A 288,358-nucleotide genomic window follows, 5' to 3' on the forward strand; every position below is an offset into this window, starting at 1 on the left:
TCACCTGAACCCGTTCGGCAATTTCATTGGTCTAATGTTATAGGGCTCAGTTTTTTGGCTTGAAGTTTGTGAAACCGGGAAAAAAAAATTCATAAATTAGCCGCTTCGTTGTTTAAGCCGCAGGGTTCAAAGTGTGGGGAAAAAAGTAGCGGCTTATAGTCCAGAAAATACGGTATGCATTTCTTTCAGATGATACACACCATAATCCCTAACCATAATGCTAAACTAAATGCATGCTGAGGAAACACAATAGATGAACACACTGAACAACCCAGGGGGGGGGGAGAAGAAAAGAAAAACTGTTTTAAACAGATAGATTTATTAGTTTATTCCTATCAAACAGAATATCACAGAGTTTGGTTAATGGAAGATTAAAAACATACAGGATAAAAAAAAATACAAGGGTTAATAAATATAGGTGGAAAACGATTCATTCACTGCAGTAAAATACTTCAGGGATCCACAACAACCAGAAGATTGTTTCTACAGAAGCTGTAGGTGAATAAAAAGGGAAAGTGATGAAGTTTCTGTCATCACAGATTTCAAGAAGAGGAGAAGAAAAAAAAAAATACAAATTCCATCAATTTCAACAACTGAAAATAACTGGACATGGAATTCAACGAAAAGAGCCAATCTCCTGCTCTATTCCATCAAAATACCAGAAGTTGGCACCCTCTATACAGGTCTGTGCTGATGTCTTTTCATCGGCCTGCTCCAATTCCAAAAGACAGGAACAACAAATAAGTCTCTAATCACATGGTAGGTTTTAAGGACCCTGAACGCCAGCACAATCTGTGTTTAAAAGCAATGTTACAGTTAGTCATGTCTACCCACAAGATGAAATTAGGGTTGTATTGACGTAAACAAAAAAAACATTCTCAGATTTAATTAGCATAGAGATGACACCAAGTGACAAGTGCTATGTGGAAAAACGTGACGTTTTCTTGCAACTAAGTTAACAATGGAATTACACAGGAAAAACAAATAAATACACCGTTTCAATCCCAGAAACATTTTCTGTCCTCATTTCCCTTTGTATATAAATATGTATTTAAAATACAGCAAACAGTATCAGAAGTTTAGAAAGATAGCTAAAAATGAATAATGTTGATGCGCCGATATTTAAATAGCATCCCAGTATTTATATGGAACAAAGGCTTTAGTGTCATTCAGGATAGACGTGTGATTGGCAGTTATATAGAAAGTGAAAGTGGCAAAAAATAGTGCCTGGTTATGATAATTTTTAAGCTACATGTAGCAGTAATATATAATATATTCGTATTATTGCCTCATGTAGTTTGTTTATATACATATACACATTATATATATGTATATAAGCAAACACAAAAAGACTTGATTGCCATTGGATTGCCACTGTTTAAAATTAAATGCAAATGATGAACATTTGGTCTCTGTCATATATATATATAATTTTTTTTTTTTTTTTTTTTTTTTTTTAAAGAAAACCCAGTCAAATACCATGAATATAATTATTAAACTGATTATTCAACCTATTTCGAGATTTTTTTTCCTCTAATTTCAAACTTGAAATTGTGCACATCTAGAAAGATCTTCTGATATAAGAATTTTAAGATGGCAAATTCCAGAAATAGGATAATAAACGAGAAGAAAGAAGAGAAGCATGAATAAGGATAATAAACGAGAAGAAAGGAGAAGAAAAATGTTCACTTGCTGAAATATAATTATTTTGCTGCAAACCTTCTGTATTTGGAAAAAAAAAAAAAAAAAAAAAAAAAGAAGAAGAAAAAAAAAAAAGAGCAGTCCTGGATTAAATGTTAGATTCGAAATCTTCCGTCATTTCCACTTTTTAGTCTTTGGCCTGCGAACCATCTTCGGACTCTTCGTCTTCCTGCTCCAACATCACCATCACCAGCTCAGGATCCACTGGCTCGCCTTCACCCTTCATCTCTGCACCGATCGGCCGATGACGCTCTTCCTCTCCGTGCTCGGTGGTCGGAGACTGAAATCCGCTGTCGTCATAATGCCGAGGACTGGAATCGGAAGACGCTTGAGGGAGTTCGACGTCAGAGTCCATGTTGCATTCTTCATCCTGAACGGCGTTCTCCAGCTCCTGAATGGCACTAGCGATAGCAGAGTCCTTTGGAATCACTTCCTCTACTGTGGTAATGGTCTCTATCTCCTCGCCTTCCTCCAGAGGCAGACTCCCGTTGGTCAGCACTGGTTTAGTGTTCTCTGATGTAGGAAGAACCACTTCAAGCACTGGTTTGATGAGCTGACGGATCTGCTGGACGTCGTCCGGTGAGCTTGGCTCGTCCAGGGATTTTGCCGCTACGTGAATGATTGGCTGTTTTTGGAGATCTTCACTGAAAACCGAGTCTTCAACCATCTGCAATTCAGTCTCCTCTGGAATCTCTTCCACACCAGGTACCTCCAGGCAGGAGCCGTAAGGTATCTGCCCCATGCCCTCTTCAATAATCATGGATACGACCTGTCTGCGTTTTGTGTTCCGGTTCTCCCCTCCGTCTCTGTAATGGCTGGTCCAGTCGACGGAGTTCTCATCCAGCAGGTGGAGGTTCGGGTCACTGTTGGTTAGGATGATGCTGTCCCTGTACAGGTTGTGCCTTCTTTGATTGGCCGCCTCCTTCACAGCTGCACACAGAAAGATTGAATTAAGCTTTTGCTACCATTTCCTGAAAATGTCCAACATGTCCTAAAATGTATTTTTAAGCATAAACAGCTCTTTTACAATTTGACATATCTCTTCTTCACCGACACAAACCAGAGTTTCTTTTTTATAATTTAGTCAGTGCAGCTGACTTTCATCCAGAAGGTGGTAGATTTTGCTAAAAGAATGGAAATGGCAGTGGTAAATACTTATTTTAAGAAGAAGGTGCACACAGGTAGACTATATTCTATACAGGAGATGAAACCTGAAAGAGATTTAAGACTGTAATGTGTTGGTCTGGTGGTCTGTAGAAGGAAGCGGTTGGCAAAACAGCATTGGGATCGACAGAGTGATGAGAAAAGTAGGCAGGAGTACAAGAAGAAAAGGCATATGAGGAGCTGTATGAGAGGTTGGACACTAAGGAAGGAGAAAAGGATTTGTACCAATTGGCCAGTCAGAGGGACAGAGGGCACCATCAACATGTTATTACAATTTTAACTATTAACTATTCATTTAGAAAAAGAAAAAGAAAAAAAAAAAAAAAGAATATTGTACACAGTAAAATACATTTAAAAAAGGTTTGACTGATGCTCTTATCCAGAGCGAATTCATTTAACAGTAGTTGAGAGTTGAGGGCCTTGCTCAAGGGCCCAGCAGTGGCAGATGTTACACAATGTGAGAAAGTTTTTGAGCAGAAGACCAGTCACCCTCTGAACCTCAAGAGGGTTTGTGGAAGAACAAAAAAAATCTTAAAATTAGAGCCCGTTATATTATGTAGGCTTTTGCACACCATTAATTTCTAAATTATTTTAGGGTCCCTGGTGGTCTAGTGGTTAGGATGCGGCGCTCTCACCGCTGCAGCCACTCTTAGTGCCGGTCCCAAGCCCGGATAAATGGGGAGCGTTGCGTTAGGAAGGGCATCCAGCGTAAAAACGTGCCAAATCAAACATGCGGATGATCCGCTGTGGCGACCCCTAATGGGAGAAGCCGAAAGAAAGTTTTATTTTCTAAATGATTTTAGATGCTTTGTACCCACTGTAGCTGCTGTTGTCTGCATTCAGTCTAAAACAAGTTGACACAGGCTGGCTATTGTGATAATAGCAGAAAGTCGATCACGATCGATACGTTTATGCATCTAAGTGTTAATTGTTACAACTGAGTTTACACCTAAGTGTTCGAGCCTCCTCTTACCCATCATGATGTCTTTAGTGACTGACTGCAGGACGACCTCTTCGAAAATATTCTCCACTAATATGAAGCGGGAGAAATCCTCGAAGATGAGCTCTTTGAACTTGGGCAGTTCCTGAGAAGAATACAAGAAAACAGAAATGTTTATTTATGTATATCTTTCTGATTAAATGCAGAGAAGTAATCAAATACAAAATGCATTATTTGGAACAGCAGATGGTGTGTTCTAAATGAAATCGAGTAGGACATGAACCTATTTTCTCTTTGTTTTTAACATGAGATTCCTGATAGTGGATTAGCTCACAAATAAATGGTTGAGTGGCTTGTAGAAATCGTTAAAATTCTGTGATAGTTTTTCTGCTTTTCTATTTGAAAAATATTCTGTGGATATTTCAGGCATACAAACTAGCAAGGGCTGGACTTGTTGCAGCAGCTGCCGCTGGTGCCACGTTCTACATGTTTGGTTTGGAAACTTGCCAAAGGTTCACAGGGCATATAATTGAGACTAGAAGTGTTCACCTATGGGATGCAACAATAAAGTGCTGTCAGCATTCCAACGCATCCCAAAAGTGTTCAATAGGGTTGAGGTCTGAGCTCTATAGCAGGCCTTTGAAGATCTTTACATGGCAACCATATCGCTTTGTGCACGAGGACATTGTTGTGGAACAAAGTGAGATTGAGCAGATACGCAGGTGCACCAAGAATGCATGAGTCATACTTACGGGAGCATAGACGGGATGGATCTGTTTCAGCATGTACGGGATGATGATCTGCAGCAGGGCTTCTCTAAAGAACTTCTTACGAACAGTGCTGCTGTCATAGTCGTATTTCTGCCAATTAGAAGAACAAATGCACAGCTTTTTGTGTGACCTTCAAAAATACTGTTTTTCTTTTTTAGCCTACTAAATAATAATAATAATAATAATAATAAAATCCACCTTTAGTACTCGGTCCTGGCAGCGATGGATGGATTTAATCAGCTCCTCTCCTGACTGTTCCTCCATTTTCTGGTGCAGTAGCTGCTCGAAAGTGTACACGGCATTGTCCATTTGCTGTGTCGGAAAACAGAGGATCTTTAGTGGCAAAATAAGAAACTGTGGGATTCAATCACGACACCCCGGCTCTATACAAACTCCAGGGTTGAAGAGCCAACTTGTTCATTCTCACACATATTCTAATAAATTCTCTTATTTTGGTATTTATATGATGACAATAATATCAATACAATATATAAAAAATATTATGATTTTCGAAGCAAAAAATATATAAACCCAATTCCAAAACAATTTTGGACAATGCAAAATGTAAATAAAAACAGAATGCAATGGTTTGCAAATCTCATAAATTCACAACAAAAAAAACATTTCAAATGTTTAAACTGAGAATATATACCATTTTAGGAAAAAAAATAGGGTCCTTTTGACTTTGATGGTTGCAACATGTCTCAAAATAGTGCAAATGCAAATGTGCCGTGTGTCTGATACAGGATTCTAGCTGCTCAACAGTTCTGACTGTCCTTTTGTTGTATTTTTTGTTTGATAATGCACCAAATGTTTTCAAATGGTAAAAGGTCTAGACCAAGAGTCACCAACGTGGTGCCTAAAAATAGCTGTTTCCTACTTTGTTAAATCATTGTTGATAATTATTATGAGAAATCATTAAGATGATCAGTGTCTTCACATAGACACATAACATATAATAAAAGGTAAATTGAGCAAATTTGTTATTTCAGATCAAACGGAAAACTGTGTGTATCAAACTGGTAGCACTTCACATTAAATCGGTACCCAAGAAGTAGCTCTCAGTTTTAAAAAGGTTGGTGACCCCTGGTCTAGACTGCAGGCAGGCCAGTTTAGCACCCGGACACTTCTATTACAAATTCATGCTACTCAAATATGCAAGACCTTCCTGAATGGAAGTATGTGTTGCTCTAAAACTTGTATATACAGTTCAGCATTAATAACGCCTTTTCAAATGTGCAAGCTGCCCATTCCACAGGCAATAATGCATTCCTATACCATCAGAATGTGGCTTTTTAAACTGAGCCCTGATAACAAGCCAGATGGTCCCTCTCCTCTTTAGTCCGGAGGACTTGGTGTCCATGGTTTCCAAAAAGAAATAAACATTTCTGTCTACTTTTTTCTTAAAATGATACATTACCTCATTTTAAACAATTCACATGTTTTCTATGTTTTATTGTGAATAAAATGTGTTAATGAGATTTGCAAATCTTTGTTTTTATTTAAATTTTAGTGTCCCAACTGTTTTTGGAACTGGGGTTATAAAATATAAAGTCCTTATTATATGCAGTCAAGTTTGTTTTACCTAAAGTTGACAGGGCTAATGCTTTTAAATGTCCTAATGTGTTATTTTGGTGAACAGTTCCAGAATAAAAAGGAACTAATACACTTCATAAATCTAATATTGAAAGAGTGGGAATTACTGTGCTCATGAAATAATAATCTGTACTTCTAAGGTCGAGAGATTTTGAGATAAAGGACACCTGCACTACGGTGTACTCTATGGTTTTATTTTTCCAGTAGTATCGGATGTGGTCACAGGAGGTCACTATTGCTTCATCTATTATGTCTTGACTCTTGCTACAACTACGTTCCTAAACTGAATACCAATGAGGTGACTGTATGACGATTAAAAACGAGATAATCCAGTTCGGGCTCCTCTGTTATGTTAATAAGCCAAACATTAACCAAACTTACTTTCTCAATAGAAAGCAGATGCCGCTAACATGCGTAATTCATGCAGCGAATAGAATATTTAGAGACGAACAAAATGGGATTAAATGAAGCAGGTATGAAAGCATTGCCAGGTTGACAGGAAATTCCCCGACCTCTCGCATGAGGATCTGAGCTCTTTGAATGAACACCGAAGGGCTAGACACGTCGAATCTCTGCTGCAGGCCCTCCAGGTTTAGCTGCTCCATTTTCTCATAGCAGCTCTGCATCTTCACTGGGTGAAAGGCCAACATGGAGACCTTCTCCATATGCTGGAGGAAGAGAACGTGACAATTAGGTTGTCATTGGTTACATATGTACATAAAAACAAACAAAAAAATGCACAACTGCTGTATTTATACTATCATGTCATCAATCAACAGATACATTACAATTAACCCTTGCAATGTGTTAGAAAGCTGCCCACATATTTTGTTAGCGGGTCAAATTTTGACCCATGACTTAATCCAGCCCAGAATGCTCAAAGAACAACGATCATCCAATATTATTTTTAACCATATAGCTTACTTGTTTTGCATTGATAACCATGTAAACACTGTTATACATTAAATTTGTTTCGCCACGTGAACTATTTATCTAAGAAGACAATTTATGTACTCTGACTATAATAGAGTAATATTAGAACATGCGTCCAAAATAAATTGCTTGTTTATTTTTTATTTTACTTAATAATATTAACCATAGTGACAACTCTTGTGTTATGGGTCAAAATTGACCCGCACAGTTTTATGTTAGGAAAGAGGTAAAAAGTCAAACCTTTTTACATAATCAAACTTAATTTTGCACAAAATGACAAAGTCAAATAGAACAGCATATTGTTTTCTCTCTCAAATTGAACATTGAACAATGACAACATAATTTGTGTCAGTGTGCGTGTTAAAAAATATAACTTTTTTGACTTGAATACTGAACATTGACAAGGTGTGCGTGTTAATAATAAAAGAATCACAGTATGCGAGTAAGTATATTTAATGTGCTCCTTATATGTTTTCCTCGTGTGCACAAAGGCTCCACTCATTTGTCTGTGACATGTGTTTTTACATATCATAATTTGAATACAGGTCAAATTTGACCCCAACACAATATAGGGTTAAAGATGGAGAAACAATAAATCAATGTTCTTATGAACTGATGAACTATATGGTGAACTTGTATCACTTATTGTGAACTTATAAGCTTTGTTAAAATTAAATAAAGCGCTCAAGAATTAGGAACTATTATAATCAACAAAAAGATCACATACACTAACAAAGCTTCCAATACAAACATTTTATAGCTAATATATCCCCTTCGATATTATTTAAGTAACAAAAATGCTCAAACGGCGTATGAAAAAAATCTATAAAAAATTAATTTCTGTTGATTTTGCTTCATGCTTTTGTGGACACATGACCAATAAGAATGGAATTTGCTTTTTTAACATTCCATTTCATATTTATTTCCCTGTTATAATATTTGCTGTTATAATGTCCTCCAATCTTCTGGAAAGATGTTTCACTAGATTTTACACAAGGGTGCCTGATACAGGATTCTAGCTGCTCAACGGTTCTGGGTGTCCTTTGTTGTATTTTTCGTTTCATTATGCACCAAATGGTTTTAAATGGTGAAAGGTCTAGACTGCAGGCAGGCCAGTTCAGCACCTGGACTCTTCTACAACAAAGTCATGCTACTTCAGGTGTGTTTGATCTAAAGTTGAAAGGGTTAAAGCTTCTATATATCTTGTGTGTTCATTTGGTGGAAGGTTCCAGAATAAAATAAAAAACTACACTAATAAATGTTTAGTGTCGATTGAAACATAGAAATGATCTATATATCAAATATTTGTATAAACCTTCGATTTCACAGCCAGAAAACCAATAAAGACAATGTGCCCAATCAGAATTCAAATGCCATGTGGTACGATATACTATATGAACGAAGGTTTGTGGACTCATGATTAATAAGATTGTTATGTGCTTTTTGAACATCCCATTACACATTCTGTCACCACTTGCTGTTAGAATAACCTCCAACCTTCTGGAAAGATGTTCCACTAGATTTTAGAGTGCGCTTGTGGAGATTTGTGCTCAGTCAGCCACAAGGTTGTTAGTAAAGTCAGGTACTGATGAAGGTGAGGTGAGGAGGCCTGGGGTGCAGTCAGTGTTCAAATTCATCCAAAATGTGTTCAATAGGGTTCGAAGATCTTCCACACCAACCCATGTAAACCATATCATTTTTGGAGCTGGCTTTGTGCACAGGAACATTGTCATACTGGAACAGGTTTGGGTCTCCTAGTTCAAGTGAAGGGAAATTTTAATTCTACTGCATTCCAAAGACACCCTATATGACCGTGTGCTTCTACCTTTCTGGTAACAGTTTGGAAAAGAACCACAAAGTCAGGTGTTCCAATTCTTTTGTCCATATAATGGAAAGTACATAGCATCTGTTCTGCCACGTGGTGTTCTCCTCACCTTTCCGAGCGCCTCCTTGCCTCCATCATTGACAGTGTTCTTGCTGATTTCCTCCAGCTCACGGGAGAAAACCTCCCTGACCTCGGAGAATCCCTGGCTCACCGGGTACATCAAAGCTTCCAGGATAGAGGTGATGTAAGGCTGCACGTTGCTCCTTAGGACCTGCTCTGCACGTGCAAGCACTCGTGCTGCACATGACAGGAATAAAATACAACCGTGAGACTCCAGACAACACCGACATGATCAACACGCACTGTTTATGCAGGTCTCTTTGACATCAACACAGAGTTTAACACAAGCTCCTTTCTGTATTCAAAAGCAGGTTTTTTGTGAGGCTGACCGCAAAGGGAGTGTAACCCAAGACACAAGGAAGCAAAATAGTGTCATATAACATTACAAACAAAAAAAAGATCACAGGAAACACAGTACAGTAGTATATAAATTAGCACTGAAACAGGCACGAAGATTTTACACTAGTAAAAATTTAATTTAAAATAATGATAAAACAATTATACAGACATTCTATAATCTCAACCCCTCAAAATCCCTTCACTCCATCCCTATGTTATCCTAGTCTTAGCAAGCAATAAACATTTCTTCGGGGAAAAAAACAACCAAGGAATTTTGTACAGAGTTAAAACACGGGCATTCGAGCAGTCGAACGTCCGAGTGCACGTGAAAGGGTAATCATTTTCGAGATGGTCTTTCCTAATGCTAACTTTAGATAGCATGCTAATCCTAGTTAAATCACTAGAGGTGTGTGCAGAATGTGTGGGAATGAGTGTGAGCTCAAGGAGTAAAAATCTATCAAATTTGGTTAAACGTCAATTTTTCTTTACCTGTTAAAGAGAAGATTTAATCTTTTCAAAGTTTTACCTAAAGTACCTTTAAAAGCTAAGCAGTGAAATTGTTATATTGCAGTTAATATTAAACAGAGCCGTTCGACCGTAACATGCGACATCTGATAAAGCTGAGTGCTTTAATGTTTATGACAATATAACATTTATGTTATTTCTTCCATGAATTATTTATTTTGTTCTTATTTTAAACAGTTCCCCCAAATACTGGTATGATAGATAGATAGATAGATAGATAGATAGATAGATAGATAGATAGATAGATAGATAGATAGATAGATAGATAGATAGATAGATAGAATATATATTTTATATATATATATATATATTATATATATATATAGATAGATAGATAGATAGATAGATAGATAGATAGATAGATAGATAGATAGATAGATAGATAGATAGATAGATAGATAGATAGATAGATAGATTAGACAAACATGTAGGTATGCAGACAGACAGATCCTATTCTTGTAATGCCTCCAAAAACCACAGTATAATGTCTATTTTCCCATTTTACACGTTTTTCTGTTTCAGCTGCATTACATCACATTTCCTCACTCACAACAGAAACAAAACAGCTTTTTACATCTCATAAACAGCACCATTTGCAATTGTCTAGGTTTCAGTCCTGATGGTAAACAGACTCCAGGGCTGTCTGTGGAATGTAGTTCTACCAGCACTGCTGTATTAAAAAAAGCATGGAGCTCTTGCCAAGCCTTTTTCTCCCAGCTAGTGAGCATTTATAGCATATAGTTAAAACTACTGTGTAATGAGAGAGGAAGGGGAGGAATTAAAGGAGGATTTAGAGAGAGAGAGAGAGAGAGAGAGAGAGAGAGAGAGAGAGAGAGAGAGAGAGAGAGAGAGAGAGAGAGAGAGAGAGAGAGAGAGAGAGAGAGAGAGAGAGAGAGAGAGAGAGAGAGAGAGAGAGAGAAACAGTCAGAGGGAGAGTCGAAAAGTACTTGCAAAGAGGTAAGGTTTGAATGAGACCAAAAAAGACTCTAGAAACATGACAGAAACTTCCAGAAGAATCCACCCTGAATAACTGCATTGACGCTTTTTTTTATCAATACATTCTTCTATTTTTACTTTGGTTTCCAGTGTCCTGTGAGTCTACACTCACCACGCATCCTTGTAGTAACATGCTCTTTGGAGGAAACGATCTGATCCATGTTTGTGCGTAGGGTTGAGTCCAGACGGGGCCGCTCTACCTCGCAGGCCTGCACCATCGCCTCATGCTGTGTTCGCGTCTGAGAGAGCACCTGCCTGTACGCTGCATCCGAGATCTAACAAATCAACCAGCACACACACAAACAACAGGAGGTCACAGGGTGTATAGGCTGCAAGAAAACAAATCATGTTAAAAAACTGGGCATCATGCATACATACTAATTCTGGATATTTATTAATAATTTAGGCTCATAATAGCATTGGGTTGCATTAGTGTGTGTTTTAGAGGCATTCAGTGTCACATGAAAAGTACTGTGACCCTTGACTTTTCCATCCATATGTGGTTCTTCCTCAAACCGTTACACAATTGTATTGGATGTCTTTGGATGCGCCATCATTAATTTTCCCTCCATTTGAACCACAAGACCCCTTGACAATGCCCCTGTGTAAAAAAGCCAGCTCTATGAAGATATGGTTTACATGGGTTTAAATGGAAGATCTTGTGTGGCCTGCTACAGAGCTCTGACCTCAACCCTATTGAACACTATCAAATATTAAGAGCAGCTGCCTACTAAAGCAGGTGTGGATTTAATGTGTTAAATAAAACGTCTGGGTTTTAAGTAGAGGTCGATTAATCGGTTTTGGATTAATAGGCACAGATCCATACCATAGTTTTTCCGGGTTGCGTAATACAGTACGAGAGCGGCCTCTAGAGCGAATCACTGACGCCATGTGCTGTTTGCTGAAGTGTCTTTTATTTATTGTATACTTTTCATTTATTTTGTGTTACTTTTTGTTTTAGTTTAAATGCATGTCATGTTCTTCAATATTATTAATATAATGAATATATTCGTATCGATTTAATTTAGCACATTTTCATGATTCAGTACTGTTTTTTTTATTTTGTATTTTTGTAATAAAGTTCAGTACTATTTTACATGGAGTATAATCGGTTGATTAATCGGTTACTGACAAGTAGCTATTGGTATGTTAAATCCACTATCTGTTGACCTCTAGTACTGACCAGCATCCAGTTCCTTTGTCTCTGCTGCAGCTTGCCCTTTAGCCGAGGCCCTATTTGGTCCCTGAGTTCCGGACACAGTGTCTCCATCACCAGGTTGGCTAGAATCTACACACAAACACACAAAATTAAGCCAAAATTCACAGGGTTCATAATTAATAATAAAAATAACAATGTTTAAGCCATATGAAAACAAATACACCTATTTGGTGAATTAAACAAATACAGATCATGCCACAGTGTTAAACGCTGAGTCAAGAAGCAGGTAAAGCATTCAAGTTGCACTTGATGTTGCAGGAACAAACCAGCAGGGTTGGCTTTTGTGCCCTTATTTCTTCTCCAGCACCTGGGTGGTGCGACTTCTTTTGCAAAAGCGGGAGGCCGTTAAGCTCTAAAATGCAACAAACGTTTGATCGCTTCACGCTGATTATCCACTAACTAACGCACAGCTCCTCAAGAGCTCCCTTGTTCCCAGTGTTTGAAGTGATAGCAATAACAATCGAGCTTTGAAGTGTGCTGCCCACATCAGGGAGTGTGTGGGCGTGTGTTTCAAAGAACTCCGTCTTCATGTGCGCTTAAAGTGTTAAAGACATGCTTTTTGGGCGTCTGGCAAATAATAAAGCGCAAGGATTTGGATACAAATACAAAGGTTGTACCCAAAAATTATGATGAAACATCGTCCTGTGCTTAATCAAGCCTCAGGATTAAACTAGGAGCTTTATATTACAAGGCACAAGTAGCTGAAATGGTACTCATCACAAAAACATGGTAAATGGTGCTTTGTAATTGAAAAAAGTGGATGGACATGCACATAAATGCTTGTACAGTGACTGGACCAGTGAATCTGCAGATATTTTCTTGTCTTAACATCCTTTGCTCTTTATAAACTCATTTAAAATGCCATTACAACTCCTACATATTAGTTCATGTAAAGACCAGAGAACAGAAATAATATTTTGTCTGTAGCCAGAGCAATGTGAATAGATTATCTAGTTCACCAACCTCCTGCATTTAAAAAACATGAAATATATAGGAGAGGCGTTCAAGCCAAACCAGAACTTCAAAGTTCATAAAGTAAAAGCACAAATTTTAAGGAGTGGAAACACTAGCCACTTAATTCTGCATGTAACACCACCATGCTAGCATTCTATGCTAGCCTATACTATATAAATGAATATAGAAGTAGTAGTAGAAGAACCAAACCTATTTAAGTATCTGGGTACATCCCAGGCCTCCTCATTCTACATCAGTATCTGACTTTTCACAACCTCCAATGCTGCTACATCAGGCGAGTGTGTTATGGTGGAATTGTTCCTGTTAGAATAGAATAGCCTTTATTTGTCACATTTGCATTACAGCACAGTGAAATTCATTCCTAGAATATCCCAGTGGGGCCAGAGCTCAGGGTCAGCCATGATACGGCGTACCTGGAGCACAGACCCCTGGTTAAGCCCGTTGCTTAAGGGCCCAAGAGCTTGGTGATACCGGGTCTTGAACCCTCGACCTTCCGATTAGTAACCCAGCAACCACTGAGCTAACACTCCTCCATTCACATACTACATCACACATTTCTCAGAAGTCCACAATTGACTAGTGTTGCTTGTGAGGGGAGTCTGTAATGCCATTAATGTCCTCCCACCTTTTGAGTGACCAATAAATTGGAAGTTAGTAGAGAGAAAGAAACTAATTGCAATACATTTTGCACCTTCAAATAAAAGGTATATTAAGGCATAAACCAAAACAGCATTAGCATCAGATACGCAAGAGTTCACCAAATGACCAAGGTCTTCAAATGCTTTCTGAATTTCACACAAGGTTGTACAAGAAAAATGGGAAAGTCATATAACTTGTTCCATAATCATAATCAGTGTAGTTGGATGAGTGTAGTGAGTGTTTGCAGTGAATACAGTGATTGTTCACAGACAAAAAACACTATTGTGATCACTCTTCTATCTCAATTACATCAACACACTTTTGAGTGCTCTGTGACTTACATACAGTATTATTAAACATGAACTGCACGGGTTCTACCGAGACACTGTGCAAAATACTGGGCGGAAAATCTGGCATCTGCAACCCTCTCCCTCTGTTTCCATGGCAACACAGAAGGGCACTACCAGGTGTGTGCCAATTCGCACAAAGCCCTCTTAGAATGAAAAGAAGAAAAAAAAAGTGACCCAACACCCGTCACCGAGAACAGCATACTCAGTCATTTCCAGCAACCTGTGCTGAAATATTATTGGATGGAAAGCAGTCAGGAAGTGAATACAGCCTTGAACACACAAATTCCTCAATGGTCCCCTTATTTTTTTTTACCCTGCATTAGGGTGTAGTAAAGACCAGAGCAGCAGTAATGTCCTTCATACACAGTTCGCTCTAAAAGAACTCGGTCAGAACTGGAAATCTTTAATGTCTAATGTGAGCAGATCTAATGTTTGTGTGTGTTTACTCAATTTAATTTGCTTTTCATTATAGTTTAATATTTAAAACATCCCTAGTTAGTATTTGAATACTTGCATAACTTGCACAATTACTCCAGGAGTAACCTGGTTAACCTGGTCTTCCATTACAGCCCCAATGGCTAACCACAGAAAAGAAACAGGACATGCTCATTAAACAGATGCAGGTAAACATCAGTACCAACAAGTACCTTAAATTACTATTTACCTCAACTTCCAACACCTACATGATGATTCATAAGGCAACAACCTATCTGAAGTTTCAACGAGTCTTTGCACATCACCTAAATGTTCTTGGGAAACAGAAATCCAATCCAATGGAATCCATCCATCCCAAGGTCCAATGTCTTGTGTATGATGAGATGCTTTTCTGCAGACCACAGTAGTAAAAAGTGATTATTTGAATTGCTGTATCCTTCCCGGCAGCCGAAACCAATCTGGCCATTTCCCCTGACCTCACTTTGTGCATTTCCACTCACTATTGCTGAACGTTTTTTGTTTTTCACACCATTCTATGTTAACACTAAGGACAATCTCAGGAGATCAGCAGGTTCTAAAATACTCCAACCATAAACATCGACTTTCTTTTGTGCTGCTGCTAAATGATTGACCGATTTGATAATCACAGTGAGTGTTAGTGTTATGATATATACCACTAAATCAAATTCAATGTGTGATTGTGTGTGGTTTGAACTAAATCACAAATCATAAACCTGTTTGAATTACTTCCAGACTGCAAGTGAAACTACTAGCTTAACTACAAGGAGGTTCAAGTCTAACCGAGAGTTTTCATTTTACAGGTATAAAAATGGATGCTAGCATTGTGGTACTACACGCAGTAGTAACTAACTAGTGTGTCCTATAACTCGGTGGTCTCAAACCTTTTTTGTGCCACGGACCGGATTAATCTCGGACAAAATTTTGCGGACCAGCCTTCAAGGTGTGGCGGATAAATACAACAAAATAAAATGATACGACCGGCATAAAAACTGGTATTTTCTAAATATAATAATAAATGTGACTCCACTGTGTTGTTTTTTGTTCATTTTGCTAGCTTGGGGAGTTTCAATTTAGCGATAATGTATTATGTGTTAGTGGCCGGAGCAGCCTCTTTAAGAAGGTAGCGGATGGATGTAAGTCATGTGACCGAGGCAAGTATCTTGACATGCATCAACAGTAAATCATAGACAGATGTGGCGGAGAGAATCCGGTAATTTCCCAAAATAAAACATTGTTCAGAATCAGATAATAAACAAAACGGAAATAATGTAAGTTATGTATTCCTTCTGTGCGGACCGGTACCAATTGACCCTCAGACTGGTGCCGGTCCACAGCCCGGGGGTTGGGGACCACTGCTATAACTGATAGAGTTATAACAGAGACCCTTAATCAAAATATCAACTGTGTAAGAGCATATGGTGATAAAGTTTTCCCATGACCGTGTTTCCTTGGCGTGTACTAATAGTAAAGTAACCCTTTAACCATGACCTTATGTGTGCAGACTATAGAATTTTACCACTAGGTCATGTTAGTCCTCCACATTAAATGACCTAAAATTAGCATGACTCAGAGTCTATGGAAAAACTGCTGTCTATATAACGGCCCATTTTGACACTGCTGAGGAGGAATCGGTAGCGGAAGGAAGGAGCTTGCAGACACAGCTGCAGAATCTGCTGAGAAATTATAGATATGTTCCTCTGCCATGCTAAATTGCCAAGAACAAAATTGGACGAAAGATTTGTTCTATATTTGTAAATCTATAGCTTAAAAAACGTTACTGAGCAACTCAAAAACGTGAGGATGGATCTGGACTGTATTTAATATCACCAGTCTACTACAATGGCCATTGGATGCATTTCTGCATTTAACACTTATTACCACACACGTCAACAATGGAACTGCAATGACTGGACATTCGATGCCACCCAGATGAGGATGGGTTTCCTCTTGAGTCTGGTTCCTCTCAAGGTTTCTTCCTCATGCCATTTCGGGGAGTTTTCCTTGCTACAGTCGCCTCAGGCAGGCTCATCAGGGATAAACAATTATAAGAAACAAACTTACACATTCTTTCATACAACGTTTAACTGCTTTATCTGTTAAGACAATGTACATTTGAACAATCACTATACAAATAAAAATGAATTGAATTTGTCAGTCCACTGGAAAAGAATGAATGAGTGCGTTTACTGTACTGGAATGTAAATTAGAGGAGCTAGCAGCAGACATGGGTCAAATACAAGAGCTGGTAGTGGCGCTAGTAGAGAGCTGGAGGAAGCCCATACAGCTGTCTTAAAGAGAGACAGACTTTCTTGTGCAATCAGTAGCTGGTAGCTTGACAAGAGCACGTCCAGACTTTACAGATCGAATGTTGGTTCACGGGCATCCATGATCTCTGTTGTGATTAAAAGAAGATCACTTTGAAATAGAATACAGCATCAAGAAAGGCTGATCCTCTATAGAATACAACTCCAGCCTTCACTAGAGTACAATATCAGCATTCTCTTTCATAGAGCTCAGAGGATCAGAATGTTAAGTTATTCTTTTCCTCGATAAAGACTTGTGCAAACACAAGACCTGTTACCTTAAATATTTTTTTCCTCAACAGGAATCACTATTAATGGCTATAAAGTATTCAGTCTATTTCAAAGCAATTTCAAAGTAAAGTCACCCTGGTGGTCCAGAACATATACAACCAATATTGCTAGGATTTCTCAGGCTGACCTGACTGGCAGGATTATTTTTATTAGCAAAATGCCGTACTTTTATAGACCGTGCTGTACTTATGATGTCAATCAAGTTCCAAATGTTCCAAAGAAAGACGTCCTTATAATGCTCTACTCAGCAGTAGAGCTCTGTATTGGGATACTCTCAAAGCCAAATTCTATGTAAAACATATAAAAAATAAGAATCCTTCCCGCATGACCTTGGCACCTACCGACTTTGCACTAGGCTCGTCATTGCTCTACTAAAACGCAGCATAGCTTCTCAGGGAACACAACTTTAGGTGTGTTTTGCACGTAGTTAGCAACTGTTATTACAGCAGCAAAGTGTACTCAGAGTTTTAAAACAAATAATCTATACTCACATCAATTTATTTTAAGTAAATAATGAAGAACACTGCGTGACAAGGTTCTACCGAATTCTTTTACTCGTGTTCTTATTAGCTGGCTGCTTTTAGACTGTAATGTGACTCGAAATTAGTGTTTTATAAAAAGACACCTAGTACCTAGATGGAAATAACACACACAGACTGTAGAGATAAACTCTAAAAGCTAAATTGTTCCTTTTATGCTATAAACACGTCCTTGGTGTGGTACTCATAAAAAGATGCCTATTATAATATTACACATTTGATTAATGGTTGTAGAGGATGTAGTGCATATATTTCAAACTCTTTTAAAGTACAGAACTTTTAACAGGACTGTGGAGCAGAATCTTCACAGGTGGATGTCAGAGAGTGATCTCAATACTTTGCATCATATTCAAATGTGAGTTTTGGGTGCATTATAGCCCGAGTTATTTGAATTATAAGGTGACACAATGTGATGGCTCAGAAATTGGCTCGGTAGGGACCACCGTGTTGTCAGACAGCCATACTGAACATGGTTTTGAGTGAAAAGGAAAGGAAATCTCAAATCTTTCAGTGTTCAAAATTCTCCTAACTTGGCTTGTGCAGCAGCTTATCAAAATCAGTAAATGCAAAGCATGATTTGCATTAAAATCTCAGCATTTGCTTTGAATATTTTAGGTGTACTCTGATTTCAAGCGCACTAAATCCTGCATCCCAAAAAATTTTAATAATGGTGTTTAGAATATGGGAGTACTCTGTGAAATATTGCTTGGATATTGTATTTTGTAGCGTTTCATGCAAGACTGCATTTTGCAAGAATGCTTTATTTTAAAATCGCTTCTCCTTGTGTATGGCATAATGACGATTCATTTTGCAATCTTGTGTAAAATATAACGGAATTGTTAAAATGTTTGTAATAATAATTATAATCAGCAGGGCTGCTTTTATTACTATTACAATTATGGCACTCTTATCCAAAGTACGTACAATTATCTAATTTATACAACTGAGCAGTTAATCGTCTTTCTTAAAGGCCCAGTAGTGGTATCTTGTTGGTACTAGGATTTGAATTAACAACCTTCCAAGTCCAACACCTTAAACTACTCAGCTACCACTTTACTTATTAAATAATGACTCAAAAAAAAATTCATAGAAATACATTATAAATCACGGCTGACAATATTCTCCTGTCACCCAATGTATCACAACCCAAAATCTACCCTTGGGATAAAGCTCTAGATTGTCGAATAAAATATATATATATATATAAAAACCTTACTCTACAACTCTATAAGCAGACACACACATTCTACAGTTGGTGACTCATATCTCTAATAACATGTTTTATCACTAGCTGCCTTTTCACTCTCTGGTTTAGACGTAATTAAGGGTTTGACCAACTACATAATATTAAAGCGCTATACCAAGTAAAAGAACAAATGCAAGGTAAAAGAAAAGGACTTCTAAATGAGAATTTTTTTTATTTTTATAATTTTTTTTTTTTTCGAGCAGGGGCTGGCTAAATCAGGTCAAATGTATACTCGGATCTTGGGGTACTATTATTATAAGTCTGCAAATCAATGAGCACTATCAAATACATTAATAAGTCGGATTTCTAAGAAATGGCAAAAATATCGTATTTATTAAAAAATATTTGGCACATTTACACACACACACATACATATATACACATATACATATATATATATATATACACATACATACACACATATACAGTGGGTATGGAAAGTATTCAGACCCCCTTAAATTTTTCACTCCGTTATATTGCAGTCATTTGCTAAAATCATATAAGTTCATTCTTCTTCCTCATGAATGTACACACAGCTCCCCATACTGACAGAAAAACACAGAATTGTTGACATTGTTGCAGATTTATTAAAAAAGAAAAACTGAAATATCACATGGTCCTAAGTATTCAGACCCTTTGCTGTGACACTCATATATTTAACTCAGGTGCTTTCCATTTCTTCTGATCATCCTTGAGATGGTTCTACACCTTCATTTGAGTCTAGTTGTGTTTGATTATACTGATTGGACTTGATTAGGAAAGCCACACACCTGTCTATATAAGACCTTCCAGATCACAATGCATGTCAGAGCAAATGAGAATCATGAGGTCAAAGGAACTGCCTGAAGAGCTCAGAGACAGAATTGTGGCAAGGCACAGATCTGGCCAAGGTTACAAAAAGATTTCTGCTGCACCTAAGGTTCCTAAGAGCACAGTGGCCTCCATAATCCTCAAATGGAAGACGTTTGGGACGACCAGAACCCTTCCTAGAGCTGGCCGTCCGGCCAAACTGAGCTATCGGGGGAGAAGAGCCTTGGTGAGAGAGGTAAAGAAGAACCCAAAGATCACTGTGGCTGAGCTCCAGAGATGCAGTCAGGAGATGGGAGAAAGTTGAAGAAAGTCAACCATCACTGCAGCCCTCCACCAGTCGGGGCTTTATGGCAGAGTGGCCCGACGGAAGCCTCTCCTCAGTGTAAGACACATGAAAGCCCGCATGTAGTTTGCTAAAAAACACCTGAAGGACTCCAAGATGGTGAGAAATAAGATTCTCTGGTCTGATGAGACCAAAATAGAACTTTTTGGCCTTAATTCTAAGCGGTATGTGTGGAGAAAACCAGGCACTGCTCATCACCTGTCCAATACAGTCCCAACAGTGAAGCATGGTGGTGGCAGCATCATGCTGTGGGGGAGTTTTTCAGCTGCAGGGACAGGACGACTGGTTGCAATCGAGGGAAAGATGAATGCGGCCAAGTACAGGGATATCCTGGACAAAAACCTTCTCCAAAGTGCTCTGGACCTCAGACTGGGCCGAAGGTTTACCTTCCAACAAGACAATGACCCTAAGCACACAGCTAAAATAACGAAGGAGTTACTTCACAACAACTCCGTGACTGTTCTTGAATGGCCCAGCCAGAGCCCTGACTTAAACCCAATTGAGCATCTCTGGAGAGACCTAAAAATAGCTGTCCACCAACGTTTACCATCCAACCTGACAGAACTGGAGAGGATCTGCAAGGAGGAATGGCAGAGGATCCCCAAATCCAGGTGTGAAAGACTTGTTGCATCTTTCCCAAAAAGACTCCTGGCTGTATTAGATTAAAAGGGGGCTTCTACTAAATACTGAGCAAAGGGTCTGAATACTTAGGACCATGTGATATTTCAGTTTTTCTTTTTTAATAAATCTGCAACAATGTCAACAATTCTGTGTTTTTCTGTCAATATGGGATGCTATGTGTACATTCATGAAGAAGAAGAATGAACTTAAATGATTTTAGCAAATGGCTGCAATATAACAGAGTGAAAAATTTAAGGGGGTCTGAATACTTTCTGTACCCACTGTATACATATATATATATATACACATATACATATATACATTATACATATATATATATATATATATATATATATATATACACATTATATATATATATATATATATATATATATAAACAGTTCCATTGGTCCTTTTATCAGGGTTCGAGAAGTTATAATCCTATGATACAAATGGCCTCATACGGATGGTAAAGAAGACAAACATTTGTGTGTCAGAAAGTTCTCCACCTGACGGTCTCACCTGACCTTCTCGACACACAAAGGCTCAATTCAGATTGACAGAGAGAGGAGAGGAAAAAAGGAAAAGTGAGAAAAAAGCGGAGAAGAGAAAAAAGAGCCGAACAGTTCTTCCATCCTTGAAGGTCAAAGAACCCTGTTTCTGCAGCGTTTGGGGAAAAAGAAAAAAAAAAAAAAAAGAAAAAATTTTTCCTCTCCTTCAGCTTTCTTCCTCCTCTTACGAGAGGTTTTGCTTGTATCAGAAATTCTACTTCTGCAAAGATTCACTTTCATGTATTTATATTTATATTAAGAGGCAGGGAAGGGGGTTAAATGGGTAAACAGCTCACAGAGCAGCTGACTAAGCACTTTGCAAATTTTACAAGCAGTGAAATGCAGACAGTTCAAAAGTATCTGGACACCAACGTACTTATTTTATTTCTATAAACAGGCTAAAAATTTATTTCATATGAAGCGAATAAGATGGACTTTCAGCTGTAATTCAGTGGGTTTCACTGTTCAGGAATGAATACATTTCTTACAAAGCCTCTTTACCCCAAAATTAAAATCAGACATCTCTCTAATAAACAATCCATCTTGCCTGGTTCAAATCAAATCCATCAAAATCTTTACGGAGGCACAATTAAGAAAATTGCATCTGTCCAAAAACATATTGACCTGACCATGTGTACGCTTTTATATCCAGTGTAACAAGGTCTTAGTGAATCTGTCCTACTCGGACCCGGAACGTGGCCTGTGATTTGAGAACTGACCTGTGATGAATCCCCACACATCATGTCCCATGTGCCGTAGTGGCCATTGGCTTGTCTGTACAGTCGCAGGGAATCGGTGAATGCTGGCGTGAGCACCTTGTTCTCCTCTGATAGACCTGCAGGGGGCACAAGAGAGCACAGTTATTGCATTCCGAGGGCTTGCTACAACAATGTTTGCCCACTTGACACCAAACAGGTCGATCTGGTTTAAAACATAGACACGAGATTAAGCACTATGATACATCACAGGTTCCCAACTGTGGTCTCGGAGAACCCGATGTCCTGCACGTATTGGTGTATTTCCTGCTTAAACAAACCCATTAATCAATTCATTATTTAATAAATGCATGACAGGGGATTCTCTCAGAGCAGGGACCAATCTGTGCAATCAGGAAAAGAGCAGCAATACGTATATTATAGTTAACAGAACAAAGACAATTTATTAAGCAGAATAAACACACCAACACCAAAAATAAATAAAACAATCCGCAATATCGCATATTTACATACAAAATAAAATGCCAGTGGTTCCACGTATTGGAAATTGAAATATAAGAAACAAAGCGCAAAACAATCCAAAAATTCAACAAAACCAAAAAAAACCCAAAAAACTCAGGGCCGTGTAGAGGGAACGCGTCACTTTTCTCATAGCATACATATACAATAGGTTCAATCTGGGTTTATAAATGAGTAGAAGACTAACCCCCTACAGTACTAAGATGTGTTTAGCCAAAGGTTACACATTCATTAAAACCGATATTATGATTTTTAAAAACATTTTCCACAATTTCCGACAATGTTTTTCACCTCTTGAAAACCGTATTCATCATATGAACCTTCCTTCTTTATCTGGGTTGTGATAACCCTTCCGGAAATTCTTTCCTCTCCATACGACACAAGGCAGCAGGAAACGTGCACACAAAAGCTGCACAAACACGGGCTGACATCAGCAGACGAGAGTCAGGACTACAGGAAAGGCACATGATAGGGCGAGCTTGTGCTGTGATTATTACACATACACCTCAATTGTGGGTCATTTAAAAACGCAGTTTGCGATTTTTTAAAGATACCTCAGACAAAACTGTGACAGTGAATCGAGTTTTACCCTCAAAGGCATCTCACGAGACATTGGATACAAGTTGGCATTTGTATCGTGATGCATCATTGGTAACACATTTGTATAGTTGGAAAAACAATTTATTTATATATAATTATTAGTAGATGAGCTATATTGTTGTTGTTTTTTTAAGTGACAAATATTTTATATGTGATTGGTTTCTTCTCGCTAAAATGTTTCTCAAGCACATTCTCTCAGCACCACTGCTGCTACGTGAATATGACACATCACAATACTACAGAGACCGAGGAACGTCCTGAGAGTCACATACAATATAGATTAACATGGCAGAGGTAGAGCTGCATCCTCCTTTATTTTGCACAACAAAAGGTCTGTTTGTGAAAGGGCCATGCATTAGAAGTCAGAAGGTACTTATGTAAATAAATGATTTGATCTCTGTCTGCACCAAAGAAATAAAAGTGAACTCTTTGTACCATTTTGAATTGCATTGAAAGCTTGTTAGTATATCTATTGCGATTGCAATTTGTCCTATTGCCAGCAGAGGGCAATGAATAAACTACCACTTTAATAATGAGGCAAAAGTTTATTATGGTACATGAGACTTGAGTCCTTGTGTGTGGACTTTTGTGACTGACTATGGGACATAGAATAACAGGAAGCAGATTTCAAGATTTTTTTTTAGGAACAGGAAACCTATTTTTTTTGGCAGAGAGGAATAAAGCAGCATGAGAAAGAGAAATACGGAAAGATTGAAAATTGATAAGAACAGCTTTTGGCTGTGCGCTCATGAGAACAATTTGGGAACATTAGTTTAAACGCTACAATCGGTACAGCTGACTAAATAGTAGGTGCAGTGCGTTTCATATTGTCCAGAACTTTTTAATGCTTGCTTAAACTGTGCGTTTCTGGATGCAGGGATTGGGAGTAGTATGTGCTGATTCTCCAGACTGTACCCACAACACCAGATGTCTAAAACAGTGTGAATGGAGTGAGGCTAGATAAAAATAAAGCATGTGGTAGCATTTTAGGTGGCCTCCGAGACTGATGTGTTTCCATCTCGCACAACCACAATCAGTGGTTAGCGGGGACTCAGGGGGATGGCCTGATCTCAGGGAACCACAGGCGTGGTATGTGTGTGTGGTTAGAGACAGCGAGCTGGATGCCAATCCAATCTCACTAGACCTAATGAATTTTCTTTAGAAGAGGCTTTGCTTCGATGCATTTTTGTATTCGAATTACCTCAGCAATCGATTCAGTCCTACTATATAGACAGAAGTTTTGTGCACACCTTACTGTAAGATACGATTTTTAACCACCCATTCTCTAATAGTCCCCATTTGCTGTTATAACAATCTCAATCTTCCACAGGATCTCAATCCTGTTCCACTAGATTTTCTGGAGATTTATTCTCATTCAGACACAAAAATGTTAAAAGGCCTGGAGCGCCAGAGAGGAAAGGTTTTATGCAACCACAACCAAAGTCATTCTGTACAATTGAGTGCCTCTAATATTGTGGTAACAGTCTGGGAAAGAATCACATATCTGGAAAAGTCAGACATCTCAGTTACACTATATTGATAAAAGTATCATCAATAGATCTTTTATACAGAATATCTTACTAATCACTGGAAAACTGCTGTTTTATGAGGAAAATAAACCCCTTCAATTTAATATTGGAAAACAAAAATAATAAACCTGGTACACTTTCTCACCACCCCGTCACTGTTTATTTTACTAGAACAAAACGTACGGTTAATGACAGGCCACGCTAAAGAAACACATACAAATCTGACGTCACCATAATGGAATTTGCAGCATCCCTGATCACATTTTTCTATTCATTTATTTTTTTTCACTTGACATGAATCATATTTTCTTAATTCAGTTTAGCTTCTTGTTAGACAGTTCCTCAATTATTTATTTGATTGACTTCCAACAGATAGCTCTCGGAAATGTTAACTGTTTGGTTTGCCGCTTAGACGCCAACATATCACATACACACAAAAGGCTTTCAAATGCTTATGGTTAGAAGCATCCAGTAGCAAAGACATGCCATGAATCATGCTTTGCCTCCCTGTATTAAACCTGTAAAGACGTATGGCTCCATACCTATAATCCTCCACACATCAACCCTCACTGAGAGACATTATAAAATATATGTTCTGCTGCTTCTACCTTCTGTATAAAACGACTCTGTAATTCTACTATATCTCTTCAGATTAATCTGGTCATTCATCCTGGGATTCTAGGTTGCACATAAGCAGTACTTAAATAAAGAACCAGAAACAGGGTGATTTCCTGGTTTAGAAAAAGTCCTCACACACTCCAAACAAAAACACAAGGCGTGTCAAACCGACATCACTGATGAAGAATCAGAACGATGGGAAAAATGTGACTGAATAACAAACAACAACGGGTTTACTGTATCCTTACAAATCATAACACAGGCTGATTTTTTTTTTTTTTTATATATACAAAAGATTTATAACCTACTGTCATCATTATGTCTCAACGTATCCTGTATGTGACCAGTTACTGACTTGGATAATCAGGATTCTGGAACACCAGGAACATAAGACTTTTATTGCAAAGCGTATGTTTAGAAGGAAATAAACAGCAACTGTTAAGGCCTCGGCCAATACTGGGTGTAACTGAAGTGACAACTTAACAGGAACTGACTCGTCTGGTTGCTATTGTGACACACCAAGACAATAATGTCACAGAAGTGCCACACAAACCACAAGTACGAGTCAGTGAGTGAAAATGTGCGTCACACAGCACTTACATTTGCCCTAAAATTACACTGTAAGGCAAAAAAAAAAAAGAAAGATTCCTAAATCATTGAGACACATATTTGAACCGTGTGTCAGATTGTTCAGTTCACTATTCTTGCTTTATGTGCCAGGAAACCAGAAAGCATTTATTTTTTTTGTGTCCTGAAACTTTTGACACTAAAAAGTCCATCCCTAAATGTCCCTACATAAACATCTCACCACATCAACAATTATGCAGTGTCGTTTCTTTGTTGTAAAACACCACCACATCATTTTTCAGTTATTAGTGTCTGATTACGAGGTGGAATCAAAAGGTTTTGAGACTAATGGTGCTAACTGGTGCTGTTCCGATTATGATTTCATCATGGACAACAAGTTGGAACAAACAGCAAATGTGAAATTCGGCATGAAACTGGGCAAATCTTCAACAGAGACATTTGACATACGTTTGACATATGGCAATACTACAATGAGTCGATCGAGATGTTTTGACTTCCTTGGAAGACGGCGAGAGATCAGGAAGACCCTCAACGAGCTCGACCACTGAAAATCTCAAATCTATTTGCCAACTTGTGCATGATGATCGTCGGAGAACAATCCAAATGATTTAGCTACTGCAGACTATGCTCTCTTCCTGAGGATTAGGATCCAGCTAAACGGTCGCTATTTTTACACCACTGTGATGCACTTCAAAAAGAAGACCTACAAGACATATTCCAGAAGTGGCAGCAATGTTGGGATGCCACCTTGTACGTGTTCCACCAAAAAGTCATTCTGAACGAGCTGTTACTATAGAATCAGCAGCTGTCAGTGTTGGCCAAATGTGTAAAGCTCTGGGCTACTAAACAAAGTCTGTGGTTGAAGCACCAGCACTGCCAAGTTGGGCTCCTTAAGCAAGGCCCTTAACCACATCCGATCCATGACCGCCGCATCCTGGCTGAACCTGCGCGCTGTCCTCAAGCTGAGGTTAGTCACAGAAAACTAATCTAGACAGCCTGGCCAATCAGAATCAGGCATTCGATTCAGCACTGTTTTATAACATTCAGATACAATTCAGGTTACAATCCAGATTTGATTTTTTATTGCCAAAACGATTCATTAAAAGGTTCTTAGCTTGCTAACACAAGGTCTGACAAGCAAACACTGTGATCCTAAACAGGGACCAACAAAAACATTTCTGCTGGTGTTAAAGGAAATCAAATAAAGCAGTTAAATATACTTATTATTGGCACATGTCGTGTAAATGACTTATTATTTATTTGCAAAAGCAATCCGATTAATGATTTATGCTAGTCAGTGTGATTCCAATCCCCAATGATTTCTGTTTATTTGTCAAATGCATATAAAGTGTTTGATATTTGATCGATATACCAATTGATATATCTTGTATTAACACAATGATTCAGTGAAAGAATATTTTTATAATGTAAAAGCTTATTAAATATGAATCCACTTTCAGAATCAGCTTCCCAGCAAACAAAAAATGATCTGCGCTTCCTGTTACTCCACTTAATTTGCATGATGATAAAGTGCTTGGCCCTCTTTATTAACCTGTCACACAGCCTTATGTTATCAACCCTATTGTACACACTTTTCCTTTTTTTTCCCCATTTCATCTCTCACAAAAGCTTTTTAAATTAAAGATGAGTGTCATAGCCCCAAGCTTTTACTTTTAACAATTGAAAAAAATATATAACCAGCAAGAGTTGTATAGTCTCGCTTCATAAATGCAGGGTTAACATGGTTATTGTAGCAGTAAATGGCACACAGTGTTGGAAATCAGTCTGATTACTACTTTTACTAAACCATAAATACCACAATATGCAGCCCCCCACCCCCTGTATAGGAAACTTTGTCTAATTCAATTTAAATGATAAAATTTATTGTTTATGTATATAAAAATATTATAAATTATTAATCTTAAAACATGCATACGTAGCAATTTAAACATTCATTTTAATACAATATTACTGCTACAGTAAAGTATTTTTTTTTTACATAAACCTGCCATTGTTTTCCTAGATGCACATTATTTTACTTGAATGAAATTTATTTGGCCTAATTTTATTGGAACTTTTTATTTTTCAGCATAAAATCTAGCATAAATCTGACTATAATCAATCAACCGGGAAATGGTAGCTCAGTTGGTAAGACCTTGGAGTTCTGATAGGAAGATTTTGAGTTCTATTCCGAGCACCACCAAACTTCCACTCCCTGACCGAGACCCTTAACCCTTAAATACCATTTATACAACTGCTCAGTTGCTATAAATGTAAATTGCATAATCAATAATAATTGGGGGAATTTTCTTTGTAAATATAATACTAATTGGAGATTAGATTACATTTCAGAAATTTTAAAACATTATATTTAGAATATAAAGAAAATCTCAAGTATAAAGTGGAAAACATAAAAGGACACATCATGTAAACAAGCGCTTTAGCGATACACATGACACGATCATGCTGTGCAGAGTTTAAGCCAAATCTCTAAGCTCCAGACAATAAATTTGTCAAACACCGTACAATAGGCATTTTTTCCTATGAAATGTTGCCCTTTTTTTTTTTTTTTATATGGCAGTTATAGATGACAGATGTTATAGATCCAACCGTTCAACAATATGTTTTATATATCCTGCATTCAGTTTTCAACCTGTAAAGTCCTGCAGCAGAATAAAGAACATCTCAGAGCTTGTGCCCTAAAATCAGTGATCTCATGAGAGAATGAGAATATGTACCCTATGGGCGCTGCTTTCAAGGAAAAAAACATTAGTTTGGAAGGGGAACAAAGAAATCTGGGTTTCTCAAAATAGGACAAGAAAGAGAAAGTGTACGGTGAGAGAAAGTCAAACACTAACACGTGGCATTGAGGGTTTTAACTTGGAATATACAAAAGCATGGGAGGAGTGGTATGAGTTTAAACACTAAGCTTGAAGAGAACCATGGTCTAATTTGCAGGAAATGTGTAGGTAGTGTTCAGGCTTTAATTACTGTCTAAATCCTGCACCTTTCATTTTGTCAGAAAGCAATATGTATATGTATTTATTTATATAAATAAATGTGTATATGTGTAAACATTACAACGGCATATATATTTCATTCACTATTAACATATTTTAAGCCATTTTAGCTTGTCTAGACATGCAAGGAAATATACTTTATGCAAAGGTCATTATGTCACATGCATCATTAATAGTTTAAAGAAAATGGGGAAAATAAAAAACACCACGCATGGACACAAGCGTCCACCAATGATTATTAATGATTGAACAACTCTAGCTTCATGAAGAACACAATTTCTGAAATCTAATAGGAAATTGGCTTCACATTTTCAATTTCTTTTTTGTATTGTAGAAAACTATATTACCTTTTCTGCATACCTATACAGAACACCTAACACACGCAATGAAAAAAAGATATAAAACTGGTCTCAGGATGAACTTCATGCTCAGTGACAGAACTATGGATATAAATAGAACCTGTTTGAGTTATCTCCATGTGCCATTCACCCAAAACAAATTCCTTTAAGCTTTCTCACTCAGTCATAGACAGAATTGTATTCAAGGCATCCACGCTTTCATGTAGACACACAAACGTGTGCAAACACACACCCACCAGGCTTTATATGTTGAACAATCGCAATGATGCAGAACAGAGATCATTAGCGTGGGTGTAGCTTATACAATTATGGCTGAGGAGTAGTGCTTAAGGAGGTGTCCTGGGGGGGATTTCAAAGAATGCAGTGAAAAAATAATGAGGAAAAAAGCAAAATGACAAGAATATGAGGGAGTGGAGAAACAAAGTAGACAGTGTAGTTATGCGTGTCGATAATATGAGTTTGTATTGGGATCCTGATGCATTTTGCACTGAACAGGAACTAGGAGTGTAAGAAAATATCGACACGTGATTATCGCAATATTTTGTTTGACAATACCGTTTTATTTATTTTTTTTAATTCAAACTATCATATTGCAACCCCTGTATCGTAATATGTATCGTATCACCAGATTCTTGTTAATACATAGCCCTAACTGGAACGCCATTTGCCTAAAGTAAGTAAGTAATGCATTTTGGGCCTCAATGGGCAGCCACTCTTAGGAAAAAAATGTGGAAGGCCTTCACAAAAGAATGGAGTTTATTATAACAGCAAAAGTGAGGACCAAATCTGGAATAGGATCCTTAATTCTTCATGTTGGGCATTAGTAGGTTTGAAAGGGGTTTTGGTTCTCAAATATGGTGTGGACAGAGACACATCCATGAATAAATAGAAATGTGTAAATCAATTGAACCTCAAATCTTCTGCACATCGTACACACCTGGAACTTTTATAGACCTTTAAAAAGGTAAAGGCCTATCTAAGGAAAATCTATATGACTTGCACAGACTCTTCAAAAGCATATTACTGTTGAAATTCTTACATCAACATCTAGGTCTATTTTTTTTTTTTTTGGCTTCCTACATTACCCACAATGATGTTTAACTTATTGACCCATTATAGTGGTGCAGGTAAGATTTAGCCCTCGCTTTATATCTAAAGAGCAGCAATTTAGTCCATCAGCCTGTCCAACCTTCTAACAAGATCCTGACTCTAAATCAGCTTTCATGCCAATACCAGCTTTGAAGCCATCTCTGCAAACTAGCTGATTCTAAATTCTACTCTGACTGCAGTATATTCCTTACAAATAGCATTGCATTCAGGTAGGTTAGGTCCAGAAAGCTATTGCCACTTATACGGTGGATTAATATGGAATTAATAGTTGGTGGCAAATGCAAACAAGACACTTGCTTTCAAGAACTAGCGGTCTGCAAACAATAGACAATGTTTTTTTTACCTTCTAACGCCACTGTAACTGCTCTAGCAACGTCCCTTTTAGGGTAGCAAACAAGAACCAAATTCTCACAGCATCCATTTGTATTTCTTGGTTTGAATGAATCAATTTCATTCAGTTGCAATGCATCCATGTTTAAGAATCCACCAGGTCCAAACAAAATCATTGAGTGTGTGTGTGTGTGTGTGTGTTCTTATTGTAACTCACCATTGTTGGCGTGCCTGATGCAGTCCTGGAAAACGGCAAACCATTTAACCTGTTCTTTCTCAGTCCTTACAGTAAAGAAGTGATGTCGAGTGTAGGGGTGCCACAAGATCAGCAGAAAGTTGGAGGCAAGTTTCAGAAATGGGGAACTTTCTGCTTTCGCCTTTATGTCTAAAGTCAAAGAGAAACACACAAATTATTAAGCAGACTGGACAACTAAATGGCTCGGTGATTATAGATTTCAGCTACTGATCAGAGATTAGTTAGTTCAAATCCTGGCATTGCCAAGCTACTGCCATTGGGTTCCTGTCTCCATTGTACAAAAGCCAAGTAATCAATAACTTGCATCAGAAGAGCCTAAATTTGACACATTTCCAGCACTTCTTGGTCATCACTGACTTGAATTAGCTTGATAAACACATTTTGCACTGTTCTCAATTAACAAAACATTCTATCTTTGTGTTCAGCTGACTTACATATTTAGAATGAATCTAACTAAATAGGTAGCTAGCCAGGGGCAGTTTTCACCTTTTTGGATTCCTTTTGACAAAATGAAAAAGACACAGAGTAAATATTATAATATACACTATTATAAATACAATTTCACAAGTATTTACTGTGCCTGTCATAAGTTTGGAAAAAACTAGTCTTTAATTCATTTCTGGGACACATGATTTGTCATTTTGCTTCTATGCAACAAACTAGGTAAAAGGTAAAAACACACAAGCAGAAGAAGAAAATTCTGTGGACAGATGAGTCCAAATGTGACATTGTTCATTCCAACAGAAGAACTTATGTAAGACTTATGTGAGAAAAGGATAGATGATTTTGCAGAATGCCTCATACCCACGGTCAAACATGGAAGTGGAAGCTTAATGGTTTGGGGTTGTTGTGGAAAAGGGAAGGTTGAAAACTTATTCTAGGTGAGAGGAAACTAACATAGCTACCATTTTATACTTCAACACCATCTGGACTGCAGGTAATTGGATTCAACTTAGACAATTACCACACAAGACAACAACCCAAAGCACACACCCAAGCTCTGTAAGCATTATTTTGAAAGCAAACAGTCACCTGGAGTGTTACCCATCAGGAAATGGCCTGAGCAGTCACTGCACCTAAATCCCATTGAACTACTCTGGGATGAACTGGATCACAGGGTCAGAAAGAAATATTCAACTAGTGAGGAACACCTTTAGCAAGAAGCATGGTATTTCAACTAAATGTTTGGAAAAACTAACTGTCCAAATGCCAAAAGTGACTAAAGCTGTTATTTATGCTAAAAGAGATTTTTTCAGTTTTGCACCTTTATGTTTCTATATTTGTTTTGTCAAAGTAAATCTTCAATGTTAAATTACCTGGTTTGTTGCATATAAACAAAAGACGCACTAGGTGTTACAAAACCTTTGGTGACACCTTCATTTTGATTCTTTTTTTTTTTTTTTCTCAGGTTGAAGTTCATTTCTCATTTCAAAATCTCTCAATGTCAAATGACAAGCATTTGATTTCCCAAAAAACTGATATTATCAAGCCTGGGTAGAGATATTCATTATAAAATTGATTGATATAAAAACAATCTTTTTTCTTTCTCTTTTTTCGAGATTCTGTGGTACAAGTTACATAACAAGTACAAGATAACTTCAACAAACTAGTTCATTAAATACACTGTTACACTTTTTGAATCGACACTCTGTTTGAGCCATGGCATGTCAGTGTATGCTTTTCATTTCCAGCTACGTATTTTCTCTCTTTTTCTCCTTCACACTTGTCCCTCACCAGGCAAGCAGCTGTTCAGCAGGACCAGGTACTCATCCAAAGATGTCAAGACTTTGTATCCAGCACAATTAATGATTCCTCTGGGATGGAGGCCTCTTTCATAGGCCTGAGAAGGAAGACAATAAGATTAGCTTCACACTGCAGCTGCATGTTTACAAACTAGCATGTTATCTGGACTCTGTGTACTGTAGCACTGGGATACAATTACAGCTTAATCGTTAAAATACTGTGCGTTCAAAAGTTCCTCCGCAGTGACCGTGTAGAGCAGGTTATGGGAAAATATTCATTATTATTTTCACTCATGGATTTAATTAATAAATATTGCGCAGTATATCGAAGTGGTTTTCTTGTCTCCAGGAAAGCTGCTTGAAATTTTTTCAAGAACTAAATCTGTGTATTTATCGCCATGCTTTAAGAATGTGCTCAACTACCTACTCTACACAAAATACAATACAATTGTGTTCAAAATTTCTATTTAAAAAAATTACTTCTAAGCAATAGCATTGGATTTTATTCCGATCTGAAAGCAGAATTGGACATACTGAAAGTGGTAACACTGATTAGATCTCTTGACCTCAGGAACATATCCGTACATAAGTGCGGAAGTGAAGGAGCCAGTTAAAAATAGTTTTGTTTGATTTAGAAGTGCATGTGTTTCCTCACCAGTCTGCTGTCATAGAAGCTGATGCTGTAGGAGTTGGCCACGTAAACAAAGCGGTTCCTCCATTTCTTATTCTCATCCAAATACTGAAATAGATCTCCAGAGAAGATCGACTTGTCCTGAAGTGGATCCTGAAGAAGAAAAAAGTTTTTCCTGTCATAATCTCATAATAAATAAATAAATAAATAAATAAATAAATGTGAGGCTAAATAACATTTACATTCTATGGCAGATGCCCTTATTTAGAGAGACTTACAATGACTTAAATTATACACTGAGAAGTTGAAGACTAAGGGCCTTGCTCAAGAGCCCATCAGTCAAATTGTGGTGGTGCTGTGATTTGAACTCGGAAATTTCTGATCTAAAGCCCAAGCTCTTCTTCAATCCACTACTTTCTTTTTTTTTTATTCTAGTGACCAAAATAGCGCCAAAATCTTTTTTTTTTTTTTTTACTCCGGGTGGCCTATAATAAGACCTGGCCAGCTGGCTTGGTAGACAAATTGCATGCTATGGTCAAGTTCTATGTGCTTTTGTTTACGTCTGGTGCTCAGAGATATGACTTGAGTTCACAGACACACAACCCAGGGAAACTGAGCAGTGTGGGACTGAATGGTTCTGGTATCTGCATAATGTGTCTAATTCTTTTGCTAAAATAACCCGACTGAAGTTTTAAATTTAATCTGTCCTGGGATCCTGAAACCTATGCCATGATTTCTTTTTTAATACTGGAAAAGATCCAAAGCTGCAAAAAATTCGGAGAACTTCCCATGTGTAAATATTGTCCCTCAGACTTTTTCAGTTTGTCTTGCATATTTTTAAACTTTAAACTGGGCGTATAATTAGAAAAATGGGAACATGAAATCTAAATTTCCATATTGTAAGTCTGCAAATGTGTGCCTTTATAGTATTCCATAGGCTTCCAAGACATCTTTCCATGAATTTTGGGCAGCTATAAATAAACCACACACCCATAAAAGCATATGAGGAAAGTTCACCATAGTGCTGATTCTGCAGTCTTTAAATCTAGGGATTTCATTGTCCAGACAAAAAAAAAAAAAAAAAGCAGTATGAACTTAAACAAAGATCACCAGATCACTACATTGAGCTGTAAGGTATACTTTAAGATTTAGAATATCACACCTAAGCAAACTCAGAGGTTAAAGTGATGAAGTTGTTGGGGCACCACAAAAATGGTCCTTGTTCAGGCCATTTAATTCATTGGCGAATCTCACTTCATGTTTCAAACTGTGCAAAGGTAAAGTGGAATACAAAAGCCATGTGGCTCTTACCGTATTAGTTTTATAACACAGGGGACAAATAAAAAAGCAAAACAGTAACAGCCAGGTATATCATTAAGAGCAGAGATGCCCAAACTAGAGCCTAAGGGCCAAATCTCGTCTTTGGTAATCTTTGATTTGGCCCACCATGCCATATACTGTATAAAAAGGAAATAATTAAGGACTACATTCAAATCTTATTAGAGGTTACTGAATTTCTGTATTAGGCATTGAACTTTATTATACAATAAATTGGATTTTTTTAACTTATTATTCTATAAGTTTCTCTGAACTAGAACTTTGAATGTTTTCCATGTACTTATATTTTTTTAATATTAAATCATAAATGAAAGGAACCATGCAAAAAAAAAAAAATGTCGCCCCACAGCCCTCATTCAAGTTTGATTTTTGGCCCATCTTAGGAAAAGGTTTGGGCACCTATGATCTAAGGCAGGGGTGAACACACTTTTTAGTATAGTGAGCTAGCATGTGAGCTACTTATAAAATGACCAAGTCAAAACGATCTACCTACTATAAACATTCTCTGTTTATATGAAAAAAAAAAACAAATGCATTAATCTATTAATTTCATACAAGTTTTTTGTAAATGTATGTGTATAAGCGTGTTTTATCCCCTCAGTGTCACACCAAAACACCAAAAATACACAATGTTTAAAAATATATTAAAGGACACAGTGAGCAATTTTCATCTTTCACAAACAGGTTATTTTATAGTACTTGATCTAATAGGTGTTATTTTTTTAAGAAATGAACTTATATTTTTTATTACATTTTCATTACATCCTCAAATTACACAGTATACAAATACATACAATTTAATAAAAATTTAAAAAAAAAACTAAATTAAGAAATGGCCATTTCAAATACACTATATAAATATTAGTTTGTGGACACCTGACCATAAGATTCGTATGTTCTTTTATAACATCCTATTTCACATTTAGTCCCCATTTGCTGTAATAAAAACCTCCACTTCACCTCCAACCTTCACTTCTGTGAAGATGTTGCAATAGATTTTGAAGTATGTGTGGGGGGTTTGTGTTTATTCAGCCACAAGAGGGTTAGAAAAGTCAGGCATTGTTGTAGGTGAGGTGAGAAGGCCTGGGGTGAATTCAGCATTACAATTCATCAGAGCTTTAAAACAGACCACTCAAAATCGTCCACTCCAACCCATGTAAACCATATCTACATTGAGCTGGCTTTGTACACAGGGGCACGGTCAGGTTTGAATCTCCTAGTTAAGGTGAATGGAAAATTTAACGCTACTGCATCCAAAGACATTCTATACAATTGTGTGCCCCCACCAATGTGGTAACATTTTGGGGAAGAACCACCTATGGATGGAAAAGTCAGGTGTCTCACAACTTTTGGCCATATAGTGTATATACAGTATTTAAAGTTAACCATCATATTATTTATTTTATTACTATGATTTCTTCCACCTTGCTACGGCATTGCTTTCTGACACAGTGGTATGAACACATATCCTGTAACATGTTCTTCTCACATCAGTAATATACATTTTGGAAAATAGAAAAATCATTAAATCATATGTGAATAATTATAAACCAGATATAAAAAGGTCAAATGTTTATTCTAAAAATCTGAAAAGGTAAAAGTGTTGACAAGGATGTTACCTTGCGGTGTAAAAGCTGGGACTGCACGTTCCCTCCTCCCTCGATCTCGAAGCGTACACTGTTAAAAAGAGCCACTGCATACTGCTGTTCATACACCTCCCCGAACTCAGTCATTACCTTCCTTGTGTGAGCTGGAACACACATATGCACACATCTTTTAGCACTCTGCATAAGACGCAACTATTATGACACAAGATACCCCATAATGACAACGTTAAAGAAGTTTGTTTGAAATCTTTGCAAATTGTTAAAAAATAAATCACATGTATATTAGTATTCACAGCTTTTGCCATGACATTTAAAATTGAGCTCAGGTGCATCCTGTTTTCACTGATCATCCTTGAGATGTTTCTCCAACTGGATTGGAGTCCACCTGTGGTAAATTCAGATGATTGGACATAATTTGGAAGGCACACACCTGTCTATAGAAGGTCCCACAGTTAACAGTGCATGCACAAACCAAACCAAGCCATGAAGTCAAAGGAATTGTCTGTAGAACTTAGAGACAAGATTGTATCAGGGACAGATCTGGGGAAGGGTACATAAACATTTCTGCAGCATTGAAGGTCCCAATGAGCACAGTAGCCTCAATCATACATAAATGGAATAAGTTTGGAACCACCAGGACTATTTCTAGAGCGAGCTGCTTGGGCAAACTGAGCGATCGGGGAGAAGGGCCTTAGTCATGGAGGTGACCAAGAACCCGATGGTCACTCTGAAAGAGCTCCAGTGTTTCTCTTTGGAAAGACGAGAACCTTCCAAAAGAGAACAACTATCTCTGCAGCACTTCACCGAACAGGGCTGTATGGTAGAGTGGCCAGACACAAGCCACTCCTCAGTAAAAGGCACATGACAGTCTGATAGTCCTTCAGGTGCCTTTTGGCAAACTCCAGGCGGGCTGTCATGTGCCTTTTACTGTACCCTTCCCCAGATCTGTGCCTTGATACAATCCTTTCTTGGAGGTTTACAGACAATTCCTTTGACTGGACTTCATGTCATTGCACAGTACAAGTACACAGCAATTAAATGCAGTTTAGCATCTACCAGAAGTGCAAATAGGAGAAAATTGTGGAAACTCACAAATGCAGATAAACATGTAAGTATATGTACAGTATATATATCACACACACACACACACACACACGTACGTATATGATGTGTGTATATACAGCAAATAAATAAAAAGCCTATAGCAGTAAAAAATCTGCAGACTGTTGAAAAAAGTACAAGTAAATAGTTATAAAGCTATGGCACTGAAAATAAGATGTAATATATAGTGTAGCATTCAGCAGGGTGATGGTGGAGGACAAAATGCTGGCCCTGAACCAAATGTTGTTGAAAAAGAAATGCAGTTAAATTCATTAAAGCATGTTAATGACTGCATATTGTTTTTAAAGAATATAAAGTCAACTCTAGAGAGCATTCAGCCATCTATCTAGAAATGCTGATAAAAATGAGACAAAATAGATGTGATCACTCAGACACACTTTTCAGCATCTATTATGGCTGCACATAGAGATCCGGAGCAAGGATAGGGGCATATTGACAGTCATACGGGCATTATAGTGGTGGGTTTGTGTGCACGTGTGTCTTTTTGTACATGTTCACATCTTAGCTTAGTCAAGACTCTGCACACTGATCATCAAAATCATATTTTTAATATATAATAATATTAATCGCATGATTGTCATTCATTTCACTCAATCTCTTCCTTTGTTATTGATTATTTTATATTTATTTAATCATTTTACACTCTGGAAATATTTTTTTTTAATGTATAGTCTTTATAAATATATATAATCTATAGTTACATGTACTTTTAGTGGTTGTTTTAATTGTTAAATATGGTACGTGGCTTCTTTAAGAAAATATTTTATGGTTCCGGTTGCTTCCCCTCAGTTCACGGTAAGCACAGCTGGGAAGAGGTTAGTCATTAAATTATCTGGGAAGGCAAAGTTTAGTGATTAAAAATTATTGTTCTGTTTTTTTATACGACAGTAAAGAAAGGTTGTTGTGAATAAATGTGTTGCGTTTTAATTTCACGTCTTTTATATTTATTTATTTATATTTCTAATAAAAATGGTCAAACAGAAATGCGCGCTGCATTAATCGCACATTATTAAAATTAGGGCTGTTGAGAAATTTGCGTATATATATATATATACACACACACACGCGCACGCACGTACATATACAAACATACACACACCCCTACACACAGTCATATGAAAAAATTCACTGCAATTTCAACCCAAAAGCAGACCCCAAGGTGCTTAAAAGAGTCTTCAAAAACCCTAAAATATCATCACATGACATACAGCAAGCTCTTGCTTCAATTGATGTCAAAGTGTAGGAATCCACAATCAAAAAGAGACTGCACAACATTATCATGGGAGGTGTGCAAGGAGGAAACCTTTGCTATCTAGGAAAAACATGAAGGCAAGACTGAAGTTTGCCAAAGAACACAGAGACAAAGGCTAAGACTTCTGGAATAATGTGCTTTGGACAGATGAGTCTAGGATTTTTGTATTTGGACACCATAACATGTTTGTCGTAACCCAAATACATAATTTGAGCAAAAGCATACCAACTGTGAAACATAGAGGTGGATGTATTATGGTTTGGGGATGCTTTGCAGCAGGACCTGGAGAGCTCACCATAATAGAATCCACTTTGAATTCTACATTGTATCAGAAGGTGCTTGAGAAACATGTTAGACCATCTGTCAAAATGTTGAAGCTGAAGCAGAAATGGATCTTGCAACATGACAATGATCGAAAACATACCAGTAAATCCACCAAGAACTTACTGGAAAGTGCATCGTGGAGAATTCTGGAATGGCCAATTCAAAGCCCATATCTAAATTCTATTGAGAACCTGTGGGGTGATTATAAAATGGACTGTGCATGCAAGAAACGCCTCAAATGTCACACAGCTAAAGAATTCTGCATTGAGAAGTGGGGGGAAACCTTCTTCCAGTCGATGTCAGAAATGGGTAGAAAAATCTCACTGAGGTTATTTCAGCCAGAGTGAAACAGACATTTCCATCCATGTGTGGTTCTACCCATTACTTTTACTACAACATTGGAGTCACACAAGGTAAGAGGCTTTTACTTGTACATTACATTACTGCACAGTGAAAGTCTTTCTTTGCATATCCCAGCTTGTTAGGAAGCTGGGGTCAGAGCACAGGATCAGCCATGACACAGCTTCCCTGAAGCAGAAAGGGTTGAGAGCCTTGTTTAAGAGCTCAACAGTGGCAATTTGGCAGTGCTGGGCTTTGATGCCATGAGTTACCAATAAGTATTTATTCATCTCAATGGGAAATGTACAGCTTCCAGCAGTATCCACATAGGCAATAAAAACTACAAAATACTAAAAATGTAAAGGTAAGTTAAAGAAAAGAGTATGTGCCAAAAAAACATTGTTGAGTCTGTGCAAATACAAAAAAAAAGTGTTTTTATCGAGTCCTGTGGGACCCTTACACTGAAACTGCTACTCTGCCTTGAGATAATGCTGTGCAGTGAATAGTTCATGATTGACAGGAGCCTGCGTAGCACCCGTCTCTCTGCCACTAATGTCAGGCTGTCCAGCTCCAAGCCCACAACCAAGCCCGCGTTCCTCACCAGCTTGACCAGACGTGAGGCGCCCTGCTTGATGCTGCCTCCCCAGCACTCTGCCGAATAACATAAAGCATTCGCCATGACAGTCTAATAGAACATTTGCAGCAGTTTTTGCTGATGTTAAAGGATGCCAGCCTTTTGAAGAAGTACAGCTGGCTCTGTCCTCTCCGGCACAGAGCGTCTGTGTCAGCAGTCCAGTCCATTCTATCATTCAGCTGCACTCCCAGGTATTTGTAGGTCTTTACAATCTCTACAAAGTCCCTGCTTATAGTCACAGGCTCTGGTTGAGGCCTGGGTCTCCTGAAGTCCACCACCATCTCCCTGGTCTTTGTGGTGTTGAGGTGCAGGTGGTTCAATTTACACCATGCAACGACGTTTCTGTACTTCCACTGTTTCCTCCTGATATAGCCCCCAATAGCAGTGACGTCTGCAAACCTTTGTATGTGGCAGAACTCCGATTTGTATGGATGGGCATCATTCAATTTTCACTTCACTTAGACTAGAAGTCCCAAACCTGTCTCAGTCTGATATTGTCCCTATGTACAAAGCAAGCATAAATATATCTTATCTTGAGTGGCCTGCTATAGATCTCGTACCTCAGCCCCACTAAACACCTATGAGACAAATTGGAATGCTGTATATACTAATTAAAGACATATATATATTTATAAAAAAGACTTTGTCTTGTCATCAAGAGATAAAACTACTCTAAAGAAAGAGTGTAGAGCAAAACAAAAGGACAAAACCTCTTTCAGAAATTTAGGAGTCAGTGAACAGTGAAATGTGGTATTGTGTCAAAATATTCAGGTTATTTACACTCAGTATGCAAATGCAGGTCATGAAAACAGAAATAATAAGAAAAAAAAAAGATTGTGAAGCCTGAATACTTGTATCATCTTCAGAACAAGCTTTCATTAATGATTGAGATTCTTAACCAAGGACAAAGAAATGCAGGAAAGACATGATTAAGTCTCTAGGCAGTCAGGCAAAACAATGCCTGAAGGGAGTTCTAAACTAATATTTGCATGCTTTTCAGGGTCACTTATATAACTTCCAATTTATATTTAAACATTGAGACAGGGCATGACGCCTTGTTTGACATGTTTACTTGTTATGGCAGAAAACTAGCAGGAAATGTCTACTGAAATTACAACAGAAAAATGGCCATGTTTGAATGTTCAGAACCAAATTGTGGCATGGAGAAATTTCTTGTTTGCAAAACTTGTGCTGGTTAGCTGCTGTTTGTGTGTGTGTGTGTGTGTGTGTGTGTGTGTGTGTGTGTGTGAATATTCCATTAGCAGGAAGGAATCGACTGTTAGCGGAGGAAGAGAAGGAAAACTGTGTGTATGAGTCATATAGGAACATCCTTTATCCTTCAGTGCCATACACACTAGTACCTAACTTTAAAATCAATTTTTTTTTTTAATTGTTATGTATTTTAGGAAACAGGGTTTTGAAAGTTAGGAGAATACACTCACACAGAATTAGGACTTCAAACAAATCCGTTTTTCAGACTTCATGTGCGCGCATATGTTTGTTTCATAATTTCTCTCTAGATTCGTCAGGCCAAAAAAGAACACTACCCAAAAAGAAGACATTTCAACCCTTAAAACCATGATGTGGACCATTAAATCCAGTATGCACATGATTTTGATCCACATGAGTAATTTGCATGCAGGAATTGTATAATGGTTACTCAGCAGGACATTTATTGAGCAGAAATGCGTTACCTTAAGGATCCATTTCATTCGGTCGAGTAAATCTGGTGTCCACTGTAGGCTCCTGCTTTCAAATGACAGGTGTGGAAACTGATATGTTTTTGGTTTGCTATGTTATGAATCCTGAGATGCTTTTCTGCTGGTATTAACAACCATGCCAAAGTCAAAGTCACAGAAATTACCCCCTTTTCCCACTGAAATGCACATTTCCATTACTGAAGCCAATGCGATTCGCACCATGATGCTTAGCCAATAATACGTAACATTAAAGATACATATGAAGTAGCTACTGATGTGATGTGATGTGATTTATCCGTTTTATGATGAAGGGCGATCCGGTTTCTATTTGATTCAACACAGTGCAATACAATGCAATGGAAAAAAATATGATGCTATGCAATTCAATATGGTACAGGTAGTTTTTATTTTGACTTCCAATGCATGGCCCTTCACAAACAGGCCTTTGTAGTAGAAAAAATAATAAATACAACCAGACGTTCTTTTCCTGTTCTCCAGGAAGATGCAGCTCTACCTTTGCCATGTTAATCTATATTTTATGAGACAAACAGAATACTGAAAAAGCACAAACTGCTTTTTACCGATGCAAATATGCTAAAAACGATGTGTCGTGATACAAATGCCAACAAAATGCACCGAATCAGTAAATCTTACCACCCCTAACGTATTGCTCTGCTGCCATGATTGGCTGATTAAAAAAAAAAAAACTGCATAAATTGCACAATAGCTTACGCTGTTAACAGCCACCATTTTTCATTGTCATGGGATTAGAATTTCATCCACCTTCAGTAAAGTATTACTGCCAACCAAAAAATCAGATTCAATAAATGAATCACTGTATTTAAGTTCCCTAATGACCAGACACCCCATAGCAGTGTGTGTGTGTGTGTGGGTGTGTTGATTCAGCTACCCACAGCATCATTTCCTCTCCAGAGGATGCGCTTTAATAACAAATACGGACCATCCAACATGTGCACTCCCTCATGCTTGATTAATTTCAACTGTGGGAAGGGATGACTAATCTTCTCTCCCTCTTACCTGCTTTCCGAGTCAGCACAAGATCACTCATCTGCTTCCAGGCACAGATTTATTGGGTGCCACAGCTGTGCAATGGCAGAAAGCAGTTAAAAAAACAAACAAATATTCAAAAAAATAAATAAATAAATAAATTAATTAATTAATTAATTAATTTTAAAAAAAGGGTGAAATAGTGTAAAGCTCATCTATAATACGTCATTTTTAATTATTAAACTTCAATTGCTTCAATACGGAACCTCAATATTGCCTTTAAAAACATTTTTATGCTAAAAATCAAGATCAAGACTAAAATGTAATCAATTTCCACACTCTAGTGAAGCAGTGCAAACTTATACTCTGAGAGAGGGGAAAAAAAACAAAACATGGAAGACATGTAAAGAACTCACTGTTGCACCTGTCTTGTAAGCATACTAGCTTCAGGGGCATGCTCATGCCTGCTCGCTCTCACGCTCTGTCTGTAAGCATGCAGCTCTAACGAGTTCATTGTATTATGGATGTCTGCATTTCCTGGTTGGAATTTCACATTTCCTAAAATGGACCCGTAACCTACTGACCTAGTGTGCAGCCCACTGAACTGACCAAAATATTTTTACATTCATTCATGGCATTTGGCAAAAGCCCTTATCCAGAGCAACTAACATTTATCTCATTCATACAACTGAGCAGCCATGAGGTTAAGAGCCTTGCTCAGGGGCCCAGGAATGGCAGCTTGGTGTGGTTGGAAATAGAACTCATGACCTTTGAATTCAAAGCCTTAACCATTAAGCTGCCACCTATTCATCAGTTTACCCCAAACCAGCATAATCTTGAATTGCGGAAATACGTCTGTATTGTTATATCTACTATCTCCTTAACCAAATCTGTCATATCACTGTTAATGTGATCACCTTTAATGTGTTAATCCAGGAGTGTCTAATCTTTTTTTCACTAAGGGCCGGTGTGGGTGCAGGTTTTGATTCCAACCATGCAAGAGCAACTTCAGGATCTGTTCAGAAATCAAATTCTACCTGTTTAAACCTAATGATCTTCATTTACAACAACTATCAGGTGTTCCCTTGATTGGTTGAAATGAAAACCTGCACCCACACCAGCCCTTTGTGGAAAAGATCGGACACCACTGCGTTAAACTGAAGACTCAAGTCAGTTGCAGGTGCTGGATACAATCTGGTGTCCCAATACTTTTGCCTATATATTGCATATATGCTAAAGTATCAGTAATGCACCGTTTTTTTTGTAACACATTGGTCCTGGATAATAACAATGTCTGTGCTACAAGGTTTTACATTTAATACATAGCCATTTTGCTAAGACTGACAACAAAAGGTTATATTATATAATATAAGAATATTGAATTTCTGATAATTTACCACCAAAAAGCAGATATTTCAAAACACATGTAACCAGTAAATGAGATCCCTGAAATCACAGCTTGGGCACAATTAATTTTCTATTTCCTGTGTCTCACCCTTATGCATTCTGTAAACCTCTATGCCAGCTTTGAAAAGTTGTTGTGAAACTCAAATGCAAAACTCCACTTCACAGAAACCACATATGGCTGATGAACTGCAATGTGTAAAACCTGAAGTTTTCACCAATATGCCCCCCTATCAGTCGAGGAGCTCAGGAAAACGTGCCTGTACATGCAGGGCTTTTCCTTACACAGACCTTAAACACACAACTCAGCATTCTAACTAATTGGTTTCAAACGGGCAGAAGATCGCATTAGCTTTGGTTCCAGTGAGCACAAAGACCTTTAAAATACAGAAGCACCACATACACACTCGCATTTATGAAAGACCTTAGAATTGTGTTATTATACAAAATATCAAGCTTCAGTCGGACTGAAAAAAACACACGTTTAGGTGTTACACTTAAAATCCACCCTATAAAAACAAAAAGTGGCATTCAATTTATTTTAGAATAAATTTGATTTATTTCTATATATACACATTCAATTTGTTTGACTAAATGTAGATAGTAGCAACAGTGGAACTTGCACTTAATAAAAGCAATGCAGCAGTGCATTAGTTCTTCAGTCAGTCTAATTCTCTCACCTCCACCTCTGAACAGTGAAACTAACCACAATCAAAAGCTTCAAATTTATATTATTACATTTAGTCTGTTTATGTTCGTGATTTCACAGAATGCAAACAAGCTAAGCCGAGATTTTGCAGATTCTGTGCCATACAGCTACAAGAACATGTTTAATAAAAATCTAATTTCACATCATTATGATGTTGAATTTTCGCTGGAAGGAAGTAATGAAAGCTGATGTTGGAATCATAAAATTTTGGTTTACTAAACACCAGTTTCACTGCACAAGCAATGTCCTCTATTGGTGTTCATGTAGCTGACAAGCACAAACCAAAAGAATCCCACCATTGTGTTTTAAGGTACTTAAAGTCCTAGTGTGTGGACATATAGACCTATGGGCATCTCTGATCATGCCACACTGTGTATATTGATGCTGTTCACACCTTTCCAGACCCAATTTCTAAAGTTCTAAATATTTTGAATATCATGTTCCATTACTCAAGTCGATTAACATGCATTCACAGGTAGCAGCTAAACACACCAGCTGGATAAAGTGCATGAGTGGTATAAATCTTAGACAAAAAAAAGGAAAAGATATTCATCTAGAGGTTATAGACTCATTCCACAATACACATCAGAGTAGGTTATATCGGTAAGGGGTAAAGGTTTGGCAAAATGGGGTAAGAGAGTACACATGACAAACAAACACACACACACACACACACACCCAAAGCAATTAGCTGATGGGATTATATATATATATATATATATATATATATATATATATATATATATATATATATATATATATATATATATATAAAACACATATACATATATTCACACACACACACACACACACACACACACACACACAAACAAATGTGTGTATATATATATAAACTCAAAGCTAAAGCCCCTGGTGAGTTTAGACCAATAATAAAATTACATGTAAAATATATTCATTCATATATATTCATTCATATATATATATATATATATATATAAAACTCCAGTCGAAAGTGTGGCCACACCTTCTTATTTAATGTTTATCTTTAATTTATTTATTTATTTATTTTATTTTTTTTGTGATTACCATTATATATTGACACTCAAGATCCTGAAATAATTTCCTTTGCTAGCACACCAGCAATAAGGGGAAATAAGGATTTTGGTATGATGACATCTTTTTTTAAAAACAGTTTTATATATCATATATATCAGATCTACTCCTCTGTTGGCCCAGTAACAGCATCCACCTGAAAAAGTGTGTGTGTGTGTGTGTGTGTGTTACCTGTAATTGTTTGTCGCCTTCCCTCGTCCAGGTGAGTAGAAATTACATCCCCCATGGTGAAAAATACTTTTAAACAAATACAAAAAAAAAACGTTCTTCAAATCCAGAGAAACTGTTGCTTTCTTTCAATAGGAGAAAAAAAATTAAACTATTGCAAAACTTTTTGCGTTTTCTTCTTGACGCCTTCCATGAGAACACATTCGACCTGCCGACCAGCCACCTGAATACACCTCCACAGGTGTGGTGATGAAATGGAGCTGAAATCCACAACCTTTTCTACTTCACATGCGAGTAAATGGAAAAGGTGGAGCTGCGCAAATTTGCAGCTGAGCGTTCAGTCGCTCGCTCGCTCTCATTCACACACACACACACACACACACCTCCCCACTCTTACACACGTACTTACTTACACACCTCCCCACTCTGCGCGCTCGCGTTTACACACGCTCACCTCCCCACTCTGCGCGCTCACACAGAAACACACACTCACCTCCCCACTCTACGCGCTCACACAGACACACACTCACCTCCCCACTCTGCGCGCTCACACACTCACTCACCTCCCCACTCTGCGCGCTCACACGCGCTCACACAGACACACACTCACCTCCCCACTCTGCGCGCTCAAACACACACACACACCTCCCCACTCTGCGCGCTCACACACTCACTCACCTCCCCACTTTGCGCGTTCACACACACACACTCACTCGCTCACTCATCTCCCCACTTTGCGCGCTCATACACACTCACTCCCCCACCACTCTGCGCGTTCTCACACACACACTCTCGCTCTCAAGACAGTATGGTGTTAGATTGTTTTTGTGCATCGACATCACTTACTGCAGTCAAAATGCTATTAGAAATACGCAAACTTCAATGAAATCAATCTGGCAACCCAGACTAACCTGCGACTGGCGTATAGACGTGACTCAGGTTTGTGACGCAACAAGTGGAAAAGACCGACCTGATTGTCACACGGCTTTTTTGTATTTATTTCTAGTGTTTGCATTTTTTAAATAAATGTTGGTGAAATGCATGCATTCTTAAAACCCCCGTCAAAATTGGATTAATTGGCAAAATATAATTTGTGCTCCAATTTTTTTTTTTTTATATTTCCACCAAATAAACTGTTTAATAAGAGAGTTAGCTAAATGGTGTAATTAAGTATTTCTTATTTCATTTAAATATTAAAATAGTGACTTTATGAAGTTAAGATACAAGTAAAATTCAGCCGATAAAAGATTGGAGCTGGATCTGTTTTGGAAGTAAAATACTGCCCTCTTGTGGACAAATGTGGCAAATAAATCCCTATATGTGTATGTGTGTATAGAGTATATTTAAATGTATACTACTTTACTATGTAAATATTTTAAAATATAAGTAAAAGTTTGTGGACACCTGACCATAAGATTGGTATTTGCTTTTTGAACATCCCATCCCCATTTGCTGATATAATAATCTTCATTCTTTTGGGAAGATGTTCCACTAGATTTTGGAGTGTGATTGTGAGGATTTGTGCTCATTCAACCATGTTTGTTAGCAAAGACAGGTTGTAGGTGAGATGATGAGGCCTGGGGTGCAGTCATAAAAAATACAAAAAAGAACATTGTACAGCATTCAGAAGACTACCTTATAATAACCATTTCAGCTTAGTAAATATTGTGAATATACAACACTTCTGAAACAAATACTAAATACCATTTCAGTATATCTTCTTAAGGGACAATACTATAGAAATTGATCTTCGATATATTTTAGAGTAGTCAGTGTGCAGTTTGTATAGCAGTACATATTTACTGTCCTCTAAAAATAACTCAGCATGCAGCCTTTATTGTTAAAGTAGCTGGCAACAAAAGTGAGTACACCCTAAGTGATTACAGCTGTACACCGCTTAACCATGCAAATTCATCATGTTCATGTTTTTGTCTGCTTAACAGGACCATACAAATGTGTGTATCTTGTAATAGAGCAGTTAAAATGAGGTGCTTTGAGTATTCTCTCATACTGACCACTGGATGTTCAACATGGCACCTCATGGCAAAGACTCTCTGAGAATTTGAAAATTGTTGCTCTCCACAAACATGGCCTAGGCTATATGTGTGTGGATGGAAAGAGAAATGGTGTATATGTGTGGATGGAAAGAGAAATGGTGTAGGGGTGATCCTGATGGAAGAGTACAGTAAGAGTGTAGTGGAGGTGAAGGGAGTTTCTGATAGGGTGATGGATGTGAAGCTGGAAGTTGAAGGTGTGATGATAAATGTCATTAGTGCCTATGCTCCACAAGTGGGCTGTGAGATGGAGAAGAAGAAAAGATTCTGGAGTGAGTTAGATGAAGTAGTGGAGAGTGTACCTGGAAATTATAGATTGGTGATTGGGGCAGACTTCAATGGCTATGTAAGTGAAGGGAACAGAGGTGAAGAGGAGGTGATTGGAAGGTATGGCTTTACGGAGAGGGATGTGGAAGGGCAGATGGTCCTAGATTTTGCTAAAAGGATGGAAATGGCGGTAATAAATGAGGAGCTGTATGAGAAGTTAAACAATAAGGAAGGAGAAAATCATTTGTACCGATTGGACAGGCTGAGGGACGGCGCTGGGAAGGATGTGCTGCAACCCCCCGTCAGAGCAATAAAGGCTGCAGATGGAAATGTGTTGACTAGTGGGGAGAGGGTGTTGAGAAGGTGGAGGAAGTATTTTGAGCAGCTGATGAATGAAGAAAATGAGAGAGAGAGAAGGTCGGATGATGGGGAGTTGGTGAAGGAGGAAGTGGATAGGATTAGTAAGGAGGAAGTGAGAGCAGCTATTAAGAGAATGAAGAGTGAAAAGTCGGTTGGACCAGATGACATACCGTTAGAAGCATGGAGATGTTTAGGAGAGATGGCAGTGAAGTGGAGAGGATGCCTGAGGAATAGAGAAGGAGTGTGTTGGTATCAGTTTTTAAGAATAACTACAGGGAAATAAAGTGGATCAGTCACACCATGAAGTTATGGGAAAGAGTAGTGGAAGCCAGGCTGAGAGAAGAGGTGACTATCTGTAAGAACAGTATGGTTTCATGCCAAGGAAGAGCACCACAAACACATTATTTGCTTTGAGAATGTTGATGGAGAAGTATAGAGAAGGTCAGAAGGAGTTGCATTGTGTGTTTGTGGATTTAGAGAAAGCGTACGGCAGGGTGCTGAGAAAGGAGTTGTGGTATTGTGGTGGTATATATGAGGAGGTCAGGTGTTTTAGAGAAGTATGTGAGAGTGGTGCAGGACATGTATGAGGACAGTGTGACAGCAGTGAAGTGTGCAGTAGGAACGACACACTGGTTCAAGGTGGAGGTTTGATTGCATCAAGGATCGGCTCTGAGCCCTTTCTTGTTTGCAGTGGTGATGGACAGGTTGGCAGATGAGGTCAGACAGGAGTCTCTGTGGACTATGATGTTTGTGGATGATATTGTTATTTGTGGTGAGAGTAGGAAGCAGGTTAAGAAGAGCCTGGAGAGGTGGAGGTACACGCTGGAGAGAAGGGGAATGAAAGTCAGTAGAAATAAGACAGAGTATGTGTGTGAATGAGAGGGAGAGCAGTGGAGTGGAGCAGTTGCAGGGAGAAGAGGTGGAGAAGGTGGGAGAAGAGGTGGAGAAGGTGGAGAAGTTTAGGTACCTGGGGTCAACAGTGCAAAGTACTGGAGAGTGTGTTAGAGAAGTGTAGAAAAGAGGGCAGGGACACACCCTGACCTCCTATTTCGATTGTAAAATAACATATACACATTAAACAATGATGTGCACTGCACATATATACTCATAAAAAAACAGAAGCTACATGCAAATCAAAAATCTAAATTTACACTTAGACTCTATCACAAACATGGATCAACAATTTTAATGACATAATTCTACACTTCAGCTTCTCATCAGATCTTTCTTTGTTCAATAATATGCTTTCTTGAATTCTGAAGTGTCCCACCTCCAACTTTATAACTATAACCTGGTTTATGTTTAAAGTCCCCATAAATTTAGAATTAAAATTTTATTGCTTTTAGTGTGAACATCTTAGCCTTAATGTGATCTATATTAGCTGGTTCACTCAACAAAACAAAACAAAACAAAACAGAACAGAACATCGCACAAATCAAAAAACGAAATTTACACTCCAGATTTGTACCGCCAATATTAACAGACAATTTTGATGACATCATTTCACACTTAAGCTTTTTTATCATATTTTTTATCCAATCAAATGTTGAAATCTGAAATGTCCCATGAGGGAGGAGCCACTTAAAACATCCCACCCTGACCTCCAGTTTTTGGTTAAAAATCAGATCAACACATTGAATGTGCACTTCACATGGATTATATATAGAGAAAAATGCTTTGCTGGTGAGGATACAAAATTGTAGTTTTCTTGACACCACCTGTCCTGTCATCTGTTTCACTGCTCAGGTTGTATTGAGTTGGACACGTTTTGCCCCTTTTGGCCTTTCATACATGGCCTCCTGCATCCTGTAGAGGAGGGGCTGCTGTGCAGTGACGTTTCTAGCCTGGTCTCTGCAGCGAGGCGCTCTCGGAGGACCCTATCCACACACACACACACACACACACACACACGCAAGAGCGTACGCAATAAAGCGCAGGACAAGAAGGGAGGAGAGGCAGAGAGCGGAATAAAGCGCATACAGCAGGAGCATCATGGCACCCATTGGATTAAAGGCGGTGGTCGGAGAAAGTGAGTAGAAATGCATTTCTTAATTTTCCACAATCTTTCTTTCTATATATATTTATATATCCGCATATGCTATAATATGTCTCTATATTTGTTTGGTAAACCGAATGCGTTGGAGGCGATGCGGACGTGCGCGTCCTCCGCGGTGCGCATTTTGGGGGCCGCGCTTTACCAAACGGATGCTGTTCATTGATGATTCGGATCAGATCGGTTAAGATGGGATAGATTATTAACTGTTACATGAGACGAGCATGATTATTAAACAAAACAAGCAGAAAATACAAAACAATCAATCCCACACATGAATATAGAAACGCCCGTATTTTGGATCGACCTGAAACGCACGAATTATGCGGCGTTTTCTTGTGCCATAGTGCACCAGAAAGCTGAAGACATTCAATGCAATCGCATCTTTGAAGATTTCACTAGTGGTGCTGATGCAGGGAAAGTGAAGAATTAATATTATAGCTAATAATATCAATTCCTCAACCCCGATATTAATGCCTCAACCCTGTATTAGTAATGATAATATTAGGATCAAATGATAGTTATGTGAATCCTCCTGCAATTAAGGCAATGCAAAAATAAAGAAAAAGGAATTGAGCATCCCCTTTCCTTTAAATTTTTTCTTCCCTCCCCCGGATGCTGAGAATAAATGGCGGAGTGATGCAGGTATACGGTGGTGGATTAAAGAGCGACTCGCAAAATGCGCATCCTTTTCATTTCCTGCCTGCTTCCTTTATTCGCCTGTTCGCGCATCCTACAACGACCAATTCAAGAGTAAAACCAATAATAATGCAAGACATCAAGAATGCATGCATACAGTAACATCCTTCCAGATTTTAGAAATGATGCTGAGGGTTTAACCCCTCCCTTATGGACCCGAGGCCTTGAAATTGCATGCAACATCCTTTATAAATAATATATAGCCTGTCATGCACTGTACTGAAAAATCAGATATTTAAATCATAAACATATACATTTGCATATCCAGGGTTCTGAATTAATTAATTTATTTATTTATTTTTGCTTTGTAGGCACGTTTTCATCTTTTCCTATTTTAATATTTTCAGTAGCAAACGAATTAACCCATTATTAAAACCCTTTATTGTTATGAAACCATTGACTAAAAATAGGTTCACATTTAATTATTTGGCTCTAATCCTTAACATTTGTATAATATTTTAATAATCCAATCATGTGCACCATTCAAATTGAAGGCTGCACAGGAATTGTTTGGAATACGCTCCCGTTTTTGCGCAGTGAGAACCTCCACGCCTTTATTTGAGATGTGTGTCGGATGAACGTGCTGCCTGATGCTCGTGATGAGGGACGACGGCTGTGCATTTGCTCGCTCTTTATTGAACGAGCTACAAGCATGGCCTTCCTCGGAAAATAATCGATTCTTCTTCTTTTTTTAGAGTGTATGCATAGAATTGATTCTCATGCGTGAGTGAAAGGGAAGGGGGTGTTACATTTAAGGACAAAAAAAAAGCCAGAACAGAGTAGTTCCTTATACCATCTGTAGGTCTCACTGTGCGTTAATGTGCACCAGAGGTGCTATAAAGGGGGGATGATTGGATGACTGGAGGGATTAGTGGCCATGGAATTGGGCAAAACAATTGATGTTTCTGAGCTTTAGTGTCATACACACCAGTCCTTTGTCTGGAAAAATGAACCAAAAATTTTTTCAGTAATTCAACTTCATTCTGTGCTAGTGTTCATCCCCTTACAATGCTCTTTCAAAAGTCTATCTTGATTCATAAAGGCAACAAAGATGCTTTGCTACTTTACTGAATCAATCAATACTGAAGAAAATTAATTGGAATACTCGCTTTACCCCAGCCCTCACCCTACATCAGTACCTGAATTTACTAGCACTCTTGTGGCTGAAGGAGCACAAATCTCCAGAAGCACACTGGATCTACTGGAACATATTCCCAGAAGAGTACATCTTCACCCATGGAAGCTGTTCTTGCTCTACAGTAGCAGCTATGCATCTTTTCGAGATCAGGTCAGATATTTTTAATTGACTAGGGAAAGTCCTTTCTAGTGTTTCTTTAGTAATAAGTATGTGAGGTAATAGATGAAATAGATGCAGTCCAATTGGAGATGAAGCAGTTGTCCTGGGGGCAATGGCCAAACATGATTATCGTCCATTGGCTGTAAAGAAAGTGTTGAAGCCCATCACAAAAGGGGTTTTCCAGCTTTTACGCAAACTGGACAACTGTGAGGTCACTGCAATGAAATCCTTTGCTAACCACTGTTCGTTCCTTGGACCAGTGTTGATACTGACCACTGCAGATCGGGAACACTCCACAAGAGCTATAGTTTTGGAGTTGCTCTTACCAAGTCGTCTAGCCATCACAATTTCGCTCTTGTCAAATGCACTCAAATCTGTATGCTTGCCCAATTTTTCTGCTTCTAACACATCAACTCAAGGTGATTGTCCACGGTCATGTGACACACTTTTCAGAGGATCGTTTTACCAAGTTGGGGCTATTTTATGTCAGAATGTCTTTCTACTTCAGACTGATCAAGAATATAATTTTTGCAACTGTATATACTGAATATACTGAACTGAATATAATCTTTGCAGCTTCATACCCCACATTGGCTTGCAAGAGCTAGAGTCTACATACTAAGATAGATCTCTTAACTACTGTCAGGGGTGTTTGAAGCTAAAATGTTGGGGAGTGTCCCAGTATTTTCTTGTTATTTGAAAGACAACCAATAACCTTCCATTCACAACAGTAAGAAGGTCTTGCCACACTGAATCGATGTTACATGCCAGGTTTCATACTAGCATAATTTGCAAATAAGCATAGAATGGTAAACATGCTAGCCTGTCCTTACAAGCTTTATTTTACTTTGGAATTTGTTTTTAAACACTGAATGAGAGGTTGTGTATAACAGGATAAGATAAAAATACCGTTTTTTTTTTTCATTTTTTGTGGCTAGAGCATTAAACGGTTTCTAGCTACACATGGTTCTCAAATTGCCATCTAGGGACCCCTAGCGGTTTGTGATCCATAGTCAGGGCATCCATGATATTGTTAAAAAAAACCACCATAAGTCTTTTTCTTTAATTTTTATGGACTAAACATTAAATGGTTACCAGTTTCACATGGTTCTCAAATTGTCATATGTACAATCCAAATATAAACTTGATTTTGTGAAAGTCTGTAAGTAGTAGGGTTTTTTTGTTTCCTAGTTGTTACACCTTCTTGTCCACTTTGCTGAATAAAAAAAAACAGATCCGTTTGTCCTGGGTGTTCCTGCTAATAATTTGCCCACGCTTTATTTTACGCAATTTACTTCTATATAGACTAATGGCATTTAAATTCTGTAAATATAATATATAAATGCAAAGGAGCTTCCATCAGAAAGCTACAGTTTTACTAGACCTGTTCAACATGCAATTAGGAGTTATGAGTGTGGAGGTTTGAGCCAGTTGCTAGGATTTGTTACTTTACTGAGCAGTCAATACTGAAAAATTTTTTTTTTCAACTTGACATAACAAGATTTCAGTTGATTTTGTTCTTAATAATATCATGGACCTTTGGCTGTAGTCCACACACGTTGATGTGAATGTTAAGGAACAAGAAGGCTAAACAGTAGAGTGGATTTAAAAATTATTATTATTATTTTCGCCAAATGTGAGTCTATGGTACATAAAGTTCTCTACAGTTGTCCAAATAATTAGTGTAGCATGACATGGGGGGGGTCCTATTTCTTTTGTTTTGGAAAATTGTCAACCTTTTTAAACGGTTGATCCTTCAGTCAAGTCCTTTGGACAAGATTTTGTGTGAGATGAAATTTACTTTATGATACACAGGATAAAAGTGAATCATTGGCTATAAGGAACAGACAGTGTCTTCGTAAGCACCTGGAAACTTGGTTCTTAACAGGCATTATACTTCAGATTACTACATTCTCTGAATGAACCTGTTCCTTTATATACCCCATGCTGCATTGACTACTGTTAACTTCCTGTTGTTTTTTTAAAAAATGGCAGTATATTTGTCAGGGTTAATGCACTACAGGATTTATTTAGGGAATGTGTAAGAAGTACAGATGTATGTTAGAAATGAGAAAGATTTTTCCGCTGATGTCTCTGTGAAAAACGGGGCATCTTTTATTCAAATGCTTAGCTAGAGCTAACAAAGTAGTAGCTAATGTATGCTAATGTAATATAATAATGTATACCATTCTAGTTTGTTACATTGCATTAATGCAGAGTATATTATTATGAGGAAAAAGTCAGCAAGTTGCAGGCAAATGTTTTGGTTATGAATTATTAAAATTGTTTTGCTGCACCATGTTCTAGCTAGCATCTTTATTTTATTTCATTATGTTGAAAACTATAAGTTTAATGCATTTATTGCTGATGGCTTTAATCTGGACTTTAAATGTGCTCTTTTAGCCGTTCAGTGTTATTACATGCATGCATTCTCATGAGTCTATCAGCCAGAACAGGATGTGTGTAGTTTGGCAGGAGGTGGGAGTAGTTGCGGCACTTTTACACATTGACGTAACTTTTAGACTTTTAAATTTAGGTACAAACGAAGTAAGGTTTTCTAGTTGTTAAACCCCTTTGTCGACTTTGTCGAATAAAAAACATATCTGCTTGTCCCTACTAATGATTTGTTCACTCTTTATTTTGTGTACCATAATTTCCGGACTCCCACTGAATTTTACAAATATTTTTATTTTTAACATAAATAAGCCGCACCTTGTGTATAAGCCTGAAACTATTGAACTTTACACAGGCTTTACCGAGAGTGTCTGTTACACGGTGTAACGGGTGAAATATGTTGTGGCTCCTTTAAGAGCAGAGCGGCATTTTGGGAAAAACCTAGGAAAAATCCATAAATTAGCTGTTTCGTTGTTTAAGCCGCGGGGTTCAAAACGTGGGAAAAAAGTAGCGGCTTATAGTCCGAGAAATACGGTAATTTATTTACATATACACTAATGATATTTAAATGCTGCAGTTATAAAATATAAATGAAACTGAGGTGACAGTTGTCAGAAATTTTATTAGAGTTTTAATATTTTCAGTCAAACAACATCCATTGTCCCCAAGGTTTTGCGCAAGGGATTGGGATGGTTTTATCAAAACATGAGACTTTAATGGCCCTTGAGATTTCATTACATTGTAGTGTTTTGCTGGTAGTAAAGTTAATTTTGTGGCTTTTCATCAGTATTTCCTTTTCAAAATGAATAATATTGCTGTTAAGACTGTGCTATCTGAAAATAGAAAAAAAAAAAAAATTAATTCTGGCACTGATTCCAAGTTTTTCCCAGCTTTACTGAAAGATATAAAAAGACACATTTGTGAAATTACATTAATGTCTGCTTTATGAAATAACATTCATATAAGTATTATATAGGGGGAGCCTATAGAGTTCTTATTGTGAAGTAGCTTTCGGTATATAAAAACTTGCAGCTATTTTAGTTCCTGCTTCAAACTAAGTATTTCTAGATTATACGAAATTATAGTACTGAATGTCACTGTGTGGTTCAAAACAAGCTTCACAGAATCCATTTAGCACAACCAAGAGAGAGATATTTTAACAAACTTGTGTTTGAAACAATACAGAACAACTCAACTACTAGACTTTTGCTGCATGCTGAAGTGACGTAACTGTTCACTTCATTTGATTTTATTCGGGTCCTGCATGCTACAGTGCAGTGGAAAAAAAATTCTTCCAGGAATTGTGTTTATTTATTTATTTGTTCAGGATCATTCTTGTACTTTTTAATTCCTTGAAAGGATCCACAACTTTGCTAATCATTAACCAGCTGCCCTTTTATACCGTAACTCTCAGCTACACATCATCCATTACGAGAGATGGTAAGTAATGAAGTATAAATACTTTGTTACTTTACTTAGGTAAATTTTTTTGTTATCAGGACTTTACTTCAATATTTATTTATCGGACTTTATCGGAATTTAACTTTTTACTTTCACTCAACATTTTTTTTTTACACAAATATCTGTAATTTCTACTTCCTACATTTTCAATTCAGACTCAAATCTATTTGGTTATCAATATTCTTTCTTCTCATAGCGCACCGTTTTCCTCCTATCAAACTATTTTCTTGTCAATGCGTAACTTTTTCAAAATACAACTGGTGTATCTTTTCCTGACTCTCACACACCACAGACGTAGGCTAGCTTACGAAAATAACAATGAGCAGGGTAGAAGACAAGAAGTGTGGCTCAGGTGGATGAGACAGAGGGAGTAAGTGGTTTAAACATGACTGAGAACAGAGACATTCCTTTTCTGAAAGATGACCTGATCATCATCTTTTCCATGATAGTGTTCTATTTGGTGGTTGTTTTAAATTTTTAATTGATTTTATTAATATATTAAAATGATGTGAGGTCCATTTACTAGCGTGACACTAAAACAGGTAGTAGTAATGGTTACTTTTTACTTAAGTACACATCAGTACCCAAACCTCTTTCCTTTAACTTGAAAAAGTCAGTACTTCAACTTTTACCAGAGTCTTTTAAAACACGAGTATCTGAACTTCAACTTGCGTGAATTATGTGTGTACTTTTATTATCTCTGTCCATTACACATCGTAGATTAATATTATAATGTGCTAGCATAAAAGGTGTTGTATTTAGCACAGCAATAGAGTGATAATACATCTGAGGTGGCTCTCCTAGGAATACATTACCCAGAATTCGTTCCATGCAGATTGCCTTTTTATAAAATCATCCTTAGCAAAGAGCCCACAGGAGAGATAAATTCAGAAAAGTTGATAACTGATAAGAGCAGTGAGAGACATGGTTGTGTCCAAGTGATTCAGGCTATGTATTAAGTGTTATATCATAGATATGTTGATTTCTTTATACTCGTGGGACAAAAGTTGAGTAATTATCTATACTAGCAGCTCGGACAGTAGTTCTGAAAGAAAGATTTATATAAACGCACTATATCTGAAATATTTTTAATATGTTTCTATGGTAACAGCTTGTATAGCTTTTGCATGACTATGACTGTTAGTTCTAGAATTTACTGGTTTACTAGGGTTAGGGTTTAATTGGGTAAATTCATGATTATAATTTCTCAAAGAAAAGAAATGACTTACACAACTTCACACACAATGGACATTCTGTGCCACCCAGATGAGATTGGTTCCTTCTTGAGTCTCGTAAAATTTTATGTCCATGGTGAGCAGAAAAGCATCTCAGATCACACTTAGCTTGAGGTGGATTCTTTTACCATGTTCTGCTAATAGTATAATCTTGCATTGCATGGATTAAAATAAAAACCCAGAAACATGTAAGTAATTTTCATCTGGGGAACGTCTCGACATTTCACAGACACAAGCATAATGTTGAAGAAGTGGGTGCGTTTCCATTTTGTCAGAGTTTTTTTTTTGCCACAGTGTTTTTACAGAGCTGCTTCTAAAAAGATGTACGTAATGACTCAGCATGCTACAGAAGCTCAGCTGACTAAGTGCTTGTGTGTGCGTGTATGTTTTGTCCTTGGCTTTATAGGGCTAATTCCAGCGTCCTCTGATCTATCCCTCTTTTTGCTTTTCAAGGGCACTGCTGCAGAACCATAACGGGACCATATCTCACTGCAATGCACACACTACAGTGTCTCAGTGAAAACACCTTAAATATTAGAAGATAACCTTCATATACATCACAGCAGGTCATATTGAAGATTTACTGTCTGTCTGCTGTGCAGTGATATAAGAGCTATTAATATACATGCAGCCGAACCGAACTGGAAGTAAATTGGCTGGTTGGAAACTGAAAACTGATTGTGTATCATTTTTTTCAGTTAGAATAGCATCAGAAGGTATGGCATGAAATCACCACTGAAGAGCAGAACAGTAAATTGCTTTCTGGAAGTTTCTCTTCTGTACAAAATACAGATTGGTGTCACTGTGAATGTTGTAATAATGGATACCTGGTTCAGTTACTGGTATAATTATTGAATATTTAATGTGGACATATTTAATTTTACATTTCTTCCTTGTGTGTAGTCACACATTTCATGCATAGGTTTTACTACCCTGACCAGTAATGTGGTTGAGTGCCTTTTCTCAAGCATCTATCTGTTTTTCTTGGCCACTGATTAGCATTTTTGTATCCAAAAAAGGGTGACATCTGCATTAAAGGCTGGTCTTTCTGGATGGAAGTAACATTATAAATAGGAAATCAAAATCAACCCTGGGACTAAATTTAATCCGGTCTAAATAATGCATTTTTAAAGCACCTTACTATCTTTAATCAGTGTTGTACATCAATTTGTGTTTTAGATTTTCTCTTCTTCCAAATGCCAACATCTAAGCAGTTTAGCCTAGATGCTTAGTCTCTAGTGACCCTTTGGGACAACAATACAGGAAACAGAAACCCTAAAAAATGACGTTCACATTAATTTGGATAGAAATTAATGTAAGTGCATTTTTAAGGCAAGGCAGTTTCCCATTATCACAACAACACGACTAAAAATACCACATTTCATATAGAAAAAGTTGTTCTTTATTTTTTTAATAATTAATTAATAAATAATTATTATTTCTTAATTAATGTTTAATCTTTATTATTTATTTTTAAAAATTAATTTAATTTGGATTGAATTAAATTCCTTTCCTTTCCTTTCCTTTCCTTTCCTTTCCTTTCCTGACTGACTGACCAACTGACTGACTGACATATTTGGTTGATGGTGTTTGTATTACGATTCTGGATCGTGTAGCATTTCCGAAAAAAAGATTTTTGCACAAGATTGACCTTTCTATAGCTGGCTGCCTTTTTAAGACGTCAGACATGAAATCCTTGGAGACGGAGTAAAAGTGGGTCGTGAAATCGGAGGCGAAATCCCCAAGGGAGTGTGAGTGAGTGGGGGGTTAAATCTCCAGTCCGGTGTATGACAGTGGAATGTGAAGTTGGGGGGAGATCATACAGTGCTAGTCGGTTTAATTCACCCAGGGGATAAAGCGATAAAGCGACAGAGCAGAGTAGCAACTGATTATTTGTGCGGGAACATTTAGCCGAGACGTTTGTCTTATGTTCAGGTTTACAACATAATATGTGACAGGTTGAACAGAGGGGGTGCTATATCTGTGAGCACACAATAGCCAATAGGATTTTCTGGCAGAGCTGTTTTGTTGTGTGTGTGTGTGTGTGTGTGTGTGTGTGTGTGTGTGTGTGTGTGTGTGTGTGTGTGTGTGTGTGTGTGTGTGTGTGTGTGTGTGTGTGTGTGTGATAAAGAGTGAGTGGTGGTAAGAAAAGGAGCAAGACAGCTGGTCATTCTGATAACATCTGCACCTTTCTGCCATGTAAACTCTGAACCTTACAAACCCTGGCTGTGTGTTGTGTGACTGCTCTTCTGACTGTGTGCACGTATTGATTAAAACATGCTGACAGCATTACATAATGGCACAGTGGTTCATTCTGAGAGCTTCTCGATCTCAAGCGTGTGCTACTTCCTGTCCACTCATAGCATTGTGTTTGCGCAGGTCTTTCTACACACCCACGTCTGTTTAGACTGTGAAGTGTTGCATTGTACTGCCGCTTGTAAGAGGAAAACAGTCCCTACAGCTGTTCATTCAGTCCATCCTGAACGTGCTGACTCCTGCTGATCCCCATTCTGTCTCTCTGTCTCTCTTTTGTCTCTCTCTCTCTGGCTCTTTGGTGTTTGACTCCAGGGCAACCTCTGTAATTTCCTCTGTGTACACATTTTGTAAGAGTTCAGAGGGAAAACGAAGGGCATATAAACCAAGCAAAAAATTTATCTCATAGGAAAGAACTACAAGGACACCATAATGTGGGCACTATTAATATGATAATTATAGCGCTTAATATCGTACCCATCATCCCCTGCTGCTATGTTATTCTAATATTTGATGTCATTATTTCATTATTATAACCATACATGCTTTCTGTTACAAAAAAAATGTGTTTATGCTGGCACTTTATAAAATGTTCCTTTGCGCCACCATTAAGCAGAAGCCTGGAGAGATTCGTCACCCCTGCAGGGTTTCCGTATTCTAGCTGTTCTTTGGCTAAACACCTCGTCTGTGTTTGTGCTGCAAGTCTTTTTATATTTGCTTATGAAAAAGTAGGTTGTTGAATTGTAATAATTATATGGGTTTAGGAGAATCTTTGGCTAAAATGACATTATTAATTGCTTCATGTTAAATATGACCTTTAAAATGACATGCACATGACTTTTTGAATATGTTTCAGTATTATTTTAGTTTTGTTTAATAGTTCAGTAATATCAATATTATTAACTCTGTAAAGCTTTTATAATGTAGTTACTGTGGCTTAGGACTGGAATCACATTCAAATTTAAAATGTCTACCGAATGCAATCCTTTTTACGTGCGGAACATAGTTAAAATCCGACTTCCCTCAGGGACGTATTTCGTGGCGCACCACACCTTTGTTTAGGGCATTATATTATTATAAATTGTTATTAAACTTGTAAACATACACAACAATGCCAGGGGTATAAAAAAGAAACTAGATTATTAGCGCAGTGTCACTGTGGCCACTCACTCTGTACTGGAAAAAGAATCTCTAAAGAAATTCATAGCTAGGAACTGGCTAGCGGCTAACGCTAGGACTATGGATTCTTTAGCGTTTTATGTCCAGCTCCAAGAATTTCTCTTTAAAGGATAAAATACTGACAATTCCGCGTATCGAGAGAGTAAATGAATGAAGGATGGAAGGAAGGAATGAAGACATTTGTTAAAGTATGCAGAAATAAGTAGAACAGTTAGGACGATAATTTCTTTGGAAATTGTAATATTAAATGTAGAACACACACGCACGCACGCACGCACGCACACACACACACACACACACACACACACACACACACACACACACACACACACACACACACACACACACACACACACACACACATACATACACATCCGTATTACCCAAATGGGGTCGAACAAATTTAACCTTTTTAATTAAATATTTCCATTTATTTAATTTGATGTAATTAATTTAATTTGCTTCAATTTAATTAATTAATCAATTTCATCAATATAATTTAAAAAAGTGTACTGCATTCATTTTATTTATTCTATTTTCATAAAATAATATAAACTATTATTTTATTTATTATTTAACCAAGCAGGCAGTTTATATAGAATTTTTTATATAATGTAAACTGTTCAAATCTTGATTGTCACAAATGTTTATAATACTAAACTGTGTTAAAAAAAATAAAAATAAATTTAATGTTTTGCATTTCTTAAAAACTGAGGTACGTACCGAAAAGGAAACGTTGTGTACTGTTACACCCCTACGGGTTACACATTAAACTGTAGTAAAATCTGGAGCTAATGTCTAAAGCTGAAACGCAGACACTGAGATACAGACAAGATGACGAACGGACGAAACCTACGGTGCAGCTTGATGCTTCTTTTTTTTTTGTACTACGCAGTTGACACAGTAATACGAGAGCAAGCCTTTCTAGCACACAATACTGGAGCCTTTTCAGACATGTTTATACAGGGAGGCCTTTCACTTCGACAGGAGAGAGGGGGTGTGACGTTGATAATAATAGGATGTGTAGATTGATCACTAGCTAATTTGTTTTTTATTGGAAGGAAAGTAGCGTCCTTTCCTAGAATGAATGAAATGGATGACTGAGTTTTTTTTGGGCTATAAACCTGGCAGCCTCAACAGCTATAATCCAAGTGCAGCCAGCTGTAAAGCTTAACTCCATCTCACTGCATCATTCCACTTGTCAAACGCAGCCTGAGATGATTTATTTTAACGCTGCAGCCCGGTGGGCAGTAGAGTAATCAGGCTAATTGTGGCCTCAGCATCCAAGTATGATTTGGCTCAATCTTATACCCATAGGATTCGTTATAAGAGCAAATCACACACATATAAATAGAGCGAGATACAGCAAAGATCAGCAGTGGCATCAGATAAAGCAAAAAGTCACATCACCTTTATTTTAAACCAGATTGAATTATCATTGATTTGACACATTGGTTTCAGGCTGATAATAAAACTAGTGTGCATTTCTGCACGTAGTGCTTTAAATAGCCCTGCCTTTTAATGTACTTGAGCTTTCGGATCCAAGCTCTTCCGTCTAGGCTGCAGCATTTGGCAGACACGCACATCGAGCGTGTTGCCTGAAGCAATGGCACTCGGCGCCTGAATGATTTGCCATTTTTAGCAACATGAGACGACCGTGGCTTTCTGTTTTAGTTCTGAATAGCAGGTTTTTTAATGCCATAAAATATGCATTGTATTCAAATACAAACAGAAAACACAGTCTGTTGTCTGATTAGGTTATGTTAGATTACAACGCTGTACTGAATATTAATTAGGAAAAAATCAACAAATGTTTAATAAAGGCAACAAACCTTCTTTTGTATTTAAATCTTACCCAAGTGACTTACATTTGCATGTATCTCATTTATACAATTAACCAGGTAAGAGTTAATGATCGTGCCAACATGGCGTTTGAGCAGGAAATCAAAAGCAATAATGGAGGCCGTGTGGGAACATATGACAGCAAGCAAATCTGTAATCAGGGTGCAGCAGGTTATTGCCTCACAGCTCCAGCTTTCCTGTTTTAACTCTGAGCTCCAGTTATTGTCTGTTATTATCTTTTTGGAGCTCCTTCTCTTCTCCCCTGTCTATTTTTTTTTTCTAGTTTTCTCCAGGGTGTGCCTCCTCCGCTACAGACCCGAAAGCTGAACAACAGAATTTGTGACAGTTTTTGAAATAAAGGTGGAAAAAACCCTCCACCAACTATAATGCAGAAATTCTATTAGCTAGATAACCAACACTTGGTCATCTGGCCAAGTGTTCCCACTGGACTTCATAGATATTAACTATAACTAGCAGAAATTTACAAAGTAGATTCAGAAGCTTTTGATTAAAAACTAAGTTTTGTAACTATTTTCTTCAAGTGCATCACTAGATAGGTTTAATTAAAGAAATTAGCTAAATACTTTTGCACTTTAAGAAGCCTTTGGTGGATCAGATTTACTGTCTAAACCTACTCTTAAAACTTCCTGTTGGTTTTTAGCAGAGTATTTAAATCAATCAATATTATATTTGAATACGGAGCTTAAGGCATTAGCATAGTATAGGATATATATTTTACATTTATGTCAAATATATGTGTAGAATGAAACAGAAAGCAGGTTAGATTCATGTGTTGGTGGATAACAGGATAATATTAACAGTTTGGGAATATAAAGCCATGCAGCTGTGTGTATATGTTTGAAGGGGAGGTCTGCAGTAGGTAATAGAAAGCATATTGTCCTGACATGACAACCCCCATTGATGTAATATAACCTGTGTGTGTTTGTGTGTGTTGCGAGATGAGTAGGGCCCTCATTTATCTCCCAAACACTAGCTTCATTCTCTTTATTAGGCACTATACTAAGCAATTTTTGGCAAATGGAGGTGCATGGTAATGGAAAACTGTCAATAGACATGTTTAAATGCAGAAGGTGCAAATGGAATCTGCTCAATTTAATTTTACAACACTGATTTACAGTAATCCCCCGTTTTAAACTGCTTGCGTCCAAAACTGCTTGCGATAAATGAAAACCCGCAATAAACGGATGCCACCCCAAAAATATTTTATTTATACAGTACTGTACTGTATAACATTTTACTTTATTTTATAATTAATAATTATATTTTTATTAATATATTTTATGAAGAGCTCTAAAACTGATTTAAAAAATCACTGAGCAGTTTGTGTTTCATAGCATTTCTTTTCTTTAATAGCAAAAAATTACAGGATATGTGTTTTTTTTTTTTCCAGAGATTATGAATGATGTGATCAAGAAGGTGAAGAAGAAGGGAGAATGGAAGGTAAGAGAATTTATTGGTTCACTAAACAAATGAAATAAAGCCTTTATATTTGATGTATATACATGTATTTCCTTATAGCTTAAAAGTCTTACTTTACTCCAGAACTTAATTACTACTGTAACTGTAATTATCGTAACATTATAAAAATGACTAATATATATATATATATATATATATATATATATATATATATATATATATATATATATATATATATATATATATATATATATATATATAATTAGTCATTTTTAGTCAACAGCTATTGTAAATACTGAAAGATATACTGCAAAATTAAAAATAACCAACCAGGTTTCATTTTAATTATTATACATATTATAATGTGTGTGTGTGTATATGTTTGTATATATACTATATATGTGCACATTATACGATAATATAATAATATTAAAATTAGCAATATACTATTAAAATACCATTAAAAAGCAAATAATATTACAACTATAAAAATTTTCTGCGATGGTTTTTTCCATCTACTACATCTTTGATTATTTTATCCATTTTTATATATTTCATTATTTTTGTTTCCAGTCATGGAGATCTTAACAGTAAACTAGAACATGAGTCAAGTCATCATCTTGCAAATTGAGTTGCCACGCACAGTTAGTGTTAGCAAATGACAGTGTGATAAACAACCTTCTTAAAAAAAACATAGCCATAGTTTCAGTGCAAGCAGCAAGCAGCAAGCAACATTTAAATTTGGATTTATTTATGGTTCTCATTATGATCTTGAATGATTCATCTGATAATCCTGTGGCGTATATTATCCACTGTTTCTATTATATTTTTTTAATACCCAAAAATGAAAGATATGGTTTAATCTTGATTTGTCATATATGACCTTTGATTAAACATGTATAAAGAAGTTATAATAAAGCTGGGAAGGAAGTAGAAGAGATTGTTGGTGTCTTTGATGATTCTGGTATGTATGCAATACAGTTATTGTTTATTGTGCTTGGCATAAGATTACATGGCTACTACTTTTGTCCACTGAAACAAAAAAGCATGACCCAAATGCACTGCCTGATCCAAAATTGGTAACATAGTAGTTTGTAAAAGCCCCACAGACAAAAAACCCTTGTGTTTTTGCTACTGTGATCGTTTAATAAATTTTTGCCCATGTTCATTTCACTTAATGTTGTTTAACCTATATCTTCTCTCTTCAGGCTCTGGTGGTGGACCAGCTGAGCATGAGAATGCTTTCTTCTTGCTGCAAGATGACTGACATCATGACAGAGGGCATCACAAGTACATCCTTTTAATACAATACAACAACACTCCTACTTTTAAATGAAAACTAGAAATACAGAGCTTAGCATTTTTCATTTGCAGCTTATTAATATTATACCATTGTAGCTGCCAGTTTGAAAGGCATAATGTTTGCGTTAAAGAAATACTACTGAGTCTGAGGTGTGTGCATGATTAGCACTGTAAAGATTTTTGCACATTAGAACAACATAGTATTTGTAGTGGGTTTGAGGTTATACTTCAAGTCCTATATAACTACACCGATAAAAGAAATATATACATATATAATATTATTAGGTTTGTTTTGTATATATCTTGTTAGTATGAGCTTTGAAATTTGAGCCATTGAACATATTTCATTAAACTTATAGAATCTTTCACAAAAAAAAGATATCCATGCCTGTTCACATAAGTTCCTCAAATAGACAGATTGCACTGTATAGGTTGTAAAACTATAGCGAAAATATTACATGATGCAGTATTGCTTTCATTTTTCTATGTATCGATTTCTCTGTAATTCTTCCTTTCTTCAGTTGTGGAGGACATAAACAAGCGAAGAGAACCTCTACCAACCTTGGAGGCCATTTACCTCATCACTCCTACTGAGAAGGTATAAGTCATGTCTCTCCATCAGCAAAAACACGTACATCAGCAAGGCTAGACTGTTGTAGAAAAAAAAATTATGAAACAATAGACACACATGCAGATGATGGTGTTGGCATCACACACACACACACACACACACACACACACACACACACACACACACACACACACACACACACACACACACACACACACACACACACACACTATACTGTATGAGCCTGAAAATCATTTAAGCACAGGCTTGTTTGTTTTTTTATGTCTATCTTTAGTCACTCAGTAGGAAGCAAGCCGGCTCACATTGACCATATGTCACTTGCTGTAGGAAGCTGCACATCACCATACACAGTATTGACTCAGCCTACGCAAACAATCTCCGGTTCTGCATTACCATGGGCTACCATGGTTGCTATGACAACATGCGCAGTCACGTATTCACAGTGCATGCTCATGCACATAAACACGTATTTTTTGGTCTTTTTTTCTTTTAGTCTGTGCGGACACTCGTTGGTGATTTCAAGGATCCACATTCATCTAAATACAGAGCAGCTCATGTGTTCTTTACTGATTGTGAGTATTCAAGCTTGGAAATTATTTTAGATAAATTGGTACTTAATGGTAATAATGGTTGCTAATTGTTGGGGGGGTGGTGTTTGGTGAATCTCTAGCTTAAAAATAATATGAAAGATATTCTAGCTGGTTTACATTTAAAAAGAAAATTCTAATTCATTAATGATTGGTAATGATTCAGTGATATGATTCCAGGCTGGAACCAATATGATTCAATTCAGTTTTTCAGAATAAAGAAGCTGTGTTTTTTCCATTCAATTCAAGAGAGAGACAAAAATGATATAAGTAATAGCAGGGCCTAAATTCTTTCACATGAAACGTTGTGTTTCACTAGTGTAAATGTAACTATAAATGGATAAAAAATACCATCTTTTATCCTTTCATTTTTCCACTCACATAGTCCCCTACTTTTACCTCACTCTTCTTCCTTTAACACAAACTGGGGAGTGTAAACTGATGTTCGAGGTTGCTTTATTATTATTATTTTTTTTTCCCTTTTTTTGTTCTAATTGGATTATAGCTTGTAAACTGGTCCCTATATTGATTTTCCAATTCTAATAAGTTTTTTCCTCAAACCTCCTATTAAGAGATAATTTGTTATGCAGTATTAAATGAAGTAATATATATATATATATATATATATATATATATATATATATATATATATATATATATATATATATTTTTTTTTTTATATATATTATAATATTTCATATTGATTTCATTATTCATATCATATTGTGTTTCTATATACGTTACACTAACATGAAGATTTGTGATTGACCCCCAGCTTGCCCAGATCCGTTATTCAATGAACTGGTGAAGAGTCGTGCTTCAAAGTGTGTCAAGTCCTTAAATGAGATCAACATTGCCTTCTTGCCATATGAGTCGCAGGTAAAAAGCACAGATACTGTCAAAAGGAGGTGAAGCAGTACTGCTAATGTAATAAAAGGAAAACAGGCATTTGATTGTACAAAACTAATCACAGACAAATCACAACCAGTGGGCACAGACGAGTTACTGTAGGGTGACATGATAACTACTGATGCATCATTAGTAGTAATTATTTTATTTTAAATATAACAAATAATACAATTTAGTAGCAGCATTATTATTAGTAGTAGCACAAAAAAGCTACAAATAAAAGAGAGCTAAATAAAATATTCCATGACACCACTCTAAATAGGCTGGGTTATTTCAGTATTTCAGTATCAGGATCAGAATCAGGTTTATTTGTTGACACACACAATGAATTTGGTACCAGCTGTTAGTGACTCTTAAAGTACAGACATAAATAACAATATACAATCAGCTTGGATTATACAAGGCAAAACAGACAAGACAACACAAAAACAGACTATACAAGACAATACAAACAATTTGAGATGATATAGACATTATGAGTAGGGATACAGAGTATATGACAGATCAGTAATGTACACAAAGTGTAAGAGTGCATGGTAGTGCAAATGAACAGTATTGTGCGTCAGGTATGATAAGGAGTTTACTTTAGAACTTTGTACAATATACAGCAGCAATAGTGTATGTGACATATACGGATAATGCAATGACTGACAGTTCTGATACTACAGTGCAGTACTTATAGATATGAAGCAGGGAATCTAATTAAGGCGAGTTTTAAAACGGTGATTGCCTGGGGATAAAGTATGAAGGAATAGTAGTCTATTCACAATTTGTCTGCATTTGTAAAAGTAGTAATTGTTGCAGTAGTTGTAACAATAGTATTAATAAAAACAGTAGTAATAGTAGCAGCAGCAGTAGTTGTTGTAATAGTATTACTAATACTAGAAGTATTAGTAGTAGTTATTGTATTACTAGAATCAATAGTAAAAGTAGAAGGAGAATTAGTAATAGTAAATCAGAAATACTTTCTCCCGATTATAAATGATTTCAGGCAGAGAAGAATAGCTGATGACAATGATTACAAACAGTGACTCAGTGGCTGAGTGACTTTCAGATCTGTTGGGCAGTCCAGCCCACAATCCTTTGCTTCTGGTCCTGCCTGTAATGATTAATTCAACAAAGTCACTCTGCTTTGCTCCTGGCGTGAATATGCATCTCATCAGAGATATGCTATTGGCTAATGCATTGCCTGATCACCGGTGAGATAGGGGAAAAGAGGGACATTAAAGGAGAACTTGTTTGCTGAACAGAAGGATGGTCATCTGGATAAACATTTTTGGGGGAGGGGTTGGAGAAAAAAAATGGCACACTGCTCCAGAGAGAGCAGGGGAGAGGAAAAATGTGTAAAGGTTAAGGAAACACAAAAGCAGGAAGGAAAGGCTGAGGCCTCAGTGTGTCAGTGTGAATTGGACATACATTGTGTGTATGTGTGTGTGAGAGAGAGAGAGAGACATAAGAGTCATGGAACTTCATCTGTTTATTCAGGAATTTAAATGTCAAGCATGTACTAATGAATATTTATGCGTGTCTCCAGGTGTTCTCTCTGGATAACCCTGATGCTTTTCAGAGTTTCTACAGCCCCCATAAGACTCAGATGAAGAACCCAGTGATGGAAAGATTAGCAGAGCAGCTGGCCACGCTGTGTGCCACACTCAAGGAGTACCCTGCTGTCCGATATCGTGGGTGAGAGACTAATACCATAGTCATTCCTGCTGCATTCAGTGATTATTATTCATTTTAATATTCGGTACATTTCTCCAAGCTTATATTGCTCAGTTTCATCATAAGTGACATGGAAAAACACTTTGTGACCTGTTTACTGTAAAATAACATTACCCATATTCATGGCATAAACTGTGCAAGCAGTATTGGGACACGTCTTTCCAGACATGTGGTTTTTCCCCAAATTGTTACCACAAAGTGGCCCGCAATTGCATAGGATATCACTGGATGCCGCAGCAATAAATCATTTTTTCACTTGACCTAGGAGACCTGAGCCTATTTCAACATGACAATATTGGTATGAATAGGAAAACTGCCTCCAAAATCTAGTGGAACATCTTCCCTGAAGGGTGTAGGTTAACAGAAATCGAAGACTAAATGTTGAATTGGATGTTCAAAACATATGAATGTTCAGCAGGTATAAATCTTACTGTCAGGTGTCCACAAACTTTGTAAGTGTATATGGTACCAAATTCAAGTTTTTGTAAACAGTTACTCCCTCACCAAGCATCTTTTTCTTTCTAGCACTTCAATATGATTTATATGACTAATACAAGTTTTTATATGATACACTTGCTGATGAGGTCTGATCAGACTTGTGATAAAGAACACAAGGTTTTTTACTGTTATATCCTACAGTCTGAGTTCCTGTTTATCTCTTTGTCCACCAATGCAGTGAGTACAAAGACAATGCCACACTGGCTCAGCTAGTGCAGGACAAACTGGATGCTTACAAGGCAGATGACCCCACCATGGGAGAGGTGAGTATCTCCACTAGTGTTTTGGCCTGAGGCTTGTTGTATTTCTTAGTACTTATGGCTGAATCTTTTTCGGTATACAGGGCCCAGACAAGGCTCGCTCACAGCTCATCATTCTGGATCGGGCTTTTGATCCTGTCTCGCCTGTCCTGCATGAGCTCACCTTCCAGGCCATGGGCTACGATCTGCTGCCTATTGAGAATGACGTGTACAAGTAAGAATTTGAGCATTAACCTCCTAAAGTTTACTTTGGAAGTCAAATGAAGGTACAAAATATGATTAGTAAATAAACAGCAAGATAGCATTAAAATCAGGTCAACTCTGGCACTGGATTTATTTATCAATTTAGCACTGCTGAAACTAAAGTGAATGATGTTAGTGTAAAAAAAAACATGGCAAATAGTCACAAAACAGACAGCAAAAATAATTGATTGTGTTACGAAAAACAAGGTGTCGTGGCGGATAAAAAAAAAAAAAAAGAGCGAAAGCTTTATGACACAAAATTGCAGGCTAATCCAAAATGTAAGCCAAACACAAGGTCAGTGAACAGACAAAAGGATCAAGGAGTGTCTTTGTATGCCGTAGCATTATAGTTCCCCTTTTACTGGATCGAAGCCGTTCAGATATCAGAAGCGCATGTATAAGTCCTGCAGTTATTTTTGGTTCTACTTGATGAGATACGGAGATGCTGAAGGTCTGGTGTGGGTGCTGTATTGCAGGTATGAAACCAGCGGAATGGGAGACTCTCGGGAGAAGGAGGTGCTGCTACACGAGGATGACGACCTCTGGGTGTCTCTGAGGCACAAGCACATTGCTGAGGTGTCTCAGTGAGTAGCTGCCCTCTCTAACTTTCTCGTGTCCTCTCTTGACAGTTTTTTTTTTTTATTCTGTGACTTTTTCTCAGTGCTCAGTTAAGCTGTATTGTTTCACAGGGAGGTGACAAAATCTCTGAAGGATTTCTCAGCCAGCAAACGGATGAACACTGGAGATAAGGTACAGGTTAGCACAAGTATACTATTTTTACAGTATACATGATTTATGCGGTGTGTGTGGGCCAAGCCTAACTGAGCCGTGGTGGCTGACTCATCTATATACAAGACTCTTCTAAGGACACGACAGTTTGGTATTACTGACAGTGCACACATGCCCACACACACTCGCATCTTCATAGTAAAGCAAGGTTGTTATTAGCAAATGTAATACAGGGGGAAATCAACTATTTCAGGCTCTATAAAAAAGCAGGGTGTCCTGTGCATATGGGTATTTAGGCGTCTGTTCTGTATTTCAGACCACGCTGAGGGATTTGTCACAGATGCTGAAGAAGATGCCGCAGTATCAGAAAGAGCTTAGCAAGGTGAGAGAGGACACAAGGGTGGATGGGAAGCATGCGAAACAATGTAGTTTGAATCAGATTAGCATGAACTATTTAAACGCCTGTGTCTCTGCAGTACTCCACTCACCTTCAGCTGGCAGAAGACTGCATGAAGCACTATCAGGGCACTGTGGACAAACTGTGCCGTGTCGAGCAGGTAGCACACACAACAAAAGTTCAAACACATTGGAATAATGAACATTAGTATTATAAAATGTGAAAAAATAAAATGATAATTGTGAATTTTTTTTTTCATATATTAGTACAAGATACATTGGGGTTTTTATATTTGTAGTTTTGTAGAACAATTTTCTGAATCAATCAGCCGCTCAAATCAAAAACTTCCGTGACAAACCATTGTTGGATGGCTTGTAGCTCAGCGGTGGTTACTACACTGTTGCTACTTTTGTGCAGGATCTGGCCATGGGAACAGATGCAGAAGGGGAGAAGATTAAGGACCCAATGAGGGCTATCGTGCCCATCCTGCTTGACGCCAACGTCAGCACCTACGACAAGATCCGCATCATCCTGCTCTATATTTTCCTGAAGAATGGTGAGGGAGATACACACATAAGTAAATGTACATTGTTGTGTTCTGTTGCAGTAGCAACTCTTTCAATTTTGTGTGTGTTGTCACTAGGAATCACAGAGGAAAACTTGAACAAGCTGATCCAGCATGCACAGATCCCTCCTGAGGATAGTGAGATCATCACCAACATGGCTCACCTGGGTGTCCCTATCATCACAGATGTGAGGCGCTGTCTCTCTTTTACTTTGCTCTCAACGCTTTGCTTGCTGTTTTTTTTTGTTCATTTTCTCACATGTGTGTCTGTGTGTGTGTGTGTGTGTGTGTGTGTGTGTGTGTGTGCGTGTGTGTGTGGTTCAGTCCACTCTGCGCAGAGGGAAGAAGATTGACCGTAAGGAGCGTGTGAGTGAGCAGACCTACCAGCTCTCTCGCTGGACCCCACTAGTCAAGGACATCATTGAGGTAAAACACATCATGGATGTGTGTAGAAACAATAAACCAAAATGGTGCCATTAATAAAATTGTGACAAAAGCAACATCACAATAATTATGGGTTCAAGAAATCATTTAAATTAAAGTGGTAACACATATTTAAGTATTTTTCCACTATGCAATGTAGTCAACACCAATGAGACTGGTTTTATTATCAGCCAATCAGATTTGGGACTTTTTTGGTTTTCTGTACTAATCTCCACACACACCCTCATGGATTTCACAGGATGCTATTGAGGACAAACTGGACACCAAGCACTACCCTTACATCTCAACTCGCTCATCCTCCTCGTTCAGCACCTCAGCAGTCAGGTACACACACACACACACACACACACACACACACACACACACACACACACACACACACACACACACACACACACACACACACACCTACACGAACACAAATTCGTAAGCATTTACTGAAAAGACTAATGCAGGACAGATCAATAGTCATCTGGGTGCAGAGAGGGGGAGGGCGAACAGGGATCAATAGTGTGATCTGTGACTCGGGCCATGAGAGCACACATATGCATAAACCATTTCAATTGTTTTTCTACTGAATTCCACTGACAAAGATTTCACATGTTTTCTTACACATTTACATTTACATGCATGGCATTTGATTAAGGATCTAATTTAGAGCAACTCACATTTTATACACCTGACCAGTTAAATGTTAAGGGCCTTGCTCAAGGGCCCAAAGGTGGCAGTTTAGTAGTGCTAGGATTTGAACTCACGACCTTCTGATCAGAAGTCAAACATCTAAACCACTATGCTACCACATTTTTTGAAACCCAAAGAATTTCACTCAGTCAATAACTAGTGTATTTTAATAATCCTATCTTGCTTGTTGCATATACACTCAGGTCCAGACGGATTTACACAAGTGACACAATAGTAGTATCATAATTGTAGTTTCTGTCAAACTAAAGACAGAAAGTTTGCAGTACAGTCCTGCAAAATTTAAGGGAGGAAACTCAGCAATTTGTGATGTCTTTATGCTACAGATTTTAGGCAGTTTATAATTATGCAACACACCACATCCTTTCTTTACTTATATATATATATATATATATATATATATATATATATATATATATATATATATATATATATATATATATATATATATATATAACTCCACCAAAACATTTTTTTTTTTACTGTTGCCCCAAGTCTCAAATAAACCACTAAAATTTGCCATGGTGCACACATCCGGCAATTAAAACCGTCCGTGTGGAAACATAGCAAAAGTTTTTTTGGTGTTTTGATGATTTATGTAATTTAAAACACCATAATTAATTTAAAAGATTTACAAGAATATTTTGTCTTCATGCTCTATGTTTAGTATGGTTTCACTAATAAAAAAACATACATTTGCATAAAGCATCTATACTTGTCCATGCTAGAAAAGTATTAATTGACGGTACATTTAGAACTGATCAAAAGGTGCGATTAAGTTGTGATTAATCATGAGTTAACTCATGATAATCATGCCATTATCTATATATAGAGACGAAACTAGGTAGTTGTGAGACGATTCCTCATATCATTTTAAAGCGGCGATGTACAGAATATCACACAAAGATATAGAAGAATTTATATAAAAACATTTTAGATCAATAAACCTAAGCAATAACACATAAATAACATTTACAGAATTAAATAAGAACATATTTAGGGTTTTCCCAGGCCACCACACACATCCTACAAATGCAGTTGATAGATGCAATAGTGAATCCACTGCCATAACCACATTGCACTTATTTATTGATTATTCTCCAGATCCTCAGCATGTCCCCTCATTTCCCCTTTCCATTAGGCTATTGACGTTTTTCAGAAAATAGATATGACGAAGGGGGTGTATTTTATCACTGCGAGCGAGCTAAGCAAAATAATGATAGGATGAGTGAATGTTCATGCATCTATATTCACACACTGCTTTTGAGTAATAGTAAGGTATCACCAATAATCAGTTTATGATGATTCAACAGCATACCGTCTACAAAAGCAATTATTGCGTACTATTTATACATGAATGGGTTTATTCATTAGCAGTAAATATGCTGAAAAATTTTACAACAAAAAATCGCAATGTCTCATCTGTATTTATTGGCATTTAAAGACACATATGCTTCTTGCTCAACGTTCTTGATCATTAATACATATTTTTTCCTGGTTAGTGCCCGGTATGGACACTGGCATAAGAATAAGACCCCTGGAGAGTACCGCACTGGGCCACGTGTCATTGTCTTCATCATTGGCGGAGTGTCTTTTAGTGAGATGCGCTGCGCCTATGAGGCCACACAGGCCAACGGCAAATGGGAGGCCATCATTGGTGAGTGTGTAGTAGTACTGTGTTCTTGCAAGGATACATTTACATACATTAGCCTTTACATACATTGCAGACTATTTTAAAGGTCTTAATTAATAATGACACTGACATGTCCAAAGTCTTCAGAGCAATACTCTAGCTATAGGCTAGAAAATAATTTCCTGTTACTGTTATTTAACACAAGTATTTTTTTGCTTTGCCTTTTTTCGCTGTGTCATCACTTTGGTTTGCTTTTCCAAAACTACTGCAAGACAATATCACAATCTGATCACGGAGCCAACACAAATTAAACCACTTGAAGCTATTTTTTTGCCAAATAGTTCCATGAAACCCATTAGAACTGTTGGATTTTATGAGTATAACCTAACTAATCCAAAGTCGGTCCAAAGTAATATTATTTACAAACCTGCTGGTGTTTAGGCATATGAAATTTGATACAGTGTTTAGGTCTAACACAATGACATTAATAACATATTTTGCTCTAATATAATATATTGCTCCAAATATTTAGTATTCGAGGTGGGTGTGAGTCTTATTTTTGAAATAGAGTTTAAAGGGATTCTTTTGTGTTGGGATGTGCCCAAAAAAATACAGTTGCTTCAAGTATAAAAAAAAAAAAACTAGGAACTTAATAAAACTCATCTTGGCCCTGACCAGGCAGTTACTAAGGATGAATAAAAATGCTTTGTAAATGTACAGAAAATGAATTGTTACATTCATGTGAATGAATGTAATTTTTCTTTATGTAAGCTTCATATATGAGCGCTTTCCTGCAAATAAAAACCTCCTGCTCATGTGACTCTTTAAATAGTTTCACTGGAAAAGTTGAAGAGAGATTAAGGGGAAAATAAGGAATATTTTACACACGGTTTACTGGTTTTTAACACAGGTGTGAGTCGACCGTAATTAATTTTGCACAAAGCTAGAGTCTGGACAATCGTGAGTTTGATATTTCCTTTATAGAAGCCATACTCACTTGATAGTACACTGGTAAGCTGGCTGAGTAGTAGATTTGTGTTAAAGGTGAATGATGTCGGATGAACACAGGTGTTTGGAGTAATATACACACTGTGAAATGTCCCATTTCAGATATACTAAATAAATAACTAAAATATCCCCAGGATTGGAACGCTGTTTGATCCACCTGTTTGTATGTGTGCGACTGCTTATATGACTACAAGAATGTCATTGACATTATATGTATTCAAATGATTTTCCTTGAGTTAGCTGAATGGTAGGAAATTTACTTTCATTCAAATATTACTGCTTATAGAGAGCAAATCAGTCATAGTACATAGTTTATATTAGCTGGAATGGCCTTAACATGAGTTATCTCTATTTAAGTCCCTACATGCTGGGGTTCATTAATATATAGTGAGAAATGGATGGATTAAAATGGGTGCTTAATGCTTTTTTTTTTTCAAAACAACCGGAAGGTGGCGAAAGGAGAAAAATAGGGATGCTTTGTCTGATGATAACCGAGCGTGAAGCCACCTTTGTTCCTTCGCAGGTTCCACCCACACGCTCACCCCTACCAAATTTCTAATGGATCTACAGCATCCCGACTTCCGAGAGTCCACTAGGGTGTCCTTTGAGGACCCCGTTCCCTCAGACGAATGAGTGAAAGAGGGAAGGGAGGGAAAGAGAAAGAGAAAAAAGAAAGAGAGCGAAATCACACTCTGACAAAGTAAAGGCAGCCGCTCGAAGAAGCCCTTTCTGAATCCCCACAGCACAAGGGTTTCTTTTTCCTCCTTACTTCCAGTTTTACTCCCCATCCCTGCAGAGATGAGCGTTTGACCTCCGTCTCAGTGCATGGAGAAACTGCCAGTCTAAAGAAGGCCCCACCCACTGCCATTTAGAGACCAATCAGTGTTTGTATCAGAGCCCAGCAGATGATGTTGGTCATGATTGATGGATTCTCTGACATTTAGAGGTGCAGTGAGTGGAGCCTCTTTGGAGCAGCCATGCAACGGGTGCTGACTCCATCCCTGCCGTTCCCATTTCACACAACCGGGTGGATTAACCTGCATTTTTCCTAGCATACGCCCTCTAACCCTGTGATGCCTCTTCTTCTTCTTTGGGTGATGAGGAGCTTCTACATTTGCCCACCCGAAATTTCATATTTGTCATAATTATAATTGTTTTTTTCCCCCAGATTAATCTACCCTACAGATTAATCATATTCCAGTTCTTTTTGAATAACCACTCGAGAAAATCATTTGCATCTGATTAATAAGAGAGCCCCTTTTCCTTGATTTTCAGACTGAATTTCTGCAGAATAAATTCAAAGATATCTATTTTTCTTTTCCCTTTTATTCAAACAACCACACAAACCACGTCTACATGAGCAAGCAGGCGTCTGTGCTGGTCGCACAGCAATACTCTGTTTGGATTACTGCCATATTACCAATTTCCAAATTGCTACATTACTTTTATTTTCTGTAGCAATTCGGCTAAGTAACGTGTGACATGGCTGCAGATGCCAAAGCTTGAAATGTAGCTACATTCTCTCGATATGCTTTAACATGTAGATTTTCATGCTGATATTGATTTTGATTAATTTATTGCTAAAAACTGTAAATTACTTGCAACATAGACAAAAACCTTTCAAATGAATAATTACAGTACAACAGTATGCAAAATTATGTTTGCTATGTAACATTTTTTGGGTGTTTGAACATCTTTCAGACAAAAAGACATACAAGCAAGTAAAAATATCTTTAATGTAGACAAATATAGCTAGTGTTTTTAACTATAAAGGTACAGTAAACCAAATATAAGATTAGTATAAATAACTTGAAATAAGTTCAAATATCTTGTGTTTCTTTGTAATTCTTGTAGGTTTTTTGTTTTTTGTTTTTTTTTGTAATCTTCGAATAATACTTCATCAATTTGAACAAAATATTAAAGAATAATCATTTGTAGGTCATGTGTGACATGCACAGAAACCTGTAATGCTTTTCAGTTATAATTACAGTACTAAATTTAATATTCATAAGATCACAGTGCTGTATAATTCTATTGGTGTACAATTCTGGAATTTGATCAGGGTCAGGTCATTTGGTTCTGCTTGATTTATTTGATCCATTTTTTTCCTCTGGCCAGAATCTCTGACTGTAATTCTAGTCATACATTTAATATTTAATGTGTTCAATATGCAATATATTTCTTATTTAAAAACAATCCCCAGGGGGTTTGTATGGAATCTATTACTAATATACAAAATATTATTGATAAATATCCTTATATTGAAAAAAAAAACCCAGGATAACAATTGCTTTGGTAAAGTTTTCTAAAAAGATACAGCTTTTTTAAATTGTTTGGAAGGAGTCTCCAGTACTAGAGCATTGCAATAGTCAGAAGTAAAGCTGTCGAAAATAGTTTGTTTAAGAGAAAGTTTTCAAACGTACATGATACACGAACTAACCTGTTTCTCAGATGTCCCACAACAATAAATATAACTTTAAATAGGTAAAATAAAATCCTTTAATTCCTTACACAGTCTAAAATTGCATATGCATGGCAGCTCATTTGTTATTGCTCATAAATGTAAAGAAAAAAATAAACACCTCACTGTTCATTCATTTGAACTAATAAGTCATACATTCTATTGTCATTTTACATTCCTCAAAGATAAACCAAGAAACTTCATATCCTGACATTCATACATACATAGTTGCCTAAATATCCATGTACAAAGGCTGTGTTTCTTACAGTACATACAGAATATCTCACTCCTTTTTTCTTTAAACTGGTTTATCATTTTCGGGTTTCTCTACATGACAACATCTGCAGTATGCCAGTCCTAACCCATACTGCTACATATTCAACACCTACTGAACTATATCGGAACCATTTATAGTCCACCAGTAACGTTTGTTTCGGTTCTGGCATTTTATCCGATTTTTGTCATCTAGCTTGTGGTAGAGTGTCCATTGTGATTCTAGCCAGATCACAGTAAAGCTGCATGTTTATTGGATTTGGTGGACACCTGGTGGACCCAACCCTGGATTTCCATCACTTCTTAATTATGTATAGTACAATACAGTTGTAGGTGGCATTTTGTAGATAATAGATACATTGTGTGTAAATTGTCTGATATCCACTTCACTTCAACCTGATGGTAGTGTATTTCACTTACAGTATGTTATTCTCAGCGAGATTATTTCATAAAGAAAATAATAAAATAAAAAATGATGTGCAGCTTTGCTAATGAAACAAACAAGTACATTCAAGGATATAGAGAACTGAATCAAGCATTTGTTCCAGCTGGGCAACAAGGAGCCTGAACATTTTGACAATAATTGGAGATTTTTGCAAAATGAACCACAATAAAAATTACATTATTGAAAAAAGAATGCAAATTCCAGGTGGCACAATTGATTGATTAATTGTGATTAATATATATTTTTTTCTGTAGACGAAATGTGTCTTCAGCTATTTATCTAAAATAGATCCAAATCTATCTACTGAAGTCACGAGTCGATTTTTTTCCATTCTCTTTTTCATTCCTGGCTTTAGTTTTTGTCATTTCCTGGGCATGACGCTGCGATTTATTGCTCATGTATATGTATAGTGTAGATGACTACTTATTTTGCACACATATCCTGACTTTGTCTCTTTCCATGTAATTTTATTGAAGTGATACATTTTTTTTTGAGCGTTTAATCTCCTGCATGCTTTTTTTATTTTTTTATTTTTTTTATTTTTTTTTACATTTCTTTAAACCATTCTTTAACCGAGCTTTACATCAAACAGATACAACAGCTGAAAACACATTTGGAGGTAAAATGAGCTAGCCTGTACTATTCTAACCTTTGCGTTGTTTTCTGTTTCTTTCACGGTCAATCCTGCAGGCTCGACCCAAATCTTCACCCCAACCGTGCTTCTGGACGCACTCAAAGGCATGAACAAACCAGACGAGGAGCCGACAAGCTAAAACCCACCCTCTCTTCTCTTCTATCTGATCACCCAGTTCCCTCGCTCCTATATTTATTGTGTATGCATCTTGCTTAAGAAAAAAAATGTTTAAAAAAAAAGGACGAAAAAAAAAAACCCAACAATGGAATCACTGACTTAAAAAAAAATTGATATAAATATATAAATATAAATAAATAAATAAATATATATATATATATATATATATATATATATATATATATATATATATATATATATATATATAGTATGTCGAAAAGCAAAAGAATCATTGTAAGTATTCTCACGTTTTACAATGGATGCAAATGTTTAAACTGCTGAAATAAGGTTTAAATATTAAAGGCCGTTCAAAAACAGAAAGAACCAAATATAGATATTAAGATTGATATTGGATGCTCGGAAATGTGTAAATGGTAGAAACTTAGATTGTCTGTGTGATTTGGTATGGTTTGTGGGCGGGACAGTCGTGTGTATGTGAGCGCCAGTCGAGAATTTCCTATCATTTCTCTTGCTTTACGACGAGACGAAAAACCATTGTCGTTCGTCACGCTATATGATGAAAGCTCCGGTTTTAGATTCGTAGACGTGCATGCCATGGAATCTTATTTGTGGCCATTGTGAAATATGAGGTGGAAAAAAAAAAGATTTTGACACTGACTGAGAAAACACGTCACATGTCAAGTGTAAATAGCTCCAGAATGCAAATATCAGCCTCCGCTGGCCTCTATCTAATCGCCAGGATCTTTTTGTTGTTTTGCTCCGCAGAGAATTTCACGTTTTAGTGTCAAAAGGCCGTTGCTTGCAAATGAAGAATATTCTCAACAGAAAAAAAAGGGCCAGCTGTACTTCAGTATTGTATCCTGTCCGATTAAAGTCTCATCATTGGCTAGTAAACGATGTTTATCTGGGCCATGCACTGAGTAGTGTGATGTTGTATATGCCATATGTTGATGTTTTAACGTCTCCCTGTTGACTTTCTGTGAAGTAGTACTTTTTTTTTCCTTTCAATAATGCGAAGCCAATGTGTTTGTGATGTTCGAGCTGTAGTTGTAGTAGTAACCGAAAAAAAAAGATATTTGGTTTGTCTGTTTGTTAGTGCAACGTAACTCTTCCACTGGTGAATGGCTTCGCAAAGATATGTAATCCCTTCTCTTCTCTCTCTCTCTCTCTTTTTTTTGTCCTTACCTTTTTTGATTTTCCATTTATTCTATTTAAATGCCTCTGCTACAGCAACCCGGGTTGTATATTGCACTATATGAGTTTTCTGTAATGCGAATGCTTGGTCATTTTTAGTCCTTTTTATTTATTTCATTTTTTTTTGCTGTTGTAAAAGCAATGTAGATTTATATTGAAATTTATTTATCAGAGAAAATATTAAATAAAGAAGTTAGTCTGTCTTTAAATCTGTTTATCTTCGCTGGGATTTCATGTTTGCAAGCGTTGAAGCACAAAATAAAAGTTAACTTGATGTGTACTGATGAAATAAGACTGTCCAATAAATTGGCTTCCATTGCAGCAAAGAATCTGTCTATTTTTCTACACACATTTTAACACACACTTCAACAGAGGCCAATTAAAAGTCAATTCTGCTTGCACAGAAAGTGCAATAACAAAAGTTTGTGGATGTCTGACCATAAAATTGTGTGGTGTTTGAACATCCCATTCCATATTTAGTGCCCATTTGATCTTAGAATTCCCTCCACTCTTCTGGGAAGGTGCTCAACTAGATTTTGGAGTGTGCTTGTGGACATTTGTATTCATTCAGTCACGAGGGTGTAAGTAAAGTCAGGTGCTGATGTAGGTGATGTGAGGAGGCCAGTGTTCACATTTATCCCAAAGGTGGAACAGATTCTGGTGTCCTTGTTCAAGTGAAGGGAGAGATGAATGCTACCGCATCCAAAGACATCCAGGTTTTCTGAAACTTTTGTTTGTTTATAGTGTATAATATGTTTTACTTGAAGACGTCTTTGGAACAGCATCAGCAACAACACTATTAAGGTAAATGTAGTCATGAAATCTTAAACTGGTTAAAGGAATAAGTTTGAAGAATTCTTTTAATAACTGATTTTTCTAATAATGGTACAAAAGTACAAGCATTTCTGAATTTCTTCAAAAAAACATTTGCTTTCTTGATCATTCACAGAGAAATTAATTCTATCCTGTAAATACAATTTCAACATCAACTGATTAGTATTTGCAGTGTAGATTTGTTGGGTTACAGTCATTTTAGTTATAATGTTTAAACTAAACTGCATATGGATAATTCCATACTGCAATCTGTTGTCAAAATAATCATGCTTCCTGAATAGAAATGTTGGTCTATCAACTATAAGATGTACTATATTAACTATAATAGTACTTTCTATCTTATAAAATACAACATAAAAAAATTTACTTTGGGTGTCAGTGATCTAGACATGTATTTCTTTTTTTTTTTTTTTTACTCCTTTTCCCTTTGATTTGTTCATTCACACTAAATAAAACTAACAAGCAATTCTAAAAACTGTTAATAGTAAACTTATTGGAGCAGCATTTTCCGTTACAAGATTTTGATTATTTATTAAAGATGCATCACAATGACAATTAAATGCTGCAAACAACTAAATGACTGCACTAATAAAACCCAGTGCAGAAATACAGAAGCTCAGTACAAAATCTAGGACACTAACAATATAGATAAAATTTCCAATATCTGAACTTACTGTGAAATTGCTTTTCATAAAATGAACAGTGCAATGACAATACAGCTGCCGTTTACCAGTCGCACGTCAGGAACACGTTAGGTGTCTACAGAGTGCAGTTTTCCTGGAGGTCACTAAGCATCAGTAGGTGCAGGATTTTGCAAGTGGGCTCATGTGATTGAGTCCTGAGGAGAGCGAGCGCACCATGCGCTGTGACATCTCTCTCACGCTGCTGGCGGTGGTGATGGCACGGCCCAAAGAACGGTTGAGAGAGCGTTGTGTGTCTACAGATTGCGAACGCCTCCGATGACCCCCTGAGCCTCTTTCATCACTCAGTGACACGTAAAAAGGCTTCTGGTAGGACGTTGGCACCACAGGGCTGGAGTAATAGCTGCAGGACAGAGAAGGGCAGCGAAAGTCAAAGACGGCATAACAAATTTTTCATATTTAATGTGACCTCCTGTGTCCAAGATGGCTGGGCTTTCATTAGAATTCGTTGGTGATTAAAAATTTAGATATATTTGCTTGTCATGTCTTCAAAGGTTTCTGATTCAGTTCATTTTGAGAACCAAATGTCATGACATTTAGGTATCAATTTCGATTCCAGGCTGTCTTTAAAGATAGTGACTGAATATAGTGACTGAATATACACCCAGCATCATGATTTTAAGTATTGTTAGCATTATTAGTATTATACTTTTAAGCTGTCACTAATGAATAAACATTTACAAATGCAAATTTATATTCATTAAAGAAAAAAACTGAGCCCTGTTTTATAAACCAATACTAAATAAATTGATTTATTCAGTATTTTTGCTCTTTTTTATTTGCTTAGTCAGGCACCATTCTAAAGCTTTAACCTAAAACAAAAGCTTATTTGCAAAATACTCTTTAAAACAATCTAGGGGTGCCCCCTAATAGTCAAAGATTCTATGCTGAATTTGTGTGTTATGAAACAAGGATTATGTCATTTTGGTTATATGTTGGTGCTTAATGTCTGATTTTACTACCGGTTTTCTTCCAATAACTTAATACCCAGCCTATTATGATAACATTGTAAATAGAAATGAGAAGAAAAAAAAAGCTTTCAATAAATATTTTTAACGTGCATGAATAAATCAGACCCCCGTGATAGATTTAAGTTTAACTTTCCATGAACTGTGACTGACGCTGGCACAACTTGGTGGCAGGGATTTAAATATTTAACAATGTTTTTGAGAGTCTGTATTCTGTAAGGTATATTCTGTTCTAATTTCATCCTGTAAATTCATTTTTTTATGTTTTTCAGTGCATCAATGTTGCGCTGTACTTAATGTTGCCAACCCGACAAATCTGATTGGACATAAATCTTTAGATGAGGACACCCTTAATAAAATTATTATACATGTCTCTTCATTGCTAGCACTGTCCATTCTGACCTGTCTGAGAATGCTAAAGATTGTTATACAGAGCAACTCACAGGACTGAGGGACAGACTGGCACACACTGGAGCATGGGTACACTGCCAATCACTGGAGGTGGAGGTGCTACTGCCATATACAGAGCCCCTGGTTGCATGTGTTTGGCCCTTGGTGGCCGAGCTTTCTTCTGAATAAAGCTTTGGTTTGCTGAAATTAGATAGCGGTAATGATTATACATGCGCTATAAAACATTACATAACCCTGCATATGGATCATTATTCTAATTGAGCTAGAAAGAATCAATAAAATAGATCTGCATCCTTTCAACAGATCTAAACTCCGTTTCCTTGAGGATGACATTTCAGACAAATGCAGATGAATGATGAAGAGTTGTTGTTGATTTGTCATTGGTCAATGAGTAGGACTCACAAGCCCGAGGTAGTTCTTAAAACTGATATAAAAGAAAACTACCATTTATATAGAGAGCTTTTATTTGATATCTATTACTGGTTTTGTTTATTTTATCAAAGTGCAATGAAGTGTAAATAAGTAAAATAATGACATTTCTGACCAGGTGGAGAAACTGTGTCTCTTTTTGGTGCTCCACACAGTGGACATTGGCTTGAGTAGTAACGAGTTGTAAGAGGTGAGTTAACATTCCTTGCATGACCTGGAAAAGAAAAAAAAAAATAATCACGAGTGAATAAACAATACAAGGGCAGAGACCCAATCACATAAATAAAGAAAATGCTTACATTCAGAGCTTCTCTGGTATCGTGCCAAACAGCTCGAACACAAAGTTTCATGCACTGGCCTTTCTCTGTCTTCAGCCTCATCGTGTCTCACTTTGGATCTATCTGCTGATATGCTACGCTTCCTCCCTTAGGGGTAAAAACAATACTTTTTATTTTATTTTGTGATCAGCAAAAAACAACAACCAAAAACCATTGCTACAAGCTCACAAACACAGAGTGTGCGTTCAGTAGGCTACCACATTCTCGTACAATGTGTGTGGATCTTTGGGCTTTGTCCAATTTCAGCTCGCACTCTCCGGCTTGTGTGTGTCATCACAGGCGTTGCTGGTATGTACTTTGGTGTCATGTCTACAGAATGGGTAAGCTCAGTATCTGTACCTATAATTTTGACAAAATATACAAATTAGTTAATAAATTATTAATGCTGTTTACACATAACCTACATTTTTTCCTAATAAGAGTGTTTGTTTTTTTGTATTTCCATAAACATATGTAATCGATTTCTCATGCTCTAGCAGCAACTCTACTTTCACACAGATAAGAAGAAATTGTGCTCATATTTTAATGCTGAATATTAAGATTGAATTGTATTCATTAACTCTACACACTGGAATCAGGCTCTGGTCTGAGGTGGGGCACAGATGCTGATCTCCTTCTGGGTATAGTCCTCTCTTGTTCCCTGTTTACAGTGCGTCCATTCGCTTTTGGTTCTCTCTTGCTAGCTGTCTTTCTCTCCAAAGACCTGCAAAAACATTCACAGATTAAAATGGAAGCGTATGCATGTTACCCTGAGAGGACTGCCAGGGTGGTTTCCTTCAGAATAAGTGATGTTTTCCTGTTTCTTTGCCAAAGACCAATAGCAAAATCATCAACTTGTAGCCATGTGAGCTGAACAAACATGGCAGCTTTGATGAAGTGGTAGCTCAGTGGTTAAGGCTGTGGGTTGCTTCTCAGAAGGTTTGGGGGTCAAACCCCAGTATCACCAACGCTAGTGCTGTAATGTACGTGTAGCAAGTATAAAGTGCCTTTACTTCTTCCCATTCTACGAGGCACAGAAGTCCTATTATCAATTCTTTAAACTTTTTTACTTCTTTTTTTTACTTCCAGACTGGTAAAGGCAGCTTCTTTCTGTAGTTGTGAAGGTTGTAAATGAATGTTTTCCTGACTGCACACCTCACCAGAAATATTCAACCAGAAATAAATGCTGCTTTTTATTAAGAGTGAGGATCACTCCGACTCACCACAGAGCACATGGGCAGCAATTAAGCAAAACTCAGGCAGTAATTTATGGCAAATGTTTTTACCATGTTTTCACCTATGTACACTATATCATTTTCTAAGATTCCTATATACAATTCTGAGTGCATGTGAAGACTTCTTAATGTTCTTTACATGCAGGAAAGCTCAGTCACTCACCTGGGTGACTATACAACAAACAGGCCAAACATTTCACATTTCACATCTAATCTCTAGCTTCTGTTTTACTAAGTCAATCAGAATTTCAGTCTGTAGCACATTCACCGCTGCTGATCAACACTCCCTGCCCGTTGAAATGCTCCAGTGGCAGCATATTTTGGAACACAACAAAGAAAAGCATTTCCAGGCATGGCTCTGCAAGTGCTTGTTGAAGACAAGTCAAAAGTCCAAATCTGGATTTTGGATTGGAAGTTTTTGAGTGTAAATGCCAGTACCACCAAGCTGTCACTTCTGGGCACCTGAACAAGGTCCTTAAACCTCAACTGCTCAGCTCTATCAGCTCTGGATAAGGATGTTTGCGTATTGCCATGAATGTAATGTAAATGTAATTCTGATTCCAGAAGGGTAATGGTGGAAACAGTACAAATTTATCACTAACTCACTTTAAATCTAACAAAAACAAAACAACTACTTGTTAAAGACAAAAATGGGAAAAATTCATTAGATAGACCAAGGACCATTTATGTGGTCTCCATTGTGTATCACAGCTGCAAGTTTTCCAAAAGAAAACTGCCTTTTTATTCAGAACATCATCTTTTATTTGTCACATAAATACCTGTTTGGCAGAGGTTGTTTCTGGAGACAGATACCTGAAATCATGCTGCAATAGATGAGGTGTAGATGTGTAAGGAGGTATATGGACTGTGTTGTTCTTTGAGGGACAACGAGTGGCTGTCCTGAGTGCTCCCTCTAAGTGCTCCCTGAGTCTGTGCACCTCTGCCTGAAGCGACCCGATGGCCTCACTTAAAAAAAAAAAAAAAAAAAAAAAAAGTACAAACATAAAAGTTTATGAAAGTGCAGATATTTGAAAGATAATTAAAAGACAGCATACTGCAGATGCCAAGAAACATTTAATGTCATCCACACCATGCATTTTCACACAGCTTGTGGTGAAAGCAGTTCAAAATACCTTCCCATTAATGTTCTTCGAGATAATCAGTTTTCCAAAATAAAAAAAAAAAACAAGAGAAGACAAATTGTTTTAAAAGACCGTCCCTAAGCCACAACCCACAAACGTAATATCATAAGGTATTATATGTACAATGTTTGTATCAGATGTCTTTAAATGTTCCATTCTAAATCAGAAAATCAGTTTGGATTATGAGAAAATAAACAGCTAAGATAATATTACGTATGCTACCTGAGACGTTTCTTTATAATAATATACTGCAGTGTACTGCTTTCAGAGTGTCCACTCTGCAGCAGGCATAAATCTTGGCTTGTTTGTGCTACCATGCCTATGGCAGCTACGAAAGAGACTCACTGGTGATTCGCCAACTGCCCAGAACTTTGGGCTTTGAGGTGGTCACCATGGTGATAGGGAGCAGTGAAGGAGGAGCTTGTGAGATAAGAAGGATCTCGATTGGACGGTTGTGTGTGCAGGACACCCTGTCGTGTTCCGTCTTCCGATAAGGAACGGGCTAAAAAAAAAAAGATGGAAAAAAGGCACTGAGCAGGGAAATGGAAGAAGTTGAAACAGACAACATGACATCTACCTGATCTCCAGTCCTACAACCGTTTAGTTTCATTTAAAGTGGATAAAGCCATAATAGGGCTGTTTAAACAATGTTTACCGCACTCGCTCTGTTGCTCCGGCTCGGTGATTTCGCCACTAGGCCAAGCCTGGAAAGGTGTGCTTTGCCAACAGAGAGGGGAGCTGGAGGTAAAAGAACTGGGAATATGTCGTGTTCTTGTCTCTCCTCTTCTACCCAAGGATCCTGGAACACCTCCAGGGGCAATGGTATGGGCACAAGAGGGATTTGAAGATGGCTCTTTGTGTGCTGGAGAGCTAGACTTAGGATTTATTTGGCACTTTTCCTGTACGACAGATGGCCTTGTTGCTCTGGGGGAAACAGGAAAAGAGGGTGGAGTAAAAAATAAAGGCACACACACACACACACACACACACACACACACACACACACACACACACACACACACACACACACACACACACACACACACACACACACACACACACACACACACACACACACACACACACTGCAATCTGCCCAAAACATGCAAAATCAACAGCAATTGATAAATGAGTGCTGAGTACAGAAATAGACGAAGAGAGATCTCTGCATTGAAAGAGCATCCCACCTCACTGCTGACATCTGCTGGACAGGACTTTGAGCTGCAGGGGTGAGTCTACTGCTCTCCGAACCCATAAATCCACTGTCCGTTTCTGGAGTCACCACCCCATCCTACAAGCACAACAAATTGTAGCTTTCTATGTGTGTCTTTCACTAAGAATCACCAATACAATGGAATACAGTGAATTCCAGACATGTTGGCTGCATTCATAAAAACAAGTGAACATATCAGATGAACAACGATGCAAAATGGTCACATGAGAACAAGAATACAAAATCATATTTATACTCCAAATATATTTTAGAAAGATTGATCAGAACCAAATATGAAACTGGTGGATATGTGATCTACCCAATTGATACACCAATTTTTATTTTATGTGATAAAAGGCTTAAATATGTCCCACTGATATCAGTAATTTCCTAAGTCTCTTACTGACCTGAAGCTGTGCTCTCAGAGCCCTATCATTCTCTTTAGAGGCCCTTCTTCCCACTCCTGTTCTCTCTACCAGGCTGCTTTGGGACCTCATGCTACCCGCAGCTCTCCTTCCACTGCCCTGTTTCCTTGGTAATGCTGAAACTGGGACTGAGGCCTCTGGGAGAGTTTCCATAGAGTTACACTCATGTGAGCTACAAGAGGGGCCTGAGAGACAATCTGCCATTGGTAGTCTAAGAAAGACAGACAGGGGGTAGACAAAGAAAGTGAAAATGAAATTTTAGTCCCTGTAGTATTGCAGAATTGAACTGCATTATCTTTGTTTTTCTAGTAACAACCAGACTCACGGCTGAAGAGGTTTGTCTGAGTCCCGCTTGTCTTTATTTCTCCATGGCTGTTCAGGTTCTAACCTATTTGTACTGGCAGGGTAGGAAGAATGATCTTTTAACTCCAGGGAACTATGGTCCGGCTCTGCCAGGTCTTGGTCCAACAGCTTGGATAAATCTCTGAAGTTCTGAATGCTGAAGATGTGCCAAAAAACAGTGATAAATTTTTTTTTTATATTCAGAAACGTACACTTTTTTAATGTTTATTTTCCTAAATCTGTTACACTTTGACGTAATACTTGAACCGATCTAGTTATTGGTGCATAAAATGCTTGGATTAAAGTGCTAAACAGATGCCATGTTTTCCATTACACAAATTAGATACCAGGGTCATAAAGCGCTTACTGGTCCATCAGGTTGCTAATGTCTTTCTCCACGCGTTGATGTTTGTGGTGCAGGGGACGGAGGACAGATGGAAGTATGTCCTCTTCGATCGTGTCCCTGACTCGATCACTCTCTCCACTGACTGAACTCACCCCCAAGCCGACCATGACGTCTGCATGAGCTGCAGATGGAGGGATCTGGATAGAGTAGAAGATTAGCACCAAACAAGAAACATGTTGCTTCATCTAGTATGATATCAATAATCTTTTGATAAAGTTTGGATAATTGGCTAATGTAAGAGATCAGTTTCAGATGAAATCACAAGCTCTCACTTTCTAACCAATCGACCAGCGTTTGCAGAGAATAAACATGAACATTGTTGCTTCTCAACATCACCACCTTGTGTTCACAGTGAAAAGATTTTTTCACTTTCTGATGTGAATTATTCATGACACTACTAAGACACAGAGGAAAGTTATAGGTCTCAAATCTGCCCCACAAATGTGTAACAGTGAGTCATTAGAGAGTTTAGTGTACCTCAGGCTCTGGATCTTTCTTTTTAATTAACACACAGCGCTGAAGGACATGAGGGGGGTCACTCGGTGTAGGTCCTATGCGCTGAATATGTTTAGACTGATCTATCCACTCCTTCAGTTCCTCCAGTTGTATTCCCGACTGAAATATCAGACTTTCAAGTTCCCTAAAAATGCAAAGCACAATATTGAAATCATAAACGTGAAGATTATGTAGAAATATGTTGCTGCATATCTATAGAAAGTGCTCTGTTTTCACCTGTCAGGATCAAAGGGTCCTGACTTCCCTCCTGTTTGCCTCTGCAGTTGTTGATGCTTTTCTCGAGCAGCAAGATAAGCCCTTTCTATTGATTCCTGACCCTGTGCCAGTTGAGACAACCCCTGTTCACAAACAATAATATATTTTAATGTTTATAAAATTGCTAAATCCTCTTTGTTTTTTTGTTTTTCAGGAAAATGGATGATGATACCTGGGTCTGCTCATTAGGTTTTAGTCTTCCACTCTTTAGTAGATTCTCGAACTCATTAACCTGAGAAAAACAAAAATCAGCTTTAACACTGGCTTAATGATATTTTACTGACCCTGAATAGAACTGAAATATGTTTAGCAATGGTATAAAGTTTACTTTAAGGGTCACACATTAGACTAGTCAGCTAATGCTGTCACTAGTCACTGCTGTGTTGAATACAATAGCATAACATTGAGTTATAAGGAGTAGAGGTAAATCTAGAAAATTATTTATGTGGTGGCAAGGAGGTGGCATGAAAATTATGAGGGGTGGCAACACTGAAGTAAGCATCCTTGCATGGTTCTTGTGGAATGATGCAATATACATATTTTATATGATGCTGAGAATTTGTTGCCTTCCCGTGGGCTCACCACCTGCAGGAGGGACCGTAAGGGACGGTGCTGTGAGGATTGGGCAGCAGTCGAAGGCGGGGTATGCCTGCTTAGACTGCTGCCCCCGCGACCCGAATTACGGATAAGCGGGAGAAAATGAATAAACGAATGAATTTGTTGCATATAATGCTGAGAATAGCCGAACTTGACAATCTACTTTCCGCCATTGTAGACATTAAGATTGAGATTTTGAATTATCTTTAGAGATGAAAAACACCTTTTACATGTTGCACTGCTAATTAGTAGCACTACAATGCCAAATGCAAAATTTGGACAATCCTGGAGATGCAAGATACTCAACAACATACTTTTGCAAACAGTTTCAATTTAAGCTGTAAGTCATTAATACAAAGGAAGATATCATCAAAATTAAATATAATATATAATAAACGTACATGTTTATTTATACAAAGGTTCGATTCACTAAAAGAGCCAGAAAGAGTCATTTGGCTGGAAAATTAAGGAGTTCACTAGAATAATTTGTTCGGAAAATGCTTTAGTATAATGACCAGGTTTCTGCCATTATTTACGGGTATATGTTTTTTTTTTATGTCATCACATTGAAGCTCCGCTGCTTTAAATCGTTTAAGAAAACAAATCCAATTTTTATTTTATACATAGGGATAGCAGTGCTGGGGTGGAAGAGGGGGTGGCAATGCTTTTTCTTTTTTCCCATGCCACCTTGGTAGATCCACCCCTGAAAAGGAGGTCTCCGGTGATAAGCATGAGCTTTCCATGCTGTCTCAGGTCCAAAATGAACAGTTTCAGCTGTGCCAGAAGTCGTCCAGTGCAACTGAACTGCACCCTTTCAGGAGTATAAATATTTCAGCTGGAAATGTAATTGGCACTACAACTGATGTGTCCTTTACTGTTAAATATCTGCCCTTTTACAATTTTCACTATGGAAAAGATAAAATGGGAAGATAAATAGCAGTGCACCCACTAGTCTATACTGTATCACTCGAAAAAAGCAATATTAAATGTCAACACCTGTAGCTGAAATCTCGCCATCTGTTCAGAGAGTGGCTCAGTTAGTGGAGATGCAGCAGAAGATTCATACCAGCTGGAAGGAAAAGAGTCCACGGAGGACGGCTGAGGGGGCGTCCCTCTGGTAGCTTTCACAAAGCAAAAAAATGACATAATCCAATTATTTGCCTGCTCTCTGTGCTTTGTCTGCAATTTACTACATCAGTGTATGAGACAGACGGTGTTAAGAGCCTGCTGGATAACTGTTCAATCCACAGTTTAACATCGTACTTTGATAAAAATAAATAAAAATAACACTAAGTTGAGGTTGCTCTTACCTAAGTTGAGATTTTGCTGAGTCGGTTGAAGAGCATCTGTAACCAGCACTGCCCTTTGAGCTTGGGGAAAACTCAAGGTCATAACCTTTGAGCTCTCCTTCAGAACACCTGAAGAAGCAGGTTGGCTGGGTGTAGGAGGATCAGAATGCAGGGAAACCTAGAAGATCACACATATTGTATAAGTATTTCTATTCAACTACAGTTCTAATGTACTGCATATACTGTATTGATTACAAAATATCCATGGCTTCATGCCAAGAGCATAAAAAATAAAAAGCATTTATATATAGCATTTTCTAGCTGTGATTTAACCACTTGATCCCTGCCCACTTGCTGAAGTAGAGGTAAACTTGTTCATTTCATTACATTTAATAGATAAAAACATCACAGCAGTTCTTTTTAAAATTCCACTTGTTATCAACCACGCAGATTACACACCTTGCTCCATCTGACTCGCTCATGAGTCATTACAAAATTCACCACACATGTCAGTTCCTTCCACAGCTAGTTACGATTTCCAAGCCTTGGTTCTTCTGTTTGCTTCATGTATTGTTTTGTTACTTTTGGTTTTGTCCTTTTGAACAATGTGGATCGCTTGACTTTTACATGCTTTTCACCACGCTGATTGGATCTGCACTGATCTTTAAACAAACCACTGTTTGCTTCCAACAAGTGGACGAGCTTCATTTCAAATGGATGCTTGTGCTTAAAATGGGTCCAAAAAAGGCACAACTAAAAAGACATACAATTGTAATTAATCAATTAACCTTTTTTGAAGATGCCTCACAAGTACCTTAGAGCTGTACCCTAGATTTAGATTTATCTTAAGACCTTAATACCTTAACAGCACAGAGGAAAGGGAGAAGCCTTATATAAGCCTTCTTGTCTGCAACCTAATTACCAAATTGTTTAGGAAATAACAACTTGTTACAAAATGGTCTGCGAATATAAAGGACTGAGGGCTGTCCAAATGCAGACCTATGAATATACAGAAAACACACACTCACAAACATTAAATGTTTCCAGGGACTGCATTCTTCACAGTATATCCTGCTATCATCACGGTCAGCCTTGTAAGAAACTGACAGCATAACTGCTCCTTCTTAATAGGATTTTCAGATACTATTTCACACCAGCATTTACCTCTATGTGACCCCTGTGCCTAGACTAATACAACACTCTTCCACTTTCCATTATATCCAATACACTAAGCAAATCCACCCATATTCTCTACTATCTACATAGTGGAAACAGTAGAACAGAAATCAATGTAGTTTCTCATTAGAATGAACGACACGTAGCCTCCTACACCCTGCATTCTTATACCTATAAAAGGAAAGACAGATGGTCAAGGCATTGGGGGGGGTAAGCTCCTTGTAATTAGCACAACAATAAATGCAGCCAGATGGAAGAACAGCAACTAAGAGACTGAGGGCTATAAATGCAGAATTACTGCACAAGTGTTCGATCTGTAAAATGGACCCACTGGATCAAATCCACAGTCTATCCATTATATAGTGCACTTATTTCCCCCTATTTATCCCCTGCAGTACAGTGGGTTAGTGCACAGTGTTCTCTTCATATACTGTAGTTTATATTAAGGAAACATGTTTGAAAGCAAATTGATAGAAAAGGAATTGAAAGGCATTGCACTATTTTAGACACTTCCTTGTGCTGTATGTGTTATTGTGCAACAAAATGATACAATTAAAAAAAATTTTGTATGCTGTCGTCCCCTCACTCTCACTCGTTCACTCAGGTTTGTTGACAGTGGTGTGGTGGGTCGTCTCTTATCCCAGAGATCCCTCATGTCTGTGTTACCTTCTGGGGAGAACCAGCTTTTAGCTATGCTGCCATAGCGAATCCTGACAGAGTCCCCAACTACACAGTGTCCTTAACTATAATACACAATTAGGACACATAATAATCCATATCCTTCTCTTCCTGTCACCAATCCTCTCTCTCTCTCTCTCTCTCTCTCTCTCTCTCTCTCTCTCTCTCTCTCTCTCTCTCTCTCTCTCTCTCTCTCTCTCTCTCTCTCTCTCTCTCTCTCTCTCTCTCTCTCTCTCTCTCTCTCTCTCTCTCTCTCGTTAAACATGCTCCTGAGATTTCAGTGACCACTGTTCCTGCCCCTCTTCCCTACGTGGATCTTCCCACTTCGTCCAGGCCTGCCTCTGGATAGTGTTCTCTTCGATTGGAGGCCACTCTGTGCAGCTGGAAATGTAAATTCCCTGAAATTCCGGACTGAGAACGAGAGCTTTGAGGATGGATTTGGACTGTAGTTAATCTCAACAGTTTGCTACATTGACTCTGGACTACAGTTTACTTCTGATCACCATCACTGTACCCTGCAACATTGTATAGCCGCAATAAATGGACATTCGGTGCAAACCGGATGAGGATGGGTTCCCTCTTGAGTCTGGTTCCTCTCAAGGTTTCTTCCTTATGCCATCTTGGGGAGTTTTTCCTTGCCACAGTCGCCACCAGCTTGCTCATCAGGGACAAGGTTACACTTATAAAGAACATCTTATTCACTTTTATCACCACATTATCTGTGTAAAGATTCTTAAACCAATGTGTTAAAAGCGCTATACAAATAAAAATGAATTGAATTGAAATAGTACTGTCCTTTTTTCATAGAGGTGCCAAATTTAAATTTTTTGTGAAAAATCTAAAGAAAAATCAAACCTTAGCTTCCAAACGTAGCCTGTCAATAGTATTCTCAGCCTCTGCGTACTTGGTTAGAAGCCGATTGTAATCCTCCTATTAAAGACAGTGGAAAGCAAATCATGAAATTACATTTCTATAGGTTGATATCATAGGAGATGCTTGTGGATCCTATCAAAAAGGATCACTCTACTTTGGTTCTGGCTGCCACATGTTGATTAAATATCTAATATAGCACTTCCTGTTGTTTTATCAATTACTTACACCAATCAGGCACGGTCACATGGTTTTGGGGATGCATGAAAACACAGCCAGTCAAATACAGCATGAGACAGACAAATCATTAGTGTTGGAGATTTTGTTTTTATTGCCATACCTGAAGCTGTTGCACCATAGTGCTGGCCTGCAGAGGACACCGCAACTCCTCAGGCATTGTAGTGTTTAAAGGCATCTGGGAGTTGATGGGGACTGTGGTATCGGAGGGCGCTTCAGAATTACTCAACAGAGCCTCCCTCACAATGTCAGCAGGAGTTTTGAACACTACAGGAACTTTCGATTTTGAGTCGTTTTTGTGACCAGGCTTCCGACTCTTCGGAGGCTTGTAGCTGCTTTTGGGGAAACGAACTTTGGGCTCTACTTTGGAAAAATCTGGTAATGGGTGACTCAGCTGGCCCTTCCTGAGAACACAGAGACAATACAAATAAATGCAATGTGTGGTAAAATATTTGAGTAAATGTACTTCGTTACTGTACTCAAGTAATTCTTTGGCTACTTTCTAGTTTTACTGATTATCAAAGATATAAGCAACTTTTACTCTATGCTACATTTATGATTCAATATATGTACTTTTTACTCCACTATACTGTTATTGACAATGAATGTTACTAATTACAGCTTTATCTGCTGTGGTCTGCTCAATTTGTGCTCATTTAAATTATTACTCAATTGAATCGATATAATACAATGTTTTCATTTTGCATTAATTTGATTTATTCTATTTGAATCAAACATTAAAAAATGTTATATGATATATTAAACCAAGCAGGCATGCTTTTTTAAATTGATAAAAAAAATATATAAACTGTTGATGTTCACAAATGTTTATAATAGTAAACTGTGTTAATAAAATACAAGCAATTTTATGTGTTGCATTCCTTCCCCCTAAACTTGTAGCTAGGAGCAGAACCCAAATAGTGTACATGGCGGTATGTGCAACCCTGATGTCATCCTGACCTACCTGATTCATCCTAATGGAGCTTTTTGCACTTTTGACCTGCCTTTCTACTGCTGTGGATGATCTTCCATGTATATTCTAAAATGTCTGCACTTACCAAAAACAGTTAAACCCACTTGCTTTAATAAATAATCTCGCATAGATACTGCAGCTCTTTCCCTAAGGACTGCACCGTCACCTCTGGTACACTTGTTATAAATCTAGAGCGAATTACTGTAAAGCTCCTCTGTGACTTTGTCTATAAGCCAGAAGAAACTTACAACACAATCACAAACCCACCTCACGTCATTCGGGTCAGTGTGAGATGTTTTTGAGGGGCTGTGGTGTCTCCTGTGCCTATTTGTGGAGTCTTTGGCTGCAGGTTTAAAAAAACTGGAAGCTGTGTAATCCTTCAGTGGAGTAGAATGTATATCTCGAGGAGTGGAAACAGATCGCTGATAGTGACTCTGAAGAGGTTTTGACAAATTCTTCCCTAATTCAGGTGAACTTTTTTCAGGAGCAGGCTCCTCATCTGGCTGGTAAATTCTAGGGCTTTGGCTGAGTCTGCTGTTAGACCCACTTCGCTCTGCAAATGTTTCAGCTTCAATCCTAGAGTTTCTCTCCTCATACTGTAAACTCAGTTCAGGAAGAAGGGGATGGATATGCGTCTGAGGAGTGCTTTTGAAGGAGGATGAGGAAGACACCTGTCTGGGAAGATAACTGTTCTGGGAAAATGTTGGCATTTCTAATTTCGCTTTATCAGACTTATTATCCATTTCTTCATTACTCCTGAAAACATGGCTGTTCATACAGTTATACTGGGGGTCAGTATTCCATTGACGTTGATATGACTCAATTCTGTGCATCTTAATCTCCTCAATCTCATCATTTGTAGTTCCTGAATCCAGATCTCTGACTGGGCCTGAATGCTGGGCAGGTCTGTGGTTGTTCTCTTGATTTCCCTCTTCAATATTCTGTTCATTATCATCATCATTGAAAGACCAGTCCTCCAGAGAAACACTATCATTAACATCATCTAAATAAGAACACAGAAAAGAAAAAACATATTAATGCACAGTTAATAATAATTTGATTGTCAGTTCCTTCCTTTATTTATACGGAAACTGATAGGTGCGATAATAAACTATTTATATTTTGCTAAAAGGATTTATATTATAAAATTAGCTTACTTATATTGTAAGACATCACTCTTTATTGACTCTGCTAAAATCACTTTTTTCCTCTACTTTTTTTTTATATTAGCAATTTATACACTCAGACTTGTAAGGCAGATGCTCAAGAAATAATAGGCCTAATAATCATCAAATTGAAAGCAGTGCAAATGAAAAATGTTGCTGTTCACATGGTGAAGTTTAGTATAGTTTACTTAACCTTAAGCAAGAAGGCTACAGTGCCATCATCTTATAACAGAGATTAAACAAACAGTATATATTATGTTTTCTGCCACTGGAAAGAGTTAAGGACAACATTTTTTATTTTTCTTTGACTAGTTTCACTCTCACTACTCGTACCTTTTGTGATATACTAAATTTGATATATTAAAAAATGAAGGCAGCTAAGTAAACGACTGTTTATAGCTGCTGTAATATAAGTGATAACAGGAACACAATTTTTTTTAATCGATGTTTAAGAACAGTAAATGTAAATAGAAATGGGTAAAAAGTCTTTTACTCATTGTATACCGTACTATAATGAATAATTAGCTGAGAATAAACTGATAGAATGAAAGATTCATTCATTTAAACTTGAGTTATTATCACTTTAGAGCGACCCTAGTAATTTATGTCCGTTAAAGACAAATGTTTTCCTCTTTTTACATGCCATGCCTATAACACTATCTATAAACAATAATAAACCTCCTTTAATACAGAATTTCATCACCACAATGAAGACATTTGATATAAAAACAAAGGAAAATAAAAAAGGCTTGTACTGTGTGTGGGCGAGAGACAGTCATCTCCTATGAGTAGGGAAAGAGGCTCTGAGTCCAGCAGCTCACTCAGGTGACAGTTCAGATCTTCCAGTGCACAAGGTGGCCCTTCTTCAGGTTCTGGAGTTTCCACATCTGAAATTATTTCCTCTTCATCCTTTAATTCAACCTCGTCTTCTTGCTACAGCCAAGTGTATAAAAGTGCATTTCAGACTTTACAGATCATTTATAATAATTTTCATTATTACATTTAGTTCTCACTGCATCAGAAACACGTAACCAAGGCGCAGTACACTTACAGTAGGGTCTGTAGCACATTTGTTTATATCAAATAGTTAATCAGTTAGTCAGTAGTTAATTGTGTGGTGGATAATTCTCAGCACCAGTGTTACTTTGCGCGCTGAGCAGTGATGATGAGGTTTTCCTGTACAATTTCAATCTCTCATTCCGACCATAATGTACATCTGGCATCATACCAGCACCACACTCATTCTGAACCCGTGTAACTGTTGTGAGACCCAAGAAAAGGTCTAAGGAGAGAACAGTAATGAACCAGCGACAGGGTCATGGGCAGTCAACTCTCATTGATGCACGTGTGGTCCGAGCCAACAGACGAGCTCCTGTAGCTCAAATTGCTGAAGAAGTTAATGGTAATGATCGATAGGTCAGGAGTGTTTTGGCAGCATAAAAGGAAACAACACAATATAAGGCAAGTGGTCATAATTTTATGCCTGATTTGTGAAGATTGTACATAATGTGTAACGAAAGGAATGGACAATGACATGGAAAAAATTGACACAATGACATAGTTATAATGTACTCAAGACATTCATACCTCCCCTTGTGTCTCAGTTAGGCAAATAATGCCATTCTCATCCATTTGATTCTGGAAGTCCTCATCTTTGCCATCGTCCCAGCTAAATTGCGAGCTGACTGGGCTGGGGGGTGAAGAGTATCCCGAGGCAGGGGTCCAGGCACGCATTCGCACTCTGGTGGCATTCTTTTTCATCTCCATGCTTCCTCTTGTTTTCTTCTTCGCCTCTTACACCACATTTCTAAAGTCTATTTGCGGTTTTCTGGTCCACTTACTAACTACCAATTTAGAGACCGTCTTCACTTTCATGGTTGAGATTCTGATTTACACCGGTGTTGCCAAGGTGATGGAACACAAACCTGGAACAAAAGTCAAGCCACACAATGTGAAATGTGAATTGTTCTTACTGTGCATTATTTTGCCTGCATAGAGATTGTTAAAGCTAAAAACACTCACAGTCGATACCGATCGTCATATTCACAAGTGCCACTATTCAGAGAAAACAAATCCACCGAGCATAATTAAACAGGTTTAAAGAGCACCAGAAAGAAAACAGTCGCCTCTCAGGAAATCTCCGCGGCCTGAGAGATATACCTCGAGAAGTACGACTCCTTGAGATTACCACTGCCAATCATTGTGTAGTGAGCAGCGCTAACAAATCATGATGTAAAACTACGCAAGATGTTTTTGCTCGACTGTAAACACCTGTTTCCCATATGCGAAGTTGAAAAAATCTTTTAATCGCAGCTTTAATTCTGAAACATTTTTACTAATAAAAAAAAAATCAGAAAAACGAAATCATTTATACAAAAGTGCATCTGAATTCTTAAATCTGATTGGTCGGAGGAAGTTGACTCATTTTATACAGTATAACGGCTCTGGGGTTTAAATCTCAGGTTTAAATGTTGCCAATGTGATACATTTTAGGATAAACCTGGATAGCAAGTAACCAGAATTGTATTACACTATACTGCTTCAGCATAAGTAAGTATGTAAGTAAGGATTAAAACACTTTGGGCCTGTTTTATTTTACTGATATCACAGTTGTCTGCCTATTGTATCATCATACTTTATATAACATCATGTTTTAAATCACTTTATAGTTATATTCGCATTGGACAGTTGGATAACATCTAGCTGTATCCAGGTCTCTCAATACTATATCTCTAATCAATCTTTCTATCTATCTTTAGAACTATCTTTCTGCATGCAAAATTTAAAGTTGTGATGAAGCTCAAAAGACCAAACAAAAGCAGCTGAACGTTTCTGAAAATCCTCAAAGCCCTCAATCTTGAAGACTTTCCCTTGGCAAAGCTTTTACAACAGATGTGAATTAATAAAAACTAGTCATTTTTTATTTACTAGAACTATCTACTCTTACAGAAAGTGTATCAAGAATCTGAATTAGGAATCCAATACAAGTTGAAGATGAAAAATGCTGCAGAATATTTTTTACCATTCTGGTTTTCTTCACAAGCAGCCAACCTACTACTTTAGTCGTATACTCTTCTACTACATCTAATTTTCTAGACTATTTTACAACGCTCTAAAATGCCAGAGCAAGAATTAAATCATAAGCCTCTTATCTAGGCTCCACCTGAGATAGAAATACATATCTTGACATGTATACTCCGATACAATTTTCCTGTGTAAATTACATAACTATACCACATGGCATTTATTCCTTTTCCTCTACATGCCAATGACCCGCCTGAATGTTTGCTTTAAATAAACAACTGCAAGAATGTAATGTAGCACATACACTAGGTTAAAGTGGTAGTACTTGCCAGTAATTTTAAACCCAGTATGGTTCTATTATGTCTTTCTTGGATAGACACCAACTCCTTAAAACCACAGTGTGTGAACCTTGCTAGAAACACACCTATTACCAAACACAGCTAATCCTTTACGTGCTAAAGAGTTGCATTCTGGACAATGATACTCTGCTAATCAAAAGCTCGGTAACACTCTCGAGGTTGCCTGCGATCGTGGCTGCTAAAACAGTGATTAGGTGTCCGACACACAGCGAATGCTAAGCTAGTGTGTTAGGAGGGCCAAGCAGCTACGTATAAGCTACTTATGTTCCAGGGTCATGGCTGAGGACGTAAATGGAAAAGAAAACACTGAAGTTGAAACGACTGCTTTAGATATTGTGAGTTGGTTCTTTAACAGCAGCTCAGGGACCAGGGCCCATTTTACAAGTCACAAGCTTATGTTAACGTACTTACTGTATGCATTATTGTTTTTATACTAGACTGGTGCGATAAGTGCCATTGTGCATGTACTGGTATTTTTCTGTAAGGAGGTGTTTATGTAAAGTTTTTAAAAGGAGTCTCCAGTCTTTCTGTTTTGTAAGAAAAGTGTTAAGATGTTTGCCACATAAATGTGTGTGTGAAAGAGAGAGGAAAGAGAGAGAGAGAGAGAGAAAGAGAGAGAGAGAGAGAGAGAGAGAGAGAGAGAGAGAGAGAGAGAGAGAGAGAATGATGACTGCATCTATTCTGGATGTTACACAACATGAAATCATTCTTTAGTTACTAAAACTGTTAGTGGTGGAAAAGTGTTGTATTAGAAGTGGAATAAAACACTTCAGAACAATGCTGTCGGGAGAAAAAAATCCAATTTAGCTTTACTGTATGAGTTACTTGGTTAATTATAATGAACAAGTGGTTAAATATTTTTTGTAACAGCTGTTGTAGATGAATGTGCATTTGATATCACATCTACTCTTCCTACACTATGAATTTACACTATTAGGATTAGGATTAAACTCTTAATGCAGTTCAGATCATTAAAACTCAATCAAGCAGCGTACAAGAAAAGTTCATCATTAGGAAGGTTTCTTTAGAAATAAGAAAATAGATTTAATGGACATGCCATTTTTTTTTTTATGGTTTATATCTGATCCAGGAAATGCAATTTAACCACGGTGAAAAATCCAAAACCCTGGCCAAACTGGCGCACCATCTTAACCATAAGTCTGCCTGCCTTTCTCTGACAGCAAAACATTAGACTAGCAAGTACTGCAAATGAATGCAGGATTATTTGAAGAAAATAATTGCCATAAATAAACTATTTAGTCAGGTAATAAGGAAGCTGGGATTATTTTACTGGTTTGCAAAGACAGTTTCCAGTTTGATCAGCATGGCCTGTCTATGTTTTGGAAGGTAATACTGTAGCTAGCGATCGATCGATAGATAGATAAGCAGGCAGGTGGAAGGACAGACAAACAGACAGACAGACAGACAGACAGACAGATAGAGCTTAATCCCAAAAATAAATCAAATGAATGGTTAAAGTATACAGAAAATTACTTTCTATAATGCACCACAATTCTATACAACACAATACAAACCACCATCTTTATCACAAGACCACTCAATAAAACCAAACCAAACCAAACCACCTGTAATAAAACATTCTTAAGACACTTAGAAACTTTATTTAATTAAACTTGAACTTACCCTAACTGTTTGTAATCAGATCTACACACAGACACACACACACACACACACACTAATATATATATATATGCAGGTTCTAAAGAGTTGAGAGTGAAGATACTTCCTCAAATCAGTGGCCTCGGCTTTGCGTTACCATGACAACAGCAGCACACAAGCAGCCTCCAGACTCCCTCTCATAATCACCAGGCGAGACTGTGTACAACACACTCTTCCTCCCAAACACGTCTTCTGCCATGGATTTCCAGTTCAAATCCTTGTTCCATGTTCTTCAGGACGCTTTTGCTTTGCTTTTTATAAATTTGCTCTTGTTGCAGTAAATCGCCTGAAAGACCGGAAAGACGATTTGTCGACTTTCCTTTTACTTCTCTGCCCAGTTTGGGTAGTAGTTTTATAAAGTAACGTTACAGCTAAAGTGTTTAATTTCTTTTTTTTCAAAAAGTAAGACGAAAAATGTGTGTGTGTGTGTGTGTGTGTGTTAAAAACTCCATGCCACTGATTTGAGCTGGCTTCATAGATCTGCATAATCAGAAACGCACGTGACGCTCAGACGGAATCTAATTGGCTCAGAGTTTGAAGAGGGCGGGGCTACCTTTAGACCGTACTATACTAATACAAAGTTTTTTCTTTGCAGTGTTTGGGTCGGCATTTTATAGTTGCATTTGTTAAAAAAGTTTTATTTTACAAAAGTTGTTACAAAAAAGAATGGCGCCGATTTAAGGCTGAATCTAATTGGCTAAAAGTTAAAAGGGGGCGGGGTTACATTCAAAACGTAGAGGTTTTAAATCCCATTTGTTTCGCACAACAACGGGCGGTGCTTTGAAGTATTTAACGCGCACACGCACACGCGCGCACACGCACACAGTAAAAACGGAACTGAAAAATTTCTTGCATTACCCCTAAAAAAACAAAAGGTGGCGACATTTCGAAGCTGTTTTCATTTTTTAATAAAATAGCTTTATTGAGTGAAATCATATGGCATTCAGCTACACAACATGTACACACATTTTTATAACACGAACAAAGTAATATATTGAGCAGAAGTACACAACCATAAACAAGAGAATACAAGCAAAACAATAAAAACTAGGGGTGGGGACGTAAATATGTCATTTATTTTGATAAAAATATTCACACACATTTTACACGTTAGGGACTATATATATTTTCATTAAATTACACACTTTCCCCCCATATGTCTTATAAATTCAATCGACATTTCATTTTATTTTATTTTTTTTTATCTATGGCTCTCTGCATTTTAAATTCACACAGCCTTAGCAGGTAAATTGGACTGCTTTATAATAATTACCCCCATATTTGATCATTTACAGTACATATAATAATCTATCGAACCGTCATTCTTTTACATTATTAACTATCTTTTTTTCTTAAAGATTTTATTCCTGATAGTGTTTTCATTTATATTTTACATTTGTTATACTTTTTTAATTTTTGCACGAGCAGCATATTAAAACATGATCACTATACCTCCATTGTTCTGCTTTGTTTTGCCACTAGGTGGCAGAAGGAGATAAAAAATCAGAAATGATTTAGTTAGTTGACATAATACATGACATTTGGGTAGAGGAAAAGGATCATACTTGTTTGATTCCGTAAAATTGAAGAAATAGGTCAATTTACAAATGATTTGTTTTAAGAAACTGTAATAATATTACAGAATAAAATTGTATGTTTAACATAAGATATTAGCAAAAAGTTTAGGTTGCAGTTTAAGTGTAATTGTAATTAATTGTAATGGTTAATTGTAATCCAGTTCACATTATAAATCACTAATATATAAATTCAATCTAAATGACTTACTTTAACAATTCCTTGGATTATTCTGTGTTATATCCGGTCTGACCATTTTAGTTTTTTCTCGCAGGAAATTAAAAATAAATATAGTGTTTAACGTGCAAAAGTAGCAGAGAACAATGTAAATCATGTCACGAATCAACCGATATTCACAGTAAATTTAACATTATTCAATTTAGTGTTTTAATAAAATGTTTAATTGTTTTAATTAATGTTTTAACTCATGAATGACTGACAACTGACTTGTGGCCGTGTAGCAACCGTGCTGTAGTCACTAGCAAGCTAACTAGTAGCTTGCTAGTGACTACAGTATCGGTTGCTACACGGCCACAAGTCACTTGTCAGTCATTCATGAGTGCTAGTATTATTAATGTTAGTTATTCATGAGTGCTACTGATTTTATCTTCAGAATATCCTCCAAAAAATATCTCTGGTTGAGGCCACAGAAATTGAATTTACTCCTCTGAGCAGATATTTTATTGACAGCTGCTTGAAATGTGAAAAACATTGTCATTGACTGAGGCACAAGAACAACTGAGCTCATATGGCAAGAAAAACGTATGTTTTTTTATACTTTGACGTGTGAGATTGGGTATTTTGGCAATTGAGAAGGCGGTATAGTGTGGAAAGTGAAGTCCATGGCAGCTATTTTTTAAAAACACATTTTTTTTTCTTTTTTTGCTGTGAAATTGAGTCTGCAGTTTTGTAGTATTTATTGCATGCCTTATTGTGTATGTTTGTGGATACTGCTGAAAGCTGTACATTTCCTATTGGGATAAATAAAGTATCAGTCTATCTCTATCTATCTGCATTGGGCTGTGACTTGGCAACAGGCTTCTTTTGTTCTAATGTTTGTATAGGTGCAGAAAATTGTGAAAATTAAGTCATGACCTTTATAATAGTATAGTTTATATAATATATACAATATGTATTGGAATGTAATGTGTTTTATAAAAAAAAAAAATAATCAAAATAAACCAATGATTAGTAACTGAGCAACCAATACATTCAACATTTTTGGGTTTTTTTTGGATGCAGTGTAGATTTTGGCACACGCTGCTCTTTCCAGATCGCAAAGGCTGTTGTTGGAAAGGGACAGGGCCAAGTGACCACAGCAACAACTCTTACTATAATATATCAGTCTGTACCAGCCTGGGCTAATCCTTTTGGTTCAATACTGCATATTAGAATGCAAAGACAAGGTGGTGTATTATTTTGCTTACAGTTTGTCGGATTTCTTTTGTCGTTCGAGTTGCTGTTGGCTGCTCAGATTAATGCGGCAGGTTGAGATAATGGAAGGCGAAATCTATTTGAAAACTGGCACTAACCCAAGGGTAATATCAAGGAAAAACATTAAGTAAGAGTAGTGAAATAAAACAGCAGGCTGGCAACGCACTCTGTATATACATATAACACTTTCCCTGTGTAATTGGATTGAAAATATCTGGAATAGCATTTAATAGAATAGCCTAAAAAAAAACAGAAAGAAAAATGGAAAAGCTATTTACTTCTTTGAGTTGTCCTGATAAGCCACAGCCTGCTTACCTCATCTCCAATACAAGAAATAAAATCAGTTTTAATATGTGTGTTGTGATTGTATTTTTAATCAGACAATCCATTGTAATTGTGTGTTATTAAGTGCGTATTCATTCAGGGAAGAAATCCCCACAGAGAGTGATGTTAAAGGAAATAAAAAGGGAGTGTGGTATGATGTGGTGTGTTACTACTCCTAAGTGAAGCATTATAAAGTATTTATATCTCTCACACCACAGCAATTTGATATACTTAAAATTTAAACATTTTAATTACATGGAACGTTTGAGAAATTAGTTCTTGTTATCACCTCTTATTATTCACACCAGCTTTTTTATTTCTGCTGAGACCGAAATATTGTATGCAACATGTTACTGGGAAACTGGGAAGTGCAAAGCCTATTTTCGTGTTTTTAAAAAAGCCTTTTTACTGTAGACTGTTGAAAGAAAAAACAGTTACACAGGAGACTTTTTTACATCAAACATCTAAAAAAAAGATGAGCAACATACAGAGAAATTCTTTTAATGACTGGTTTGTAAATATACAGTAATGTGAAAATGTAAGAACACCCTCTTTGAAATCATCTCATCCGCAGCATGTCTTAGAATGAAGTGAATACAATCTCAAATGGACAACAACACAAGAATTATTACCCCATGCCATTATTTATCTTTACAAAAAAAGTCATGTATAGTACACCTTTACTTCTTTAATGAGATTTAAAAGGCTAATGAGCAGCCAGGTCCTGCTAATTTAATGTCATTGAATAATTGATGGTCAGCAAGTGTGAAAATCACTATGAAAGCCCATGTTTTAGCAATTTGCGGGTCTGGAGCATTCAGGTCTGTGTTAACACCAAGGAAGGACAACATCAGCCATGATATTAGAGAAGCAACTGTTTCTAACCATCTATATACAAATTTTTAACAATTCCTCAATTCTACAGTGTGGAACATTATTCACAATTGGAAAACATTCCAGACAATTGGCAAATCTTTCGCCAAGGTCAGACTTCGCAATGCTCATGTGCATGTTAAATGTGAAAGTTCATGACAGTACTATTCCAACAAGACTAAACGAGCATGGTTTATTCAGAAGGGTTGCCAGGAGAAACCTCCTACTGTATCTTTAAAAGGAACATGGCAGCAAGCCTTAATTTTGCAAAATTGTATCTGACCATCTATCAGACTTGTCTTTTGGACAACAAAACAAAACACCTCAACACACTTTAAACACGTGCCAGCAAAAAGGTCATTTACTGCTCTACATAATTTTTTTTTAGATTTGAGAATGTAAGGGAAAGTGCATGATAATCTTTAACATACAGAATTCATTGTGATTCTTTGATTATAGTCATTGAGGCCACAGTGCTACTGAATTAAATCAATTCTGATTGGTCAAAAAGTATCATCTCTGTAAGCAGTGCCAGCTCCTACTAACATGTCATTTCTGTAGGAAATGTGTTAAAGCATCACACTGATTGTTTTCTGCTAACCACATATCCCCATTATGATTTCTCCTTTTCATGGCTCTAGAGCTTTCTGGTTTATTTTTCCATTCACTTTGCTTGCGTTGTGCAGGAATAATTTCCACAATTTTTCTTCGTCATCTTTTTTAATCATCTGTTAATTGATTCCCCACATTGTGATCATAAAGCAAATTCTTTCTGCTTGGAAAAACAAATGCGAAAAACATACGAACCCCAGTGCAGCCGTTTGTTCAGCAGTTTATCTTTATTGTAAAATTAAACACACTTTCTGTATAAATAGCATGGCTGTGTACAATGTTTATTTAATGAAACTGTACAAGAGGCAGGCATATGATGGGTTGGAAAAAAAGATGGGAGGTTATACAGTTATACAGTATTAATGATTAAATAATAATAATGAAGATACAACAGCTCACTTTAGTTTTTTTTTTTTTTTTGATGAATCAGTATAGCATTAAAGCAAAGAAATGTATGTATGTCTAAGGAAAAAAAAAAATCGAAACCAAAAAACGGGAATAAAGATATTTCATATTTTAGATTAAATGACGAACAGTGGATTGCTATAACCCTGGCTAATTAGGTATTTACTCAGGAAATGACAGTGATGGCTGAAAAAGGCACTGATGCATAAAAGTCAATAAGCTTTACTACATTTAAAATGCAGTCTTACAAGGGTTAATATTGATTTAAAGTGCTGAATTATATTTATCTTTAGATATAGTCATTATGGTTATACATTTTTGATCAATCAGTATCATGTGGGCTTTTTCATTGGTCAGCAATGAATTTAAGGTAGAGGTGTGCAGGGCATTTATATGACTCGCGGAACAAATAAAGGCCATGTACAGAAACATGGAATATACTGGGTGCTGTAATGTGTGGTGTATTCATCACATTTATTTATCTACTTTAATGGATTTATTCTGATTTATTCAGGGTGCATATTTTTGATCAGAATTAATAGGGTAGCAGTTTGGGGTTGGTTCGAATTTCTCTGAGAGTGAGTTGGGGTTGGTCAAATTTCTTTTTGAGGAATGATTGATTGATTGATCTGTTGGTACTCCTCTGAGAGTAGATCAGAGTATCAGAGTATCTCTGAAAGTGGCTCAGGCTTGGTCAGGCCTTGTGAGTTAAGAGAGGATCAGGATTGGTCAGAATTTCTCTAAACGTGAATCGGGATTGGCTAGAATTCTTCTGAGAGTGGGCGTGGATTGTTTAGGTGTTTTGAGGAAGTGGGTAGAATTCATCAGAGATCCTTTGGGAATAGGTTGGGATTAGCCCGAATTTCTGAGGGAGAATGCAGGATTGGACAGACTTTCTACAGAAGTTGGTAGGATGGTCAGAATTTATGTGGCAACAGTTCAGGATTGGTAAGAATTCCTTTAAAAGAGTTTTAAGATTGCTCCAACATTCTGTGGTAGTGTGTTGATTGGATAGATTTCCTTTATTAATCAAAAGTTTTTGTGGATGTGGTTCAGGATTGTTTTGGGAACGGGTTGGGAATGGGCAACCTGGAAGTATGTAGGATTATCCATAGAGTTCCATATGGAGTGAAACAAACAAAAACACACTTCCATGCATACCTCTAACGCAAGGTGTAACAGTCTATATTGATGTGGCATATATCAGGAAAGTAAATAATAAACAGATAAGTCAAACAAATGCAGATTTGCAGGTAAGAATAAAAAACACTTGACATTCATGTATTTCTAAATGAAATCGAAAAGCATTTCAGCATCTGGTTGATATAATTAAAATCCAACAATAACCACGGCCAAGTTCAAGTTTTCTAATTAAAAATGGTTATGTGAAAATCAATATGACAAGCAACAAGACCAAGAACAAAGAGGATGAATATAGGAACAAAAAATACATTGACAGTACAACTGGGATGAACAAAATTCTGACTTTAAATATTATACTAATATAAAATATAAACATTTAGTGTGGTTACACAACTGGGTTAGGACACCTCAGGATTACCCAATCCGCCTTCTCAAATACATAAAAAAAGGATGAGCACTCAGACTGCAACAGTATGAGAAGAAAGAGCAAACAGAACTGTAATCAAGTGCGAGTGTATGTGTATGTGTGTGTGTGTGTGTGTGTGTGTGTGTGTGCGCGCGCAGGACAGCATTATTATTCTTTCATCCCATGTCTCTTTGGACCTTTACAAAGCCACTAGTGGAGACTCCAGATGTGCAGTGCACACAGCTGGACTGTTTGCACATGCCTGGACTGCTTGCACATGCCACGTGCTCATGGAGCAGAAAGGCTTTGTTCTGTAATAACGGTTTTTAAAAACTAAGTTGCAATGTGTGTTCAAGAGGATACACAATGTATATTTCAGTGTGATTTCCTGTACTCTAAGTACAAAGGATATGGGACAGGCAGGTAGATTCAGGAACAAGATTAGTAATTGAAGGGACAGAAGAAAAAAAACTCTGCTTATTTCATGACAAAAAAAAGTGCATTTTAAAGAGCCTGATGAGTATCAAGTGAATGTTGATGAGGACTTGTATTTCTAACTGTCTTTTCGCGCTTCGCTCAAAGACCTGAGGTATGTACTGTAAATGAAAAGATCTGAAGGAAAAATGAAGCTTATAATTAGCTAGATAAATAAAAAAATTAATTACTAAAAAAAAAAAATTATCTAGAAAATTCTATAATCAACAAATATTCACAACTGATTAACATATGCAAATAAATATAAATATTATTTTAAATAATTTATTTTCCCCATAAATAATTAATGACCTTGTTTAATAATTGATCTCTCTATTCATCTTCATTATTTAATTACAATTCACTGTATTTATTAACCCCTTATGCACCTTATATGCAAGGACAGAAAGGTGTTAATACAAGAGGTATGGAGTTTAACTTTATTCTTCAAATATTCGAGGGGTTTTTCATCTCTCTCTCTCTCTCTCTCTCTCTCTCTCTCTCTCTCTCTCTCTCTCTCTCTCTCTCATATATATATATATATATATATATATATATATATATATATATATATATATATATATATATATATATATATATATATATATCTTTCTCACTGTAGCTGACCAATGTCAGGGATTCAAATAACAGCATCAGCAAGCTGCAACAGCTGGTTCCTTAAACAAAGACCCTCAACCCTTAATTGCTCAGATGTATAGCTGACGTAAGTCACTCTGGAAAAGGATGTCTGCCAAATGTCATAAATGTAAATATATTATGAATGTGTGGCTACACTACTGACACACAAAGATCTTATTGTCCCTTATTTTATTAAAAATGCAGAGAAATCCTAGTATAAAGACAGCTATAGTACAGTCATGGCTTAACTAACAATAACACTCAACCCTACCAGGGGTCCTTCCTGCCTGACTTCCTACACACTTTTGCATCACCTGAGACCAATCACTTGATTTAAACATATATAAACACATAAATATAAATTTAAACTACCTGGAGATTGTGTCACTCATAGTGAAATCTTGCATTATTACTATATTGTTTCTAAGATGTTAATAGTCATTATATTCATTTAATAATAAATGACTGTTGAAACTGTTGCCAGTTTGGAATTATTTGCATTGGGCTTTTTCCGTCTGTATTGCAACCTGGGCTTATTAAGTGGAATTTTGCTTTGTTTATTAAAATCTTACCTTCCCTCGCTTTTGTATATTTTCTTAAAACACAAAAATATTCTATTTATATTTTTTTGAGAAAAACAAAAACAAAACATGCATGATACAGTGGTTTGGGTTGGGAATAAAAACCTGTACTTGATCAACTCAGTGCTACATCATTTTTGAAACTTTTCCTAAACAAACTTTCTCAACCCTCAGCAAAAAATATTCAAAGGTAGGCAAAGCCTTCTATATGTTAGAAATAACTATTCTAGCACAATGTTCATCACCAACAAGCCCACCTCTGCTATTTCATTAAAATCAATATATAATAAATAATTATATCGCTTTTCTTGTAAAAGTCACCTTTGACAGTGTGGTCTTTAAAATTCTGATGTCTGTATGAAATTGTTGCCAATGACACATAAAGCAAAAGATTTCGGAGTGTTATTAATACAGATATACCATTATATATGTTTAAAAATACACAATTCATTCGAGGACTTGTAGCGCATTTAAACTGGGGATGGAAAATGGGTCTGTGAATGGCATTACTTCTGAGGGGCTAAACGGCAGGCACAAACACACACACACACACACACACACACACACACACACACACACACACACACACACACACACACACACACACACACACACACACACACACACACACATTTTTTATTTTACCTCTATAATGTGCACACAGCAATTAAAATTTTTCACTATTATGCGGTATGTCTTTTTATATATTTTCTTCTCTCTCTTACACTCATACAGAATAGACTAGTATCCCTCTCTCTAACTTGCTCCCACTCTTCCATGCTTATGTAACCTAAGTGACACATGAAGACTCCGCACCTCTCTCTCTCTCTCTCTCTCCCTCTCTCTCTCTCTCTCTCTCTCTCTCTCTCTCTCTCTCTCTTCACACTTTGCAACTTTTCATTAGTTACACTGCCTGCACACCTCTCCTTCTCTCCTCCGCCTGATTACCTTGTCTTGTTCCAGATTCTGCTATCATAATTAGATAAAGTGCCTCTTCTTTTTTTTCTTTCTCTAGATCACCAGTTTTCTGGAGAAACATTCACTGTGCTACAGATGAAAGGTCAGCGCTCGCTGTCAAGATGGGTTTTCTCTTCCCTCTTTTACAGGAGCAGTATAAATGATACGTTCTGTCCCTGTCCTTAATTATCGCTTAAGCATAATTATTACATGACACATTCAACAAAAATAGCATAAACAAAAAAAATGAGCTATGCTGACAAGCAATGAAAGTGTGATTACAAGATCAAGTTTTTTGCAAGTCTTACTGAAAACTGCAGTGAGCAGCCGAGCAGGTGTTCTGTCTCGTTTCATTAACGCCATTCAATTTGTGGAGGAATGTAAAAGATCTATTTTGTGTAAGTGTATGGAAATAGTCGAACACTTTTATTTTATATTATATTCATTATAGACATTGACAATATATGAACAAAACTTTGTGGACACCTGACCATAAAGTTTACATGTGCTTTGTGAACATCCCATTACACATTTTGTCCCATTTGCTGTTATAATATCCTCCTCTCATTTTAAGATGTTCCACTAGATTTTAGAGTGTGATTTGTACACAGTTAGCCACAAGAGCATTAGTAGGTACTGATGTAGGTGCGGTCAATGTTCCAATTATCTCAAAGGAGTTCAATAGGGTTGAGGTCAGAACTGCCACTGAAAGCCATGTCAAGCATTTCTTCATTAAGCAGTCGTTTTTAGGCTGGAACAGGTTTACAATTTTGTTGTGACAGTTTACAGAAGAAGCAAATACAACTGGTGAAGTTAGTTGTCCCAATACTTTTGTCCATATAGTGTATACACTTTCTGTTTTCAGCCAGTTGGAAGAACCAGGTATACATTTTGTGGTATTTAAGAGGCCATGGTTTAATCCTAGGACCTCTATTATAGCAGCATGGCTTTAACAGTATTTAACTAACATCGATTTTACACTGGAGTATAAAAATTCCTGTCCCATTTATTAAGACCTGGTGTGAATGCACACTGTTGATGATACATTCGATATAAAGAGGCTAGTCAATAAATCACTAGTCCCTGCACTATGGGGCAAGCAGACTATTAGCTTTTCATTCACAAAGCAAAAATATTCTGGTATAAATCTTTAAACTTAATGCGCTTTACGGTAGAAAGAAAACACAACGCTTTACCGACTCCTGCTGCACTACACAACTACATCAACTAAAGAGCTATCTGGTTTAGCAGCTACACAGGCAACTTTCCTAGCACTGCTCTCATGTCACCCTTTGCACTTTTATGTTTAAATTACATTGTGCCTTATTTTTTTTTTCTTACCTAATGTGAGCACTTAGCGCTTAGTGTTTAGCCTTTAAACAATTACTCTATTTCTATTACCATGCTGTTCTTTGATAAGACTTTGCTTTTGGGGTTTGCCTCACTTTGGGGTTAGCGTTAGGGTTAGCAAGCTTTCTATTTTTGTGTTGATTACTTCCTGGTTCGACTATCTGTCTGTGTTTTGACTCTCAGAATGGACTCTGATAATGACTTATGGATTGCTCTAAATAAAGAGCATGCAGTTTTTATCCAGTCTCCTTGTGTCCCCATCTCATATAACTAAACGTAATAGATTCAGAATAGACAGGAAAAAGAAGGTATGCGAAAATCAGTGATAAAAAAAAAAAAAAGACTAAAGATTAACACACAAGACTGAAGAGTGAAACACAAGTCACCTTGTGGTTAAACATATAGAGAGCAAATGCTGAACAAATCAGTTGTGGCTTCTAAATGTGAATCCCACAGTTGTCCTGTTCTTTATGCAAATAAAAAGAAAGAACATACAGCAGAATGGTTCAAACAAATCTAATGCAATACTAAAGTCACCAAATATACTGCCATTGTAGAGATAATGGATTAGCTGATAAACACTTTGTCCTAGTGGTTCACACATGAAAGAACAGTTTTGCCATCCAGACAGTCATATCTACTAATAAATACTAATATAAAAATCTGTCTGCCTTGAGCCATATGGCTTTTAAAGTAAATTAGGAAATAAAAGGGGCCTTTATGAATGGATGTCTATCCACATGTCTTGATCATTCAAATGTGCAGATAGTCCTCAGTCCTCATAACATATTTATTAAGCCAGCATCTTGGGCTTGCGTCATGATCATGAAAACAGGGTTATATTCTTTTATAAAATTATGAAAATCTGAGCTGAATGTAGTATAATGGTTAAAGAAGTAAATTCCGACCTGGGGAATGAGTTGAACGTTGTGAAGGAGACACTGAATAGATTTTGTTTCCTGACAAGGGAGGGAATCGTGTAAAAAAGACATAGCCAAAGATATGGTTGTAATCGGACTTAGCAGCGCCTTGTACCAGTTGGCCATGTTCAGGATGATAACGCTGGAGTTCACCTGGTGGATTTATACAGTATCTACACCAAGAATGTGTCTGCCTTCAGACAAAATCTCAGAAGAGAAGATCAGCTTGCTGGGGACTAGTGGTAGAGTCATGCCAGTTTCAGTTCTAATCCTCTGGAAAGCTCAATAGATCTTACAAAGCCACGTTGAACTCTGTAATGAGGAAGTCGATATAGTCCTTCTCTTTGGTCTTGAAGGCCTCAGCGATGAGGCAGGCTGCTTCTCGATGCTCTCGTCCTTTTAGAGAAATCCCGTTCACCTCCAGAATCACCTGGCCTACCTTCAGCTGCCCGCAGTTATGAGCTGAGCCCCCTCTCTGAAAGAAAGAGGGAATTGTTTTACATGAACACAAAAGCTATTAATAAATAGCATGAAAATATGCAGGCCTATGGGAAATCAAGCGATTCTCAGGTATTAAAAATGGAAATTGTTACCGCCAGATGAAACCACCTGATAAAACCTTTTGACTTGCAACAAAATAGAAATGGTAAAAAGAAGCACAAAGCCTTCAGCTCTATCTTCCACCACAGCTGCTGTTGTTGGATTGCCCATATCCAACACTGACGATCCGCCCATGACCAGGGAATTAAAATCCACTCCTGGCTGCCTGGCTATCTGTCATTTCTTCTCAAGCATCTCACTCTCACTTTCCACCTCCCTTGCTTCATTAAAAGATCTTTCCATCCGTCCGTCTTTCCATTGAGCCTTTTATTCAATGTATTCATTTGTAGTCAAGCCAGGCATAATGAGAACTTTTTTTTTTTTTATTGCACATTAGGCTCTAAGAGCTCCAGCTTTCTCTCCAGCTCATGATACATGCAATCGCCTCACAACACGATGCCCTGCTGTTGATCTCCCGGCGCTAATACACTATTACTGCTTACATCACCTCTCCCCTCAAAGCTCATTTACACTTATGTAATTGTGTTTATAGTCAACATGGATTTATGATATAATGGGCATTAGAACCGATGTTCAAGACATTTAGTACGGTGTTAAATTAATTACATTACTCATTATGTTCATGTAAATGACAGAATACCGCTTGCATTTACATGAATATATCTTTGCTGTTGTAGGATGCACTCTGTGGCAAAAAAAAAACATCTTTACATCAATGCTGAGCAGTAAGATACCTCACAACACATAAAATCCTCAAGTTGGATTTGCTCCAGCAAAAGACCACAACTCGTTCCACTACTGTCAGCCAAGAACAGGAAACTGAGGCTACACCAGTGGTGGGTAAAATACACCAATTCTGTATTTCAGTAAAAGTACGAATCCGCTGATTAAATATGCCTCCAGTCAAAGTATTCTTTTTACATTTTTACTTGAAAAGTACAAAAGTACTCGCTTTTGAATGCACTAATGATCTATAAGCACTGGGTTTTAATAAATGCAAATCAATGTTGCGTTCTCCTGCACATCACACTGAATCAGAATCAGAATACTTTATCGATCCCACAGAGAAATTGTTAGGTTGCAGTTGCTCACAGTACAATTCAAATACAATGAAATATAATATAAGAGATGTAAAATAAAATTAGGCATAGATGCTGTACAATCCATGAATTTACAATCTCATTGAAATATTCTGTACAAAAAGTGTAGCAGTAGTAAACAGATGCACTGAAATTATTGCACGTAAATCATCCAAGGAATTGGGATTATATAAGTGTGGAATAAAAATCTATAACTATAACTATATCTATATTGTCTATATCTATATCGTGAAGCAGTGTTTTGACACTCAGTGGGATGAGACATATAGTTCGATGACCACAGGCAGAAATGATCTCCGGTGGTACTCTATGGTGCATTGTGGTTGATTGAGTGTCAATGAACGTATTCCTCAGACTAACCAGCGATTTATGTAGTGGGTGGGAGAAGTTGTCCAAAATGGAATGTCCTTTGGACAGCATCCTCCTTCCATACACTTTATTCAGAGAGTCAAGCTTTTCCCAACAACATCGCTGGCCTTGTGGATCAATCTGTTGAGTGTGTTTGTATCTGCTACTCTCAAACTGCTTCCACAGAATGGCACAGCATACAGGAATGTAACAGTATTGGAGAAAACCTACTTAAGGTAGGAATACAGTAAAACAAAAATGTATTATGTTCACCACTAAGCTATACTAATTCCGTTTGGCTAAATGAATCTCAATCTCTGCTATGACACGCAGATACCAGGGTTAGAATTTGCTGTCAACACATGACATGGGTCAAAAGTTCAGGTGATGGTGGTGTAGTGTAGAGAATGCTTTTTTGCACACACTGGCTTATTACAACATGTATTACTATACATGTGCCATGCCACAATGCACAAGTCATCTTAAACAGACTGCATGAACATGACAGTGAAATCAGCGGCCTCGACAATCACCAGATCTGAATTCAGTAGAGCACTTTTGGGATGTGTTAGAAAGGGAAATTTGCAGCTTGAACGTTCAGCTGCAGGATAAGCAGCTAAAATGCGTGCAGTGATGTCAGCAAGGACAAGGGTCTCAATGGAAATATTTTCAACACCTTGTAGAATCCAAAACATGAAGATCTGAAGCGATTTTGAGAGCAAAGCACATCCTACTAAAGCTTAGTATGGTTTAAAGTGGGAGACAAACATGTATGGAGTATTAAATCCTCTGCAGTTATGCAACCAAGACAACTGCAATATGTCAAAATCCATCACTGTACCACATCTCTGCCAAAGTGCGCTTTAATTAAAATCCATTCATAACAGCGGCTTATGAACTCCTCTGTGACCTGCTAGTCCAGTTCAGCTAATAAAGTGTGTGAAGTGTGTAAAAACTATGTATGAACTATTGTCTTTGTAAACAGCACACCAGTGTTTATACTGGATTAAAGACAAAGACAAATAATCCTAATTTCATGAAACTGGATAGGCCAACCTCATTCTTTGCTAATTATGACTCAGTAGCACAAAAAGCAGGAATCTAACAGCAGGTAACAGCCAAGCAGCACATTATCCGATATCCAAACAGGTCTATTAAAGCTTGTGACTTTTACTATTGCTAAAAGTGAACTTAATAAACCGAACAAAACTCCTCCAAGCCTCTGCAGTGTATTCAATAATTTCTCATTAAAGAAATGCACAGATGTTATACAGTACATTGGTGTTAGTGTTATTTTCTTTGCACATGAATTAATTTTCTGGCAGAGGAGAGCATATTTTCTCTCAATTAGAGAAAAAAAAACTGTCTGTAGAGTCCAAAGATTGTGAAATCTTTTTAGAAAGCGATATATCCTTAAAAAACATTTTCCACACCTCTACTGACACTGTGTGGGGCTCAATCTTCTTGCTGCATTACTATGATTTACAAGCATAATTGAATTCAAGATAACGGAAAACAAACAAACAACAGATTTAAAATATCAATATTAGAATATATAATTAATATTAGATTATTAGAATTGATTAGAATCAATATTGTATTATTTTATTGTAGAAAATACCATTGACCAATGACAGCATAGGTACAAGAACAGCTCGAATGTTTTAGTTTTGTAAATCGACTCATTCCAAGCTCCAAATGTCTTTCAGAAATGAAGCATCTTAAAACTTGTATTTTTTTTTGTCTCTTTCACCAATTCTAGCTGCCCTTGCTCTCATTAGGCCATTATGTGAAGGACTGCAGGGAGTTCATAATTAACCTTCTGCACTCTGCCTTTTAAACTCTTTAGCAGTTTAGAAAGCATAGCGGCTTTTTAAAACAATCTAATCGAATATAATCAACCGCCACACTTTCGAGCTGCTCAGTCTGAAGAATCAAAGCAGAAATGATTTTAATGACAATGAATCCTGAAACGTAATGTAATGTATCTTGAGTGGGAGGAAGAAAACTACTGTAACTTAAAGAGATCAAACTGGCACTAAAGTTGATTCACAGAATCCACTTCTCTGAAAGATATGCTGAAAGTATCTTTAAATGAACACTTTATAGTATTTGGAGATCATCACGACTATATGCAAGTTTTTGTGTTGCCAAAAGATTCAGTCCAGTATTGTCATAGGTCAATTTTTCATTTCTAGATCTAAGAGGCACAAACTTGCTCTAGCATGCCAATCAAAAACCTCAAGTATCCTGCATGAAGCCTCAACACTACTGAATGCCTTTAGAGTGAAATGGAACACTGATTGAACATTAGTTTATGAACTCACTAATATTCTTGTGGCTGAATGAGCAAATGAGCAAATCCCCACAGCAATGCTCTGAACTCTAGTGAAAAATCTTCACAGAAGAGTAAAAAACATGACAAATAACGAGTGGGTTAACTACAAATGAGATGAATGTGTTCACAAAGTAAAACTATCTCCTGAGCATCCTTTTTTATTTGCATTTTTCTGGAATTACACCAAAGCTCTGTTCAGTTATTCATTCTCTGTGGTCAGAAAATTAAACAAATTCAAACACAAATTTATTTATTTTTTTTAAGCAGATTGTTCATTTAGGAAAAATGAATGGACAGACAATAGAAAGAAGAATGTTTTGAGACAGGAAAAAAGATTTTGACTGATTCATCTTAATACCCAAAATGTGTTTTATAACATCTGTTCCACAACATGAAATTAAATGATGATGATTCTTTTCTGCTAGCAGAGCTGAAGATGTTGAGGTTTTCTGTTGGGAGTGACGAGGATGGACAGGATTAGAAACGAGTTTATTAGAGGGACAGCGTATGTAGGGCGTTTTGGGAACAAAGTGAGAGAAGCCCGATTGAGATGGTTTGGACATGTGCAGAGGAGGGACATGCTGATGATAGAGCCACTAGGAAGGAGGAAAAGAGGAAGACCAAGGAGGAGGTTAGTGCAGGTAGTTGGTTTGAAAGAGGCAGATGTAGAGGACAGTAGTATTTTGCTGGATATTCTACAGGGACTGTAAAACGTGTAAGTGTACGAGGTTACACACTTGTATGGTGACGATGCGTGGCAGCGGCTGGCGCGTGTTTGCTCCTCCTTCAATAGCGATACCCAGCGTGCTGGCGCTCTTCGGCACTCGCACCAGAGTCGACATGGGCTCCAGCAACCCAGGCTGTCATGGTCGCAGTCATATTTACACAGAAAGAAACAGAAAGACGAGAATAATAATGAGTTGGGACGTTTCTGCAAGAGAGACACACGCACAAAAAAAAAAAAAAAACAACAACAAGCACACATTTAGCTTTCATAACAGCCTTTGATTTCTGGGATTTTGACAACCAAGCACATTACAAAAGGAGACAATCTGTGCTTCTACTGCAGCCATGTGTTCGTCTGTAAATCAGTATTCCCTGTGTGTGCACGTAAAGTGGAGCTCTCTTTCAGTCGAGGGTGATCCTTTATTTTAATGACAGATGAAATGAAAATAAAAGGTTGTGGATGAGAAACAAATGAAAAGCATGATAAAGCATGACATCTCGAAGCATGATAGTTCATCTCTGCTCAGACATACAATCCCTGCACAACAGTTCAGCTCATACATCCATCTAGTTTTACTTTCAGACTTGTTTCTCTCCTCAGATGCGAGTTTTCTCGCTCTCTCTGTTACCCTCGGTCTCACCGGTTTCACGGTGCTCCCCTCCCCTCCCCCTGCACTCTCTCTCAGCGGCCGGGTTCGGGCAGGACGTGGACTGCTGTCCTTGCTCAGGCGTCCCGACTCTGCGATGTCCACGCCGCTGTCCTCGCTCAGCGCCTGTCCACTGTCAGAGAGCTGAGACATAGTGGATCCTGCAGTACAGACACACGTACACAAGAGTCATTTTTTAGACTGCAAATTGAAAGGAATTGTTTATTTAGGATGCATCCTTTGATATCGTCAAGGAAACGCGAGACCTTTTGAGCAAAGAGTCAATGTCAGGGCCATTGCTGGGAGAAACATAAATTCATACATAATCATACATAATTCATACATAATAACATCATCATAATCAATGCTTTAACAGTGACAGCTGTTACTATGGTGATATGGCGTTTGTTATTATTACATAAGAGCTATAATAATATGCTCCAGGCTGATTTCAAGAAAGAAAGGTTTGTGTTGTGTCTAATTATGTATGGATTTTTTCTTTTTAAGTAATATTTGCATTTCATTGGCTCTGTACATGTACCTTGCACAATGACAATAAAGTTGAATCTAATCTAATATTTTAGCTTTTAAAGACATTTGCCTTTAATGGTATGCTATATACACTATATGGACAAAAATGTTGGGACGCTTAACTTTTTTCAGATATACGTGATACTTCCCTAAACTGTTAGCACAGTGGTGAAGAAACACAATCTTATAGGATTTATTTGAATGCAGTAGCATTGAATTTTCCCTTCACTTGAACAAGGAGACCCAAACATGTTCTAGCATGACAATGCCCCTGTGCACAAAGCCGGCTCTATTAATTATATGGTTTACATGGGTTGGAGTGGAAAATCTTCAATGGAATGCTAGAGAGCTTTGACCTCAACCCTACTGGACACCTTTGAGATAAATTGGAATGCTGACTGCACAACTGGACAAGCATCCTCACTCCACATGAGTACTTGCTTTTCTTAAAGCCCTTGCGGCTGAATAAACACAAATCTCCACAAGCACACTCCAAAATCTAGTGGAACATCTCCCCAGAAGAGTGAAGGTTGGTATACTAGTAAATGTGGAATTGGATGTTCCAAAAGCACATACAAAGCTTAAGGTCAGGTGTCCACAAACTTTTGTCCATGTATTATGAGTAAACTGTAAAGCATTCAGTAAAGCAAAAATATTAGTACTAAACAAGCAATAAAAAACATCAAAATGCGTGATTCAGGTACCACACAAATGTTTATTTATTACTCATAGTGCTTTATTCCAAAATGGCAAAAGTTACATTCAAAGAATAATAATGTAATCATTTAGTGGGCTTTATTTATCAGGCTTATTCATATGAACAAAACAAATTTTAAATAAAAACTCCTTCAATTCTGAAAAAAACATTTATATCCTTTTCATGCTCCTGTTTGTGTGTGTGTGTGCGCGCGCGCAAACCTCCACCTCATATTACTGGAATTAATTATAACATAAAAAAAAAAAATCATTAATTTTTGACCAAAGAACCCCTACACACCCCAAAAAGAAGACCCTATAAACAGAAGACAGGTCTGTCTACATAGAGCCATAAGCTGTAAAAAAACAAAAATGTCTTTATTTTAAATATTACATTACACATTTTTTAATATTCAATGTTTGTATTAGAGCCAAAATAACTTCTATATCCTGTGGACAGATGAGTCTGAATGTAACAATTTTGTCTCTAACAGAACTTACTGTATGACTGGAGAGAAGATGTTAGCAGACACCAGTTAGCTCACAACCAGAATCAAACATGGAGGTGGAAGCTTAATGGTTTGTGGTTGTTTTGAAACAGGATTGTATTCGGAGACTTATTCCGGGTGAAATGAATAAGGAACTAACATGGCTACTATTCAGTATTAAAATAAATACCATGGACTGCAACTAATTAGAACTGACTTCACCATACAACAAGACAATGACCTGAATGCTCTGCTAGAGTGTTATCTATCATGAAATGGTCTGCCCAGTCACAGCACCCAATTCCTACTGAACTGCTCTGGGATGAACTGGATCACAAGGTCAGAAAGAAAAATCCAATTGGTAAAGAAAATCTTTGGTAATTTTTCCAAGCATAGGGAAGTATTTCAGCTGAATGTTTGGAGAAACTGTCTGGATACTGAGAGTGTATAAAGCTGTTGTTCATGCTAAGGAAGGATTTTTCAACAATATAAAGTTTAATGTCTGCACATTTAAATATTTGTAGGTCAAAGTAAATCTCCATACTGATTAATTACCCAGGTTGTTGCACGAGTCTCTAAAAAAACAATAAAATCCTAGGTGAGCCTAAACTTTTGACAGGTACTGCATATTAATTTTTACCTCAGCACCCTTGGTCTGTCAGACAATGGATTATACTGCAATATGTGCTGGTGCTAGCTGAAAGACAAATTTATGCTCATGGTAAAACTGTGCAACATAAATTAGTGGAATCAAATTCATTTAAATGGAAACAGATTTATTTTTACAGATCAATGTGTACTGGCCTTTTTCTTACCTTGCTGTGCATATACAGAGTAAAGATATGAGCCAATAATATCACCAATAAAACAATGAAACCATAAGAATGGTTTAATCCCCCTTTCTTACCCCTTTCTATCTCGTGCCATCACTAAACAAAATGCTGAGCTAGATGATTTCATGTTGTTGTTTTTTTATGGCCACGTTTTACAATCAGTAATCATGATGCAGAAAACTATTCCAGATATAAATCTTTTCTAAATGCCCTGTTTCAGTTGCAAAAGTTACTAGTGAAAGAAAATATTATAATTTTTGTTGAACATTGATGGTTACTTAATATTGCACCAACACACACTGTATTGGGAAAGGTTTTTGGACACCTGTCAACTGGACATTTGTGTCCATCACCCATAAGGGTGTTAGTAAAGTCAGGTACTGATGGAGGTGAGGTGAGGAGTCCTGGGGTGCAGTCAGCGTTTCAATTCATCCCAAAGGTTTTCAGTAGGGTTGAGATTAGTGCTCAAGGGCAGGCCACTTAAGAGCTTCCTCTTCAAACCATGTAAACCATATCTTTATGGAGCTCGCTTTGTGCATAGGGGCATTGCCATGTTGGAACAGGTTTGGGTTTCCAAGCAAAATTGTATTATACCGCATTCAAAGACATCCAATATACAGTAATTGTGTGCCTCCAGCTTTGTGGTAACAGTTTGGAGAAGAACCACATTCTGCATATCAAAAAAAAGGAAAAAATCTGGTGTCCATTAAGTGTACATACAGCATCAGCCTTCACACTTTCGCATAAAGGCAGCTGTTCCAGAAACTGCTGAATTTCTTGTAAAACTAGGTTTTTAATATTTCACACACTTGCATGTCAAAGTTTATTATTTTGCATGTCAACTTGACGCTGTGCTATTTGATCCAAAAACAATGACTACATACTTCTTGTGTGTACTGTGCAGCAGTAACTCACAATGCTTTGACTATTAGCTCTGTGATATGCTGGATCTCCTCACCTCGGCTCTGGGGAAGCGGTCTGACCTCGTTGACATCAGGCTCTGCGTTGGGCCTGTGCACTTCCACCATGACAAAGTGCTGACTGGTGGATGGGGACGACGGAGTGGATTTGGGTTTTTCTGGACTCAAGAGTGGAAGAGGAGGAGGAGCAGGGGGAGCTGGAACTGTCGGTGCTGGAGGGGGTTTTAACCTGTTGGGTGATTGAACACGTGGGAAAGGACCAAACGAGTGTTGATTTACCATGGACAACTGAGCCAATTGAGGTTCTTTCTTTGGGCTAACGGAGTAGTGTTTAGATTGGTCTTTGGTAGGTGAGTGGGATGGGGCGGGGAAGTGCAGGTTAGAGGAGTTGGAAGAAGGGCGTTCGGGAGGGGCGGGTTTACGACTAGGGCGGCGCTGTACGCGAGGAGGGGGTTTGAAGGAAGGTGGGGATTCTGAAGTTGACCCCATCTCATCCTAGGACGGAAGAACAGGGCATGTATGTTAAAACATCTAACATAAAAAACATCATGAGAGATTCTCTGCAGCAGAGCATTTTTTTTTTTCGAAACAGAGACAAACTGAAAAGAAAGCACGCATAACACAGCGTAGTCTCAAATGATTTTCCGACATAAAAATCACTCAACTGTCCAGGCACAAAACTGGTGTGCAAAAAATAATTTGCTCATTCATCCAAAGTGGAAAAAAAAGAAACCAAACAAAAAGAAAAAAATGAAGGAACAAAATTCCTGAAATTGTATGGATGGAGTGGCTGGAGAGAGAAACTAATCAAAGGAGTGAATGGGAGCTGTGTGAGTGGTGTTCCTGGCCCTCAGAAATCACTGGAAAACTCCAGCCGCACAAAATCCCAGCCTGAATGTGTCTGTTGCCGGGGAAACGGCTGTGACGAGTTGATTGGTTTTCATTAGAGGTCTAACACATCACTTACCCGCGTTGACAAAAGAGCACCTGTCTTTCGTGCTTGGCCCTTGCGACACAGGAAGCCGAGCCACGAGCACACTCACCGTGTTATTACATAAAAATAGGTTTTCAGCTAATATCTGTCTAGTAGTCTAATTACCACAGATGTCGATTCTGACTGGAGATTCCTTCAGTATATTAACAAAAATAATAATTCTCGACACAATCAGACTACAGATTTAAGCTGTGGTGAAAACATTTATACGAAACATTAATTTCTTTAAAAAATTATATCCTATCTAAAGTGTCCTACTTGTAATCTAATGGCGCATGAATTCTGCAATAAAAAATAAAAAAAAGAATAAAATCTGAGCAATCAAAGATTTAAACTGTCATCGTTCCTGTGGTGGAACCTTGTATAAAAGTACTTAAGAACTGCCGAGTCAGTAAGTTTACTGCCAAAATTTCACACCTGCCCTTAAGTTTCCATTACAAGTGGTTTTATATTAATAGCATTTCAATTCCAAGTCCAATGTTGTTTAATCAAATTTTAAATGCATGCTACAGATGTGGTAGATAGTATACTGGCTGAAAGGACTCTCAATTTTTCCTTTTGCTGCCCTTTACACATCTAACCAATCACACTGCTAACAACAATGCACACTGCTAACAACAATGCACAATTACTGACAAGACGTTTTTCCATTTTACGCGGTTCGCTTACATCTTCTGTCGCATTGTTTAGATATGACATGACTGCAGACAGGAGTTGCCATGGCTTTTCTACCCGAGCCCTGTGTACAGTATGTGCTCAAACCGTGTCTCAGGGCTCACCAGAGAGATGTCAGGAAGGGCGTTTCTACTCTCTTGGGCGTCTTCGCCGTTAGTCTCCACCGCACTGTCATTCTGAGAAAGAGATCAACGCATGAAGAAGTCAGAAAATAATAAACATCTGCACAACAAATGTTCAATTCAAACTCCATTCAGCTAAACCCACCTAAACCCCCAAGTCCTTAGGTCCTGTTTAAGATGCACACACTCTTATGCTATAACCCCCCCCCACTTAATCCTGATTAAGATGAAGAGCTGCCCGGAATGGCAGGCAGGTTCTGGGATTTGCTCTTCACAGCCCGGTGAATACACGCCTGCAGCTCTCCTCATTAAAGCTCTCCCCAAGCAAAACAAAAGCCCCATCAATTACTTCTAATTGCTTGCTCAGTGCAAGTACAGGAAGCACTCGTGGCTAATTCATTTGCATTTAGCTTCAAAGACCTGTCTGTTAAAGTAGGTGTTTGGTTTGCTTGATTTTATGGTAATCTTCCCTGCAAATGTTTTAATTGAAACAGACGCAAGGATGACGTCGGTCTCAACGGAACCCTCTTACACCAGAAATGATCCTTCAGTGCTTTCGTGGTTTTGTGATGTGCTTCCTGGAACGGCATGTGAGAGCTTTCAGAAATAGTAACATAAAAGGTGTGTGTTTTTTTTTTTTTACTTCACATGTGCAAAAAACAGAAGCAAACGCCAAATTGCAGTATTTTACCAAAAACTGCTGCCAGGGATTATGGCAGGGGTGGTTTGCTGGTACAACGTGGCCTGAACACAGACCAAGAAAAGTAATCCAGCAGACTGAAACAGGGACATGACAAAAAAATGTATTGGATCTGATAATCTTATGGAAAAATTTGCTGTAGATGCACAGCCCTCTTCCCCTAACATATTTTTGTTAGTTTTTTTGTCATTTGCATGTCACCTAATTTTCCTAATTAAGTTTTGTAGTTGTTCATCATTTTAGGACTAAAGTCTGTTTGTTTATACCTTCTTAATCCAGTGGTGGACAGTAACGAAGTAAATGTAATTTGTTGAATTTAATGAACGAACATACAGTTCAGCATCAGATCAACAGCAAGCAGAACATTTTGAGTGTAATGAATGATAGAAGAAACTCCTGACTTTAACGTGCTACAAAACCGTGGCCTCATTTGCACAATTGAAATAGTTTAAAAAAAGGTTTTGGGCTCATGATAATATTAATAGATATCAGTGTTTTACTCATTAATATCATTCTATTAATAGATTGGTTTTGCTAAGAGTAACATTAGAAACAAACAGAGTTGATATTTTAATATCATATATAATATATATAATATATATAATAAAGTTTAATATTTTACCTACTGTATCTCTACTTTAACTCAACTACATGAATTGTGTACTTTGTACAACAATATCTTTTAAAAATACATTGTTCTGGTCCAATAATTTGATTGGTTGAGAAGTATTTTAAACATGCCTAAGGGAAAGATGTTGGTCTTCTAATAGAAAGGTCACGAGTTTAAATCCCAGAACTGCCAAACTGTCGCTCCTTAACTGCAAGACCTTAACCTTCAACTGCTCAGTTGAATAAATGAGATAAATGTAAGCCGCTATGGATAAGGGTATCTGCCAAAATGGCATAAATGTAAATGTACTAAAATCCTGATCCTATAGGATGTAGCGCAACTCATTTAAAGTTACACAAAGGGAGACTGATTCAGAACATACTTTCTGGTTTCCTAATAACTTGACAAAGCTGTGTTTTTTTTAAATCATAAACGTACAGGAACAGAAAAAAGGGAGGCTTGTGAGAGGCTGCTTTAATATAGGTGGTCTATTTTATGGCAGTGCAACAGATTTTCAATAGAGAAGGTAAGATTTTCTGCTGAATATTTGTTAAAATCAATGTATTTCCAAACTTGACTGTATTGCAAACTGTCAGACTTTCCATCCCAGATAAAGGGTTTGCAACATTTTTTTGCACTGTAGATGACTATTGAGACATTTTGCTCAGAAGTTCACTTGAACAAACATGTCTCTTATCCTCACCCTCTATGCATGAATTCAGCCAATCTGTCCCTCTTGCTACTTCCTGCACTCGCACCCCCCCTTCGCTTAATCTTATGTGTGAATTTCTAGTGCACTAAGTCAGCCCAGGTCCTCTGCTTGTCCACAATCCCTGGATGAGCTCCGCTAGAGCAGAAAGCTGAAAGTTTTCTCCTAAGAACTCTTTTTTTTGTTGTTTTTTTTGCCAGAAAGCTGTACAGGCTGTGACAGATGTGTGCTCTGCTTCTTTGGCTCGAGGGCCGCAGAACTCAGACTGCAGTGCCAATCTGATCATCGTGTGTGAGTCCCAGAGCAAAGCGATGTGTGCTGTCAAGGCTGTGCTTCACTGTTGCTAATGCTGTTTAGATTTCAGACTGGCAGCTTGTACAGCGGTCCAACAACACCACAGTAATGAGCGTGAGCAGAGATACAAACTCAAAAAGTAGATATATACTTGGTGACATTCGGAGACAATCCTTCTCACAAGAACAGACCTAATAAACCTTAGCATAGATGTTAAATCTCAGGAAAAGAGTTTTACTTTAAGGAAGATTTCAGTGCTCCACTCCTCCATTAAAAGCCCTTAACTATAACTATAACTATAACTATAACTTAACTATAGCGCAGACAGGAACTTCAACACATTTCCCTGTATCGAGAACAACATTTATATTGAAAAAAACCCATTTATATTAAACATCTGTTAACCTTAGATCATGTCTAAAAAAGGATTTTTGGGGGGAATAAACTAGAATATTTAAAGTAAAAAAGCCAAATGAACTAAGCAAATCAACTTACTATGCTGTTATTGCTACCGTACCGGTAATAATATTTGTTTTGCACATTCGTGAAAACGCTATGCTATACATTCATGTATTCATGCATATATGTATTCATATACATTCATGCTAATCCATAGCATTAGCATGACATTTTATTATATAACCAGGAAGTAGCTAGCGCTAGCGCTCTGGATTCTTTTGTGTTTAATGTCCAGCTTAAAGAATTTCTCTTAAAAGGGAGAAAATCCTGACAATTCCGCAAATAGGGTCTAACTAATGTATACTAATTAAATATAATTTTTCCATTTATTTAACTTTAATAAATCTATTTATTTTGTACCAATTTAACCGATTACTGAATTCAATTAATATAATAAAAAGTTTATTGCATTATTTAGATTTATTCTATTTTATTTTATATTAAATATATAATATTATTAAATACAATTAATGTTATTTTAGATATTATTTACCCAAGCAGGCATTTATTTATTATAAAAAATGTCAACTGTTGTTGATGATCACAAATGTTAACAATATTAAACTGTGTTAAATAAAAAAAAAAAGCATTTTTGCAAAAACACACACACATATATACATTATATGGTCAACGTACGTGGACACCTGACCAGCACACCCATACACTGTTGCTAAATTGTTGACACAAAGCTGGAAACAAACAATTGTACAGAATGTCTTTTATGCTGTAGTATTACAGTTTCCCTTAACTTAAACTAAGACGCTCAAACCTGTTCCAGCTTGGCAATATCCTTGCCCATAAAACAAGCACCATAGACCACACAAAATTTGGTGTGGAGGAACTTGAGTGTCTTGAGTGCACAGAACTCTAACCCCAATAAACACATTTGAGATGAACAGCAATTCAATTTCCACTCCAGACCTTGTCTTCTGACCTCACTAATGCTCTTGTAGCTAAATGAACACACATTCCCACAGCCACACACTAGGGGAAAGCCTTCCTTGAAGAGTGGAGTATAATAAACTATAGCTGAATCGGAATGTTCAATAAGCACTTACATATGTGTGTGCTGTTCAGGTGTCCAGCAACAGATGGGTGGCAAACATAAGGAAAAAACACTTGGGCTGTTTTGCTGTAGGATTTACTTTTCTGCCATGGTTTGGCTCCAGAAGCATCACCACAAGTCAATATTAATTTCTTCATTATTTTAATTTTAATTTCATGTAGAAACATTACCATCCTGAGTGATACTGTGGCTCCAGTTGACCAAATATAAAATATAACAGTGTTTTTTCCATTAATGTGTGTACATTCATTAAAAGTGTAGCTCACTCCACAAAGTGCACACATGTGGGGCATGCTAGTACATAAGATGTAATGAACCCTATTTTAGATGGGTATGTTTTACTTGGAAAAGCACAGCAATATCTGCTGCAACAAATGACCTTCTGTATTTTACAGAGCTCTTTCACAAACAACAGTCATGTTCACACTGACCTTATGGTAATGTAAAAGCTGAACCTCATTATAGACGGCCGTGTGGCATGTTGGTTTTGCATAAGTGATGCGTAATGCTTAACATGTATAGCCAAACTACACCCTTTAGGGTCACAACTTGAACTCCGTGCTATCAGAATGTACATTTCCCAGTCAGTGTTAACTGACTGTTTTCATCTGTTTTTTGTTTTGTACTTTGTTTGTTTATTTGCGTCCTTTCTCCTCATAAGATCTTTCCAATACTGCTGTGCACCTGTGCTGTTTATTTTAACGAGGATTCTTGGATCCCTCAAAATAAATACAAGGAACTAATCTGTGCTTTTCCTTGTTGATTGAGGTGCTACCATAAAGGGTATAACTTTAAGCCTTTAGTTTGTGTCCTTTGAGCATAGGTTTAATTATTCATATTATATACACATGTCCAATTAAAAATGTACAGTATAATAAAGACAAAAAAATATACCCTCTATGGCAATGAACGATAAAAAAAAGTGATATGTTTGGTGTGAATGGAGCACCATTCTGGAAAATGTACCCAGACAGTGTCTGAATTAGCCAATGTGTACATGGAGGCATATTTTTTCTATATTGGATTGAACCAAACTACAATTCCACTTGTGGGGACATTTGGCTGGTCCCAATTAGAAAAAAGAGATTGAACACACATATGCACACACACAAAACACACACAGGTGAAGATTAGGGTTCATTTTAGCATTAATTGTCTGTATTAGTAAGTTTATTAAGGTAAGACAGGCACAAGGTGTGTGTGAGTATGAGAGTGTGAGAGGTGGAAAGAATTAAGTCAGGCCACTGCAAACACTTCTATATCATTGTCCTACCTCCATCATATCAATCAACCACAGCAGTCGCTCCTAAATGGATGCAGAGGGAATACTTGGTGTTAAACTGGGTCTGAAATCCAGGATTTGGTACTCCAGGCTAGAACATTCTGCAGGAACTCAACACCTATTCATCTGTTACACCCACACACTGTACCACACTCTGCACTATTCTGAATCAGTATTTACCCAGCTTTAGAGTTTACCCAGCTGATATACTGAGGTTCACACAACCATACTCACAATCATTACAATAAAAAGCCACATTACTGCAGAGGAGCCAAATTCCTCTTACACACTACATACTCGAGCAAATACCCTTTAATGTATAAGTATTATTTATGTTATATGCAGACGCACAAACATGCATATACATTTGCATGCACATTTATACCTCTACACACAGTTAATACATATACAGTATCTCACAAAATGTGAGTACACCCTTCACATTTCAGCTAACATCTCAGTATATATTCTCAATATACAATACTATAGAAGTGAAACTTGGATATATTTTGGAGTAGTCAATGTGTAGTTTTTACAGCAGTACAGATTTACTTTCCTCTAAAAATAACAACATACAGCCATTATTGTCAAAATAACTGCCAACAAGTGAGTACACCCTGTAAGTGATAACAACTGTACATCGCTTAACCATGCAAAGCCAAATGTCCTGTTCATCATGTTTATGTTTTTGTCTGCTTGACAGGACCATAAGAATTTGTGTATTGAGTATTAGAGCAGTTAAAATTTGGTGCTTTGAGTACAATTCTCTCATACTGACCACTGGATGTTCAACATGCCACCTCATTGCAAAGACTCTCTGAGGATTTAAAAATTAGAATTGTTGCCCTCCTCAAAGATGGCAGAGGCTATAAGAAAATCAGTAACACCCTGAAACTGAGTTACAGTACAATGGCCAGGGTCATACAGCGGTTCCACTTGTAACAGGGTCGATCAAAGAAGATAAGTCCTTGTACTGTGCGTCAGGTGCAGAAGCTACTTCAAAAAATAAATGCATGAGTGCTGCAAACATTGCTTTAGAGGCTGCAGAAGTGTTGGCAGTCGCTGAGCACTGCCACTTGGCAGTGCTCAGACCATACCCAACAAGTTGGTTTGCGTGCATGGTCCCAGAAGGAAGCCTCTTTTGAAACTGGCTCACAAAAAAAGCCTGTTTGCTAAAGATAACCTGTTCAAGAGCATATACTGGGATGTCTTGTATTCTAATGGGACTAAAATAAACTTGTTTGGCTCAGATGGTGTCCAGCATGTGTGAAAACACCCTGTTGAGGAGTATCAAGAAAACTGTGTCCTGCCTACAGTCAAGCATGGTGGTGGTAGCATTATGGTCTGGGGCTACATGAGTGCCGCTGGTACTGGGGTGAACATGGATACCATTGAGGGAAACATGGAATCCAACAGAACAGTACATGGCAGAAGATGATGCCCTTCCTTCAGAAACTGGGCCAAACGGCAGTTTCCGACATAATAACAACCCCAACCACCAAGATTACAACTGCCTGGCTAAGGAAGCTTAAGGTGAAGGTGATGGAGTGGCTAAGTATGTCTTCAGACCTGAACCCTATTGAGCATCCTCAAGCCATGTGTCTACCATACAGCAGCTTCGTCATGTCATTATGGAGGTGTAAAAGAGGATCCCAGCAGTAACCTGTGCAGCTCTGGTGAGTTCCATGCGCAGGAGGATTAAGGCAGTGCTGGATATTAATGGTGCTTACACAAAATATTGACACTTTGGACACAGTTTGGACACGTTCACTTAGAGTTTACACATTTGTTGCAAGCTATTTCGACAATAATGGCTGTTTGTTGAGTTATTTTTAGAGGACAGTAAATCTGTACTGCTATACAAGCTGCACATTGACTAAAGTACATCCAATTTTTATTATATAGTATTGTCTTTTGAGAAGATATAAAAAAAATGGTTGCTGAAATGTGAGGGGTGCACTCACTTTTGAGAGATACTGTACACGTACACACACAGACTCACAGCAACACATAGAAACAATTGCATACAAACCTACATACACACCACCACTTTCACCTGCACCTTTACCCACACAAACAAACCCACACACACACACACACAGTGTTCCTCATACCCGTGCAGAGCTGAGTGTGGTGCTGGTCATGTAGCTGCCTGAGGAGGAGGCCAGTGTGTCGGGGTAGGACACCATTGAGAAGGAGTCGCTGTGCAGTGCTGCTCCTCCTGCTTCTCCCTGTCGAGCCTTCAGAGCTTCAATCTCCCTGCGGAGAACCAGTGCATCAAAACGCTCCAGATCCTGAGCACTGACCAGCCCCCGCATCTCAGTCAGCAAAGAGAACTGAAGCCAACACACACACACACACACACACACACACACACACACACACACACACACACACACACACACACACACACACACACACACACACACACACACCCACAAATACACACAAATACACACAAGAAAGTCATTAGAGTTTGTGAGTGGGACTTTAAATCTATAAATATAATTATGTTTTTTTCTTATATCTTTATCATTTTCAATAATGGTTAAAATGTAACAAAAGAAGTGTGTGTGTGTGTGTGTGTGTGTGTGTGTGTGTGTGTGTGTGTGTGTGTGTGTGTGTGTGTGTGTGATTAGTAAGAAATTGAGCCTGGCTTCAAGATAGCTGAAAAAGCAGTTTTTAGCAATATGATGTCCTTGTTCCCATTTTCACAGATTCAGAAACCAGACAAGAAAGTCTATTTGAGAATTTTATGTGGTTCAAGGTTAACTATGAGTTAAAGGACTAGTAATTGCTTTACTAGCTCTTAAAAGATTGCCTATTCATCTTTTAAACCCTGTTTAAACAAAAACTAATTAAAAAAATTATGGTTTCTTTTTACCACATTCAATACGTTTGGGTCTAAAACCCTGCAAATAGTTTGGTGCCGTAAATGTGCAAAATGTTAAAACGCTGGTTTTAAAACTCTGAGATGGAAGCTCATGTCTATCAATAAAACCTATTTAATACCTCAATGTTAGTAGGTCATTAGGTCTGTAGCAGGTTCCATAGATATAATAGATTTTTCCTGGCTAAAAATGGCCAAGAACTTGAATGGCCCTGTTCTACTTCTTGGTGTACAAATCAGGAATTAGATAATTGGAAACATGGCTAAGAAAATTTGTCCATTCAGCCACTTATGTTAAGTGAGAAGGCTTGGCGTGGCATCAGCACTCCAGTTCAACCCAAAGGTGTTCAGTAGTTTTGAGGTCAGGTCTCCATCGTACAGAGAGGCATTGTCTTGTTGAAACATGTTTGGGCCTTCTGAATTCAGTAAAGGTATCTACAACATATAAAGCCATCCTATTCAATTGTAAACCTTGTAACAACAGTTTGCTGAAGATTTACATATGGGTTTGATGGTCACATGTCCACAAATTTTTTTTATATAGTGTGACATCTTGAATTGTGCCTCGTCATTGGGATTAGGATTTGCCCCAAAATAAATCTGAGTAGATGTGAACTTGACACAGACTAATGCTTGTTAGCAACTGTACCTTCATTTTTATTTAGAAGCAAAGTTAATTCATTTATTTGAATAAAACTAGCTACAACTTTAGTATCAGATGCATCTGACTGTGACATGAACAAAAAATCTTAATTTTTTAGATTATTATTATTATTATTATTATTATTATTATTATTATTATTATTATTATTAATAATAATAATAATAATAATAATAATAATAAATATATCTCAGTGCCTGGACCATTATTATAATAAAATGGACCGTTATGGTGTGGGCCTTTTCCAAGTCACAAAATGATTAAGGGATGTATAGTAGCAACTAGATTGCAAAACCAAGACAATAAATCCTCTCAGAAGAGACAAACCTTGGCATGTGTGTTGAGGAGCTCAAACAGGGCCATGACCAACTGTTCGACTCCAATGTGTCCATTGCGATATTCCTGGATGTAGTAGCTCATGGTCTGTCTTTCAGTCTCAGTAAGAAGGTGTCTGGCCTGTTCTTCTAGCATGGCTCTACTCTGGTTCACCAGACTGGAGAGAGTCACCTGAGAACCAGCTACCCCTTTATAAAAACCCATCTGAAAATGCAGACAGAGAGAAAATAAAAAAAATTATTCTGCAATTAAAAGCACTTAGACCATAAAACCCATTTCTAGCACAATCGCATAAATAAGATTTTTAAATTAAATCAAACACAAGCATGAGGATTCCATGAAGATAAACTAAACAAATATTGCAACCATTTTTCTTTCATTTCTTCAGAGCTTTATACCTTCTGTCTAGCAGGATCCCTCTGGTTAAAAGTTTGAATTTTGGCAACAAACAATGAATTATATTCCTGTTACCCAAATCACCTGCTGGCTCAATTCCGGCTCCCTGGGAATATAAGAAAGATCTGTTTTCAACAGCTTCACTGAGAGGTCATTCAATCTTAAATGGAAAAGATGATATTCCACTGAAGTGCATATCTCTATCCTGCTCTTCTTAGTCTTCCTCCCCTAGCTGTCGTCTGCCTCCTCAGAGGGAGCGTTTTAAATTAGCTCCTCAATCAAAACCAAAAACCTTAAAGTTTGCAGGCATGAGACGATGAGAGAGAAAGACGAAGCCGCCTGCCTGCTCCTTTATGTTTACATAAAATGCTGCCTTCTGAGGTGCCTTCATCTTGCCCGATTTTTAAAGGCATCATACAGACTCTATATATTTTCCCCTTTTTTGTTAAAAAAAAGATGTTTCTTTTTAAAGTGAAAAAGGCCTGGTGGATTCACAGAATATTCGCTGTATTTTGTCCCTCCATAATATTTGTACATCCTGCCCCACATTTGTTAGAGTAAATGTATATGTACAGCAACTCTACCTCTCTAACCTGACAATGTGGTGACGTATGGTGAAACTGGTCCCTTCATAAATAGACGGCCAAAAATTAATTATGAGCTGATTCTCTCTTTTGGGGCTATTTTGGGTCTGATGGTTCGGGATCTTTTGTGAGGAAAGGATTAACTACATAGCTAAAGGTTTGCAGACACCTGACCACAGCATTTATATGTGATTTTTTGAACATACATAATTACCTTCCACAATAATATAATAATAATGTCCAATAAAAAAAAAAAGGTTTGATTGGTATAATTAGTCTGGGGAGGAAGACTGGGCCACAGTAAGCATTTCAGTTTGCCCCAAAGGTGTTCAGAGGGACCTCTCAGGCGGGATCTCCTCTTTCAGGCAGGGGGCACTCTATTTCACCCTGCCCGGAGTTGTGGAGGCTGTGTCTGTGGCCACAGGGGGCACAGCTTTTAGCCTCTGGTCTAAGGTTGTAGAGACCATTCTCGAGTCCAGAGCTCCCTCCAAGAGGAGGTCGTGTACCACGCAATGCGAAACATTGTCTCCTTCTACCCTACAGATTTACTTGGTATTGTGGCACATCGTGCTCCGCTTGCTGAGCAGTCGCTAGGGAAAAACCCGTGACAAGTTTCCTCCGCTGAGGTCTCCGGTGCGACTTAGAGATCTTTAGTGGGATCTGGCCATAGTCCTGGAAGCCCTGTCCAAGCGTCCTTTGGAGGCCCAAGGGCCTTTGCATGAGGTGCCCTAGGGGTTGCTTGCAGCCAATACTTTTTTTTCACTGGCCATCTCATCTCTAAAGAGAGTTGGGGACCTTCAGGCCCTTTTCGTGGCCCCCTCTTGTCTAGATAGATGATCTTCAACAAAATCAATAACTAAAGTAGGCCAACTTAGGGCAAATTAAATTAAATAAATGCAAATTGTATACTATTTTACTTTTTGGTCCTGCAGGAGGGGAGGAATGCTGCTTTTCTTGACCCTAACAGTATGTGGACAAAAATCTGAACAAAACGCAAAACCTGACCATATGATTTGTACATGGTTTTTCAACATTCCGTTCCACATGAAGTTAGGAATAACCTCCACACATCTGGGAAGCTGTTTCACTAAACTTTCCAGGGTATTTGTTGGATATGTGTGCTCATTTAGCCACAATCAATAAGCAATAAAGTCTGATGTAGAGTTGGAAAACCTGGGGTGTAGTCAGTGTTCAAATTAATCCCAAAGGTGTTCATAGGGTATAGGCAGGCCATTTCAGATCTTCCATTAATGTTAAACCAATGCTATAACAGGTTAAGTGAAGATGAAAATTTAAGGTTACTGCATCCGAAGACATCCTATAATATTCAACTAATGTGGTTACAGTTTGGAAAGAACCAGATATAGCTGGAAAAATCACGGGTCCCAAAACTCCACACAGTGTAGATTGTGGGAACACTAGGAACAAGGAACATGATTCATTTAAGAATGGTCTATAACCTCAGTTATTTCAGGAAGAAAAAGCAATTATTCTACAGAAGCAATTAGTCCAAAGAAGAGGCTTTACCGAAAACAAATAGTGATTATTTTGCAGGCAAAGTCCTTAATTAAGAACAAAGTGTGTGTAAACTGTGTTAAATTACTGTACTGCATCCTTATTGTGGGCATTATTTGCTTTATACAGTACACACACAGTTGACCAGTTGAGTATTTGTATTCCAATTTGACCTATAAATTATTATTTCAGCTCTATGATCAATAACTGATATGTTCCAGGCGCACTGCCACACTACGCTCTTTTAGCATTTGTTAAGGTCCTTGTATCTTAATGCGCCATATGAGTCCAGCTGTAATGATATCTCACTGGCTATCAGAACAAAACAGCTTTGAAAATGTGCCTTTATTTGTCTGTCAAAAGCGACCCCTTTTGCGTCTTTATCTCTTTCTCCCTCAAAAATATGCTCTATTAACTTGAATTGGAAATTGGCTCCTATTATTCGATGCTCTTCAGTGGGCACTATCAGGCAGAAAGATCACCTGCTTTATTAAACAAACAAAAGAGAGAGTGCTGATTTGAGCTCGATCGATACAGACAACAGAGGCGTCCATGCTCGCTTGGCTGTATTGGCTAAACTATCTGAGCCTTGATGTGCACTCCAGGTTGGCCCTATTGGGAAATCTGGGCCCTGTACATAATATCAAATTCCAGCCGCATGACACTCCTGATGCATTCCATTGTATCGGGACTGGAAAAATCAAATGCACACGCCAAATCATTCTGGCAGGAACCACTGGACTTTTGATGAAGGTCGAACCGAGGAGACGTTAATGGGTCATTACTGGAGTGATTGCATGGAATGAAAACGCAATCAAAGTTAACCGAGTCAATTCGTTTTCAAACTGGCTGCTGTGGAGTGAGCGATGAGAAAAGTAGAACATGAGATCTCGAGTCACTGAGCTTAGAAAAATGAAGCTTTAAAAAGTTTTTATTAGCTAGGGATTACAGTCGTGATATAATATTAATACTGCATATTGTATTACATAATACAGTCAAATAAACTTTTTGTGATATCTCCATTATAGTGGTATTTAACATATTTCAAATCCAAACCCATTGTCACCTAAAGCGAAGCTCACAAAAGCGGATGCAGACGCAGTCTTTTTAATGCTGTACATGTAAACACTGGTAATTTAGCAGCAGTTTTTTGTGCGAAAGGTTTTGAAGAAGTTTATTCGAGTGTGTGTGTGTGTGTGTGTGTGTATGTGTCACTCTAGTCTCTTTCGGAAACTGTAGTCAAATGGCTTACACAGTCTGGACGTGAATGCTTCGGTGCCTTTTTCCAGATGGCAGGAAGGTAAAGAGTGTTTGTGGGGGGGTGCATGTGTGGTCAGCCATAATGCTGGTGGCTTTGCAAAGGCAGCATGTGGTGTAAATGGCAATGACGATGGGAGAGAGTAATAAGTCCCCCAATCAGTAATAAGTAATTACTCTTCATTATCCGCTGTAGAGCTGCCAAGATTGTATACAATTCTTATTCCATTTGTAGTTTTATTATTTGATCTTGTTTTTTTTTTTTTTATGTGTAACATTCTGTTTTATTGTTTAAAACCATGTTTTTTTTTATTATATTGCAAATTAAAATATACGTTTGTATTATATAAATGTCACTGATCAGTCATATAAAGCATTTCACTGCAGGTCATACTGTGTATGGTGAATGTTTGTGACAATTGGAATTATAAATGAAATGTGCTGTTGCAATTGTCTGGAAATTCCTGTCTTATAAAAAGATATAAAACTCTTTGTAACATGCTGTTTCTGGTACATAATTAACTTTAGTGTAGTAATGGTTTGCATCAGGTGGCATCACCTTACCCTGTCACTGATTGGTTTTCAATAACAGCATGTCCCTCAGGTTTTAATCCTTTTTGTACTGTATGTTTTTATTTGAAAACCTTGTTCCCAGTTGATCATATTAACAGTAACTAAACAGTGTGGTTCTAAACACTAAAAGCACCCTGTATACCCCCAAAGCCCAAACACATACGGCAGAAGGACCCGTAGCCATCTTACTGTGAATGATCAATAAACAGAGCTGAACAGGGAGTGTTATAATCTCATGAGAAAAGTGACAGCTAAGCTCAAATCGATTTCCTGCCATCTCTAACACGACATTATCCACAATGTTCCTTTACCGATTGTCCTATTTGACGAGCACACTCTTTAGTCAGGACGATGTGTAATTGCTGGTCAATATCACCGGCACACAAAAGCACGTACAAAAGAAACATGCCTCGGGTGACGTTCCTCAGGATGACACTGAAAGAAAGTCTGAACTTTCTTCGCTTTGCTGCGCTCTGCTAAAATCCAATTGAGTTAAAGTGAAGTATTAACATTATGGACTCTGCTTTATTTGGGGCATCGCATGGGTAACCTGCCTATATTAAGTGAAATGAAGGGGAAAAAGAGTGGTTGATGGCAGAGACATAAAGCTGAAAGAGATTTTTGGAGCCGTTTTTACAGCCTCATAGCTACCACTGAAATATATGGTCTAAAGGAGAAAAGAGGTGACAGTCAGGCTGCAGAATCAGGGACTATAATTTGAACACAGTCAATTAGCGCTCGAATTATCGCCACCCTACATGAACATGTAGCTCAGCTCAAGGAGACATGGACATTGTAAAGTTTTAGTGATACAGATCATTTCTACAAAATGACATACATTCCCTTGAGTGTCAATAGTTTTATATTTAAGAGGCGATACTAGCTTTTTTTAATAAAAATGTGAGTAAATTGAATGCTCACTTTAAATATAATTATAACAAAAGGTACAAGGAAGAATCAGCTACACAGAGTAGGAGATAAGTCCAGGACTGCTGTAGTTACTTAAATATTTTATAGGAGCAATGGCCAAAAGGTTGCGATGCTGATAACGGCTTCCTCTACTGAGCAATCTAAAAAATTAATGGCAGTGGAAAAATAACCTTCCGGAAAAGTAACGAAAACAAGTGCTGAAGCAAACAGAGAAATGTGAAAGGCTTGAAAACCCATGTTGAGCCTCTTCCTCCACCTGAAGTTCATTATTTTGTTGAATCATGAAATTGTTATGAACGTGTCATGAATCATCATATAACGATATATATTTCTGTACGTTATGCTACACTTTATGATACTGTATCATGAAAGTGTCTTGTTATCCTCTGCATTCTTATAAGCAATATTTCTACTGCTTAAAATTATAATACATTACCAACCTGAAGTGCAGGGAAGGTGATAGCTTAGCGATTAAGCTATTTCACTTTGAATCTGAAGGTCAATAGTTTCAATCACAGCCACACTAAGCTACCACTCCTGGGCCCCTGAGCAAGGCCCTTAACCCGAGAGCTGCTCCGTTGTTCAAATTCAGTCAATGCAAGTGAATTGTTTTCTAAAAACACGATAATTTCAAGTGTCATTTATATGGCGAATATTTCTCATAATCACAATGTTAAAAACATTAATGAATGTGTTGTTGTAATACATCTGCAAGACAGTATGTCTGTTTTCTCTCTCTCTCTTGTTTTCCTCTCTCTTTCTCTTTTCCTTCATTCCTGTCTGTCTGTCTGTCTGTCTGTCTGTCTGTCTGTCTGTCTGTCTGTCTGTCTGTCTGTCTGTCTGTCTGTCGTCAGTGTACTAAAAAAACCTGAAAGTTTTCAACTATTACAAAGCACTACTATAAAAAACAGACACCGGAATCCTATTCCATGTTCTAACTGCTATGGTTTTATACAAAAAAAAAAATACACCACACCTTCTAACTAATTAGATTTGAAGATATTATGTGCTTCCATGATCATTCTTACAATATACTGTACGTATCAAAACTTTTACTTAATCACGTAACAAACAAACAAACAATCAGGTGCTAACTGGAGAACACACCTAACATTTGCATGAATTTGGAAACAGGTTCGGAGGAAAAGTGTGTTTCTGCAAATTCTCTTTAAAAAAGGGCAGGGTGTTGATTAAGGGAATAATTTGAGAAGTGAGTCCGAAGTACACCCCCTGTATGGTCACTAAGATTACGTAACACATGTACAGTATGAATACAGATTGAATGAGCTTTAATCATCAATAAACAAGACTTTTCTCTCTTTTACAGAAATCACTGTAAATGCTACTACTTTATTAAATCGTCTCTTAATCTTTCAAATGTTTGTAAGCTTTTACATGTGCAGTGTTGGGTGCTTCTATTTAACTAGCAAAGAACATCTATTGTGTACTTGTATTGTCTGTTATAATCTGTGTATCTATTAATTAATTGAGAAAATACACTGCCATACTATAGGCTCTGCTTTGGCTTTCTCTGGGGAATTGATCAACGCCTTCATGCATCGATTCAATTATTTATATTGCATACCCAGTACATTGTGCACTCTGAGATACTCAGTTGAGGTCATAAAATCTTAATGCTTTTTTTGCTTTTTTTTATTAAATAAAAAAAAGTCACTTTTTAATTTGTTCTGCTAAAAATGTAGACAGTATAATGGATGGGTTGATGTAACTACAATATGTTTTAACTGAAATTCATGTTTTGGGCTGTTCATTTCCCTTAAAAACTGTTATGCTCCATTTAAAGCCAATAATAAATACAAATGCTAAACTTTTCATTATTTAATTAATTACAATTTAATTATTTAATCATACTGTCCCCTTAAGACATCCATTTTTTTCCTACATTTATAGCATGTCTCCATATCCAGAACGAGTTTTTATACACAGATGAGGATTAAATGCCTTGCTTAGGGGCACATCAGTGACAGGTTGGTGGTTCTGGGATTTGGCCTCATAACCTTCTGATCCACAGTCTAATGCCTTACCAGCTGAGCGAACACATCCTTTTTATGGCACATGGAGGAAAACGGAAGAAATCACCAGGATAGACTTTCTGTTAGAGCAAAATAGCTAATTAGAGCTTTGCCAGCTTGTCCTTCAAACCACAAACATTTTGCATCAAATTAGGATCTCATGACCTAAATTTGGTTTTGAAAACGAACCGAAAATAATCGAATGTCTTGGATCAAATGCTGTTTTATAAGTTCTTTCATCAGGTTCACACAGCGCATATGCAATATGTCTTGTAGTACACTGGTGGTTAGGAAGCAGTGTGCACAGTTGTGCATTCACAGGGTGCTACTGATCTGTGGTTTATTTAATGTTTTTTTTTTTGTGATTCTTTTTGTCTTACAGAGGAAAAGCTTTTGTGTCGTATCTGTGGAAAGGCTTTTGGTTTTTTTTGCTTCCTGAGCTTAAAGTAATGTAAAAAAAAAAAATACCAGTATACTTGAATTATTTGCATTAATGCAAAAAAGACTACATTTTAATGGCGATATGTGTTCATTTTTACCACGAAACATGCATTTTAATTTAGCTCATGTGGAGCACGTGTGAACCTGGCGATATATGAGGAAAGAGGAAACCACATTAATAAAATTAAATCAATATTGCAATGGTTAATACGATCTTAACAATTACATTTATTTATGCTAAAATATAACGTCACTTTACTACAGTCCAATACACGAATACTCTTGCTATTTTCCCATTCATGTTGTATTCATACTGCTTAATAGATTTATAACAAAATTCTTCTTTTTTCCTCAGTCTGAATTTTTTATTTCGGATTATTTAGCAGATGCCCTTATCCCGAGCAATGTACAAAAATGTTTTGAAATTGCTATCAGTGAATAAACCAACAATGGTTCAACTCAATTTAATTCAATTCATTTTTACTTGTAAAGTAAAATTAATAAAAGAATGTGTAAGTTTGTATAATTGTAATAATTTAGTGTAGCGATACAATGGTATATCTGCTTTTGTCATTTTTTATTTTTTTTTAATTGTTTATTTATAAATTTTTTTTTTTTTTACAGTTTTTCTCGACACCTCAGACAATCTTGTAAATAGAAGGAGCCAACAAAACCAAGTAAAAAACCTAAAAGAAACTAAAGTAGCCCTTACATTTCCAAAAGAGTATTTCAGCATATTCATTCATTCATTTTCTCCCGCTTATCCGTAATCCGGGTCGCGGGGGCAGCAGTCTAAGCAGACCCCCGCCTTCGACTGCTGCCCAATCCTCACAGCACCGTCCCTTATGGTCCCTCCTGCAGGTGGTGAGCCCACGGGAAGGCGGCCCCATGTCACTCCGACGTCACGGACCTTGATATTTCCCTCGTAAGGGACCCCCGGAGCATAGAGGGTTAAGGGCCTTGCTCAAGGGCCCAAGAGTGGCAGCCTGGCGATACCAGGGCTCGAACCCCAGACCTTCCGATCCGCAACCCAGCGCCTTAACCGCTGGAGCCACCACTCCCCTATTTCAGCATATTGTTTGGATTAAACAAATTTTTGGAGTTGATATATTTTATTTTAGCACAGCCTATGATTAAAACACTAACTTCTCTCTCTGTCTCTCTCAGTACGCATAGAAAATAAATCCCTGACTAGCACTCTAAGTGCTTGAATGTACGCAACCTATTTTAAGGTTAAACAGAGATTAAAACATAGCATTTCTCCAAGTTCCCTTCGCTGCATTGGATTAATGCAGCGAATATAAAGGATAAATCTCTATTTTAGCACAACTAAATCAGAAGGACAGAATAAAAAAAAATGAGCACAAGAGGGTGAATCTATCAAAGCCAATTTCCTACACAAGGACACATATGTATCATTTCTCCACACCCGATGAAAGGAAACACAAAGGATCCGTGTGTAAATGTGCGACTGTCTGCAAAGAGGTGCAATTTTCTGCAAATTGATGTTCCGTGTTTTTTTTTAAGAAAAATCGGTATAGTGAAGGTTAAAGTGGAAGTAGGCTGGCAAAGAAGCCTCAGTCCAGTTGAGCCTCTTTCAAGACATGCACTTTCACAGCGCGGTCTATAACGATAAGTGCCTTACTCAGCAAAAAAAATTAATAAATAAAAATCTCACAGAGTTCTTTGGCTTTGTTCAGGGAAACTGGCAAGAGGAAGTGGATTTGTGTTTAAGATTTATTTGTGGAATTGGGATCAAAGTCAAAGCAAGGATCTGGAGTAAGCAGAATAATGCAGTAGATGAAAGGGGTTAGTTTATATGCGACCGCATGGGATTCAGTTCATCTGCAAAAGAATCAAGGCAAGGGAAAGGTAGGGACACTAAAGACAGAAAGTACAAGTTTTACCCATATGTCCTTTTTTTTTGGTACATTTCTAATGTTTTATTGTACACTGTATGAATAAATATATAAAAACTGTAAAGAGTGTCTAGTTTGTCCTCGTATTATCTTACACTGATGAAACAGTGATAAAGACTTCACCCACTCAGCATCAGTACTGAGGAATTATAATTGGGTAAAAGTATAGATAATAGTCAATTAAATGTGGAAGGAGCTTTAAAGAAATGTACTCAAGCGATTTTTGAGCTTCGAATGTACTCAAGTATCAAAAACAAAAAAAAGTTAATTTCACTTATCAAAAACATTCCCCCTATTTTATTTTTCAGCAAACTACAACATTTTGCCTGTAAACCTTGCTCTGTCTCTCAAAGTTTGCAATATTAGCTAGAACAGTAACAAGAATGTTTGCTACTAAAATAAAGTATTTCAAATATTTTCACTAGACATTACCTGAAAAAAGAAATAAGATAAAATACAGAAAAACAAGTCAACTTCGGTAAATATAGATAGCTAATCAAAGCAAACTAAACTAAAGTTTTATTGGATGCTACCTGAAATAAATGAAGGCTAAACTCTGTCTATTCAACTGATTGATAGCGTACGATCTTTGGCTGGATGACTTTTATGATTTTTTGGGAAAGTAATACAAAAGGAGAATTCTATTTCAGTCATTCTGGAGTGCAGTATAAAAATGTCAAGATAATTGGAAAGAATACTAACTTAACAAGTATGGTCCACCCTGACAATCATGTTGTCATATAACCAGCACTGAAACCATCTGCCCAATATTGAGTAGAGCCTACAAAACAAAACCACTGCTGGTAGGTACTAACCCTCCTTAGACCACTTTTTGCCCATTTTTCCTGCTTTCAACACATCTTTGACTGTTCAAATGGTAAATAACATAACTCATGCCACATAACATAACATCAGCAATTAATGTTACAGTATGGCTAATTGGTGTATATACAGTTATAATAATGTCCCTATGGTGACATATCTTCCCTTTTTGTCAAAAAATGTTAGGTAACCGACATTTCTAAAGTTTCACATCACATTCCATTTTTTTTTTTTTTCTCCCAAATGTTTGTATTTCTGTTGTATTTCACAATACAAGAATCCACAACTTAAAGAATAAAGCCTGTACTATTTTCCTGGTTAAACAATAAAGCAATTCTTTTGGAAAAAAAAGTAAAAAAAATTTGTCTTGTGCATAAACACGTGTACTCAAAGCGTTGTTGACAAAGCTCGAGTACCTGAAGGGGAACATCTCTGGGTTACATCTGTAACCCCGGTTCCCTGAGGGAACGAGATGCTGCGTCTTGGTGTCATACTTCCTGCATCCCTGCGAGCGCTTCCTACACGTTCAAAAATCTAGTGCTGTCTCCACCGCACATGCTTTTATAGTTTCCTGGCCGCTATGTCACCACGGCATTCTGTTCGACAGATTACACACGTGGTTCAGAGCATGGTCTCGCAGAGGGGTTTCCAAAGCGTTGTTGACGCAGCATCTCGTTTTCTCGGAGAAACAGAGTTACAGATGTAACCTAGAGACGTTCCTATTAAATAAAATCATTGCATGCACTGCAGAGAGACAAAGTGTCTGTCAGGGGCTTTGTAATAAAATTGTATGAGGGACATTTCCTTTTAAAGATTATGCCAATTATCTGTGTGTGTTTTCCCCACAGCAGCTCGCATTGCTCGCACTGACCTGTAATTAATCAAAATGTACCAGCAAGACCATCTGCAATTACTCAAGCATCTATTATTATATCTCATGTCTGCCACAAAGCTTTAATATGTGCCTATTGAAAATTAAATCGTTTGTATACTTCTAAAGAGTGCTATTATTTATTATCACTGTAATCAGGCATTAAAATGATGACATCAAATCACAGTGGCTATATTAAAAATTGATTTACGTTACAGTTAAGAGATGATACTGGAGACGGAAATTTATACACTGAAGAGTATTCACTTGTGTTGGCGAAGCACTACAGTAAAGCCATACTGTATAGGCTTTGTAATATAATGATGTTAAACTGAGTCACTCAGGAATTACATGCACCAATGTGTATCCAATTAATGGTATGCACTTCGACATATTGTTTCCTTACCACTTTCCCTGTTTACGTTTTTATTCATTACATGCTCGCTGCTCGATGGCTACAGCAGTTTTAACAACAAGTGCTGCTTTCTACAGACATCTCATGCTGTTCACCAGAACCTGATCAACCTGTGTTGTCCTGTCTACTCTTTTCTCTCCATTTGTCTTTATCTCACCATTCTGTTCCTCAGTTCTTTTTGTCTCATTAAAAAGCTTGGAAAAAAAAAAAAAAATTCCCAGAACAAAATGTTATTTTTTTTGCACGGAAGGTTAGTTATTTGAAGGCAGTCCGTCACACTTAGGAAGTGGAAACTTGCTAATAAAATAGGATGCAGTGGATGGAATGAAAGTGCAGGTTTTCTCATTTCCTGATCAAACAAAATGGTGGAAAGCTTTGATGGGGATGCAGCTTTATATTTATATATGAATTGGCTTCGATTCGCCATTGGAAAAAGCTGTAAGAGATTCTAGTCAGGGTTGGCATGACTGCTATCACAAGAGCTGCAGATATGACCATATTCATGCTGTGATTCTCTTTCTAACGGCCACCTACTAGAGTCAGGTGTTGGAGCTACAATTGCTATGGTAGCTTTAGGACTGCAGTTGCCAAGATGATTTCAGCCACAATTTTTTTAAAAACTATAATGAATTTCCTGGCTACACACCTGCTTTTTGTCATCATTAGTACAAAATGGAGAAAGGATTTGTTTATTATATCCCAGGTTCCCTTTTGAGTCTGGTTCCTCTCAAGTTTTTTTCCTCTTATCATGATTTTTCCTTGACACATTTGAATAATTATTTTGAAGTGTACAAATTAATTGTGCAAATAATTTAAAATAAATTATTTGCACAATTATTTTTATTTTAAATTATTTGCACAATCAATATGTACACTTCAAAATTTACAACCTGAATGTATCGATTGTTTAAAGTGCTATTTAATTGAAATAGAAGTAATTTCTTATCTGGTGACTTGGAAGGCTAGTGAATTATGCTGAAAATAAAAGTTTAATTAAACCATGTATAATTTTAAATGTAGCTATTTTAAAGGTAGATTTGTTTTCAAGAAAGGACATGTCAATTCAATAACAATACTTAGACAAGTTGTAGTATTGCCTAATGGGTAAGGAACCCAATGTGGTCTTTTACTGTTGAGACCAATCCACCTCAAGATTTTACACCAATCAGGCAAAACAATGAGATTCTAACATTATGGCCGTTGAGTGAATAACACTGATTATCTCTTTATCATGGCACCTGTTATTTATTATTTTTTTTTTATATTAGGCAGCAAGTGAACATTTTGTTCTTAAAGTTGATGTGTTAGGAGCAGGAAAAATGGACAAGTGTAAGGATTTGAGTGAATATGACAAGAGGTTGGCCTGTGTGATCCTATTCAACAATTGCTGAAGAATTTAATGCTGTTAATGCTTGACAGGTCGGGATTGTTTTGCCAGCAAAATGGGACCAACACAATATTAGTCAGGTGATTATAATGTTATGCCTAGTTGTCGTATATCTGCTCATTCTGAAGTTTCTTGTAAGAAATCCTAGCAGATTGGTGGTTTAGAGAATACTCAAATCAACTTATTCAGGGCCAACATCCATGCCACAGTCACAGTCACTGGGATCACATTACCCCCTTTCTGTTTCATGTGAAAGTTAACTCAAGGAAACTCTTGACCTGTATCTGCATGATTTTATGCATTACATTGCTGCTACACAATGTGCTGATTATATAATTACATGAATAAAGAAGTGCACAGGTGTTCTAAATAAAATGGATGAGTCTACACTGCCAGTCAAAGGAGTTTGTAGAAACTTGGTTTCTTATTGCAGAAAAATCACTTTTATAGCCTTAGACCAAGCACAATGGTACAGCAATTAAAAAGAAAGGCTAAATCTTGGTAAAACTTTACTGCTCGCTCTGTTCCTTATGGGTCTCTAAATTACTGCTTTATTAAGCACAAGCACACATTTAGAGTAAAGTCATTAAGCCTATAGATAAAAGACTCTTAGGAAGCCCTAGCTGAACAGAACTGTAAAACAAAAATGTGGTGTACCTAAAGTACCTAATTAGAGTGATAAAGATTTAGGTAGTGTAAATTGTTACAATACATTTCTAAAGTGGCCTTGGGGTACAGTTGGTGTTCAATTTCATTGCAAAGGGGTTCAGCAGGGTTGAGCTCAAGGTTTTTTGCAGGACTACTACTTCAATCTTGATGAACCATGTCCTCACGGACCGTGCACAGAAGCAATGGTATGGGTTTTTTTTTTTACATTAATGCTAAGACAACGCCTCTAAGTTCCAGTAAAGGAAAACTATAATGCTACAGCGTACTTCTGCAACATCGCAATGGCAACCCTATTCCCATTTTAATCATTTAGCCAAGAACACTATCATACTGGCATTGTTTTATTTGTTGAACTACTGCAAACAGGCTGAACCTAACACATTACAGTATACAGAACAAACACCCACTATACTTTACCACAACTTTATTTCCACTGATGCAATATCAACACGCTAAAGTAGAGAAGCACAATAGCAGATGGGTATTTTATGACTCAAACCAAAAAAAGCTCTTTCTACTCTTAATGTATATACAAGGTTTTTGAGAGTCTGCTTTAAAGCACATTTACACTGTACTGTAAACTGTTGGAGGCACAAATACTTAAAATAGCTCTGTAGTGCTAATTGCAGTGAGGTAATTACAAGTGAAAAACATGCCTCTGTTTAACAGCACCGCTGTGAAAATTGGTTGTGTTAACAAGAGAAACATAAGAGAATGTTGTGCTCAGATGAAGAAACACAGCACTCACCTTTCCTGAGGCTGAAGCCCCCTGATCCATAGAAAGACTACGGGAGAGAAAGGAAATAATGAGATATAAATACATTAGCAGGAAGCAGAATTCAAAACCAGCAACTAATCAAAAGAGTGTAAAAAAATGTAAATATACCTAACCAAGCCAGTTCACATGCACAAGAATAACAAATACTTTAATAATATAGCCACACACTGCAATCAGCTAGTAAGCTGCCAGGGAACTCACCATCCAATTCGATTTTACTTCTGGGCACCATGATATGACTATAAAAGTGTTCTTTATGCATTGATTTTTAAATTATATACCCTATTTTTTTAATCTTTCCACTTACGCCTAATACATATCATCTTCATCCATTATTAGACGCACTATTTTCATGTACACTATATAGATACAAGTATTCCGATATTTTTCAACACGTTTACAACCACATGTAGTTCTTCTCCAAACTGTTATTGCTAAGTTGTATATTTTTGGAGAACTGTAGACAATTTGGTTGAATCTGAGCAGATAATATTTCCTCATACACCTTTCTATACACACCCATGCCATTAAATGAGGTGGTATGCTTTGGATCATGAGCAATTCCTTTCCTTCTCAATACTCCATGGCCATGCTCATAGTTTTATTTGTCTACACAAGGTTGTTTTAACCATCTTGAAGTAAACACTCTATATTTACCCTTTTGAAGTCTTTAGATTATTTTGTTTGAACTACATTACTTTTATAAAGTGCTTCTTTTTTAACAAGGAAAGCTATATATTTATTTTCAGGATTATGTCTTAATTATTAGATGATGTTTTGACATGTTCACTTAGGATGTACTCACATTTGTTGCCAGTTGTTTTGACAATAATGGATGTATGTTGAGTTATTTTCAGAGGACAGTAAATCTGTACTGCTGCACAAGCTGCACACTGACTCCTCTAAAAATATTCAAGTTTAATTTCTATAGTATTGTCCCTTGAGAAGGTCTACTGAAATGGTTGCTAAAATGTGAGAGGTGTATTTACTTTTTTGAGATACTGTATATACTTTATTGTATACTATAGCTGTTGCTACACACTGGTGTCTTTAGGATGCATAAAGCTGAGGATCCTTATTAGCTGTGTGAATAAAGACCTTAAGTTCAAGTATTTGCTGTGTAGTGGCAAACAAGAGAATCCTGCACTCCCTCTCCAGCATTATAATGAGCCTCACTTTGCAGTGTTGATGAAACCATAACAGTACAAATGTGCTTAGTCCTCTGGGACTATTGGCTGTTCCGCATAGGTGTACTGCACTCCAACTAGAGCCAAGTAAAATGCTAATAAATGGCCCTTTTATAAAATGCCAACTTGCATTTTCTCTGGCCTGCAACTACACCTAAACTTTCATTACCCATGCGCCATTCAGATTTATGGGAAACGTGTTTGCACTGGACACCAAGGGCAATTTAGCCACCACCTCTCGGAAGAAATAAAAACGCTCACACATACACGTGTTTATTTACCTGCATAACAAAGCTTACTGTCTGAGCATAAGCCACTACTGGTGACACACATCATTTAAAATAAAGCCTAGGAGTTGCCTGAGGAATATAGGCACTGATGTGGGTTTCATGCTTCAATTCATGATACAGTAACGCAAACAGCTGCAACACCAGAAACGGGCAACAGCATTTTCACAACTCTTTTCCACCAAAGGGTTGCTGTGGGGTTACATGGATGTGGCGAGGGAGAAGAATAGAAGGAGAAATAGCTATCACTTGGCCTACTTTTAAAATAGAGATTTAAACTCAACCTTAGAGCAGCATCAGGACTCAAATTAAATCAGCATGTATAAGCATAGAATTGGCAATTTATTAAGCACAAACAAACAGCTTGAACATCCACAGGCTGTTTACGGAGGCAGAGACAAAAGGAAAAATAACACAGACTCTCAGAATTAGGCAGAAAATATGTGATATCAGTGTCCCTCATGAGTCTCCACACAAAACGCTTGTGGAATTGGTAAAAGGCTCAAATATGGAGGAAATATTGGACATTAGAACTAAATATCACCTTCTTTCAGCCTGTAGGGATTTACTGTGCCATAACTATATTACATAATTACTTTTTAGGAAATTAACCATGTGTTTTTACAGACTTGTGAGTTCCAATGAATTCATCAGGAGACATAAATTCTGTCCTGGGGGAAGTATGTACATGTTTAAAAAGCTCCTATTGGTATGGTGGTCGTGTTCATGAACTACTGTCCATATTTTGTTATACTTGTTGCACACAGCTGTGGAACAGTAATGATTTATAATCTCATGGTCTGGTTTCTCTCTGAAAATAATTGAGTCTGTTTTAAGTTCCTTTTTAGGTTACTTTGTCGTCACAGAGACTCAATGGAAATGGCAGCTCATTGATCAAGGATATGGGTTGCTGATTAGAAGGTTGGGTGTTCTAGCCCCAGTGCTGCCCTTGAGCATCATGGCTGACCCTATGCTCTGACCCAGCATCCTTACAAACTAGGATATGCGAAGAATGATTTTTACTGTGCTGTAATGTACATGTGACAAGTAATAGCCTCCTTTTTCTTTTCTTTGCTAATAAGGAATTTTAAAATAAAATTGTATTAAGGTTTCTGAAAAAGCTGCTTTTTTACAGTGTAATGATTGCAAAGATAGTGTACAATATTTTGCATTCATACGCAATGATGCACAAGTAGCACATTTTCCTACAAAACAACAAGTATCTCAGTATGGTAATTTGATTATACAGCAAAAAACAATTCCTGAAAATGTGCCTTTGTTCTTTGTTTTCCATTGTTAAATGTATAGAAACTTGTATTTTATAAAATGTGTACAACTTTTATTTAAAGTCATTCTGTATTTTCTGCTTGTTTTTCACTGCTAGTTTAACCAACTAATACAGCTATACTTGACTGAAGAGAAAAATGTATAAATGATAGTAACCTCTCCTGAACCAAAAGGAAGCTACTTCTTTAGTGAAGGCAATGTGGGTTTGATTAAGATAAAATGTTTATTAACTCTCATGTTGAACTGTATTTTTTATTTATATATATATATATATATATATATATATATATATATATATATATATATATATATATATATATATAAACAAGGCAGGTGTTGTAACACACTATATTGGCAAAGGTTTGCGGACACCTGGTTCACCAGCTTAGTGGTAACATTCTGAAGAAGAACCACATATAGCAAAAAAGGTCAGGTGTCCCAATACTGTTGTCCTGGTGTTGCATATAGTGTATATGCAACACCAGTAAAAACCATGTCACAAATTTTCTTCATTGATTAAAAAAAAAAAAATTTTTATATATCTCTAATCACACTATGGTACCACCTCTGATTTATCATGTCTATTATTTGGTGCTTAAACGAGGCACTAAGCCATTGATCATACAAACAGACACACTGAAACTCTCCATTACATAAGTAACAGCGCATCTCTAAAATCTTTAAAAAAGTTAAAACACTTCATTTTTTTTCTCACCCTGCTACGCTGCTGCTGGCTGAGCTGTCCGTGATCTGGGAGCTGGCTATCCATTTGGTCTCTCCCACCACGGTGCGGGCATGAGGCAGTCGCCCCACATCCTTCACGGTCATCATTAGGTGACGTGAAGCCTTGAGCACACGCACCGCCTCGTCGTGAGGAATGCTCAAGAAGCTACGCCCATTTACCTCCAGGATCTGATCGCCCACCTGAGGAGCATGAGAGGGTCAGGTGAAGGTCAATTTGCAATGAAATCAAGGGATGGTTGAAAATCCAGCTGTGCAACAGATCATGTGGTGAAAGGTATAAGAAAGACAGAGAAATATGACTGTGCTATGACTGTGTCATGCATCAGACATAGACTTACTCCTACAGACTTTCATTTTCCTTCTCTCCAGCGTGTACCTCCACCTCTCCAGGCTCTTCTCAACCTGCTCCCTACTCTCACCACAAATCACAATATTATCGGCAAACATCATAGTCCACAGAGACTCCTGTCTGACCTCCTCCGTCAATCTGTCCATCACCACTGCAAACAGAAAAGGGCTTAGAGCTGATCCTTGATGCAGTCCCAACTCCACCTTGAACCAGTAGTCGTTTCTACTGCACATTTCCCTCACATACTTCTCTGACACACCAGACTTTCTCATACAATACCACAACTCCTCTCTTGGCACCCTGTCGTACACTTTCTCTTAATCCACAAACACACATTGCAAATGCTTCTGACCTTCTCTATACTTCTCAATCAACATTCTCAAAGTAAACATTGCATCTGTAGTGGTATTCTTTGGCATGAAACCATACTGTTGCTCACAGATGGTCACATCTTCTCTCAGCCTGGCTTCCACTACTCTTTCCAATAACTTCATGGTGTGACTGATCAACTTTATTCCCCTGTAGTTACTGCAGGTCTGCACATCTTCCTTATTCTTACATTCTTACATTTACAAATTTAAGAAGCAGTAATCTGGGAAAAAAAGGCAACATAAATGGTTAAGGTGAATATATTCTAAACAGCTGTTCCAAAATTAAATGAACCATAGTAAACACCCATGGCTCTGTAACGCTGATGATACACAATTTTATTAATAGGATTTCATATATTCATTTATAGAAATAACTTTCTTGCTAAAATAAGTGTAACAAATGATTTTCAATGATTTTTTTTCAATTGCATTTTCACATTCACTATATACTATACACTATATATAATACATTTTTTTTATAGAAAGTCTGAAAAGTCAGGAATATAAGGGAGTTTGTTGTTCTTATTTGTTATGTACAGTCATTAGTACTCAGGTGAAGTAGTCAATACATTTAATGAACATGCGTCTGGAATGAAAAAGGACTCGTATTTTGGACAATAATTAGGCTTGCGGTTGTCACAGGTTTCGTCAAAAGCGGGTTAATAAATGCCATTGCACTAAAAAAATTAATTAGTATATGCTTATAAAAATTGCAATGTTGTAAGAAAAAAAATCACTTACACTGTCATACGTGGATCAAGAGTCGGAGACCAGAGTATGGGCAAACGCTTTATTAGTCTCAGTACACGTGGCAGAAGCTTTAGTATAAGCACAAACTGGAAACCGAGTAAAATCTGTAATGTGGGAAGTCCAGGGATGATTGCTAGTGTGAACAGTAGATCAGACGGTGAGCGAGTGGAAATGGGGGTCTTATAAAGGGAAGAGTAGATTGGAGACAGGTGAAGGTGATTAGTAGGAGGGCGAGGCTGTGCGAGTGTGCTGAGTGTAGGAGGGATGCATGGCTGGTGGTTCCCTGACATACACCCAATCAAATAAGAAATATACTGCATGCATGAAAGAACCGTCTGGAGATTAAAGCTTTAGCTCTATCTTGAATCTACTATCTTCTGGTAAGGTAGGATTCTGACTCTTTATATCTACTTAACTCAGTTGATTATAGAGTGTTGGTCTGGCAGGTCTTCATCTAAATGCTATTCATCCACTGCAAATGATCCATAACGCAGCTGCACGACTTGTGTTCCATCTGCCCAAGTTCTCCCACACCACCCCACTGCTGCGCTCCCTTCACTGGCTTCCAGTAGCTGCACGTATCAAAACACTGATGCTTGCCTACTAGACCAAAAATGGACCAGCACCATCTTACCTCAGAGACCTCATCACACCCTGTACTGCACCACGCTGTCTAAGATCCTCCGGCACAACTGGCACCACCTTTTCTCAGAATGAGAGGTAAGTATACTTCAAGGCTCTTCTCTGTTCTGGTACCGAGTTTGTGGAATGAACATCCCCTAGATGTCCCCTAGAGTCCCTGGCTATCTTTGCACGACGGTTGAAGGTCTACCTCTTCCTGAAACACTTAAAAAAGCACTTTCCAAGCTTGCTTTGCAAAAATTAAGAGTTATAGTCTCATTTATATTAAGTCTGTAATCTAGCGTATCAGTGTAGATTTATTCATTGCTAGAGACTCAAAGCACTTTTGTACGTCGCTCTGGACAAGAGCGTCTGCTAAATGCCGCAAATGCAAATTTTAATGTAAAAGCACGCTTACTCATTTTGACTCTGGATTGATTCTTGCGTTGACCTCCTGTAACCCGAGAAAAACCTCAAGGGTAATTAGCAACCTTTTCAATGATAATGTTAATAATAAATGCTTAAAGAGTGTCCTCTTATGCGATCACTCAGGTTAGATGACAGTAGAATAGCAGGATGCTTCTTATATCAGGGTGCCCTGATGCTGGTGTTTCCTTCTGGTATTTAGCTGTTGTAGCAAAGACCTGCTACAACCTGTGTACTTGCACTCTGATCAGTGTACACCCTTTAAAACACTGCAGCATGAGGGTATACCAAATATTCTGTTCTCTCTTTTTTTTTTTCTCTGACATCCTGATGGGATACCAGATTTTGTCACACTTCTATTGCGGTTGCTCCTCTTGCGCTTCTCATCTATGTGATTCATCCTGATACTTCTTTTGTTTGGAGCTTTCTACACTTGTGACTGATTTTCAGCTGATGTGGTTCTCACATGGATACAAAAAAAACTATTTGTTTTTCTAAAAAAATAAGCTCTCTTTAATGGAAAATCTCACCTGGACACTGTATATTGGTTGCTTTAGAACTGCTGTTGTAATGTAAAAAAAACTGTTCTTTGTATAGGTGGGCCGGTTTTAACGATAGCGAAGATGGATCATACTTCCCGATAACCAATTAATTAACCGATGTTGGAAAAATGCAAAGTGGATTAAAAAACAAGCAAACATAACACTCCATGTAAAATAGTTCTAAAATCTATTATAAAAATAAATAAAAAACAGTTCTGAATCATGAAAATGTGCTTTATTAGGCACATTTTAATATATTAATAAATAGAATTATACAAATAATCGATTATAAATAATAAATATAATATAGCACTCTCCATGCACCAAGCTCTTTCTGTGCAGCACATAGTCTCGTGTAAAAAAAACAAACAGCACGTAGCGTAAGCGATTTGCTTTTAGAGGTTGCTCTTATAATGACAGGGGACCTTATCATGTGCCCATGCAATGGATGCTACCCGGAAAAACTATCAGTATGGATTTTTGCCAATAGCTGATAGTTCCAGCAATCATCTATCAGTGCCAATTAATTGACAAAACCAATGAATCGGTTGACCTCTAGTTCTTTGCTCATCGGGACTAAAAAACTGAGATCTTTTGGGATCTGCAACTTTTACTCAAAAAAAAAATACACACAGGTGATTTACATATGCTGATTGTCAGGTACAGGAAATCTACCAAATGTGCATTATAAGCCAACTTTCCAGATAGAAAGTTTATATAATTTAAAGTAGCCCACCCTGAATATACTTATCTCTTTAAATTGTACTTTTTTGACTAATTATTTTATGCAACATTTAAATACAATAGGTAAAATAAAGTCATCCTCTTTTCTCAGGGGTCCATAATCAATCTTCAAGGGGTCCATAATCAATGTGCTAGTTTTAAAGGCATAATACTCCTTCCTGATAGCTGTCCAAATTAATAATAATATGGCCCATACTTTGCTTCTGAGTTCAACAGATGCCTGTATGTGATTGTAATTGTACAAAGCATTCACAAAGGTGGGCCAATAGAAAATTGAGCTACATACAGGTCCTTAATAGACTTGATTACATTAGTACTGGGGTAGGCAGAAATTGGATTATATTTCAATTACATTTTAACTAAATTGGTTTTAACTAAATCTTCAGGCTGCCCAGGCTATACAATCATACATAAACCATTTATATTGTCGGTACTGTGTTACTGTATCTTGAATGATCATTTTCCTGGGGATGTCTACTGGAATTACTTTCATGCAGTTACATAAAGGGTGGCTGTATTAATATACTGTATGAATGGGACAGAACATTGGCACAACAGGATAGTTAGTATTTTATGTTAGAATTCAAACATACACACCCACACACTAGAGAAAATGGTAAGATGAATTTAAATCCTTTTCTCTGAACCACAGAACCCTGACATTTCCATCCTTTCCCCTTTGCTCTCTGATCGACAGATATGATGAAATCAGCTCAGTCCTCTTACTCCTGTTTTTGTGATTTAGGAAAGTGTTGAGGCATAAAGCAGAAAGTTGTTCACAGAGCGAAGGGAGTGCAGTAACAAATTCAGGTTTATTTTACCTAAGAAAGACGATTCCTTTATAGCATGCAAATTGTCAAACAGTTCCAAAAAAATGACTGTATGTTCCCAACAGAATGCAATCTGTGTAGCGCTCGTTTCCCATGTGGCCGGGTGACAAACCATGACTGTTAATACAATGACAGATGCACTATCAATTTTAGAATGCAGATCACAGTTTCATCTAGCTGAGCTTCAATATAATCACATTCCTTTCAGCCAAACAAATGAAACCAAAAAGGCCCTTTTATTTTTTTAACAGCAGCTTTGGTTATTTTAACTTTATGAATTATGAGCCTCTTTAATTAAAATGCTTTGCATTTGCACAGTTAAGACTGCTTCTGTGCATAAACAATTCCAAATTGAACAAAGTTATGGTACTTAAGTCAAGCAATAGATCAAATGTTTCAACCTGGCAGCCATGCCATATATTGAGTATATAATTACAGAGGGCAAAGGCAGGGCACCTTAAAGAACCAGGACAGAGCTGCAGAGTTTTCTAAATCTGTTTGTTTCCTTCCTCCACCAGCCACTTCTGCAGGCACTTTTACTGACACCACCTTCTCACACAGATACTCTGACAGGACATGTCCACTTTCACAGACATTCTGACCGACCTTGCCACTACCACAACCACTCTGACAGCACCTGTCCACTCCCACAGATACTTTGACAGCAACTGTCCAATTCGTGAGACACTTTGACAGCTCCTGTCCACTCCCACAGTCACTGTGAAAGTAACTATCCACTCCCATATATATTCTGATGGCACCTGTCCACTCAAGAAACTTTGACAGCACATGTCCACCCACAGACACTTTGACAGCAACTGTCCACTTCCACAGACAATCTGACAGCACCTGTAAACTTCCACAGACACTCTAAAAGTAACTATCCACTCCCACAGACACTCTGAGAATAACTGTCCACTCCCACAGACACTCTAACAGCCCCTGCTCACTCCCTCAGATACTTTGATAGTGACTGTCCAAATCCTTAAACACTTTGACAGCACTTGTTCACTTCCACAGAAACCCTGAAAGGGTCTGTCCACTCCCACAGTCACTGTGACAGTAACTATCCACTTCCACATATATACTGACAACACCTGTCCACTCCCACACACTTTGACAGCACTTGTCACCCCACAGGCACATTAAAGCACCTGCCCACTTCCACCTAAAATCTGACAGCACCTGTCCATTCTCGCAGACACTTTGACAGCAACTGTCCACTTCCACAGACAATCTGACAGCACCTGTTCACTTCCACAGACACCCTCAAAGTAACTATCCACTCCCACAGACACTCTGAGAATAACTGTCCACTCCCACAGACACTCTAACAGCACCTGCTCACTCCCTCAGATACTTTGATGGTGACTGTCCAAATCCTTAAACACTTTAACAGCACTTGTTCACTTCCACAGAAACCCTGAAAGGACCAGTCCACTCCCACAGTCACTGTGACAGTAACTATCCACTCCCACATATATACTGACAACACCTGTCCACTCCCACACACTTTGACAGCACTTGTCACCCCACAGGCACTCTAAAGCACCTGCCCACTTCCACCTAAAATCTGACAGCACCTGTCCATTCTCGCAGACACTTTGACAGCAACTGTCCACTTCCACAGACACTCCGAAAGTAACTATCCACTCCCACAGATACTCTGAGAATAACTGCCACAATTACAAACACTCTGACATTAACTGTCCATACCTACAAACACCCTGAGAGGACCTGTCCACTAGCAGACACTCTGACAGTATCTGTCCACTCCCACAGATACTTCAACAGCACTTGTCCACTCCCACAGATACTTTGACAGCACCTCTCCACTGTGACATTAATAACTGTCCACCCCCAGAGATACTCTGAAAGTAGCTGTATACTCTTACAGACATACTGACTACACATGTCCAATACTACAGACACTCCAACTGCAAACACCTGCCCCACAGATTTCCGACAGTACCTTTACCTCTCTCACAGACATTCTAACAGTACTTGCCCAGTCCTACAGATACCCTGACCAAGCCCACTCACTCTCCCAGACACTCTGACAGCATCAGTCTCTTCCTACAGATCATCTGACAGTACCTGCTTACGTCCAGACACTGCAAATAACAACTTCATATTATATCTGATTTATTTTTTACTTGGCCAGTGCTCACTGCACATGCACATTTTTGATGCTTAGAAAAAGAATAGCGTTAGTTGTTCAAAGTATTAGGTTATTCCAAGACTTTTAATATGATTCTTACTGACTTTCAGTGCAAACCCTTTGACACTACATTCTACAACTATCCGAGTAATAAAACAACACATCTCTACCACAAGCTACGATCAGCATGCTACCTCCCTTAATCTTGTCTAACACAGAAAGCAAACCATATTTGGGAGATCCAGATGTAAATAGTGTGCTACCCCACTGTATATGAACAAAAGTTTATGGACACCTGACATGGCTAATATTTGTATGTTCTTTTTGAACGTTCCGTTTCACACTTAGTTGTCATTTGCAGGTATAATAACCTCCGTTTTTCTGGAAAGATTAGAAAGAAAAGTCAGGTGTCCTAATACCTTTGTCTATATTGTGTATATTATGTTTAGTTTTAAGAATTTGAGTTGTTTAAGTTTAATTGGTTTTAAAAGATCTTCAAGCATCCTTTTTTAAATTGGTTTTTCTACCTTGACTTTGTCCTTTACCTTTGTAAAATGGTTTTATTAGTTTATGTTTATAAACTAAATCATGAAATAAATAAAAAGATATCTGGAAGCAATAAATCCGTGTAAAGGTCCAACACAAACATATGGCAAATGCTGACAAAACATTTGCAAATGGCTGTGGTACAAAAGAAAATAAAAAACACAGGAATGTGTTTGTCTGACCACTATTATACCCTGATGTGCATGATGTCATTTGAGTGTGTATGCGAGACAATGTGCATCCCGACACCAATGATCCAGCTGAGCTCCCGCTGTGTGACCTCATTATTACATCTCATTAACAGTCTATGGGAGGCATTAACCATTAAGACCTCTAGCATTTTACAACCATCTATTTCCTGCCTTATCCTCCAGGAACAACGGCTGGACATTAAAGAATGAGGCGCGTAATGTGTTGACACATACACCGGAATGGCCTGTGGAGAACAATGCTCATAATCTTTATTGAGGCGACGGGATTAAATCCATCCATCACAGCCGTCCCAGATGTACATCATCGTCATCGTCTTCAACTTCATCCCTAATAGTAGCGTACTGGTGCCTTGAAAATAATCTACTCATATTTCCTTGGCATATGACACAACAGGTGCTATTTTTTGAGCTTCCCCTTATTGGTTACTTCTCTATTAGATAATAGATGGAGAGAATTAACTGCTCTGAATCATATATTTTGTGTGACAAAATGCTCAGCTATGTGTTGCCAACTAAAATGATCAAATACTTTAGACACTATGTATTTAATTTGGGATGTATTATAACCTCCTATAACTGTATAGACCAAACTATTCTTGGGCTTTGGTCGTTCAGTTGTTAAGGCTCTTGGTTACAGAATCAGAAGATCAAGGGTTCAAGCCCCAGCACTGCCAAGCTACCATTGTTGGGCCCTTGAGTAAGTCCCCTAACCCTCTGTGCTCCAAGGACATGGTCACATGGCTGAACTTTTGCTCTGACCATAGCTTCCTGTCAAGCTGGGACTTGTGAAAACCTGGGGAGGTCATAGCTCATTGTGCAAGGCGCTAGGTTATTGATGAAAAGGTCAGAAGTTTAAGCCATGGTATTGCCAAGCTGTGGCCCTTGAGCAAGGCCCTTAATCCTTTTGGGTGCAGTAACAAGGCTGACCCTGTGCTCTGTCCCCAGTTTCCTAACATCGCTTGGTTACGCGAGGAAAGAATGTCACTATACCATAAAATACATGTGACAAGTATAAAGCATCTTTTCTCTAAATTGTGTGAAAATGGAAAGTCCTTCTATTTGTCCTGTTAATATAAATGTATGTGTAAAACTTTCCTGCTCTGGCTGCAGCGGTGCCATCACTCCAAATGTCATGTGTCCTGGATCAGGAGCTTGCTTGCTCATTTCCAGATCTGTCACGACCAGGGTTCATGCTGTCCACTGCCACAAATTTTCCTCTATTTATCCCTTATCCATCATTGCTCCATCTCAAGGCTCAGCTGTAAAACCACACCCAAAATATTAGAGCTAATTCTAATGCAAGACATATGTATTACGTCTGCTTTCAAGTCAGCTTTTGGCTAGTGCAAGGGATTCCTTGTAATTCTGAATGAAGTTGTATATAGTGGTTGTGTTAATGTCTTTTTGAATTTTTTGTGTCAGTTGCAGGCAAAAAGATTTCTAATTACAGATGCAACCTGATCGTCAGAACATTCATTAAAAATTAATCATTTTGCTTCATCTAGCAGAGCTGTTTAAATACACCAGTGATTTTCCCTGGCTGCAGAACAACCTACCTGAGCCAAAGTCTTAAGTATCCAGAGTATCTGAATCATTATTCCGTACATCGCTGACAAAAATGGCAGATGAAAACTGATCAATGCACTTTTCAGCAGAGCGAGCAAATCACAAAGCAGCACGATGGCTTTCTTATGGAATGGAAGTCACCCTGAACCTTATACATGTTTCCCTTTGATTAAAATGTTAGTGGTTTGTATTAAACACCTTATAGACAACTGCTGTTGTCTCATAAAATAGGTTGCAGTATAAACGAATGAATTATGACCCAATATACAAATTCTGATGATACAACACTATTACTTGGTAAACATGGTGTGGTATGTAAATGTGGCATCTTTAGTTACATTTGAATTTCTGAATTGTAATAAAATGATGGTTGGTTCTTTGACTGTTTGTGATTTCAAAAATAAATCTATTTGCTAACAACCTTCTAATGAAATACACTTCATTAGTTGCTTCAATAGTTGCAGTGATTGACTTGTAGGCTGTTTGAACACTTGCCTTCATTATCACTTTTTGTCCCAAGCTTCAATTAAAGGCTCCTCACAGGTTTCCTACCATTTTATACCTCACTTCTGCTGTTTGAGATATGAATGTATAAAACTAGCATTACACATTATTGCACTTATTAATGTTTAGCTTAATTATGATATAGAGGCTGTTCCTTCTGTTTAAAGATTTTCAAAGCGTTTTTTTCCAAAAAGCGAGTGCTTTTTGAAAATCCCATTCCTTTTTGCTGTTATGAATGCCAGTCTTCTGGGAAGATGTTCCACTAGATTTTGGAGTGTGGTTGTTTAGATATATTCTCAATCAGCCACAAGGGTGTTTGTAAAGTCAGGCACTGATGTAGCTGAGGGGAGGAAGCCTGGGGTGCATTCAGTGTTACGATTCATCCGAAAGGTGTTCAATAGGGTTCGGGTACAGTTAAGATCTTTCACTCCGCATAAAAAACAAATTTTCATGGAACTCGCTTTGTGCACAGAGGGCATTGTCATGCTGGAACAGGTTCTCCTAAGTCACGTGCAGGAAAATTTTAATGCTACCACTTTCACAGAAACCTATATAATTGTGTGCTGCCAACTTTGTGATAAAAGTTTGGGGCAGACCCCCACACAGGTCTTGAGCCAGTGAGCTTCTTTTTCCTGAACTTGTGGAACTCTAATCTTCCACAGAATAAATTAGATTTGTTTGTTGTACTAATGTAATCAATTAATATTGTTTGTGTGTGTCAGAAGTGCCAAAAGTGCACACATCCTTCACTAAAGTAGAAGTACAGATACTCATGTTTTGAAAGACTCTGGTAAAGGTTTAAGTACCGACTACACTTTTTCACTCAAGTAGAAGTAAAAAAATTTGGGCTCTGACATGCACTTAAGTAACAAGAAGCCATTACTCTTTGTGTCACGCTGGTAACTAAACTTCACATCAAATTTTGTTATCTAATGAATGTATACAGGCTGAACAACCACCATATAGGACACAAGCAGAGAAAAGATGATGATGATAAGGTGATTAGGAACGTCTCTAGGTTACGTATGTAACCATGGTTGCCATAGGGAACGAGTCGCTACGTCGACAACACTTTGGGAACACCTCTGCGTGACCACGCTCTGAACCACGTGCGCCATGTGCTGAGGCATACACCCCCCCAGTGAGATTCAGGACCTCCTCGCCTAAGCCCTCTTAATAAAGATGACGGTCCTCAGATCCGACATCTCTCTAGGCTTCGACCAGGGGAGTACGAGTGGCAATGCTGACTTTCCGGGCCTCCTGATGCTCACTCATACTGGCCTGAAGCTGCGCCCACCGAGCAGCCCCACTAGAGCGACGAGGGAGGAAGTGCTGAAACAATCGCCGAACAGGCCAGTGGCCACTATGACGGCATCCAGGACGATGGCTCTGTCCCTGTCAGAGCGCCGCACCCTCTTCACAGGGGAAGAAACTGCCAAAGTGTGGGCTTCTGAACTCTGTCAGAAGGTGCTGGATCTGTCAGGTGAGGACGGAAAAAGGGACCCATCTTGAATCCTTCAGCAAACTTCACGTTTTTGGTACGTCCACAGTGTGAGCAGTTGGCTCCATGGAGAGCCAACCAAGCATGCTCCGCTCCCAGACAATATACACATAGGCTGTGTCTGTGTCTAGTGATGTTGGAACGGACATCACTAGTGTGTATCCCCCTGAAAGACCGCTTGCCTTTATCTTGCTTTTCCGTGTATGTATTTATTTATTTATATATTTTTACTGATTTACCGGTACTTACCTGCGGCAAAAACAAACACACACAGGGCGCTTCCTAAACAAACAGAAGCGAACACCGTCTCCACGGCATGTGCTTTTATAGCTACCTGGTCGTGACATCACCCGCCGGTGACTTCTTGCTTTTCCGTTGGACTGATTTGTACCCACCCCATGAGATGGGTGTGTGTTTTGTGTGTGTGTGTGTTTAGACATAGCCCATCCAATGAACTACATGTTCTAGTGTGAATACAAGTGAGTGAGTGTTTGTGCTCATGTTAATACAAACACAATGCCAATTAGATGAAACCTTAGAGGGTTTATTCTTCTTGCAGGTGTGTGAGCTGTGTTTCCATAACACCATAACAAAAATGTACAAAGCTCTTACACACACACACACACACACACACACACACACACACACACACACACACACACACACACACACACACACACACACACACACACACACACACACACAGAGAGCTTTATATGGATTCATTCCAACAGCTCTGACAACAAAAAACCCCCACACAGCTTGATCTTCTGATCATTTAAAATCTAAACGTCTGGCTCCAAAGAAAGCACCCATTCCTTCACAAGCCTGAAATTTCCATGACCCTCTGTAATGATGAGATTCATCTGGAATCGAAGCCACAAATGGAGAAGCAATGTGCTGTGAAAATGGAATAAAGGCAGGTTGTCTGAGTAAATTACACAGCATTGTTACTCAGCTGCACTGCACACACTCACGACTGGAACGCATATCACAAAAGAACAGAAGAGAAAGTCTTACAGATGTGTCATGCAATAGATAAAAGTCTTTTTCCGACAGTAATAACTTCTGATATCTGTGATCCAGGAAACTGCAATTCAGCCAAGGATGTGGTTTTTTTTTTTGTTCGTTTGTTTTTTCTCGACCACAACATAACAATTTGTCATTGTTTAATTGTTTGAAAGCACTTCAGGTCAAATTCTGTTGTTCTCTATAGTGCGCTATAAAATAGAATATAAATAAATGTTGTATCTGTACAACTGTTCACTTTGCATAATGAAAAGCAGAAAATTGTTAATAACAAACAAGCATGTAAATCAGTAATTATCGATGTTACCATGAGAGATCAGTGGAGTGAATTTCACCTCAGAGACAGATCTACAGTAGATGATGCTGATAATTAACTCTGTAAAATGTAGCAATAAAGCATTTTCCATAGTAGATCTGGTTATAAATGTAGAAGTAGGAGCCACATTTTGGAGTAAGTACTGCATCTGAGGCATGAAAAATAGAAACATAGGCTTGTGAAAGCTCTGGGAAAGTGTAAATGTCTGAAGATCTCAGAAATTGTCCAAATCTGACCAGATGACAGTTTTTTTCCCAGGCTGCCCACACACATTTTTAGTGCAACTGTAGCAGAGGACTCTAAGAATCATAAATTGGTGCTTTAAAAAACAAACAGAGGTGTTAAATATATCTAAAATCCTGACTGTCCCAAAGAAACATGTGACATGGAGCTGCGTAGTGCCAGGCTGATTCCGAATCCAACTGCAGAGTCTGGGTGGGTCTAACAGACACATCCAAGCTGACTGATGTGAGTGCAACATCGGCTAGACACCTGTATAGGCCGGTGCACACACAATACACAAACAGCCTCTAACCACACAATGTGTTTCCTTTATCACAGAGTCCTGACAGAGGAGCACATCAACGGAAGATTGGATCAAACAGAGAAGATGAATGGTGGGGCTGGAAGTAAGGGAGCGAAAAATTGAAGCTCAATTGTCAGTGGGAGGCAGTGACGATGCAAAAGAAATGAGATATGTAGAGCATGTGTAAGGAGATAACTCTAAGATACATCAGAAACATGAAAGATTCACAACAATGAATTTGTGCACTTGAGAAGTATTCTGGAAGTCAACGCTGGAAGTAAAGAATTTTATTGAAGTAAAATAAAGGTTTTTTTTTTAGGGAGGATTGGGTGAGGCTTTACCTTCAGCCCCCCACACTCTGCTGCTGAACCTTGGTCAACACCGGTGATGTAGATCCCCAGAGCGTATTCAGCTCCTCCACGGATCATCAGTCCCAGAGAGCGACCATCATCCAGCACCAGATTCACCTGGGATAAAAAAGCATGCAGCTGTAAGCTATGCAATTATTACATATAGTGCTTGCAAATGAAAAACTTCAGTCGATCCATTAATTTAGGTGGATGAATATAGCATGTGCACCGACACCCACACCCACCCACACACACACACACACACACCTCACACTCTCACACTAAACCATTCCAATTTATCTTTTAGGAAATTCAAAGGTAGAACACTGTCAAAGTTCATTTAGGTCAATGTTAATCGCCTGAGCCTAGAGAATAGGAGCCTTAAAAAGATCTTCGAGCACTTTTATAGTAAATAATTTCAGGTAAGTAAAAATTCGAGTTTCTATTTAGCACTCCATCTTGACTGAATGAGGATAAAATGATCACTTACTCCATATGCTACATGAATGCTTAACAAGACAACCATCACTGTAGAGGTATTTTTCAGGACGTTTCTTGCTCAAGAGTTTAAGTCTTTTTGCAGTTTAGTCCCCATCAAAGCATAGCTCTTTTTCCAAAAAATATAGGTTGTATAAAAAAGAAAAGGATGAATAATAATAAAAAACAGAAGTTTGGATGTTAAGGTTTACATACCTTACCTATTTGAAACATTGTCTGGAATTATAAACATGCAATGGCAAAACTGGTAAAAAAAACTGTCATTGAGCTAAGAAACAGTTTGAAGCAAAACAACATTAATAATGCAGTATCAAATAGTTAGAAATATATTAATAGACCGATATTCGTTTTTGTTGTTATGTGTGAATCCTAAAATGTTGAAGCTTTGAGCACCACATAACTTACAGTATATACGTTATATACCCTACTGTACATCCTGCTTAATATTTTACATTCATGTATATATTTATATATATATATATATATATGTGTGTACTTGTATTCAGCTTACACATTATTTTTTAAATGCCAGAGCCTTATAACCATCTAATTGTTGTAACTTTACAATGTCTGCACATGTTTCACTGCCATAGCCTTATAACTATTTACTTGTACTTTTCAACAATGTCTACACATCTCTTCACTGGTATAGAATTTATATTTATTCACTGTACATATGGCAAAAAAAAAAACTAGCTTGGAAAGTGAGAGGTACGTGTCACGGCAGTGACCACGCATAGGAAGCGGGAGTAACTCAATCATTGTTTATTGAGAGACAAAACATAAACACAAGTCCGGGAGAGTTATGAACCATAACACGGGGATAATCCGTAAAGCAGGTAGAGTCCGTACAGCGAGTATAATCCTTAGGGCCGCTATAATCCGTAGGGCCAGTATAATCCGTACAGCGAGTACAGTTCGTAACGCGAGTATAATCCTGTGACTGGGAACAAGGAGCATAAACCAGCGGGGAATGCTGGCGGTCTGGAATCCGGTAGATCACTAACATGACTGAGTGGATCCGACAGCGAGTGGGGTCGGAATGGGAACTTATATAGGGAAATGGTAACGAGGGACAGGTGTCGGCGATTAGTGCCGGGAGTGGCTGAGCCGCGGAGGGGACGTGGCAGTAGGATCCCTGACAGTACGCTACACCGACCAGGCATAACTTTAAGGCCACCGATCAGGCATAGCATTATGACAATCTGCCTAATATTGTGTTAGTTCCCTTTTTGCTAGCAAAACAGTCCTGACCCGTTGAGCATTAACAACATTAACTTCTTCAACAGAAGCTTGTTTGTTGGATCGGACCACACGCGCCAGCCTTCAATCCCCATCAGAGGTGGGAAGTAACGGAGTACAAATACTTCGTTACTGTACTTAAGTAGATTTTTCAGGTATCAGTACTTTACTTTATTTTTTAGACAACTTTTTACTTTTACTCATTACATTTTTACACAAATATCTGTACTTTTTACTTCTTACATTTCAAAACCGGCTCGTTACTTTAGTTTTAATCCATTGATTTGGTGAAATAATTTTTTTTTTATTTTCACTGTGCGCCGATTTCAGCCGAACAACCGATTTCATGTTAATGTGCGTCTTTTTCAATCCGCTGGTGTATAAAGTCCTGACTATCACTCACCACAGAAGTAGACTCGTTTACGAAGATAAGAATGAGCAGGCAGAAGGCAGTAAGAAGTTTGCGGTTAATGTGGATGAGACAGAGGGAGTCAGTGATGTAAACATGACTGAGAACAGACACATTCCTGTTTATCATAATCTTTTCTCTGCTTGTGTTCTATATGTGGATGTCTGGACACATTCATTCGGTAACAACATTTTTAATTCGTTTTGTATTAATATATATATATATATTTGGCTGTCAAAATTTAAATTATTGTAAACGGCACTAAATTTTATTAACGCGCTATCATTTATCCACGACGTCCTTTCTTTACTTAGATATAAAATAAATAAATAAACTCCAGATAAAAATATTTTAATCAGTAAACCTTTGTTTTATTTAGGCGCCAAGTCTCAAATCAAACACAAAATCCGCCATGTTTTACACAATCAACCCTCTAGGTGGCATTTTGTGGGTTTTTTCCTCATAATGGTGACACAAACTACTTTTTACTTAAGTACATGTCAGAGCCAAGACTTTTTTACTTTCACTTGAGTAAAAAAGTTTAATCAGTACTTCAACTTTTACCCGAGTATTTTAAAACATGAGTATCTGTACTTCCACTTAATTAAAGGATGTGTGTACTTTTGCCACCTCTGATCCCCATATGCATCAATAAGCCTTGGCCGCCTATGACCCTGTCGCCAATTCACCACTGTTACTTCCTGGGATAACTTTTGATAGATACTGACCACTGCAAACCGGGAACATCCCACAAGAGCTGCAGTTTTGGAGATGCTTTGATCCAGCCATCTAGCCATCACAATGAAGAGATAATCAGAGATATTCATTCACCAGTTACCACAAAGTTGGAGGCACACCATTATATAGGATGTATTTAGATGAGATAGCATTACATTTTCCATTCACTTGAACTACAAGCCCCAAAGCTGTTCCAGCTTTGAACCCGCCCCTAATCATGCTCACCCGCTCACTAATTTCACAGCACAAAATGCATGACAGGCTTTGTTTCAAATCGGGTTTTAAAATTGTCAAAGAACAAAAGCCTCCTGCTTTTGTGCAATAACGATTTGCAACTTTCCACCTATTAATATTCATCAGGCACCTGACATTCTCTTTTAAGGTACGATTTCTGAAAATCTTTTCGAAACACACATCATGTTTTACTTAAATTGACATTAAATGGTTTAGTCCTAAAGAAAATGGTATACCCTCCACCCCACAAAAAACAGTTGGCAAAAAAATTTGGGCAAAAAAATTAAGTCAGTGTTTGTTTGGTTTATTTGTAAATATATTAATTATTATTAATTGTCAGTTACATTTAAATCTACAATCTGTCATTTGTCCATATACTTCTAAACTCATTGTATAATACCATACAATACCATTGTACTGCATTTACATTTTCACTACAATTTTACACTGGAAAAATGTGGGCATGTCGTCCCTCACCACATGTATAAACCTCCTCCTTGGTCATCGTCATTTCCTACTTCCTGGCGGCTCCATCAGCATTCTCCTACTGATATACCCCATGTCCCTCCTCTGCACATGTACAAACCATCTCAATCTCGCCTCCCTCACCTTGTCTCCAAAATGTCCTACATGCGCTGTCCCTCTAATAAACCCGTTTCTGATCCTGTCCATCGTCGTCACTCCCAGCGAAAACCTCAACATCTTCAGCTCTGCTACCTCCAGCTCCACCTCCTGTCTTTTACTCAATGCCACTGTCTCTAAACCATACAACATCAAAAAAGAAATTGTATGCAATTTTATGTTTTGCATTTCTTCCCCCTAACCGTACCGAAAGTGAACCGAACTGTGGCTTAAAAGCCGAGGTATGTTACGAACTGTACATTTTGTGTACCGTTACACCCCTAATGTGTACAGATGCACACTTATGTACAAACTACAATATGTACAGACTGATCTGGATGCACAATAAAACATTTTTATCCATGATTGGTGTCATAGATGTTACTGCCAGCCATGTTATCCATGGTGTTCAATAAACTCTTCAGCAATACGCAGAATAAACCCTTGACTTACACTTGACCTGCAGTCAAGAGTCTAACTATTACAGTTATTACTGAAGCACTTTGCAAAAGTCCTGCATATTTAGTCTGTCGACATACGGAATAAAAAAATAATTCACTAGTCAGATAGAGCTTTACTGAACCAGACAAGGTCAGGCATTATTAGGATTGCTTTAGGAAACACTTTGCTAAACAAGGTGGCAAAGCTTTGAATAACTCTGCGTATTCAGTGAAATACTCAATTGTGTGAACACTTCCTCTGACAAATAGCCACTTCTATAAACAGTGACAGAGAAAAATCTGCATTCTTATCCAGTCTTGCGGTGTGTACTTTATTTTTTTGAGCTATTTTAGGAATGAGTTAGCTGTGTCATTAAGAATTCATTACAATGTTGCACAAATCAGGATATAAACTTGAAAAAATAAGCATCAGAGTAAAAGAATTTCCAGGGCAGTTGTTATAAATCATCTAGCAAGGCTATAAACATGCACCTTTAGCATGTTTTCCAGCTAATAACAGATAGAAATATGAGCCCTCTCATCTAGTATTATAATGAGCCAACACTAGTAACCACAATATTTCCTGTAGATTTTATTTGATGATATTGAAATGCGGTATTAGATATGGACACATGGCTATATATAATAATATATGCACATCACAAGCTAATTTGATACTGGTACACCAGCTTATTGATACAATTTTGCAGTCAGCCAATCACATGGCAGCAGCCAAAAACATAAAAGTATTTAAATACAGTTCAAGAGCTTCAGTTTTTTTTTGTTCACATCGAGCATAGAGGATGAATAATTGGCTCTCAATGACTTGTTGAAACAAATCAAATGGATTTTGCTAAATTTGAGTGTAAAAAATAAATCCCGTTCTAGGCAATTATTTTGCAGACAGGATCTGGATGGTAACTCAAAAAGTCATTCTTTACAATCTAGGTAAGCAGAAAAGCATCGCAGAATTCAGAATGTGAATGTGCAGCAGAAGGGTACATCATGCTCCACAACTTTCAGACAAAAACAGCAATCTGAGGTTACAGTGGTGACAGGCTAACTAAAACAAGACATACTTTTTCTATGTGAATGAGCAAATGCAAACTACAAACAATAAGAGACATGGTTTTTATTCATTGTTTAAAAACAAAACTTCTCCGGGCACTGAATCTTACATGGCATGCTAAGGGTTACAATTCAATTAGGAACTCCATCTTATTTTAAATAAGCAGTAGGTACAACAAATAACTGCTTAGTGAGAATATTCATTAAAAATGTGTTTAAAAAAGGACAAGACTGAGCCAAAACAAGGCCACGGTTTATTAATTTCAGCCCAAAAAAGCAAGATGGAGCACGAAAACTTGCGCACACATTATAATTTTATGACCTTGATTTAGTCACACGGCCTCAATTGCGCATTCAAGCACGCCAGTGTTTGTTGTCTTCGCCGTGTTGGATGTCACATTAATATGACACCAAACACTGCAATGAAAAACGGTGGATGACTAAAGAACACTTTGGTCTCTTTCTCAGCTCTTGCTGTTATGACTTATTTTGGAGATGGCTGCCATTGTTCCTTTGCAAACTACTGTAACTGCAGTAGCACAGCAACTTGTGAGGTCAACACAACACACTAAAGCAAACCGCTCACTAAAAAAATGACAATACAGAACCAAGCAAAAAGATTGCCACCTGAATTGCCTGACGACAACAGAGATATTTTTTGTAGAATCGGAAATGTTTTTAGAGTTAAAGAATGGTGTACTCTCTGAGATCTGTAATACTCACCATTATGTGCACTCAGACTGCTAAACAAGGCCAACATGCACTGCAAATCTGCTAAAGGTTAGTGCTAGTCATCCCTGAAAGGTCACTTTGCTGCATTGATTGCATGGTCTGCTTCATCTTCATTTCATAATGCCATACATTCCTTACATACAGTGTGTGTCATATGTGGACCGTGGAACCTTGACACTAGCGACCGCCACTTTTCATGTGGAATATGAGTAACTCGTGAAAAATCTAATAGTTTGCGAAAAGCCGCGAGTGGCTCGAAAGTTCGGAGTAACATTTCAAGTTTGTACTAATAAATAACATTCATATTTTTGAAAAAACTTTTATTATTTGTCCTATTCATCATGTTAATGTTTTTGTCTTCTTAACAAGAACATAAAAATGTGTGTATCGTGTATTAGAGCAGTTAAAATTTGGTGCTTTGTGTACAATTCTTTTATAATGACCACTGGATGTTCAACATTTCAGAATTCTAATTGTTGCTCTCCACAAAGATGGGTTTGACTATAAGAAGCTCAGTAACACCATAAAACTGAGTTTTAAGTTAAAACTAGCGCTGATTTTACAAAGCCAACAGCATTGTGGACGACCCCACACACCCCAAACATACCCTTCACCCTCCTGCCGTCAGGAAAAAGGTCCCGAAGCATTCGGGTCCTCACATCCAGACTGTGCAACAGTTTTTTCCTCAAGCCATCAGGCTCCTCAACACACAGAACTGAATTGTACATAACACACACACACACACACACACACACACACACACACACACACACACACACACACACACTGCGTTAAGTTGAATGCGATTTAACATTCTACAAGGGCTCTTTTTTACAATTACCTTACACATTGCCCTGAAAAACGAACGATCAATCAATGTTGGAAAAGAAAGGACTGACTCTTTTTTTTTTTTTGCTCTGCTCTAATGCACCCACAATCTTTAAGGCCATTTGGGCGATTTCCAGCCATTTAGAGATTTACAGCATCACAAGCAAGTCATAAAGCTCCACCCCCAAAATAATATTAGTGCAGATTTTGCACCCTATTGGAGAGTGAGGCTAAACAGGGTGTGGTATTCAGCTTAAAGAAATGTTTAAAACAACCACAAAAGACCGACAACTCAATTTTTGAAGTGTCCATGAATTGCAGTAAAGTACACAAGACTCAATGCCAGGCATATGAGATTAGGTTTGTTTGGCATGTTTCTTTTTTTTTTTTCCCAGCCTGAATTTATAAAAGATACAGTAATCCAGACGTGACAAGAAAACGAGCATTTCCAACAATTAATGTTTAAAGAGAGTATGTGAGAGTGTAGAAATATGATCAGATGTGTAGTCAGGAACTGCTTGCTGGCTATAGCAATCACCAAAATCTTGGTTGTGTATAAATTTGTGTAACATCTACATGGCTGACATTTTCACTATTCTGATTAGCCATCTGGATATTTGGATTAGTCAGTGGAGGACAGTCAAGTCAGTCAAAAAGAAAACCCAAGGTATTTATTTACTTGTTTGTCATTACAGGCATTTTAAAGTGCTAGATCTGCCACATGTTGGGCTTTTTAATTATTTTATGTCAAAATCTTCAGCCTGAAAGCCTGAAATAAAATGACACTTGTGACCATGTTCAAAAAAAAAAAAAAAAAAAAAAAAAAAAAATATATATATATATATATATATATATATATATATATATATATATATATATATATATATATATATATATATATATATATATATATATATATATATATATTTATATATATATATATATAGTCAAATAATAACTACTCAAATAAAATCAAATATATATATTAAGATTTAATTTTACATCAATGTAGCAATGGGTGCAGTCAAAGGCTGGTAAAAAGGCAGAACAGGTAGAGCCTGTTCATTACAGTGTAATATTAGAGTAGAGATGATAAAATAGTTATATATAGAGAGAGAGATTTATATATATGTTCTTGCATTTTTTCATCTACAACACTACATATTTTTTTTCAGCAGCAGAATAAAGAGAAGAAGTCTGTGTAAGCTCTAGTACACTTGAGCAATGTTGGGTGCTTTATAGTTCACACATCTTTAACAAGTGCCAGAATAAAATATTCTCATGACACATTCTGGATACTTTGTGCACAAAATCAAACTGGTTTTGTCATTGTGCAGTGTGGAGGGATTATCTCTGTTCAGCTGCTGGCAGAGAGCTCATGCGCATAAGCTCATTTATTTTATGTCTTGAATGAAGTGATCTCTGTTAGTCACTGCTCATTATCACAGAGCTCAATGCTGAGATTCCCATGTGATACAGTGGATAGTGAATGTGCCAGGACTCTCAGATGTCAGGGAGATTATGATCAGTGGTTTGCAATGCAGAGTATTGTAACAAATTCTGGTTTTTAGCTCCTTGCTGAGACAGCTAACAGACATCATCATAATTATAGTGGTCATGCTGAAGCCTGCTCAAACTTTTGAGCGACCCCTGGTAGAATATATGAATAACTAAACAATACTGAAATAGAGGAGTGAAATTTGGCAGCTGCATTCATACCAGTGTCCATGTGGGGTTCCTCTGGATTTCTTTTCAAATGTTACTCTGTGGCAAACATGATGGTTCAGCTCATCCATAACAAATACTAATACTCATGAAGTCATTCATAACTTTATACATTTGAAATTTTAATAACCTCTTTTGTGTCACCAATGCTTGATTTACACCCCATTATAGATTGCTGCACAATCGTTTAGCTCCAAGGATCCTTCTAGCATTAAAAAATAGTTAATAGAGGCCCACTGGGGCTACCACCACGCTGCCCCATGCTGCATGGGTTAGGATGTGGCATGGGGAGAAGACAGCGACAGTAATGACATTTTATAATTATATTATAACTACATTTTTATAAAAAAATATTACAATTCTAAGATATGTATATCCCATCCTACCTTCTTCTCATCTCCATCCTGCAGCAGCTGCATGTGGCTGCGCTGTTGGCCTTGGTTTCGGGTCAGGGTGGCACTGCGGTGCTCCAGCAGGTCAGGAGGAGGAGATACGCTTCGGCCCTGAGGGTCTACCCATGTATATACGTGATTTGTAACATAACCGCCCGGGATGCGGCCCATGGAGCGCACCGACATGCACAGCTTCTTACTTCCTTTTAGCACCTGTAAGAAGAAGACAAAGGGGTCAGTGGAAGGTAAGAATCAAGCAAAGAATTTAGGATCCACTAAGTTTGTGGACACCTGACCATAAGATTCCAATTTGCTTTTTGAACATTCCATTCCACATTTAGTTCCTATTTTATGTTATGATAAGCTCCACTCTTCTGGGAATATGTTACACTAAATTTTGGAGTGTGCTTTGTGAGATTTGTGTCCATTCAACCACAAGAGCATCGGAAAAGTTAGATAATAATGTAGGGTGAGGTGGCCTGGGGTACATTCGGCGTTCCAATTCATCAAGGTGTTTCTGTAGGGTTGAGGTAAGAGCTCTATAGCAGGCCACTCAAGATCTTTAACTTAAACCATGTAAATCTTGTTCATCCTCTTTACTCCCAATGCAAATCTCAACATCTTATGCTCTGCTACCTCCAGCTCCACCTCCTGTCTTTTACTCAATGCCACTGTCTCTAAATCATACAACATTGCAGGTCTCACCACAGTCCTTTAAACTTTCCCTTTCACTCTTGCAGATACCCTTTTATCACAAACCACTCCTGCTATCACTTTTCTCCACCCACTCCACCCTGCCTGCACTCTTTTCTTCACTTCTCTAACATACTCTCCACTTTGCACTGTTGGCCCCAGGTACTTTAACTTATCCACCTTCACCACCTCTTCTCCCTGTAATCGCACCTCTCCACTGCCCTCCCTCTCATTCACACACATGTACTTTGTCTTTCTCCTACTGACTTTCATTCACCTTCTCTCCAGCGTGTACCTTCACCTCTCCAGGCTCTTCTTAACCTGCTCCCTACTCTCCCTAGAAATCACAATATCATCCGCAAACATCATAGTCCATGGAGACTCCTGTCTGACCTCGTCAGCACTGCAAACAAGAAAGGGCTCAGAGCCAATCCTTGATGCACTCCAACCTACACCTTGAACCAGTCTGTCATTCCTACTGCACACTTCACTGCTTTCACACTGTCCTCATACATTTCCTGCACCACCCTCACATACTTCTCTGACACACCAGACCTTCTCATACAATACCACAACTCCTCTCTCGGCACCCTGTCGTACGCTTTCTCTAAATCCACAAAAAAAAACCCACAATGCAACTCCTCCTGACATTCTCTATACTCCTCCATGAACATTTTCCAAGCAAACATCGTGTCTGTGGTGCTCTTCCTTGGCATGATACATGTTGCTCACAGATGGTCACATCTTCTCTCAGCCTGGCTTCCACTTTTCTTTCCCATAACTTCATGGTGTGACTGATAATTTGCCTGTATTTACTGCAGGTCTGCACAACTCCCTTATTCTTAAAGATCGGTACCAGCAAACTCCTTCTCGATTCCTCAGGCATCGTCTCACCTTCCAGAATCTTGTTAAACAATCTGGTTAAAAACGCCACTGCCATCTCTCCTGAACATCTCCACTTATGCACTAATCATATATTATATTAGAATTTAAATAGTAACTGGCCAAATGTATGTAAGTTTGGAGGATTTTAAGTTTATTTGAAGTTTCATTCATTAATTTTTTTTTTAATGCAGTAGGTTTTAACAGCAGCAGCAGCAAAAAAATAAATAAATTACAACCCCATAATTGAAGTTCATTCATGCTGTATTTTTATTATGTCCCTTGATGTCAATAACTAGAAGTAGCTAATCAATAGCTAAGAACAGTATACCAGGTTAGAGTTTCACCTAGTGTAGCATTTGTTGTAACATTGGATGCTTTCGAGTTTCATGTTTATAATGTATTGTAGAAAGAAAATTTAACTTTTCCTATTTTTGACTGTTTGAATTGATAGACAATCACTGTCTAAAACAATAGTAAAATCCAATTTTTTTATGATTCCACCCAGGCACTGGATTCTCCAGATTTTGTTTGCCACTTCCTAAGCCCATGCACAGCTGTATTCTCTCAGGCAGGTAGGCTGAATGAGGAGCACTGAAATGAACTGAAAGCTCCCTGTGCTGTGGCTCATTGACCTCTGATTGCCTGGTATGGCTGCTATCACTTTGCAGATCAAATGTAGTCCCCAGTCTCACTGCATGAAACCACGCGTCCTGTAGAGTGTAAAATGATTCTGTACTAATACACACACAAACGCATACACACAGCTTGATGCCACTCTGTACCGATCTCACAGGAGTGCTCTTAATTATTTCCACAGATGCTGCCAATCATATGACAGCAGTGAAAGATCAGACCTTCAGTTAAAGTTCACATCACATCAGAATGGTGGAGAATGTGATCTCACCGATTAGAGCCACAGCATAACCCTAACCCTAACCCTAGATTGTTAGTTAGGTCTGGTTTGAATGTTCCAAAAACTGCAACATGCAATAAATTTAAAAGTTTACACACAAAATACAAATATTAGGTGAGTGACAGCGCTTTGGTTGGAAGCACCTTGTTCATGAAAGAGATCAAAGGAGAATGACCAGACTGGACTGATCTAACAGGAAGTCCATAGGCATTTATATTTTACATTTATGATATTTCGCAGACGCCCTTATCCAGAGCGACTTACATTTATCTCATTATACAACTGAGCAGCTATGGGGTTGAGGGTTTGCTCAGGGGCCCGGGAGTAGGAGCTTGGTGTGACTAGGATTTAATCTCTTTCCTTGTTTCTTCTCCACCCTGACGTGAAATGGGATTTCTAAACGAACATAAACCTCGTGCACATTAACAAGAAAAGAAATGCAGCACAGAAAGGTAATTGGGTAAAATTGATTTATATAACTTTATATTTGTATCAGCATTTTTAAAACCAGAAAGGTATAATGATGTAGTAACTCATTTATTAACTTTTTACAACTAAGGACTGTAGACAAGCCTCTCAGCAGGCACAAAACATCAAGCCTTGAGGCCGCATCAGATGAGACCACAACAGAAGACCACATCAGATTTTATTCCTGTCAGCCAAGAACTAGAATCTAAGGCTTTCTTCAAGAACTACCCATTTTCCACAAAGCATTTACACCCACAGAACTGCACTCAATGTTTTTTGTTTTTCGCACCACTTTGTGTAAACTCTAGAGACTGTTGCGTGTGAAGTTCAAAAGGTTCTGAAATACTCATACCAACCCATCTGTTAGCAACAATCATATCACAACCAGAAACAGGAGATCATCCTTATTTCTTCAATCTGATGTTTGATATGAGTGTGATTTTTTTTTTTTGCATTGTGCTGCAGTCACATGATTTTCTGAACAGACTACTGCATAAATATGCAGCGAATAATCGCACATTTCTCGTCCTTGAAAGGCTTCAAGATCCAATCAAGAACTCCGATTCTTCCCTGATAGAAATCTTGTACAGTGAGCTTGGCCTGGCTGCAGCGCCAACATGGCTTGTTTTTAAGGTGGTGACATAGCAGGAAATTGAAAGAATGAAAGTGACGGTTGAGGAAAAAAGACAGATTTCCTGGGAAAATAAAAAAACATCTCAAATATATATATATATATATATATATAGTGTACATATAGTGTGTATATATATATATATATATATATATATATATATATATATATATATATATATATATATATATATATATATATATATATATATATATTTGAGATGTTTTTCACAATTATTTTATTACATTTTATGTACAATATGTATGTGTATATATATATATATATATATATATATATATATATATATATATATATATATATATATATATATATATATATATATAAATATGTGTGTGTGTGTGTGTGTGTGTGTGTGTGTGTGTGTGTGTGTGTGTGTGCGTGCGTGTGTGGGCATGCATGAACCACACCTGACCTTCTGACCTTGTGACTGTAAATAATTGTATTTTTATTTAGTTGCAATTGTTGCTTTTGTGCAAATATGAAACAGTTAATTTGTTTTTAGTAATGTATTCACCAATTAACTCTTGTCCCACGCCACACTCATTTGGATCAATCCCGTGGTACTCCTGTGGGAGTGCCTGTCTACAAGTCAAAATATGTTGTTTAAACAGGAAGACAAAACACGGAGTCAAAACTGGTAGACAAATCAGGGAGTCAAAACAGTGAGTCAAAGCAAAAAGTCAAAACAAGGAATCACAACAGGGAGTCACAACTAAAAGTCAAAAGTAATGCTTATCTCTAAGGCCCCCTATTGGCTGGAAAATTCAGTATTTTGTACCAGACCAGCTGACCTTCATTTCTCCCACACAATTTATTCTTAGTTTCAGCATTTCCACAAGTTGAAGAATTTCTGTTGTCTCTCAGCCGAAATCTACAATCAATGTGTGGCCTTGGATATAATTTGTTCTGTCAACGGTATGTCTACTGAGGATCGCATCATAATCGTTTCGAAAGGTTACAGCAATCTGGTCTTTATCTTGCCATCTCCTGGTCAGTCCAAGTGAGAGACAAGGAGATAATTCAAATTAGTTTTTAAGTTCAGCAAAAAACACAAAGCCTCTGAACATTCAGTTTGCCTTAGTGAATGCGTGGCTGCTTTCGAACAAGTCCTTTATCTTAAGTGACTTTTTTATTTCACAGTCATTAAACATTTTATTTGTGACTGGGACTTGGCTCAACCCTGCCAACCTTGCTGTATTGATGAACTCTGTCACCCGGACTGTGTGACTGTACACTTCAGGACATGGCTATGTTTGCCAAGATTTTTTAGAAACAAAGTCAAATGCAGAATTCTGCCCAAAGACAATTTCCTAAGTTTTGAGGCTCAGTTATTAAAGATGAACATTCTCTGCCCCCTTTTTGTGCTTAACCAAAAATTTTAAAGAACTTAATTAATATATTCTCTAAATTTCTCTTAATAAGTGGCAATAATGATAGGTTGTTGATTCTTTGGGCCTTTAATATTCATCTCTGTTGTTTATCTAAACATTTTAAAAGCTTCTTTTAGATCTTTAAATCTACTTGTTTCTGTCTGTTATCTTCTGTCTCTCAGTTTCTGATGTATTTTGTGTTAAGCATGACTATAGCTATAGCCTTATATCAAATTATTGCCTGGCTCACATTATAGATGCATATAATAAAGATATGAATACTTTACATCTGGCTAAAGTTTTTAATAATATATTACTCTCAAGTCTGGGAGAGTTAGGTGAAAATGTACTCTTCAGCCTCAGTTAAATGACTGTACCCGAGCTCTTAGATAACTGTTCAGAAAAACATTGGAAAAATTCAAAGTAAGAGAAACTTCAAGTGTCTTATGACCTTTCAGACACGTGTCTCTCTAAATCACTAGCTGAAAATGAGAACAAGTCTAAAGTATTGTTTGATACTATCGATTCTGTGTTAAATCCTGTGTGGTCTGATGGTTCTGATTCCTGTGAGTAATTTCTCAATACTGTACATTTGAGAAAATCAATTATTCTGTTATACCTTCAAAATGTGATCAATCACAAAGGTCACCTCTGCTTATTTATTATATTAATTTCCAACAGGGTTTTTAAGCCCAGCTTGCTGATTTATAGGAATCATTGGTTAAGGCTGTGGGTTATTGATAGTAAGGCTGGGTTTCAAGCCCCAGTATTGTCAAGCTGCAACTTTGAGCCAGACCCTTAAACTTCTGTGCTTAAGGGATGCTGTATCCTGACTGACCCTGACCTCAATAATTCAACAAGCTAGGATATGTGATGAGAAAGTTTCACTGGGCTGAAATGTACATGTGACAAATAAAAGACTCTTTCATTCTAAATTAATTGCACGTATAAAGAACGTCTCTAGGTTCGGTATGTAACCCTGGTTCCCCGAGGAAACAAGACACTGCGTCAACAATGCTTTGGGAACGTTTGCCCGTGTTTCCGCACTCGAAATCACTTGTGTTATCGGTCCAACGGAAAAGCCAGGAAGCTATAAAAGCATGTGCCGTGAAGACTACGCTAGCTTTGAAAGTGAAGGAAGTGCTCGCAGAGATGCAGGAAGTGTGGCTTGGAGATGCAGCATCTCATTCCCTCAGGAAACCGGGTTTAAATACGTAACCTATAGACGTTCCCTTTCAGGAACTCCAAACCATGTACAGTAAGCTATATCTTCATGGAGTTTGCTTTGTGCACAGGGGCATTGCCATGCCAGAACAAGTTTTGGTCTCCTAGTTCAAGTGAGGGGATAATTAAATGCTATCACATCCAAAGACATCCTTTACAATTGTGCCTCCAAATTTGCGGTAACAGTTTGAGGAAGAACCACATATGGCTGGAACAGTCAGAATACATTTTACATATAGTATATATGATAAATTCCTATTGTGTCCTATGTTTTTTAACAATTGCTTTGTATATTTTTTTGAGGAATTTGTGCTAGAAGCTACTAGCTGGTAACTGTTTGGCAGTGTAGCACAGTGATATATTTAGTGGTGAATGAGCTAGCAGCTCAAACTAGACAAAATTATACACAGCCTCCAGGTTAGAACACTGAAATATCTGAGGCTAATTATAAATCCAAGGACTGTAACCAATCAATTATCCTGTAAGCACAGCATAAAGCAAATCTACAAGGACACACACACATACACACAGACATACACACACTGACTATCAAAAGAATGTGATTGATCAAAGCAGCTAGCGGCTAGTCACAAATAAATGCAAAATGAACAGGTATTCTGGTGTGTGGTTTTTTTTTTGTGTTTTAATACATTTTCCCTGCCAGTAATGGCATCAATGTAGGATCTGTATTATGATACTTTATATAGTTTGAGATCTGAGGTCAAATTTCTTTCTGTGATGCAGCTGAAGGATAAGTGTCCTGGGGGGAAAAAAAGCCTGTCTGTTCTTCTTAGCCTCTGTTTTTTTAAGCTATAACCATTACCCATAATCCACTTTATTGCTTAAGTTTTTAAGTAGCTGCCAACATTAAATTAGCCTTTGAAATAACAAAAATCTCCAGTACATAACCAGTATGACCACCTGATCCACCTTTTTTTATTTTTCTTGCCACAAATTACTTATAAACAGTATATGCGGTACAGTGGACAACGTCCTCATTCAAATGTAAGATCTTTACATAGATCTAAATTTGCCTAATAAGGTCACTAATGAGATTTTGATTGCACTTGACTGTAGGACATTTGCTGATTTGGTTTAATTGGATCTTCTTTTGATAGTATCTGACATGTAGGGGGGCAAATGTGGATGTAAGTGCAGACTTTTACTGTGAATAAGGTGCCTAAAACAAGGCAAATGCAAGTCAATGATGTGAAGGACAAGAAACAAACTTGAGATAAACAAAAGCTGGAAATGAATGCTACTGGCTTTGCATTCATTCTCAATAAACCGATTTGTTTTCCCCTCTACATCTGCCCCATTGTCTTGTGGTGTTGATCAATGTTCCATCTTGAGTAATTTGTTTGTTGGGTCCCATTACATGCTGTTAGGCTGAGAGAACGTACGGAAACCGAAGCTTGACAGAACAAAAAAAGACTTAGTTCCAATGAACCCAGATAAATCCACAGAAAGGTTCAATATAACAAAATACAAAATCCAAGGTAAATCCACAGGTTAATCCACAAAAGGTTAAATCCGAGGGAAAACACGGTTCTAGGTAAATCCACAGGTGAGTCCTCTAGTGAAATCCACAAAGCATGTAGTGAACGGGGTCCTAAGTTGTTCTCTAGACTAAACGGTAGAACGGACGGCGAGTGAACGGAAGTGCAGGGTTAAATAGTGGGTGAGCTGATGAATGTCAGGTGTGTGTAATTAGTAAGATGGAGAGCTGCTAGGAGGGATGGGTGGTTCTGGAAAAGGTGTGGCTGATGGATCACTGACACATGCTTCCCAAATTACTGATATACTGATGACACCAAATTTAAAATGTCTTGCAATACATTTCTGCAAAAAAAATGAAAGCAAAACTCAACTTTTTTTTTTAGGCTCTTTTAGACTCGTTCACCCTTTCCTATGAAAAGTCAGAACTCAAACAAATTGCACAATGTTTCTTTACAAAAGATCATCATTTGACAATTTAATGCAACAAGAAATGACATAAAAATTCAACTGCACACTGATTTAAACGACGCCAGGGCTTTTCTTTTGCTTCAATAGTATCACTTTACCACACTTTACATTAAGTGTAGGAGTGTGTTGTAGACACATTTTTTATTCCTCCTCTATCACTTATATTCTATGTTAAAGATAAATAAAACTTTGGATTCGGGAACTCCATTCCTTCCCACTTTGCTAGTTTAGAGCCTTAGGATGGCACTGAGGATGTAAAACAAGGTGGTTCAACTTGCAGGTCAATATCAGCCTGGAAAAATCTCCCAGATGCTGCCATCAATGTCGCAACACCTCAGTTGAGTTATCAGACAATTCAACTAATTCAGCTGTTGTTTTATTAGCTTTTTTACTGCACTAATAAAACAACCTAAAGTAGTCGTGTCCTGAAGCGATTTTTGTGGTCACTCAATATAATTTAATATTTTTTTTTTAAATTGCTGGTTAACTAGTAAAAGTTAATAGCTGTATAACCCCTAGTGTGTCCAGGGAGAATAAAAAGAACACGTAGTAATAAACATCCAAAGCATGCAAATACATTGTTATGATTCTCACACACACACACACACACACACACACACACACACACACACACACACACACACACACACACACACACACACATATCCTTAAAGGCTCCCACTTCGTTTTCATGCAGACTGTGTTTGGCATCTCATTTGTGTAACCTTCACTGTCCTTCACAGTCTCATTGTCTATATTAAAAATCTCCTTCACTTCATAACAAGAGCGAAGCTGCAGAATGTAACACTCAGGGCAAATCATGGTGCAGTGTCTGCTGTCCAAAAGCAGGCTGTTATTTTAATAAATCAAAATTAAAACCCAGAGTAATAATCGTTTGCACGAAGAGCACGGTCTGAAAGGCAAGGACAGCAGAGGCGTCTTTCTGGAGCCTGTGTCTGCACCGAGACGGCATGACCGTGGTACCGGGGGGGTCACACTGCAGCTTAGTATATCAGACAGACCTGCCCTTTTCCCTGTCGCTTCTCCCAATGCTGCATTCTGTCTTCCATCTCTCACTTTTGTCGATGAATTATTCATAAGCAGTCACACACAGACACGATGATATACGGATCGGGATTGGAGAAAGACGTATAGGAGGGCTCGAGAAAAAAGTGAGAGACAGAGGAAGACAAAGTCAACCTATATAGGATATAGGAGTGATATTAAAGAGCAGTCATTCTCTATGTGGTCATATGCCTGGTTAGCTCTGCTAGCACCATAACATTAGTTTACACATTATCTTCTAATCTTTCTCACAATCAAACTGCACTCATAACTCACTTTTTTTTTAAACCATCATCCTTCAGAAACTGAGCATTTAAAAGTTTCAGCAAAAGCAACATTGGTCATGAAGAAATCAGTATTTTTGTGTCATATTCAGAAATCCTTTTTTTTTTTTTTTTATTGTCCATGATCCATCCTACTTGTGCAGAGCTTCAGCTCTCTGCTTCAGCACTCTTTCCCAGTCTCAAACGTCAGTTTCGGAGCTTGGCTGTCAAAAACATTTCTGCCCCCAACCCATTATACATACCAAATATGCTTTACTGCTGGATGCTGCCACAAGTTGTCCTGAGACAACCAGTCATGTGCAGGCCCAGTTTAGATTATTAAATATTCCTGTCACAGAAAGAATGGTATGACCATTTGAGTCATGGAATAAGCCACACTATGAAATTAGAGCAAAAAAGAGGGTAGAGGCTCTGAATGTTGTCAGACTCAGACACACACACTTTACTGTACTTTCAAAAGTATGTGGACAAGTGTGTAAGTCTTCCATAAACTCAAAGTGAACCCACAAAAAATATATAGTGTGGCAGCGTGGGCGTGCCCGAGCGCCGGTTTGTGAATGGAGAGTGAGGCCGGAGGGGAGAAAAGTGCTAAGAATGACACACCTGCGGGATTTTTATCTAATCAGTGTTCTCTGTTGGAGTGAGCGGAGGGAACAGATAATTGAGAAGGGATCCTGAGAGATGTGTGTGCACGTGTATGTGTGTATGTGCCTGGGCATACACAAGTTAAGCTGTGAATTAAACTGATCTGTTCAGAACTGGTCGCTTTCCTCTGAGTTTTCCTTCCCCTAAACCACTTGCTCTCCTACATATAGTATTGTAACAAAGATGAGCCCCATTCAGGCATTTGCTGATTCTGATTAGGAATATTGAGGCTGTTTGCAAAAATCTATGCATCCAAAAAAAACATTACCAAACATCAAATCAGACTGTTGCAAATGATATCAGACTGGAGAAGTGGTAGTTAGGGATGGGTATCGCTTACATTTTACAATACCGGTACATATCGAAACTCTATCAATACTACTTTTTATAATTTGGTGCAAAAAAGACGATGTGAAAAGATGTTGAAAATTTCAAGGTATTTTATTGTTGCTGAACTTATTACTGTGGTTTATAAATGTCTCTAAGCAAACAGAAAAAAACACATAACAAAGTACATTTTTAAATCAAAAGATCCTTCAGAGAGACATAGAAAGAAAGAGAGAGAGATTTCCACGGCATACCACAGCACAACATATTTGAACAGCACGTGCATAAGAGCAAAACAGAATGTAATAAAGAATTCTGGCGTCTCTTGCAATTAGGCTAACTATTGGATGATATCTTAACTAACCTACTATTCCTAAGCCAGCTTGACTCCACTGTGGTGAGGGGGAAAAATCTGTTATGACACTCTGCTCTTTTTTCAGGGGCCATTTTCCCATGCTTCGATATGGTAAACAGGCTGCTCCCAGGTGTCTGAGGCCGTGTCTTAATGCTCACTAATGGTGAAACCTTTCTAGTTTCCTGTGAGGTTATTCATATTTATTTTTTTACATTTTAAACCGATGTGGTGTCCCAAAGACTACTAGTACTAACTAAAGACTTATTTTATAATGAATGTTACTGTTAGGTCTGTAGGCAAAAGCAAGACGCCAAGTATTCCAAACTTTGCATTTTATTTTAAAACTGCAACTTCACCGATTCCCGCCTAGCTCACCGTTCTTCTTCTACTCTTTTTTCTATCCAGCGTCTCTAGCGGTAGTGCAAGGAATTGCATAAAACACAACAGTTACTTTCGCTTGAGGCTGAGGCAGTGGAATTGCAGTTAGAGCAGGGAGATGATGGACACATAGTAAACACAGTGCATTGTTTGAGGTTTTGTTTGTGAATGTTTCCTTATATTGCTAGTGTTGCCTTTGTACACTATTACACTACTGCTGATGTTGCATTTGACACTAGTGTCGCTTAATTTTCTAATGTAAACCCAAACTTTTGAACATTTTATCCTTGCTGCGATGACTGATTGTCATCACACAAACACACACTGCACATGCGTGTGGATATCACATGTACGTTGAGCAAAAGTTGGCCACGTGATGACATCATTCAGGTATGGAAAATGGCAAGCAGAAGCTTCGAATTTGCCATTAGTCCAAAGTACACAGAGATAGAAAACAAGATACGGATTAATAACAGTATTGTTTGTCCTGAAGCTTATCTGTAGTATGGGATTGACCCTATTACATACCGGTTAAAAAAAAATCGGTTCTCAGTACACATCTCTAGTGGTGGTTATGAGAATTTACCATCACTGAGCCAATGAGTGTTACCTTTCAGCTGACCAACCACTGCAGTGGCTCCTCCTGTGTGTTTGAACCATTTCTGAACTGCATCAGTGCAACATTTGGGCCAGAGATTAAAAAATATCCTTTGGACCAGCACCAGCTTAAGGCCAGTAACAAGATTCTTGAATAATGAATAAGGCTTGGTCTATACCTGTTTTGGTGCAGATCTGTGGCACAGAGGCATGGTGGGGTGGTAATGCTGTGTCTCTGAATAGTCCTGCTATGTCAAATGGATTCGTTTGCACCCCCATGAAATGCTTGTACTTTTTACTGTAACTGCAAAAGATTACTTGCAGTTACTGCTCTCAAACGTCCAAATAAACTGTGTTGGGGGTTCAGTTCAAACAGACTGAATAATACATTAAAGGTTTTTTCTCTCATAAACAATGCAGAGGTTCCTCCTTTATTATACTGTCTTTGGTATTTCGTGCTGCTATACTGTATGCTCTCTCTCTCTCTCTCTCTCTCTCTCTCTCTCTCTCTCTCTCTCTCTCTCTCTCTCTCACTTACTCTCTCTATGGCACTCACTGTATCTGAGCCTGCCAGTAAATTAGCTGTGGTTCTTTTAGCCCCAGCTGTATAATACACAACCAAGCTTCCTGCCAGTTCTTTAACCATGTGTCGGTTCCATACAAAATAATATTATCTACCTCACAATATATATGCAATTTAATTTATTTAAAATCTTTTGAATTCACTATAAAAACAACCTCAGAAAAGTGTATTGTGACATCATGTATTATATAAGTATTACACTAGAACATTATCTAGTCATTTTTATCGTTGACTAATTTATTAATGAACAAATTATTTAATGTCATATTTGCCTCTAAACCACTACTACCACTACTACTAAAAATAATAATAATCAAAATTATAATAATAATATTAGTAAAGTATGTCCTATTTGGATGACTAGATACGAAAGTAGATATGAATTGCTTTTGTTTTCAATAAAAGCATTGTTTTGGGGGGGAAAATGATATGAAAGATTAAAGGTGCTGTATATGTGTCTTGTATTGGATTTGTCTTTCCTTTGATGCCCATAAAAGACATGATTCATTTTATGAACTCACTCTTTTCACTGTATTGTCTGGCTGTATTTTGACAAGCAAGTGATATTTCATTGCTCATCTACTAAAATTAGAATAAATTAATGAATGACAGAATGATGGGTGTAGATTAAAGAAGGTGTCATTTTTAAATTAAAACCTGTGTACTGTGTACGTTGCCTTTATTTCTTGTATATCACATATATCTTGTCTTTCCTAATTAGAGGTGCCATGCTGCATCAATCAGTTCTGATGTCCCAAAGAAGGCAGAGCTTCCATTATTAAAGCACCGTAGCAGAAGAGGAAGCAGATAGTGATGGGAAGATTCTCAGTAAGTGGATTGTGGAGGCCATCTCATCCTCATATGAGTCCTCTGGTCTCCCCGCTCCTTTCAGGGTCAAGGCTCACTCCATTTGGAGTATATTGAATAACCCAGAGTAATGAGTTCCTTTTTATTTTATTTTATTATTACTTTTTTTTTTTATAATTCTTTAAATATCTGTCTCAGTTTTTCATTCAAATAAATGTTTTTTTTTTTTTACTACAGTTCAGTCTGCTTGCGATGTGATTGAAAAGAAAAAAGTAAAAAAAAAAAGAGAAAGTCTTGACTTGCTTGTTAAAAACAAAGCAGGTTTTTTTTTTCTTTTTCTTTTATTTATTTAAATTAGAAATATGTATACATATTTATAGGCCAGTAAAATATATAGAATATATATGAGCAACACAATTATTTTGCTGGGAGTATTGGAAGACTGTCAGTAGACTGCGCATTGCAATTCAACAGCAAAGTTCACTGAAACGTATAATGTTCTGAAAATTGAGCTTTTAATGAATACAAATGAGGTAGATTTTGGACAAAGTAAACCACAGGTATCAAACTCAAGAGCTGCCAGCTAAACATAACCTACTGTCTGGTCTCATTCTGCCAGAACAAACATACCAAAAATATTCTGTTCATAGGTTGGATGATTTCACACACTGACTGGAACTCACAATGTCCCTGTGGCATAGCAACAGCCACCCTGCAAACAATTAAAATCTTAGCAAGCAAAAATAGATTTGGCAAAATGTATGTAATATTAAATATAAATTTATATAAAAATTCTGTGCTTTCTAAATGTACATGCCACAAGAACACTCTGGAGAAAAGTATTGAGTATATTAAAAGCCTTATAGTTTGTCCACAAACTGAAACCACAATTTTAGAGGCACACAATTGTATTGGATGGCTTTGGACATGGAAGTATTACATTTTCCCTTCACTGGAACTAAGAGAACCAGATCTGTTCCCGCATGACAATGCCCCTGTGCACAGTGAGCTCAATGAAGATATGCTTTACATGGGTTGGAGTGGAAGATCTTGAGTGTATCTACATTTACAACCTAAATTTTAATATTTGTTCCATAAAATTGTATCAAAATATTCCCAACAGTTTTTTTCTCATCATTTTGTAGCATTTCTCTTGCTTTAGCTCTACCTCTGCCATGTTAATCTATATTTTATGTGACTCAGGACATGCCTCGGTCTCTGTAGTGTGATACAATACAGTTTTATTCACGTAGCAGCAGCGGTGCTGAGTGAACGTGCTTGAAAAACAGTTTAGGGAGAAGAAATCAATCTACATGTAAATATTGGTCACAGATTATTGGTCACTTATAAGTATAGTGCATCTACTAAAAATTGTATATAAATAAAAAGATTTTTACCGATGCAAATATGTTAAAAACGATGCATCGCAATACAAATGCCAACTTGTGTCCGATGCACACATTTTGAAATCGATGCATCACGTCGTTAACTTTTATACCTATGCAACGATGCGAATCCGTGAATCTTGCCATTATGTCTATAAAGTGCATTAAAATTAATCGGCTATGGCAGTTCAAAGACTCACCATAATGCTGACGTGGCTGAATTTGAGTTTCCATCCGTTGTCTAAATACTGTAGTTTTATTCAACTATTCATACCGGATATAATTCATAATACAAATACACTGCATGTACAGCATTCACCGCAGACACATGCAGACTGAGTGATTTTCTAGGGCCAGGATGATGGCATTAATATTAGACTTAATAAATAAAAGCAGGTGTGGGGAGATTTCAGAGTAGTTTTTTTTTTCTTCTTGTTTCCAATAATTGTCTGTTATAAAAGGCTTTTAATGGCAGCATAGCCGTTATTTGGAAAGTGACTTCTGTTTGGAAACTGGAAATGAAACAAGGGGAAACAAACCGTAAGTGATGTTCTGACAGAATTATTAAAAGCGAAAAAGAGAAGTGCCATTTCCGATATACGTGCTTCAACGGCAATAAGGTTTTTAGTTCAACCGCATGCTCAAAACGTTTTATCAATAAAAACGGCTCATCCTGGAACTGCCTCCACTGCTCCGTCCACCTCCACATTGTGTGACCTGCAGCTCTGACTCAGGCTCACAGCAGTCGCCACTTATTTCTGTCCTTATGAAGCTATATGTGAGGAAGCGATGTTTGTCTTATGCGTCTTCTTTAGCGCTTACTAAGCAAGACCCAAAAACATTCATTAGACGGTCTCTCCTTCAGGAGGTAAGACTGATTGTGCCACTGTAAGAGAGGGAATATTTTGGCTGACTGGGTAGAAAGTGTTGCTTTTGTTCCTGATATCATCTATCTCCTTTTAAAGTGCCGCTTTGTTTATATTTATTTGTACTACTATGCCGAGTCAGAGCATTGGGGTAAATAATATATGTATGTAAAAAAAACCCCATAGAAATATATTTCAATAATAGACTGTATCACAGCAGTTTTGTTAACAACAGATCAAATGAATCTGCTTTTTACTGAAAATAATTGGGTTCTAAAGTTATACATCATGTCATACCTCAGCCATAAAGTCAGGCATATAACTTTCTTTCAGCTTCTCCCATTAGGGGTCGCCACAGCGGATCATCCGCATGTTTGATTTGGCACATGTTTTTACGCTGGATGCCCTTCTTAACGCAACCCTTCCTATTTATCCGGGCTTGGGACCGGCACTAAGAGTGGCTGGGGTTGGTTCCCTGACCGGGGATCGAACCCGGGCCGCAGCGGTGAGAGCGCCGCATCCTAACCACTAGACCACCAGGGGACCGCCATAAAGTCAGGCATATACTTATTCCTAATTTTACCACCTGCTGCGCTATACACACCACCCAGGTTTGGTTTGTTACTTCCTGGTTCTACATGAACTTGTAACTCCCCTTTTTTGCCATGGTTTGGCTTGTGATTTTCTGGTTACTTGTTGTTGCTTCCTGGTTCTATATAAACATATTACTTCCTTGTTATGTCTTGATATGGCCTGTCACTCCCTGGTTCAATACAAATTGAAGTCTAAAAATAAAATTAAAATCTCATTCCACCAGACCAAGGCAGGGCTGCAATCAAGAATAGAAAATGACAAAATACCATTTACTGATTCACTGACTCATTATGGAAATGGTGTATTAAATCAGCGCTGTAATGCTCCTATTTTTCTCTCTGCCATCTTTCATAATGCTCCAAGCTGTAAGACTAGAGAGTGTGCTTTTTTTTCTTCAGAGTGTCTAGCTGCTATAATCAGGTGACACCTCCTGATCTCGGCCAGCACCCCACTTACAATCACCAACTCTCTTTATTACTGATATAGGGTTGTGTGTGCCTGTATGTGTGTGTGTTGGAACATTGATCTGAACCTGCAGCTTAAAAAGACTCCAGGGTTTGGATCTGATGAAATACTTGTGATAACTGTGTGTGTGTGTGTGTGTGTGTGTGTGTGTGTGTGTGTGTGTGTGTGGTCTGGATCTATGACCTATAATCTCTTCTTGTCTCAGTGTTCACCTGGCCAGAAAATTAACTCGAACAGTTTGGTCGGTACCACTGGATTGATGCAAAGACTTCCAGCGAAACCCCCTAACACACACACAACACACACACACACACACACACACACACACACACACACACACACACACACACACACACACACACACACACACACACACACACTTATCACAAGTATTTCATCAGATCCAAACCCTGGAGTCTTTTTAAGCTGCAGGTTCAGATCAATGTTCCATCATATCTGGAGTCAAGGAGACTAAAGACAAGACGTGATACACTACGGTGGTGATATGAATATCCTGCGATATTCTGAACTTATATTATCCATTCTATCTGTTTATATAGGTTCTCTGACATTAATGATTTCTTAAGTGCAGGCTTTTAAGATAAATGCCGCAGGAGACAGTTTGCTTACTGCTTGAGATGTAGGCGAGGGCTTTGAGACCTTATGATGTATAAACAAAACCTCATTCTTGAATCTGGTACTGTTTTTCTGCACAAAGACAACTTTTTTTTTTAAGAATTGTAGGGTTTGCTTAGACAACAGCAGAAACAGCAGTTTGCTGAGACAACAGCAGAAATGTAAGAGCATAAGCCTGTATTCCTGTGAAGAACAACACCACCAGCCGGCACTGCACACTGAGGTCGTTTTGAAGAATTCACATGCGTGCCAATCATTTTACGATGTTTATATTTAACATACATTCTTGAACACAAGATTAGCAGATTAACAATGAAGACAATTTTTTGTGATTTCTTTGCTCAGATTTACCAAAGGGGCCTGATATCAGTGGAGGGCACTGTAAATACATGTAGCCTTAATCTTTTTAACATCAACATAAAATACAGAAGATAAGCTAGTGAGGAAAAAGAAGTCGATTTCTGATAGTGGCAGCACAAACAAGAGAAATACTGTCATCTCTATCAAGGAGGGAAACAACAATGATGCACTGGTAGTCATTAGTTGGGACATGAAGGAAGTGATTAGACACTGGGAACAGTGGTTGGTCTTTCAGAATAATAATGCAAATAATTTATATTTGATCAGTCATTGATCATTGGAAAGAATAGTGGTGATTGATTAGTCTTTGGAAAGAATGGCGAACGATTAGTTATTGGATAAAATGTGATTGTGAAAATGTGATTCAGTGAACTGAAAATAATTCTGGTCAATGATTGGTTTTTGGGAAGAATAATGATCAGTGATGAGTTATTGGGAAGAATGGTGGTCATTGATAAGTTATTTGGAAGAATGGTGGTCAATGATTGGCCGTTGGAAAGAATGATGATCAGTGATTGGTTACTGGGAAGAATGGTGGTCATTGGAAAGAATGGTGGTCTATACAATTTATAAAAAGTTTAAAAGTAAAAAATTTGTTTTTCAGAAATGGAATTCAGAAAAATACCATTTCAGCATTGCATTCGTGCTAATCTGGAGGTCTCAGTGGTCAACAGGCAAGCAAAATGTAAATTAAAAAATGGGACAAGATTTTAAATGTCAGAACCCCTGAGCCACCAGACCCATGATATTGCATATGTGTTCATTTATGTCTTTGCAAACAGCAAATGAATGTAAATCAGATCAGGGAAAAAATTTACTAGCATCTTACCCAGTTAGCAATATGATGTAACTTAATGTTTTAGCAGCAAACTGTGCACAAAAATGTTCTTTCAGTGTGTACCTCATGCAGTTTAAAGTACAATTAGAGCAGTGGTGGCACATCAGGGGCAGCAAAGCCTTCTGTGCTGGCCTAAACACTATCAGAAGCTCTGACATACATTCACAACATAAATTGAAATTAATTAATTTATTCCCAACAGTTGATTCTCTTCATTTCATGGCGTTTCTCTTGGCTGCACTGCTTTCAGTATGTGTATGTGGATGTTAGATTTTTTGTCCAATCAGAGTTCAGCGACAGCATTTTTTTGTCCTCTGATTGGTTGGTCAGGGTGAAACAGTTACAGCCAAGTTCGACTGGCAAAACATATCTGTAGCATGCTGTACACATTAATATATATAGTTAGACTTTTTTATGCCCAAATTGGCTGACGGAGGAAATGAAAATGATTTGGTCTCGGACATACTTAAAAAAACATCTTAAAGGCGGACTTTTCTAGAAATGCTAGACATCGTGAGGAGAGGTCGGCCAACCCCGAAGCTAGCTAGCTTGTCTTAGCACGGGAAAGGGTTTGTTCACCACTTCCAGACCAGTGAATACGAGTGGTACCACTGGCTTACAGCCTCTGAGGAGCGGTAAATCTATGGTAAATAGGTTGTATTTTATTTACATTTTTTATGTTTTTTCATGTTATTAGACAAATGTTGATTCTGAACTGCTTCAGATGATGTAGGTGGCACAGTTGCGGTTGTAGTGTAGAGGTTTGGAGCTTGCTTTAGTAAAATGATATTCACCTTCCATATGTGAAATGCCTCTCTCTCTGTAATGCCATGCGTTGTTATATTACGTTTTTGTATAGTATTGATGGTTTCTATAATTGCAACGTGATAGTGGTGGTATTAAGAGGTGGATTAAGTCGGGTAAGTATCCACTAAAGGCCCAGGTAACAAATGCACGGCCCGCCACTGAATAAGAGTAATCCTGCAAATTAACATTAATCGAACAGTGATGATGGGGGGGAGTGGTGGCTCCAGCGGTTAAGGCGCTGGGTTGCCGACCGGAAGGTCTGGGGTTCGAGCCCCGGTATCGCCAAGCTGCCACTCTTGGGCCCTTAAACAAGGCCCTTAACCCTCTATGCTCCGGGGGTCCCTTACGAGGGAAATATCAAGGTCCGTGACGTCGGAGTGACGTGGGGCCGCCTTCCCGTGGGCTCACCACCTGCAGGAGGGACCGTAAGGGACGGTGCTGTGAGGATTGGGCAGCAGTCGAAGGCGGGGGCCTGCTTAGACTGCTGCCCCCGCGACCCGAATTACGGATAAGCGGGAGAAAAAAAATGAATGAATGAACGAACAGTGATGGAATGAGTTCTTTTGTCAAATGTGGCGTTAGCATCCTCCCAAACTGTGCCTTGATTTTAAAGTAAATAAAGAATGAAGCTCTGAAGTTTGTGAGAAAGTGCCTGTCTAAAACTCCTTCATACTGCATAATTTACTATCTTTCGCTTCCCTACACGTGAAGCAGTCTTCATAACCATCACCTCCCTGTCTCATTCCTTCTATTAACACCAGCTCCTGCCTAAATCTATTCAGCAGGGACATGTGGAGGTCTAGTGCAAATCTGAAACCACGCAGAAGCCCATTCGAACTTTTTAGAACTTTTGTTCTTATTACAATACAGAATTCACTCCTCAAGTTCAGTCTTTGACGTGACATTTGTCAGTCGTTATTCCTATCACAGAAAATATCAGGAGCAAAAAATCTTCTGAACGGGGTGCACCACAAAGCAATTTAAAAAAAAAAGAGTTTCATTTGGAGAAATAAAAAAAAATAAGTTTAAATGTCCGCCTACTTTCTCTCTCCAAAGTCACCTGGACAGGCTTCAATTATTTGATTTAAATGGCACATTTAAGGCTTATTGTAGAACATATTCAGACCTGCCAACCATGAAGAAGAATAATGCGTATTCCTGGGGTAAAAAATTGCAGTATTCCTTCCTTCAGTATTCTCAAATTCCTTAACCCCATAACTACTTAGTTGTATGAATGAAATAAAATGTAAGTCGCTGTAGATTAGGGTGTCAAATGCTGTAAATGTAAATGTAATCTTTATACACAGTGGCATTGTTTTGCTAGAATATGTTTGGACCCCTTAGTTCTAGAGATATAAGCATATTAAGACATACTACACAGCTGTGTGCGATTGAGAAAGTTTTTCTTAAAAACAATACAGATGTTGGCATCTTTCAAACAAGATAACTAAAGTGAAAGACAACTAATGTAAGATAAGATGAAGAGGGTGGAGAATCAATCAGGTCAATTTATAGCAGAGACTAAAAGAGCCCTGTGTAACTGTCACTCCTTTTGGATTCCTTCGTTGATGGGATTGTCTGCCATTTCTGAAGTAGCAGTAGCAGTGTACTATTATGTACATGCAAAATACAGTGCTCCAAATTTGGGAGATCTGAATACTGCTGGATGGACAGATACATCAATAAATAAAGAAAGGAATGAGCTGAAATGTCATTGCACACCATAAACATAACAGACTCAAATGGGCTTAAAACGCCAATATATTCTATATATATTCATATATTCAAAAAAGAGAAGGCATACAGGACAGAATAAGAAAACTTCAGAATAAGAAAATTCTTTTTTTTTTTTATGCCTGTTCATTGTCCTGGTTGCACTACTTTAAATAACTTAGCATGTCTGTTCAAACATCATGTGAACAATGTGAAATGTTCAGTAAAGGTGAAATCAGCATTTCTTTTTTTCTGTCACACTGCTTTTTGTAATATGTAACGAAGTTTCCTGGTATTCTGGCAGCTGCTGATAAAGTGTCTGTCTTTCTCTGTCTAAGAAAATACAGTCATTGTGGTGCCTAATGCTCTCTAAATAGAAGAAATACAAATTGTTTGAACATCAATATTTAGCAAATCAGCTCAAGGCGGCATTCCTTTTTCACTGTCAATCATATTTTAAAAAGCATCAATTGTTAGTGTCACCATTCCAACCAGAATGCAGTGATTTATTCTACAGCAATTTACCAACAAATATATATTGTTATTTATTATTTAATTAAATATCTACACTGCTTGTTACTAGAAAAGTCATCTTTCTCAAAGTCCATGTAATAAAACCTATTGCACTCAAATCTCCACCTTCTGTATGTTTGTGTTTTTTTTTTTATAGATTCATTTCACTTTATTTTCAAGCAAAAAAGACGTCTGCTGTCCGAATCACTTTGTTTGTGGCATGTCAGTGTCATCTGTAGTCACTTCAACTGAGGCTCAATTATGGCCAAGCCACTTGAGTGTGGAGGAGGGGAAAAGAAAATCATGTTTGAACTTTGTATCATCTAACACCAAGAATCAAATCACAGGTGCAGCTAACAGCAGCCAAATTCGGTTACATGACAGAGGCACAGAGGTGCACGTGTGCATTCACATGTACGGTCACGTTTGCACAAAATATCGAAATCAGGATTAAGGGTTTTGTGTTTTTTATTTAGTTTTTCTTTTGTACCAGCCAGTGGTGAAGAACATATACCTTCGGCTGCTCCCGTTAGATGTCGCCACAGCCATATCGCTCTGTCCTCTACACCTGAACAAACCATCTCAATCACCGTGTCTCCAAACCTTCCCACCCACACGATCCCTCTAATAAACTCATTTCTAATCCTATCTATCCTCATCCCTCGCACTGAATATCACACTCTGCCACTAGCCCTAAACCACCAGGTCTCACAAAAGTCTTACCAGTGGTGAAGTTTATTGTAATATAGGACAATAATTATGAGGGCAGATTGGTATAAAACATATTTTTTACTTTTTACTTAGCATTGAATAGCTTTAAAAATAATGTGGACCGCTCCCTGGTTTGGGGTAAGTAAACCCCTGAAATTGAACATGCTTTCTCTGAGACACCTGTCATCTGAAAACCCACACAGTGTCACAAGGCAGCTAAACATGCTTGGAGGAGAGCAACAAATGCCCGTTTTAAAGCAGCTTAACACAGATAAAGAAGTTCTAAAGTTGTATAAAAGAAAGTTTATTGCATATATATTGTTTGTTCCTTGTAATTTTTTTATCCCTGATGAGCAAACAAGTGGCAACAAAAAAAGAAAAAGAAAAACTCCATGGAATGGTAGAAACCTTGAGAGGAACCAGATTTAAAAAGGGAACCCATCCTCATTTTGGTGGCACCGAATGTCAATTCATTGCAGTTCCATTGTTGAGGTATGTAGTAATAGGTGCTTAAATACAGAACTATTCGTGCAACCTGTGGTCCTGAGCCATTTTATCCATCCTCAAATTTCTTGAGTTTCTCACTGCTCTTGATAGGGAAATGCAGTGAACATTGTCTCCAGGGGCACTGCATAACTCCTATATACTGTATAAATGCTTTTATTTAAATGATAAACACTTATGATATGTATCGAGTCGGCTGACATGTGTGGAGACATGGCAGAGTCGGCTGAGGCAAAATATCCAGTGGCCAGTGTGCACAGAATGAGCCACTCAAAAGCAATGACACTCTTTCATCCAATTGAACATGACTCACTGGCTATAGTCCTAGAAGAAAGCGGAGCACATTGTACCTCAGTGAAGTAAAATCTTGGATAAAGGCACAGCCAGGGGCTCACAACCTCACCTCAGGAATACATCTTTACTCGATGAGTCAGCTGGAGGCCATGAGACAGAGGATAAGGTCAAGGTAGTAGTTGTAAAGCATGGGGGCAAAAAATTTGAGAATATTAAGTATCCATCACTGGGGCCTATGTGCACACATGAGTAGGCAAAACCAACTCAAACAAATACAAAACAAATACAGCTCTGAATTCTGAATCAGCATCAGTAGACAGATTTGACTGATTCTCTATTCTGTTAGTTTTGTTGAAAAAAAAAAAAAGAAGAGAAAAAGTGTGAGAGAAAGATTGGGAGGGAAAGCTTGAGAAAGCAGACCGTCTCCGAGTTAGGAATAAAACCATGGTTCCTTAAAGGGGAACTAGATGTGGCGTCAACAACGATTTGGGAACGCTTCCATGTTGTCCATGCTCTGAATCAGTCCAATGGAAAAGCGTGGGGTTACTGGGTGTGTGGCTTGGAGACACAGCTGCTTAGACTTCCTTCACATTTCAGTTCAGTGGACAGTCATTTTAGCTTCTCCTGGTGTGGGGCTTGGGGAGGAGAAAAGAATGCCTGGAGCATAACAGATCTTGGGACGATGAGGGTACCTTGGAGACATACTTTGTGGTAGAGAAAGATTTGTCGGAAAGATTTGACAGGGTGAGCTATAAGTGCCTTTCGTTGGACACCAGGGTGGACATGGACCAGCCAATGGACTTAGCGTTCTCTTTTGTTGCCCTGAGAGCCAGGTCTGTAGCATGGCAAAGCTCTCTGACTTCCTGACCGCCCGGGGTGTCTCCCACATCTAGCTCTCATAGCAGGTCTGCCTGGGCTTGAAGCACAGCCATGGTGTGCAGCCTGTGGCTTAACCTGCTAAGCCTTGCCTTGCCTCTTCCTGATTGTGATGTCACCCCGCCGGTGATGCTGTGCTTTTCCATTTGACTGATTACACACGTGATTCAGAGCATGAACAACACGCATGCATTCCCAAAGCGTTGTTGAAGCAGCTCGAGTTCCTAAAGGGGGAACTTAAATGATGCTGTACTTCACTTTTTCGTAACTAGCAGCATTATACTGTTAACCCATACAGCCATAACAAACGTATTGTTATGTCTGACCCTGCTTACCAGTTTAAAGCCTAGCGCACACTACATAATTTACCGATTGACTAATTTTGTGGCTTAGCAACTTGCTCGAACCAAAAATTGTCCCCACCATCAGCATGCTCAGTTCATCATTTACTTTCCAAAATATTCTTGACAGAATAGACTATAATATGAACCCTCTGTTACTAATAAGAAACCACCAATGAGATCATCTGTAATGTGGCGAAGCTCCTTGATTCCCGCATTTACCAAACCTGTTTCAATGTGCACACTTTACATTATCAAACAACTGTCACGTGACTAAAACGTGTGATTCTGGGATGTTAAAAGTCCCAGAACCCATTGCTGGGTTAATTCATTATATTTTCCTTTACAGATCTCTGCACTACTGGCTTAAACCTATACAACATACACAGCAGGCATATCGGATCTTTTCTGTCAATCTTGACCTCTAGATGCTGTAGGTCTTCCTGTACACTAAAGCACATAACTGTGCTGATCTAATATTGGCTTTATAAAAGTCCATCACAGAGCTCTGACAAAAAAACCCTAAGGATTTAGATTTATCCAGGAGGCATTATGGATCTAAAGTTTATTCAAGATATTGCCGCCTGCTGTATTCTGAAGAGCAGAGTAAAGTTGCCTACTTTAAATCATCAAGACATCACAGTACACCAGACACCTGACAGAGACAGTGCACAAAGATAGCCTGAGCTGTTCAATAGCCGTTATTGCTAACAACTGTGTACACTTAAGTTGAGAGCTGTCAAAACAAACGGGACATTTATCCGCACCGACGTAATGCTAGGTTGACAGACTACTTCTGCTTTCCACTAAAAGTGGCATCAGCATCCTTTTCTCTACTAAAACATTCGCTAAAAGCCTCTTGTGTCTCTCGCATTTTCTGTCTCCATCATGCTTGTGGTCTGTTTGTCCTGTTCTGGCGGGGGCACCAACCACAAGCAATGCATACTCATGCAAACATAAGGACACAATATCAAATATTTAGCTGTAAATGGACTTTATTTGAAGTTAATCTAAAAAATGTATAACTGGATCAAATAATGTGGCAATTATCATTAATCACAGAACAAAAAGCCATACCACAGTTATCAGTTTCTCCTCAGAGACCGCCTTTGTCTAAGAGTGGAAAATATTTGAGTAATCATGCATCACTACCCTCAATGATTTTTACTCTGCACGAGTATCACTGAAATAGTCTTACGCAAGTAACATTACCAGAGCAAAAACACTTTCTTTTTCAGATTTTCATTCTGACCTTCAAATCACCTTGGTTAAAAACCTTCAACAATGTTGCCACTGTTATTCAGATATTATTGCACCCTTTCCTGTCAATTACAGTTAGTTTAAGAAAAAAGAATTATAATCTAATGAGGCATTCCTCTAAAGAATGAGGTAAGTTTCCAAAATGTTTTGTATTATTTACAAAAACTAATTTACTTTTTTTATGTCAATTCATACAGTTATTAAACATAAGCAAGCCAAAATTTAACTTCTGTCTGAGTGTACATTTAATAACAAAAAAAATGTTTTTCATCAATTGAAACAATTGATTATTTGAGTACCGTATTTTTCAGACTATAAGCTGCTACTTTTTTCCAACGTTTTGAACCCTGCGGCTTAAACAACGCAGCCAATTATGAATTTTTCCTGGGTTTTTCCCGGTTTCAAAAACTTCAAGCCAAAAAACTGAGCGACAAAACATAAGACCAATGAAATTTCGGAACGGAAACAAAAAAACGCACCTCACCCGTGTTCTGAGCTGCACGGCATCGGGAGAGAAAACGTTTTTTTTTTTAACGCACGACGATGCCAAAAGATAAACTCCCGAGAGAAATAGTTGTGAAACCAAGGAGGAAGACAGAGAACAATGACTTTCTTGGTACTGTTTACATACAAGCCGTTGTAGCGCGTTGAGTCTGGGTGAAGGGAGAGCTCGCTAACTCCAGTTGCAACAGAAATCATTTAAACACAGACAGGTTTCCAAAACTCGTGTTTTTTTATTTTTCTTGGCAACAGCGTTACGGGTTAGTCAAAGAAACTTAGAAATGAGCATCAGAAAATAATAAGGACATAATCCTCGTCTTGAACACATGCAGTAATAGCGGAAAAATGCTGTGCTAGGCTATTCCCAAAATACCTCTATGCTCCTAAAGGAAGCGCAACATATTTCACCAGTTACACCGTGTGTAAGGTGTCTTTCGTTAAAGCCTGTGTAAAGTACATTAGTGTAGACAGGTGTGCCTTATTTATGTTAAAAATAAAAATATTTGTCAAATTCAGTGGCTGTGGCTTATACATGGGTGCGCTTTATAGTCCGGAAATTACGGTATGTTTAAATGCCTCTTGCTCAAGTTAATATTTTATTCATATATTTGAGGTTTAAATGCAGTACCGAAATAGCTGTATTGGGACACCTGGCCTTCCCTGCCAAACTTTTAGCACAGTGTTAAAGGTACAAAATAATACAGTCATAATTATACAGTAAAGGATTGAATCCGAACAATTAGTTGGTAGCATTTTTAACCACTTTAGGACTAAACATTTGGTAGATGCCTTTATCCAGAGAAACCTACAGTTATCTCATTCATACAACCGAGCAGCTATAAGGTTAAGGGCTTTGCTCAGAGGCCCAGGAGTAGCAGGGATTTCAACTCATGACCACAGAATCCAAAGTACAATATCTTATTAACCAGTAAGCTACCATGTAGTCCTAAAATGCACAGAAAGCACAAAAGAAAACTGTTCACGAGCTACCAAAAGACTCTTATGCATGTTTTATAGCGAGACTGAATCGAGTTTCATCGTGGGACGAGTGCAGAAAAAATTTTCGTCTTGTAACGAGACGAGTACCAAATTTGACGAGTCGCGCAGGTGACGAGTACTGCGGTATTACTGTATTACGTCTTTAGATGAAGTAGCATTACATTTTCCCATCACTTGCACTAGGAGACCCAAACCTTTTCCCTCCCGTCAATGTCCGTGTGCACAAAGCCGGCTCCAAGATATGGTTTACATAGTTTGGAATGAAAGATTTTAAGTAGCTTGCTGTAGAGCTGGGACCTCAACACCTTTAGAACGAATTAGAAAGCTGATGGCACCCCAGGCTTCATCATCCTACATCATTAACTAACTCTCAGAAATCTCCCAAAGAGGAAGTAGGTGAACAAATTGACATTGTTCATTAATAGCATATCAGTCAAAGTTTTCACAAGCACACATTTAAATGTGATGACTAACAATGGTGGCTACAAATTACACACCTGGCTGTAGTAACTTGTCGACAATGGCAGTCCACTTAAAATGGCTGTGCTCAAACAAGAACTCGAGTCCATCATCGTCAGGAGACTGACATGTTGCTATAACTACAATGTGTTGAAGAGCAAAGCCCTGGCCCCTACAGCAAATGAATCAATACCTGTTTAGATCCTATTTCTCCATCTCTCTTCTCATATTAATGTTGAGAACCTAGAAGTCTGCAGGCCACAATGTTTTTTACAAGCGTTTTTTTTTTTTTTTTTTTGCTCTTCACCGAAATAACAGGAAATGACCGAGGTAAGGATACACTCCTGTGTATCTTCAGTTCGGTGCTGATTCAGCCATAGAGCACAACATGCCTGGCACTTAACAGGACATTTAATAGGTTGTCTACCAATGAAGATAATTAGTCCAGCATCTAAGGTGAACTCATTACATAAAGAGCATATGAGAAGACAGTGAATGATGCTGGCTGTATAAAAGGGTCATAAATGTGCTATTTTCCACTGTGTAGAAATGCTGCAGTGTAATTTATGTCGAGGTCATCATGTGGTTTTCAAGGCCCCTTTTAATCCATTATAAAAGCCACTGGTCCCTTGTAATGGCACGTGACGTCGAGAGGGCCATGGCCTCTCGTGTAAAGCTGATGACCAAATTGACTTCTAATGCCTGGAGATTTTGGCTCCAGTTTCCTTACCATTTATTTACAGCGCCATAGTCAGCACCTACAATATTGATCAAATGTCATGGATCTACCACCATGAATCGTTAACCGTAAAGGTGGAGAGAATATGATTACAATTAATTTTCTTACTCTGCTTGAGTTTTGCGAGGATTTGTAGCTTTAAGCAAGTACAATTATCCAATTACTGTCCACTTTTTTTTAGGCCGTCTCTCTGATTTCAATGGGCCAGCATGCATAGTTGTGATTAAAGTCATCCTGGATTTTGATTACTTTAAATTGCCCATCACCACATCCCTCAAAAGTGATGGTTTCATTTCCTAGGAAAAAGACTATAGTTTTAAAAAATTAAGGCGCTTCTGAGTGAAATCGGAGCTGAGGTACTTGACTATTTTAAATAACCCAATTATATTTGCCCAAGTGCATCCCTAGCAAAGTGCATCTACTCAAAACGGCTCGCTCTAAATAAATCGGATTAAAGAAAATACATTTATCAAAGCCTTGCTTTGAGACATCAGTGGTAAGACATTAGTTTCATTATGAAATGTCTCATGTAATCCATGAGGGACTGAGTCAGCAGGAAGCAGGTGCATGGTCCTACACGAATAGGAACTGCTCCATGAATAGGCAAGACTTTGAAAATTCAGTACGGCAGTACTGCTAAAGTTACATGCCTTTGCCCAATCCATGAAAGCAAAAATTAGAATAAAAAAAAAAAAATCAATCTGAAAATAAATGTATTCCCTATTACGTTTCCACACACAAGATTATAAGATTTCCAAGTCCTACAAGACTACAATCTAACATGCCACTTATTTTCTATGTTCCAAATGTTGACTGTAATATCGACCACTCAACACTGCTGTAATCAAGCAAAAGCAACGCATAATATTATTGAATCTCAATGAAACCAGCATCCCATTCTGGTTCAGGGGCACTGTATAATAGCCAACCCTGTGCTCTCACTACAGTTTTTTAAAAAAGCTGGCATATGCGAAGAAATTTTTAATTTTTTTTTTGCAAAGCAACACACAATTCTAGAGGTCGATGAATAGTGGATTTTACTGATACCGATAGCTGGGTTGGATCGCACATAACTGATTTATCAGCCGAAAGTTTTTAAAATGGATACTGGATAAAAAAAAACACCACTCCATGTAAAATAGTACTACATGTTACTACAAAAATAAAAATAAATGTAATTTCTGGACTTTGTGAAGACATTTAAAGAAGCCATTTTAAGCATGACTGTTTGGATTTACACTGTTCAAGCATAACATTATAACATAATAACATTATAAATGGTGAGGTAAAGAACACTGATAATCTCTTCATTATTGTGCCTGTTAGTGAGTGGGGTATATTAGAAAGCAAGTAAATATTTTCTCCTCAAAGTTGATGTGTTAAAAGCAGTAAAAATGGCCAAGGGTAAGGATTTGAGCGAGTTTGACTGACTAGACGAAAAACTGCAGCTTGTGTGGGGTTTTCATGGTTTGCAGTGATCAGTATCTATCAAAAGTGCTCCAAGGGAGGAACAGTGGTGAACTGGTGACCCGTGTGGTCTGATCTAACAGACGAGTTACTGTACCTCAAATTGCTGAAGAAGTTAATGATGTTGATGCTCAACGGGTCAGGACTGTTTTGGGAACAAAAGGGAGACCAACACAATATTAGAATCAAGTCCTTTTCTTCAAGTGCTTCATCCATGTTGTGTCTGGCAGCACGTCCTTTAAATCATCCGACAGGAAAAAAAAAAACAAAAAAACATTGGCTTTGTAATCCACTGCAGTTTTCAGCCCAGTACATTTCTACCTCGCTGGGGTCAGAAAAACCAGTAAGCAAAACCAAAAGTTTATTGCGCCTGAGATGTGTAAATGACCAGATTACAGAAATGTCTGTGTGTAGCAACTTTGCTTGTTTGATCAAAAAGAATGAATTTCTACTGGCCAAAACACAAATCTATTCCCTCTTTTTCTTTTCTATATTGATTGCTGTAATAACTGATGTTGACAGTCCTCCTTATGCATAGCTGGATGGATAGATGGATGAAAAGTGTTAGAATGTCAGAGGGGTCAATAAACCGAGCAGCGAAGTGTGTTCGAAACGCATTCTTTGTATAGCGCCGAGCACAGCATCGGAAGGGAGGATGTTATTTATAGGAGGGGGCAAATACAAGAGAGAAAAGGACATGGAGTACGTCACAAGAGACCTGTCTACAGTCATCGCTGACCTGAGTAAACAAGCGAACCCTTTTTATAGTCCCTCTTCTTTTTGCTCTCCATTTTTCCAAAGTCTTTCTTCATAATGCATAGTCTGATGTTGTACAACAAAGTTTAATTTCAAAGTACAGCTAAAAACGCAAAATATCTCAGATGCTGATTTGCATTTAGATGCAGATGAACAGTACTATCTATCGCCTGTTCTTTATCCCACAACAAGAAGAATTTGCAGAAATCTTTTGTCAGTTGTAAATGAACAAAACACAACCACAGGTTATTTTATAAGAATTGTAAGACCTATATAGCTCAAATATACATTACATGGACAAAGGTTTATAGACACCTGAACATAAAGTTTTTATATGCTTTAGTAAGATCCCATTTCACATTTAGTCCCTATTTGCTGTTAATAATAATCTCCACTCCTCTGGGAAGATGATTCACAAGATTCTGGAGTGTGCTTGGAGCTTTTTCACATTTTGTTATATTACAGCTTTATTCCATAATGGATTTAATATTTTTTCCCCCTCAATATTCTACAAACAATACCCCATCATTACAACATGAAAGATGTTTGTTTGAAATCTTTGCAAATGTATTTAAAAAATAAAATTAAAAATTTTTAAAATTAAAAATCACATGTACATAAGTATTCACAGCTTTTGTCATGACACTCAAAATCACGCTCAGGTGCATCCTGTTTCCACTGATCATCCTTGAGATGTTTCTACAACTTGATTGGAGTCCACCTGTGGTAAATTTAGCTGATTGGACATGATTTGTAAAGGCACACACCTGTCTATAGGGGTCTATAAGGTCCCACAGTTAACAGTGCATGCACAAACCAAACCAAGCCATAAAGTCAAGGGAATTGTCTGTAGACCTCAGAAACAGGATTGTATTGTGGCACAGATCTGAGGAAGCTACAGAAAAATTCTCTGCAGAATGGAAGGTCCCAATGAGCACAGTAGCCTCAATTATTCATTAATGGAAGAAGATTGGAACCACCAGAACGCTTCCTAGATCTGTCCGGCCAAACTAAGCGATCAGGGGAGATGCGCGTTAGTCAGGGAGGTGATGAAGAAACTAAATTCTCTGGTCTGATGAAACAGAACAGACCCTTTGGTCTGGAGGAAACCATCAATACTAGTTCCACACTGTTTCCTTTTTTTCCCCCTCCTTTATTTTGTATATCATCTTTTTTCTCGTTGAAATTTATGTCATTTGTATTATACACGTGTGAAAGTAAACAGAAACTCGTTTATGTCGTTTCCTTTCAAACACCATCTCAAGTTCACCGCATGTTACTCCCTTTTGCCCTTAAAAGAGGAATGTATTATCATCATCATCATCATATGGATGGGCTTAGAAAATAAAAATTTACATCACATTAAACAAATTAATGTATAACACTATATTTAATAAAAAAAAAAAAAAATCCTTGTTAAAGCAACAGTATTTTTCGAACTATTCATGAATACGATATTTTTGCAACTGTATGATGACCTCGGCTAAATAAATCTTTCTAAAATAATAATTATATATTTTTTTAAAAAGAATCTGACTCTGTATATGTATGTTTCTAAAATTCACTAGGACTGTTTACAATGCAAGTGCGTTTAAGTGATTGAAATGCAAAAAAGCAATAAGCAATATCACCGGCCATCTGTGTGAGGGGTTAAGCTGCTTATCAGACAATGCATTATTCTGTTCTCTTTCATGTCAGGTGACCACTCAGCTCTGCCCAGGAGCAGCACCTCAAGTAGATCTGCAGAGCTATTAGCTCTGAGATAGAGAGAGAGAGAGAGAGAGAGAGAGAGAGAGAGAGAGAGAGAGAGAGAGAGAGAGAGAGAGAGAGAGAGAGAGAGAGAGAGAGAGAGAGAGAACAAGAAATGAACAGCTTGCATCCTAGGGCTGCATCTAATCCCATTTAATTAACTAAAAATCCAACAGCATTTCATCAAAGCCAACCAGAACAGGGTTGAAGAAGATCCAATGACAGATTGTGCATGATGTCATTTTGAAAGCGGCTTCTCCTACAGCTTGCATCTCTCAAGCCCCTTAACCCTCCATCTCTCTCTCTCTCTCTCTCTCTCTCTCTCTCGCTCTCTCTCTCTCTCTCTCTCTCTCTCTCTGGCCAGACAGGCAGGTGTAAAGTGGATGCTGTTTGTGTGTGCTGTTTTTGTTCTTCATAGAGTGCATCCTTCCTGCCAATTCCCAAGAAAAATAATGCGCAGTGCTTTCACAAATAACATTGCACAGGTAGAAAGTGAAGTGTCCATACATACAGAGTTTTCTGGTAACCACCAGGGTTATAACTGCTGCTATAATCATTAAAAACTCTCCTGTTCTTTTCTTATCCAGCTGTTTGTGTGTGTTTTCTTATTTGTTTTGCCATAAAACATCCAGACACTATCATCAGCCTGGATTAACAGATGCTGTAGGCAACATAATCACATTCTATTCAAACTTAACCAGAGCAAGAACACACTGAAAGCTTAACGATAGTAAGTTTCACTTTCCAGATGTCTCAGAATTTTGATCAAGTGTAAATTCTACAGAAATGTATACCCGGCATAACAGGCATAACATTATGACTGTTGAAGTGAATATCACTGATTATCTCTTCATTACAGCCCCTGCTAGTGGGTGGGACAAATTAAGCAGCAAGTGAACATTTTCTACTCAAATTTCATATGTTAGGAGCAGGAAAAATGGGTAAGTAGTAGTATATTGTAGTATATTCCCAGTCTGCAAAGGTCAGTATCTATTAAAGTGGTTCAAGGAATAAACAGTGGTGAACCGGGGACAGGGTCATGGGCGGCCGAGGCTCATTGATGCACATGGAGAGTGAAGTCTGGCCTGTGTGGTCCGAAGGTCATGACACAACCACAATGTCATATTTGTCTTCCACTACCATCAGAGCAACACACTAAATCTAGATCCAATGCATATGTTTTTCTACATCAGTGATAACTATCAGTGTCTCTTGTCAAATCTCTACTGCCATCTCCTTCCCTCCTGTCCTCCCTATCACCCACGGCTTCCATCATCCCTGTCTTATTACTCCTCCACTCCTTTAACTGATACAGTGCTTCTCTCCATGTTGTCCTCCCTCCGTTGCTTCAGTCATTTATCACAGCCTCCTTACCTTTGTGCCTAGGGGTGAGAAAGTCCAAAAAAATAGAGAACAAAACAGAGCAGGAAAAAAAAAAAAAAAACAGAGAGAAGGAAGGGAAGAAAGCAGGTGGGAACTGACACCGATCAGTGTCAAAGCAATCATTTCTTCCCTAAAGTCATCCCATTAGCTGTGTCTGTTTGTTTTCCAGTTCTCCCCTACACTAGTTTTCCCTCAGGCATTGATGCTGATGGAGCAGTGAGGTGGCAGAACCATCCACCTGTGTCCTGGTACGCAGCTGTTCCAGCCTCTCTCCTGGGAACTCTCTGTCACACACATGCTGTAGAGACCATCAGCTCTTTCACCCCTCAGAACTAAGCTAAAGTAAAATCAACAGCCTGTACACCAGTGGTGTGTTCGAGTCAGAAAGGCCTGAGATTCTGAGACACACTAAGTGTTTTTTCTTGTATAGCAGAAGGCAAGCAAGAAAGTTTGCCATGGAAAAGTTTCTCTGAGGACTCAATAAATCTAATCTGTTCATACACTGAATTGGCAGCCAGACAAAAAATTGTACACTGTGACATCCTTTGTGGGCTGAGACTCGAGTAACTTACCACTACGATTTAGTGCCATTATGAGCTGCAAAGCTTTCACGCATGCTAATGGACAAAAGGCATAAATCTCACTTAGAGAAATGGAAATATTAATTCCATGTTCTTCTGTTTTTACCTGCAACCTGAATTCTTCCATTTCAACCTCACCAAACCATTGACTTCACTTTGAACAACTGGGTTGTTCAAAGTGAAGTCATTCTATCTGTACAATTATTAGCAGTTATTTTAAAAACAATGCATTGTATATATATATATATATATATATATATATATATATATATATATATATATATATATATATATATATATATATATATATAGTTATTTTAAAAACAATGCATTGTGTATATATATATATATATATATATATATATATATATATATATATATATATACACAATGCATTGTTTTTAAAATAACTGCAGTGGTAAAAACCAACTTATTTATATAAAATTGTTTGTAGATGTTAGTAGATTTAGAAAGTGACCAATAATTTGTAACCAAGATCTTATATGTCGATTGATTTCTCCTTCGTAAACACTTTCTCACAACACTACGGAAATCGAGGCATGTCCTAAGAGTTACATAGAATATAGATTAATATGGCAGAAATAGAGCTGCATCTTCCTGAAGACAGAACAGGAAAAGAACATCTGGTTTTATTTAATCTCTTTCTCGTTATATTTGAAAAATAAGCAAACTATCTGTACAATATTGAATTGCACAGCATCACATTCTTTGCATTGCATCGTATTAAATTAAATCACAATTAATATATATATATATTAGAACCCGGGAGGTTTTGTCCTGCTCCTGCACAAATATGTTTTTTTTCTCCCGCTTTCCCTCGCAATATTTACACAATGTACCTCTCATATTTCAGTCCTGCACCCTCAAGTTTCTGTGTATTTTAAATACACTGACTGCTTCTTCCAGCTACTCTGCTTCTTTTTTTTTTTTGGTTTGTTTTACTTGCTACCCTTTTCAATATAAGTAAAAAAAGAAATGGAAAATAAACAAACGTTTAATTTTATTGGAGTTTGATTGTGGTGAGACCTGAGATGTTGTATGGTTTAGAGACAGAGGTATTGAGTAAAAGACAGGAGGTGGAGCTGGAGGTAGCAGAGCTGAAGATGCTGAGGTTTTTGTTGGGAGTGACGACGATGGACAGGATTAGAAATTCATTTATTAAAGGGACAGCGCATGTAGGACGTTTTGGAAACGATGTGAGGGAGGTGAGATTGAGATGGTTTGGACATGTGCAGAGGAGGGACATGGGGTATATCAGTGGAAGAATGCTGAGGATGAAGCCACCAGGAAGGAGGAAAAGAGGAAGACCAAGGAGGAGGTTTATGGAGGTGGTGAGGGAAGACATGCAGGTAGTTGGTTTGGTTTTCCAACTTGACCTTTAAATATTCCGCTATTTCTGAATTTATTGGCACGTCGCAGTCTATGGTATCTTCAGCATCCTCCCATTCTGCAAAGTCTTAAAAAGCAGCCTTCTTTCCTGGTGGTGGTAGAATTTCCTGTGTTTTTATCAAACCCCCACTCATCAACTATCACTTTGACGTTATGGATCACAGCTTGTCTTTCATTATCATCAATCATCTTTGACTAAAAAATTTTGCTATTTTGTAGAGCATGTGAATTCCATTTGGTGCGAAACTTTTCGGTGACATTAGTTCGTCCAGATGTTGCACACAAGTTAATGCAATTTCAGTGAGAATGCAATCAGTCCTGGTTGCCTTGCAGTGGTTTCTTTGTTTTACGGCCCACGAAAGAACTAAAGACGCACTCAAAGCAGTATTGTCTGACTCCAAGTCATTGGTAGCATCTTTGAACAGCTTCAAAAAAAGTCACCAGGATTGTTTTTGTTGATGCACCCAACTTCATGTCTATTAAAATGTGGTCAGCATCGGGTGTTTAGTCCACCACAGCGAATGAGAATGCCTGTGAAAAAATGGTGTTGAGTATGTGAGCACTACAGTTCAGTCTTGTGAAGGCACATAAAGCTACAACCATGTTCGGGCCTCTGTCAGTGACAAAGACAAGTTTCTTCTATTCAGAACAATTTATTCCAAATACTCTGAGTTTTTCAAATAGTAAAGCTTGAATGTTTTCACCAGTTGTTTAAATGCCTGCAACGAATGCTGTTGCAAAAGCACTCTTGACACCAAGTATAATGTAATAAGTGTAATTTGCATCTATGTAAATGTAATGTGGCTGATTGGAAGGAGGTTTTCCGAAAAATTTAATCGACAACAGCTCTTCTTAGTGTTTGTGCTCTTTCACTCAGATGCCTTGACAATGTCACTGGATGAAACAACATTTCCTTTACATCGACTTCCAATCTTGGCTGTTGTATCAACGAGTTGCTGCGCTGGTTTAATGAAACCCTGGCCGGAGACAGTGTCATAAGGTCGGAAGCTTTCAGCTAGCAAACGGGAGTAGCTTACCGTCGCTGTCACATACGATTAAAAAACATTTCACAGGTCTCTAACCCTAAACCTCAGTATTATTACCCATCTCTAATACAATATTACAAAACAATCAGCATGTTGCCTTATCGCTTTGTAGTATAGTAATTATTTTCTACTGCTTACAGAATAGTTAGTTTTTCCTCTACACAAATAACTTTGACAGTGTGTCTAAAGGTAATAAAGTTGTAATAAATATTGTATATAATATTTATATAGTAATAAAGTCTGATTATGTCTTTCGCAAGTTTTGCTAAAAACCCTTCTAGAAAGAAATACAAAAGCTCACTTTAATGATCTATTTATGGTCTTGTTCACTATAGGGGGAATGACTTCTTTCACTCCAGGCTGAATGCTTAATTATAATGCTCAGCACTTTTCTAAAAAGAGAAAGGTTTCATTTATTTCTGTACCTGTACTATCAAAAGAACTGAACAAATGTTGAGCTGTGCAAATGGCCGAATGAACCGCTCTTCACGGCAGACTGCAAATCAGTTGCTTTCCTTGATGTCTACATACAACAAAAAGTTCATTTGGACCATTTACTGGACATGTGTGTTACTTAGATAATATAGCAGCCTAAAAGAAAATCTTTGGTAAATAATGAAGCAAGCAAATGATATTTATCCTGCTGCACCTTTACAAAAAGTTCAACACTTCATACATTATATCTATTAGCTGGTGAAAGTACTAAATCCCATCTTTTGGTTGTCTGGAAACCTAAATGGCTAGACACATTCATGAAAGCTAACAAAGTATGTTGCACCAGTTAGCTAATAAAGAGCATTAATATAGACATAAAGACATACACTATATAAACTAATCTATTAAGACACCTGACTTTTTCAGCCATACATCAGTCTATTGCCACAAACTTAGAAGAACACAACTGTAAAGGAGGTCTTTGGATGCAGTAGCATTAAATCTTTCCATTACTGGAACTATTAGACGCAGATCTGTTCCAGCATGACAATGTCCCTGAGTGGAAGATCTTGATCCTGCTATAGAGCTCTAACCATAACCCTATTGAACACCATTGGAAAGACCTGGAACACTTAATGCACTCCAGAACTTCTAAAGCAACCTAAGATGATAGAAGAGTGGATCTAAAGTGCCCAAAAAATTTTCCCACATGACAATGTTTGTGTGCACTGAATGAAGTAGCCTGCACAAAGCCCTAACCTTTGGGACCTCACTAATACTCTTCCACTAGAACTAGTGGAAAGCCTCCCCAGAAAAGAAATTAATTCAGAAATTAATGTATGAAATGATAAATGATGCATGCAAAGCCAATGATAGAGTGCAGAGGGGGAGAAAGAGAGAAAAAAAAAAGAGAGGGAGAAAAAGAGATATAAGTCTTAGTATAGTATATATGTCTATATAATTATATAAATATAACATCTACAGTAGTTCAAGTACTAAAAGTCACAATGAATCCCATGAACCTTTTACTGCCTCCAGTGAAATACAAACATTATTCCAATTACCATTTTCCTTAGTGGAAAATCGCTGTACATTTTGTACAAAAATGTACACAAAAAAAAAATTAAAAAAAAAAAATAAATAAATAAAATATATATATATATATATATATATTAACTAAAAACATGCTATTGAATTTTTATATTTAAGGTATATAAGTTATAACTAAAACCTTATTTTTATCAAGATTAATCCCGATATAAATACATTTAGACCTGAACATTGTTCATAGAAGTATTCAATTTGGTATTCATTCAAATATTCCAAATTCAGGTACATTTTCTCTCACTTTGAGAGCTCAGTTTACTGTAGTGTGAAATAATTAATGCTAATCAACAGGTGCATGTAGATTAAAAAAATGTCTTAGCTAAAATGAAAACGTCTACCTTCGACTTTTCTAAAAGGCTGATAAACGAGAAAAAAAAACAATTGATCCATATAAAAGGTAAAGTAATTAATACAATATCAAATTATTGATAAATAAAAAATAATTAAAGCACAAAAGTAATGGAGTTGCATCACTATTCAGTCTCCCAGGCTGTAATAGAGCAGAGAATTGTAGCACAAATGGAGTCAGCTGAGATGTTAATAACCCTTGAGCTCACAGTTTCATCGGTGTCTCTGGAGGCTATTAAGAATTAGCGAACAGTGCCGGCTAACTCGGCATCATCATGGCCACATGCAGAGAGAGTAATGTGGAGCTTACATGGCTTACATCTACACTCTGTGTCTTTGAGCACGGAGAACATAACGACGAGGTGAAGAATTCAACATTCAACTGACTTTTAATTATTTAGTCATTAATAAAAGATGGTTCCGAATGCTGCTCTTGTAGCCAGGGTTTTCTTCGCCCGTCCGATTTCACATGTAGACGCATTTCATGATGCTAAACAATGATTGATACCAAGCGGGTTGCTGCAATACAGGCTTATTGATCGACTTTCAAATGCTGCAGGAGTTCTCTGATGTAAGTCATCAATAACCAAGCAATAAACAGATGAATTGAAAACACTAAGACAGGCGGTACAGTCGAAATCTCCTAATTGTTGTTCTTTCTATGAAAGATATTGTTAAGAACGACTTCTCCTTGAATTTCGTACACTTCTCCTTGAATTTCGGTGCTAATCAGCGTAAAAAAAGAGATTGAAGAAAAGTCAATGCTCTTAGGAAAAAACTAAGAAAACCGATCTAACTCTCAAAATATTGTCTGCAGTGTTTTTATAGCACAATGAGATTTATGACCAAACTTTTGATGTCACCCATATGAGGATGGGTTCCCCTTTGAGTCTGGTTCCTCTCAAGGTTTCTTCCTCATATCATCTAAGGGAGTTTTTCCTTGCCACTGTCGCCACGGCTGCTCATCAGGGACAAACGCACACCATTCACCTTCACTGTTGTTTTCTGTAAAGCTGCTTTGAGACAATGTCTGTTGTGAAAAGCGCTATACAAATAAACTTGACTTGACTTGACTTGACAATGTACTTCAGCGCATTTTAAGAGTCGTCCTAAATGATGAAAATTAGTGGATAATTAGTGGAAAGCATTTTACCTTAACAACCCTAATCCCTACATTAAAACCTAAGAAACAACCCATACAACTTTCGATCAAATTTGTAAAACTGAGAAAGTCAAAGGTTGTGCACGTACAAGCCTTCTGACGTTTCAATAAGTTCCGCTCAGTTTGACTTTCTTGCGTTTCTTTTCTTCATGATGTGATGGCGATGATGGATGACAGGACAACTATTATCACCTATCAAAATCACAGCTTTCTCATTAGCACAGTCTTCAGGAGGACATGTGTCCTGCAGGAGAACATTTCCCATAGTGCTGAGCGTTCCCTGTCAGAGGAAGTCCACGGGCCTGGCCGAGGAGACGAGCGTATCAAAGTGATGGACCGCACTGGCAGCTCTCCGCAGCAAAACTAATCAGTCAGAGAGCATATGTTAAAGTTGAATGCGGATCCAGGTCTCTTTGACATTGAACTAATCTCTGTTCCCGTGGTGATCTGAGCCTGCATCGGGGGAAAGAAAGAAAAAAAAAAACCATTTGTGCGCTCTCAGACTTTCACAGAAATATAAATCTTTGAACAGAATCAATTATCTTCATCTGGCTGTTCTGAGTAAGTCGTTTGGCCTGCCTGCCTCTATTGCCTTGTGGCATCATAATCCGGGGGTTAGAATGAAAAACGGTGGAATGTTCTGACCGCTCAGGCATCCCTGCTAAATAATTATTGACATTTATTTTCCTCATATCAGTGCAGCATGACACGTGTGTTTATGATATTAAAAGTCAGCTTTAGGCCATCTCAATGGCACTAAGAGCCTTTAATCATTTTCTTAAAGAATATAAATGATCATTTCCCCTCTAAAATCACTTGCGATGAACTCCGATCTCAGCGTGTTGGATATGAAAATACGGTTTTGAAGCGCTTGCGCCGGGTTTTAAGATGTCAGGCACTACGATAAAGGGGCTCTTCATATACACAGATCACGTCCAGATTGTGGGGAAATATTTCAATCATCTGAGCGAATTATCATCTTCAAATGGCTTAAACACCCATGTGTCATACAAAATAAATTTGTTTTTGCTAGAGGTCGAATGATACGGGTTTTTCCGTAGCTGATGTCGATGCCGCTATTTAGAAATCAAGGCAGCGGATAGCCGAAAAATTATGCAGATTTTTTTAGGCAGATATATCTGACTGATTTTACAGAAAACTGTTTTAAATAAACTTTTATTACACAAGCCTCTCTAATCAGTGCACTTATTAGCACGTTTTGGTATCAGTGCCTACCTGTAGCCTAAACTACAGCTGGTTGAAGGCTCACTAACAATACAGTTCCAAAATTGTATTTCCATTCTTTCTCTAAACTTAGCATTATATTAAACCAACGAAATATATAGGCCTAAATTAGGAACAAATGATAAGAACTTAAAGCCCAAGCTGGTGGTCGGCCATCGGGCAATGTCGGGGTGGGTTGGATTGTCGGTCCGCTTTAGTTTTTCCAGTGTGTTCTGCACCATTTGCTCTAGTCGGCCAGCTGTTTTTTGGCCGATTCTGCATGACAGATTCGCAGTGGGGCTCGACAGCAAGAAAGAGAACCTCGATTGGCTATTCAGCTTAGCGAATATGCACGCGAAAAAAATGGAACTAACGAAAGCGAACAACGGTGGAGTAAGGAGGGAGTAAGTAGGGAGCGCACAGACACTTTTGAAAAGTCAGACATGATTAAAAAATCGATCCAAATCCGTTAGTAATGATCGTAGCAGGTGTTGGGAGGCCTATTTATCAGCCTAATTTGCAGTGCAATTGGCCGATGCTGATTAATTTAAAAATGCAAAAAATCCCAATTTATCGGTCGACCTCTAGTTTCGGCCATCGGTACCTACTACTAAAGATGAAGTACATTCAGATGAGAGGTTTCAGAGAACATTCAGAACAGCCAAGTAAAAGCAGTTTCTCCGGATTATGGATAGGGACTGCATTCATTGAACCTTTACACACCATTCCACATGTTTGTACACCTAATTCACATTAATTTAAATAAGCACATGTATATTTACTCACGTCCCACAGCACTCTTTGTTTTCCATTTACTGTTGTTGTGTCTCATTCCTGCCCTTTGGTGGTTTTCTAGATCTACCTTCCACTTGTGTTTCCTTCTGTTAATTTTGTTTATTGCTTTGTATTTGGTTTTGATTTGTTGGTTTCATGGGTTAAATTATTTATCCGCTATCATCTGCTTCATTACTTGACAAAGAATAAATGAAACAATATAAATGTACTATAAATTCATGATTTAGGACTAAAGCTATTATAGGACAAAAAGACCAAGTGTTGTTTGTCTAAGTGTATGCATGTGCAGCAGAACCTCAATTTCTTGTTCATAGATAACAGGTTTGTGTGTTCTAAGATGCTGTTCTGCTCACCATGGGTGTAAAGTGTAGCATTCCATTCAGACCAATCAAGTTTGGCCTTTTTGAATCAGTGTCTTGCTCCCATCTGCCACTCATGGGAAAGATCAGCGCTGTCTGAAATACTCAAAAAGCCCGTTTGGAAACACCCACGCTGCCATATCTTGCAATAGCTCTTGATCAAATGCATCTAATGGTTTTATCCATTGTAATGCTGCTGCATGATTGCCAAATTGGACATATGTTTAATATAGAAAAATGCCTGTATTTGGTTCAATGTCGTGATCAATAAATAAACAGATTTTGCTCCATAATTGCATAAACAGCCCAGCCTGAGTACAGCAGAATCCTTGTAATGTTCATGAGGTTCACATTAAAAAAAACACCGACAAACCGAATGCTCTTGTTTGTGTTAGATTTGCATGACTAAATAAAAAATTGGTCTTGGGGGACTACTCAATGCTTTGATCCAGTCCTCTGCCCTGAGTATTACAGTATGATTCAAGACTACTTATAGCTAAAGGAAGCGCAATTTATTTATTTTTTTCATTTATCAGCTGTATGTTTGCTGACTGAGCACAACAGTGGCATCAATGAATACTTGGCACAAGCAGGTTATTACACATGCATGCTAGAATAAAGAAAAGAGTAGCTTGGGGAACATGTAAGTGATTAGCAAGTGAGAAAAAAAAACTTTTAATCATGCCAAAACCACTGACAGGCCAAGAATAGAATATTACATCTGAAAAGAATGATTACTGTAGTAATTACACTTAATTCTGTCCACACCTGGACCTGAGCTACGTCTGGAAAACCAATTCTGAATGCAAATAGCAGGAATGAAGCCAGCGCAGAAAAGGGGGAAGGCAGAGAGGAAATGGGGAGTGTGAGAAAGAATAAGAGCTGAGTGTTTCTCATTTTATACACCAAATGTCCTTTCGATGTATACCAGACTATTCTTTGAATACACCATTATAGACAAAAGTATGTGAGCACCTGAAAATAAAAGTTGCATCTGCATCTAAACAGCATTCTAATTCATCCCAAAGGTATTCAGTAGGGTTAAATCAGAGTTCTACCACGGGTCACTCAAGATCACCACAACAACCCATGTAAACCATATTTTCATGGAGCTCAGGGGCACTGTCATGCTGGAAGATACCGGATCCAATTGTGTGCCTCCAACTTCATAGTAACAGTTTGGGAAAGGAACACACATGGCTGGAAAAATCTGATAGCTGGACCGTGACGGGTGCTAATAGAGTTCAATACTTATTTTTAGACCTGAAAAATCAAAAGTCCCAGGTTCAGGCTTTACAACATTATGACTGGTGAATTAATGAACCTGATTGGTGTATGTTCACTGCTATTTTGTAAGTAAAACAAAGCTGTAGTACGATTTAAACCCAAAGTTCTTGGAAGTAAGTGAGCTTGTGTTGGATAACCTCAGTGGACAGGATCAGAAAATGTGTCGAATCATAATTGATACCAATATGATCCCAGATAAAGGTGGGTTCCTATTTAAGTCTGGTTTCTCTCAAGGTTTCTTCCTTATAACATCTCAAGTGATTTTCCACTGGCTCGCTAATTAGGGTTAAACTTATATGGAACAAACTTATAAGCAGTAAACTTATACATTCCAACTTTATAACTCCAAAGCTGCTTTGGGACAATGTCATTTATAAAAAAAAAAAGAAAATTGAATTGAATATATCTCTAATTTCATCAGCGCTTTGGGCCGTGCATCCATAGTCGGAAAATGTCAAACACATCAATACTGTATTAACTGAATTTCTTTAGAAGTATCAGAGAGATGGATCTGGTGCTGTGGATCTTTCCATGTTGCATATGTTCATCCCCCAGTTCATGCATAATATCACTAGCCATATTTTAATTTAGAAAATGCTCGCTGTAATAAATTAATGCTATGAAAGACAGGGGGAAAACAAATAAAGCGAGACATAGAGAACACATGGTCAATTCGAGACAATCATCTCTAAAAAAAATAAAAAAAAAAAAAATTTACTGGTAAAAATTCACATATTATTTTCTTTCCCTTCTCTCTCTCTCTCTCTCTCTCTCTCTCTCTCTCTCTCTCTCTCTCTCTCTCTCTCTCTCTCTACCTCAACAGCTCAACAGCAGTGAAGCAGCAGCAGCTTTCAGGTGAGGTGGCTTGCTTCTTCAATTATTTACCAGCAGGAGTCACTGATCATGGCAGCAGCCAATCAGAAGCCTCACACTGAGCCATGGCACTGGGCAGTACCTTCTCATCAATACTGTACCGGCTCTTTGAAGAGGCACACAAAACTTCTCTCAGTCCATCCGCCATCTGGAGCTACAAGACATTATCGCTTGTCTGCCGTTGACTCGAGTCTGAGCAAGAGGTGATGTGAACAAAGACTGGGTGGGTGGGTGAGTGGGAGAGAGAGGAGATGGGAGGGGTCAAGTGAGCTGTATTAAGTTACTGCAATATATTCTTCCTCCCTTAATAATCATGGGTGGAAAAGGCCAAGTCTCGCACAAAGGAAGGAGTCCAATTTTCTTCGATGAACAGAACGGCAGAAGGTTTTTGGCAATTTTCACTGCTACTAGTCGACACTACGGAACGGCAGTTTATTTCTTAGATCAGGTACAACGTGTATATTAAAAGAACAATAAACAGTAGGAAATAAATATAAATAAGTATTAATACAGTTACAAAGAAATAAAGGTTTCCTACTTGTTGTTTGCTCTTATTCTAAATTAATGTCTAATGTGAGCCTGTGTATACAGGAAATTAAAACAAAAATGTTATAAAAAAATATATAATAAAACATTGCTTCTCGGCTAAAACACTTGTAAATTCATGGTCATCCTTTAAAGATTATACAAATCTCGATAAATACAGAAACTAGTAGTAGCGATTCAAGTTTCATTGACCTTTATAACAGATCTATTGTAAATTCTCCAATCACATGCACATGATTTAGTTGAATATACATCACTGGACCAGACTCTTAATACAAGGTTTGAGGCAATAGTTTGAAAATAAGGACAATTTTTTTTAAGTGTTTTATAAATGTTTTACTTGGAGGTCAATTCACTTGTAAATTCAATGGACTGTGATGCTATCTCTGTATGAGGTTCTCAAAAGCTGGCTGGCTGTGCTCCCTGGGTGAAAAGCATGATACCGTATACACTAATCAGGCATAACTTTGTGGCCACCGATCAGGCATAACATTAAGACCACCTGCCTAATATTGTGTTTGTTCCCCTTTTGCTGCCAAAACAGGCCTAGCATTAACGCTATTACCTTTTTTTAGCAATGTGAGCTACAGAAAGTCGTCTGTAGGATCGGACCACCCATTGATCACCACGTTTGTCAATAACACCCATGACCTTGTCACCGGGTTCACCACTGTTCCTTTTTTGGACCACTTTTAATAGATACTGACCACTGCAGACCAGGAACATCCCACAAGTGCTTCAGTTTTGGAGAAGCTCTGACCCTGTCGTCTAGACATCACAATTTGGCCCTCAAATCCTGACTCTTACCCATTTTTCCTGCTTCTAACACATCAACTTTGAGGACAGAATGTTCATTTGCTGCCTAATATATTCCACACACTAACAGGTGCCATGTTGATATTCACTGATATTCACTGTATAATGTCAAATGCTATGCCTGATTGGTGTATACTGTAATGTACTGTACTGTATATTCTCAAGAACAGTTGATTGTGGGCAACTGTGAGGTAGTGTATGCTGAAGAGGGCAGAGTTCCTGTAAGTGTATCAAAGTGCTTTGTGATGGCGCATGAGCAGCAGTTCAAAAAAGATTGACTAGCCAAAATGAAGTGCTGTACTGTAGTCAGTAACGCAATTCATTTCTTGCATGTGTACTGTTTCCTTGCATGTGTTTTACACAGCAACACTTTGAATTTGCACATTTCATCCACCCTTTTTGTCCTTCCCGATCCTTACCTCACTTCTCCTTATTTCCTCCCTCATCATCTGTTCTTCTGTCTTCTCCCTGACAGGGCACGAATGAATTATCAGCTTTAGTAAGCATGGCATTCTTTCTTCCTGTCTCGATAATATATCACGGTGTGCGCGTTTGATTTTATTCTAACTCAGTTTGAAAGGTGTTGAGAAAGAAGCCCCTGGTGTGTCCTAAACTGCCTGTTCAAACTCTGAGAGAGAGAGAGAGAGAGAGAGAGAGAGAGAGAGAGAGAGAGAGAGAGAAAGAGAGAGAGAGAGAGTGAGAGAGAGAGAGAGTGGGATTGGTTAGTCAATCAATACTGATCTTTTCTTGTCAGTAAACAACAAAAAAATGTGAAAAAAATCTCTTTTCATCCCTCCGTGCCAGGACAAACAAAAGCAGTGAGTAATTATTCTCGTCTCTGTCCAAATGAAATAATCATTTACGCAACAATTCTAAACAGACCTTAAATGAAGCTCGGAGCAACTATCAATTCCCATGCGTTCATTAGGAGCCTTCTGCTCTGCAGTCGACCAGATGGATCAAATTCAGACAGTATTTTATATAATCCCAGGATCAACATGAAAACATAGATGTTTCCATACAGTCAGAGATTATTTCTGTTCTCGTATTCATTACCATGTGTGTATGTGTTTTTTATATTCATGTAATGTCTCCACCCGTCTCGTCAATGGCCAACGTGTTCACAAGTTTTTATATATATATATATATATATATATATATATATATATATATATATATATATATATATATAGTTTTGTACAGCGCACAAACGGATGTCCCATGTAACCCTCAGTTAGAACACTGGATGCAAGTGCTGGGTTTATTGACAGAAACGACAGACAAATCCAAAACAGCAGGCAGACTCGCAGCTTGAATGAGACAAAACAAGAACGCGACATGTGAATCATGAAATAAAGAACAATTAACATCTCATATATCACATATAACCGAACACACTGAATAAATGAAAACAGAATATTTTATATATATATATATATATATATATATATATATATATATATATATATATATATATATATATATATATATATATATATATATATATATTCTGTTTTCATTCAATCATGATCATGTGACCTGAAGTGGTTTATTGCATTACAGTATAGTGGAATGCAATAAACTGCTTCAGGTCACATGATCATTTCGGATATAAAGTTGTTAGACGTATTGAAGGCACATCACTGGACCAGAGTCTACAAGGTTAAAGACAATACTTTGAAAATTAGACTATTTTCTAAAGATTTTTATAGATGTTTTATTTAATCTGTTCAATGATTAGCAAACAGACAAAAAGGCAAGAGAGACAAAAGGATGGAAAATTATGTGTTTGGTCATCTAAAACCTACCCTTCTCGAAGTAGCCGTGGCAAATTCTCAGGGTTTCTGCCGGTTTCATTAAGTTAAATTTAAGACTTTTTTGTTTTTAAGAGCAATTATAAATACAATTTTACATCAAAAACACCCACACATGAATACATGCCTTAACCAAGCTCTAATACAAAAATTTTCAAGCCAAAACTTGCACTTCCTCATAGCTGAAAAATAAAGTCCGTTTTATGTCTCTGGTACAATCCACGAGAGATTCGGACTAATAACAGAAAGCTGATTGGCTGTTCCATGTTGGTCTCATTTGTACGAATAATACAGTGAATTATAAAGACGAACTACAACACCATTAAAACGACAACAAAAAAACTTTAATGTGCTGTGCGAGCATTTCAATAAACATGAAGGCAGCGTTACATAGACATCGGAAAATTAAGACCTGTTTAAAGTTATTTAAGACCCAGAACAGCAAATTTAAGACTTTTTAAAACCTAAAATGGTTATATTTTTGACCTTTTAGACTTTTTTAAGACTCTGTGGAAACTCTGAAGAAAAAAACATATACTCTTAGATATTTTAGAGATTTCATGGTTGCCTTCAGTAGAACCACAGTCCCAAACCGGTTCCATGATGACAATGCCCATGCACACAAAGTGAGTTTCATGAAGACAGGATTTGCTAAAACTGGGGTAGAAAAACTCGAGAGGCCACCACAGAGTCATCACCTCATCCCCAATGAAAACATTTTGGCATTAACAGTAACCCTGACTGCATCCCAGGCCTCCTCAGGCCTCATAGGCTCTTGTGGTTGAATAAACACATCCCCAGAACCACGGTCCAAAATCTATAGTGCAGTTAGACAATTAGTACCAGACATCCATATTCATCCTGTTGGCTATTACATGTATGCCATTTAGTAGACGCCGTAAGACGCGGAGCGAGTTGAAATGATCGTATTTACACAACTGAGCAGTTGAGCGTTGAGGGCCTTGCTCAAGGGCGCATGAATGCGATTTTGGTGGTGCAGAAAATTGAGTTTACGATCTTCTGATCAGACTTCCAAAGTCCAAATCAGTGAGCTACCATATCCCACTCTATCATATACAACAACGTTTGAGTGCCAAAACAAATCTTAGATTACGAGATTAAAGGTGTAGCAAAAAAAAAAAGTACGAATAAAGTCATAGAAATATGAGTATAAAGTCAAAATATTTGAATCCCAGACCCCTGGTGAAATACTGGCTACGTCACAGATGTCGAGTGCGCCGGCGTTCAACTCCTCCAAGGTTGATTTCTTTGATCATCATCCTCATAGACTCTTGAGAAACACTGTCTCCTCTTCGAATAGCACGCAGATGCAACCATCGCTATCCTTCAGACTGCACAAAAAAAGCCATTTCCTCAATGACTGTCTGATTATTTTTTCGGAATAAATTACGTTTAATACAGAACCGCTGCTGTTTTCTTTTTACTAATTATAACTCTGTGATGATGCACCGAAAGACCTAAACTAAAGTAGGGTTAAACCAAATCCCCCACGTCAATTTAATGCGAAATAGTGAAACGTTTCCAGCAATTCTGATTTTTCTTAAAATATGACCACTTGAATCTCATATTGCTATGACTTTATTCTCAAAATATTTCCCATTTAATCTGGTCATTTTGGATTTATTTTTAAAATATTTCCACTCAATCTCTTATCTTTACGTGCCACTAAAACGCTGTTGTAATAATATATCTGTATTTACCATTTTGAGCGTGCTAAATATATATATGAACATTCTTCCACACATTGTAGACAGTAAAAGAAGTAGAGAAGATTTAGTTTCAGCTTTATTTTCACTAGGAGAAGAAAAGGGACTGCAGGGCACAGTCATCGATCACAGCTTGCTTGAGAAGGAGGCAAACTCAGGCGGCCCAGGAGATGTTACCCATCATGTGATATGACTCATTACTGCACGAACAAAAACTCTCTCTCTCTCTCTTGCTCACACACACACACACACACACACACACACACACACACACACACACACACACACACACACACACACACACACAGCTAAACCTAAATTCTAATCTCTGGACCTACAGAATATATTTCCGCTAGGAGGCAGAGGGCATCCCATATAATTCCCCTACTTGTTGGATTAGCATCTTTGAATAAACTGAAATCACAATATCTGTGAAGCACACTAGAGACCCAGAGCACACTCACATTGTCCCAAAGACAGATGGCCCTCCTTCTGCTCCTAAAACATGAAGATAACTCAGCCTGCTGGCTTGATGACTAACATATGGAGACATATTTATTTTTTAACTCTGACTTTATCTGCTTATAAAGCTGGGGTATTTAAATCAAATTGGAAAAGCATCTAGTTACGCAAAATACTCGATCCTCCTTCCTGGCAAATGTCTGTATGCTCATCTAACAGGGTTGAATGGGGACAGCGGGGACTGTTTCTTTTTCTTCTTTCATACGTCTTTATTTCGCACTGCCCTCTACATCTGCCTCTTTCAAGCCAACCACCTGCATGTCTTCCCTCCTTGGCCTTCTATATACCCCCTGTCCATTCTCTGCACACGACCAAACCATATCAATTACACCTCTCTCACCTTGTCTCCAAAAACACCTATATGTGCTGTCCTTGTCATAAACTCAAGTCTAATCTGTCTTTTGGCTTCTCCCATTAGGGGTCGCCAGAGCGGATCATTCGTATTCATGATCCTCATGTTCGATTTGGCACGTTTTTTACTCTGGATGCCCCTCCTAATGCAAACCTCCCCATTTATCTGGGCACTAAGAGTGGCTGGGGTTGATTCCCTAACCGGGGATCGAACCCGGGCCGCAGCGGTAAGCGTGCCGCATCTTAACCACTAGACCACCAGGGAACCTTGTCATAAACTTAAGTCTAATCCTGTCAATCTTCGTTTGTCCCATTTAAACAGCGGCAAACATTTAATGTTTAAAAATGAATAATTCGTTCACAGATACTCTGACCCTTAATAATTACAGCGAAAGACTGATAGAAAAAGGTGCCTCTGAGTTACTTTTTTTCTCTGGACTGCTCGCATGCTCGTGCATCATCCCACAAGTTCATCTTCGGGGCACCAGTGTGATTAACCGGGAGTCACTCCTCCACCGCCCCTTCCTCATTCCATCTAGGTAAAGGCGTGATAGCAGAGGATTTACAGCCGGTGCTGTGCCTGTCTGTGATGGCAGAGCTCCCTAGTGGGAGTGATAAGGCAAAGGGGGTTCATGGCAGGAGGAAGACTGAAAAAGTTTTTAACTGTTTATTTAATTGTGGCATTAAGCTCTCGAAGTAATTTAAGCACTCAGAAGCAGCTGACATGAATTAACAGCATTAACCTCTTTAGCAATTTGAGCTACAGTAGGACGCCTGTTGGATCAGACCACATGGAACAGCCTTTGCTCCCCATGTGCATTAATGAGCCTTGGCCACCCATGACCCTGTCAACCATTGTAGACCACTGTTTTCTCTTTGGACCACTTTTGATAGATACTGACCATTGCAGACCGGGACCATCCCACAAGAGCTGCATTTCTGGAGATGCTCTGACCCAGTCGTCTAGACATCACAATTTGTTCCTTGTAAAACTCTCTCAGGTCCTTACGCTCGGCCATTTTTCCGGCTTGTAACAAATAAATTTTGAGGAGAAAATGTTCACTTGCTGCAATTACCAGGTGCTATGATGAAGAGATTATCACTGATATTTACTTCACTGGTCATAATGTTATGCCTGTTTGGTGTATATACGGATTTCGAGGCTTTCATGTCTTGATATACAAAAGGTGCTTGTTCTTTTATTCTTTAAAGCACAGGGAAATTCTTCTTTGCATATTCCAGCGATGTTAGGAAGCCAGGGTCAGAGATGTTACAGAGCCTCTGGAGCACAGATGTTTAAGGGCAGCTTGGCAAATCTGGGGCTTGAACCCCCAACCTTCCAATCAGTTAGCCGGAGCCTTAACCACTGAGTTACCAAGACACACAGTCCTATAGATGGACAAATTTAGGTTAGATTTTCTTATTACATTGAAGAAAAATAAGGCCATGTGTTTCCACAATAGGATGGACCAAATCCTCTCAGTTTGATAATACACGTTCTCAAATTAAGAAAATTGCACATCTTGGATGCTCACTGCTAAAAAATTGTGTACAATTTCATCTAATAGATAAACCGACCAAACAGCACACATGGGATTCAGCTCGTCAGGTGTAAATCTCCATTGTGGATAAAGACCAGTCATGTTCAAGACCATCTGTCATTTCACTGTCCTCAATGTGACTATCATAGTGTTGGGCCATAACAGAACCTGTACTGCCTAACAGGAATAGAAGAAAAAAATAAAAGCAATAGGAACAAGAGAAGAAGATTATGGATTTGGGATAAAAGGGAACAAAAGATCTATGTCCATCTTAACAGGTCTCATTAAGATAACATACAATGTTTATCACTAATTTATTTTCTATTACTATTTACATTTCAATGCCTAATAAATCACTGAATAACGTGAGTCGGGAATGAAAACTTATAGTCTAGAGATACTGGGTGCGTTCATTTTCCATTTTTGACGCATCGCTGATGTGCATCTCTGCATTGTTTACACTGCATTGCATCCGATGTTGTGTTTTTTACATTTCAGCTATCGCCACTGCCGTCTCGTTCGGTCTGCTATTAAGACATTGCTTTTGCTTCCACAGAGTGCACTGGGAAGAATAACTTCTGGGAATTCGATTTCATACGAACGACCGGAAATGAAGATGACAAAGCAGAAGCACAAAACATGCAATAAACGTGAATGCTCTTTGATTATAAAGTAGAAAATTTACTTTAGTGTAATAGCAGGTAAGGACAGAACAAAACACCCTGTTTGCCCCCATATCTGAGCAAGTTCTAATTGAAAACCAGAGCAGCTGGATTGCAGTGAGAAAACAATTCGGTACTGAATGAACTGAAATGCCAAACGTACTGTATATTTTGGATTGCTTAACTTTCCCATGAGGAGCAAACCTAGCCAAAACACAGAGCTGCAGAAACGCAATGTGTTCTAGGTACATTTGGCAGGATAAACAAAAGCAGAAAATAACTCTAGCCCCAATACACAAAACATATTCAACATATTTTTCATTGACATATCATTATCTAGATATATATTCAGGGCTGACTCTGTGACAGAGGTGGAGAGAGTACCTGAAAATCATCCTTGAGCAAAAGTATAGATAATTTACTGCAACACATACTCCATTAAAGGTCAAAAGTCACCAATTTCAATATGACGAGTAAAAGTCTTAAAGTATCTGATTTGAACAGTACTTGATTATTTTACTCAAAATGAAAGTAGGTTCAAAGATGCACTAGTCCTTAAGACACATGTAAGTTAGAAGCCAAAAACTATTGATTTGTAAGGTTTTATTTCCAAAAATACAAATCAAATTATTCACCTCAACACTGAATTAGTCAAAGATCAATACAACAGCCTCCTCAACATGCCAGAATGAAAAAAATGATCAAACAATTTGTTAAAAAAGTAGTATTGTAGTATTATGTCAAAGTAGAAGATCCAATAGTGTTCCACGAACAAATAAAATTAAAGTGAATATAGCCTTTTCTGAAGAATAAATACGCCACAAAAGATTGTGCAAAATGTAATTGGTGATGGTCATTGTCAAATGAAATATCATGAAGTAAAAAGTACATATATTAAATTATACATGTAGTTGAGCAGAGTGTAAAAGTTGCTTATACCTTTGATGCTCGGTTAAACTATAAAGTAGCCAAAAGAAAATGACTTAAGTACAGTAACAATGTACATTGACTCAAATACTTGTTATATACCGCAGTTTGGGGACCACTGGTGTAAAGTATATCAGCCAATGTACTTGCACCGGTCCTTGAGTCGATTGGTACCGGGCCGCAAAGAAAGAATACATAACTTACATTATATCCCTTTTATTTATTATATGATAATCTGATTATCTATTTATTAACATTATTTGCCAAACAGAAGGCATAAAAATCTCTGCAAGAAACCAGCTCTCCTATTGCTCACACTGGCTTCAGCTGTGTAAAACAACCTACCCAAACATTTTTTGTCTGTTGTTTTTAATAGCTACACAAACACACCCTGATATACGTTCATAATCGACACGCTTGCTAAAGTCCTAACTTTTCACAGATTTTGCATAGAACTAAAAATGACTATCAAGCCAACCAATAACTCAGAGTTTAATCAGGGCCTATGTAATAAAGCAGCTTGGATATTTCAAATATAAAAAATAAAAAAAACAATACCAGGGTCCAGGCTGAATCGAAACACTCGCCTGAAATGACCTAAGATTCTTTTATTTGTTCGAAATAACAATAACTTCTCCTCCCTGGGGCAGTGATACCCGATACATGCATGAAGAGAATACATATTGCTGATATCGATCAAAACTCAGCATGCAGTGTGCAATTACTGACGTAAGATAACAGCGGGCAGTGAGCTGGCTGATAAAATGGGCAACTCCATTGGACCTCCCATGCTGAGGCACGAACGAGAAAACTAATCACATTGACTTCTTTATGGACGGACACGCTCCTTGGCTTAGATAAATAAATAATTAATCAGGGAAATGGGCCCTGTGTCTGACACACTGGATTCTAGGGACGAGTTATTTCTTTTTTCAAGTCGGTAATACGGCATTAACACTTACATCTGCATAGAGCGTTCATTCCTGCTACCCTTTTTTTTTTTTTTAAGAAACGTCAAAGCCCTTGTATCAAACACATGATAAAAAACAATCATATATAATACTTACAGAGACTTGTAGTGCAGTGAGTACTTGTTCATACTGAATTATTTTAAAGGAGTACTCTGGAAGGACTCTCGAGTCTCAGTGCTTTGTAAGGTATGTTATTGAGAAGTCTCCACAATGCTTTTCAACAAATTTATTAACTACAAGCAGGAGGAGAAAAAAAAGAGAAGCTTGTAAGAGAACAACTTGTATAGCTGCTATAATATAATTGATATCAGGAAATTTTAGTTTTGGGCATTTGTAGAACTATAACTATTAAAATAAATCAATACATGCCATCATGTGAAGTAAATTGCTACATATTGAAGTACCATTCAGTTGATTGTAACTGGGTCACATTTTGACCACATCAACTGACCCTGTTATCATTTATTTGCTATAAAATCAGCCCTGAAGTGTTTTTATACCTAATCACTACTGCAGCCATAGATAATAAGGAAAATAATGAGGCAAGAGAAATCTTTGTGGAACTTATTAACCGCTCGCTCTCGAATCCTGATGGGACTCTAAGTGAGTGCTTTATTAAACGAGGATCAAATCCATTAAGCCAACAGACAAAACACTCGCAGCTTGTGTTAGTCTTAACTGTAATACATAAGTACGTGGTGTTCCTATTAAAGCCGTTAAGACTTCGGCCTTTAAGGTGAGATTAACGCTAGACAACAAAATGTAACAAAAATTTATTTTCTATCTCACGTTACTGCTACCTATTTCTTGGCTGGATTTTTTCCAGTCACATTGCTCAAATATAGTGTTGATGAAATGGAAATTCGGTGCCACCCAGATGACGATGGGGCCCTTTCGTGACAATGTTAAAAGCTGTATACAAATAAAACTTGTTGAACTGCATTAACACAATCAACGGCTTCGAAAAAACACAACTCAAATTCTCAGCTGTCATTTTTTTATTGCTTTCCAGATGTGGAGGTTTTATCATAGAGGATGAAAATGATTACAGAGCCCCACCTGATAAATGTACCCAATCCACACAAAAAACTTCATGGTGTCTTTATACTTCTTTAATTAATAATAGAAATGTACTTAACTTTGGCAGGAAGACCTGGAGATCTCGTGCAGCTAGAGAACATGCATCTGGCATTATAGCACCATGGACAGCACACCAAACTCCACATTAAACTGTGCTGGTTCTCCTTTTCTGACTTCAAGGTGTCTTTATACTTCTTTTATTAACAATAAAAATTGACTTAAAAATAATAAAGATCTCCTGCAGCTAAAGAACATGCATCTGGCATCCTAGCACCATGGACAGCACACCTCTACATTAAACTCTGCACGCCACGGTGTTCTCCAGGACCAGTGTTAAGAACATGTGGCATTTTCACAACCAAACCCGTTTCTCATATGAAACGTTGTGGTTTTGAAAGCAGAACTTACCTTAACCGCATCGGCATGAGTAAACCTGTCGAACACTTTATCGTTCACTTTGAGGATCTGATCGCCGACTCGCAGTCCCTCTTTCTCGGCCATTGATCCCGGTTCGACCAGAGACACGTAGATTCCGACCCCGTGCTCGGATCCGCCACGGATGCTAAAGCCTAAACCTTCGTTGATCTTGTGGCGCTTCAGGGTCACCTGCCTGACCTCGCCCGGGGGTTCGGGGAGAAAATGTCTGCCCAGGAGCGGGACGAGCGCAGTGGAAGTGCCATCGGTGCTGCTCTGGTGCTCAGGGGACGCGCGCAAAGCTAAACGCGCGGGGGCCGAGTCGGCGCTCTCGTGCTCGCCGTTCCTTCCGGCCAGCAGGTCTGACTTCAGATAGAGTCCCTCGGAGGTGTAGCGGTCAAACAGGAGCTGGTCGGAGCGCGGGATAACCAGGCGCAGCATGGGGAGTAGCTGGCGCTTGCTGGGCGCGTCGAGGATCACTTTGAGGGTCTGGACCAGGTCGTAGACGTTGCGCTTGGCGTGGTAAACGTTGAGGCAGTGCACGAACTGCTCGCGCTCGAGCTCGCTGAGCAGCAGGTTGAGCGCGTCGTGCAGCTTGCGCACGTTGGCGGAGAGCGCGCGCGCGCTCGAGGCCAGCGAGCCGGCCGACGAGGAGCTCAGCGACACGCGCTCCAGGTCCGCGCTCATCCTCGCGCACGCGACACGCACAACCCGCGGGAGAAAGGGGGAGGAGGGTGGACAGAGCCGCGGCTACCGGGCACCCCGGAGCGCCGCGTGGCGTCGCCGGTCCTGCGCGTCACTCCTCATGCTGAGCTTCCCAGCCGAGTCGCCACGACTTCACCCTCCGTCTAGGACTCAGAGTAGGGACTGATGGAACCCACCGTCTATCCTGCATTTTTTCATTGTCCCGAGTGTCAACGGAACTCGAATGAAAACTGTCCTCCCACAGTGTCCCTCTCAGGTGCGTCTTCGTTTCTGGAAAACAGGGTCAAGTGGCACCAAGAGCTTCTCCGGTGTCTCCGGGTCCAACCGCACACTCCGCACTTGTTTTAAAGCAACCAGACACAGAAGTTACCAAAAAATAAACAAATACAGAGTTACAACTTGGACACTTAGAGGGACATTCCAGCTTCCGTTTCCGCCGTTAGTCTCGTTACGAGAAGATACATCGTATCCAACATCCGTCCTAAACCTGTTCTTTCATAAAAAACTAATCCAAAACCAAGTATCTACTTCACACATATAAACAAAGCTAATACGTATTCCGGAAACTGGACCAAATCCGATACTCAGTAGCACAAGAATCAGAAATCAGCTCCTCAGCTGTCTACGCGTCCACACACCCGACTCTGACTCCGGCTCTGTTCCACAGGAAGTGACGCAGTATGGGATAGTAAGTTGCTTAGTAACCGACAACACACGTGCGTAACCGGACCTTTCCAATATTTCCGGTTATTAATATGAAGTTACTGCACATCAGCCATCAGAGACCTCATGGCTTTTTATATGAGCTCCCCCTAATAGAGCAGACATTTAACATATGGGTGTGTGCCAAAGTTTTAGGCAGTTGTGGAAAAAAAAAGTGAAAGTGAAAATGCTTTAAAAAATAGTAGAATATATAAATATATAAATAAATAATAGTGGATCTTTTTTTGTTTATATATATATATATATATATATATATATATATATATATATATATATATATATATATATATATATATATATATATATATATATATATATATATATATATACAGTACAGACCAAAAGTTTGGACACACCTTCTCATTCAAAGAGTTTTCTTTATTTTCATGACTATGAAAATTGTAGAGTCACACTGAAGGCATCAAAACTATGAATTAACACATGTGGAATTATATACATAACAAAAAATTGTGAAACAACTGAAAATATGTCATATTGTAGGTTCTTCAAAGTAGCCACCTTTTGCTTAGATTACTGCTTTGAACACTCTTGGCATTCTCTTGATGCCTACTTTGAAGAACCTACAATATGACATATTTTCAGTTCACTTTTTTGTTATGTATATAATTCCACATGCCACCACCATGTTTCATAGTTGGGATGATGTGTTTAGGTTGATGTTAGGTTTCCTCCACACATAGCGTTTTGCATGTAGGTCAAAAAGTTCAGTTTTGGTCTCATCTGACCACACCACACCACCTTCTTCCACAAGTTTGCTGTGTCTCCTACATGGCTTGTGGCAAACTGCAAACAGAACATCTTGTTCTTTTTTGTCAACAAAGGCTTTCTTCTTGCCACTCTTCCATAATAGCCACATTGGTGGAGTGCACAACTAATAGTTGTCCTGTGGACATATTCTCCCACCTGAGCTGTGGATCTCTGCAGCTCCTCCAGAGTTACCATGGGCCTTCTGGCTGCTTCTTGGATCAATGCTCTCCTTGCCTGACCTGTCAGTTTAGGTGGACGGCCATGTCTTGGTAGATTAGCAGTTGTGCCATACTTTTGGTTTTTAGATGATGGATTATACAGTGCTCTGTGAGATGTTCAAAGTTTGGGATGTGTTTTTTATAACCCAACCCTGCTTTAAACTTTTTCCAAACTTTATCCCTGTCTGGTGTGACCTTCTTTAGTCTTCATGATGCAGTTTGCTCACTAATGTTCTCTAACAAACCACTGAGGCCTTCACAGAACAGCTGTAATTATACTGGGATTAAAGTACACACAGGTAGACTTTAATTACTAATTAGGTGACTTCTGAAGGCAGTTGATTGCACTGGATTTAATTTAGGGGTATCGGAGTAAAGGGGGCTGAACACTTTTCAGATTTTTATTTGTAAAAAAATCTTTAACACCACATCTCATTTTCCTTCCACTTCACAATTACAGTATGCGATACTTTGTGTTGGTCTGTCACAAAAAATACATTTAAGTCTGTGGTTATAACCTGACAAAATGTGAAAATATTCAAGTGGTATGAATACTTTTGCAATGTACTGTGTATATATATATATATATATATATATATATATATATATATATATATATATATATATATATATATATATATATATATATATATATATCCCCCTTCTGTTTATCAAAACTAACACAATTTTCCCATATTTTTTAAATTAGACATTGAAATAAACAAAATGCAGACCATGAATGCAAATTATCTTCAAACCTGGGTTTTTAGTTCAAATACAGAAAAATAATGTTTGGATGGGTTTAAAAATGTTGTTTCAAAGTTTTAGCTGGTGTAGCTTATATGGTATATAAAGACAATTCTAGAACATTTGATGCATAGATTGGATTAATACAGTGGATTCATAGGAACATTAATATTGCTTCACTTCATGTGGTATATGTTAAATAAAAAATGGATTGTATGTCTTTTTGTCCTGAACATTTATTTCAATTGGGTAAACTATATTAAAAGTATATAATAAAGTTAAAGATAATAAAGTTTTAACATCAGAACACATTGAATAAGTGATAAATTTGATAAATAAATCTTACAAATGAAACTGAGGGTTTTGTCAAAGGAATATGGCACTAAACACAGAGTAAAAATGGGCTCACATTCAGATATTAATTGGCCAATTAAAATGACCATAGATTCGTCTGGAGTTACTTTTAGGCTTCTTGATACTTCTAAATTTCCAAATAAACGTCATAAAGTCATATATGACTACCATTTCTACAAAGTTAGCAGGTAAATCTTGCACTATTTAAAAAAATGCATAGTCTATCAGAGCAGAACCTGAAATCTTGGCATCCTGATGATCTAGCATAAATAATTTGAAGCTGTTTGGCTGCCTCTTGGTTTCTCATTAGGTCTGGGTTACATCAGGTCACCGAGTTTAACGTTTGCCTGAGTTTTACACTTCTGATTCAACACATGATGCACGGCTCGAAAAATATACAGATTGATTGCGATATTAAAGCCGATGCTTGAATTCCCCAATCTCCAGGTAATTGAGATCCAGGTCATCACACTGCACATTTAAGATTCGAAAGGTTCAGTAGCTTTGCACACTCAGGTGGCTTGGTTAGTTAGACTGAGCCGTGAGAGCTGCACAGGTCAGCAAGAGTGATTGATGGATATAATTAATGGAGTTAAAAGAGTAACAGCTACAATTTAGCTGATTAGACCAAAACAGGCAGAGACGGAGCGACAGGACATGAATTTGAGCACAATAAGCAAAGGTAATTAACTGGCTCTTGTCTCTCATTGCTAATATCAGTAAAGTTAATGACCTTTGGGCGATTTCTCTAATTTTCAATTTATTCGGCAAATTGCGGCGTCTTATTGTGCGTGCCATAACAAACAAACAAACAGAAGCAATCGAATTCATTTCCAATTTGTTTGACTGGGGAGGCATGCAGTTTTATTTGCCTGAATGGGTAATGTGCAGCAAATAGTAGAATGAAAAAGAAAAAAGGCAGAAAATTGAAGGTACATGACCGGTCTACTACATCTAATCCATCCATCCCTCAATATATCCCATGTTTGTCTATCTACATGTGTGTGTGTGTGTGTGTGTGTGTGTGTGTGTGTGTGTGTGTGTGTGTGTGTGTGTGTGTGTGTGCTTACTGTACATGCAAGGGCACTATGAAATATAAAGCCAGTGACTGATTATTCCCCAGAAGTGCTTTATGTAATAGACCATGGCTGAAATTACTCTTTGGTACACGAAGTCGTTACTTTAAACGGAGTGAAATACACTGACCCTGTAAAATATCTCATATTGAAAGTTCCAGCTCTATTATCTCAAACAAGGGCTGTTATTCCGCTTCCCACTCTCAGATTTCGTTCTTTCGTAAATGAAAACTCCACCCTGGAACTCATTTAATGTGTTGATACTGTATATATGGGTAATTTGTTGGGCTGGTAATGTATTTCTGGTATGAGAATAAGTATTTCATTTGAGAAAAAGAATCTAAAATTAATTTGGGATAACTTTGAGATTTGTAAGTGCCTAGAAACAAAAGAGCAAGAGTTTCTTTTTTCACTCTCCATTTTCCAACTATAATCAATGTTACATACATGAGAAATACAAATGTAAATGTCTCAATGTTCCAGAATGCAATGCATGACGGGTTGCAAGATCTACATGATGACAAGCACAATAATGAAGTTGATCTGTCTGAACAGAGCGTATGAGGGGGTAAAAAAGCTTGACAGACTATAAAACTAAAGTGCTGCTGCATCACTCTCTTTAGATAGCGATACAGAAAGAAGGAAATAACCCTGTCATCACTATCAATTCAATTCTATTACATTTTATATCTATGGCACATTTAATAATTGACATTGCCCAAAAGCAGCTCCACAGAAAGAAACAGTAATCCCCCCCTTTACCGCGGTTCGAATCTCGTGCCCCCGGTTTATCGTGGAATTGCATTTGAAACATAACTAATTTGTTTGGCTGATTTTCCCGGTCTCTCGCGGATAGCACAATAGACCAAAAAACTTATAGGGAATTGTTTTTATGGAATTTTATGTTGAATTAATGAAATTTATAGATAAAAATATAATTATTAATTATAAAATGAAGTAAAATTTTAATACAGTACAGTGCTGTATACATAAAATACGTACTGTATATATAAAAAGGAACGTAACCACCGCAATAAACGGGGATAACTGTAGATTTTCAAATTCAAAAATGTATTTCTAGAAGTATATCACTTATGCGTGAGCCTGAGCTGACAGTGGCAAGCAAAAACTCAGTGAGATGATATAAGAAGAAGCCTTGAGTGGAGCCAGAATCAAAACAGAACCCATTCTCATCTGTGTGACACCAAATGTCTATTTGTTATAATTTCCTCATTGTTGAAGCAATTAACGTTTCCCTGAAGGAGACTTGAATGCAAAACTGATCATGGTGACTGTAGTCCTAAGCCATCATACCAAAAAAAATGTATTACAGTTTTTCTCAATTGCTTTGAAGCGTTTCTTCAATCATTTTTAATATTTGCACACCAGTAAGTACATTTCTCACAATTTGTACAAACAGCACATCTCATTGGATTACTGGTAAAAGCCGGTACTTTTCTCAAAATCCTTAGTTCATCTCTCAAAAGTAAGTATTTGTGTCAACGAATGCATAAATGCCATCAGAACTCCTTTTGTTATTGTTCACAGAACGTCAAAATGTTTAGTCATCAGTTTCAGTATTTCCTGATACAAACTATGGTTTGAATTTCTTCTGTATGGCATCTATTAATTTCAGCAGCACAAATGTACACAATCCTGTATGTGCGATATTGATTGAAAGTCTCGTTCATTTACTGGTTGTTCATCAATTTTCAGAAATTGAAATTCTGCGTTTTATTCAGTCTGCATTTGATTACCAATTGAAGGTTCACCAGATTCACCTTAGACCTATTTTAGAGAACTAGTTGATTATCAGTTGATCTTGATGCCGTCCAATTCATTAGTGAAATTCAAGATTCATCTACACAATTCATAAATTCAAGACACATTTACAAAAAAAAGTTGAATAGAAATTTGACTTAAAAATAGACTTATGACAACTGTTTTAACCATTTTGCAGTCAATGACTTATGCAATGAACTGATGGAGAGATGTTTTGGGGGTTAAGACTATTTAAATGAGAATTAGTATAATATATTTTGATCAACACAACAAAATTTATAATGTAGGAAACCGCAGACAATTGTACAAAATCAATTAAAAGAATGTACAGAAGAATTCACAATTTGATCAAAGCAACTAAAAATGCTTTTTTGTTCTGGTTGAAAAAAAAAGTCAAGTGACTTTAAAGTCATATGGAGGTTGAAGTAGTTTTGGAAATTTCAATCCAAAGCAACTGAGAAAATTTTTTATTTGTAGTCCAAAGCTTTGTAGTCCAAAGGCATCCAGCGTAAAAACATGTGCCAAATCAAACGTGCGGAGGATCCGCTGTGGCGACCCCTAACGGGGAAGCCGAAAGAAAGTTTTTAGTCAAAAGCTATCTTTATGGTTTCCAAGTGAAACCATCCACAGACATTCCAAGTGTTTTTTAGCTGTTCATTTCAGGGCATCCTTAACAACAGTAAATGGTTTCCAGTTGATTAGAACCCCATTCAGAAGTAGGACATCAGGAGGAATCAGTCTGTCGTAACATCTACAGGTACAATCCACAGAAAAATGACCAGGGATTCATTTCCTTTTCTTGGAGTTATTTACTTATTGGTGTTACACTGTAGACATTCTCACAAATGACTGCTTGTTGCTTGCTGAAGCTGCTTCAGAGTCCTATAACTTTTTTAATGACCTTCAGATGGCGCATTACTCTGGATTTGTTTTTTATTATAATTTTTTTGTACAGATTTTCTGTCAAATGAATAATCAGCCATCTGTTGGGGTGAGCTCTGTTTGGCCTTTTCATTAAAAAAAAAAAATTAAAAAAAGATAGACAGATAGAAACATTCAGGATGCTAAAAATGGCTTGATCATACCCAAAAAAGGGTATCTTAAGCCACCATTACCTTAATTATCTGATATCATTCATTTACTGCAAATTGGGAATGTGAGCAAGGATGACATTTTCAAGCTTTCTTTTTTTTTTAGAACCTAGTTGGCTCACACTTCTCCTCCTCCACTCCTGCACACCCTTGACCTTTTCCAGTTTCTTTGTATTGATTTATTTTGCCCATCTATATGGTGTCTTTCCTCATTAGGCTCAATACCCAGACTGCTTGCATGCATTACAAATCCATCCACTGAGGGTTTTGTTTGAACCCTGTAAGCTAAAACAGACGGTCATTCTTTCTTTCATTCTTCATCAAACCCCCCCACCCACCTATTCACATCTCAGAGAATAACGACTCTTTAATACCAAGCCAAATTGTTCACTATTTACAGGACGTTTGATTGACATTTAACATAAGTTGGACTTATAGGCTTACAGCTAGTGCACCTGGCTTCTTAGCGGATGGCCCAGAGTTCCTCCCCAGGCCTATTTCCATTCGGTTCCCAAAAAAAGGAGGACCAGAGTGAGAGCATTATGATTGCTGGTATCATTAATGCACCCCAGTCCTCTAAACATGCTATTAGACTGTTCGCAGACTTCCATTAATATCCTAATGAATTGTATGCATAGACAAATTCTTCTTCTTCTTTTTTTTGATGCTACTATTGGGGGTCACCACATCATTCGGTCCCTCCTTTGCATATGAGCAAACCATCTCAATCATGCCTTTTTTGCCTCTCCAAAATGTCTTACACCTGCACATTTCCTCTGATAAACTCATTTCTCATCCTGTCCATCCTCATCAATCTCTTTGAAAATTGCAGCATCTTCAACTCCACCTCCTGTCTTTTTGTCAATGCACTTGTATGCATAGACATGTAGATAATACACACGTGTTCGTTAGGTAAGGAATAATCACAAGTGATCAACATGGACTCTTTGTCCTGTAGCAGCTTTCTATAAATAGTCTATAATTTCTCTAATTATTTTCAATGAAAGAATTATAAGAATTTCCTTTTTCGACTCTTGTCAGAAAAAAAAAAAACAGTATTCCAAAGTGCTGAAACTGGAGATTACTTGAAAAAAAGTCTCTCATCTAATGAGAGATGAAAATGTGTAAATTCTGTTTGAGCGTTATTACTGCAAACCAAGAATTGTAGTTAAATGTCTAAGCAGGGGTCAGGATGCTGAGTAGTCTTGGGTATATCCAATATGTGAGTCAAAGAAGAACAGGTCAAGAGAGAAGAGAAACCAAAACTAAATAAACAAGGTTTAAAAATGCAATGAGAGGACTTTGTAAGCTATACATACACTGACCAGGCATAACATAATGACAATATACTATGATTATTATACCATGATTATACCAATGATACTTCATCATGGCACCTGTTAGTAGGTGGGATATACAATATTATGCAGCAAGTGAACATTTTGTCCTCAAAGTTGAGGTATTAGAGCAGGAAAAATGGGCAAGCATAAGGATTTGAGTGAGTTTGACAAGGGCCAAATTGTGATGTCTAGACGACTGGGTCAGAGCATCTCCAAAACTGCAGGTCTTTTGGGATGTTCCTGGTTTGCAGTGGTCAGTATCTATTAAAAGTGGTCCAAGGAAGGAACAGTGGTGAACCGGCGACAGGGTCATGGGCGGCCGAGGCTCATTGATGCATGTGGGGAGTGAAGGCTGGCCCGTGTGGTCCCATCCAACAGACGAGCTCCTGTAGCTCAAATTGCTAAGGAAGGTAATGCTGTTAATGCTCAACAGGTCAGAACTGTTTTGGCAGCAAAAGGGGGACCAACACAATATTAGACATGTGGTCATAATGTTATGCCTGATCGGTGTAGATAGACAAGTCGTAGACACAGGAGAGTAAAAGCACACAAAACTGACCAAGAATGAACCTAAAGCTATGAGAAAAAAATACAATGAGGAAGGGAACACATACTGTAAAAATGAGCAGAGACAGGTGATAATTATAGTCAAAAGATAATCAAGAGCAAGTTCTGAGATGTGGAATTCATGACAATATTCATCATATCAGTAATTACACTGAAAAAACTGTATTTGTGAAGCCTCCACCATTCAGCGCCCCTTTATATTAGAATTTGAAGACAATGGTTTTAATGACGCTGCTTTAAATACCTTGCCTTTTCTACTGTATTTACAGAGCTCTGGCTCCACGTTTGACCCCCTCCTAGGTCCATCCTTTTGAAAGCGATTTGAAAAATAGCTCTCAGCCGAACTCATCTTCTCCCACTTACATTATCTTGACCTTCACTGATTAAAAAAAAGGGATGAAAAGTGCAAATAGCGGCTATGCAACGAGCCTTGTGGCATGAAATTAATTGGGTCAAGAAATGCCACTTCAGAATAGCTCGGCACACAGGGCAGGGGGTATAAAAAGCTTTATTATACGCAAGAGGCGGTGAACGCACTCCTGTTAAGGCTCGTAGAATAACACACTCAGCCCCCGGCATCCACATTTTACTGTCAAGGAGATGAATCCCGAGGCTGCTGAGGTTTGATAAGGCATGCAGAACTATTTAGCATAAATCACAAATTGTACAAAGCAGTTTTTCTGTTTTGTTTTTTATTTACTGCATTGGTTGCAGTGCACCCACGTGTGGCATCGCTGGCTTCTGACTGACAGCTCATACAGTTTGTGTTGGTTTAAAGAGATGAATGCCACGTGGGTGTATGACGCACCTTTCAGTCCATAGGAGAGCTCACAGGCTATATGGAGAGCTGTAGTGTTTACCATTAGCTCTGAATAGTCAGGCAGACAGGTGGTCCCTGTGGAGAGGCTGTCAGGCTGGCGGAGATGAGAGCCATGCACACTGCCCACGCAGCACAGCCGCTCTCCAGACAGCCAGTACAGCTAATCCCCATCTACCTGCACTGAGGACACATCACTGGCCAATGTTTTTTAGCGTTTGTTCCACCAATCATAAATCGTCTTCCCAAGCCCTTTATCTCGTTCAGGTGGGTGTGTGATTTAAGGGACTGACATAACCACTCTATAAACACGTCACGGAAGACGACAGCATTATGAGATGCTATTAAAATGTACGTCTAGGTGTATAGCATGGTATGTGTTTAAAGGTCACCTGTGATTGTTCAATCTTGTGCTAATTCTTAACGCTGTTAGCAGGTTCCTGACAGAATCCACTGCTCTAATACATTATCATTTAGACTTAAATTATGGACTTTTCACAGGAGGGGAAAAAACCCATGGTATAGTGATTTGTTGAAATTTCCTGCGAGGAAACATTTATTTTTGGGAATAGTCCCCTGTGTCAGTGCTTCATAACACCTTTATTTGGTTTTCCAACCTAATATAAAAATAAAAACCTGGAGGGAATGACTGTTAATAGATACTATAAGTAGTAGCACGAACAAACGTGAATGTCTCAAAGATTCGTGGATGTCTAACAACATTGAACAATTTTCTGTTTGTAAAAATAAAAAATTTATAATTTGCTGTGGTAAAAAAAGGGAATATCTCTTCACTGAGTAAAATATTAAACAAAAGTGTTAAATAATCTAAAAGGTTCTTCACAGAAAAACAAATGAAGGGTCTAACTTACAAGATGGTATCAAAATGTTTTGAGACTAGCTCACTTTACAAGAAAGCACTTTATTTATCTACGTTTTTACACTACAATGTAGTCCCCTTGCACAGCAATATAGTGCTCCCAGCATTCCGGCTTCTTCTGAAATGTGTCCTGGAAGTCTTTTTTTTTCCAAAACATGTCAAAAACCTTCTACGACTTGCGCTGGAGGTGGTGTCAAACCAGGGAGGCAAATCTGGTGAGTAGGGTGGGTGCGGAAGTGAGATCATGCGGATTGTTCTCCGACGATCATCATGCACAAGTTGCCTAATGGTTTTGACATTTTTGGGGGTTGAGCTCGTCGAATGTTTTCCTGATTTCTCGTTGTGTTCCAGTAATGTTCTTCCTCTTTTGAGGCGCATGTGCCTCTCAAAACACCGCGAACGACTCATTGCAGCATCACTGTAAACTTGCCAAATCATGTCAAATGTCTCTATGGCGGATTTGCCCAGCAGAAGTGGTAATGCACATGGTCAGAATAGCACCAGTTGCACAGCATCAAATGTACACAGAACAAAGTCTTTTAGCACACTAATTTATGAAGTTTAGCGCTCCCTGTGACTGTGTGTGCAGCCTTGTGCTGCCATCTGTTGGCGTGTTACAAAACTAGTCTCAGAACATTTTGATGCCAGCTCGTAGAAGCATAAACGAACATGAATGTCTCACAAATTCCTGATGTCTAACAACATCAAGAGTCAAAAGTATGATTTTTTGTTTTTAATCATATAAAAAGTAATCATTTGCCATTGTAAAAAAGTGACTAAAACACTTTGGGATGTGCTGAATCTGATGTGCGACCATCAGAATGGTAACCAAGCATTGGCCTTTTGCGTCACCTAGATTTGTCTTTCACAGAGAACAAATAAAGGGTCTACTGTATACAGAAGCCTACAGCAAAGCCCATAGACTTTTTTTTATTTTTTTTTATTACAAATGATCTATCAAATCACAAGTCTAGTGTTGTCTTCTCAAAGAAACGTCCATGTAGAATCAGCAAGCATCCCAAGAACCCCTGAAGAACCTGCATCACTGAGGTGATTTATCATGAATTATTGGTAATTGTAGCATAACATGACATAACAACACAACTAGACATAAATGTCAGGACATGACATGTTTATGGTTTAATTAAATCAGTCTTGGGAGACAGATGGCATATAATGTGCCCTTTTATCATTTCTATGTACATGCATGTGCTGAATCACCTCTGACTCTCAGTTTGGATAAATGGGGCAAGATGGCAGGCTCTTTCATACTGTCAGTCACCTAATCATGAGTTAATCCACAGGAAGCAGCTGACATCCATCCAGTTCTTTCATCTGGCTTTGAACATCTGTGAAGTGCAGCAATTAGAGGCATTAATCCCAAATTACATCTAAACGCTACTAAAACATTGCTTGTTGTTTCTAAGAACACGGTTAATGATGTACCTCTGACGTACAACAGGACCCACTAGAACTGAATATTCGAATTCATTTACGCATTAGAGTCATGTAGCGAAGATTATGAGTTAGAGTTATGAGTCAGAATTCATACACCATGCTGATTAGTGCATTTCTACCTTTTTGGGGACAAAACAAAAAATATTAAAATAAATCTATTTTGGGGCTACACCCACTTGTGTAAACCTGTATCTAGTGGCAGATATTCAGCACACTAAACAAATACAGATACAACATTGCATTATCCACTTCTTTTTTTTATTTTTTTTTTACCTAACAAATGCACTCTTCTCTCCATTGGCATCTGAAAAGGACTGTTCAGCAATTCAAATCCTTTGCCATGGGCTGAAATACAGCCTGCAGGTACACTGTAATGACAGCTCCTAGCACAAATGGAATCCTAGAAAAGTCTGCAGTTACACACTCATACACATTCATATAAATTAGACGAAGCGCAATTATAGCCTTGGATTTCTATGAACACTCATGTCACACTGATTCACTGATTCTAATGAAGTCATTGATATTATCAGGATATTTAGTCAAAAGCATTTCTCAATAAAAATAATATATTGTGTAGTCAAAACAGCGTTAGTTATGCATCTGGGTCACAGCTGGAAAAAAAAAAAAAAACAAGGCTACAAAAACTGTTGGTAAAAGACAGGTAATTATGTACGCTTTCAGCTTTGAAGAAGCAACAAGGTCAGCAAGGGCTGCGCTCGTCTCAGCTTCTAGCCAAGCAGGAAATTGCCTGAGCTGCAGCTCTATAAAAGCTTGAAGACACAATTCTGTTCTGCAAACTGTCTTAATCTCATGTTCCTCCCAGAAACTAGGGGTTTAAACCAATCGTCTGACTCACATTCTAAACATGCCATGACCATTCGTGTCCAGAGAAGTCCTTACAATTTTTATGATAGTTGTTAATTTTGATGTTATGAAAGATAAAAAAAAAAAAACGCTGTAGCGTATATTTCACTTGTTTATTTTTTTAACCAGTTGATCAGAACCCTTTGGCTTTCAATTCTTATACTTGGTACACTTGTAAAAAGTCAGCGATTTGATTGGATAAGAGTCAGTGTGTATAACCAATTATATGCAGCAGATGCTAATGAGCAACAAATTTATATGTTAAAATCTTAGCCACACCAAGTTGCCACTTCTGGGCCCCTAAGCATAGCCCTTAACCCTATAACTGTTCAGTTGTAGGAATGAGATAAATGTAAGTCTGGATGAGGGCATCTGCCAAATACCGAAAATATCAATTTAATGTGTGGGTTGAAACACAGTCAGTAGCTGAAACAGAAACAACTGTATACTATAGGAGGATAAAACCTGGGTGTGGAATAACCAAACTCTGCTATAAAGGTGAAGACTGTTTCATGCCACAGGTCCAACACCATGGTAAGACTGAGCACAGCGAGATTTGAGGCAGCCGGCATCCACAGAAGATCTTCGGTTAGTTCTCCAAGATTTTTGGAACAACCATCTTGTCGAGTTCTTCTAAAACTTGTCTTTACAGATTTTCATGGGAAATGCATCAAATGCAAGGATGGTATGAATAAAAACAGACCCCTGCTTAAAATACAACACAGTCTCAAGGCATTTCGTTAGATGGCATATTAGGGTCACTATGGAATAAAAAAAAAAGGGAGGAAGAGTTCTATCAAGGAAGAAAACCGCATATAATACGAAGGTGTATTACTGCCAATATCGGATTTTTTAAAATAACTGGAAGGGGAGGGGCATTTCAAGTTGTAAGTCAAAATTTCCAAGTTTAAAACTCAGAATAAGAAATCAACACAAATGTACATGACGATAAATCAAAACAAAAGGATAAAGTTTTAAACACTGGATTTCAGTTTGAATACATTTTTTTTTTTATTATATTAATTTGAATGTTCTATGTTTTAAAATTTCGATTTCCCTAATACATAATATAGTCACGGGTTTTAATCTTTTGATTCGTGTTCATGGACACGAATCCAGACACTCAGCACGACTGGCTCTGTCTCCATAGCAATGGAGGCAGAGGATGATAGGTAATGCTGACAGAAATGCCAAAGGTAATCTTTATTCCACATTTTTATCGGAGAATTAGGCAGAAACTATATGGTTAGGGTTTGGGTCATACTGTAATAAATGTGTGTCTCTAATCAATGCCTTAATTAAGTAGTTGAATTTTTCTTTACTGTATTTTGACTGAAAGGAAACACTGACGATGGTTTATAATAGAGAGCGGCTTACCGAATAAAAAGCAATAAAAACAAAGATAAAATCTGCTCCTTAAATGTTGAGTAATGGCGCTTGAAAAAAAAAAAAAAATCAATAACAAACGAGAAAAAAAAACAATACAGCATCTGTGGTATGCAGTGGCAGAAAAAAAAACTTCGCTGGAGGCACCAAAAATACTTTCTATTAAAATACATTACATAGAAAGTCGTCCTCAGTGACACGAAAAAAGAGGGAAATTGAACATTTGTCTATGAACAGAAATCAATAGATTACATTTCGTGACTATTTCACTGTAAAATAACGAGTAGGGCAATGAATATAGTTTAACGCTTAACATGAGCGCACGTTAAAACAATCTTTACATTGACACATGTACATATAAAGAGTTAGGGTTTGCATTTGAATCTTTTTTTTTTTTCCCAAAAACCAAAGACTCACAATACTATGATGGCATTTTTGTGTCAGATTTTTAAAATAAAAGATTAAATCTAAAGATTATGAGAATACATTTGTAGCATTAGTAGAATAAAATCACAATTGGGAATAAAGTTTAAATATTTTGAGAATTAAGTCAAAATGACAAGAATAAAGTGGTAATATTTCGAGAAAAATCATAAAATGGATGTGGTTCCATTCAATTCTACTTTAGGTTGGGATTTTGCAATTAGTAAATTATTTGTCTTTTGGCACATCAGCACCGAGTATAATTAGTACACGGAATCAACAGCAGTTATGTAGAAAACTTAATTTATTGAGAAGAAAAAAACAGACACACATTGAGGAAATTGCCATCTGAAAGGGTGACCAGTGGTCGACTCCGATCTGCATGCTATATGAAAAGGAGATGATGTTTCTCAAGAGACTATGGAGATGATTATCAAAGAAATAAAACATGAAGTTGAACAACCAAATCGCTCGCCAGTACTGCATGTAGGACGTTTTGGAGACGAGGTGAGGAAGGCGAGATTGAGATGGTTTGGACATGTGCAGAGGAGGGATGTGGGGTATATCGGTAGGAGAATGCTGATGATGGAGCCACCAGGAAGGAGGAAAAGAGGAAGACCAAGGAGGAGTTTTATGGATGTGGTGAGGAAGACATGCAGGTAGCTGGTTTAAAAGAGGCAGATGTAGAGGACAGGAGGGTATGGAGACGGATGAATACCTGACACTGGTATATTTCATAAATGAGACATAAATTAGAAATGATGTTGTAACATCAAATTACATGACAAACATGTCATGTAATGACTAATTACATCATCAAATCATATCACATCGGCCATTGCATGTCTGCGATATGAGAATGTTAATTTTTCAGACACAGGTTGTTCCGCTTTTATTTTAAAATTCAAATCTTACAGGACGCTGTATGATCGACTCAGTTTATCAGCTCGAAACATATTTAATGACAAACACAGGAAGCAGCCAAAAGCAGGAAAAAGAGAGGTGTGTAATTTGTTCTGCTATACTAAGCATTATTAAAAAAAAGAGGATCTTTTATATACACTCACCTGCCACTTTAATAGGAACACCTATACACCTGGTGCAGTTATCCAAATCAATCAATGATGTAGCTACTGAAATGCAGGAATGACAGAGAATGGTGCACAAAACAAAAAACATCCCATGTGCAGAAGTTCTGTGGAGAGAAATGCGGGAGGCTGGAGACTGATTCAAGATGACAAGAAGGATACGGTCAACTTAAAGAGGCACTTTTTACAATAGTGATGAGCAGAAAATCATCTCAACATGCAATACACATCGAACCTTGAGATGGATGGGATACAGCAGAAGAAAGATTGCATCATATTTTTTGCCGTCAGCCAGAACCAGAAATCTGAGTAGGATGGTAAAATATTAAATCGCTAAAATTGAGAAGGTAAATAGAACTCACCCCACATTTGTTTGGAAACAAGATGAGCTGATTAAATAATTGTTCCTAATAACGTGGCCACTTTGTGTATGTATATATATATATATATATATATATATATATATGTTTGGTAAATGCAATTCTTTTTCATGACTATGCTTCACTTAATGCTATTATGAATGGAAGCTCATAATAATTAATGCTAGACACATTTTCTGAACTTTTCTGTCAACACCTTACATATACACAACATCTTGGCCCTGAGACTTGCTTCCTTTTATAGCTCCTTTACTGAGAGTGCATGCTAGTAAAACACAAACAGGACTCACCAGAGCCTTCCTGCTAGCGAGGACAAAGAGTCGAACATTCTTTATCACACTCATTTCAGGATTTAAAAAGGCATAAAAACAATTTAGAGTTTTGCGCCATGCTGTGATTGATTAGGCAGGACGGAGATGTCAGTCATTCCTGCAATAAATTACAATGCAAGAAATTCTCTACGTATAACCAGAGAGCTGCAGGAGGTTTCGGAGCACATGGTAACCTATCACAGATAAGCCTCCAAAATGACAAGTGATAAATACTTAAAGCAGGACATGAGCCAGAATAAGCCCTCAAATAGCGAAATGAAAATGACTGCATGTTCAAAGGCTGTTTTTGTAATCTTTTTCCTCCCCACATGCCCCAAATTTCTGGCAGACAACACTGCATATACAAAGAGTACAGACTACTAAAATATGATCAAAGCAAACACTTGCTATATAAACAATGCAAGGTGGTGTCAGGAAATTAATTGCCTAAACATCTGCAACAGCTGGGATGAATGGTGAGTAAAGTACTTATTAGTCGAGAGGCCAAAGTTCACAAAGATTAGTTATTAGTCTGGTCACTAGAATAGAACTCAATCATGAAAAATGTTACATATAGAACAATAAATCCAGCCTCAAGTTTGATCAAAATGTGTGTGGAAATGTCTTAAATAAAAAAAAAAAAAAAAAAGAAATTGGTCATTTTAACTAATTAAATGCCTTAACAGTGCTATTAAATATAATTATGCAATATATCATGAGATGCATTAGACTAATTAGTAATAAATATCATTAACTATTCATTTGTATGAATTAACTAATTAATATGCCCCATATAATTGAATTATATCCATATAATAAATATTTTAAAAAATTCCCCTGCTGTAAAAAAAAAAAAAAAAAAAAAAAAGCATTTAAAAAACAATTATATAATAATTTTAAAGTATTTTAGGTCGTCAAAGATGCAGATTAATGGTGTATTTGTAAAAATAAATAAATAAATAATAAAAAAATGAAAAATAATCAATCATTCACATTCCCTCTTTCTAAAGTTATAGCACAGATTTGTATTTCTACCACACCCAAACATTATATTAATATTTCCAATAATATTTTTCTCTATTTGCTAAAAAAAAGGATCATTATTTTGCTTTTTTGTTATTTTTATAATTTTGGATTAAAATCCAGTCATTTTAAGGGACCAGCCAAACAGGCTTATAAATATAAGAACTCAAAAAAAAAAAAAAAAAGAAACAAACAAAAGAAAATAGACCCCTAGTTATTTTTCACGAGCCCCTGCATTGAGTGCTATGGTTTTAGTATCCACATTGCCTTGCAAATAATAATTTCAGGCTTCTCTATGAAGTTTTCCGGCCCTGAAACCCCCACTGGGGGCTCCACCCCCAGTGTCAACAAATCAGCTGTTCTCCTCACCCATTTATGCTTAATTTATATTTCTGGATAATTGTGTCAAGAATCACAGATCAGGATTATGGGTAAGTGTAGCTCACACATGTATACCTCGACAACACGGGTGAATGCGTTGTTCTACAGGCAAAAGCTGTTTGTCTAAACCAGGTAGGGTTTGTTTTTCTCCTCTACTCTATCAGTTAGTTCTATTTCTACACCTTGCTGGTTAAATTCGACTAAATATAACCTAGCGCTGTTAAAGGGATATCTTTTTTTTTTTTTTCAGTTTTAGAAACATCCATCAGGGAAGGATTTTATTTTCTCGCAACAGGCTACTACAGCAAGGAGAAAAAGCCAATTAAATTGAATTAGGAAGGATGTGAGGCTGTAAAGTGGGCAGTGATCCATTTCCCTTTGTCTCAGATCCATCTAGGTACACATTAACCTGCATTCAAGAGATGATAAAGAACTATAGGGCCATCCGTTCTGCCCAAGTTTAATTAAATATTAGACTTAGTGCTTACTTGGTGCTAATTTCAGTTCTAACTGCATAATAAAGTAAAAAAAAAAAAAAAAGTTTAGCATGTGCAGGTTTTTGTTTAAAGAAATAAAGCAGAGATACACAGTGGTTTTGTGTAGGTAACGTTAATATAGTGCTCCTGTACATGGATATTTATTATTATAATTTCCACGTGATCATGAGTGGCAAGCAACACTTATTTTGTGAGAAAAATTTATAATAGTGATGCAGCAGTGCTTTACTCTTTCAGTCTGTACACTCTGCTAAATGCTTTATTGTCCAAGTATCTTCTGCTGTCTACACCATCCTGCTCATCACCTTGTAAACTGCTAACTAGCCAAGCGGAGTCTTTGCCTAAACTGAAACATCAACGTGTTTGTTCTCAGTGACAATGGATTTCTCGTGAACATGACACAGCTGGAAAATGGTGATTTTAAGAAAAAAAGCTGCTTTGTTTCCAGTAGCTATCAATGAAACATAATCGTTAATGTGTTCAACGCATATACATATTCCTCATGACCTGCATGACATGCAGAGACGTGAGAACACCGAAATATAACCGAAGCCTTGTGCAGCTTGTCAATGTTGCCATTGCAATTCTGATCACATTCGGCAGCAGAATCCGAAATTACAAACGGCTCCTTTAAATCATTAAAAAAAAAAAAAAGGAAAAGGTTTTGGGTGGGGGTGGTGGGTTTGTCATGGCTTGAAAGTCTACCTCGGGTTTCGTCTCACAGCTGGCAGAGTTGCGGATCGCGACACAAAGCTCCGCCGTAGCTCAGGAGGCTCCGGAGGGAACGTTAGTAAATCAAGTCGTGGGCTTTTACTAAAGTGCTAAAGCTGTCAGATGAAGTGAACAGAAACAAATAAAATCTCCCGGGCCTCAGAGCCATCAAATAAAATATAACTCTTAAAAACAAACGGCTCGCTATTTCACGCAGGCCCTAAATTCCTCCTGTATCTCATAAATGTAACACTCAGAAATGCGTTTCGAGGTCCCCCTGTTTAAGAGCTTGTCACATCATCATGACGAAATGCAAAACCTCACGTGCGTCAATATGAGAAGGTTGAAAAAAAAAATACAACAAATAAACCAAAAAAAACCATTGGTACTTCATTTCACGTAAAAAAAAAAAAACGGCTTCTGTTTTTACAGCATTAATTCTGAGCTGTCTTATGCAAATAAGATCAACCTTAAAATGTGGACGACAAGCAGAAATAGTGCACATTGAGCATTTTTTAACTCTAATAATGAGCGTGTGAATGGTTACAAAACCGTTACATCAAACATGGTTAACCATTTTGAGCTTCCAGTCGATTCGTGTTTCGTTCACCACCGTAGAACAAGACCCCGAAGAAAACAGCTCTGAATCTCCATTTGCTCCCTGTTCCAGATAAAGAGCTCTGCAGGATTCTCCCAGAAGCTTCAGCTTCTAGAACTCCAGAGCAGGTCATGATGCAGACGGCCAGATAGGGAGAGGATGAGCCTCAGTGTTGAACACGTACTTATCCAAACTGATCAGCTCAGGATCATCTGAGAACAGTAGGAAGAGGTACTTCAGGGTCTCTCCGAGGAAGAAGCTCTCCATCTTGTCTTTGGGGTTGGGATTGACCGCATCACGTACGTTCCCGATGGACGTGTAGCCTCCGCTGGGGACCTAAAAAAAAAAAGCAGGAAATGTTATAACAATTCAGTAACCTTTATTACAACTGATGTATTTTTAAATAAACCTGAATGAATGTATAGCAAGCAGAAGATTTTGAGACGAATAAATGATTGAACTTCTGAATTTGATTTGCCACATCACCCGTGGCCTCATTTGCGTGATTATTTTGAAGTGGTTGAAAAGGAGGTTTTGGGTAAATGATCATTTTAACAGATATCAATTAGTGTTTGACTCTTTAATATCATTCTATTAATAGATTGGTGTTGCTAAGAGTCACATTAGAGTCTTTACATGAACTGAGTCTTGACAATAGGAACATTATAGCTGGGGATGCACCGAAATGAAAAATTCTTGGCCGAAACCGAAAACCGAAAAAGAGGAAAGCAAGGCCGAAAACCGAAACACCGAAAGAAATTATGCCAATTATTATTACCACTGCATTTATGGCTATGATTGTGTACTAAACTTACTAAAATCAAGGCATTTCAATTGCATAAATTAATATTAAAGTTTCAAAGAATAAATCAATTACAAATTATAAAAAATATTTATTTATAGCACATTGCAACAATGCACAGGATAAAATAAATTAAAATTCAAACTTAAATGTTTAACTTAAATGTGTACATTAAATAATAATTTAAGGCCCTCTGGCCTGCTGAAAGGTTGTAAAATTAAATATGTTCTTTCATAAAAACAAAGTGCATTCAGAACAAGTGCAACTGCTTAAAGATACAATACAACACTATCACTGGGAAACTTCCTGCCTTTTCAAAAACGTCCGCCACAGACGGAGTGCGCGTGCTCGGAGGGGTTTTGCTTTTCTGTACGTTTGCGTTTCTCTCATATTCAGCATAGCGATCGGGATGTTTGGATTTCAGGTGATAAATTAAACCCGACGTGGAGAAAGTTTTTACAGACGCACAACCTATTAAAATTTCGGTATTACATGTTTTGTAAATCGCTATCCGTGGGTCTTTCTCAGATATACTGAGATACGTCCACACCGCAGACATGTTGCTTTAGACATGCACGTGCAGACCGCGGTTTCTGTTTGCGTCATCACAACAAACTGTTTCGGCCGTGTTGTTTCGGTGATCAAAGTCTTTCGGCCGAAAACCGAAAATGCACTTTTGGGCCATTTTCGGCCGAAAATTTTCGGTGCCCGAATATTCGGTTCATCCCTAATTATAGCCATAAGAAATCATTTGTAGGCAAATACTTTTGTACTTTTACTCAAGTGAAATTTTAAAGGGAGCACTTTTACGTTGCTGGAGTCATATTTTTACCTACTGTATCTCTACTTTAACTCAAGTACATGGTCTGTGTACTTTGTCCACCACTGGTGGTTTTAACACTCCTTTACTCATAATACGCCTGCAGAAATGGATCCATTTTCCAAAATGGTACATATTTTGAGTCGAGACGAATCTCAGAAAACACCTTGGCACCTAAGAAACGGAAAATAAATAAATAAATAAAGGGGGGATTGGGGGAGAAGCTCATTTCTGGTTGGTTCCCATCCTGACCCTCTGTTCTCTCTCATGCTCAGTGACGAGGCTGTCACCGTAATGGAAGTCTAAAAAGCTCTGTCAGCCAGCCGTCTTCAGCAAACAGGATGAGCAATAATCACAATATTCACAAAGCAGAAATGCATTTTATACCACTTTTGACAATAGATATCGGAAACAAAACGGTTGTTCACAACGGTAAATACAAACTTATACGTACAGCTATAATGAGTAAAATCAGATGTGATTGGACCGTAAAAAAGTGAAAAACTCCCTGAGATGACATGAGGAAGAAAGAAATACAAGTTCTAGGAGTATAAGAGTAAAGAGTATTAAGTGTGGTGAAAGGCTGTTCCAAAAATCCTAGATTAACTCGGGGTGAGGATAAAATATCGGTCACACTGATTAGAAATGATCTGCATGCACATTTTCTAAATCTATTTTAGTGACACAATGGACTCGCACCCGCCTTGTTGTCTTGGGAACACTGCTGATTTTGTTTCTTTTCATTTACATTTAAATGAAAATCTTTTAGAATTGGCTGTCAGTGTGGCTTTATGTTAGAAACGGATTTCAGTGACCATACCGCAGATGAAGAAAGCGGAAAAGATCCCCACTGATTCCACTCAGGCGGAGTCTGCAAACTCTCCTTGCAAAGAGTACTGCTCGAACAAAACCACTGGAAGAGATTTTTTTTTCCTTTCCCAAAAAGAAAGGACATGTCAGAAAGCTGAGGGCTCAGAGTTTAAAACTTACCCTGGTGTACTTGTTAAAGCTCTCTAGAATTTGCCAGCCCCAGTCTCTATATTTCCTGTCCTGGGTGAATCTGTACAGGTAGAACAGACTCTCTACCGTCTCAGGTCTCAGGAGGTTGTGTCTGTCGGCCGGCTAGACAAACACACAGATACACAGTGTCCAATATACACCGACCAGGCATAACTTTACCCTCACCGATCACGCATAACATTACGACCACCTGCCTAATATTGTGTTGGTCCCCCTTTTGCTGCTAAAACAGTCCTGAACCTTTGAGCATTAACTTCTTCAATAATGTGAGCTACAGAAGCTCGTCTGTTGGATCGGACCATACGGACCAGCCTTCGCTCACCACCGTGCATTAATAAGCATCACCCTGTACCAGGTTCAACACTGTTCCTTAATTGGAGCACTTTTGATAGAAACTGACGACTGCAGACCTGGAACATCCCACAAGAGCTGCAGTTTTGGAGACGCTCTGACCCAGTCATCTAGATATTCTTCTGCTTCATGCTTCTAACACGTCAACTTTGAGGACAAAATGTTCACTTGCTGCCTAATATATCCCACACACTAACAGGTGTCATGATGAAGAGATAATCAGTGATATTTACTTCACCGGTTAGTGGTCATCAAGTTATGCCTGATTGGTGTATAGTGTCTACAGTATTAATAGTCATTCCTGCTAGTAAATTTTCTGTTTCATTCTGTTGTGATTTTAGAAAAACAGGTCAAAATGGTGCAAGGAAGCACTGCCACTCTTTCAAAAAAACTCTCACAGAAAATCTCACCTCATCAAATATTTAAGTCTAAATGATAATGTGATTGAGCAGTTCCATTAAAAAGAGATAATTTGTGTTATTCACTTCACCAGTCATTATGTTATGCCTGGTCGGTGTATGCATATCAGATAATATATAATGGATATGTTCAGTTGAAAAATAAAAGCCTTCAATGAAAAAAAAAATGCTGAAGACTTTACTTTGACATCTATATCACGACCGCTGAGGCTGTACAGGTTAAAATGGGCGATCTCAGGACTCAGGCCCGTCTCCATCTGTGCATACATCTGATAGCAGGTCTCCATCAGCTGCACGGCCAGATCCATGTGGTCATCTGGCAGGCCGTTATGCGCTCCCAGAGCCAGTGTGCCCGGAAGAAAACACACCAAATGATCCTGGGCGAGAAAAAAAAAAAACACGAAAAATAAAAACACAGGAGGTTCCAGCAGGTCACAGATACAGCAATCTTTATCCTCATAAGTAATCCAATTCCACAGAAGTCATTGGGAACCCAAAATCCAAATCTCGGGATTAAATACACAGATGTCCCAAACGCCGCTGGCTTGCAGATTATCTCTAAATGTGGGACGTAATCAAAACAAAAGCCTGGACATGCCAGGTTTCTGTTAATCTCTCACCATTTTGGGGTTGAGGCGTCCGTGAGACAGCTCTCCCACAAAGGTGTGCTTACTGGCTGTCTGTTTAAGGAGATTTTTCTTTACTCCATCAATGGCTTGAAGGTAGTCCTCCAGTAACCTGTACACACACATTACTTATCATAGAGGGCAATATATGCTTTTAAACCTTAAAACCAGCAATATATGCTTTTAAATATTAAAACATATATGGCACATATGAGGTTTTTGAGTTGCAACACTCTGAAAGGTGGGAAAGTTCAAGTTAGGAGGGGTTCCTTATGCAGTGCACTGTATACTAGGGATAAAGTCACTGACTCAGCATAAAAGTTAACATGCATCGTTTTGAACATATTTGCATCGGTCAAAACAATTTATTTATATATAATTATTAGTAGATGCGCTATACTTTTATTATTTACAAAGAGACCAATAATTTGTCACCAATCTTTTAAATGTAGATTATCTCTCAGCATGGCTGCTGCTACATGAAAATGTCCCAACACTACGGAGACCGAGGCCTGTCCTGAGAGCCATATTGAATACAGATTAACAGAGGTAGAGCTGCATCTTTGTGGAGAAAAAGAAAAAAAAAAACAGTGTCTGGTTTAATTTTTCGTCATTTTTTGCACTACAAAGGCCTTTTTTTTTTTTTTTTTTTTTTTTTAAGTGCCATGTGTTAGCCATATCTGTTAAATATATTATATATATATATGAATATATTATGTAATATTAAATTGCCTAGCGTAATTTTTTCTATTGCATCGTATTAAATCGATTCAAAATCAGATCGCACTGCATAGTAATAGGGGTGAATCGTATCGCATCGGTAGCTGCTTCATGATACATCTTTAATGTATCATATCTTTGGCAATGCACCGAATCGCATAGCTTTAGTTATGGAGACGCACATCCCTAAAATATACACTAGAAGTCGCTGATTGAACCTCTCCATGCACGTGACATGAAATTCGATCAGGTCAATAAAGATGCTGCATTACAACTAACAAAACCAAAAAATTGCCTAAAGGGACAATTTCTTTTTTTTTTCTATTAAATTTGGCAAGTATGTAAATCTTCCAGACAGGATCTCTTCCATCCATGCCTGGGATGAATACATTCCACTATTAAAGCTAGCATGTGGAGATAGCGATCATACTAGCGATCACAATTTTCTTTCGTGTACTGTTTAACGTTTAATTCGTTACATATTTGGATATTCTTTACTCTTAGAGTTTCAGTCGAAATTAATTTTAACTAAACGTTTTTTCTTTTTTCAGTACAAGGAAAATGTGAAGAAATGCTTATATGTGTTACGTTAATTGCAAAGAATTATTTATTTTTTTTAACCATTAAATTGAAAATATTTTTCTTAAATATTTTTAAAGAAAGGATTTAAAAAGTGCACAGCGCTGAGGTAGACCAGCATTTAGCAGCAACTTAGTCTTATGTATGCACTGGCAGGAGGCCAATCATTACCAGGTAAAAAGCAAAGAGAGGAAAGGCATGCAAGCAGCTAGGCGTTCTTATCAGAGGCTGCAAGCCAGACAGTCAGACAGACAGACACTGGCAGATAGACAGACGTTCACAATTCCATAGAGCACAGCATTTTGGGGTCAGATACAGGGAAGTAGGAAATAAGGAATAAAGAGAAGGATCTGACTGTTCCAGAACATTCGTTTAGGTCTAAGAAGCGAGAAAATGTGGACCGATTCCTCAGTCACACTATTACATTTTATAGCTCTCTGGATATTAGAGATTAGATTTTGAAAAAAATTCAAGCTAGATATGTATCGTTATTTCGCACTTTATGTATAGTGTCTCACAAAAGTGAGTGCACCCCTCACATTTCAGCAACCATTTTAGTATATCTTCTCAAGAGACAATACTGTAGAAATGAAACTTGGATGTACACAGTAGACAGATTTATTCTCCTCTAAAAATAACTCAACATACAGCCTTTATATTTTTAGATAGCTGGGAACAAAAGTGAGTACACCCTAATTAAACATATAAAAAGTGTGCGGAAAGTGTCAATATTTTGTGTGAGCACCAATGTTATCCAGCACTGCCTTAATCCTCCTGGGCATGGAATTCACCGGAGCTGCACAGGTTGTTGCTGGGATTCTCTTTCACTCCTCCATAATGACATCACAGAGCTGCTGGATGTTAGAAACATGGCGCTTCTCCTCCTTCCACTTGAGGAGCCCCACAGGTGCCTAATAGGGTTCAGGTCTGAAGACATACTTTGCGACTTCATTACTTTCACCTTCAACAAGGCAGTTGTGATCTTGGCGATGTGTCTAGGGTCATTATTATGTTGGAAAACTGCCTGAGGACTCAACTTCTTTGATCGACCCTTGCGAGGCCTGTTCCCAGTGGAACCTGTCTTGCAAAACCTCTGTATGACCCCAGCCACTGTATTGTAACTCAGTTTGAGGGTGTTACCAATCTTCTTTTAGCCTCGGCCATCTTTGTGGAAAGCAACAATTCTCATTTCCTAAATCCTCGTAGAGTTTAACTGCTCTAATACAAGATACACAAATTTGTATGGTCTTGTCAAGCAGACAAAAACATAAGCATGATGAACAGAACATGGCTTTGCATGGTAAAGTGATGTACAGCTGTCATCACTTATAGTAGGGTGTACTTACTTTTGTTGCCAGTTATTTTGACAATAATGTTGTATGAGGAGTTATTTTTTAAAGGACAGTAAATCTAAACTGCTATGCATTTGCACACTGACTACTCTGAAATATATACAAGTTTCATTTCTAGATAGATAGATAGATAGATAGATAGATAGATAGATAGATAGATAGATAGATAGATAGATAGATAGATAGATAGATAGATAGATAGATAGATAGATAGATAGATAGATAGATAGATAGATAGATAGATAGATAGATAGATAGATAGATAGATATGATTTTATGTATTTAGCAGACTTCCTTAACCAGATAAAATTTAGACCAACGGTTCTTTCAGCAGATATCAGAGATTACATCTCCCACCCATCCACCCAAAAATAATCCCAAAACACCACTCACGTGACGTCCTTTTTCCCTCCCTGTAGCCACTGTTTGAGCAGGTATTCATAGTAGCTGTCAGCGCGAGCTCCCAGAGTAAACACTCCTCGGTGCGTAAACTTGCCGCTGCTTGTGTTGATAAACATGGGCACCAGTCCATCGCGCTTCCCATCGAGCTTGTGAACCAGCCTCGCCACCTCATCCACTGCATTCTGAGCACAATCACACAACATACACAACACCAACAAAAATAACAGTGTTTCAAACAAGCATCATTATGATCAATACTAATATAAAAAAACTAAACAATCATCCAGTTATTTATTATATAAGAAATAAAACAAAACGAGGTGAACTATCGAAGCTGCTGTTGTAGCATATGAAATTAATTTTGACCAATCAGAACTGATGTCAGCACCTGATATTGTGGGTCCTGGGTGAGTCTGCTGAGCTCCCGAAACTCCAGCTGAATGCTGGTGACCTCGGCAACGGTGCTGTCTGTGGTCCAGCGTGGTGGGTGCGCAGTGCCTTTACCGATGTTCACGTCAGAAAAAGGGATCTTGGACGCAGTCTTGAAGGCAGGCATCAATCTAGAACCGATATCTTTCTAAAGGAAGAGAAAGAATTTGCGGCGTAAGCGCACATACACTCCAATAAAGCACTCGTGTTAAATTACCCTAAATGACCTTAAAATCTTTGTTCTGATACAAATGCTGACTGTCCTTTCACTGCGAGATCTAGAAAAGCTGAGGGGCAAAAAAAAAAAGCATTGGAGGTATGTTTGAACTACTGACAGCCTTGTCCAGGAACAGCGTGTCTCCTGTAAGGTTATAAGTGCTCAGGAGGCCTCCGAGAATGCGGATTGTACTCTCGAAAAGATTCACATCGACGTTCTTAGAGAATGATAACTCCGTCTCGACCCATTTCTTAGCTTCCTCAAACTCTGTGAGAACGAAACAGAAAAACACAGAAGATTGGATTATTAATCATAAAAGACTTTTATAAAAGACATACTGACTCTTTTAAAGCGACTGCTACGGTATTACCATCTTTCAAGCCGAGAATCCACATGGTGTCGAGCGCATCGATAAGGGTCAGACCCAAACCGAACCACTCCCTGTATGTCTTCGAGACAGGCTTCAGCTCATCATGACCCCAGGCGAAAGCTTTATAGCCTTTCCACGCATGCTTGAAAGCTTCTCTGACAGCTTCTGCTCGATCCACTGGGTTCACTGGGACTAAAAATGGACATCCAGTCATGGTTTTTAAAAAGAATGATGTCATATAATTGTGTAGTATATGGGCACCTGAAGTAAATATACTGTATAGCAGCATCAGGTGGGTCATGTAGTAATACATATATAAAACTATAATATAAACCAATTTAATTGCTATAATATATAATAGCTATAATATAAACCAATGTCTGGAATGAACATTTTTGATTTTCAATGAACATTTCAGAATTACACAAAAAAATATGCACAAAAGAATTATAACCAATTAAATGAAATTCAGCTAACAGGCAAAAAAAAATTATGTATATAAATCAAACTATTTCCCTTCTTAGTTCTGTTTGTTCTGGTAAGAAACTACAAAGCAATCAAAGTGGAGTACGAACCAAAACAACAGTGCGCTTCTCAGACTAAATAAAATCAATATGCCACCAAATAGACATAACATGAGAAAAAAATCAGCAAAAGAAAAGCCGCATTTTCACACTAATTTAGAGCATTGGCTGATTCTAATTTGCAGTTTGGTTCGATTTAGTTTCCCAGTTTTCACCAAATAGGTGTTTCCTCTAAAAGATTAAAGCCAGTCAATTCAAGCTGCTTCTCCTCCTTGTGTCGCGAGGTAACACAGGACGCCCAGGGGAAAGTACTTTTGTCTTCTGCATGCACAAACTGAAATCTACACAGACTCGCTAACTGGTGACATGAAAAAGTGTATGCAATCGCCACCACCCACACAGAACGGACTATTCTGCTCCCGTGGGTCCTGGTTGGGTTTGAATTGCGTGATAATCTTTTGTTTTGTATATTATTTAAGATGTTAAAATGAAGTGCAAGGACCAAACTGAGTCAAAAGAGCAGAACTAAACTAATATTTGAAGTGATGACCAATAAATAAATAAATAAAAACGCATGAACATTTCTTTTGTTTATATGCAACAAACTAGAACATTTTGGATAGGATCTACTTTAAGCAAACAAACATATGAACAGTGTTGTGCTCGTTACTAAAAAATAGTAACTAGTTACAGTTACTCGTTACTTCATTCAAAAAGTAACTCCGTTACTTTGTTGATTACTTACACTAAAAAGTAATGCGTTACTGTTAAAAGTAACTTTTTTGTTACTTTTTTTAAAGAACCTTCTTTAATGTTCCCATTAATGCCCTTTTATGCGATATGGTCTATACAAACACAAAACTGACTTAAACACAAAGTCATTTTTAAACACTATTTTATTAAAGTCAGACCAACACAAACTGAATATATCACCATACGGTAACGGTAACGAAGTTACTTTATTTTTAAAAGTATCATCTGCATCATTCATATCCAGTGTTGGGCAGTAACGCGTTACTTTTGACAGTAACTAATACTGTAACGCGTTACTGCCCAACACTGGATATGAATGATGCAGATGTGAAACTTTTAAATAAAAAAATTAATTAATAAAAAAAATTGTATTTATTATGCAGAATTTCACGTTTGCTCTTTGCTCTAACTTGCTGTCCATGATAAAATCGTAGACATAGTAATGCACGTGTTCAGAATAGCACCAGTTAGCATAATTCGTTTCTAAACTTTTTGTTAGCAACTCGTATACATAAAATATAGGCTTTGAAAATGACTATAAATAATAAAAAAAAAAACTCTTCTGGGACAAAACTGTAAAATAACAGTAAAAGAAAAATGGACTATAATGGTAATGCGGTCATCATTACTGAACAGTCAGGTGTACTTACATTTACCTCAATAACACTTACATTTACCTTAATGATATTTGACACCCTGTGGACCCTTATCCTGTGGACCCTTATCCTGTGGACCCTTATCCTGTGGACCCTTATCTAGATCCACTTACGAGTGTCTCATTTATACTGAGTATTTGAAGGTTAAGGGCCTCGTTTAAGGACCCAGCATTGGCAGAATGGTGTTTCTGGGACACGAACTTGAACAATGTCTGAACCACTGAGCTCCCACTTCTCAGTTTCCACATGAGGATGCAGGTGCAAGGTGAAACGTTCCTACCTATTTGCAAAGGGACGGCTTCCCCGACCTCCGTGGCTCCTGCTGCCTCCTGTGGCTCGGCGTCCTGCACGGCTTCGATCATGGCCCCTCGCCAGCTGTTCAGGCGACGGCAAATAACGGACAGTGCCGATAAACGTTAAGGGGAATAAAAAGGGACGTAAATAAATGAAATAAATCAAGCATTTAAAGCATTTCTAAGCATTTTAAGTGTCTGTATTAGGGCTGCTCTTGGCCCGTTCTGGAGAGTTGAACAAATTAATCGAATCTAAGTCCATGAAAAGGAATTTATAACTTTACTTAGTAGTGCCTTTTTATGGTTGTCACATTATTCATTAGCTTAATGGCCTTTAATGCATTTTAAGTCTCTATGCAGTGATGGCAGTGAATGCAAAATGACTCCAACCTGAAAAAAAGGAAGAGGATCACAAATTGCATTAGAAGCACTGTTATTTAAATAAGCACATTGCTAATGGGACAAAAACGGAACTACACTCTACTAATCCAGCACAATTATGTTCAAACAACATCCAAACACGAAGGTAAAATGTGCCGTACTTCATACTTATGCTGATCCGTTCCATTCAAAGTATAGCAGTTGTTAATAAAAAGACTGCAATGTATTAAGTGTATTTTTTTTGCACCGATATTATACCTAATGACAGTCTGAGTTTCATCCTCCTGCACTTCTTCTCTTCGGCCGGCTGCTTCCTGTCCGCCCTTCACCTGCCAGTCAGACACATTTAATCGTTTCTGCAGGCCTGGAGGACCACGTTTGCTTGGAGGTTTCTTCTGTAGTAGACAAAGCACACAGGTTTCACAATCATGTGACTTGCTTTGTCATTTTGAGTCACAAAAATCCACCAGGGAAAACCCACATGAACCCAGGGAAGCTTTTCTCACTCTGATATCATAATTATGACATCTAGTTATTATTATTATTTGTCTGTATGCATGCACTTAAAATTATCAGCTTTTTGAAAGTCTTCCTTTATATAACAATCCTGGATTGTCCTATGATCTTATTTCCAGACAAGCAACTGACCAGAGCTGGAGCATTGGGAAGGACGAAGGTATTCAGTTTCTGTGGCTCAGAAGACTCCTTGTTTATGACCTCAGGTACTGGTTTTAGTATCTGACCAGGTGGGAACGGTTGGAAACCCCGTTTCTGCAGGTCATCTCTAACATCATGCAGTGATCCTTCAAACAGATCTGAAGTGAAGGCAAGAGAACAGAATAATAAATTATAAGTCATTTATATGCTATAATTTTTCTCTTTCACTCTTGCAGATACCCTTCTGCAACTTTTCTCCACCCACTCCACTCTTCACTTCATCTAACTCACTCTAGAATTTTTCCTTTTCCTCCATCTCACAACCCACTTGTGAAGCATAAGCACTGATTACATTTATCATCACGCCTTTAACTTCCAGCTTCACGTTCATCACTCTTTCAGAAACTCTCTTCACCTCCACTACACTTACTGTACTCTTCCTTCAGAATCACCCCTCCACCATTTCTCTTTCCATCCACACCATGATAGAACAGTTTAAACCCTCTTTCAATGTTCCTGGCCTTACTCCCTTTCCACTTAGTCTGCTGACAGACAACATATCTACCTTTCTGCTCTCCATCATATCATCTCCCTCTCTCCCTTTACCAGTCATAGTACCAACATTTAAAGTGCCCACCCAAACCTCCGCTCTCCTCCACTTCTCCTTTCCCTGCTGTCTCTGTAGACGTCTTTTCCCTCTTCTTCTCCTCCTTTGGCCAACAGTAGCCCAAGCGTACCGTACTGTATATGGTTAAAACAACAATACAAGCCACCTCGCTTGACTTGAGCTGAGCAAAGCCAGATTGGATGTGTTACGCTATTCATGTGAGTCTAAACATGATTACCATTTTCTTTCTAAAAACACTCACCTGTCCATTGCTCAGAGAGGCTGGGGTATGAGAAGATCCCTCCGATGAACAGAATGCAGAAGAGAGACAGTATGAGACTGCGCTGCAGACGGGAAAACTGCTTCCATTTCTGAAAACACGAATAGAGATGTTTTAAAACATACACATTTATGCCCAAATTATTGGCACCCTTGGAAAAAATTATTCAATTATCTTAATCTCAACCTGATAAGAGAGATACTGTATCTATAATGAAGGTACATTTGTAATAAAAAAAAAACAATATGTTAACCCTTAAAACTGCCTGTGTCATAATTATTGGCACCACTCTAATTCCTCTGATTGTAGGTAATTATAGCATGTTCTTATTTGTTTTTACTGTTCAGCCACGTAATATATGCTGACTTTCATACAAAACAGCCACAGGCTTGAAACTACCCATAACCCATGAACACTGTTGGGGTTAATTGTAGGACAATTGTAGAGCTTGTCTGGAAGCTTTTCTCCATCCACAGTGAAGACATGATATTTTAAAGAAAAAAAAAAAAAAAAAGAATTTTGTTTTCACTGAATCTTCACTACTTTACTAAATGTTCTCTGTAGGAAATGCAATGTTGGGGCCTCCTTTTTAAAATACAAGGCATCATCATGGACTTAAACGACTGCCTCTGCAATGAAGTTTTGGGTCATAGTGGAATATTTTCCGCAGGACAATAATCCAAAATACACACAGAACGCCTCAATAATCACAGAGCCAAGCTTTTAACTCGGCCATTCCAGTCTGTTGACCTCTTTGAAAACCTGTGGTGTGAGCTGCATAGCAAAACCCTCAAGCCTGAACAATGAAGGATGTGAACAAACTCCTTATTCTATCTAAAGGTTCTCAGATTCCTTGCTTTTTGTTCTCTAACCTCATCAAAAAGTGTTTTTTTTTATGTTGTTATTTTATAATTCCTCTTTTATTTGCAGTGTTAAACTGTCCAGGCGATAATTTTTATATCTAAATATATATATTTTTTCATCCTGTTCAAGGGTGCTAATAATTCTGAAGATGATGATTACAGAGTATATAATTTGCCTCCATTAAGGCCAGTCAAAATCACAATTTTAAACGAATGTCTAATTCGAACATTGGGCGGAATGTGTGATAACTGTTATAAGATATGAGACTATAACAACATAATATGCAATCAGGTGTCTAGACGGAAAAATGAACGCAATCAGTGGGAAATAGTGAAATCGGATGGAGAGCGTAAGACTGGATAATTCGAACAGACAGTACTAATCAACAAAGTTTCCTTGCCCACTCTTATCACATTATAATAATGAGCTTTCTGGGAGCTAATAGAAACTCCACACTGCAGAAAATATGTCTGGGAATAGTTTTCGGGAACATGACAAAGAGTTAATGGTTTTCATGGAGTTTCATGGAGTTCATGGTCAAAAAATCACCACCTTGGTTTAACGACTCTATTCGTGCACTTAGACGAATCTGTAGACGAGCAGAACGCAAATGGCGCAAGGACAGGCTGCAGGTGTCTTATGAAATTTTAAAGGACTCCCTATCTACATTTCAGAAAGCTATTAAGTATGCAAAATTTAAATTCCTGTCAGAGACTATTTCCAAAAATCATCATAGACCTCAAGTGTTATATTCAACTGTTGATGCTGTTTTAAATCCAGTTGTTGATGCTTTTCCAGATGTGTCTGATTTTTTATGTGAAAACTTCTTAACATTTTTTACTGAGAAAATAACCAAGTCCCGGCCACAACTATCACCTGCTTTGCATTATTTATCTGAAATTACTGGGTGCTCCTCTACTTGGAACAGGTTTTGTCCTATATCTCTTCAGACTTGTAAAGATATTATTGCTCATCTGAAACCTACCTTCTGCCCATATGATAGTATTCCTTCACATTTTGTTAAACAAGTTGCTGACACTATAGGCCCTGAACTAGTGTTTTTTATTAATATGTGTTTGAGTACTGGCACGGTCCCTGACTGCCTAAAACATGCTTCTGTAACTCCACTTTTGAAGAAACCAAATCTTAACGTGTCTGACCTTGCTAATTTTAGGCCAATTTCTAATCTCCCTTTCATTTCTAAAATTTTAGAAAAGGCTGTATTCACCCAACTAAACTCTTTTCTTGAGTCTAACTCATTTTATGATTCATTTCAATCAGGTTTTAGAAAATTGCACAGTACTGAATCTGCTCTACTGAAAGTTACCAATGATATTATGTTGGCTACAGATAACGGAAGCGCTGTAGCTCTGGTCCTTTTAGACCTCAGCTCTGCTTTTGACATGGTTGATCACTCTATTCTTCTCTCTCGACTGGAAAGTCTTTTAGGCTTTCAGGGTATCGTTTTGAAGTGGTTTCAGTCTTTTTTAACTAATAGGTTGTTTTCTGTCCGAATTGGCCAACATACCTCCTCTACTGCATGTCTTTCCTGTGGTGTTCCTCAGGGATCCATCCTGTCCCCAACACTGTTCTCCCTATACAGTGAGGAAAATAAGTATTTGAACACCCTGCTATTTTGCAAGTTCTCCCACTTAGAAATCATGGAGGGGTCTGAAATTGTCATCGTAGGTGCATGTCCACTGTGAGAGACATAATCTAAAAAAAAAAATCCAGAAATCACAATATATGATTTTTAAACTATTTATTTGTATGATACAGCTGCAAATAAGTATTTGAACACCTGTCTATCAGCTAGAAATCTGACCCTCAAAGACCTGTTAGTCTGCCTTTAAAATGTCCACCTCCACTACATTTATTATCCTAAATAAGATGCACCTGTTTGAGGTCGTTAGCTGCATAAAGACACCTGTCCACCCCATACAATCAGTAAGAATCCAATTACTAACATGGCCAAGACCAAAGAGCTGTCCAAAGACACTAGAGACAAAATTGTACACCTCCACAAGGCTGGAAAGGGCTACGGGGAAATTGCCAAGCAGTTTGGTGAAAAAAGGTCCACTGTTGGAGCAATCATTAGAAAATGGAAGAAGCTAAACATGACTGTCAATCTCCCTCGGACTGGGGCTCCATGCAAGATCTCACCTTGTGGGGTCTCAATGGTCCTAAGGAAGGTGAGAAATCAACCCAGAACTACATGGGAGGAGCTGGTCAATGACCTGAAAAGAGCTGGGACCACCGTTTCCAAGGTTACTGTTGGTAATACACTAAGACGTCATGGTTTGAAATAATGCATGGCACGGAAGGTTCCCCTGCTTAAACCAGCATATGTCCAGGCACGTCTTAAGTTTGCCAATGACCATTTGGATGATCCAGAGGAGTCATGGGAGAAAGTCATGTGGTCAGATGAGACCAAAATAGATCTTTTGGGTCATAATTTCACTAAACGTGTTTGGAGGAAGAAGAATGATGAGTACCATCCCAAGAACACCATCCCTACTGTGAAGCATGGGGGTGGTAGCATCATGCTTTGGGAGTGTTTTTCTGCACATGGGACAGGGCGACTGCACTGTATTAAGGAGAGGATGACCGGGGCCATGTATTGCGAGATTTTGGGGAACAACCTCCTTCCCTCAGTTAGAGCATTAAAGATGGGTCAAGGCTGGGTCTTCCAACATGACAATGACCTGAAGCACACAGCCAGGATAACCAAGGAGTGGCTCTGTGGGAAGCATATCAAGGTTCTGGCGTGGCCTAGCCAGTCTCCAGACCTAAACCCAATAGAGAATCTTTGGAGGGAGCTCAAACTCTGTGTTTCTCAGCGACAGGCCAGAATCCTGACTGATCTAGAGAAGATCTGTGTGGAGGAGTGGGCCAAAATCCCTCCTGCAGTGTGTGCAAACCTGGTGAAAATCTACAGGAAACGTTTGACGTCAAACAAAGGCTACTGTACCAAATATTAACATTGACTTTCTCAGGTGTTCAAATACTTATTTGCAGCTGTATCATACAAATAAATTGTTAAAAAATCATACATTGTAATTTCTGGATTTTTTTTTTTTAGATTATGTCTCTCACAGTGGACATGCACCTACGATGACAATTTCAGACCCCTCCATGATTTCTAAGTGGGAGAACTTGCAAAATAGCAGGGTGTTCAAATACTTATTTTCCTCACTGTATTTGTTGCCATTGGGTTCCATTTTTTCCAGACATGGAGTATCATTTCATTTATACGCTGACGACACCCAACTGTATCTCCCCTTTAAACACAGTGATCCAAGCTCCTTAGAGGTTCTTTTGTCTTGCTTTCATGAAGTGAAAACTTGGCTTTCCGATAATTTTTTATCCTTAAACGAAAACAAAACTGAAGTCTTACTGTTTAGTCCAAGTGATTTTTATGATTTTAGCAATTTAGACCTCGGCATCTTAAGCTCTTATGTTACTCCATATGCAAAAAATCTTGGTGTTCTGTTTGACTCAGGGCTCAAGTTTGATAAACAGATTAATGCTGTCGTCAAATCATGTTTTTTTTACACTTCCAGTGTACTTGGAAAATATGTCCAATCCATAGATGCCTATGTCTTTGTGCCAGTTAATACAAACTAGAGACCTGCACGGGACGGATATTTCAGTTTGTTTCACTGTTTTGGTTTCAACAGCAATGAATATGAAATAAAATGTCATTATGATGGTAATGGAAAAGGTGATATATATCTCAGAGAGTATTGTTCATTCGTTTGCCCAGTGCATAACAAAATAATAAACGGATCTTGCATTATTAGGCGTAATAAATGCATGTAAAATCATAAAATCTCTGCAATAATACGGGTAGTTAGGAGTGTAACTGTACACAGAAATCACGGTTCTGTTCAATATCGGTATAGTCGAGGGAAAGAAACACAAAACGTTTCTTATTAGCGCAGTTTAATATTATTTACATTTGTGAACATCAACAGTTTTATTTGAGCAATTTGAATAAAATGCCTGCTTGGTTTATATAATATATATAATTTATTATTATTATTATTTTTTTTTTTAGAATATTTGATAAATATATATATATATATATATATATATATATATATCAAACAAAATAAATCAAATTCATGTAATACACTTTTTTATTATATTGACTAAATTGAGTAATCGATTAAATTGGCACAAATTAAATTGATTATATCAAATTAAATAAATGGAAAAATTAAATAAACATATTTTACATTTGTTAAACCCGATCTGGATAATACAGACGTGTATATAAGTGTGTTTTTTTATATTGAATATATAATTTACTACAGATATGTTCTACTTAGCTGTTCTATTTATTTCAGCATACTTTAAAAAATGTCTTCATTCCTTCCATCCTTCATTCATTCATTCCTTCGATATGTAAAATTGTCGGGATTTTCTCCTTTTAAGAGAAATTCTTGAAGCTGGATAAAAAAAAACGCAAAATAATCACTAAACAACAAATCGTATTTCTGGACTGAGCAATGATCTCGCTCAAAGTGTAAGGCAGTGACTAAACAAACTTGAGGCCCTTAATATGTTTGTGAGGGAACTCATGATTACTAACCAACTCAGTTACTGTTCTGCACGTAAAAAAGATTGCTTTCATAACATATGTGCACCGAACCGAAAGTCCTGTAACGAAAAGTTCCGCTACGAATACGTGTACCGATACACCCCTAATGGTAGTCACTACGGTCCATGTCATTTTCTGGTACAGACCTTCCCAGACCTCCATTAAAGAAAGGAAAAATGATGTGGCCCTCACCGAAAAGTGGGGGGGCCCCCGATCTAAGCTAAAGATACAATTTTAAAACTTTTTTAAAATTCTTAACTTTCTGTAAATCCTGGTTGTTCTTGCAAAGGAGTGTGAGCGATCATCATGCTTTGATAATTAACCCAAAATACCTGACAGAATGATCAGGTGCTGACACCGAGGCAAAGTCATTCTGATGCTCACCCTCCAGCAGGACTGCCTCCGGTGCTTTCCATTATTGTAGCTGCGTTCTCCCAGTGTCACTGAGAAAAAGTCCTTCCTCTGTGTTGAATACATTCCTCCGCACCAGTTTTGAGCTGAAAACAGAAAAAAGGATAAAGGACACAATGAGGTGGAGCCTCATTATTTCACTGGACAGTTAAGCTCCAAATAAAGTGAGCCGTTAAAGAGTTTCTATTACATTAGATTTATGACCAGCTCTGAAACTGTGAAATGGAAAAGATTCAGTGGGTATTGAGAAAAGTTTTTGAGATGCATGCGGAGTAGTTTAAAGGCAAAAACTCGCAGAATTCTACAGTGAATTACTGGACGAAGGTTTTTTTTGGACTGATGACTACAAATGTGGCTTTAACAGAAGAACATATGTGAGACGGAGAACAGAAGAGAAGATGTTAGCACACTGCCTCCCCTACAGTCAAACATCGAGCAGAAAGTGTAATTGTTTTGGCTTGTTTTGGAGCAGGGAAAGTTCGAGACTTATTCGGGGTGAAAGGAATCCTGAACCAACATGGCTGCCATTCCATTCTTCAGCACCATGCAACATCCATGCAACATCCATGCAACATCTGGACATATACGGCTCATTGAAACTGACTTCTCAATACAAGTAGGCTATGACCTAAAGCATACGTCCAAACTCTGTAAGTGTTATCATGAAATGACCTGCCCAGTCGCTGCACCTAAATCCTATTGAACTGCTCTGGGATGAACTGGATCTCAAAGTTAGAAAAAAATTTCCAACTGGTGAAGAACACCTCCGGCACGTTTTACAAGAGGCATGGCAATGAACTGTCAGCATGCCAAGAGAGTGTACAGCTGTTATTCCTGCTAAGGGAAGATGTTACAGTAAAAATTAAAAAAAAGTCTAACAACAGACCGTAGTCATTTACCATCATGGGATCATGAACAGACGGTTGATCACGATCAAGGAAAGCAGTCAGCCTTTAATGAGTCTGAAATAATTGTATTATTTAGGCATAAACTCTATATAGACAACAGTATTTGGACATCTGACTTTTTCAGCCATATGCAGCTTTTCTACCAGAAAGTTGAAGGAACACAATCGTCATTGAATGCCGCAGCATTTGAATTTTTCAACAAATGTAATTTTTCCATTCACTTCAACTAGAAAACCCAAACCTGTCCCAGCATGTGAATGCCCCATGCACAAATTAACGTCTAGACGTCTAGACCTAAAGTGATGTCAGAGGTCAGAGCATCTCTAAAACTGCAGTTCTTGTGAGATGTTTTCGGTCTGCAGTGGTCAGTGTCTATCAAAAGTGCTCCAAGAAAGGAACAGTGGTAAACCGGCGACAGGGTGATGGACGGCTGAGGCTCATTGATGCACAAGAGGAGCATAAGGTAGATCACCACAATATTAGGCAAGGTGGTCATAATGTAATGCCTGATTGGTGTAGATATTTTTTATTATTATTATTTCAAGCAGTATTTAAGCATTGCAGCTAGACTTATTGTAAATAATACTGTTGTAGAAGCACCTTTTGACCAATCAAAATGGAGATTTCAGCAGGATCCACTGAACCTACTGTAGGAGAATAGAAAGAGAAGCCTGAGAGATTATGGTGTGAGAATGGAAATGTCAGAAAACATCCAAGTATGTGGTGTTGGGTATAGAAGAGAACAAAAATCCGAACACATACAAACAGATCAGGGGGAGAAAACAAAACAAAACAAAACAAGAAAATGCTTATGATCAGATCAAAGTCCACCAAGCAAACAACCCTGACATCCATCAGCTGCACTGAACACGTGGGTGAAACACGGTACCTGGGAATCTGTGTAAAAGGCGGCGCGGTGCGTGGAGGAGCCTTTAGCGTTCACTCATCCACTCCATTCTGCTCCCTGCAGTCTTGCTAGCCAGCTGGCTAACAAGCTAGCATTACAACCTAGCACTGCAAGCTAACCAGCATCTTATATTTACCGACATGCTATAATCATAATTCTAATAATAGTAATAATAATTTAAATCTATATATATGACAGGCTTGCTCACATTCAACGAATACGCCAAAAAAGGGCACTGTTTACATATCCGCTTTCGGGTTGTGTCACGTGACCGCGAGGGGATAGAGAGGCATATAATTGAACCCGACCCCTATACTAGGCTGAACCCAAAAGTATACGGACGCCTGGTCACATCCTTAATAATTTGGTATCTAGTAAGTGCATTTAAAAACAAAAAACTTGTACAAACATCACAACACGTTGTATTTCTTTGCAAAAGCCTGTACTTTTCTCAAAATCCATAGTTCATCTCTTAAAAATAAGTCTTTGTGTCAATTAACAAATCATTGCCATCCGAACGACAAGTCCTTTTGTTATTGTTTAGAAACAAGATCGTCAAAATGCTTAGTCATGTTGTCAGTAAGACTGTACGGATTTAGTATTTCCTGATGTAAACTACGGTTTGGATTACAGTGATTGAAAATGCACAAGGCTGAATTTCTTCTGTATGGTATATACAGTATGAGTATTTATTTGATGGTATATTTGATTTATATTGATTGCAAGAGACCGGACGGGATTGACACTTTTACTGTACTGTACTAGCGTTTGTTAGTTTCTTGGTTGTTCATCTATTTTTACAAATTGTAATTCTGTGTTTTGCTCTTTCTGTCGCCAAATGAAGGTTCACGAGACTCACCTTTGACCTATTTTAGAGGACTAGTTGATCACTGGTTGATCTGATGCCCTACATTCTACTTCATTATTGACATTCAAGATTCATCTGCACAATTCATCAATTCAAGACATTTACCAAAAACAAAAAGTTTAATAGAAATTTACACTTGACAGATGATGACAACCGGTTTAACCATTTTGCATTCAATGACTTATACAATGAACTGATGCTGAGATGTTTTGGGGGTTAAGACGATTCAGGTGTGACCAGAATAATATATTTTGATCAACATGACATAATCAACAGATAATGTAATAAACAGCAGGCAATTGTACACAATCATTTAATGAATGTACCGAAGATTTTGCAATTTGATCAAAGCAACGAGAAATTGGCTCTAAAGTGGGGGGTCTTTCTCCACCACCATTGGAAAAGCTGTCAAAGCACATCAGGGACACATTTGTGGACCTGCACAAGGCTGGAATGGGCTAAAAGACCATCAGATCGTTGCCTTGGCTGTACGTTTTTGGTCACCTTCATGCTGGAAGACCCATCCATGACCCATCTTCAGTGTTCTGGCTGAGGCCCGAAGGTGCTCATTCAAAATTCTACCGTTCATGTGGTGAAGTTTTCCTGTACTCCCAGAGAAACAGCCCCAAAGCAGAATGTTTCCTCTTCAATGTTTGGCGAGTCGAGTTGATGCCAAAGAGCTCAATTTTGGTCCCATCTGACCACAACACATTCTCCCAAGCCTTCTCTGAATCATTCAGGTGTTCATTAGCAAACTTCAGATGGGTCTGTTAATGTGTATTCTTAAGCAGAGGAGCCTCGGTGTGTTACCAATGGTTTTATTTGGAGACTATCCAGCTCCTCCCGTGTAATTCTGGGCTAAACCCTCACCCCATTAGGTGAGATATAGCATGGAGCTCCAAAGCGAGGGCGATTGATTTATCTTGTATTTCTTTTATTTTCAAATTATCTCACCAAGAGTGGACTCTTTCTCACCAACCTTCTTGCTGATGGTCTTGTAGCCCATTCCAGCCTTGTGCAGGTCTGCAATCGTGTCCCTGATGTCCTTTGATGGCTCTTTAGTCTTGCCCATAGTGGTAGTGAGGTTTGAATGGAAAAAGTTGATTCTGTGACGGTGGTCTTTTATACACATAATGAGTTGATATTAGAAGTTCTTTTTTAAAGGGACAGAACTTATTTGGGTGTTTGGGAGTCAGAATTCTTGCTGGTTGGTACAGGACCAAATGCTTATTTCACTTGATCAAATAAACCTACCATAAAAACTCTAGACTGTTCATTTCTTTGTAAGAGGGTAAATTTACAAAATCAGCAGGGGATCTAACAATTATTTCCCCTACTGTATGCACAAAGCAAACTCCATTAAGATCTGGTTTACATGCTTTGAAGAGGAAGATCTTGAGTGGCCTGCTATAGAGCTCTGATCTCAATACTACTGAACACTTTTTGGAAGAATTGGAATGCTGAATGCACCCAGGCCTCCTCACCTACATCAGTACCTAACTTTACTAACACTCTTGTGGTTGATGTACACAAATGTCCACAAGCACACTTCAAACGAAAGAGAGTGGAGGGAATTATAAGAGCAAATTGGGACTACATGTGGAATGTGATGACCACTAAAAAAATTCAAATGATGCCGTACACACAATTCACAATTGCTGACAATAATCTTTTTTATGTACGTAAACATCCATGTCAATTTCAGTTCTACCAAACATACAAAAATAATGTACACTTACAATGAAATACATGTCATTTGTTCATCCTGAATCATATATAGAGAGCAGATGACCAGCATATGACTTATAATGTCAATTACAAAAAAAATTACAAAACAACTTTGTTGAAAATAGCTAAATAAGTTAAATGTTGAGAGGATGCAACTGGATGTACAGTGGCTTTGCTTCTCTGGTGAGTTTGACTTTGAGAGCTTTGAGGCCTGGTTTCATTCTGTTTCCTAACCATGATATGGATGTCTTCTAAAAGTGTACGAAATCCAAGGAATTGTTTTTGACAGATTTTCTTAAAAGACCAAGCCACAGATCTTTTTGATCAAAATTTTGTATCTGTGTTACAGTACAGTAAAATATTTTACATGTATTCAATTGAATTATACCACAGCATGTTTCATATGCTTAATTCTGTTTCATTCTTAAAATATTTTATGAATAAGTTTTAGGACAGATTCTACACATGACCTACAAGAATGAATAAAAAGTACAAATCTGAGTTGTGAGAGGTGGCCCCATGAGAAGATGTCTGGCCAGTATTTTGGTAGGTGTCTCCAGTGTCAATAGTCAGAGGAAAAGCTGTAACTGTAATTTTAACAGGAATGAACTTTGTGGACATTCCAAGACATACATGCAGCTATCAATCAATAAAATGTGTTATGTGTCATGCTTTAAGTATAAACCTAATTGCATAAAGCTGCATTTGGACAATGTTTATTAAGTTTTTCTCAGTTGCTTTGCAGCATTTCTCGAATCATACGTAATATTTGCAATCCAGTAAGTGCATTTCTTAATACAATTTGTAGAAACAGCGAAACACAATGGATGACGTGGTACTTTTTTCAAAGTCGTTAACCTCACTGACAAGTGACTTGTCATCGTTTGCAAACAAAATCATCAAAATGTAAATTTTTGAAATTTTGTATTTCCTGTAAACTATGGTTTGGATTACAATGATTGAAAATGCACAAGGCTGAATTTCTTCTATATACAGTATAAATATCAGCAGCACAAATGTATTAATTTGATCGCATATTTGATTTATACTGATTGCAAGAGACCAGACAGGATTTACACTTTTACTGTACTGCACTAGTGTTTATTCATTTATTTGTTCTTTATAAATTTTTATTGTGTTTTTTGCATTGTCTTTATTTGTTCTCCAATTGAAGGTTCACAAGGTTCACCATTGACCTGTTTAAGAGAACTAGTTAATTATTGGTTGATCTGATACCGTACACCTGCCTTTATTAGCACAATTTTTCGCAAGATTCATCTGCACAATTCATCAATTCAAGACACATTTACAAAAAAAAAAAGTTTAATAGAAATTTAAGCTTGACAGATGATAACTGGTTTAACTATTTTGCAATGAATGACTTATGCTTATGCTATTAATGAATGAATTCCTGTTTTGGGTGGTTAAAACAATTCAGATAAAACTGGAAAAATATATTTTGAACACGACAATTGTACACAATCAATTAAACGAATGTACTGAAGCATTTGCGATGTGATCAAAGCAACGAGAAATGCTTTTATGATGTGCACAAATGACTACATGATGTGGAGGTTGAAAAAGTAGTTTTGAGGTTTTTTTTTTCTGATCTGAGAAACATTTCAATGCAACTGAGAAAATCTCATAAATACATACTGATAGCATTGGCAGTGTGCTGTGGTATAAGAAGAATAAAACACAGTACTTTGTAAACTCACTGCTTTTAGTAAGAATGAATACATTTTCAATACTGTTCATACTTATATTCAATTATTTATTATTTTCCTTTATGTATCTCATGTTTTGTTCTTCCTGCTAAATCATGTAAATGTAACAAACACATCATGAAGTATGGCACAGCAGTTATATTTCCCTGTTATATTACATTTTAGCACCTGAGAAATTATTATTAAAAAATTTGACAACCAGCTGCAAAAATCACAATTAGTTTGAAAACCATAAGACCAAATGACACTATATAGACAAAAGTATTGGGACACCTGACCTTTCCTGCTATATGTGGTTCTTCTCCAAACTGTTACCACAAATCTGGAGGCACACAATGGTATAGGATGCGGTCTTTGGATGCAGTATAATAAGATTTTGCATTCACTTGGGACCTTGAAAACCCAAACCTGTTCCAGCATCACAATGCCCCTATGAAAAAAGTGAGCTCCATGAAATATAGTTTACATGAATTGGAGAGGAAGATCTTAAGTGGCCTGCTACAGAGCTCAGATTTTACCGCTACTGAACACCTTTGGGATCAATGTGAATGCTGACTGCACCCCAGGCCTTCTCACCTCACCTACATCACTACCTGCCGTTACTAACACCCTTCTGGCTGATGAACACAAAAATCCATTAGCACACTCCAAAATGTAGTGAACCATCTTCCCAGAAAAGTGTAGGGAATTATAAGAGTAAATTGGGACTTTTTTGGTGTACGATGCTCAAAAATCACATACCATAATTATGACCAGGTGTCCGCAAACTTTTGGCAATATAGTGCACATAATGCTAAGCACTGTCAGGGGAAAATCATTTCAAACTGTCTAATTTGTCATTTAAAGATCAGGTTCAAGCTGTGTTCTCTTCAAAACACATTGTTTTAATATAAAGGCTTCTATAGCAAATAGGAAAGTAGGAAAACTTTATTATATCGATACGTACCCAGATGTATCATGAGTGTAAATATCATTTGGAAACAATTTATGGTTCTTCAGTTAAACACTGTGCAACCACATAGTGGTCACATTAACACTCTGTCATGCACTTGACCCCCCCCCCCCCCCCTTACAAAAAAAAAAAAGGATACTAATGAGTGTAAACAGAAATGATGTTTCGTTTGTTGAGAAGCACAAGTAAAAATGTGCTCGTTTAAAGTGTCATTAATGTGTAATGAGGATTAGAAAGGGCATGAGGTACAACCCACAGGTCTTCCTTACATCCTCGTGTTATACAGTTTACCTCTTTCTACTTTCGCTCCCATTTCTGTGTGAGGTTATACAATTTAAAATTATCTCAATCTCTCTCTCTCTCTTTCTCTCTCTCTCTCTTTCTCTCTCTCTCTCTCTCTCTCTCTCTCTCTCTCTCTCTCACACACACACACACACACACACACACACACACACACACACACACACACACACACACACACACACACACACACTTTAGCTGAAACACACTGGGCCCACAGTGAAGCCAAACTCATGTGAAAAGCTGCTGCTGGCAAACACTGCGATGTCCCGCAGTGGGAGCAGGTCTTTATCCACAAACTGAAACACAGACTCCCGGGGCCCTGGATCCACTTCCTTAGCAGGCTGAAAGCGCACACATACACACACACACACACACACACACACACACACACACACACACACACACACACACACACACACACACACACACATATGTTAGTGTTTACACCTAATGCTGAATGTCTGACTTTACAAAAAAATTTTTATAAATCGTTAATAAACCAAATATATATTATATAAAAAAATCACTTGATTGACTTGCACATGAATCTTATTAACAATGGATCAAATTAAAACCATTTTAACCATATTGGTTACACTTGACAATGGTCCTAATGGTATTTAGTCCTCACTTTATCTTAACTAATCCATTAGTCAGGTTTAAATCAGCCTTCAAAGTTTTACCTCTCATGCTAATCATGGTCATATTTGTGTTACTATCAGTGCCATCATGTTTTTCTAGAGTGCTAAGCATCGGGAATTTTGTCTCTTTCTGTCTTAAAAAAAAGCAATTTTCCTGTTGCTTTTAAACAAATTTGCGAATTCTTTGGTACATTCGTTTAATTGATTGTGTAAAATTGTCTGCTGATTACTACATTATTAATTATTTATGTCGTGTTGATCAAAATATATTATACAGGTTTCATCTGGATAGTCTTAACCCCCAAAACATTTAGGCATCAACTCATTGCACAAGTCATTGACTGCAAAATGGTTGTCATCATCTATCACCTAAAAGTGCTATTCAACTTTCTAATTTTTTTTTATGTGACTTAAATTGGTGAATTGTGCAGGCGAATTGTGAATTACACTAATGAAGGCGAGTGAATGGTATCAGATCCAATGATCAACTAGTTCTCTACAATAGGTCAAAGGTTTGCCAATTTTACGAATGATTCGAAAACTGCTCCGAACCAACCGAGAAAAGCTCTTCAGCACTAAAACCTTAAAACACCTCAAAAATACTTTTATCTAAATCTTGTATTGTTAGTAAGTCTTGTGTACCACACAGTCCTGAAGGGCCCCTTGGTAGCTCTGCTGCACTGAGCTGGTCAGGAAGCGTGCTTGTCGCTGTGTTTGCCCCAGTCTGTGTCCCGGATAGCAGGAGTACGTCACTCTCTGCTCCGCCGAGGTGCTCTGAAGTCTCAGAAAACGGATCTGCACCACTGTGAGCCCTATGTATTCAAACTGGCCGAAGAGCAGAGACGAAGGCTTATTATCTGATATAGAAAGCCTTTACTGTGAGGTGGTATCAAAAAGTTTCAAGACTAATGGTGCTAACTGGTGCTATTCTGACCAGGAACATGTTCATCATTGATATGTTTATAACACTGAGATGTTTGACACGGCATACGTAGATGCTGCAACGAGTCGTTCAAGGTGTTTTCCGATTTAAGAGATGAAAGAACGGAAGATGAAGATGAGAGATCAGGAAGACCTTCAATGAGCTCAACCCCCCGAAAATGTCGAAACCATTTGACATGATGATTGGTTCCTGCGGACTTCTCCCTCTTTTTAAAGATGAAGATCGAGCTTGAAGGTCGCTGTTTTGACACCATTGCAGAAATCCAGTGGCAATCGTGAAAAGTGCTTGACGCGCTTTGAAAAAAAAAACTTAGAACACTGGGAGCGCTGTATTGCTGTGCAAGGGGACTATTTTAAAGGTGATAGTGTATAAACGTAGATAAATACGAGAGCTGGAAACTCTCGAAACGTTTTGATACCACCTTGTATATCCTTCAGTAGCAAATCCTTAAGAGCAACATATTAATTCACAAAACAGAATAAATCTGCTTACCGTAAAACCCCTCTCTCGAGAACTGAGCCAGTAGAACGCATTATCTGATACAGAGTCATTCAACCATGCTCTCATTGGTAGCTGTGGGAAATAAAAATTATGGCTTTTAGAATTTCATTCCAGAAAATATTATCAATAATATGATAGAGTGTGAGCTTCTGGCAATAACATGCAGTCACCTGTGCCATTCTGGGGTAAAGGCAAGTCTCTGTCTTTGACTCTGAGAAGTTACAAAAAGCCAAAAGAGCATCTACGGGGCTGCCCTGATTTGGGTCGATATAATAGAAACCTGCAATTATAACAGTTGTAATAACTTTTGAAAACATGTTACTTGTATACAGTATATATAATTTTAGTTATGTCAAGGTTTTTAAATGAATATGTGCTTCTCACATGCGATTTCTCAGGTGTAAATTGTTTTGTCTACTACTATTAGAAAATGAAATACACTTGGTTTACAACAGTAACTTAATTTTAGAAATATTAATGCGGTCTATATAGCCAGAGTATATACATTAGATTTGTGTGCATTACTATGCGTTGTTCTAACTGAATAGAATTTGTGAGTACAACATCAGTATTTTGTGTGGGTGGGACACTGTTACAGCTGGTAATGCAATTTGACATCAAGGGGTTCAAAAGGTAACCGCAATTTAATCCTGTGTCCATGGTTTCTCATCCAGAGTGTATTACTGCCTCATCCTCAGTGATCCTGAGATAAATTAACTACATCCTGAACCTGAAGATAAAGTGCTTTTTAAAGTTTTATGAATAAATATATTGTGTTCTGGCTTCTGGGTCCTTTAGCTGAGATATTCCATTATTTTTTGGTTTTCATGCACATCCTTATTTCTGTTTTCTGCCCATATAATAATTAAAGGCAGTCTCAGGCAGTCTCGGATCAGTTGTATTTGTTGTGTTTACAAATACCCTATGGAACCAAAAGGTATAAACACACCAGGGTTCAATTTAAAAAGACCAAATATTGAAAAGGGAAAAGTGCCCTCAGAAGTGACTGGTGTTGAACTGAAAGACGCTGACTAAATCAACACCGGCATTATAAGGTGATGGGGTTCTGACCACTGGTGTAGTTGGGGTGGCAGAGCCACAGTTCCATGCAAGTTGAAGCTGGTCGCTCTTTAGTGCCATCAGGAGGATCCAGCAACAGCCTCAGGTCATGGAACAGAGAATCCAAAAGTACCTGGATGAGTGAGTAGTTCGGCTTGTCTGAGACATACATAAGATCCTGTTGGGGAGAAAAAGAAGAAAACTTATATACTGTAAACACAGAAAAAAGGTAAAAACATCAAAATGTGATTGTACACCATGCCAGGCTGTGCCACACCCTTATATACATAGAAGTCTACATTCTAGGCTGGCACAACTGAATTTAGTTTGAAAATTGACAGTCATGTGCAGTGGTCTTCTTATCTTGCTTTCATTCGACCCATTTTCCTGTCACTTGTCTGTTTTCTAATTTGTTCACATGTTCTATTTAGCCTTCAAATTAAAGTTTGCTTCTATATACCTACATGTTGTTTTTTGTTGTGATAAAGAATTAATAGTAATTACTGTTTTACTCAATTGCATTCTGCCTCTAACTACTCAATTTCTTTTTATTGCAAATACATCCAGCATCCAAACCATGTTTTGAATGTCTGTTTCAACCTTTATCCTTCAAAATAGAGAATTAAGCAAAAAGGAGTGACTTGCTTTAATCTGGTTCATAGTGAGGTTCACTGAGAGGCCTGGCGGTCCTGGAGGTCCGGGTGGTCCCTAAATAAAATAATAATAATTAAACCATCAAAGAGGAAAGACGACAGAGGGAGTTCACTGTACGCTGAAAGAGAAGCCACATACATGCAATGCCATGGAAGTTTGGAAACACTTAGTCTTTTATGATTTTTAAGAAACACATGCAATGCTGCTTTTGTTTATATGCAACGAAGTCATTTACCACTAAGAAAAGATCGTTCAGCCAATGGTGTTCTTCATTCTGCGTAAGTTGGATATTTCTTTCTGACCTTGCTTTCTAGTTAATCCCAGAGCAGTTCAATAGGATTAGGTACAGTGACCGGGCAGGCCATTCCATAATAGATAACACTCCACACAAAGGTTTGCTCTCTAAATAACACTTACAGAGCTTAGACAAATGCAAGGTCATTGTCCTGTTGTATGGTGAAGTTGGTTCCAGTCCAGAGGAAATTGAATGATGTTGAAGTATAGGAAGGCTGTAAATGTTGGTTCAGTATTCCTTTCACTTGTAATACAGTAAGTCTCCAACCTTCTCTGCTCCAAAACAACCTGAAACCATTAAGCTTCTATCTACATGTTTGACCGTGGGTGTCTGCCAACATCTTCTTTCCTGTTCTCCATCTTACATAAGTTCTTCTGTTACAGACAAAAATTTACAATTTGGACTCATATGTCCGTAGAACTTTGCTCCAGTCATTAAATGGTCAATTCCTGTGTGCCTTTTACTATGTTTGTTGCATATAAGCACAAAGATCATGCACGTTCTGGCAAAACCATACAAGGTTACAATATGTGTTTTCAAACTTTTGACAGGCACTTTATTATCTGAAAGGCAAAATATTTGTTTTTTGAAAGAAAAATGCATTTCAGCAGTCCTCAGAACAATTCTTTTTGATTATACTTATTTTTTTCAACATTCAAAGCTCGTCTCTGATTAAAATGCCTTTCCTAGGACTAGAATACTTATTTTCGTATTTTATTTACACCTTTTCATTAATGATAACACTCAATTTGCATGCAAGGCTTTTGAAATGTACTGTTTGTCAGTACTAAGGAACTACCGCTGAATGAGAAGCAGTCTGATATAAAAAGCTATAACAACAAAATAGCCTATGTTCGTAATTCACTTACTGGAAGGCCCCTTTTTCCAGCTGGCCCAGAAGCCCCCTGAAAACCTTTCAAACCCTGCAAACACAGCACAGCATTATCACCATTCTATACAGTGCATGCATATACTGCACTGTAAATATACATAATGGAGTTTTAAAAGATGCATCCTGTGGTTGAGAAAATAAAAAAGGGAACATTTTTCCTTTTAACCAATTTCTGTCAGATAATTGATATTTACTTTTCAGACGTCCCCTCCTGAAGTGTGTTGTTCTGATACCTAATCAAACATTTTCCACAATGGGAACTCGTGTCAAATTTTCTAATAAAAAAATAAATAAAAATCATACCTTTGTTCCAAACAAGCCCTGCAGAGTAGAAGAAATTAAAATGTCACTCAGATTTGTCCTAAGATGTTTAACTAAGATGTTAAGATGAACATATTACAATTTCAATCTACATTTTTCAAGCCGATATCCACAAAATAGTCCTTAGGTCCTGTTTTTGCTATTATACACCGATCAGGCATGACATTGTAACATTATAACATTATGACAGGTGAAGAGAATAACACTGATTATCTCTTAATCATGGCACTTGTTAGTAGGTGGGAGATATTAGGCAGCAATGACCATAATGTCCTTAAAGTTGAGGTGTTAGAAGCAGGAAAAATGGGCAAGCGTAAGGGTTTGAGCAAGTTTGACAAGGGCCAAATTGTGATGTCTAGACGACTGGGTCAAAGCATCTCTGAAACTGCAGCTCTGCAGGAACAGTGGTGAACCAGCGACAGGGTAATGGGCAGCCAACAAACTAAAGTTTAAATTGCTGAAGAAGTTAAATGCTGTTAATGCTTGAAGGGTCAGACCCCAGAAGGAGGACCAATAAAAATATTAGGCAGGTGGTCATAATGTTATGCCTGATTGGTGTATGAAAATCAATTGCCTGATACATACAGTACGATTAAATTTTTTTTAAAGTGCTAATATTTTCAAAAATAAGCACTCAATACTCACAGGAAGTCCAGGTATACCAGGCATCCCTCTTGGACCAGACAGACCATTACTGCCCTACAGACAGACATATAACCATCAATATATATATATATATATATATATAAAAAAAAGTTGGACTGGAGAAAAGAACACAATGGTTTAGACATAATTATGTATTTTTGTCAGTGGATTTGTATCATTTAAATGATTATAATTTTTTTTACTATTTTTAATAGTTTTTATTGTCAAAATATCGCTGCATGTATCATTTATAGTGTCGGTACCTTATCCCCCTTTGGACCCGGAAATCCAGGTGGGCCCACAGCACCTTGGCTTCCCTAGAGCACAGACAAATTGATAAAAATTTTTAAAAGTGTCTGTGATTGCACCAAATTAAATTGATTGAGGTGACCTTTACCCTTAAGCCATCTTTTCCTGGTGGACCAGGTGGCCCTTGATCACCATTCTCTCCCTGCCAAAACAGATATTAATAAGTGTTTCATAGTCATGAGTACAGTAAAGTTTTTATCAAAGTTTCTGCTGTGCTGTACCTCTTCTCCTTTTGCACCTTCTTCACCTTTCTCTCCTCTCGGGCCTATGATACCCTAAAAAAATGTTTGAACATTAATGCTATTAGCACACAAGTCACTTTTTTTTAGTACAAGACATTATAATTAAAATAAATTATTTTCTATTTTTTCTATTCTATTTTATTTGTTTTATATTTTATTCTATTTTCAGGGTTTTTTTTATTTTATTTTTTTTTTTATTCGATTTTCTGTTTTTTTCTTTTCTATTTTCTGTTACAAAGACCAATTAGACCACTGTGATGTGATAACTGTTTTGGGGTTTGGGGGAAATGGAGCAGACTTACCATAGACCCCTCCCATCCTGGATGTCCTTGTTCACCAATCTCTCCTTTTGCTCCCTATTAGATACCCAAGAAAATTTCGAGATTCTGAAACTTTCTGAATCATTATCAATTTTTATAGTATAAATGGTTACTATATTAATAATAATAATAATAATAATAATAATAATAATAATAATAATAATAATAATAATAATAATTGATAATGTCAGATATCAAGCAATATTCTTTTTTTACAAGCAACAATTCTATAGTTACATTTGATCCAACCAATGAATTCAAACCTTCTCTCCTCTTGGTCCTCTTAAGCCCCTTAAACCAGCTTTGCCTCTTTTTCCCTTAAAAAAATTAAATAAAATTCAGTTATCATTTATTAGCATATTTGTCTTTCTTTGTCAAGGACCAACTCTACCAGTTGTTACTTATAATGTAACAAAATTAAACTTTTTCACATGTTTATACTTTTGCTGCTGGAAATAGTTTTCACAGGTGAGATTTATTTTACTTTATTATTACTTTACTGTAATGATGATGCAGTGAAAAAGGGCCAAAATAAAATGACACTGTTTATGAGAAGTGTTGTACAGCTACTACAAATAAAGTAAATTGAAACTTTTTGCTACCTGACTGGAAATATTTAAAGGCATGATGCTGGTAAGCTTACCTTCCTACCAGTGAGACCCATATTTCCTGGTGGTCCATTAATGCCATCATCTCCCTAAGACACACAAGCACTTTCATTAGCTGACATTTGCAACCTTTCTAAGCTTAATTACACTGTGCAAAGTTTAAACATTGTCCTCTAAGGTGATAGAAAAAAGCACTAGCAGAAGTAATTTGGAAAGGACAAAGAGATTAAGCCAGAATGAAAATCCCACTATGACCTTACCTTGTCTCCTTTGATGCCTTGTCTTCCCTCTGGTCCTGGTTGACCCATTCTTCCCTGCAACAATAAAAACTCATTAAGAAGGTGGACAAAACATGCTGAAAAATTGATAAATAGACAAACTCGGGTTTGAATTTGCACAAATTACATTGTGTTATTTTTGCATACAGATTCTTAAATGTCTCTGCATTGGTCATTTTAAGGACATAAACTATAATTAATAAATAAAAACGTTTTTTGGTAGTGTTTTTTTCCAAACATTAATTGTCAGAGTTAGTTTGAGTTCTTAAAAAAGATGGCAAATAGTAAATGCCTGTTGTACTTTTAAAATGCTGCTTTCAAGCATTCGATATTTTATAAGTGGAATGTGTGATACAGAAAAGTACAAAGACATTCTTGGAGATCTTGGAGATTGTAATTAGTAATTTCCTGTGTATATTCGTGGCAGTCATACAAGTGTTTCCCTGTGTGTTTTCTTTCGGAAATCAATACCCTTTCATTTCTGAGAGCAAGATTTTCCTGGGCTGAGGGAATATCTAACATCTTAACAACAGGATACTAATTTAAATTTGTAAAGCCTGTCATTAAAGCAAGTTGCAAACCACCTGTATTTTTCTTACTTAATGTTTTAAAATGTTAGAGTGTGTGATAAGCCAACACGTTGCAATTTTTCATTACACTTGCTTGTGATATTAGACTCTTTAGCTGCTTAGTTTAGCTGGATGCAAGAGGAATTTGTTTCTCAAAACACATTAATTAATAAAAGACCGTCAGTCTATACTTACCTCTGCTCCTGGTGGACCTGGTGGTCCCTGAAGTCCTGCTTCTCCTGGGGGCCCCTGGGAAACAGATGGTGTGAAGGATGTACTGTGAGAAAATTCATGAAGCTTTTGGTGCCAATGTACACAAATGTTTAAAAGAAAATAAATGGATATGCAAACCTCAAGACCAGGCAATGCAGGGGGTCCTTGAATACCTGGAAGGCCGTCTGGTCCCTGGAAAACACATATAATTTAAATATATACAGCATTTATTAAACAGAATTTCTAACAACATGCATGTATAGTGGTTAATTACCTGCTCTGCTGGTTCCCCTGGGTCTCCTGCATCTCCTTTCTCTCCATCTAGACCTGCATAGCCTTTAGGGCCAGCATCTCCTTTAGGACCTACAGGCCCATCAGAACCCTGTATGTATTTCAGACATTTAAAGACAATTACTAGATAAATTTGCAAATTATACAAACACTAACAGAGCGGTAACGGATGTAAACCTGTGGTCCGGGCTTTCCAGTGTCTCCTCTCACTCCTGCCACACCAGCTATTCCCTAATTTAAACAAAGAAATTATTTGCATGCAAATATATAGTCTTTTTATAATGAACATAATTTTTTTGGAAAAAATTCAAATATTCTTGTTAGGCATATCATTGAAAAAGAACCATCAAACAAGATTTGGTTTGATGCTCTCTGATGCCATGCACAGATGTTAAGGGATGTTTAGAGAATCATACCCGAGGCCCGGTATTTCCAGGCATGCCGGGCAAGCCCGATGGCCCAATGTCTCCCTAAAAGTAAGAACACACATGTTTGTTCGGTGAATTTTTATAAGGGTTTACAATCGCATGAAATATATCATTTTTATTGCACCCATCAGGTATTAGCCCCTGACAGGTTTTAGCATGCTGGCTGTTATTATGTCACCATTATTAATAGCCCAAACCTAGGTGTGTTATACCAGATTCTGTTTATATAAATGCATCGAGTATAATTTTTGTAGTTCAGGTTAAAATTAATGGTCTCTTACAAAATGTTCTATCATGTCTAATGGTCTCTTATAATACACTATATGGTATATAGCAGTAATGGGACACCTGACTTTCATGTCCACATGTGGTTCTTTTTCAAACTTTTATCACAAAGGTAAAGGCACGCATTTGTATAGGGTGTCTTTGGATGTGTTAAAACGTTTCCATTTACTTGAACTAGGAGACCCAAACCTGTTCCAGCATGACAATGCCATTGTGCACACAGCCACCTTCTTGAAGATATGCTTCGCATGGCTTGGAGTGGAAGATCTCCTGCTACAGTAGAGAGCTCTGACCTCAACCCTTATTGAACACCTTTGGGATGAACACCTTTATCAGTACCTGGCTTTACTAAAACTCTTGTGTGTGAATGAATATAAATCTCTACAAGTACACTTTAAAGTCTAGAGCAACATCTTCCCGGAAGAGTGGAGGTAATTTAGGAGCAAATCAGGACTAAATGTGGAATGCGATGCTCAAAAAGCACATACCGTACTTATGACCAGGTGTCCACAAACATTTGGCAGTATAGTGTATGTTTTATCTGATAATTTACTAGTGAACACACTGGGTACATGAAATGCAGGCAACAGTAAAGTGAACTGACTTGCTGTGAGCATGAAGTTTTATTGCCCCATTCCAAAGATAGACAAAATATTACAGCGCTGGGGCTACAAAATAACAGGACACACTGTCATAACAAGGACACTGTGTCCCTGATGCTACACATTTCTCATATAGAGCGCTCTGATGATACTGTGCATAATGTGTTCTGTGACACTCTAAATATTTTTAAATTTGGAAATAAGATTCTGTCTTTATTCATATGTGCATTTGCTTCTTTTGACAGCAGGGCTTTACTGACAACAAAACAAAAGCAAAGCAGTTTTACAGGATAGAAGCTGTTTTATATTTGTGTTTATACCATAATCTATTTGAATACTTGATTTTCATTTGTGTGTGCATTCAAAAGAATTTTAATTAAAATCCTATGTTAATGTGCTGCCTAATAAACACCTATAATCATACGTAGAAGCATAGAGTCACAGTCACATCCAGAGTAAAGCACCGGTTGCAAACATTTACTAATGGCCTTATTTAGCCAAAAATATTATCTTTGAGTGTCATTCGGTTGATCTGAAGAATGCGATTGTTTAGAAAAAATATGGGCTGAGACGCAACAGGAATTTAACGAAGATAACGATAAAACAGAAATAAATGGCACAATTAATTAACACCAATAGCTTTTTCTTTTTCTTGGCTGAATACTTATTTAAACTGAATCCATTAAATGTAAACTTAGCACAGTTTTCATGTCTGTGCATGATTTAGAGCAGGCAGAAATGTGCAGTTACAAAATAACTGGCAACAAAATTAAGTATACCCTAAGTGATAACAGCTGCATGTCGTTTAACCATGCAAAGCCACATGTCCTATTCATCATGCTCATGTTTTTGTCTAATTGTACACAAAAACAAATTTGAGTATATTGTATTATAGCAGTTAATGAAAACTTGGTGCTTTAAGTACAATTCTCTTAAACTGACCACTGGATGTTCAACATGGCACTTTATGGCAAAGAACTCTCTGAGAATTTGAGAATAACTGTAGAATTGTTGCTTTTCACAAAGAGCCGAGGTGGAGTCCTCGTGCTGTGTGTGACAGAAAGCCTGCAATTTGCTAAAGATGACCTGTCCAAGAGCATGAATTACTGGAATACTGGTCTGATGAGACTAAGTTATACTTGTTTGGCTCAGATGGTCTCCAGCATGTGTCTTGCCTACAGTCAAGCATGGTGGTGGTAGCATCATGGTCTGGGGCTGCATGAGTGCTGCTGGTACTGGGGAGTTGCGGTGCATTGTTGGAAACATTGATTTCAAAATGTACTGTGACATTTTGAACCAGAACATGATGGCCTTTCTTTAGAAACTTGGCCGAATGACCGAATATTCCAACATGAATATGATCCCAAACACACCACCAAGATGACAACTGCCTTGCTGAGGAAGCTTAAGGTAATGAAGTGGCCACGACCTCCAGACCTGAACTTTATTGAGCAGCTGTGGGGCTCCTCAAGCAGAAGGTGGAATAGCGCCACGTTTCTAACATCCAGCAGCTCCACGGTGTCACGGTGTCAGGGAATAGAAGAGGATCCCTGCAATAACCTGTGCAGCTCTGGTGAATTCCTTGCCCAGTGGGATTAAGGCAGTGCTGGATATTAATGGTGCTTGCACAAAATATTGACACTTTGGACACAGTTTTGACGTGTTCACTTAGGGTGTACTCACTTTTGTTGCCAGCTCTTTTGACAATTATGGCTGTAAGTTGAGTTATTTTTAGAGGAGGGTAAATCTGTACTACTCTAAAGTATATTAAAGTTTCATTTCTACAGTATTGCCCTTTGAGAAGATAAAATAAAATGGTTGCTGAAATGTAAGGGGTGCACTCACTTTTGTGAGATACTGTAGATTAGGTGTGTAACGGTACACGTATTCGTACAAAAATTTCGGTACAGGACTTTCGGTTCAGTTCACATGTCTACTGAATGCAATCCTTTTTACGTGCGGAACATAAATAAACTCAGGAACATATTAGGTGGCAGACCACAATTTTGTTGCGTCTCCACCTCGCACTTTAATCGCATTTTTTAAAATTATTATTAAACTTGATGCTAACTCTTTTTTATAACCCCGTCATTGTTGTGTATGTTTTCGTGTCACTGTGGCTACTCACCATAAGATTTGTATAAGATCTGTATTACGCAAATGGGGCCTAAAAATGTAAACTATTGCATTATTTTATTATTCAATTCTATTTGTATATGATTTTATAAAATATCATTTGATATACTATTTACCCAAACAGGCATTTTTACAAATAAGTGAGTAAATAACCGACAAAGGGAATTAGTAAATAACTAAATGAATAACTGAATGATGACAGAGTGAGTGAATTATTAACTGAATAATTGAGTGACTGTCTAACTTAGTTATAAAGCAGGTTTATGTGATGCTCATTACAGCTGCTCCACGATGTAGGCAATAAACGATAGAGGTAGTATAGATATAGTTATATTTATAGATTTTCATGCCACATATATATTGTTATTATCTTGGGCAGTTATGTGCAATAATGCCAGTGCAATAATTAATAATTGTTTACATGTGCGATAACTTTTATAACTATTATTGTAGTCTGACTTTCTGCTATCT

At 37.8% G+C, this 288,358-nt stretch overlaps 6 protein-coding genes across 21 annotated transcripts in view; 1 reads left to right on the top strand and 5 right to left on the bottom strand.

Annotated features, from left to right (window-relative positions):
• Positions 1 to 302: 302 nt before the first annotated feature.
• On the bottom strand, positions 303 to 46,739 carry niban2a (niban apoptosis regulator 2a). Of its 5 annotated transcripts, none has more exons than XM_083564057.1 (15): positions 46,443 to 46,739; positions 45,953 to 46,332; positions 36,228 to 36,358; positions 33,295 to 33,423; positions 32,632 to 32,737; positions 30,859 to 31,026; positions 21,972 to 22,087; positions 12,093 to 12,197; positions 11,022 to 11,184; positions 9,039 to 9,226; positions 6,684 to 6,839; positions 4,774 to 4,887; positions 4,558 to 4,665; positions 3,839 to 3,950; positions 303 to 2,631 (listed from the first exon to the last, which is right to left on the bottom strand). In XM_083564057.1, exons 2-15 carry the CDS (start codon positions 46,005 to 46,007, stop codon positions 1,829 to 1,831), a joined length of 2,454 nt encoding a protein of 817 aa, XP_083420183.1. In that variant the 5' UTR covers positions 46,008 to 46,332; positions 46,443 to 46,739; the 3' UTR covers positions 303 to 1,828. The 5 variants fall into 5 exon arrangements, with proteins under 5 accessions (XP_083420183.1, XP_083420184.1, XP_083420182.1 ...); XM_083564058.1 differs by having other exon boundaries at positions 46,480 to 46,719; XM_083564056.1 differs by having other exon boundaries at positions 46,435 to 46,701.
• A 3,728-nt stretch (positions 46,740 to 50,467) lies between these two features.
• Positions 50,468 to 81,534, top strand: stxbp1a (syntaxin binding protein 1a). Of its 4 annotated transcripts, none has more exons than XR_014537148.1 (20): positions 50,468 to 50,659; positions 64,455 to 64,504; positions 65,692 to 65,773; positions 66,307 to 66,383; positions 66,871 to 66,949; positions 67,740 to 67,843; positions 69,408 to 69,556; positions 70,272 to 70,356; positions 70,437 to 70,567; positions 71,073 to 71,180; positions 71,286 to 71,352; positions 71,642 to 71,707; positions 71,802 to 71,882; positions 72,140 to 72,278; positions 72,366 to 72,475; positions 72,612 to 72,713; positions 72,970 to 73,055; positions 74,933 to 75,087; positions 76,595 to 76,771; positions 79,941 to 81,534. XR_014537148.1 is itself a non-coding variant. In XM_083564121.1 (19 exons), the coding sequence occupies exons 1-19, from the start codon at positions 50,623 to 50,625 to the stop codon at positions 80,021 to 80,023; spliced, it is 1,791 nt and encodes a 596-aa protein (XP_083420247.1). In that variant the 5' UTR covers positions 50,477 to 50,622; the 3' UTR covers positions 80,024 to 81,534. The 4 variants fall into 4 exon arrangements, 2 of the variants coding, with proteins under 2 accessions (XP_083420247.1, XP_083420248.1); XR_014537149.1 differs by having other exon boundaries at positions 50,472 to 50,659; positions 71,286 to 71,346; XM_083564121.1 differs by lacking the exon at positions 76,595 to 76,771 and having other exon boundaries at positions 50,477 to 50,659.
• Positions 81,535 to 82,058: 524 nt separating this feature from the next.
• On the bottom strand, positions 82,059 to 102,941 carry akna (AT-hook transcription factor). Of its 5 annotated transcripts, XM_083563946.1 has the most exons (25): positions 102,557 to 102,941; positions 102,424 to 102,444; positions 98,984 to 99,321; positions 98,152 to 98,329; positions 96,498 to 97,233; positions 95,361 to 95,661; positions 95,006 to 95,080; positions 92,318 to 92,474; positions 92,004 to 92,128; positions 90,583 to 90,642; positions 90,372 to 90,493; positions 90,117 to 90,279; positions 89,601 to 89,776; positions 89,217 to 89,390; positions 88,874 to 89,102; positions 88,441 to 88,544; positions 87,909 to 88,177; positions 87,599 to 87,755; positions 86,925 to 87,077; positions 85,467 to 85,600; positions 85,108 to 85,236; positions 84,859 to 84,984; positions 84,675 to 84,773; positions 84,163 to 84,310; positions 82,059 to 83,094 (listed from the first exon to the last, which is right to left on the bottom strand). In XM_083563946.1, the coding sequence occupies exons 3-25, from the start codon at positions 99,161 to 99,163 to the stop codon at positions 82,845 to 82,847; spliced, it is 4,245 nt and encodes a 1,414-aa protein (XP_083420072.1). In that variant the 5' UTR covers positions 99,164 to 99,321; positions 102,424 to 102,444; positions 102,557 to 102,941; the 3' UTR covers positions 82,059 to 82,844. The 5 variants fall into 5 exon arrangements, with proteins under 5 accessions (XP_083420072.1, XP_083420073.1, XP_083420071.1 ...); XM_083563947.1 differs by lacking the exon at positions 102,424 to 102,444 and having other exon boundaries at positions 102,557 to 102,893; XM_083563945.1 differs by having other exon boundaries at positions 102,424 to 102,893.
• A 7,370-nt stretch (positions 102,942 to 110,311) lies between these two features.
• whrna (whirlin a) lies at positions 110,312 to 231,302 on the bottom strand. 3 transcript variants are annotated; one of them, XM_083564043.1, is made up of 13 exons: positions 229,927 to 231,302; positions 174,499 to 174,717; positions 165,569 to 165,694; positions 152,205 to 152,413; positions 148,699 to 148,735; positions 134,130 to 134,342; positions 132,366 to 132,587; positions 130,243 to 130,275; positions 125,114 to 125,185; positions 123,379 to 123,835; positions 119,867 to 120,033; positions 119,237 to 119,359; positions 111,781 to 114,627 (listed from the first exon to the last, which is right to left on the bottom strand). In XM_083564043.1, the coding sequence occupies exons 1-13, from the start codon at positions 230,617 to 230,619 to the stop codon at positions 114,445 to 114,447; spliced, it is 2,754 nt and encodes a 917-aa protein (XP_083420169.1). In that variant the 5' UTR covers positions 230,620 to 231,302; the 3' UTR covers positions 111,781 to 114,444. The 3 variants fall into 3 exon arrangements, 2 of the variants coding, with proteins under 2 accessions (XP_083420169.1, XP_083420170.1); XM_083564044.1 differs by lacking the exon at positions 130,243 to 130,275; XR_014537145.1 differs by lacking the exons at positions 119,867 to 120,033; positions 123,379 to 123,835; positions 130,243 to 130,275 and adding an exon at positions 110,312 to 111,759 and having other exon boundaries at positions 111,810 to 114,627.
• A 17,608-nt stretch (positions 231,303 to 248,910) lies between these two features.
• Positions 248,911 to 270,360, bottom strand: man1b1a (mannosidase, alpha, class 1B, member 1a). 2 transcript variants are annotated; one of them, XR_014537147.1, is made up of 15 exons: positions 270,060 to 270,360; positions 268,236 to 268,348; positions 262,364 to 262,472; positions 261,486 to 261,652; positions 261,096 to 261,232; positions 260,444 to 260,538; positions 258,231 to 258,422; positions 257,979 to 258,127; positions 257,603 to 257,791; positions 257,206 to 257,396; positions 254,156 to 254,273; positions 253,718 to 253,912; positions 252,736 to 252,867; positions 249,391 to 250,459; positions 248,911 to 249,321 (listed from the first exon to the last, which is right to left on the bottom strand). XR_014537147.1 is itself a non-coding variant. In XM_083564114.1 (14 exons), the coding sequence occupies exons 2-14, from the start codon at positions 268,326 to 268,328 to the stop codon at positions 250,253 to 250,255; spliced, it is 1,974 nt and encodes a 657-aa protein (XP_083420240.1). In that variant the 5' UTR covers positions 268,329 to 268,348; positions 270,060 to 270,355; the 3' UTR covers positions 248,911 to 250,252. The 2 variants fall into 2 exon arrangements, 1 of the variants encoding a protein (XP_083420240.1); XM_083564114.1 differs by having other exon boundaries at positions 248,911 to 250,459; positions 270,060 to 270,355.
• A 5,133-nt stretch (positions 270,361 to 275,493) lies between these two features.
• Positions 275,494 to 288,358, bottom strand: part of LOC310738707 (uncharacterized protein) — a 71,809-nt gene continuing 58,944 nt past the window's right edge. For both annotated transcript variants that reach the window (XM_083563937.1, XM_083563938.1), the window contains 21 exons: positions 284,853 to 284,906; positions 284,614 to 284,667; positions 284,420 to 284,527; positions 284,284 to 284,337; positions 284,128 to 284,181; positions 283,346 to 283,399; positions 283,121 to 283,174; positions 282,741 to 282,794; positions 282,460 to 282,513; positions 282,137 to 282,190; positions 282,004 to 282,057; positions 281,870 to 281,923; positions 281,607 to 281,660; positions 280,944 to 280,961; positions 280,618 to 280,671; positions 279,445 to 279,507; positions 278,812 to 278,977; positions 277,911 to 278,020; positions 277,732 to 277,812; positions 276,939 to 277,121; positions 275,494 to 275,996 (listed from right to left, as the gene is read on the bottom strand). In XM_083563937.1, coding sequence (XP_083420063.1) covers positions 275,847 to 275,996; positions 276,939 to 277,121; positions 277,732 to 277,812; positions 277,911 to 278,020; positions 278,812 to 278,977; positions 279,445 to 279,507; positions 280,618 to 280,671; positions 280,944 to 280,961; positions 281,607 to 281,660; positions 281,870 to 281,923; positions 282,004 to 282,057; positions 282,137 to 282,190; positions 282,460 to 282,513; positions 282,741 to 282,794; positions 283,121 to 283,174; positions 283,346 to 283,399; positions 284,128 to 284,181; positions 284,284 to 284,337; positions 284,420 to 284,527; positions 284,614 to 284,667; positions 284,853 to 284,906 — 1,581 coding nt within the window. In that variant the 3' untranslated portion in view covers positions 275,494 to 275,846. The remainder of the gene's footprint in view (positions 275,997 to 276,938; positions 277,122 to 277,731; positions 277,813 to 277,910; positions 278,021 to 278,811; positions 278,978 to 279,444; positions 279,508 to 280,617; positions 280,672 to 280,943; positions 280,962 to 281,606; positions 281,661 to 281,869; positions 281,924 to 282,003; positions 282,058 to 282,136; positions 282,191 to 282,459; positions 282,514 to 282,740; positions 282,795 to 283,120; positions 283,175 to 283,345; positions 283,400 to 284,127; positions 284,182 to 284,283; positions 284,338 to 284,419; positions 284,528 to 284,613; positions 284,668 to 284,852; positions 284,907 to 288,358) is intronic.

This window comes from Silurus aristotelis, assembly GCF_946808225.1.
Source record: "Silurus aristotelis genome assembly, chromosome: 16".
In the NCBI taxonomy this organism is placed as follows: domain Eukaryota; kingdom Metazoa; phylum Chordata; class Actinopteri; order Siluriformes; family Siluridae; genus Silurus; species Silurus aristotelis.

Excerpts from the sequence above, each read along its gene's own strand:
- akna (XM_083563946.1), bottom strand. The coding sequence starts at position 99,163 with ATGGAGATGAAAAAGAATGCCACCAGAGTGCGAATGCGTGCCTGGACC. Across the intron at positions 84,774-84,858 it reads ATACCAGAGAAGCTCTGAAT|GTCATGCAAGGAATGTTAAC; the intron begins GTAAGCATTTTC and ends TTTCTTTTCCAG. Across the intron at positions 83,095-84,162 it reads CCAGTCTGTCCCTCAGTCCT|CTATTACTCCAGCCCTGTGG; the intron begins GTGAGTTGCTCT and ends TCTGTCCTGCAG.
- whrna (XM_083564043.1), bottom strand. The coding sequence starts at position 230,619 with ATGAGCGCGGACCTGGAGCGCGTGTCGCTGAGCTCCTCGTCGGCCGGC. Across the intron at positions 134,343-148,698 it reads GGGCTTCAGCCTCAGGAAAG|ATGGGTTTTTATAAAGGGGT; the intron begins GTGAGTGCTGTG and ends CTGCATTTTCAG. Across the intron at positions 125,186-130,242 it reads GGTTGATTGATATGATGGAG|AATGACAGTGCGGTGGAGAC; the intron begins GTAGGACAATGA and ends TCTCTTTCTCAG.
- niban2a (XM_083564057.1), bottom strand. The coding sequence starts at position 46,007 with ATGGGGGATGTAATTTCTACTCACCTGGACGAGGGAAGGCGACAAACA. Across the intron at positions 33,424-36,227 it reads CCCAGCTTTTACACCGCAAG|GATCCACTTCAGGACAAGTC; the intron begins GTAACATCCTTG and ends TTTCTTCTTCAG. Across the intron at positions 11,185-12,092 it reads GACAAAGGAACTGGATGCTG|ATCTCGGATGCAGCGTACAG; the intron begins GTCAGTACTAGA and ends TTGATTTGTTAG.
- stxbp1a (XM_083564121.1), top strand. The coding sequence starts at position 50,623 with ATGGCACCCATTGGATTAAAGGCGGTGGTCGGAGAAA. Across the intron at positions 64,505-65,691 it reads AGAAGAAGGGAGAATGGAAG|GCTCTGGTGGTGGACCAGCT; the intron begins GTAAGAGAATTT and ends TTCTCTCTTCAG. Across the intron at positions 75,088-79,940 it reads CAAATGGGAGGCCATCATTG|GCTCGACCCAAATCTTCACC; the intron begins GTGAGTGTGTAG and ends TCAATCCTGCAG.
- man1b1a (XM_083564114.1), bottom strand. The coding sequence starts at position 268,328 with ATGTATTCAACACAGAGGAAGGACTTTTTCTCAGTGACACTGGGAGAA. Across the intron at positions 261,653-262,363 it reads CCTCTCTGAGCAATGGACAG|ATCTGTTTGAAGGATCACTG; the intron begins GTGAGTGTTTTT and ends CCTTCACTTCAG. Across the intron at positions 252,868-253,717 it reads GTCGTGATATAGATGTCAAA|CCGGCCGACAGACACAACCT; the intron begins GTAAAGTCTTCA and ends GTGTTTGTCTAG.